At 44.7% G+C, this 216,035-nt stretch overlaps 6 protein-coding genes, 1 long non-coding RNA gene and 2 other non-coding genes across 19 annotated transcripts; 6 read left to right on the top strand and 3 right to left on the bottom strand.

Annotated features, from left to right (window-relative positions):
- Positions 1-7,270: 7,270 nt before the first annotated feature.
- On the bottom strand, positions 7,271-19,733 carry SIRT4 (sirtuin 4). 5 transcript variants are annotated; one of them, XM_056337186.1, is made up of 6 exons: positions 19,457-19,733; positions 16,425-16,469; positions 13,273-13,713; positions 12,300-12,594; positions 10,949-11,151; positions 7,271-7,404 (listed from the first exon to the last, which is right to left on the bottom strand). In XM_056337186.1, exons 1-5 carry the CDS (start codon positions 19,693-19,695, stop codon positions 10,987-10,989), a joined length of 1,185 nt encoding a protein of 394 aa, XP_056193161.1. In that variant the 5' UTR covers positions 19,696-19,733; the 3' UTR covers positions 7,271-7,404; positions 10,949-10,986. The 5 variants fall into 5 exon arrangements, with proteins under 5 accessions (XP_056193161.1, XP_056193168.1, XP_056193151.1 ...); XM_056337193.1 differs by lacking the exon at positions 7,271-7,404 and adding an exon at positions 9,735-10,684; XM_056337176.1 differs by lacking the exon at positions 7,271-7,404 and adding an exon at positions 9,735-10,507.
- On the top strand, positions 18,546-18,686 carry LOC130143995 (U4 spliceosomal RNA). The gene has a single exon (XR_008819980.1). It is a non-coding gene; the product is annotated as a U4 spliceosomal RNA (small nuclear RNA).
- On the top strand, positions 19,165-19,305 carry LOC130143994 (U4 spliceosomal RNA). Its single transcript, XR_008819979.1, has one exon. It is a non-coding gene; the product is annotated as a U4 spliceosomal RNA (small nuclear RNA).
- PXN (paxillin) lies at positions 19,511-71,415 on the top strand. 4 transcript variants are annotated; one of them, XM_056337127.1, is made up of 12 exons: positions 19,511-19,592; positions 20,724-20,839; positions 49,453-49,679; positions 50,181-50,296; positions 52,256-52,395; positions 52,790-52,994; positions 53,517-53,652; positions 64,002-64,172; positions 64,517-64,690; positions 65,258-65,339; positions 65,704-65,852; positions 67,812-71,415. In XM_056337127.1, exons 2-12 carry the CDS (start codon positions 20,752-20,754, stop codon positions 68,076-68,078), a joined length of 1,755 nt encoding a protein of 584 aa, XP_056193102.1. In that variant the 5' UTR covers positions 19,511-19,592; positions 20,724-20,751; the 3' UTR covers positions 68,079-71,415. The 4 variants fall into 4 exon arrangements, with proteins under 4 accessions (XP_056193102.1, XP_056193112.1, XP_056193128.1 ...); XM_056337137.1 differs by lacking the exons at positions 19,511-19,592; positions 20,724-20,839 and adding an exon at positions 23,876-23,984; XM_056337153.1 differs by lacking the exons at positions 19,511-19,592; positions 20,724-20,839 and adding an exon at positions 33,474-33,601.
- Positions 71,416-71,697: 282 nt separating this feature from the next.
- Positions 71,698-75,023, top strand: RPLP0 (ribosomal protein lateral stalk subunit P0). Its single transcript, XM_056359409.1, has 8 exons — positions 71,698-71,804; positions 71,971-72,074; positions 72,459-72,634; positions 72,732-72,819; positions 73,074-73,220; positions 73,706-73,891; positions 74,256-74,396; positions 74,785-75,023. Exons 2-8 carry the CDS (start codon positions 72,021-72,023, stop codon positions 74,947-74,949), a joined length of 957 nt encoding a protein of 318 aa, XP_056215384.1. The 5' UTR covers positions 71,698-71,804; positions 71,971-72,020; the 3' UTR covers positions 74,950-75,023.
- Positions 75,024-75,387: 364 nt separating this feature from the next.
- GCN1 (GCN1 activator of EIF2AK4) lies at positions 75,388-118,855 on the top strand. 2 transcript variants are annotated; one of them, XM_056334695.1, is made up of 58 exons: positions 75,388-75,431; positions 77,897-77,999; positions 78,377-78,440; positions 79,016-79,147; positions 80,337-80,445; positions 81,167-81,265; positions 81,348-81,482; positions 82,394-82,462; positions 82,549-82,657; positions 83,066-83,140; positions 83,406-83,534; positions 83,761-83,811; positions 84,210-84,308; positions 84,594-84,767; positions 86,309-86,461; positions 87,227-87,319; positions 88,797-88,872; positions 89,050-89,209; positions 90,121-90,310; positions 90,427-90,551; positions 90,894-91,072; positions 91,245-91,338; positions 92,067-92,180; positions 92,376-92,574; positions 93,038-93,193; positions 96,075-96,256; positions 96,542-96,622; positions 97,099-97,242; positions 97,970-98,097; positions 98,255-98,444; positions 98,853-98,923; positions 99,726-99,891; positions 100,808-101,002; positions 101,192-101,438; positions 102,042-102,163; positions 102,470-102,584; positions 103,044-103,223; positions 103,579-103,799; positions 104,516-104,584; positions 104,730-104,868; positions 104,987-105,183; positions 105,545-105,687; positions 106,459-106,576; positions 106,739-106,954; positions 107,331-107,495; positions 107,912-108,073; positions 108,569-108,661; positions 108,906-109,049; positions 110,027-110,296; positions 110,583-110,696; positions 111,223-111,453; positions 112,086-112,279; positions 112,877-112,991; positions 114,157-114,253; positions 114,972-115,117; positions 115,715-115,819; positions 117,325-117,543; positions 118,151-118,855. In XM_056334695.1, the coding sequence occupies exons 1-58, from the start codon at positions 75,414-75,416 to the stop codon at positions 118,274-118,276; spliced, it is 8,010 nt and encodes a 2,669-aa protein (XP_056190670.1). In that variant the 5' UTR covers positions 75,388-75,413; the 3' UTR covers positions 118,277-118,855. The 2 variants fall into 2 exon arrangements, with proteins under 2 accessions (XP_056190670.1, XP_056190660.1); XM_056334685.1 differs by having other exon boundaries at positions 114,969-115,117.
- LOC130147490 (uncharacterized) lies at positions 115,826-124,033 on the bottom strand. Its single transcript, XR_008821252.1, has 3 exons — positions 123,645-124,033; positions 120,016-120,140; positions 115,826-116,322 (listed from the first exon to the last, which is right to left on the bottom strand). It is a non-coding gene; the product is annotated as an uncharacterized LOC130147490 (long non-coding RNA).
- A 149-nt stretch (positions 124,034-124,182) lies between these two features.
- Positions 124,183-139,156, top strand: RAB35 (RAB35, member RAS oncogene family). Its single transcript, XM_056346102.1, has 6 exons — positions 124,183-124,398; positions 128,151-128,201; positions 128,952-129,075; positions 135,642-135,766; positions 135,865-135,989; positions 136,517-139,156. The coding sequence occupies exons 1-6, from the start codon at positions 124,347-124,349 to the stop codon at positions 136,643-136,645; spliced, it is 606 nt and encodes a 201-aa protein (XP_056202077.1). The 5' UTR covers positions 124,183-124,346; the 3' UTR covers positions 136,646-139,156.
- A 107-nt stretch (positions 139,157-139,263) lies between these two features.
- On the bottom strand, positions 139,264-191,806 carry BICDL1 (BICD family like cargo adaptor 1). Of its 3 annotated transcripts, XR_008822984.1 has the most exons (11): positions 191,413-191,806; positions 186,551-186,766; positions 159,683-159,799; positions 157,482-157,628; positions 156,323-156,502; positions 155,792-156,010; positions 154,483-154,626; positions 151,406-151,536; positions 148,609-148,729; positions 147,585-147,693; positions 144,288-144,399 (listed from the first exon to the last, which is right to left on the bottom strand). XR_008822984.1 is itself a non-coding variant. In XM_056346079.1 (10 exons), exons 1-10 carry the CDS (start codon positions 191,752-191,754, stop codon positions 144,199-144,201), a joined length of 1,818 nt encoding a protein of 605 aa, XP_056202054.1. In that variant the 5' UTR covers positions 191,755-191,806; the 3' UTR covers positions 139,264-144,198. The 3 variants fall into 3 exon arrangements, 2 of the variants coding, with proteins under 2 accessions (XP_056202054.1, XP_056202064.1); XM_056346079.1 differs by lacking the exon at positions 147,585-147,693 and having other exon boundaries at positions 139,264-144,399; XM_056346089.1 differs by lacking the exons at positions 147,585-147,693; positions 154,483-154,626; positions 155,792-156,010 and having other exon boundaries at positions 139,264-144,399.
- Positions 191,807-216,035: the final 24,229 nt, after the last annotated feature.

Here is a 216,035-nt window from a genome sequence, read left to right as displayed (position 1 = left end):
GCCCCGCCCTCTCCGCCAGTGGCCCACTGCGGCGCGTGCGGCGCTGCCGCACTCTTTGATTGGCCCTTAGAAGTGGCGAGGGCGGGAGCGGGGAACGCGCCCGGGTGGCGCGGGCGCGAGGCCCGGCGGCAGGTGCGCCCCGCCCAGCAGCTCCGTCGCGTCCCGCCCTTCAGCCGCCCACGGCGTGAGGGAGGCGATGCGGCTGCTCGCTCCCGGCTCTCCTCAGAGCGGCTATCCGCCGTCCTTTGCCCTTCGGGTAAGCGTGTAGAGCAGGCAGTGCCCTCCTCGGGCTGGCCCTGCGATGGCTAGTGCAGCTGCCTCTCTTATTGGCGCATATTCCTCGGGGCATGGCTGCGTGAGAGGGTTGAGCCGTTTGTCTGGCTGCTCGCTGCTCTGAGAGACCATATGTGCTTATCGTGGAGAGGGCTTCCCCTGCCTAGCACCAATCCTGGTTAGGGGCTCTAGGGCGAGAGGTAATGTTGGCCTGGAAGCCAGGGGAGGGCAGGGAGCTCCTCTTGAGGGATGGTATCTGGCCCAGTTTCCTTGTTCTATGAGGTCCTGCGCCAAAACTTCCACACAGAGTTGGTGCTGTTGTGCTACAGGGGCAGTTTTACTGGCAGAGGCTTCGCAGGAGAGTGTTGGTGAGCTCCTGTGGCAGGGGGCTGCTGATGCCCCTGTTTGCTGACAGGGCAGGAGGGAGGCCCTGGTTCATCACAAGAAAACAGCTCTCTTGCCTCCATCAGTCAGATGAGAGCGTACAGCCTGCCTTGTCATCTTTGTTCAGGTACAGAATGGGGATATGTTTGATGATGGGTATCCCCTCAGTATCTCATTTTGCAAGCTGGTTTCCTTAGAGGACTTTGAGGAGCAGTCTTTGTCCTACACTCAACAATGCCTGTATGAACTGTACTCAGACATGGAACTGGGCCCAAGGGTCTGCGAGAGCATTTTAAGAAACCAGAAATGGCGAAGGAAGAAGCTGGCTTGATACCTTATTTGAAGGTACTTGCAATGCCTTTCTAGTGAAGGTCACTGGATCTTTGAGGATTTAGGATGATAATGAGATAGGATGGTGAACTGTGTTTTGTTCTATTAAAAAAAAAAAAAAAAAGTGTGGGTCTCAGCTGAATACTCTATGTTAAGGCAGATTGAGTCCTGGTTTTGTACCAGTATTTGTTGCTTAGTTTTCCTCAGGTGTTTGTGTACATGAATTTTCTGGAAACCCTGAGCTCTTAGGATCCTCCACAGAAATCCTGAGGATCCTGGATGCACTCCTGTCACATGGCAAAGATGAATCATTCCTAGGGCTGGAAGTGTAAGATGAGGTCTTCTGTCCTCGCATGCTAGCTTTGATTCTGAAATTACTGTTTGTAGAGCAGTAAAGGTTCTAAGTAACTATTACTGCAATCCTTTTGGAGTCATAAATGATAAATCCTGTTGTAAAGAAAAACGTAAAATAGCATCGCTGTCTAGAAGAAACAATGTACTTTTGAGCTGTATCATCATAAGCAGGGAAGAGAACTGGGGTGCAGTCGGAAGCGTTTCAGAAACTGTTGGTAAAAATTTTCCCTATACTTCGCTTTCTCCTTCACTCTAGATTTGAGGTGAGTAGTATATCTACTCCTGGCATCCAGCATCTGGGGCATGCTAGCATTGCTTAGATATATTCAATGGATAGATGAAGGCACCAATTAATTCACTATCTGTCTGCCTCCATACAGACTTTTACAAGCCTGAACTGATGTTTGGTCCCTTGATCATGCTGCTCATTTATATGCTATTTTGGCCGTGCAAAAGACCTAACAGTAAATTTAAACAGCCCCCTGAGCAAGCCCATACATAGGGAATCTTCCCACATAATGTAAAGTGGCAGGCCCTAATAAATGGCACAGGTGGGGAGGCTGAAGGGATTGTGTAAAGTTGCTCCTTAGGGCTTTGAGGAACGTGGTAAGAGTAAGAGCAGGCCAGTGATTGCTTGAACTGACTTACTGCTGCCTTATGGGGAATGCAAAGAGTAGGTGAAGATCTGCTGTGCTGGTCTATATTTCTGTTCCAAGGCCAGAAACAGTACACCTGAAATAGAAGGTATCCCTGTGCTCAGCAAGCACGGGAGCTCTGAAGCCTTAACACAACACTGCAGCCATTGCAGCTGGTGTGTGAGATGCTGGAGGGAGGGTGGCTCTGTGGGCTTACATTACAGAAATGAAGTCTCAGCATCTTATCTTCCTCTTCTTTATTGTTTTCTAGGCCAAGATTTTTCAGGCTCTGCAGGGAGAACCGAATTACTCTAACTATATGGGCATTGCAGAGATGAAAGAGAAAGTACTCCAGCTGAGACAAGACATGCAGAGCATACAACTGTGCTTGTGGTAATGACCATGTTTCAGTTGCTATTTGGGCCTGGAGACCACTACTACACGCTTGTACTGTTGCTCTTTCTCTCAGGCTCAGCTTTACTTCTTCTCTGCCACTGTCTAGTTAGTGGCGCAGAAAGGAAAAACTGCAGAATGTGGTAATTTGGTGTCCTTACTTAGTGGGAAGGGAGAGAACAGGGGGCTGCACACAGAATTGCAGGTATCATCTGTATTTGGAACAGTAGTTTTAAACCCCAGCTGACTTGACTCTGCCTTTCACCTTCCTAAAGCAGTTTTGCTCCTGATCATTCAGGAAAGATCTCGGGGAGAATAATGATACTGTTTATTTGCCATCTATTTCATGCTTTTTCTCAGTAGACCTCAGAATACCCTACAAAAAGGCATGGGCCACCATATTATGTCTATTACATTGTGGGAAACTGATCAATCCAAAAGTCACACTGTGACATTCAGAAAGCCACTTTGCCTCTCTGCATCTAAGGACTGAGAATTTGCTCTGGTCTCATCCTTCCAAGCCCAGTACCCTGTCCCTTAGGCAACACTACCCAAGTTTTCCTCTTTCCTTTGAATCCGCTGTGCGCCTCTTGGCTGTCCTGTTGCCTCTGGGGCTGGCTGCCCCAGAAAAAAACCCCCAGACATAAAGAATATGCATCTTTTGGAGCAGAAATGTCTGTTAGAATAGATGGGGGAACATCTCTGAGTAATTAATGTCCAGTATTTTGAAAGCACCTTTTACTGCCAGTGTTTCACAAACAAGCTATAGAAAACAATACAGCCAGTGAAGGGTATTGCAAACCCTTCCCAAAAATGATACTTTGACTCGCTTTTCAGAGAGCGAACTTAACTGCTGTTGAGGTCAGTATTAAAACTCCTTTAAGTGAGGAGAGGAATTAAGGTCCGTATTTGATATTTGCTCCTCTGGCTCCAAGCTGAATGCCTGATTTTTGGTTTCCAGTATGATTTCCAAATCCATATCTGGATTTTGGTATGCCAGCTGCCGCAGAGCTGCTTTTTCCTGCTTTTCTCTGTGGAGTGTTGATGATCTGTCCCCACTCCCTTAGCTAGTCCAGGAGTGTGTCATTGGCCTGCAGCTTCTTGGACAGCACCTGCATGCCCAAATGTGAGGAACTGTACTACTGATGCTGCATGTACAGCACCAAAAATCTCTAGCTCACCAAGCTGTATTTTGGGAATAGCCAACTCTGCTGGGCCTGGAGAAGGCTGTGATGTGCAGAAATCCTGCAAAGCCAGTGACTCTGCTGTCAAGTGAAATAATCAGCTGTTAAAGAGTGTCCCATGAAGTTTGCCATGTGTTGGGTCTGTGTGCCTGGGCCTGCTGCTGGTGGGATGCTAAGGTTGTTGCTGTTGGCAGAGGAATGGGGACCCATATATGTCTCTTGGGTCACCCTCTCTTACCCTATTTTATTGTAGAGAGCGGTCCTTGGAAAGACTGGGGTGGTATGGAGATCTGAACAAGGCTTAGAATACTTTTTTCATGGTGATTTTGAGAGACCAGTGACTTTTTGTTGAGGACTGGAACACAAGATTCTCTCTGACATTTTCAGTGACTTTCTGGCCTGTGTTAGACTGCTCATGTCTAGTAAGACACACCTGGCAGAACTTGCTCCCAGAGCCAGACACTGTTTTGCCACCTAGAGAGAGAAAAGAGCAGGTTCAATACAAATACGGTGTTTCTGCTGTGGCTGTACAGCAGTTACTTGGCAGTACAGAGGTAAGTATGCAATTTATGCCAGCTTAATAGATGGGAGAAGTGTTTTTAAGATAATGTGAAGAGAAGTGAATATAGGTGGAGAGTGTTAGAAGTGAGGGAGCAGAGGTGATGGCTTGCAATGGTGTATGCAAGGTCTTGAACGTGACTTCCTAGATGTGAGTGAGGGCTTGCTGACTAAATGCTTAGATGCTCAGCTGTCTGTGCCCCATTGAGCTGAACTGCATACTTGTGTTTAGAAAGAACCTAAATGGTCAGTTGGTTTAATTGCTCTGTCATGCTTCCTTACCTCCTTGAACTGCTGTTGTCCCTTGGTAGTGAGGGTGAGGTGAACGTGTAGGCTATTTATTCCCTGTGCTTTTAGTCTGTGGCTAGCACATGCTTACCTCACACCCTATCTGTATGGGAGGTGAGTAAAAGGCTGCTAAGAGGAACTTCTGCTCCCTTCTCCAATACACCAAGCAGTAATGCTACTGCAGGGACCCCTAGGACAACTACTGCTAACTCCATTTCTTCTGCATCCTAATAGTATATGGCATAAAACGGGGGCAAAGCCTTCCCTGTCCTTTATGGGTAGCTATACCTCCTTCCCTATGAAGTGGTTGAGATGATTCATCTGCTAAATGCCGCGTGCAAGCACTGTCTTGTTTTTGTAACTGCCAAGTAGTGGTATTGTGGGTTTGGTAACAGCCTAAGAGTATTTAGTGGACTGCTTCAGCAGAGGGTTATGTGTAATAGGACAAGCTGGATAAGGAAAGGCCCTGCAGCGTTACCGGATTCTGGTATTGGAGACTGCTGGTGGGAGGAGTGGTTCAGCCCGCACCTTTCTGAAATGCCCCTCCTGCCTTGCTTGCTGCTCCCAAATGGTTTTTGTCATGGGGGCTGCCTGTGTGAATTGCTGAAGGAGCTCGGGGAAAAGAAAAGGTGGCTGGCGTTCTGTGGTCTTTTTTTTTAAAAAAAAATACTATCTCAGCTCAACTGTTTTGCTGCTGGATACAGTATTGTATGTCCCTCTTTTTATCACCACCTGAGCAGAAACCAATTGCTGCCAGGCAAGTGCTGCAACTTCCTCTTTGATCAGCTCTTTACAGCTCCAGATTTCCCTCTGACTGAAAGGGCCAATCACCATAAATCTGGCAGAGCTTTAGGAATTGTCTTCAACCCTTTTGGCTGTGTGCAACTCAGTAAATGGAGGTTATTATTCCCCTTCATGTGAAGCTGTGAAAATGCATCAAGAAGCCTTTGCTTCTTGTCTCCACTCCAGTGCTGTTTTCCCCAAGCAACTAAGGGAGTCGTTTTAGTGAGAGGGCAGCCTTTATCCCACTTGTGTGATAGCCTCAGTTTCCTGAGGATCCTCTAGCTTTCCTTACCTGCAGGCACAGCTTCTTTATTGTAGAAGTAGGTGCACAGAAATGAGGAGGCTCACTGCAGCCATGGCCAGTTCTGTGCACACAGGAGTCAATTGTTAAACCCAGTTAAGTTCTGTCATGCAAAGTGCTGAACAGAGGAGGGTATAATCTGATTTTTGTCATATGTCGTCTGCTTGAGTGAAAAGTCAAGCATTGCTGCTCTCCCAGCAGCAGCAGTTTGTGTCAGACTATGAACTCTGGGGCACAGATTGACTTGTTGCAGATATTCAGTCTTTAGAATTACAGAGTTCAGTTGGATTTTTTTCTCCTTGGCCCTTGCTAATGTGAAGATGTGGAATCACACTGTAAATGTGGATGCAGCATGTGCCTAAATCTTTCAATGAGTTTTTTTTCTTTTTTTTTTTTTCCAAGAGTATTCTGATAAAGGAATAGCAGAATGTCCCAGAAATCCTCTTGTATTAGCAAAAAGGCACACCATTTCTTATTTGCATATGCTGAAGCTGCATATGTGGTCTGGGTCTCAGCAAGGGCAAGTTGCGCTTAGGTCATTCACTCAAAACTACTTGCCTGTAATGTGTAAGAGTCACAGCTGTATAGCATTAGTCCCTCTAACACAAAATGCTTTTTCCTCCCTGCTCCTTTATTTTTAGCCTTAGTAATTGTTACCTGTTTGCCTAATTGTCCTGTCAGGGTGAGCAGGTATGAATTTCTTACTGTCTGTGTCCCCTGCATGGTTTCCTGTATCTGTCAGGACTTGGGAGTACATAGGTGATAGAGCACTTAGCTGCGCAGCCCCTGTTGGGGACCCTTGCAGTTAGAAAAGCTCAAAGAAACAGTAAGATAGGAGGAAAAAGATTAATGGGCTCCTTTGTGGTGGTATTCCAAATGCATCATCCACTTCTGTTTTTAAGGCTCCAGCCAAACAAATCAAAGCTGTTTAACAGCCCATCTACCGGAATTTCCTGTCCCTACAGAAAGAAAGCATCAGCCAGGAGGAATCTGGCATCCAAAAGATATTTTTGCAGTATCTATCAGTGATGAAAATGGCCAGACCAGTAGGACTGGAGAAGCAAAGTCCTCTATTGTGAATTTATTCTCTCACCACTATTCTCTCATCTGTAATCTAAACCCACAGTTGCTAAGGCCAGATTCAGATCTCAAAACCCCCACACTGAGACACCATAGAGAATGGCTGGGTATAGTGATAAGAAGCTCTGACTTCAGGCATTTGGCTGAGACCCTCCTCATTCCTTTCTGATTGACTCTAGACAGCCTTCTAGGACTGTTGCTTTCAATTGTTTACCTGGGGTTGTCCTAAGACAGGTTATGTGAGAGGAAGACTCCATCTGTCCTGCCCAAGCCCCAGGTTTTGAATGAATAGACTGAGGAAACCAGTAAGTTGGCACTGGTTTGAAATATTTTTTTACTTCTCCCCCCCCTCCTCACAGCTGCAAAGACTGGGAAAGGACAACATCCAAGGACAACAGGGGAAGAAACACTCTAGAAAGCAGATTTAGCTGCCTTCATTCCAGGGTTCCTGTGGCTCCCAAGTTCACCATGTCCAGGGTCTTTGTCCTTTTCCAGAAGTCATGAATAAGCAGGTCTGTCAGTAGGAGCAATCTGACCACAAGATGTGGGAGGCTGCTCTTAGACCATACCCACCAGGCACAAGTCCTTCAGGCCATCTGCAGTCTGTACTGCCCTCACTGGAGCACAGTATGTGAAATATCTTTCTCCGGCTGCAGGAGTCAGTTACAAAGTTTGCTCTGAGAATTTGCCCAGAAACAAAGACAAGATTTGCCAGATAGGAAGAAGTTTTTATTTGCTTCGGGTAACTCCAACCCCACTTTCAGAGAAGCAGCAGAAAAATCCATTATGAGTCACTCAGCTCCTCTATCCAAACCTCAGGAGCTTGTCCTGGTAGGAACAGCTGTAAGAAAAAGGAAAGAGCATAAGCTATTGATTCAGCTAATTTCATGGTAAAGTATTTCCTTGTGCTGGTGTCTGATGTGTACTTTTGCCAACCCACAGGTGGACAGAGCTATGATTTCAAGCCCTGATCTAAAATATTGGTGATCTAACAACAGTGAGCCAGAAAAGGCAGAAGAGGATTGAATCATATGGAGGATAAGGCTGGCTTAAAGCAGACAAGATAGGTAGAAAGGATTGTGTTTCCTTCCGGGTGATGGGGGAAGAGAACACTGCTCCAGCTCTGTAACACTTTCCATTAGTTTCAGCTAGTAACACAAAGATTACCATCCTTTTGTTTAGTCTTCTAGGAACAATATTTCTCCCCCTTTTAAAGGCCTCCTCCCTTGTGAATTCTGCATAGGCCGAGAGAATAAAGCTGAACACTAGGTCAGTTCTTTTACTGGGTTTGTTGGTTTCCCACAGCATGGCTACTTCACATCCTATAGCACTCAACCCTGGAGGCTTCTGTAACTCCCTCCAGGCTGGTAAGTACATCAGTAAGCTGAGAACACAAACTTCTTAGGATAGATCTTTGCTAGCTATCTGCAATGACATAGTTATTTTCTGGTAGCTGTTATCTCTCTGCATTGCATCTTCCCACACAGGTAGTCCCCAAGGAGTGACAGGAAGGTGTCAGTCAGCATCAAAGCGATGTAGATCTGGCTTTTTGTGTAGGAACTTCAGGCTTTCTCTGGCATTTTTCTATTGAGTGAACTTATTTCTCAATGGTGTCTTGGGGAACTTGTTAAGAGGTGAAGTGCTCTGATCCTGCTCTAAAAGTAGTCAATTCTAGTAGTGCTGGATCAGCTTAGCAGAACCAAAAAAAAAGGAACTCCTTCATCTCAGCCTCATATACTTGTATATATGCTTATTAACCTATAGTAATAAACTATGCACAGGAAATTTACTGTAATGTTAATTTACTGTAAGTCATTCTCCTAATGACTTAAAAGTATATAGTATAATCAGCAGAGGGTCAGGGTAACATGACTTAGTGATGCTGAAGAGACACCCCGACTCCTTTCCCACAGGCTCAGCTGCTGAAATGGAGAAAAGGCAGGGACAGATGTGGAAGGTTTAGTTACCTGTCATGTTGCTAATGCCAAGTCCTCACTGGAAACGTTTTATTGGTTTAGACTTCTTGGTAATGCTCCCACACCTCCTCAAAATGCTGGCTCTACTGGCACTAAACCTGCAGCCTTCATTTTTAATACACCTATGTCATGCAAGTTTCAAAGTGGTGCAGAAGATGACATGGATAGTGAGAAACCCAGCCCTAGTTCCTCTGCTAAGGAGGCATAAACTTCTCTTCCTACATGGAAAAGCCTATGCAAATAAACACTCTGTGCAAGCTCCCTGGCTGTGTGTGGAGACTGCTATGCCTTAGCAATGATTTCTACAAAAGCTGTGGTTAGCAGGACCGCTGTACTGTGCTAAAGATGGAGTGACACTTGTGAGCTTTCTTCACTACTGAACAGCAGATACCTAACTCAATGGAAAGTGGCATCTCCATTAAATGAGAGCAGAATGCAGGTAGTGGTCCTGAACTTATCCTGCTTGGCTTCTAACTGAAGCCATCTCTCCTCTGACCCATAATAGCCAAATCTTGAAATGTGTTCATTATCTTTATTTTCTCTACCTTCTGCAGAAATTGGGTGCCTAAGAATCCCTTAGATTCTGTGCTTTCTTTGCTCCTGCCTGGCATGGATTTGAATCAACAGCAAAGGAAAAAAGAACTTAGCATCATATGGTCAGTTGTCCTTGCTTTGCTACTTGACCTTTTAGCAGATGACTGGCATCCCTGCTTCCAACTGCTTGTTGCAGTTCTTGTCAAAATATAAATACAGGACATGTTATGTGAAGAGTAGGACCTGGGGCATTTGAAAGACCCCAACAATTAATCTCCTTCAGAGCCAGAAGGGGAGTGGTAGATTCCTGCAGAAGGTCGGGTTGAAAATTTAAGTGTTTTAGTCTGGGCAAGATTCTGTCTTTTATTCCATAAATGGTTTAATATGGCTTACATCACTACCCTAAGGATCAACAAAAAATGGTTACCTCATAGTGATGGATCTCCTGTTAGGAGTGTGGAAAATTACATCTATTAATAGCTTGAGATTACCTCCTGAGGGAGACCTATTGTACAGATTTAATTGTATTTCTCTCTTAATTCATCAGCTGTTAGTAATTGCATCCTGCATTTTTGCAATAGAAAAAATGAATTTAAACTGGCTATCGAGACTGTACTTAAATAAATCATAGGAGGGAGAGGAAATTACAATGCAAATAGTATCAATCTTGTAAACAATTTTAATTCACTACTTAGCTATTCATTAATTAAATAACATCTTCAAAAATGCATTCTGGAAAATGTAGCAGCCCACAATGAAAGCAGTGCTGGTCAGATTAGCTTGAAGCAACTCCTCTGGCATCTCAATAATATATAATTTTTAAAGGGTTCAGATAGTAAGCAGTTTAGCTTGTCAGCTGACAGTTGAGAGAAATGCTGACTTCTCCTCCTTGCTGGAAGTAGTCAGCCTTGTAGTCTGTGCTTTCAAATAATCTCTTACAAGAGCAGTATTCTTGTTCAGCTACTATTTTGAACCATTTTTTTTTTAAATGACAACTGCAGTTCCTCTTGCCTCCTTTTCCTCTTCGCATGCTCTACAGCTGCCAGCTAGTGGTACTGAATCCTCAAGCAGATACTGTGGTTTTCCACATCGCCCCCTGTGCTATAGCCTCAAGTCACTCAGTCAAAATCCCTGTCCCTCACTCTGCTCTGGGGACAATTATAAGAAAGGTATTTTGTTCTCAGATATGGTAGTCTGATTATCCTGTCCCAGTGAATGAAAAGGCACTGTTTACAATGGCAAAGTAAGGCAGAAAAGTACTTTTTTCATCATCATCATCATCCTGTTTAAGTGGAGATACAGTTTCAATGGAGCAAACTGCTCAGGTTGACATGTGCGAGGCTTGCTGCCCTCTCCTGGTGTCATCAGGGGCCACGCACTGGATCTCACAGCTGCCTCTTAGATTGAGGTTTTCCCCTGCTGAGATGATGAATCCTGCACGAATGGAGGGAAGAAAGAAGCTGCTTTATAGGTGGAGTTGATTATTTTAAACAGGAGTGTTTTGATTAGGATTAGCTGGATCAGTTCAACCAGGCACAGCTTTTGAATTGTCAGTTGCGAAGGCCGTGTTGATCAGGTTCTCTGAATCCGCAGATGATACTCTGTAGTTTTCTGAGTGACAAACAGATGGGAATTCAACACTGCTGAGTCTTCTGGCTACTCTTGCCCAGTTTTCTGGGAGTGTTAGCACTTAGTATGCTTTTTGTTTATGATCATGGGAAACAGTATCATGGCCCATGTGAACAGATGAAAATTTACAGCCATATTTTAGTGCACACTGTGGGGACATATTTTTAATCAGCACATCTCAGCCTCAGCTTTTGATGGGAACCCATCTTCTTACCCTGTAAGGTGACTGACCAGGGAGGTACTCACCTTGTAGAAATAATTTTACTCCTGATAGCTACAGAAGCTCAGCTTGTTGTGTCATCTACAACAATCAAAGGCAGCAGCTCTCCACAGCGGGAATTGAGTTTTAAGGATGCAAAGTGATCTAACCTCGTAGGCCCAATGTTAAGGATCGCAATTGGCAGCTGCTTCTCCCGGGCAGCGAGAGCAAACCTGTAGCCAGAGTATACCTGCAGGAATACCAGAAGACAAAATTACTGGTAGCTTAGGCAAAAGAAGAGCTACAGAAAGGAGTAAGGAAATTTAAAATAGTTGCTGTTGAGAGTTGGAAAAGGGGCCATACGTACGTGCTGTGTTAGGCAACTGCACTGAATTCAGGTAGGAAATGTCTTCATTCAGAAGTGCACAGAGAAGAACAACTTTTAACCTCTGTCAGTGAAGGATTTGCAGGTTCATAGAAATTGAAACTTCATAGTACATTGAAGGGAAATGTCCTTGTCTTTTAGTAAATCTCTGCAGCAGTTTTTATTAGTTATCATAGGTACTTAAATGCTTCTACTTTGATGGTTCTCACATGGCCCAGCTTAGGTAGTACAAGAATGAACCTAAGGCATTTCAATCATTCCTGTACAAAGGATTATAAGCTTAAGAAGTGCAAGCCTAAGGAATTTGTCTCCAGTATCCTGAAGCCAAGGCAATCAGGCAGCTCTGTTTTTATCTCATTCTGGGAGGAATTAGAGTAGTGTTTTTTTAATGTAACAGACTTGTTCCTGGAAAAAAATTATCTTATACAAACTATATTACAAAAACTTCCACAGGTTAAACAACTGGGGTTTCTAAACTACCTTACCTTATAGATAAGCAGCTAATGGAGAAAACACATGGTGATACAAAGGACAATCCTAAGCAGCAAGCAGAGATATTTCTGCTCTCTTATTGAAAATTTTATTCGGAATCAAGAGGTCCTAAAATCTGGTATTTCAGTGTGCCACGAGGCCTAGAAAGCTGCCAAAGGCTAAACAGTCAAGCAGCAAAATGTTGGGTGGTGATCTCTGCAGGACTGAATTGTATTAGGTGTCTTGGCTTTATGGGAATTGTGAACCTACAACATACTGATGGAGGAGGCAGCAGAGAGAGGTCTGAATGGAGTTATTTATAGCAGCATGAACTAGACTGGCAATAGTGACAGGGAAGCCAAAACAGGCCAGGCTAACCATGAAGCCAGATTCCAACCACAGTAAAAATAAAATACAAAGCAGCTCTGGAGGGGCTGTTCTTATCCACAAGCAATTAGTAGTCCTAAACTGTGGGACCAAGGATTGTTGCAGGCAGAGTAGCACAGAAATAGGAATACAGTATGGCAGGAAGACCTATTTACCTGCATAGAGGATCCTGCCACCAGCATGGAGTCTGATTCCGCCAGGCGTTCGTGCACAAAACTCACTTTTTCCCGGCTCACTGTGTCTCCAAAGAATGTCACATCGGGCTTCAGGATTCCCCCACATTTACTGCAGGCTGGGACTTGGAAATTACACACCTGCTCATCCGTCAAGAAGACATCCCCATCTGGAGCCACACCAAATGCTTCAGCTTTCCAGGTAGGATTTAGAGCTTCAAAGTGCTCCTGAAGCTCGGAGCGCAAGATTTGGTCACCACAGGCCAGGCAGAAAACCCTGAAATTGAGAGCAAAGTCTTAATGGAGAGTTTCATGTCAGCTGATCTGGAGACTGTAACTGGTTCCTTAGAAGGCCTGGAAGTCTGTCATCATTATGCACATTTATTTACCAAACCGTACAGGTCAAGAAGCTGTCTTTCTACCTCTGATTGTTGCTTTGTAGGAATCTTATAGAGGAAGTGCTTTGAACCCTACCGTGCATCCCCTCTCACAGTTCAGGCTGTGCTTTTTCTTCTGTAAACTTTGGGCGATCACAGCTAGGCTGTGGCCCTTCTCCAGTCTACTCATCCTGTGCATTTCTAGCACTAATCCGCTCTGATTAGCCCTGGGTGATCTTGCATCCTTGGGATCCCCTTGTCCTCTTCACTAAGAGGACATTTGCTGTAGCAAGGAATGGGGAAATTCTGACTGATGCAGGCTCAAGAGAAATCATCCAAATAATGCTCCAAAAAAAAAAAAAGGAGTGGTGTTCCAGGTTTCTTAAATACTGTGCTGTGAATAGCACTCTTTCTGTGATCTTTTTCTCCACCACAGTGCAACACCACCTTTGAGCATGTCATCTCCAGGAACTGACATTTTGCCTCCTTTCTCAGCAGCCAACACTGCACCTGCTTGTCAGTCAGCCTGAACAAGAGACCAGAGGATTAACCATTTTCCTTCTGCCAACAGAGAGTACCTGTGTGTGCAGCCGTGCAATTCTGTCATGCGCTGGCTCCCAGCTTTGGTGTGAAGAGCATCCACATTCTGGGTCACCAGCCAGTGCAGCTTCCCCAGCTTTTCCCAGTTTCTTAGTACCAGGTGTGCTGTGTTCGGCTGATGGGAGGAGAACTGGGGCCAGCCCACAAAGTTTCTTGCCCAGTACCGCTGCCGGGCACTAGCACTACGGATGAACTCAGCATGCTGGATGGGCCGTCTGTCTGTCCTGGCGTAGAGTCCGACACCCTCAGAGCGGTAATCTGGGATCCCAGATTCAGTTGAGATTCCAGCTCCAGTCATTACAAACAGCCTCTTGGAGTTAGAAACAAAGTGCTGCAGCTCTTCTACTTCCACAGGATCTGGGGGAAGACAGGCTGGCACAAAAGCCAAGTTTGGAGAGGTTCTGGATACAGACTGGGACCTGCAATGATGGAATCTGATGGCTCTGCAAACTCCAGACAACTTCCTAGCAGAGAACATGTTCAGCTGAAAGCCAAGAACAGAACACACAGCACATTAAAGAAAGCAAAGAGCATGTCCTTAATCCCATTTTCTTGGGATTCTCTGGAAAATTATGCCAATAATTATTTGTTGCTCTGTTTTAAGTAAAGAAACACAAATAATTTTGGAAATGTTAACTAAAGCCCACAGTCTGAAGACAGCATTTGTATGTCCTTTGACAGACAGCAACACTGAGGACTGCTCAAGGTACAAGGACAAAGTTGGCACCCCTGACTTGTAGGATTCCTTCTTTCTGTCCCAGTGTGTAGCACCGCTGCCTAAAAGGACTTGTAAAGAGCCCAGAAAGACCAGAGCATGCAAAGTCTTTCCCAGATATATGCAACAGGGTAGAGAATAAATGGCAGGAGGGCCAAGCACCCCGCCCCAGAGGCACTGTTTGGTTGGTTGCTCCTCAGAAGGGACTCTTGCTCTGCTTTCTTCAACATTCTGCCTGCTCCAAATCAGTCCTTTCTATTTACCTCATCCTTTGCATGTGTTGTGGGGAACGAAAAACAACCTTGAAATGTTGCTTTATCAGGACAAAGGCCTTGACTGGAGTTACTCCTGTTGTGGTGTTTGGTTGTTGTGTTGGTTTTTTTTTAAATAAAGGCCTGGTGCAGAACAGGCCTTGTAATGGGACTGCAGATGATTAGGACACTGCCTAAATGCCTCTGGCACATCCTCCTTTGTGGGTGCCACCACCTCATAGTCAGTGGAGAGGCAGAGGGGTACTGCTTTGCTTCTCACTTAGAGAGAAGGGATCACCCAGATGTGTGGGGTCCAGAAACAGCTGCCTGGCAGGTAGGAATGGAAGGGATATCCTGCTTTAAGGGAGGAACGGCATGCCCTGTTGGAGGCAGGTGGCAGGATGGCTTTGCTGACAAGCGGCCTGGAATTGTGCACGGGACCTGTTGTGACAGGAGCGGATTGGTTTGGACCTTAATTTTGTTTGGTTTTTCTAGTAGTCTGCAGTTTTCTTTTCTCCATTTCACTATTTTTGTGGGCCTTTCTATGGGTTTTGCATATAAAGTACAAAACATTTTGAAAGAAACTGTACTGAGAATTAACTGTCTGCTATTTCTTCCTCCCACCATCTCACTTAGCAAAGGGGTTTGTATGAGATCTATGTATGAGATGAGAGGAGGAATGACTTTAATTACTGGTAAAAGGGGGTGATCTCTAAAAAGTGGTTGCAACAGGCCCCAGATAGTCTGGTATTTAGAGTTCACTTGGTAGTGTGGGACACCTGCATGCAGCTTCATGCCCACTCACACTTCTGCCCTCACCATTACAAATTAATAGGAGGACACCTAAGGGACTGGGTCTCCCTGGGAGAGTCCTCAGCCTGCTGGAGCAGATCCTGTTCAGGTGTTAGAGGCAGTGGTTTGAAGGAGGGCTCTGCGCAGCCTGTTAGCTGTCAGATGGTTAAAGCACATGGGCAGTTTCGTAAATGCTGCCTACAGGAAACTTGCCGTGTCTGTGAGATCTGTGGTGGCTCTGAGAAAATCAGAGGTATGTAAGTGGTGAGCTTATGTGTCTAAAAGGCTGGCACCCAAGTAATTTTGATGGCCTGTGCTTCACTGCCTGGATGGTTTTAAAATTCCTGCTGTGTCTGAATTGCTTTGCCTCAAGTCCCCAGTCCCCCTCAAGTAACATTTCTTACGGTAAATAGAGCAATATTTAAATAGATCTGAAATTTGGGTGTTCAGCTGTTAAGTATCGTCATTCTAGATTGATGCTAGTGCCGAAGAGTAGATTTGTCTCAGTTAATCTCCAGTCCTCAAGCCTTTGTGTCACAGTCAGTTGAATTACAGGGAAGATTGGACTTCTGCCATAGTCTGAATTACTTTTTAAATCTAAGCAGTGATTCTGTTTGCAATGATTTTTGCCTTGTTTTACTGTTTAGCAGGAGTTGTGTTGGGCATTCCCTCAGAAGAGGCTTAACTTTCCAAATGAATTAATACGAAGGGACAAAGTCTATCAATAAATTGTAATTTGCTTTGAGACTAACTTCTGTCATGATGCTCCCCAAAGGCTGTTAAGCCAGTTTGACAGTATTTAAATTGCTTTCACTGATGAAATTTTTCTGTTCCTGTCCCTTATGATCAAATGATCTCTCAGAAGGAAATGTTTTGAGGGAATGACATGGAGATATACTATGGGTTGGCCCACAAGGGAGAAAAGGCAATGGTAGGCCCAGCAGCAAAAGTAACAGGTATGTTTGAGAGGTGCTGTGAAGCATCGAAGTAGGACAGTGTAGAAGAGAAACTTAGAAAGGACGGAGTATTTCCTGTGAAATGCAAAACTGCTTTTGAAATGAAACTGCTCAGATTAAAAAAATAGCAACTACTGCACATAATAAATGAAACTCTTCATATGTACCTATCGAAATCTGAGGTTACAGTTTGGTTTTAACATGCATGAAAAATGCTCCACAGAGAGATCAGACAAGTTCAAGGGAGAAGATAAACAGATTTCTACAAATGGTTACAGGCCAGAAATCCAGAGGGACACCCACGTCATCCGGGTCTCTTTTGCTGTAATAATGACGGTGTGTGTGGGGGGTAACAGCCGAACCGAACACGTCTAATGAAATAAGAGCGATACGGTGAATAACGCCTGAAAGCTTACCTTGCATAATGCTGCCGGGCCGGACCGCGGCAGGGAAGGGCAGACCTGCCGGAAGAGGAGTTTTCTGGGAAATGTAGTTCTCGAAGAAATTAAGCCCTAAGCACGAAGACTACAATTCCCATGCTTCAGAGGAAAAAACCCGCGAGTTCCTAACACCTGATAAAGTTAATCTGAAAACGCCAGGAGCTGTATAGCTGCCCTCAAGGAAACATACAATAAATTCAGATTTGATTTGATACAAAGGCAAGTAATGGCTTTGACAAATGCCTTGTAAATACTTGTCCTTCTAAAAGGTGCATTTCCTTTTCACTTGATACTAACAGGTTTTAGGCTTAAAATGTGACTAAACAAATAACGGAACAAAAATCCCCTGAGGGCTGTTAAAGACATCTCTTCTAGCTCAGGAATTCCCTGAGATGTAAATTGTTGGAGGCTATGAGAGCATGCTGGGCTGATAGATTTACTGTTTTTTGGCACTCTTCTTTTGGCCCCAGGAGAGATGGGCCTATCTGGCAGTCCTGATGTTCATGGTTGATGGATGGGATGATCCAAAAAAGTTTTTGGTGATAGATGTAGAAAGAGCCTGTGGCAACAAGGATGGACAAATAATGAAAATCTGGTCCATTGTCCTGCAGTTAGTGGGGCCGGACAAGACCCAAGAGGTTGGCATGGGACAAGTGATCTCCGCTCAGCTTTCAGAGGAGGTGTGGATGAACAATGAGAGGGCAGTTGTTTCTTTGATCTGGCTGGACCTCTGCCAGGGCACAGTCAGACACCCTAAGCCACTTCAGGATTAAATTCTGAGCCACCAAAGGGCTCATAGCAGTTGCACAGTTCACCACCACGTTCCTGGGCTCAGCCTAGGGCTTGGCTTGCCTTGCCCTTTACGGCTTTGCAGGAGGTGGGTATCTGCTGGCCTGGGGAGCTGGCTCAGTGGAACCTGACAGCTGGCAGAAGGGAGCAGGGAGGGCCGGGACCACCTCTCCACCGAAATGAGCTGTTGGATCAGCGCAGCCCCATCACTGCAGAACTGCACCAGTTGCTTCCACTCCTCAGCGCCCCTTTAGTGGGAGGGATTTCTTCCAATGTTTCCCAGTTGATCCTGCAGATCCTCCTTCCTAAGCAGGCAGGAGTGGCTACTTGTGGTGACCCCTTTGAGTCCTCGTGTGGCCCACGGTGCTGTGCATGTGCTGTTGGTCCATGCCAGAGCTGACACAACGCAGCTAGTTTTTAACCACAGGGCTGTGCTGACCTGCCTGCTGCCTGCCCTGTGCCCCCTGGCAGGAACCGATCACGCCTGTCTGCTCAGTGCAGGTTTCGGTCTCAATAATCACATCATAAGCTGTACAAATTGCCTGGCAACAAGGGGTTTGGGCTTTTTGTTTCAAAGGAGCCTTATTTTTCTGAAGAGCAAATAAATAGGAAGAAGTCCAGACTGCTGCACGGTAGCAGCCAGCTACTAGGTGCTCACCTATTGTACACAGAATGGGCTCTTTCTGGTAATTTGGACTGCTTTGCAAATGCAGTCTCCAAATAGCTCTTGCTAATTAGTTCAAAACATTGCAGGAGGTTTAAATCTATTTTTCTTGCCTCTTACAGTTATTTCAAAGCCCAGACGAGCCCGAGCCTGTATATAGCACTGTGTAATTTTGCCATCGCGAGGGAGAAGCGCAGCGCATCCCACTTGCCCGGTGCCAACCCTGCGGGGCCGTGGGCCACGACCCTTTGTCAGTTCTGTGAGTCTAAACGGCCGTCAGGCTGTTACCGTTTAAAAATCTTAAAGGTGTTTTCCAGTCGCTGGGTGCAGCCTTTGCCGTGGTGCCACCGGGGCCCAGGAGCCCCCGATCCGCCGCGTACGCTCCGCCCCCCCCGCCAGGGGCAGCACCTCCCTGGCGCTCATTTCCATAGCGCCCTCCCGGCACCCCCCGCGTGGCGCGGCGGCCGCGCTGCCCGGCCTTCCCCCGCCGTTATCCCCCGCCCCGGCCCCGCCGGTAGCGCGGCGGGGGCGCGCGGGGGGCGCGGCGGCGCGGGCCGGAGGGGGCGCGTGGGGGCGCGACTGCGCGCTCTGACCGCGGCGGCGGGGCGGCGGCGGGGGGGGTCGGCAGGGCGCAGACAGCTACCAGCTTTGCGCAGTGGCAGTATCGTAGCCGATGAGGTTAATCCGAGGCGCGATTATTGCTAATTGAAAACTTTTCCCAATACCCCGCCATGACGACTTGAAATATAGTCGGCATCGGCAATTTTTGAGGGCCTCTCCGGAGGCTGCTTTCCTATGGTTAAAGACAGATTCGCGGAGGACGGGGCTGCTTGGGTCGCTGGGGCTGGCGCTTCCCGGGCTTGGGTCGCTGGTGCTGGGTGGGATACGTGGGGAACGATTCGGCTGGCCTAGGGCTCACCGCCTGCTGGGTCTGCTCGGGGCTGGCAGTGGTGCGCCGCCCCCCGCAGGCTGGGGTGCCTCGAGATGGGGCTAACGGTACGCTGAGCCGGTGGGCAACCGGCTGCCCGCACTGACGGCACGCCTACTTTGCATATTCCTTCCCAGCAAGCTTCGCGGCGGCCCGGCGCGCTGAACGGAGGGGAAAATCGGGGGGCTTCGCTCCGGCGGCGCGCGGGGGGCACGGCGGCGGGCGGGGAGCGCTGCCGGCGGAAGCGCGGGGGGGACCGCGGGCGGGGAGGGGACTCGCCGGGAGCGGGGCGGCGGCCCCGGCCTGAGGGGCGGCGGTGGCGGCGGCGTGGGGTCAGCTTTGCGCAGTGGCAGTATCGTAGCCAATGAGGTTAATCCGAGGCGCGATTATTGCTAATTGAAAACTTTTCCCAATACCCCGCCATGACGACTTGAAATATAGTCGGCATTGGCAATTTTTGACAGTCTCTACGGAGACTGAATTTAGAGGTTAAAAAGAGAAATGAACAATGGGTCCTGAGAACTGCCATAATCTGCAGTCGGGGTCACTGTGTGGGTGCAGCGGTTTCTCCTCGGCGCCAGTGCCTGGCAAAGACGGGATTTGATACATGGAGGGTTCGGTCCTTACCTTGTTCTATCACAGCTGCTGAAGGGGGAATAATCGGTCCGTGAAAATGGAAGCGCAGGGACTGGCGGGCTGGAGAAGCGTTTGTCGTGTAGCTCTTGCTGAAGAGGATCCTTTGAAGCACGTGACCTCTCAGAAGGTAGCTGAGGCAGCGAGGACAGGGCTGGCCTTTCTGAACGAAGTGGGGGGCAATGAAAGTCTGAATTGTGCTTGACTGGCTCCAGAAGTGCTCCAAAACCCATTAGGGAACAGCTTTCAGTGCACAGTACATAATCTCCATTTTGTGTGGATTTGTTAATGTATATCCATTGGCATTACTTGCTTTAAAAAAAAAAAAAAAAAAAAAAGATCCTTACTGTCAAAGAAATCACAAACCTTGACTCTGGAAAAAGCAGCTGCTAAGTTTAGTGTAAAATCCTATTATATAAGTAAACCCCATCCCTTTCTAATTTGCAGCTGTTGTCTTAATACCTAAGCAGACTCCGTGGAGGGAGACTAATGACCATTGCACACCAGCTCCCTGGGCTGAACCTCTGCTGGAAGCAGCTGCCCTCTGTCACTTTGTGTGAATTAGATGTAGCTTTTATACTGCTGATGGGTTACTCTCATATTCTCTGTATGGTCATGTGCACTGTGCAGATGCTCCTACATGGCTGGTTAAGACCCTGAGCTAGGCAGCTGTTTTAAACCGCCACTAGGCAGAATAGAAAACGTAGTAGTGAACATTAATGTTCTCTCTTTATCAGGCTTATTTGTAACATTCAGCTCTGCTGGGGTATCATGCGCAACAGTGACCAGAGAGTGACAGAGAAACCTCATGGATTTTGTTTGTCCCCCCATTTGTACTTCATTGCTAGCAATATCAGTTTGAAATCAAAATCTGAAGCACAGGAATGGAGTTACCCTTTGGCAGAATAAGCCATGCTAATAAATACCGAAGGCATATGTAGTTTACAGTGAGTAATACACTTCACGTAATTGTTTGGCTCATATAAACTGTGTTGATAAGTATTGGTTTTATCACTTGATTGGTTCTCATCTCTTTTGCCAAAACTGTCTGTGATAATACATATACTGGTGTGGTGCTTTCATTCTGCATTGTGAAGTCATGTCCTACATCTTACGCCAGAAACCAAGTCATTCGTTTTACTGTAATAGATCCTTTAAACGAGTGTGAAGTTGGGCCTTGAATGGGGAAGTTGCATGCTGAGATTTACTGCCATTGCCTTCAGCCTAAAGCTCTGCCTGAATTTTTGTTTTATGCATTAAGCCAAAGAAAGAACTGCACCCCCTGCGTGATGTCCGTGTGGCAGAGCACGGAGGACACACTGCAGCGAAGTCATCGTCATTACTCTGCAGTTTCAAGTCACTCTGCAAAGTGCATAGGTAAGCTCTAAACATGCCTTACAAGTCAGAGTAGCTTCATATCTGTTCTTCTCTGACAGAGATGGTCTGCTGTAAATAATGGTGCTTTTCACAGGAGGTATTACAAAATGAGCTTGGGTTGCTCATCTGTTTGGCAGCCAGTCTGAGATTACAGCCCTGAAGGGGACAGGTAGACAGACACTTCATGCATCCATACTCTGGCTTTCAAGTGTGTGGAGATCAGTGGGTTAAGCCACCCTTCTGTGGAGCTGGTCTGTAACTGGTAAATAATGCTTTGACAAGAGGGAAGGATGCCTTGAGCAATGCCCTGAACACTTGGGTTGTGTAGAGCCAGGAAGTCCTGAAGTCCAACGTTGGGTTGATATTGATTCACTGTCTGACTTGATTTCCAGCTCCCAGCCCTATTTCCTATCTGCAAATGGGGGCAATAACTTCTTGTCACACCTTCTGCGAATGATAAGGATAAGTTGAGTCATATGACTAAGATATAGTCTTACTTATAGGGCATGATACAAGAGGAAGCTGCGTGCATTTCTGTGATGCACTACCACCTGCCTTCATTCCCTAGTGCTTCCCATCTGGCACCAGTTATGAGGGGTGTAGGTGCTGTCAGTGTCACTTTCCCCTCAGCCCTGTCAGCAGCCTCTGGGCGAGCGCTGGGTATGCTGCTCTGGTGGGAGTTTGCTGGAGGTGGCCATCACTGGAGAAGTGCAGCTGCTTCTCCTGGCAGCTGCATAAGGATGACGCTAGAGCAGCAAGCAGGTTTCTGTGAATCAGTGAGAGTTTCAGAGGCAGAGAGCAGGTAGATGATGAGAAAACAGGAGTTCCAGGGTGTTAGGAAGGACAGGAGAGGGTGAACTTTGGGGTGAGTTTAGCTTGAGCCCACACCACTGAGCAGTTGTCTTAGCATCCTGGGTTTTAATCTGCTCCTGCTCCTTAGGCTATCATGGGAAGGTTAGGGACTGACAATTTTAAGTAAGAAATGCTAGTGTGTGAAGAAGAATTCAGTTATGAACAGCACCTGGCAATGAGGAGTGCAATGGGAGTAACGTTGGTTTTAAAAGCCATATTACTAGAGGACAAGTATCACTCGTGACAGCCCAGCCTTTCCACCTCACTGATCCTTTCACAGCAGCGTTGAAGCCATAGGCAAAGCTTTAGTGGCAATGACTTGGTTTTGTTTTTGGTTTTTTACACTGAGCAGTATGGACACAACCTATTTCTTGTGGGTGCAACCCTAATTGGTGCTATGACATGTTAATTTCAGTTCTGAGACAGACTAGAAACTGCTTTCTTGATTTGCAGTCACTTCCAGACTCCCAAAGGACAACACAGGAAGCTGAAGATAAAAATTGCATACCAGACTACAACATGAACAGAGCACAGTGGTCACATTATTTATATGTAGGTTAAAATATAACTCAAGTCAAGACAGATGCCAGCCCTGTGTTGTTAGAAGAAACATACAGATCCCAGGAAAGCATGTGTTCCTGATGATGTTAGGTCCCCTATGCTGCCAGTAAATGCTAGTGGTTTTGTTGCTCTGCCTGGGGGGACACATCCTGAAACCATAGTTGTACAGCCAAGGATAGGTTTTGAGAAAATGTAACAGTCCTTTCAAACAATGTTTTATATTCTGCTCAGGGACCAGCGAGAGGGGTGTCAGGTGAGATCCTGCTGGTGAAGCATGCGGTAAAAGCCTTTGCTTATATTTGTATCATACTTAGATCTAGGTAAGGATGTCATTTTCTGAGAAGTCCTGTATTTGAAGTAAAACCTGGAATGAATTTCCTGGAGGCTGTCGATTATTCTCAAGCATTGGCTGAGACTACAGAGGGGATATTTCCCTGCCCCCCTAGTGATAGTTCTCGTTATAGTGTGTTTTAACACAGGAAATAATGATGTCTATTGAACTGTGCTAGCTGGGGAAACTGGGTGTGTTTGTGCCTAGAGAGCGAAAAATAAAGCATCAGAGATTGCTAGCAGGTGACCTCATATTCTCTGGTTTTATGAAAATGCAATCCTGTAATCTCGGCTTGACAACAGGACATGCGCCATTCAGCTTTGAGAACATTCTCTGGCTCTGTAGTAATTTTGTAAGGAAAACTGCTACAAGAGTCATGTTTCCTGGATCCTGAGCTGTTCCCACACTGATAGTTTTTGGTGTATCTCTCATCAGATTAGGAGCTGGACGCTTGGGCTGAGCAACTGTTTTTACTGCCATGTCGACTTGGCCGGAGCGCAGTGGTAAACTCTAGCTCTGATGAGGGTGGAGCTGCTCTGTGGTTTGGGCAAGGCTGAGGAGAACTTTGCTGTGCTGGAGCATGATTTGGTAGTGGTTTGAAAGGAAAGGCAAGTGGGAAATAGTGGTTCAAGATGCACTATCACGTGATAAAGCCAGCAGGGCTGTTACGGGGTTTTAAATGCAGCGAATAAGGGGTTGGTGACTTTCCTGTATGGTGGCAACTGCTTGTGGAAAAGCGTTTGGGAGAGGTGTCACCTGCCCAAGCTTCCCTGTGGGCTGGGTAAATCACCTGGGGCTGACAAGTGTCGGTGCATTCGAGGGCTTTTGGGGCACAGAGCTGCAGCGCGCAGGGCTCCTCCCAGGCAGCAGCACCCCAGCGCTGCGGGGCGGGAATGCATCGCTGCCCTCGGGGGGACGTTCCCCCGGGGCGTCCTGCTCCTCCACTGCAGGGGACGGGGATTTGGGTTTGTGTTCCGGGTCGGGCACGGGCGGCCTCGGCCATGCACGGAGCCGTAGGCTGGTGCCTTGGCGGGGTGGGCTCTGCCCCGGGGCCGGAGCCCCCGCAGGGCAGGGGTCCGCAGCCAGGCTCCGGGGCGCCGCAGCCCCCGCCCGGCATTCCCAGGGCGCCGTTCCACCCCGGCGACCCCGGCACCGGAGCTCGGGACGGCGGCCGGGAAGCCGGGTCCCCTTCGCCTGGGGCCGGCGCGGCGGTTCCCGCTGCCGCCGGCAGGGGGCAGCGGCGGGCGGGTGCGGCGCGGCGGGGGCGCGCGCGGGCCGCGGGGCCGCGCGGGGGCGGGCCGGGAAAGTTGCGAGGCGCTGAGGCGGGCGGCGGCGGCAGCGGGCACGGCGGCGGAGCGGGCGGCGGCGGCACCGGGCACGGCGGCACCATGGACGACTTGGGTGAGTTCCGAGCGGCTCGTACTCCCCGCGGCGGGGGACGCCGCCCCTCCGCGCCCCCGAGCAGCCCCCGGGGGAGCCGCGGCCCCCGCCCGGCCACGCTGCGCCCCTCAGCGCCGCCGGCGGCTCCGCGCCGTTGGGGCTCGGGCCGGGCCTGCCGGCGCCCGGGGACGTGTCGGCCCGTCCAGGCCCTCCCGCCTCGCCGCGCCGCCGCCCGCCCCCAGGCCCCTCGGCTGAGATGCCCGCGGGCCGCCTCCACCCCCCCGCCCCCCCGCCCGCGCGCAGGGCCGGGCCGTCGGTCTTCGTCCTGGCTCTGCCCCGGCCGGGAAAGGTGCCCTTCGGCCCCGTAGCCCGGCAGCAGCGTGCAGCGTGGCCGGGGCTCGGCAGGCACCTCCTCCCCTGCCGGTGCCGCAGCCTCTCCAGCCTGTTCTTGGGCGAGATCTGTAACTTCGCATGGCTGTGGAGTTATCGGTGGGGAGCCCTCGGGGGTGGGTAGAGCAACAGCCCCGGCCCGACGTGCCGCCGGGCTCAGAGCTCATCCTCGTCCTCCCCTTGCTTTGCCCAGGTGTGCCGAAACCTTCTGAAAACATGTAGCGGGGAAATGCTAAGCAGCTGGTCTCACTAGAAAGATCTAGAGAGTTTGAGTTCCTTTGGTACCGAGCCGGAAGGGGGGTGGATCTGCCAAAATCCCTTGTGCTCTGGGAGACATTAGGGTGACTGAGTTCCGCTTATGAAACCGATTAAATCAGACAGACAGTGGGGAGGGGCCACAATCCGTTACTTCCATCCTACCTTTAATAGAAACCAGACGTTCTGTTAGGAGACACTCCAGGCAAATTACAGTTTTATTACTGGACCTGGAAGCTCACATTACAATGCTGGCATAAAGCTGGCGGTCACACCTTCAGAAAACAGGTTCTGAGTTGGGCTAGTGATAAAACTGAAGGGGCAAGGAGTCCACCAGCTGCATGGCTCCTTGGTGAAAGGTACACCACAAAGGATTTCTTGGGGAGTGAAACCTCACCCCTGCCTGGGTGAAGTAGCTGCTGGTGCCAAACAGAATGAATTTCTACTGCAGCTTCTTCTCACAGTTGTTTCTTTAAGCGGAGCCAGTTCTGTTTACCATTTCTCATATCCCTCAGCCTGGCTTTATCGCTTGGAGTTTTGGTGCAAGTTTCTAGCATGTTCAGGAATGCATTGCTAGTTAGAACAGGGTTCACCCAGTGACTTGCTGAGTGGCCCTTCAAGGTGAGCATACAGATAGCATTGTGTAGGGCCAGCTTAGTGTCTCAACGACGTGCTCTTCAATGAACCATGGGAGCTGTACGGTGTCCACTGCAAGAACTACATTACTTACACAGGGGCAGTGTGACTTTCCAGTTGTCCAGGTAGGGTACTGCAGTTTCAACACATTTTTCCTTTCCTCTGTAGGAGAGTTAGAGGCGAACTGCAAATTCTCAAAAAGATCTGAATTTCTGTCTGTTTTGTTCTTCTGAAGTGTTAAATGTATTGGCACAACCAAAAGTTAAAGTTGTGATACAATTTTTAAACCAGAACTTTTTGTCTCAGCAACTTGATTTCATCAAGTCTTAATTACACCATCTCTTTCTCAATTTTTGTGCAGTCTTTTCAGACTGGACAAGATCTGATTATCTAACAGTAAGCAGTTGAACAAAAACAGTGGGATCCTTTCTCTCTCTAAGCTTTTCTTTTATGTACAGAATTCACCACAGAAAAGCACACCAGCTATTTACCCTCTACAAACCTTTGTTAGCCCCAGAATTGCTCACTTAATTTTCTAAAGCCATGCACCTTGGGATGCATACATAGGGGAACAATGATGTGCTGATACAACTCCCCTGAAATAAGTCAAACTTTTGAACTGAAGTGAGAGTTGTTTTTCTTTCCTCATTATCTATGGGTGGATTATCTGAGTTGTGGATTAACTGTGCCATGGATACAGACGTCTGCGCTGGCTCTGTCCAGAGTCAGGCTGGTCCGGCAGGACTTGTTGGTTCAGGCACAATGCCATGTGGATGTAACTGCACTGCTTCCAGGGCCAGTTTTGGCCCAAAAGTAGTTTAGCATTGAGCCTGAGTTCATATGCCTTGCAGGTTCAGAGTTATGTCAAGTAAAATCAGTTTAGATCTTTCCACACCGTGCTTCTGAATCTGTGTGGTGCAGAAATGACTAGTGACTGATGGACCTTGTTGGCCATGAAGGAACACCTCACAGAGCCTTGTCATGGTGTGTCTGTTCTTAACTCCCTGAGTTTGTCAAAACTTTTCTCCCTCTTCCCAGAGCTGATGGAGTTGATCAGCGTCTGCTTGTGCAATGTAAAATGGAGGTTCAGAAGTATCTCAGTTTCATGCTGCTTGGGCTGGAGAGGTTATGAAACGTGTGTGAGAATGGATTTGTGTTGCTTTGGGGATTCATTTGGAGTTGAAAAAAACTGTTCCTTTGTTTCCCCTCAGTGTTGAAGAAGTGGTGTTACAATGCACAGCTCACACAGGAAACTGCTCCAGAGCTCCACAGGTGGAACTCGAGCACCCCATTTTGCTGTGGCAGCTTCCGTGGCCCAGGACACTCAGTGCTGGGTCCGGGTATAAACTAGAACAGTACATTGTGGAAGGGAGGGGAGGAGATGCTGAGTTCGAGCAGCTGACCAGACTTGTCCAGATTGTCTTCCTCAAAGACAATGCTAAGGAAGCGTATTTTGCAGATGTGCTTGGAGTTTGACAGGAAGCTTGCTGAATAAGTTTGCCATTCTGCAGTGTTGTAATTTGGCACAAAGAGTAAAACTTGGTCCTAAAGAATGAAAATCCTAACTCAGGGCTATCACCCCTTTCAGGGGATTACCAAAGTGCGGTGTGTTGTTACATGCTGTGCTTCCAGCACACAGTTGGCCCAACTCCACCTATTTGCTTTAGACAATTGGAGATCTTGAATTAGATGTTGAATTACTCTTGGGCCTGTGGTGCTACCTTGTCTAAGAAGTATGTGTGAACAGATCCATTAGGTTCTGCTGGTTGCAGAAGGAAGAAACCTAGTTTGTGTAGTGTGTCATGTATTTTATGGTGAGAAGAGTAGGAGAAAGGAAACTTGACCTTTACTTTTAGTCAGATACTGTTTGATTTTCAATTTGAACGTTTTTTACAGCCTTTTTCTGAAAGGAGTTGTTAGCAAACACTACTGTAAAACTTTTTAAGCTTTGGTAACTCTGAACAGAAATGGTTTTACTTGCTTTTGATGGCTTTGAAATTCTTCTGGTTTAGTTTTCTTTTAAAGGCTTCAGATTTTTTTTAACTGGATTTTGCAATCAGAAACAAAACAGCATTCACTAGAGCTTGTAAAAGATGTTTTACAAAAGTTATTTCTGTTTAATAAGAATGTATTTATAGCAGTGTTTTGGCTGTGTGTGTAAACTAGACTGTAAGCTGCTTACTTTAGGTGTGCTTGCTTAATTCTAGAAGGATTTTTCTTTAGCAGGTTTGCCTAGCAATGTGGCTTCAAAATTCTGAGTGCAGAGGTTCAGTGGCACAAAGATTTTACTTTAATAGTTGTTTCCCTTCGTTTTAGGAACTCTAACCCACCCACTCTTCAGAGCTTAATCCTCTCAAGATTGACTTTAAAGGGAGCAATCTTGCCATTGATTTTTCATGGGAGTGTGGGGGTGCATGTGTTTCCATCTGTCATCTGTCCTAACATTTGGAAGATTGCTGTGCTCTGTAGGGCTGTGCTGTTTGTCCCTCATCTGAGGGGGATGCTTGCCTGTTCCTGACTCAGTTCTTTAAGTTTAGAAGTCATATGCAGTGGGTTTTGGGGTTATTTGGCTGAAAGCTTAGAGTGAAATTGCTCATGGTGAGCTATGCCCAGGAAGTGGTATTGAGGAGAAATGCTGGTAAAGTAATCTGGTGCCTTGGCTTTCTACTGGCTCAGGTTTCTGAGTCATTCCTGCTGCTGGGTGAGAAGACTGTAAACAGAACTAATACTCTGCACAATGGGGTTCTGACTTGTTTCAGCTTCTTAGCTGTTGTGACCTCTCATAAAACAGGGACTTCATTGTCCTGAGCAACTCAGACAGGGAGTCCTCTGCCTCGAGCAGTGTTCGATGCAGAGAGAGGCTCCTTTTCTTGTTGCTCTATTTCCATGGAAAGGCTGGACTCTGTGCTGTCTTTAGCTCCTTTGTCCCTTGCTGGGAGAGGTCAATTTATCCCAAGTGTTCAGCTGCCCCCCTGGTTAAAACTGATCCTCAGACACCATCTCTACCACTAGAGAAAGAAATGGGTAACTTCTCATACATCTTTACCTCTGTCTCTCTACTTGTTCTTTCATTTCCAGGGAATCGTGGTACTTCAGTTTCTTTGGGCCCACTTTTCTTCACCTCTTTTCCCCTGAAGTGGATTTATTACATGAAACAAGTTGTGAAACTGCAGAAATGCCAGATAAAATTCTTAAGTCTGACAGCAGAACAAGAAATAATAATGCACTTCTAGTTAGATCAGAGTTGTTTTTCTGATATACTGCTAAGACAGGCATATAAATTTCTCAGACTAAATCTGTGCAGCTAAGGGGTAGGGGGTGCCTGTTCATGGCCACAAAGCAAATCTGTTTGAATCAGGCTAATGTGTTAGTCGTGGTATCTGGGATCTACTGCAGCTTTGGAGATAGCCAGAACAGATTCTGAATTCAGTTGTGTTGTGCTAGTGGAAAGCAGCGCGAGTGAATAGGACCTCTGGTCCCAGTTTCCTGCTCTGTGTCTCAGACTGTGCCTCCCTCCCTTTGTGTACTGATCTTGTGTGTTCCTTTTTGTCTGATGCGGAAGCTGTTAATGAAGATGCTCTTCTGCTCCAGCTGCCTGGAAGTGAGATGTCTGTGGGAAGCTTTCCCAAGCTACAACAAGAAGATGGGGTTTAGGGAGTTTCTTGCTCACTTTAGTCCTAACTAACTTAGGCTTCGTAACAAACCCTGGAAGTACAGGTTGTCATGACTGCTAGGCTGTTATATTTTAAAATGCTAGGTAGGGAACTGTGGAGACCTTCAGGTCCTGTTCTTGTTCCAGTGTTTGTAAAATCTCACCTTGCATCTCATCCAGTTTCAGATGGCAGCCAGAAATGGTGGTTCCAGCTTCCCCAAGTCCCTTACTTGCTGCTTACTTAGTATCAGACTCCAGAGTGAATTGATTCAGATTTCTGATCTTTTGGAAGACCAACCCTTTCCCCCAAATAGGAACAAATGATTTGCCACTGGATCATTAAGCTGAAATGTCTCACCGTGTGGCAAGATAACTAGATCCAGTGCAGCACAGAAGGAAGGAGCAGCACATGTCCTTTCCATTTTGGGTGAAAGTTAAATGAATTGGAGAGAAAGTGGAAGCTGTGATTTCAAATTGGTTTAATCTGATTTAAGTGCTGGCTGCTGTTAGGTGTGTTATGTTCCCTGTCCCCATCTCTCATCCTTGTCTCCACAATAACTGCTGGGCAGTTAGCTGGGTCAGCAAGCTGATTGTTCTGAAAGTATCTTTTTTACATGGACAGCAGACTGGGAAGTAGGTGAGGCTACCTCTTTTAGCTGTGGCTTATGTTTAATCTAGCATAAGGTAACCATTTAACCACAGCCTCAAAAACTTGCCCTGACTTAAGGTATACCGTTTTTCTGTCTGCGAAATAGGGGTAATAGCTCCTTACCTGTGAAATATGGTTGATGTTTGTTGAGGTCTTTGTGTTTCTGAAATAGCTTCCAGCTGAATATATCAGAATAGTAACTCTTTCAAGCTTTTCTGATTACCATTGCTGGAAAAGCTTACAATGACAAGTTTGAATTAGATTTATAAGTTTTTATTCCCTTCTCAGCCCTGTTTAATGTTCCCTTTCTGCCCTTCTGATTGCTCATCCTTTCTTCATCCTCTGTTATGACAGGCTGTGAGTAGGGAGAAAAGATTTCCTTTCCTTTCCAAGTTCCCCACAGTAGTTTACTCTGGTGTTTCCCTTTACCACAGAGTGTCGTGAAGTCATTCAAAGAATGTCGTGTGCTAAAGATATTCCGTAAAAATAGGAGGTGGGTGACGACTTTCTCATAGCACTCTTAGCTATTTTTCCCATTTGTGCTTATTCTCATTGCAAATAGTTTCAGAACAGCAGAAACCAGCTGGCTGGAGACAGTCTCCTTTGATAGACTGGTGTTAAAATTCATGCTTTCTCCTCTTTGTATGTATGTTTTTAAATCCTGATGAAGCAGATGAAGTAGAAATGGCAACTGAGTGCTGTGCAACAAGTTCAATGTTAGTGTTTCAGTTACAGGAATTTGAGTCCCTGAGGTTATGTGTTTGGGCTGTTTGGGAGTCTGGTAAGCTCTTTTTCTGCTCCTATAAATGAAACTTTTTCTTGTAGCAGACAGTAATTATTCTAAATTTACATGGGAAATTTATCTAAGCAGTTTGAGACAACTGTAAGCTGAGGATCCAAGAGAACTTAGGGCAGGCCGCAGGGGGAGGCAGCCTGCATTGTTATTGCTTGGCTCCTTTTTCCCTGTGCTGGACTGTCTCTACACTGTGAACAAGTTTAGTTCAAGTTATTTGAATGATGATGAGGTAGTCTGAAAGTCTTTAAATGCAGTTTGTCATGCTACTTCTCAGTGTTCTTATATTATCATATGCAAGTTTGGTGTAGATGGCTTTGCTGGGTGAGCTATTGAGTACATCTGGCTGACAGCATGCAGTGGAGTGTAGCTTGAATTTCTTGGGGTTTTTTTGACTGTTTATTGCTTGTGTTTAAACCTCTGACATTTTGCAAATTACGTGAAGAACATCAAAAAAAGTAAATGGCACTCCAGGGAATAAACCTGAATGACACTTTGCATGGTGAATTGTGCTTTAAATGGCTCAGCTATAAATCAAACTGTATGGGGTCTCTAGGAATAAACCAATCCCATGTTTTTGTCACAAAATTGAGCTGGCAGACAGAATTAATCCTGTGTCTGTCTAGGCACGTGATAGGATCTTGCTTTATTTCCATCCCCGAAGAGCAAGGTGAACAGAGAATTTCACTTCATGCTGTAAGGAAGTTAGTGGTGGTTCAGGGACTGTGATTAGGCTGGGTTTTTCTAAGAGCAGGAGACAAAAAAAGCCAGAAGTAGAAAAGGCCATGGGCAGGAGGGCTGTAAATGATTTGCCATGGGTTAGGGGTTTAATACTCCCTTGTTCTATCCTCTTTCATGGTTCTGAACAAGTTCAAGGCTCTGAAAAGGTTTATTTTGGGTTGGAGCCACTAATTTCAGCTGGGTCAGACAAAAGAGCCTAAAGCTAACGGCACATCAGTTGAGGTTACTGATGCCCCACGAGTTGGAGTAAGTTGAAGACTTGGCTGGTGGTCTTTGCTGCTCTTCTTGTTTGACCATTAGTTGCATCTGCTGCTCCCCATTCCTCAGCACCGGCAGCTGCCTTGGGACTAGAGCTTTTTTGTTGCTACTAGCAAATTACCCCTTTTGGGCAGAGGTGGTCCACAAGAGTAAGATGCCTAGGAGTAGTACTTCTGGTTTGCAGCTCTCCCTCTTGTTCATTATGGTTTTATGTGGGAGACTTTTGGGCTACAGAGGTCTGGTTAGGCAGCGTGATACACAGCTGGAACTATTCTGCCTGGCTGCGAGCAGCTCCAGCAGTTAGACAGGATCCCCACAGAGAGCTGGAACACTGGGGGAGGGAATGAAATGCCATTTCATCCACGTCATGAAATCTCTTATCAGTGGCCAACTCAGTGTTGTGGGTGGGTGAGCAGCGTTGGCCAGAAGAAGCTGCCTTTTATTTCTGCTGTGAAATGTGAGGAGCTCTGCGCTGTCAGTCAGGCTGGGAGCTGTGGAGTGGCTGCGTGGAGTTTGGAATGAATTTGTCAGTCGGGTTCTTATAACTCTAAGCTTGTAGTTTTCAATCAGTCCTGCTGGTGCTTAATCTGAGATTCGCTACTTGGCTGTCCTGAGCAGTTCCCTTGGGCAGTGCCTCACAAGCACAACTGCTCTGGCATGCTGTTCCTGTATTTCCTAATTGCTTAAACCTTGCGCCTCCAGCACCTTCTGCCTTGGGGTCACACTTAAAAGCCTTGGGCATGTGAGTTAGAGATAAAATCTGTTAGGTTATCATTCACTTTTCTGTAAGAGTTGGTTAAGTGCTTAATTTCTTGGATGCTACTTTACCTTCAAATGTGAGGGAGAAAACTACATGAAACAGATCACTGTGGTAGTGCTTACGGTGGGGTGAAATTCAGAGACCACCTAGGCTGTCTGATCTGCTGGAGTCCTCTGATTGATTGTATTGCTTAGATTTGAAAAATGTGGTACGTGGGATGGAATAACCCGTGCGATGTGAGGCGCTCCGTGCCATTTCCTGCGCAGCGGAGCGGTATCGCTCTGGTGTGGTCCTGGGAAGCCCTTTGCAGGGGAGGAGGGTTGAAGAGAAGGGGCTGGGGGTGGCGCAGGGAGGAAGCTTTATGTAATTCTTGGCTGGCTTCTGAGTAATTGTTTTAATGAAATGGAATGCAGAGTATTCAGTGCTTGCTTGGCAAAAACAGCAATTTTTTTTATTTTCTATTGGGGGGTGGGGGGGAGTTGGAGTTAGTCTGTTTTCCAGCTGCTTTAAGCAGTTAGGCTTGGATTTGTCACAGAGATAGGAGTAGAATATTGTTCTCAGTGAGGGGGCAGTTGCACTGCTGTGCGTGTGGGAGGTTGTCTTTGTACATTCAGTGCTTAAGTAGAAGAGCGTGGTCCCTCTGTTTCTCTGTGGGTTGTGAATGCTGGTGTGGTTCTGAAGTGGATCAGATTAATGTTAAAGTACCCAACAGTAATGAGATGGTAGTGATACGGGTAGGTACGTGCCCATATAAAATATATATGCATCTAGGTGCTTGATAGGAAAATGAATCAATTTTCCACTATGCCCTAGTTCGGGGTATAGCAGGGAAGAATATGATGAGTTGAGACAAAGAAGTCAACTTAATTTTCAGCAAAGCAGAAATGTAGGGGCTGGGTACCTTGACTTCTGTAGACTAGTGCAAAATATTCTTTCCAGTTATTTCAGATGATTGTTGACTTTTATCATAGGATTGGTGGAGGAACAATCAGAGTTCATTCTGAAACCCCTTTTATAGAAAGTAATTTGAAGGAGGATTTATTTCATGTACCTATGAAAGGGAAGTTTACTCTCATGCTGCTTCTATTTCAGTATTGCTGGCATTTCCGTTTTTGGTCAGTGCTGGAGATGTGATCTCTTACTCATCTTTACCCCTCAAAAATCTACTTTCTCTATAGTCTTTAAGTTTTTTTTCCGTTGCAGTTTTCTGTGGTCATGAATTCTCTTGTGAGTAAGTCGGCCTTTGGTTGCCAGAATAAATTTTTTTTCTTTTGTCTTACAACAAACCAAACTTCTGTGCAGGGCACTGAGATGAAGAAGCTGTCATGCGTTTAATTGCTTTATTAATACTGCTCTTGCTAAAAAGAAATCCTCACTGTTTTTCTTGCTGGTGATGATGAGGGGACTGGAGCATTTCCCTGATGAGGAAAGGCTGAGTGAACTCGACCTGTGGAGAAGACAAGACTGAGAGGGGATCTTATCAATGTCTACAAATACCTTAAGGGTGAGTCAGTGTCCAGAGGATGGGGCCAGGCTCTTCAGTAGTGCCCAGCAACAGGACAAGGGGCAACGGGCACAAACTGCAGCACAAGAAGTTCCGCCTGAATATGAAGAAGACCTTCTTTACCGTGAGGGTGACCCAGCACTGGAACAGGCTGCCCAGAGAGGCTGTGGAGTGTCCTTCTCTGGGGACATGCAAAACCTGCCTGATGTGACTGCAGCCTGCTCTAGGAGAACCTGCTTTAGCAGGGAGCTGAATTAGGTGATCTACAGAGGTCCCTTCCAACCCTGACCATTCTGTCATTCTGTGAAATAAGCAAGAGACTTGTGACTAAATACTTCTGTTATGATGCCAGATGACAGGCCTCACAAGTAGGAAGCGATAAGAAAACCTTAAACATTCTCCAGCTCTTCTCCATCCGTTGGCAACAATATATTCCAGTTCTAAATATGTTAGTTTTCTGTCTGGCTTTAACAATTTTCTTACTGGGAGTGGGCCTCTGTCATAACATTGTAGAACTCTTGAGCCATATTCTTCTGCCAACGCGAAAAAAAAAGAAAAGAAAAAAAGCAGAGCTATAGAGCTGTAGAGCCATCAGCAATCTCCATCGAATTACCACCCACATGTTTTCCCAAAGCAGAATGGGGGACCATTTCCTACGTTAATTTCTGAAACATTTTCATTCTTTCATTCCCAGAAGCTACTTTTAAAGTAAAAAGAAGCTGCTTTAGTTAGATTTTTTTTAACCATGTGCTGCTTGGCCCCTTGTACTCATGTCTTTCAGAGATGTTACTTGCCCATGATGTGTAAGTACTGGGGTTATCTGAAGTTTTAGTAGCATGTTCATCAGATTGAAAGCTTCATTTTAAAACTTTCTACCTATTATAGTTATAAGTAGTACTAAGATCCGCATGACTGAAAAATGTTGAATATTTTGTGGTCATTTCCCCCCACCCTGCTCTGTGAGTTTACATTGTGCTTTTGGCAGCTTTTTGCGTAGAGCCAGTTGCTGATGATGACTTACACTTTTTGGCTTATAAAGAGTTTGGTGTTGCTTCCAAGTCTGCTCCCACTCTCTGTTACAGAGGACCCTTGCAGAAACAAACACTTATTAGAACAAAAAATCCACCATTTTGAGAGTACTTTCTTAGTAATTAGATTTTTAACAGGCCAGTGAAACCACATACCACATTTGACAAAAGTTATTTTTTTTTTAAGAGGGAAACAACCCATCTCAGAGAGTGGGTTGTCACGTCAAGCCAGCAAGTCTTTTTAAGTTGTCTTTATTTATATCTCAATATAATAACCTTTTTTTTGGCACCCCCAGTATCTAGGTGTGATTTGCTGGGGCTTTATTTCTCCTTATAGCCACAGGCATTTAAAACTTGAGATACCTTAGTTTTTAAGGGTAGATTTGAATTTGTTGTATGTTCTTTGCATTTATGCACTTGGGAGATACATTTGTACTTACTGAATGGGAAGCCGCTGGAGTTAACGAAAAATACTGCCTTCAAGGACTAAAATCTCGCAAGTCTGCATTCTGATATCCCATTTAAGAGCCCTCAGGATAGGAATGCCCCAATAAGACTGTACAAAGTATGGATACGATTGCAGTGTCCTTAGGATTGCAGTGTCTCTTTAGTGTCCCTGTTCTTTATTGCTGGAATCCTCCTTTTGCTGGTAGGCAGGGCATTCTGCAGATCATGGGCAGAATTTGAGCTTCTAATGCTTTTAATGAATTCAGAATTTATACTAATATTTCTGCTCTTCATTTCATCTTTATGTGTGTCTCAAATTTTGTAACTGGCACTTTGCCTGGATGGGTCTATATTCAGATCTGTTTATGCTGCTTGGATAGGATTTCCACTGTTTAAAAGATGCTATTTTTTTCTTCCCTTAAGTTTCATGTCTATTCTTGCATACCATGCAAATCTTACTCTTCCTTTTATTGGTTATAGGGTCCACACGCTTTACTCTTTCTGCCTTTTAAAAAGTAACAGTTAACTTAGAATGTGCACGCTCTGATAATGTTTTGCCTCTGACTGTGTCCAAACCCATTTTTACATATGCAGGTGGATAGGATCGTAGCAATCTTTAGCAGTGTTATTATTGGTTGCGGTTATCTGCGTGGCAAAGATGAGATTCTGGGGTATCTGAGGTGGTGGTCCTGCTGGCCGTTCGAGTCAATGCAGCGGCATGCTGCTGCTGAAAGGGGGGATGACTTTACTTTTGCTCATCCTGACCCCTTTTGTGCTCCCTTACCTGGCTGTTTGGATATACCCCTTCCTTCTTGTTGACTGCTGTGCTCATCTCTTTTTCTAACTCAAAAGAAAGCAGTCAGGTTTTTTTGACTGGATGTATTTCTGTTGAACTGTTTCACAGAGGGGTCTTGTGAGAGTCAGCCAACACAAGTAAGTGGCAGCAGCACGTGTCTGGAAGACAGAGTAAAACCTCTCCATTTTTGGCCGTGGTGAACTGTTAATTTGCTTTTCTGCATCTTGTGAAACCATATCCTCCACTCCATGGTGCTCACTGTCCAGTGGAACTCCTGTGCTCCATTGCCTTGTAAATCCTGATGTAACATGTTTTCCTTCCCTAGATGAGTTGGAATCAGCAGTTACAGAATTATGATCTCAACTGGTAAGTGCTCTACAGCTGTTGTAAGGGGTCCTCTTAGGTGGTCGAACTTGCAGACTTGTCGTTTCTACCTGAGGGCTCTGGAGTGCAAGCCAACAAGGCATGCTGCTGCGCAAAGACTGGGCAACAACTTCTGGGTGTTCACACTGTTCTGATTTGTCACTGCTTGTGCCACTGAGCTACTGCTTAGAAGCGGCTCAGAAGACTTGTCCAGTACTGATTAGCATGTATTGTAACCTCAGTGCTGCTTATGACAATATTCAGTTCAAGTCAGACCCAACTGCCTACAGTTAGGCAAGTCTCAACCAAATACAGTCCACCCAGGGCTTAAAAAATGCTCTTGTCTACCCTCATTTCAGTGGACATGTATAGGGTTGCTTGGTAGTAGCAGGGGGCCGCACACCTCTGCACTTGGCTGTTTTTCCTCTAAGTTCTGTAGTCCAGGGCTGAGCAGGATCTGGCACAGAAAGAATGGCAGTGTTTTCACTCTTGCTACTGTCCTAGCAATTGTTACCGTTCTCTGCCTGTTTTCCAGAAAGGCGTGAGAACAAATTGCTCAGTTCAGGTTTCTGAAGAGTGTATTTCTGTGCTGAAGGAAGAAAGGTAGTCTGCTGGAGGAGACAGATGACTTTCTAGGGAAGAAGAATAATAGGTAGAGGGAGTCTCTGCCCTTTCATTGCACAAGGAGGGCAAACTGACTTTTGGCAAGGTATGTATTATGTGGCATCAGTCTAACATACCTGACTTGGAGAGAACAGCATGGGCTTGGAGTGGCATCCGCTGTAGCAAAATTGTAGGATATGATAAATTTCCCAGCACTGTGGGGAAATTTCCCACTGGCACGATTTCTGTGAGTGTTTGTCTGACTGATCAGCCAAGGGACTAGCAATGTCTTGAGCTCTGAGCTTCTGTTTATTCCCTTTACCATAGCTGTGGTTTAAAATCCGTAGTGTCTTGTTTCCTGCTGTTCCTATACCCATCCTTGGACTCCGCTTTGTTTAACGGAGGTCGTCTTTGTACTGGATTTGTTAGCTGTTTGTGAAATGGCAGCATGCACTGTGTTTTGACCTAATGCTTGTGGAGTAAGTTACATGCTGATGTAGCAGGAAGGGTCTGGTTCCTCAGATAGCTGGCTTGGCTGAGCCCCTTTTCCTGTAGGAATACAAGGGAGTTGGTATTTTGATCAGAGGCCTTGGCCCTGGGATATTGTCCCCAAGGGGGTCAGTTCAGTGGCTGCTTGTTTGGTTTTCATGATTTTTTTTTTGTTTTGTTTTGGCAGTGGACAGCAGATCTTGTTGGAAATTTTTGAACATTGATCCCAGTTTTTAGAAACTTTGAGAGAAGCCAGCAGCAAATAAAAATTCTTAAGACATGCATGAGGAGAGTTGATTTACTATTTCATGCATGTACGGATAAGTAGAGGACTAAAAAGGTTAGTACATTCGTGGCTAATGTTTTTATTTTTTATTCTTTTTTTCCATCCAGGATATTGGCTGAAATCCAGCCCTGGTCAGTACTGAGATGGTATTAACTGCTTAGTTGCTTCTGTAACATGGTCACACTCACGCCAATCTGTTCCTGCCACCAAACTCAGTTCACTCTTGTTCAGTTTGAGTGTTGCTGTGTTTGAACAGAGCTAATGTCCTTTACTTTGTCTGAGCCAACTTGCCTCCCTCCCAGAGAGTTAGGTCAATATTGGCCATTTGCTAATGCCTTTGTCTGGGACTTCCTGGAAATGCTTGAAGATCTATTTGCTGTCAGGCAGAGATCAGAAATAGATCTTGCACAAGAAGGAGACGCTTTAGGAGGGGACGTCAGAGCCTGTACATAACCTCCTTGGAGACCAAAGCTGTTTCCAGTTTGGCAGTTGGCACACAGGGAGAGAAATGGAGACTCTCTAATTTGTGCAGATTGTTGCTCCTTGTAATCTTTCATGAGGCTAACTGTAACTGCCTCTAGGAACACCAGTCTGTTTGCTTCCAAAAGGAGAGGATTCTGACAAAAGACTTGGTAGCAGGTGGAGCTCATAGCAGGCTGCAGATTCAGACTGAGAAATTCCAACTTAAGTATTTTTAGTACAGGCCTGAGAGTCAGAATTGCTTTCTATTCTGATACAACATGGACTTGTCATATTGTGTTGGGCTGCTCAGGGCTGCGTATCAGTTCTCGGTTTCTGAAAAGTAGATGATTTTCTCTGCTATGAAGGGGTGTGAATGTTCAGGTTGAGGATTCTGATTTATGATCCTTGTTGGAATTCAGGTGCAGTGGCTGCAGACTTTACTGCCTGCAGTTGGTGCAGGCAGGCCTGTTATATCAATATAAAATGGAGTATGTAGAGGTTTAGGGTGTGGAGCTAATGACTGCTATGTCTGAAAAATGTGGTTGAAAGTGGCTTCTACTTCTGCAATTAGGGCTGTAATTTGTGGGTGGGACAATCATCTGAGGACAGTAGGACTTAAATCATGGTGGTCTGAACCACTGGAGTTCATGAGTTGGAGTACTGAGTAAAGGCTGGTTAAGTCTGTGTGAAGCATTTGACGTTATCACAAGCTTTTCTTGTGCAATCTCCAACTTCTTTATCCAGTAAACCAGAACCTGGCTTTGTCCTCTTAAACATTTCGCAAGTGTTGAGATTAGCTCAGCCTACTGCTTTTGCATGTGCTGTGTCACAGGATGTGCTTGAGCTATAGCTTGAAAACCCTTTACAAACTTTGCCTCGCTTTCCTGAAGACTGTTCATAGAGCAATGGAAGAATTTTTTGACTACTGAGTTTATCCATCATCAGTAAATTGTTTCCTGTTGTTCAGGACTTTGCTTGAGAGTACAGTGAATCTAGATAGAAAGGAACCACACAAGGGGTTATTGGCTCTTTCAATCTCACACAACTGTGGGTTGTCTGTGAATCGTTATACAGAGGCATTCAGGGCTTGTGTAGCTGGGGATCTGGCATTCGCAAAAGCTTTTGGTAGCTGTGACACTGAAAACATTTAATGGTTTGGTAAGCTGGAACATAAATTCAGTTTAAGGCAGCAGGTTTTAGCATAGGGTGTTTTTTCCTGGCATGAGCTGTTTGCTTCTCCGGACTGTAAACAGAGGGAAATAAATATAAGATGCCTCTTTTCACTTCAAGTGTAGAGAAAGACATGCTATAAAAAAAGAGGATGCTGTATGCAACAGGAAATAACCCTTCCCCCTCCCCATCATCGCCACCCCAGCACTTTCTGGAAATGAGAAATAAATGGGAGAATGGGAGGATACAGCTTTGGGAGGGAGTAGACTCTGGAACTAGAGATACCACAGTGCTGCTAGTAAGTTCAGGTACTTCTCTCAGAGGCAATACGTGAAGAATACAACAGCCAGCTTAAGCAGGATTTGTATGGCCTTGCTTTGCTCTATGCTGTCCTTAGATCTTCAATGACAGGAAGAGTTTGTGTTTCCAGGGCTTTCTGTTGATAGCTTCTGCATGCAATAGCCATGGCATTGGAGTGGACAGCTAAGGTTAATTTGAAGAGTTTGAAAAGGCTGCACTTGGTTTAGCAGCTTTTTGGCTGACACCCTGCCTCCCCCCATATTTAAACTTTTTTTTTAATTGGTCTGGAAACCTTACTGGTTTTCTGCCTGGAGCATGAAGTATATCCCTTCTGAAAGGAGGTGGTACTTAAATCACAAATAATTTCCAGCGTGAGGATGCTCAGCAAACCTGTAACACATTGAGGAATATTTCTTGCTGACCATGTAAGCAGTTTTGTGCCTTGTGAGACTTGACTTCCATTATCTCAGCCATATAATGGACTGTTCTAGGGTAGTGGAAAGGGGATGAGAGTTTTTCTAAGGCAGTTAGAGGAAGGCAGAAGGACTGCACGTTTCTCTTTGTAGGTGGTGGTTCATATCTATTAGCCATTTTGAGCTGGGGTCTAATTTAGTGGAGCTAAAGTGGAAAAATCCTGGTCCTACAGGAAAATCTTTTGTGGTTCCTTCACACAGCTTGGACTGTAGGGCAGAGAGCACTGTGGATTTGTGTTGTTTTATCCAGGAAACTGTGCTGACTCAGATCTTCGAGGCAGTTGCTGTGATTCTCAGCCTGCATGCTGCATTGACGATTCCATGCCCTGTGGGTCTGCTAAGATTAGGTTACCTTCCTGCCAACGCGGTGATGTGAACAGAGCCAGCAGTCAAAGGATTTCCCAGCTTGTTGCATCAAAGATGACAAGAGGTGGATCCAACATGCTCACTCAAGGAATGGGACTGTGATTCCCAGGGACTGCTGGTGCCAAGCTGCAAACTGGTTAGCTGGTTTCCTACAGTGTTTCTGTGCCCTTGAACGCCTTGCTGCTGTGTTACACAGGAACTAGCTGACCCCTTGTGATGTGAGGGTGCTACAGTGCCAACCATGCTGATGAATACATTGCTGAGATTACAAGGCAGGTCTGAGTTTCAGTCAAATGCTTGTGTTAATTTGAAAGGAAGCAGTGTAGCTGGTTCCAGGAAGGATCTTGCAGTGACCTTTATGGTTTTCCAGCACATGTACAAATAAGACCTCTTGCCCCTCAGAGGGATGTGATGGAAGGCCTGACCTCACATGATGGCTTTTGTTGGGTTTTGTAACGTACAGACTTGGCTCACCCATCTTCAAAGTTTTACGTTTGGAGTAGTCTCTGTCAAAAGCTAACTCTTAAGCTCAGTGGCACAAATGAGGTAACACCAGTACATCGTGTATGCAGCCTTACTGATTGAGCCATATCAAGATTCTGGGGCTGCAAAGCCAAAATGTCAGTGCAGGCTCAGGTGAAAGTGTCTGGTAGTGGTGGGGGATGTCTCCAGAATTTAAGAGCATTTCAATTTGTGCTGTCTTGCTGATTGCTCGCTTTTCAGGCTGCAGTGTTTCTGGTCCACATCTGAGATGCGGATTGATTATGGGAATTATACAGGAGGATGGGAGATTTCTTTCAACTAATGGCAGGATGGGGCTGGATTTTACAGTTTGTGTCTTGGCCTGAGTTTTGGAGGTGAAAGTATGGTATTTCCTACTTAAAGCAGAAATTTTATTCACTTACTTAGACAAGGGCTAAATTATGGCATTGGTCTCTTCAAAACATTTTCTAAAAGCTGCTTAAGTCATAGAGTAGCTGGAGCTACGCTTCCAAGACATGTAACAAGTTTATCAAGAAAACCCAAGCACCAATCTAGCAAACTTTTATTGTCTCAGTAAGTTGAATTAGGTCAGAAAGTGTCTGGTGATCAGAAGGACGAGTTCCAGGAACAGTGTGTATTTGCGTTCTGGGGGAAAGGGGGATCACTAGGCTGTTCCCTTACTCTGGGAGCGTGTGGCGGTGTCAGTTCCGCTGAAATCACAGCCAGAGCACTTGAAGGATTTGCATTTCATCCCCAAATGTGCAGTGCATAAGTTACTGATGAACAGTTACTTATATTGCTTTAAACAGGCTGTGTTTGCACACTTTTTTACAGCACCATGTTTGGAGTGGTATTAGTGCATGTTAGTTGTGACCAGTTAAGTTGGCCACAAGCTCTGGGTCTCAGTGGTTGGGACAGGAAGCCACAATCGTTGCTGCAGCTGATCATGTAGACCGCATCTCATAGTGCAGTGTCTTGTCATTTTTTAGGCGTTTGCTGATAGTGGTCAGAGCTGGCTGCATGGGCTGCTGTACTGGGGAAAGCTAACTGGTTTTGCTGTCCATATTTTTGACCATGTAATCTGAAATTCCTCTAGGCAGGTCTAGACAACGCAAAGTAAAAATACCAGTGGCAGCTCTGTACTGGTACTCCAGCAGTTGTTAGGTCTGGCAAATGACTTCTCTTTTGTGCCTTGATTTTTTTCTGTATCTTGAATAACAGTCTGTCACTGCTTCACAGAAGGGCTGAGAGCTGTTACATGCCCTGCATTTAACCACCTTCTCAACCTGTCAGTTAAATTTTGGAAAACTTTAAAATGTCTCCTCAATATGTTTTGGAAAGTAAGCCAAGCTATTTTACATGCTTTCTATATATGTGAACCAGAGAACTTCAGGGTTTTAAGAGCATATAATTGCATTTTGAATTTTTAAGGTCTCATTTTGAGTGTAGTCTGTGTATTCCATTGCTTTTGTAGTCTCTGATCTTTTTGCATTTAAAAACATTGATTACAATATAACACCTTAAGAACCTGTTACTACATTTCTTTTACCAATACCTGCATTCACCTGTTTTCATGGGTTTCCTATTTCTGATAATGCTTTTCCATTTTGCTGAGAAAAGTCAAAACTGCTATTAAAAAGGGAATTCCTGTCACCAGTGATGCTCTTTGGGGCTCCCCACCCCTTCCAGACTCAAACTCAAGGCAGTGAGAAGCCCTATAGCGAGGCTCCAGCAAGTCTTTTTGACTCAGCTTTTCTAGAGCATTGCAAATGTTTCTTTTGAAAGGCTATTTAATAGGATAAATATACCCAAGCTCCCCATTCCTCTGCAGTTACTCATGATGTAAAACTGTCTTGCCAGGGATTGGGTTACCGCCCTGAGCTGTCTCCCTGTATGTGAGCTGGAGTTGCATTTAGTCCCGGAGGTTGGGGCGAGAAGACTTAATTGAACCTAATGAGATTTTTTTAAAGTTTGGATTCACAGATTTTGCAAAGAGGCTGCTCAGATGAGCCTGCAAGCTCAGGGTTCAGTTCTGGAGATGCAATTCCCCTTGTTCATTTAAAGGACAGCAAAAATCAAGGATTTGAATTCAGCATCTTAAGGTATTAAAAAAGGGCTGAAGAATGAAGAATGGTTGTCATTCTCCAAATGAGGGGTCTGCAATTTGTCTTATGCTGAGTGAGACATGATTATCACGTAAAGTTCATGTCTTCATTCAGACCTGCCCTTACGGCTGCGTAGCTTTTTATTTCCATTTGCCAATCTTCTGCTGCCTAAACCAGGAAAACCTGTAGCAGTTCTAGTTATTTGGGTAAACAGGGGTGTGGGGAAGAACAGGAGAGATGCAGATACCTGTGCAGCAGCATTAGTGGAAATACTGTAATTTGTGCTCAGACATCACATCCTGATTACCCAGTGTGATGTGTCTGGGTTGTCAGGGACACGTGGTAGTAGGGATGCTGAGGGAGATGGAACTCTATGACTGAACGTGTTGGCTCTGTGTGGTGGCTGGATGAAGAATCCTGTCTCCAGTATCACTCATTTTCCAGATGTCCCATGCAAGGAGCAGAGCTACAGGCAATGTGTGGTTCGATAGATGTGCAGATGCAGCTTTCAGCTGTTGAAAATAACAGCCTCTTATCTGAGGCATTTGAAGTATCTTGTCGCAGTTATGCTTCCATTTCCTCCCCAGCAGTAGATGAGAGAGAGAAGAAAATTTGACGGTTATCCTTTTGATCTACTTACTATATTGATAATGCTTCTGATTTGCTGTGTCAGCATGGGTTAATAGCTCAGTTGTTAAGAGAGATGAACTGCGTATGGAAATCTGAGGTAGTTTTCTCTCTTCTGGCACTAATGCCATCACCTTTGCACTGTGTTGTGTATCTCTAGCACAGGCTGGAGTTAAGCTGGACATAGTAGTAGGCAGCTTCTCCTTAACAGAGGAATGCAAATTTATATTTATCTAAATTGCCTCACTTAAAAATAAATAAATATCCTAGACTGCTTATGAGTAGTGGAAAACTATTTATTACTTGAGGAAAAATTAGCATTAAAAAGCTGCTTGATGCCAGTTGGCAAATGTGAATTTGTTGATGCCTTGTCACGTAGGTTTTTTCAGAACTAGTTCATGATCTGTTCTGCTTCACTGTCCCACCTTATCCCAGGAGCATTTTTGAGATACACAGAAGGCACAAGAAGAAGGGAGTGAACAAAGTATGTTCTGATATGCATGGGAAGATACATGTAAATATTTATATATTTTTCCTATTCGTAACTTCACTCTATTTAAGGGGACTAAGTGCAGCTCAGATTTATAGAAAAGGAGGTTGATGTGTGCATCAGTACAAAGGGGCCCCTGTGTTATCCTTTCCTGTTCTGTACCTCAGAGCTGCATTGTGCTGCCTTGGCTGGTGTTACTGCTCTTTATCAGACAAACCTGGGATGAAGAATGTGCCCCTGCAGCTGCATATGAGGCCGTTTCGGCTGGAGGATACTGCATTTGCAGGACAGCGAGTGCTGACATGCAGTGATGGTGAAGGAGCCTAAGTCGGAGCCCCTGGAATGCATGAACTGTTTCTCGGCCTGACAGAGGTGTGGGCTGGTGAGATAGCGCAGGAATGTGCAGTATATAACCTGGGAGATGATTGCCTTTTTCAGTGCACCTTGAACTGGTAAATGGGACTTACCCTAAGGTATTGTACTGCTCTTTCATCTTGCTGATTTTCGTGGTAAAAGGGCTTTTTTTCTGAGTGGTTCAATGCGTTGGACGTCAGCTTGAGTGTTCTTGTCCCAGCCTGTCTAAATGACTAGCTGAACTTTGGTAGATGCTGGGAACTAGCTTGAAGCAATGCACTTGGTGTTAAGGGCCACTTGTACGTGTCTAATGTATATGCAGAGCTGTGTGTGTGATTTGAAGACCAAAATCCAAACAAAGGGTGTCATAGTTAATGTTTTTTGGCAAAAGGGAGGGAAGAGAGAGAGAGGCAAAGTAAAGCGGCTGGACCTTCAGATGTTGTGGAGTGCTCTGTAGCAGCAAAGGTATCACATGTGGTACCATTCTTTAACTGCCCCTCCTCCGCAGGAAAATCTGTGTAGAAAAGCCACTTGAAGGCAAACACAAATGTTCTCCCATACTGGGGAGGATGTGGTTTGAGTATCTTTCTGGCCTGAATGTTACTTCAATTGAGTGTGTAGTTTTTGGGTTGCCCAGTGGAGGGAGGAGGACTCTGTCATTCTGTGCCTCTGTCTCATGTTGGCATGCAGCTTTACCAGGAGCTTGGCCAAGTTACCTGAGCCTGTAGAGTACCCAGGCATGCATGTGTTGAGATGCACCGTGCTGCATTGGACAGTGAGTTAGGGTTTTATTAGCTGTGTGACTGCACCAGCATATGATAATAAGCAGGATTCTCTGGACTGGTGGTGTTCCAGCAAGTATCGCTCACTCTTCCACGTCCCACTGAGCAGCATGCTGTTAATAGAGTGGAAAATACAAATTTCTGTGTGCATCACCCATGTCTGTAGGTACCTTGAGCCCTACTGAGCCTTTGGAAGTGAGTTTGTGATTCTGCTCCATGCATGTGTCTGTGAGTTGAGATTTTGTCTGTGGGTTGTGTTAGGAGCTTCTTGTAGGGTGAGAGTGGAAGGAGGGGTGATCAGTCTTGTGGAGGAGCAGTGGCTTAAAGATCTAGTATAATCCTGTCTGGTTTAGTTTATTGGTACAAAATGGTTATATCTGTCCTCTAGAGATAAATGAATCTCTGATCTTCTAACCTGGGGAGCTTCTGCTTCCTAGAGCTGTGTCTATAGTATGTTAGAGAGTATTTGAGGCAGCAGTAAAACTGGCGTGGTCAGTGTGTGTGGTTGTTCCCACAGATAGTCCGAGATGCTGCAGTGTGTGCTGGTGTGTAGATGCATGTCTCCGTGGGGAGGTGCAGCACACGTGGCACCCGCAGAAAGTTTCTGTGTGCCTAAAACGGGGACAGGTTCCTGACTTTGTGGGGATGAACAAGTGAGGTGAAGTTCCTGCCAAGTTAGCTGTCCCTGGCGGGTTTCATCTTTCTGTCCATGTAAGGATGTCGTGGTGCCCTCTGATGGTGGGTGCTTGTGTGATCTGATCCGCATCAGTGTGTCAGGATGATCCTGCCAACTGCTTCCTGTGGGTTGGGGTGGGCTAACTGGTTCATTTACATCTCCTGCAGCAGTGTCCCTCAGGAGTTGTCTTGGGAAGGAATGCTTCATTATCCAAAAAATCAATCGAACCTTTAATATTTCTATATAAGTATTTATTTAATGTTCTATTTAGGGAGCGGTCACTGTAGTGAATTCAATCCTGTAACGTGAGGCACAGCATTTCTCAAAGCACAGCATCTTTGTTAACAGTTAATCAGGCTACAGCTGCCTGGTCCCTTTTGTGAAAGAGTGTGAGTGATGTATCCCTTCTTTCCCCCCATCTTTTAGCTCAGCGTCTTCTGGTACTGTTAAAAAGTTGCGTAAATCCTGAGTGCGCAGCACTTTTGGGACCTCTTGGGAGGAGGTGCTGCACGGAAACCAAAACGTTAATCCCTTTGGTTAGGTTTTGATTAATTGTCTTCAGTCAGTTCTGGACTGCAAAACTCCTCAGGCTGACCTCCAAGGGAGCTGGCAGCCGCTTCCCTCTCACAGGGTGAAGCCCCACAAGGTGGGGTGGACTGAGCAGGCACCACTGCTCTTGCCCTGCACTGCTCGGGGAAGTTCTGCTGCCGTTGTTGGACCCTTTGAATGGGGTGCAACTTCCCAGTCTGGCAAAACTTCAGGGAACTGTAGTTGCTGGTGGGATTGGGTCAGAGAACAGTTTGTGTGGCTGGAAGCTGCAACGGGGATGGACGCAGATAGGGAAGACCTTCCCTCTGGCTGTGAGCTTGGAGGGAGTGACTGGGTCGTGAGAAAGGGTGGACCCTGGCTTTGCAGAACATGGGGGTGAGCAAGCACAAGGAGGGGTCCTTTGCCACCCTAAACTGGTGTGTGAGTGCCTGGCCTGCTCCCGGCTTGCTCCTTTTCCTGCCCCACCGGGTAGGGTGGTGCCTTCATGCAGCTGCTTCGATATCAGTTGTAAAGTTGAAGTGCAGTTTGAGTAACCGAGTGATTTCTCTCCAGCCCTTTCTCCTCCCTCTGCTTCCCGTTCCTCAGCTCTGCCTTGTTTGCTCAAGTCAGGAAGGGGGAGGGTATGGGGGAAGTTAATCATTAAACTGTAATGTCTCCTCCTTAACTCCTTCATAACCTGGGGGTAGAGTGCTCCTGCTACTTCCAGACCCCTCTTCTCTTGCAGACTTGTAAAAATAAACCAGTAAATCTAGCTGAACTCACTTCTGTGCTGTTAATAAAAATCAGTGGGGTTCTGTCCAGTGGTTCATTCAGCAGACTGCTGAGCAGAGGAGGCAAATTTTGTGGCGAGATGGTTACATCTGCCTGTCCTGCAGTGAGGGCTGGGGGTGGAGCGTGGTAAAATGGTTTGGGTCCTGTCTGCGGGGTTGGAGGAGCCCGACACCCTCATGGGATTTTCGCTTCCTGGTGGAGTTTGATTTGCCTTTGTCATTGGTGGGGAGAAGCAAAAACCACACCTTCTCGGATAGCACTTCTCGTGGAGGTTGTGTGCACGAAACCTCCAGTCATAGGACCTGTCTGGTTGAAAGAATCACAGCTCTTCAGCAGTTCCCTTGAGGTATGTGCCTTTCACCCTGGAATCCACCAGCTGTTCTTTTGCTTAAAAAGATTAAGTTAATTTTTCCCCAGCTGCGGAAAGCTTGTATCCCTTTGGAGAATCTGCTTCTGGGGTATTTTGGCTCCTCTAGGAAGATGCTTGTGGCTTAAACAATGTGGAGCATTTTTCTGATGAAATGGAAGGTGTATAGAATTAATTTAACACAGTCTTTAATTTGCTAATGACTGTATTCTGTTCTCTGAGGGCAGGACTGCTGCTTCTCTTTTGTGATGCTTTGTTTTGTGGAAGAGAGTGAATATAAAAAGCACGTTCCTCATCTTGTAATGCAATAGTACTGTCCTCCATTTGACCCTTTAATACATTTTCTTGAAGGGTTGCTAAGTGCATTGGCTGATGTGGCCTGGCCTGCTCAGGAAGTGGCTTTGAGCTGTCCTCGTAGAGCTGGTAGGCAGCCATGAGGGCAAGCAGTTGCTCAGTTGCTATTCTTGGTGCCACCTGGTAACTTCAGCTCCTTGTGACTCAGATGGAGGGTACTGCAGGATGGCTACACTCAGGCTGAGCCCTCACACCCCAAACCTGAGTATCAGGTACCTGCTGTGTGTGGGAGGAGAAAGACAGATCCAATAACTGAAACTGCCTGAAGACAGTCAGGTCTGCGTGGAAGGGAGGGAGATCCAGGAGGTTTCGGAGAGCCTTCTCTCATAATTCTGCCCAAGTTGTGTTACTGTTGTCTGGCTGAATTCCACATCTCCAAAGGGACCTGCCAGGTATGTTCTGATGCTCTTTACAGCGGAGAGCGCTGATGTCCCTAGTGAACCAGATCCTCTCTTAATAGCCTTAAAGAGGTGTGCACTAGAGCTTGCTGCCCCGGTGGAAAGCTGGGCACTCGGCCAGTGAGGCTTTCTTTAGAAAGTGAGTACAGTGCAGACTTGCAGTCGCTCACTGGAGTTTCCCCCACCAGGGACTGCAGTGGGCTCCGCAGGGTGGGTTTACAGGACGGAAGGTCCAACACGTCAGGTTTTGCCTGTGAGTCACTGCAGAGGATTGGGGATGGGCAGAGGATAGTTTGCAGGGAGGAATCCAGAAATGTGGGAATGCCTTTTCATGCTCCGTCTCTGAGGAAGAGCATTTTTCCTGCTTTAAGATTTCTGAGAGGTGCTAACTGTGTGACGTGGGTTCCTCTGCCTGGCATGAGTGACGGTGTTTCTAGCTGATGGAAGTTTTTCTTCTCTTCAGGAATTTGTGAGCAGTCTCCACCCAGCAAGTTGAGAATTGTTTCCAGGAGAAGAAATTTCATTTACCTGGCAGCCTCTGGAAACTAGTTAACTATTTGTGTGATGTGCCGAGGGGGATTTTTGTTAGGAAAACTGAAAGGCATACTCCTGCTGCACTGATGGACTAATTTGAAAGTTTCATGCTTCTTCCCTACCTTAGACTCTGGAGAAAACCCCTCCTGCGATCTTGTTTCCTGCAGAAAGCACTGCCTGCGGCCACAGTAAATGATTCTGTGATGATGTGGAGCCTGTAATTAGTCTGTGTCAATATCCTGTTGCGAGTTGATCTCTGGGCAGGTTTCTCCTACATTGCTCTGGTGCAGGGTGCAATGAGACAACGGATCCCTGTTGTTGGGTGGTTTTCCAGTTAAGACAAAAATCTGAGACTGACATTGTTTTTCTGGCTGCTTTATTACCTCTTGGCGTTTTCTTTGTACGAGAAGTTTGATTAACCTGTTCAGTCCTGGGCTGCAGTAATGTTTTTCAGGGCATTTAGTATAGACGAAGTCTTCCCAAAGACCACCTGATACAGGTATCCTGAATGAGACAAAAGAAAAAGCTGTAGTCCAGAATTTTACCACTTTGTTTTTGTTTTCCTTGCTTTCCTGCAGATGCCTTACTGGCAGACCTGGAATCCACCACCTCACATATCTCCAAACGACCAGTGTTTCTAACGGAGGAAACGCCTTACTCCTATCCAACTGGAAACCACACATATCAGGAGATTGCTGTGCCACCTCCAGTGCCTCCGCCACCTTCCAATGAGGCCCTGAATGGCACTGTGATTGACCCCTTAGACCAGTGGCAACCCAACGTATCCAGATACATCCACCAGCAGGTAAGTGAATGTGTGTGGATGGGGAGGGTGCTTGCTTGTTTTGTTGGTGTGCAGTATCTCGCAAAGTAGATGAGAGGAGGGAACAGCGAGAAGCGAGGATGAATTTGGCTATGAACAGAGTGGGGAAATGGACAGAGGTGTGGATTTTTAATAGAACTAACTAGTTGGAGCAAAAAATAATTTGAAACCCATTGTCATTGTTCCGAGAAAATGGTAGTATGATGAGACTAGTGTTAGTCATCTGTCTTGTAGCCTGTGGAAATCAGACTGGGGGTTTCCAGCACAGATCTGCGACTCATAGGCAAATCTGAAGCAAGTGGAGAACAGTTCTTCCTTGTGTAGCTCATCTGATGGAGGCTGGTTTGGCTATATAGCAGAGTGTGGGGTTTTTTTTTTCTTCTTCTGCAGGGCTTTGCTCTGCACTATCCATGTGTGGGGCTGCAGTGCAGTAGTGTACATTTGCTTTGTATTCTGTTTCCAATACAAATCTCATTTCCACAGCCTCAGTCCCAGTCTCCTATATACAGCTGTAGTGCCAAAAGCTCCAGTGCCTCTGTTCCTAGAGACGGGCTCAGCTCTCCTTCTCCCCGTGCCAGTGAAGAGGAACACGTCTACAGGTATCTTGTCCCTGTTAAGAGAGAAGCCTGGCTCACAACTTGAGCCTGCTGTTGCTCGTGCTGCCTTCTATAAGGGGAAACAAACAGTGCTCCCTGAGTATGTTATGTTGCCTTGTGTAGTTTTTGATTACCTCTTTGTAAGAGGCCACTGTAACTTTCATACTCATTTCAAACATTGACCTGGCCCTTTGGTTTGCTCCAGCTGCAGAAGAGGTTAAGACCCATCAGACAGAGCAGGATCTGGATTGTGTTGTGAAGGATACAATCCAGAGACAAGTATGACAAATCCATCCCCCTGTTAAGCAGTACAAAAGTTCTTTAGGAGGTGGGTGGCCTTTGGGTCAGTTATCCTGGGGGATTCAGTTACCTGAGGCCTAGCGGGATGTGCAGTGACATGAATTTTCAAGTAAATTAGAACTTCTTAAAACTCTTAATCTCAGTAGTGGATTGATAGTTAGATAACTAGTTTATACTCACAAAGACAGCTGCTTTTACACTGAGAGGTTGGAGTAGCGGCCTGTACAGTATAGACAAGAACTTTCTGCTGATGTGGGGGTGAGTGAGGAAGAGGCTGTCAGAACTTCATCTGTGATGGCCCTCTACAGTGCACTCTGTCCTGGGTACCTTTTTACTGTGTGGAGACTGGTGTTTCTCTGGTGTTGTGTTGTAACCATGCCTAGCTCTTTCTGCTGAGCAGGAAGCTGCTTTCAACCAGAACTAATTCTGGGTAGAGGCAGGCATATCCAGAGGTGGGCCAATGGAGGCAGTAATTGCAATTTTTTCGGATGGCTGCATGCAGTTATACAAAATAGAGGTAATTACAGCTGTAAGTCCTCCTGTACCAAGGGCCTGGTGTGAATTGTGACTTGCGTGCTTGGGTTGGGATGAAGTATGCCCTCCTCAGATTGCATTTTGGATTTTCTGTTGTGTTTTTTTTTTTTTTTTTTTTTTTTTTTTTTTTTGCTGTTGGTTTGAAGAGAGAGATAATAACTGCCCTTATGGAATTGTGTAATTGTCACAGGTGTTCCAGTGTCAGAGTCCTAAAGCCTGTTACATACTAACTTCCTGAGCTTAACGTAATAGTATGCACAAGACAGAGGTTCCCATTTTGGAAAGTATCTTCTTGATAAAATAAGAACGTCTAGAGCATTAGAAGTTACTTTTTTATATGTAAAACTAGAAGAAAATAATTGCCTTGTCATTGATGATGGGAAGACTGTAATTACCATAAAAAATCACTGCATTGGTGCTAAGTCTTGCTTTGAAACAGTTTGCAGTTGTATGTAGTAAATGGGAACACCTGTATAGGATAAGCAATTATTGCAGGCAGTGTTTTATACACACTTGTGCACAGGTAAACATCTTTCAAGCCTTGCTTATTTAACACAGCAGAAAATAGTTTCAAATTACTTAAAAATTAGAGTTCCCCAAATTAAAGGTTTGAGGACTTGAAAAAGAGACCTTGAGTGCTGCAAGAGGCTACCACAATATAACCTGCTGCTTTTGACTTCTTGTTGATACCTTGAGGTTTGTAATTTGCCTCTTTCTCCAGTCTGTGTTAGCCGTGCATTCCCTTGCTTCAGGGAGGAGGTTTCTGCTGCTTGGTGTGATGTCAGCAGAAACAAGTCATTTTCCTGTATGCAAGCTAATGGTTCTGGGCTGTTCTGTGCATCTTGGATCTGCAGATGGTTAACTCTTTGCTACAGGGCTGTGCAGCACGTGGTTGTAAAATCTGAGGCCCCACCCATCAATTCTATTTCTTTGTAACTGACAACTGAAGATGTGGCTAAGCAGTGGATGTGTTGTAGTCATTTCACAAAGCACACATCTTCTTTCCTCCAGAACTAAAAGCATCAGCTTGAAAAGAATACATGTGTAAACTTTGTGAACCTATTGTAAGTTTCTCTCCATCCTTCTGCTGTATATAGACGAAGTTTCACACTTCCCTTTTATCTTTAGTTTCCCAAACAAGCAGAAGTCTGCAGAACCATCTCCTACAATGACTAGCTCCTCTCTGGGCAGCAACCTCTCAGAATTGGACAGACTTCTTCTGGAACTGAATGCTGTTCAACATAATCCCACAAGTGGCTTTCCAGCAGGTAAGGTATAGCAAGATATTTGGTATGAGTGGATAGTGTGATTCTTAAAATGATAATCTGCTTTTTCCTTCCAACATCCTTACTGAGGGGAGACCCTTCCAGCCCCTGATCGAAGATTGATTTGGTGTAGGTGGGATCTGTTGAGGTCTGTGGTGTACCACCCGCTCAAAGAGAGGCCAGCTTCAAAACTGGCTCTAACTAAAGTTCCAAAGTTAGATGAGGTTGCTCAGGCCCTTGTGCTCTTAAGTTCTGATTAGCCTCAAAGATGGATGCTCCACAAGATTTCTGGACAATTTGTTGCTCTTGCCTGTGATTTTGTTGCTCTTGCCTGTGATTAGCATGTATGTATGGACCTAGGAGTCTGAATGGCTGTTTTCTGCTCCTCTTTCTTAAGATGAAGCCAGCAGAAGCCCATCACTGCCCAGCATGACTGGACCTCACTATGTTGTCCCAGAGAGCAGCAGCAGCTCTGTGGGAGGGAAGGCTGCACCCCCTACAAAAGAAAAGCCAAAGCGAAATGGTGCACGTGGGATTGAAGATGTGCGTCCCAGCGTGGAGAGCCTGCTGGATGAGCTGGAGAGCTCTGTGCCAAGTCCAGTGTGAGTAGTGGTTTGGTGGCTGCTGGCTTGAGTGGCGTGGGACAGGCTCTTGTGGCAATAGTGACTGTAGTGTAGGGGCAGATGCTGCAGGAGTGATGGAAGATGGGCTTTGTCTAAAGGGTCAGAAGTCAAGCAGGCACATGAAGATGCTGGTGCTTTTTTATCTACTCCTGTGTGGAAAAATACATGTTATATTATGAGAGGTGAATTGTTCAAACTCAGATTTATAGCTGATCACAAATACCCACTGTCTGACAAAATGAATTTTTGGTCATTGTCCATTAATGGATGGCGCGCGTGTGTGTACATACTCGTGTTAGACTTGGCAGAGAGACAGGGGTCTGTGTGTTGTGGAAGCTGGGTCTGGGGAAGGGCTGGCCAGGGTGGGCAGCGCTGATGAAACTTGTCATTGTGTGCTTGCCTGGTGGAGCAGTGGGACTTTGGGTCTAGGAGTGCTCTCCCAGGCTTAAATGCACTCTTTTTTTCTTTTCCTCCCACCCTCCCCACCCCCCACCTTTTCAGCCCTGCAATCACTGTGAGCCAAGGCGAGGTGAGCAGCCCCCAGCGAGTCACCGCCAGTCAGCAGCAGACCCGTATATCTGCTTCTTCAGCTACGCGAGAACTGGATGAGCTGATGGCATCTCTCTCTGACTTCAAGGTACCCTGTTAGGACAGTGCTTCGTCTTGTCCCTCCCCACCCCCAGACTCTTGCCTGTTAGCCACATCTGCTGACCTTGTTTGGTCTCCAGAATGCCCTCTTCACCTCCCAGACTTGCTCTGAGAAACTTCCCGTGGTGGTATTTGTGCTTTCAGAGTGCTGCTGCAGGTGTTCTCGACTGCTATAAATTCTTGTTGCTGGGAGGGTAAGGTGGTTCTGGGGTCTGTTTTTCCTTTGGTTCTGCAATTTGTCTGTTTGCCAAAGATAACGAGCTTAATTACTGCTCAGTAAGAGGTGAATTATTTTGCTGTACTACAGCATAACAAAAAGTAGGAGAGCATGGGACACCAGTCTGCTTACTGAAAGAGACCAGGCTCTTCTCTTTGGAGTGCATTTTTACCCTGATGTGCATTCCCTGAGGAGGATCTTCCAGACATCTGTGGTGTAAGCACTGAATCCTTTGCATCAGGCAGCTGGAGACTTCATAGAGTTCCGTCTTAAAACAGTCTCTCTTAGTCACTTCAAAATGGGATTAAAGTCTGAGCTTCTTGTGCGGGCAGAAAATGGCAAATACTATTCAGAATTTTGTTTAAAAATCGAACTGTTGTATTGGATGAGAACTGATATTTCAGTTGCAAGTAGCACATAAAAATCCAATTACAGGGTAAGCTCAGGAGTAACTTGCCCACAGTCATCTTGATATGTGAAGCACTTGGCGTATGTACTTGGATAATGTGTTCTTTATTCACATAGGTCTGTTATCATTCTTGCATTAGATGATTAACTATGCAGCTTATTTTCATGACACTTCAGTTACCTGTAATAGTAGCAAAATGAGAAATATTTTTTTCTTACTTTCTACTTTCATCTGCTTTGCTTATAGCCTTACTGAATTAGTCACTTAAATTTGTTCTGAGAGAGGTGTAGAAAGCAAATATCTAATACATTCTCCTTGTTATCGCTGTTGGGTTTGCCTTTCTTACATATACATGAAGTCTGCTTTCTAATCCTAAGAAAGTCCCTAACTCTGGTTTTTCCTCATACGGAAAATTCCGATGCTTGGTGTTTCTTGTCTGTGCTGAACTCTTACTTCCTCCTACCATGACTTTAGGTGGGACAGCTAATGCTGAGGAATGTTTTGTGAGGAGAGGTAGACAGGCCATTCAGTTACAGCTTTGCTGTTTGTTGTTCTCTCTGTTCTACCATTCCTGTGAGTGTTTTTGATGTGTGCGCTGGGTTTTGTGAAGCTCATTACAATACCTGGAGTTTTGACCAAGTGCATGAGTTCAGAACCCAGCAGTGAGCATGCATGCTCTGTGGGACTTTGCTTGCCTTGCCCTTGCTGGAATTGAATTCAGGCTGCCATTTCTGGCACATGTACTGCATGTTGTGAGAATCTAGGAGTTACTGTTTTCTCTAGACTTACTGTAGTGTGTATTTAGTCAATTGCAAATACTGGGAGCGTAGTGTTGCCTTCTTTTCTCTGTATTAGTCTTAGAGCAGAGTGCAGGATATGCACAAGTGTCTGTTCAGTCTGGCTGAAAAACTGCACTGTTGTGAAGCTGGAAAGAGTTCCCACCTGCACTGCTGGCGTACCCTGCCTTGCTCCTTCCACGTGCTGGGGGAGCTTGAGCACTATGGCTTCATGCCCCTGCTGCTTTTACCAGGGCTCAGAAAACAAGTTTGGGTGTGGTTTGGCTATGGCCTTTGCTCCTAGGTGAGCTCTTGGCAATCAAGAATGATGTTGCCCAGCACATGTTTTCCTTGCAAGATACAAGGAGCGGATGTGTTTAAGTGCAGGTGTTCAGATGCTTTGCAATCTTGAGAAAAGGCCTTAGAATCTTTGTGCAACTCCAATAAAACCTGCATGACAGAGACTATCTGCATTCTGTAATACTGTCCACCTTCCTGGCTTAGTTTCTGGTTGAGCTCTGAGAGTGAACATGCAGCAAGATCTTGAGATTTGGGCTTTATGAACACAGCGTTAGTATTTTTGTGAGGCGTTGAACTCGTTTGTGTATAAACATTCTTCCTGAAGCACAAAGAACATGGTTTCTGTGATTGTTTTCCTTTTGTTAATATTGTCACTGACATTTTCAACTTTTTTAATGGTTACTTTCTTTTTTCCTGTCCCCCAGGTTGCTTCATTTTCCCTTCGGTCCTTTTTGTTCTTACCTCCTCTATTTGTGCCAAATAGTGGTGTTAGCTTGTCTGTAAAAATGTGTTTCTAGTCTCTACCGGTGGCAGGATATAAGGGAGAGAAGTGGAGACTTTGCGAAGGTGCATAAAAGGTTCGGGTACCAGACCTGCATGTGGTTGCAAAAAATAGGACAGAAAAACCAAGTTATGATGTGTAATTAGTTGGAGTTGGTAGTTGGTACTACTAGAAGTGTACTAGAAGTTGCAGTAGATGGGGGAGTGGAGGTACTGATACTTGATTTTTTCATGGAGCCCAGAGTAAAAGGTGCTATTACAGACTGATACATTACCCTTTTATCATCTTTTGCTCGCTTTAATGAGTTGCTCGTTCTTTTTGCTTACAGAATCCATTTGATTTTGGTTATCTAGCTTATCAGTCAGTGGACACTGAAATTACTTAATGCACTTGTTTTTTCCAACCTCTGCCATTTCTGTGTAATACAATACCTGCTTACTGCATAGCTAAATGTTTGTATTTAACTATTCTGTTACTGTTGAGTGTTTAATCATGGCTCTTATTTTGGAGCTAGTATGCTTTCAGTATGCTGGAAATACTTGCTTTTGAATGAAATGTTAGTCGTGCTTTGAAAATGTCTGACTTCATTTTAGGGAGTCAGGAAACTAAGTGTGAACCACATCATAAAACCAGGTTACTTTTACAGGTGCGTCCAGCTTAGGCAAAATACGAGGGGGGGCAATATTGGGAAATGCCCTCATTTTTACTATTGGATGTACTTGCTAGTTCTTTTCCTCTCTGTTGTAACTGTGGGTCTTGCTGTGCTAGTCAAGGGGAGGAGCAATCTGTAAAGAATTGTGGTCCCCTATTGCTCTTTCCTTTTTGAACATGGTCTCCCTGCAGGACTACTGTTGTGACTTCACAAATGTGTGACTGCTTGCCAGCTCCTGATCCTTTGGGATGGTAGCAGCTTAGGTCAGCTGAAGGTATATATTTCTTCCATCTGCTGGCAGATTTAGTGCACGTTCTGGTTAATTTTATGCTTTTGTTCATAAGTACCTCTAAAAGGTAAGTAGAGACTGAGATGCCATACATGGGCTTAAGAAGTTATGTGCCCAGCTACTTTGGAGCATAAACATCTAGCTTCTTGAAGCTTGTTTGGAAAATGTGACTAAGAATCAGAGCAGGTTTTGATAGTTCTTGGTTTTGGAAATCCCTTGTGGATATGATTTTAAAAACGAGAGGGCTCAGCATTGGTCTTAAGCTGACCTGCTGTGCAAACTTGTCCAAGCCACTGTTCTGATTTTCCCTTTTTAAGAAAAAGGAGTAATGCCAGTTTGCCTCCTAGAGTTTAGCCAGGAACCACTGAAAATGGGGAAGAGAGGACCCATGATCTTTTGTTTTCAAAAGACCGGGTAAGTCAAGGAGAACTAAAATCTCTGTATCAGTTGCTCTTGTTAGTGTATTTTGGATCAAAATGAATATTGATTTTATTACAGTGTAAATGTGGAGGCTTTGGCTTAAGGGGAAGAGGCTAATCTAGCCACCTAAGCAATGCTTACAGGGGCATGGAGTGACTGACAGACTTGTATAGCTTCAGTGTGTCATGCCCAAGGTGAGATTAGTGATGTGAATACAACAAAGCCTGTGTCATCTGTTCTTGCTGTGAATGCCCTGAAGCTTTGTTTTTGTTGCCATGAACTCAGTCAACTGGAGCATTTTATTAGTGTATCAAGAAGAAAATGTCATGCTTTGTTCTATTCATTGATTGCTTTTTTCAGCTTTGAAGTGTAAAATTTACATTCCTGACTGAGTGAGGTAACGTGACCTTTACTCACAGTCTAGACATTCCTGCGTTGGTAGCTGGCTTCCCAGTGGCCATTGCATGCCCCATCATGGCTGCAGATGAACACATCAGCTATCACTTAGGAGGGCATAGGAAAATAATCTCAGTGGCTGTAGAACTTCATCTCCTATAATCTCATATGAGTAGCTGCACAATGTCATACTGGTTCTGCTCTTTGATATCTCGTTTTCCTTCCTCTTGGAAGTAAGGCATTGGATCAGCGTGACTCTTGGAATTGGAGGTCATGATTGTTATAATGCTTAATTCTTTGGTTTTTTTTCTTCCCCTTACCTCTGTCTTTATCTTTTTATCTCCTTATTCCTTCTGTCTCCTTTTTGCAGACTAGTTCCACTATGTCTCTGATTTCTGACCCTTCCCTAGAACCTCTTCCCAGTTCAGCAAATGCAGACTCCAGCAACACTCCTCACAGTTTCACAGTGCTGTCCTGTTCCAAACACCCTTCTGCAAGTCAGAGTGGGGGCTCTGCAGTGCCAGGATCTGCCCCCTCAGCAGTCCTGTGCACTGAGGAAGGCAGTAACACTGCAGTTCTGCCTACTTCAGGCCATTCTGCTGCTCCTCCATGTGTGCCCTGTTTGCCACAAACAGCCCCTGTGCCCCCACCACGGGTCTCTTCTGGTTATGCTACTCATAGGGAGCAGATGACCTCTGCAAGCTTGAGTCGGCTGAGCAGGAAGCCTGACTCTTCTAGAAATGCTCCCCAGGCTGTGCCGTCTTCCAGTTTGGAACTTCTGTGTAGATCTGCTAATGTAGAGGCACAAGGCCTGGAGTACGATTTAGCAAAAGAGACTGAGAAGAAGGAGCAGAGAACTGACCCCAGAATCTCAAGTGTACCAATTTCCAGTGCTTTAAATGGTCAGGGGAAGGGGCAGATACCTAAAGAGCTGGATCAACAGGGAGCATTCAGGGACCATTCAGCCTTTCCTTCCCAGGGCAGAAGTACAGAAACAGCTTTAGATGAGCTGTGGGCCCTGGAGCTGCCTGCACAAGTGCCAGAGGTACATGCAAAGAATGACAGTGTTTTGAATCCTGTGTATGAACCTTCTGTTGTTGCCCTGGATCGGTGGGATGTCTTCCCAGACACTAAAAACCAGTTGGGCTTTGTAGTGGAGCAAGGACAGGAGCTAAAAGCTGGAGTACTGCATGAAACCAAGGTAGATGGCTGTCCTGATCTGATCAAGAAGAGGCAGGGCAGAGAGAGAATTCCTAGGAAGGCAGGTACTGCTGACATGAACAAAGCCAGAGAAGAGCAGGAAAACGAGCAGTTCAGAAGCTCTGCAGTCACTCTGGAATCTCCTGAGAACATTTGGAAACCTGAATGGGACCTGCCATGCATCTCTAAACCACCCATTGAGAGGATTTCTGCATCAGGCCAGGCAGGCGCTGAATGAATGGAGGAGTAGGATGAGTCCTAGCTAAGACTGTTCTGACAGCATACTAACATTTTCTGTGTGGTGTCAGTGTGCCTGGCTCACCCACACTAACAGCATGCAGCTCTGAGCAATGTTACTGACAGCTGCATGTCACAGAGGTTTGAAATCCTCTGCTTTATCTTGTGGTCTCTTCTGCATGTCAGTTAGCAGCACGGAGCATGGCAGTTTGTAGGGACTTCCCTGTGAAATGGACTTTTGTTCCCTAACTGGGGTAAGGCTCAGTCCGCAGAGGGCCTCTGAAAAGTTAAAATGACTGTTTTGTTCCACCGAGGATGTTCCTGACTTGGGATGGCAGCTCCCCTCCTGTGCTCACCTTTTTAGGTCTCGTTACTGGAGCTGTTAGTGTTCCTTCCAGTGCTAGAAGGACATTTTGTGCACCAGATGTCTCTGACCCAGCATCTTATGCCTGTAAAGGGCAAATGCAGAGAGGCTGCTCTGTGTCCTTGCGATGCTGAGGTTTCTTTAATGCTCAGTGGAGTGGTCATGCTGCACCTCCTATCTTGGCTTCCTGCTGGTTAATCTTTCCCTTCCTTTTCTAGATAGTTATTTTTGGCTGCTGTGATTATCCTTACGGGGTTTTTCCTTGCACTGAGTCACTGTTCTGGGCTGTGCCAAGAGGAGTTTTGGCATTGTGGAATAAATGTCATCACTCTTCCTGTTTGCAGTTGTCACTAATGGCTTGTGTTTGTGCTCTTGCATCTTGGGGCTTGCTCTGACATTGCTCTTCTCTGCTGATATTATTACCTTTGTCATTTAGATTAAATCTTTAATCAAGAGGACAAAAGAGACAGCGAATGTGCATCCAATGTATCGTGACCTCTCTCCAAGGCGTAAACTAGGTCCTGGCGTATTGCACAAGACTGAGTCTCAAGGTCGCTTGACTGGAGAGCTGCAGGACAGACTGGGCATCGCTAAACAGGAACAGGAAGAATGGAAAAACCAGGGTGACTGGCTGACAGAGGGGGTCGTTAACACTTCCAGACCCCCAGGGGAAGAGCAGAACAGTGGACAGCAAGTAGAGAAGGTAGAAGGCAGGGACATGCTGGGAAATTCCAGTATGTCCCTCTGCCCAGATAGCATTGTGTGAAGGTGCAGATTAAGTTTCTGAGTGACCTAAGCAACATGAAATGAAGAACTAACGCTTTCTGCTCACCCTTGTGTGGCCTGAAAAGGGAACTGGCATGTGGGTCCCTAGTTCTTGGTGTTTAAGAATCGGCGTGGGATCTGAGGGTGCTGGTGCTGGTGTCTGTCTGGGCAGTCAGCTACTACCACGTGTCAAATGTCCACATGGGGCTTATTTTTAAAACCACACTGGGAAGCCTGTCAGAGGCATGCTTTGTTTTCCCCAGTGCTGTACCTGTGCAGGAAGTTCTGGGTATAAGATGGTGCTCTTCCTTGAGCTACACAGGGAAACATGTTTTCTAGTTCCCCTTCTCTTTCTGGCTGCTTTTTACTCTTAGATTAACGTACTGGTAAGAATAAACCTTCCTGTTGCAGGAAGTGCTTGTGGGTTCCTCTTTGGATTTATTCACCTTTCTTGTTCCTCCATGTCTTTCTAGGTGTTTTTTCCTCCAGAATCCCCACTTCCCCCAAGGAGGACGGTCTCTGTTCCAGCCTCTCCCCCGCTCCAGCCTTCCAAAGAAGCTGCAAAGACAGTCCCTGCTAATGCTGCTCCCTCTCATGTCTCTGGCCCTGCACCTTTCCTTCCGGTCCCACCTCAGCCTTCCCATGTGCCATCTACCCCAGCCTCTAGTCTAGTCTCCTCCTCTTCCTTCAGCTTGCCTCCCCAGCCTCCTTTCCAGTGGGAAACTTCTGATGATGATTATCATGAGCTTTCTGTTGTGGGCACCTCTCCTTCTGAAGGTCCTAGGCATTCCTGTTCTCCTCAGACCTGGACCCCTAGCACCAAGACAGTTGTTTCTGTTGGCTGTCAGACTGAAGATGAAGCTTTCTTCCCACAGATGCAGGCAGGCTTCTCTCTTCTGGTTTGCTTTTTTAGCCATGTTTTTCAGTCCAGCTACTGCTCCCAACTTGATAGCTCAGTAGATAGAATGTTCAGGTGAAGGCTGGTACTGAACTGCTAGGTAGGAGAGAGGAGTCATTGGCAACATCTAATCCCAGCTGCTGCCTGTCTGGCACTGCAGAGTACATGTCTGTGCAGTAACCTGTTGGGGGGTGTGTGGTTCCTGTCTGTCCTGATGATCACTTTGTGCAGCAGGGACTCGATTTCCCTCTGAGATGAAGAAGCTAACTCTGAAACACAGGCTGTAGTTGGAGTGGGGGGAGTAAAAGATGGAAAAGTCTTGATACTGGAAGGAGCAAGGACAGCTGTCCACAGGGCGAGTGGATTTTGGGGGGGAGATGACATGATCAAGAGCTGTGTTCTGCATCTCCCTGCTACAATCAGGGAAGAGCTGTAGCCCTAGGATGGTGAGAAGTCTTAATGTATGAGAGCAGTGCAGTGGTGTGCAATGTTACGTGTACGTAATGACTCTCAAGCAGTGAACAAGGAAACACCTCTGCATCTTGAACTGTTGTACTTTTCAGGTGACCTCTGCTTCTCCCCTCATCTACAGTGCCAATCTGATGGCTGCTCATGCACCCCTGGGCCCCCCTGCCCCTGAGAAGGCAGGACCTCCTTTCTGTTTTCTCAGCATGGTGTGCTCTTCTGGTTGATGAGTGTGCTGCAGATGCTGCTGGGATCTGCTCCTAAAGCTCCCAGTGCTGTGAATGTAGATCATGTCCTGTAGTGCATGGTTTGCTGCTCATAGAGCTCCTCACTGGACTTGAGTGATGGCAGATCTCGTGGGTGAAGGGTGGGAATTTGAAGAGCCTTTGCATGATGAATTTATGTGGCTGCTGTGCTGAGTGTCCCTTGTAAACAGCAGGCACTGTGTGCAGGAGGTGGGAGCAAAGCTCTTTCAGGTAGGGACTCATCTGTGGGCTCTCAAGAAGGCTTGATTTTAGAATTTGTACTTTTAGAAATTGTAGTGGGCACAGGTGGGTGTGCCTGTACTGACATTAGCTGTGGCTTGCAGGAGTATGTGGTCCCTACAGGCAAGGGTGAAGTGCTCTGTTGCTACATGTCGAATTAATCTCATCTCCTTTCTGTCCAGATGGTATTTATCCTTCATGTGTGGCATGTGTGCCTGCCCTTGCCTGGTAGCCACAAGCCCCTGGTTAAAGTGAGAGAAGATACAATTCTTTTGACATGGTGCAGGTGCAGCCTTTTTCCTGCTGCTGTGCTGTGCAGGAAGCCCTGGCTTTGTCCTGGGACTCTGGCCTGGCTTGGTATGCAAAGCTCTGTTGTTTCTCTCTGTGAGAAGTCTCTTTGCAATGATGTGCTTTGGAGACAGTCACCGTAACGCTTTGGTAGCAAGTAACTGCTGTGTGGCAGAGGGTTTGTTTTAGGCTCGGGACATGGGGGTGTGATGAGGCTGCTCTGTGCTGCTGGACTCGGAGAGGCTGGCCTGGCCGCTCGTTATGGGCTGGCTGGGAGGCGAGAGGAAGGGAAAAGCTGTGCCTTGGCTTCCCTTGGGAGTCATGCTGCATGCAAGGCAAGGCTGATGAGTGTCTGTATGTGTGAGTGTAAAAAAGCTAAAATTATGGATGTCATGAGAATTTTTATGCAAACAAGTAGAAACCAGGGTTTGTCATTGAGTAAACTAGTCGACTGCAAGTACAGCCAGCTGCAGGATGGGGAATAGAGCTCCTCCTGTGGCTGGAAGGGCAGGTTCTGCCAGGGCTCTGAAGCACTTCAGCGTGTCCCTGCTCTCCTGGCCGGGCTGGCAGCAGGCTGGTGGGTTGTTATGAAGTGTAGATTTTATGTCCGTTTTAATCTATCCCCTTAGTAAGAGAAAACATGAGCTCCATACCAACATCTTGGGGAGGGACTTCTTTGGGTCTCTAAACCTGACAGTAGCTATAGCAGTGCGAAGTCAGCTAAAGTGCTCTGTGTTTGATTATTGTGGTTTGTCTGCAACAGGGGCTGTGTGGCCAAAGAGAACATACGCTTTGTTCTCTCGTAACACAGGGTTACGAACCTAAAAACGTTTCTCCCCCTCCTCTGTGAAGCCTTTCCAAGCTGTGTGTACAGTGGTAGTGTTTCAGAAACAGCCTCTGAGAAAAGTATTTTAGTCCTCTTCCCCCCACCTCCATGCGTTTCCAGCGGTCTGACAATAGACGTGGCAGTCTCTGTTGCAGTCCTGTCTGCTAGGTCTCTGCTGTGGATGCACTGCCCTCTCTGTAGGTAAACAGCAGGCAACTTGAAAAGGGAGTTATTTTCTTCCTGCTTCCACTTGCTTAGCTCAGGCGTGGGATGAGAGCCACCTGATGGGGGCCGAGGAGACATGACAGAAAGATCTGCAGAAGGTGGTGCAAAAGGAGGGAGAGGAAAGGAGATAGCTCTAACTGAAGGGGAAACGAGATGAGGAAGGGGGGGGGGAATCTCTGTCACAGAGCAGAGAGTGACAACTGAGAGAGAGCAACAGCATAGGAACAGAGAGAGGTCAAGGGGAAGGGCCCCTCTGGATGGTGCCTCTGCTTTGTCAGCTGGCCAGGAACTGATGAGGTAAAGGGTGATATTTGGCAGAGGCTTAAAGAGCACTGTACTGCCTGGGACGTGCTGGTGACTGCTGCTGTATACGCAGTGGAGGAAAATCAAATCATCAGTTCACAGCTCTGCTGTTATACATCCCAGGGTCTCTGCATGTCTCTGCATGGGCAGAATACATGTGTGTGCTTGATCTTGGCTCTCACTGGCTTCTGCAGAGAGCGTAGCTGTCTCCTAGCAATCTCCTGTCTGTCTCTGCAAAGGAGCCACTGGCGACAACAGCAGGCATTTATCTTGTGAGCGCAGCACACTCACCTTACGGTCTTTGTTTTCTTTTCCCTGCAGTTCATGGCGCAGGGGAAAGCCGGGAGCAGCTCCCCTCCATCCACAGCCTCCAAGCCTGGCAGTCAGCTGGACACCATGCTGGGAAGTCTCCAGTCTGACCTGAACAAACTGGGTGTAGCTACGGTTGCCAAAGGTGTCTGTGGGGCCTGCAAGAAGCCTATCGCTGGGCAGGTGAGTTGAAGGTGCTGTCACATTGCTGAATCTTGGGCTGCAGCTGGGAGTAATGGGGAGGGCTGTTTCGTGAGGCTGAAGAGACTGGAGATGCTGGAGAAACTGAAGTACTCTATTTATCCACTGGCTAGGTACGCTGTAAGCTCCTCCAGTGACCTCTACCCTGCCCTTGAGGGACTGCCCTCTCCTGAGATGATAGGTAATTCAGTTTTCATGCTACCCCAGTCCAGGGCTCACTTAAGTAGTAGAACTTGTCATTCTTGCTGACCTCCAGCTGGTAACTTGTCATGTGGTCTAGGGGAGAGGGAGATAGAGTTGTCCTTCATAATTTATCTTCCCAACAGGTAGTTACAGCCATGGGGAAAACCTGGCACCCTGAGCACTTCGTCTGCACCCACTGCCAGGAGGAGATTGGGTCACGTAACTTCTTTGAGCGGGATGGTCAGCCCTACTGCGAGAAGGACTATCACAACCTCTTCTCTCCTCGCTGCTACTACTGCAACGGGCCGATCCTTGATGTGAGTTCCTTGGCGGGTTTAAGGGTGCTGGCAAGGCGCTGCAGGTCTGGGTGTTTAAAAACTCCACCCATGTGTTCTGGGTGGAAGATTTTGTTTGGGGGCTTATATTTTCCCTTTCCCCTGGCTCTGAAAGGGAAACAACTTGGCCCAGTCAAATTCTTACACTAGTGAGAGGAGTTAGTCCTCCTTACCTTCGCTGAAGTTCCTTCAGAACCCCACATGGCTCCATCATTCCAGTAATGAGTCCTGGGCTTTTGTCTGTTGGTAGCATGTAGTAACAGGCACCAGTGCTAGTCCTGAGAGCTGGACGGGGCCCTGTATAAGGGAGGAAGCAGTGTGTTAAGATCCTTTTAGGGTAAAAAAAAACCCGTGAGCAGTGGGGAAAGCCTTAACGAGCCTGAGGCAGGGGAGAATTGCCTCAGCTCTCTGAAGGACAGTCTATTTTAATGCATGCTCTTGTCAGCACCAACATTAATGTGTTCTTCCCCCCACCCAGCCCCCCCTTACTCGCCTCCAAACTGAAGCCATCGTTTACGTTACTTACACTTTGTGTCTTCTTCTGAACAGAAAGTGGTGACTGCTTTGGACAGGACATGGCACCCCGAACACTTTTTCTGTGCCCAGTGTGGAGCTTTCTTTGGACCTGAAGGTATTGCTGGTTTATGCAAGGGGAGAACAATCTGCTCCCTGAACTGCAGACAAGTGTGTAAGGCAGAGCTGCTATTAGGGGACAGCCTGGAAGTGACAGGGGAAGTACTGGAGATGGAAGTTCCAAGGGCTATAGCTGTTTATGGGGGAAGCATGCTACCAGTAATCTCCTCCCTGGGGAGGGAGGAAGAGTGTGCACGTGCGTGCATGGGACAGGAAGGGCAGCAGAGCGAGGAGCAGCTGCCTGCTGCGTGTATTAGCAGGGGAAAGGATGATCCTACCCACACTAGTTACACTGCAGAGCTTAGCTGGCCAGAGGTAAAGATCAGGTGCTGATGCTCTTTGCCCCTCTTTTCCTTTGGCAGGATTTCATGAGAAGGATGGCAAAGCCTATTGCCGCAAGGACTACTTTGATATGTTTGCTCCCAAGTGTGGAGGCTGTGCCCGGGCTATCCTGGAAAATTACATCTCTGCCTTGAACACTCTGTGGCACCCTGAATGCTTTGTCTGTCGGGTAAGAAACCCAAGGTCCTTTGCTGCTGCTGTACGACCCCTCTCATTTCCACCCTGCAGGCTTCTGGTCCCTTATCAGGAAAAGGCATCTGTGGGGTACTGAAGGGCAGCCAGCCCCACAAGATAAAAACATGTCAGCAGCCAAACACCTTCTTGTTCCTCTGCCTGTTTATGTTAAACTTTCTAGCTGCTTTGCTCTTTCTGTTCCCAGCTGCAATTATGGGCTTCTGCAGCAGCTCACAGATAAAGAGAGACATTTTCTGTGACCTTTAAATAATTATAAGCTAAGCTCCTTTCTGAGCACTTGCCTCAGTGATCAGATTTTGAGGATCTTTCTCCCATGCTCCGTCTGACAATGTAAACTAATGAGACTGACCTTGTTCAGACAAACACGCAAGTCAGTGAAACAGTGGCAGGCTTGGTACAACAGGCATAATAAACAGGAATACTGCAGATTAAATGCTTGGCACTTTTTCAGAGAGCATGGCAAATATTAACTCTTACAGGCCCCGAGAGATGAGCAAAACGAGTCAGTGTTTCCTGGAGTGGGAAAGAAGGGCAGAGACCAGAACAAGCAGCAGAATCGTATGCTGCTGGTTCCTGGTGTGATGCTCAGAGCAGACGGTCAGTGTACTGTTGGGACTGCCTGTGGTTCCTGCAGTGGTGTGCAGAGAGTGGAGACAGAAGATGGCAGTCCTGACTGTGTGGGGCCTGGGGAGGGCTATCCCTTTTTGTGCAGAGATTGAGACTTTTATCAAGCAATTCTGCTTTACTTTCCTCCTGCTGCCACACTGCCTGTGTTAGTGGGGCCAACACTGGTGTCTTCCAGGACATGAGATGTGATTCTCTTGCTGTTTTTGCTGAAGCCAAAGCAGGCTTTTCAGCTGTCCTGCTGACTGGGGGAGGAGACTGTTTATTGAAGAAATTGTTAGCATTTGAGAAGTCTTGAACTCGCTGCAGGCCAACTGCATTTGGCCCAGTATTGCAAGTGTTCAGCTATCCATGGCTCTGCATTCTGTTTGCCTCATGCCTGTGTACACGCTGGGTCCGGCTATGTGTGATACTCTGTGTCCTCCCTGGGGAAGAGGATGATGTTGGGGCTGAGCAAAACCAGGGTTCTGGAAATCTGGCAGCATCCTTGACTCTTTCCCACATACTGCTGCTTCAATTTCCTACTCGTAAAAGGAGGGGAGTCTTATGGGGATGGTGGGTGCTTCTGTTGCAGATTCTGAAGTGTAGCTTCCTCGGCTGCCTGACACTGAAGGAAGGGGTGAGGAGCTCTGGATGCTGATAAGCACGTAGCTGGTGTATCCTCCTTGTCTCTTCAGAATCATTAGCACCGTAGAACAAACGGTTTCTCCAAGTAGCGATGCCTGTGTGGAGATGTTTCAGGTTGGCCGATCCTGTGCAAAGTGTACCTGCATAATGGCAGCCATTCTGGAGAGATAATTTGTAAAGATTAATTGTGCCTCATTTTCTCAGCTAGAACCAGTTGCCTGTTCATCAAAATTCTGCTACATGAAAGTCTGTGTTGGTCCCTGCTTCTGCTGGATATGGTGGGAATGCTGGTGTGACATTTAAAAAAAAAAACAACCACACCAAAACAAGGAAAGGTGCTGCAGTGTTTCCCTCTCAGGGGAAGGAGTGTTCTCCTTTCTCCTGGCTGTACACATCTGGTGGCTGATTTATAATATTTTCTTTGTAGAAGTGAAACCAGCTGGGGGAAGGAGCACAATTAATTGTCTTGCTTGTGGCTGTATCTGTCCATCTATTAGTCTTTCCTTGGAGACTCTTGTTGATGGACAGAATTTGACTCTTGGACAACAGGACGATGCTGAAAGGCAGCAGCTCATCCTGCCCCCAGCACAGCTAGGCTGTGCCACAGAGCAGAGGAGGTTTGTGGAGCTGCCCGCATCCCCAGCTTGTTATACATTCTGTCCCCTTCTGCTTTATCCTGCAGGAATGTTTCACCCCCTTCATCAATGGCAGCTTCTTTGAGCACGATGGGCAGCCCTACTGTGAGGTGCATTACCACGAGCGTCGCGGCTCACTCTGCTCCGGTTGCCAGAAGCCTATCACAGGACGCTGCATCACTGCTATGGGCAAGAAATTTCACCCCGAACACTTTGTCTGTGCCTTCTGCCTCAAGCAGCTCAACAAAGGAACCTTCAAAGAACAGAACGACAAGCCCTACTGCCAGAACTGCTTTCTCAAGCTCTTCTGTTAGAGGCATCATAGATGGGCGCTAAGCATCTTTCTGCCACCCCCTTGGCAGTTCTGTCTCTCTGAACATTACTGTGATTTAGAAACCTTACCAGGCAGGGGAGGAGGGTGGGGTGGGCGTGGGGTGGGTGTGCTTTCTGCTGCTATGGAGAGGCAGTAGATCCCGAGATGAGACGGACCATTAAACTGGAAAAGCCCTTGCTGTGTCTCAGTAGAGAGAGGCCGAGATCCCTCAATATGGTGTGTGTGTCTGTGTGTGTGACTTGACAGCTGAGCTTAGCTCGAGGGCTCCAACGGGGAGATTTTACCCAGCCCCCTCCTGGCAGAAGGAGTCTCTGCCTGTACGTTTGAGCCCACCCCTGAGCTCCCTGAGCAAGTCCTAACACTAGCAGACAGCACAGCCCTCTGCTTGGACACCTCTTTCTCAGGCTTTTGTCTGCATGTGTGCAGTCTGAGCAGTAGCACAGCGAGGGCACCCCGTGATCTCAGTGCCACCCTGGCTGCGCTCATGAGAGCCATGTGGCACGTATGACTTCCTGAGATCAGAGTGTCAACACAGGCAGCCAAGACCCTACAAGGGTCTCTCCAGTTCCATTACACTGTAAGGAGATGATACCACTTTTTTTTTTTTTTTTTTTTTTTTTTTTTTTTTTAAAAAGGAATCAAAGTATTACTGTGTGGGGTGGGTTTTTTTTTTCCTCCCCCTTAGTTTGTTATTCCCTGCCATTTCTCAACACACTGGAGCAGGAGCTGGAGTAAGCCCTGACCATCCTTCAGCACTGATGTGTGCTCCTGTGGGTGATGTCCTATGCCAGGCACCTCCGCCAGCACCCAGGCCTGCTCAGGGCATCTGCTCCCCTTGCCTTGCTGCTCCTGGGAGAGAGGAAGAGGCATCGTTCCTTCTTTAAAAGCAGGTGCAGAGAGATTAGAGCACAGCCTTTTTCATCATCCCTGTCATGAGCGAGTGTGAGGTGTGTGTGTTTATCTGGCCTGCAACTCTCCCATGTATCAGGGCCTGAAACCGTTACAAGAGCAGGGAGAAGTGGAGGGGTTTAAGAAGCCAGAAAAAAAATTCCAAACTCTATATCCTTTCTTCTTCCTCTTTTTTGCTAATGAGACCTGTCAGCCCCTTGGTATTTCCCTTTTCTGTGCTCTTGTTAAACATGTTCTACTGAGAGATGCTAGAGCAATAACCTTTTATATTGACTGTTGCTGGTATAACAAGTCCCTTGGGTCAGGTGTGTGTGACACACTTGGAGTTTTACTATCAAAATGAATACTGTATCCTGTCTTTGATAAGAACTGTAGATTTCTACACTGATTTTGAATTCATATCTAATTTACTTTTATTCCTCTTATACAGAAATTGGTTTTGAAGTGATTTTAAGAAAGCAACTTTTATATCAAGCTGTGCTGTTCTAGGCAGTGTGCCAGTTGTGCTGGTTTACTGCATCTGTAACCTCAACGCTTTGTTAAGCCTAACTAACATTCAATATTTTCTTTTTATTGCGGGTTGGGAGGGGCTGGAATCTATGGGGAAGAGAATATGACTTGGTGGTTTTTGTTGTTGTTGTTGTTTTTTTTTATTATTTTTTTTCTCCCTAGCACAGGCAGGTGAGCTGTGAATAGCTTTTTTTTTTTTTTTTTTTTTTTCCTTGCTCCCTCTCCTTTGGGTCACCTGAAAGTGTGGTTTTTGGGGGTTTATTGTAACCTGTAAACTGCTGTATTTGAATCACCTGCCGTTCTCCCAAAGCCCAGCTTCCAGGATGTTACAGTGAGTCTTAATATGATGCTGCAGCAGCAGGGAAGAGCTCAGACCTTTTGTCTTTGGTTTGTCCTCTTCAGCCACCTGGACCCAGAGCAAGGCCAAGCAGGGAAGGCATTCCCTTTCTCCAGGACCAGAGCAGGGCTAAGTGGGGAAGGGGTTCCTTTTCTCCTGTGGAAGACCTTATGACTAAGGAGAAGAAACCGGGAGAGTCAGACTGTTCCTGACTAGCTGTGTAACTTTGGGCCAGTCACTAAACTTTACTGTGCCTCAGTTTCCCCATCTGTAAAATGGGGGCAGTTTAGCCTGGGTTGGTGAGGTTATTTTGAGGCTTAGTTCACGTTTCCTAAAGCACTTTTAGGTCTCTGGCTGGAGGGTGCTATGGAGGGTGAAACGACGTTGAAATGCCCGATGGCATTCTGTGGTAGCAGCTTGAAGCAGCCCAGGGAGCAGTGTTAGGAATTGCTTCTCCAGAGCACTACAGCAACATTGCCGTCAACATCTGGTTGTGCTTTTCAGCTTGGCAGCTGCATTAGGGGGCTGGGGGCAACCGTGTCAGAAACCAGCCTGACCTTAGGCTGGAATCTGTGGGTTACTGTCCCGTGTGACCTTGCTGCGGTGCTTCGCTGCCCTGCTTGGGTCACTGAAGCTGCTTTCCCTGTACAAATGAACCTCAGTTTGCGGTTGTGAGAGCTACAGCTGTGTCAGCTGGGCTGAGCGCTGCTCTTGGAGAGTGTGAGGCAAGAAATCTCATCTTTGAAATCTACTGGACTTGCAATTGACGTTTTGAAGCTGCATGTGTTTATCTTGCTGAAAAGGTCAGCTGGTTTTGGCCCCGCTAAGAGGACAAAAAGCTGTTGGGTCAGTAGTGCCGGAGGGGGGCAAGAAGGTGTTTCTGGCACTACTGCTTGTGGTGTGACACCTGCAAACTGTGTAATCATGTGCCTCAGTTTCCCTGTCTCTGGGGAGTCTTTAACCTACCTCACTGCTAGTTGAGGCTTAGCGTAGGTGACGCTTCTGGCACGCGTGGAAAACCTGGGGCGCAGGGTGCTGCGGAGGGGTGCTGGTGCTGCACGGCACCGAAGGGGAGGCTTGTCTGTCGTTAGTGCTTAACGGAGATGGTTAAACACTTGTCTCCTGAGCAAGATGTTGAGCGTGCCCTGGGTTTATCTGGTTTCTGACATGCTGGGGTGCTACATGGATGCTAGTCTGCCAAATAATGACTTTTGGTGGCTGCCGCCGCCACCACCGATGTCCAAAATGCCTGTTATTTGATTTCAGATGCAGTTTGAGAGTAGCAGAGTGGGCGGCCCGGGAGGGTGGCATGTGGGGAGCAGGGGCAGCAGGGTGGGTGGCAGCACCCCGGCTCCTGGGGCGGCTTTCATTTCCCAGGCCCTGGCTCTGTGCGCAGCTCCCCCGCAGAGTGCTGCCCTGGGGTGGGCCTGGCACACCAAGCCCGGGCTGGGCTGGGGGTTGCTCCGCTGGGTCGACGGTTATTTGATGTTTTTTCTCCCTTGTAAAAATTTAACTCAGCTTTTTTTTTTTTTCTTCCCCCCCCATTTAAAATTGTTGCAGTTACGCTAATAAAATTTTTACCGTTAATTCGCGCGTGTGTGTTGCGGTTGTTTCTAGCCCTTAAGCTTGTGAGAAACCAGAAATAAAACGGGTCCCCTGCGGGGGGGGCTGCGGTGGCGGGGTCCCCTCGGGGGTTGTGGGGTGTGTGCTCCTCCTCCCGCCAGGGGGCGCCTCCCCCCGCCGGCCGCCGCCTCCTGAGCCGCCCGCGCCTTCCGCCGGCGCGTGGCGCGCTGCTCAATGAGAACGGCGGGCCGCCCTGATTGACAGGCGGCGGACAGCCAATGGGCTGAGCGGAGGTAACCTCGCGGCTCGCTGCGATTGGGCGCGAGTGGCACTATAAAGAGGCGTGGGCCCACCCTGCGGCCTTTCTTTCCCGGAGCCCTTGTGGAGGTGGGAGAGCGGCGCGGTGGCTCCCGGGGGCCCGGGCCCGGGCGGCGGTGGGGGCGTACCCGGGGTCCTGGGCCTAGGACGGGGAGCGCAGAGCCCCGGGGAGGGGGCGGTGGAGGCGAAGGAAGGGAAGGGTGCGACCCGCCTGAGCCGCGCTTCTCCCTGGCAGGTCCCATCTCGTCTTTAAACCCGCCGGGCGATCCTTGGAGCACCGCCGCGATGCCCAGGGAAGACAGGGCTACGTGGAAGTCCAACTACTTCATGAAAATCATCGTGAGTGGCGGCGCGGCCCGGCCCGCGTGGGGCGCTGCCGGCAGCGGGGCCCGGCCCGGCGCGCCGGGGAGGGTGGCTTTTCTTAAAGAGATGGGGTGCGGTAGGCTCTCGGCGTGGTTATAGGAACTATAGAGATCAAGATGTTCCAGATCGGACCATTTTAGGGCTGCTGTGAGGATTCGTTGTGGCAGTTACAGAGATAAGTTGTTCAGGAATCTGACTAGAGAGCTGAGTGAAAGGTGCAGCCAGCGTCAGCCTGAGCTGAGCACTCAAACTTCTGACACATTAATTTTTACGTTTTAATAAATTTTATTAAAACTTGATGCTGCTCTGTGTACCGATCCAGATTTTTTTTGTATAGTTACGGTGTTTTTCTTGCTGTAGCAACTCCTGGATGATTACCCAAAATGTTTTATTGTGGGAGCAGACAATGTGGGATCCAAGCAGATGCAGCAAATCCGTATGTCCCTGCGTGGGAAGGCAGTTGTGCTGATGGGGAAGAATACGATGATGCGCAAAGCTATTCGTGGCCATCTGGAGAATAACCCTGCCTTAGAAAAGTGGGTAACGCTGTCTGAATATACTCCTGGATCATCTGTCAGGGAGGAGGGGATGTTGTCTGAGAAGCAGAACTGAAGGCTGTCATCTTTCCTTCAGGCTGCTGCCTCACATCCGTGGTAATGTGGGATTTGTCTTCACCAAGGAGGATCTGACTGAGATCCGGGACATGCTGCTGGCTAACAAGGTAGGGGAGATCAACCCTCGCTGTGTCTCTGGGCTGACAGAATCTTCACTGGAGATACCTGCAGAGTAGAAGTCCTCGAGGATTGGGAACTAGGCCCCTGCAGCCTTAGCCAAACTGCTTAAGTTCAGCTGTCTCTTCTTGTGTGTGCCTGGGTGCTGTCCTTCCTGGAGGAATGCTTCAGGAACAAGTTGCTGCCGTCTCACAAGATGTGAGAGGTGAACATTCTTCCAGCTTCTCGTTTCCCCTTTCTCCAGGTGCCAGCTGCTGCCCGTGCTGGCGCTATTGCTCCCTGCGATGTGACCGTGCCAGCCCAGAACACTGGTCTCGGACCTGAGAAGACCTCCTTTTTCCAGGCCTTGGGCATCACCACAAAGATCTCCAGAGGGACCATTGAAATTCTGGTTAGTGAGCAGTGAGCTGCTGCTGTTGAAGCTTTTCCTTGACTATAGGACCCTGATCGTGGCAGTTGAGGGAGCTGTAAGGATCAAAGCTCCCATTTGTGCTGTAATGCTGTATCAGCAGTCTGACTGCTCCACTTTGGGAACTTGAAGGAGGATGTCTGGCTTGTCTCCAGCTTGCAGTGTGGGGGGATAAAAGTTTTCCATCAGATCTCAGCTGCGTGGGTCGGCTCTGCTGGAGCAACTCAAAGGCGAGCTACCTGCAGGTGATGCGGGAAGGGCGGTGCCTTTCTCCCAGCTGAGATGTACCTGCTTGTGTGGTCTAGGGCTGTCTCAACTTGTGGAGCCAAACTTGGAGCTTGTTTTTGTTGTGCTGTGTGTTTCTTCAGTTCCATCTTTTGCCATTGGAAATGCGCGTATGTCTCCCGTTGCATTCGCTGCCTGAATGTCTTTGCGCGTAGTCACCCCTTTTCCCCTTATTTCCTCAGAGCGATGTGCAACTGATCAAGACTGGAGACAAAGTGGGTGCCAGTGAAGCCACCCTGCTGAACATGCTGAACATCTCCCCCTTCTCTTTCGGGTTGGTGATCCAGCAGGTCTTTGACAATGGCAGCATTTACAACCCTGAAGTGCTGGACATCACTGAGGAGACCTTGCACAAGCGCTTCCTGGAGGTGAGTGCCAGAACCTGGATCCGTTATGTTCTCCCTCTTCACCTCATTGCTGTGGGCAGTTGGCACTGTCCCAGAGTGAAGTGTCCTGTCTGGTATTTTCCATGAGATTCTGCAGAGCCAGGAGCTCTCCCCGGTGCCCTGCAGCAGCAGTCTATCAGGGAGTACCTTCTGTAGGCTTTTTCATCTGAAGCTACTTCAGGAAGCCTTTGAGGTCATTTAAATCTTGATGCTTTGGGTAATTTCACTGGAGCTGTGTTAATTGTGTGCATTGCCCACTATTCCTCGTTATTTTGGCAATGCAGAAACTGCCATCATCTGCTGTGGTTATTTCTCAGAACACAGAATCACGCGTCTCTCCTCACAGGGTGTTCGTAATGTTGCCAGCGTCTGTCTGCAAATTGGGTACCCGACCATCGCTTCTGTGCCCCACTCCATCGTCAACGGGTACAAGCGGGTCCTAGCTGTTGCGGTAGAGACTGACTACACCTTCCCGCTGGCTGAAAAGGTAATGGCTGAGTCCCATCTGCTGGAGACAGAGTGTTAAAAATGCATCCAGGCACTTCCACAGAAATGCCTTAGTTTGAATGGACTCGGACCTGCCTGTGTGCGAGGGACCTGCCCTGATGAGGGGCGCTTGCTTCCATATGCTGTGTACAAATGGCAGGAGAAAGCTACATTCCCTGGCATTCCTTCCTCCCTGGGGTTGTTACACTTGAATGTAGCTGCAATGTCTTTGATTCTTCATACACAGCAGCGATAGGGGCATGTATTTGGCTTCTGGTAAGCTGCAAGCATTGCCTTTGTGATTACAGAGAAGAGGTTTAATCCCTCAAAATGTTTCTTTCCTTTGAGTTCACCTTTTTTTTTTTTTTTCCCTCCCTGCCCTTTTGCAGGTGAAGGCCTTCCTGGCAGACCCCTCTGCGTTTGTGGCGGCCATCCCTGTGGTAGCTGAAGCAGCTGCACCTGCTGCTGCTGCCGCTGCTGCTCCGGCAAAAGAGGCGGTGAAGGAAGAATCGGAGGAGTCGGACGAGGACATGGGCTTCGGTCTCTTCGACTAACAGCGGCCACCGTCTGTCCTGTTTGTGTCACAGTTGGTCCAATGGGAGAAATAAAAAGCTATTGTACACCTTGACGTGTGCCCGCATCGATGGTGTAGTCTGCAGAGCGCTTGGGGCTCGGGGCTCCGGTGGGGCTCGGTGTGCCCTGGTGTGCCCCCGGGGAACGGGTGTCCCTCGGGGCTGCTGCTCACTGCACCGGGCCCTCCCCACCGCCCGCCCGCTGCGGCCAGGGCCGAGCGGGGCCGCGCCCCGAGCCGGCCTGTGCGGGGCAGCGCCCGCCGCTGCCCATTCTCCAGCGCTCGGTGCCGCCGTGCGGCGCGACCGGGGCCCGGGCGGGCGGAGGCGGCGGGCGCAGCCCGGGCCAGGCCGCGGCGCCATCGCCATGGAGACGGGCCCGCCCCGGCCGGCTCCGCGCGCGGCCCGCACCGGAAGCCGCTACCGCTTCCGGGGTCGCAGGCGGCGCCATGGCGGCCGACACGCAGGTGAGTGCGGGACGGGCCCGTGGCGCGCCGGTGGCGGCCCGGCGGCCGTGCCGGGGAGGGGGGGCCATCCCCCCGGGGCCGCGCCTGCTCTCGCTCCGCTGCGCTCCCTCGGCCCGGCGGCGGGGCTCGGCCCGGCCCGGCCCAGCGGCCGGCCGGGGACGTGGCGGCCGGCCCGGGGCGGGAAGGCCGCGGCGGCGCTGCCCGCCGGAGCCGCCTGCAGGGAGGCAGCGCCGGCCCGTGCCCCGGCCCGCGGTGCGCCCCGCTCCCGGCCCTGCCCGGCGCAGAGGCGGCCGGGCTGAGCCGCCGCTCCTTGAGCGGTTGCGGGGGACGGCTGCGGCCTGGGGGGTCTCGCCCGCTCCCGCCGTGATTGCCGGTAAACCGCTGGCCAAGCCGCGTCCCTCCCGGCTGCCGGGCCGGGCGGGCCCCGCTGCTCGCAGCGCCTCAGCACGGCCTGTGGCCGCCCCTGCCGGCCCCGCGGCTGCCGGGAGCGGCGGGGCCCGCCGGGGGGGCAGCTGCTCCCCGCGCCCGGGGCGCCCCCATGGGCCGCCTTCTCCGGTTGGGTGCGTTGGGTTGGGATGTTCCCGAGGCAAATCCTGGTCTTCCCAGGATCAGCTCCTGACTAGTACAAATCCTGCATTTGTTCTCTGTACTTTTTCGCAGCAGCGGCGCTTACGCTCTGGCTTTGTAACGTCTGTACGTGCACATCCTAATAAAACGAGAAAGCGAAAGGGCGAAGCCAGCCCCAGCAGCTCCCCGTGCGGAGCCGGCGGTCAGCTTTGTGCCGCTTGTGTAAGTGGCTGAGCTGTTTGGGAAGTCCCGTAGCTTTATACGTGACTTATATTTTTAATTTCTAGACAGTTGGGATAATTTTAATGTTTTTCGTGTCTGTACATCGCTGTGCTTGTGATTAAGCAGCATGAGTAAGTGTGGCTTTGAGTTTGCATCTGATAAACTGACATAATGGAAAGGGTTGAAAGGAGACGAGCTCTTTAATGGCAGCTGGTTCTGGCGGTTCTGATGGTAAGGACGATGTTGGTCATCCTCCGCAGGCTGACCTGTACCGCACCGTTTGGAGGCGCAGCCCTGCTTCCAGCCAGCTCTTGAGGAGAGCTCAGGGTGTGAAATAGTCACAGTGCTGGGGAGGTGCGGATGGCCTCTGTAAATTCCAGGTAGCCGCTGCACAGGGTCCCCCTTCCTGCCTGTCACCATAAAAGCTTCACTGAAAGCGGCTTTTGAGAGGATGAAAGCAACTGCCATTTCTCAGTTGCCAGGTTTCCTGTGCTTAGAAAAAGACTTGTGGCAAACCTGGTGGAGTTTTGCCTGAAAAGAGAAGGAACAGTTTGGGGGAGTTTCTAAAGGCATGCTTATTTGCTGCCCTTCCTAAAGATGATGATGATGATGGTACAAAGTTGCTCAGTTTAAGAGCTGAATTTTAAAAGCCTCTTCTTGGAGAGCTGTGTCTCGCTTTATGTAAATGCAGAAAACCTGTGGGTGTAGTCGTGGCTGAGCCCTGTTCAGCCCACACGGAGTCTTTCATCTTGCATATCTTGCAAAACTTGGAAGCTCATAGAAATGGTTTCAGTAGTTCAAGGAGCTGGTTCCTGAGAATTTAAACTTCTTTCTGGTCTTTTCAGACAGTGTGTCTCCCTGTCTCAGTACTACTTGAAAACTGAAACTGTTTATAGGAGTTAAACTCAGCGAGTAGTCTTGGTCCCTTCCTGCTGGCAGGCGGGCACGCAGTAGGGCAGGCCTGAAAACCACCATTCAGTTATGTGATGTGGTCTTTTTGTTTTGCTTGCGTAACCTTGGGCGTTACTGATAAGGTATGGAAGGAGTTTGATAGCGAAGAGCAACCTTTTGTAATCTGGTGAGTCCGGTTTACAAAATCCCTGTGATGTGTGTCTTAATTCTGGGAAAGAGTAAATGCAAGCGGTTCATTCTTTTGCTGGGCCCGAGTACAGAATTTTACGACTGTCGACAGCCTGAAACCACAGATCAGTTTTTCAGGGTGGGCAGTTACACTCAGCCCTGGGTCATCTGCAGTTGGAAGTCCCCCTTCAGGGGTCCATGGGCTTTAGGAGCTAACGTACACCGAATAGCACCTGTGCATTTTTGAGTGCATTCTTTTTTGCTTTTAAAGGTCCTGTATTCTAGGCTATTGGTCTTACGTCTTACTCTCTCTTACTTCCAGAGAGGTAAGTACATCTTACAGAGCATGAGTGCTGTGACAGGGACACAGGTTAACAGGGAAGAGTCATCCTTTGGCTGAAGCGGAAAGTTTCTGCATTCCATCGTGTATGAGATACAGTGACCCTTTCCCCAGCAGATAAGACCACAGATGATCCACATTTGATCGCTGAGAGATCCTGTGGCAGCAGATGACACGTTTGGCTTGCCCTGGTTTTGTGTTCTGTATGTTGCTATTGAAGGCAGGCTGATGTTTTCTCCTCTATGTGTGGTTTTAGATTTCTGATACACTGAAGCGGTTTGCGGTAAAAGTAACTACAGCCAGCGTGAAGGAACGGAGAGAGATCCTCAGTGAGCTGGGAAAATGCATTTCTGGGAAAGGTAAAAGCTCTGGGGCACTGTTCTGGTTACCAGGGTGGAGAAGCATGTTAAAATGTTTTGTTTCAGACGCTGTGTGAAACTTGAGGGGTAGTTTTTTGAGGGAGGGGGCTGGCAGCGTTTGGAGTCTCTGCTTCCTCACAGTGTTAATTCTAAGCATAGGTTTTGCAGGTAGCACAGAACTCTGGTTACTAGCATGTGTGCTTTTCCCATACATATGTGTAAAATGTATAAAAGAGAGAACTTTTACTGTGATCCTTGCAAGAAATGTCATAGACGTGAGCAGCTGACTGATTTCAGTTGTGAAGTGAATCATGTTTGTGTTAAAGATTAAGAGCTTACCAAACAATGAAGAAGCATTTTGAAATACATTGTTACAGATCTTCCAGAGGGTGCAGTGAAAGGCCTTTGCAAACTCTTCTGCCTTACTCTGCATCGATACCGGTGAGTAAATTGATGTGGAAAAGCTGTATTTAATCTATCAGTATTTATATTATATTTATTAGTTAAACTGGTTGGAGCATCTGGAAATGTTAGTGTGCAATGTAACATTGATGCATGTGACACTGAAAGATGCCATCTCTAATTAGGCTTTCAAATTACGTTTGGCATTAAAAAGTTTTACAAAGCTTACCTTGTGTTTCACTTCTAATTCTGAAATTAAAACTTGCATCCTGTGGTTTAGTTTGCAAGAATTAATGCCCGTGTCCTTGTGAAGCAACATTAAAGTGTCTTTTGGACACTTTTACATTGGATTAAATTGTGGCCTGTTGTAGAGAAGCTGTTCAGAACCTCTTTTTTCTTCTGCAACCTGCTGGAGAGCCTTCTTCTGTCAGCTGAGGAAGGGAATGGAGCTTTCTGCCAGAAACTTCTCCACTTCTTGGAACAGCAAGCATAAAATGACTATTAGCTTGACTGCTAAAAGGAGAAGGCAGAGTCCTTTGTGTGTTGCAAGTATAGTAATATGTGTCATGTTGGCAGGATTTATAAAGTTCACTGGGGTGTATTTTTCATTCTAGCGATGCAGCATCCCGCAGAGCCCTGCAGCTGGCACTTCAGCAGCTCGCAGAGTCCCAGCCGGATGCAACAGCAAAAAATCTTCTGCAGTCACTTCAGTCTTCAGGGATTGGTGGCAAGGCCGGAGTTCCCAGGTGCTGGATGAGTTGCTTTGTGTGGACGCAATTCTGAGTTGCTGGTAGTTGCTTTTGTGTTCAGAATGATGCTTCTGCTGCTGCTTGCCAGAGGTGTTAAAAACATCTAGAGACCAAGTTGTTCGTGATCATTCAGATGTTCCTCTCTTCCCTCTTTCATGTCCTCTGGGAAAGCAGAAGGACTGTTGTGGTATTACTGCTGGCGGGTTGGGTCCGAGTTACGGTTTTGCCTTTAACCTTCAAGCCTGGAGAGATGAGGCACAAACCCTTTTCTCAAGAAACCATCTCCAAAATGATTAGGAAAGGGGATTTCCTCACCCAGCTGGTGTTCAGCTGGTGGAATTCAAGACCTTATTTAGACAGGGAGATAATGAAATCTGAAGCAGAGCTGAGAAACATGCAGCTCTTCTAAAACGCTGGTGGTTCCCAAAGGTGACGCAGGGTATTGTGCCACTGCTGGAGGCCACAGAGCACCATCCTGCAATGCCTCCATGGCTGAGTAGGAGTGTGGCATTTAGAAAAAGATCTGATCTTGGTTTAAAGGCTTGCAGTGAGATGATTTTTACCTTTCTGTCACGGTGTCTGGCCTTGTGCGCAAGGACAATTTCTAAATATTCTTTCGCTTTGAGGTAGAGATCAAAATAGGGTGAGGATCCTCAGGGAGCTGCGAGGTGGGATCTGTTACCTGAAATGGAGGGAGGACGTGAGAGTTAGCAGAAACCGGAATGGAGTAGTGTGCCAGGAGGGAATGTAAGCTGAGAAACGATTTGGCAGTCTAAGGCTGGGAAGCTATGACGGTAAAGATGAGCAGCAGATGAGAAATCTTGAGTCACTTTTTGGGCACTCTCAGTTGGCAAAGTATTTAACTCTCATTTCTGTAATGCTGCTGGGAAGATCCAAAAATGGTCTTTCTTCTGCTAAGGTTTTTCATTCCCAGCAGGAAAGATTTAGCCTCTTTTGTGCCATTCAGAAGTTCTAAGTGTTAAACAGGAGTTGAAGCACATAGCTTCCTACGACTAATTATTTCTTTTAAAAACTAAGGCTTTAGCTGTATTTTTGCATGATAAAATTGCTTTGCTTATAAGGTGGTGTTCTGACTTGGGCAGAGATGAGTCTGTTGTGGTCTAGTTAGGTGTAAGTTACATATTGGGAGCTGTAGATTTACCTCCTTCTCCCGTTTGTGCAACAGTAAGAGCAGTGGATCTGCAGCTCTGCTGGCACTCTCCTGGACATGCCTGCTTGTCCGCACAGTCTTTCCAACACCTGACAAGAGGCAGGGAGAAACATGGAAAAAACTGGTAGGTTCTTTTTGGTTTGCAGAAATATCCCTTTGTAGATAAGGACTTAAATATTTCTAATGTCTTTAAGTTGCTGAAACATCGCAAATGATTCTGCACATAACTGATAATGTCCCATTAAAATCCAGGTTTACATGGCAGTCTTTTTTGCTTGCTGGTGTATTTTGATCTCTCCTGGTCTGCTGGAGAAAACAGGAGCTGTATAAAGCAAAGGAGTGGGGCAGCCTTGCGCCTGCACAGAGTTGCTCTGCATACTATGGTGCATACCAGTGTTTCTAGACCTGGCGTGCTAGTGGTGCCTCCAAGGTGCAGTCTGCAGTGTGGCATGAATTCCTTCTGCCTCCCTTGAAGCATTTGTGTGTGATATTCTGCCAGACAGTGTCAAGTAGCTTTTTGCTTTCTTTTCACTGCTTTAACAACCTGAACCTGTGACCATGCCCATAGCACCTGGGAATATAGCTGGGACACGTTTTAAGAAGAGATGTAATCTGACATAAATTGCTGTTTTCAGAGACAAAGTTTGCAGAGCTACTGTGCATGGTTCTGCAAAGTGGTGTGTGTGGGACAAAAGCAATGTCAGCTTGTGGGGAGAACTTACATGATGTAAGGACTTTTTCCTAAGCACATTCAGCTAATCACTGACATTGTGATCCGTCTTGTTCCGTATGAACTCTCTGAGAAGCAGGTGCATGAAGGTTTTTTTGTCTGTTTCCCTTGGCAGGTGGAGGCTCAGTGTTTGCTCCTTTTGGAAGTCCTGGGAGGTTCTCATAAGCAGGCGGTGAATGGGGCTGTGAAGAAATTGAACAGGCTGTGGAAAGAGGTGATGTGTACTGTACGTGACCGTACTCAGTAGCTGTTCTAGGTTCTGCTGTCTTAATGTGCCTTGCTCTTTTTCTCTTCAGAACCAAGATCTGGTGGATCAATACCTGTCTGTCATTCTTGGTCTTGAACCAAACCAGAGTTATGCTGCAATGCTTGGACTTGTGGTACAGTTTTGCACAGCACAGAAAGAGATGGATATTATTAAACGATACAAGGTGAATTTGTTGTACTGCTTTTTTTTTTTTTTTTGCTAATAAGTGTTACAGTTGAATTGAAATAACTAGAGCCCGAAATAAATTCACTAAGTATTTATTAAGGCAGGAAAGCAAAAACAGCGCCGGGCGGCCGGGGAGTCACAGCTCCATCCAGGCTCGCAAATTCCAACAAGTATCACAGCCCTTTTATCCTCAACTTCAAGGCCAGTTTAAGCAAACAGTTATGCTCTCAGTCCCGTAGCAAGAAGCTGTATATTACAAAACTAATCTATTTTTACACTAAGGTCTAGATGAAGACAAAGGTTGTCATAGTAACATGAGATTATGGTTTAGCATTGGCCTTGAGAAGGTACATCTCGCAACCTCATGGTTAACAGTTAACTCTTTTCTCACCAGACAGAACGTTATCAAATCTGTTGCAGCAAGATCATTCCTTTTGTTAAAAACCCATTTGATCAGCAAATTACCCTTAGTTACTTGTTACAATAAGTAGCTTCACTTCTCATCGTGGGGAAGGGGGCTGAATAGATTGAGGTTGTACTTTGCATCTGCCTCTGGTTTTGTTATCTGTCAGTTCAGTAGTCACACACTTCTGACTAAACAGCTGGCATAGGTTTACAGAGGGGGTGTCAGATGTGTGGCTTTTTGCTGTGGCCTGTGCATTTATATAGATGGCCAACACTGCAGCTTTCTATCTTCTCCCCTGTGTAGGAACAGAAGGCAGCATTTAGCTCGCAGTGCTTTTTGAGTGTTGGGCTGAGGGGTAGAGCAGAGAGTACTGATCTCTGCTTGACTGTCTTACATGAGGATGGAAGCACAGCTGCTTAGTGGATGGGCTGCCTTCCAGAGGCATGCAGGGTGCTGTGTATGGCTTGCAGTGTGGCTGTAATTTGGTGGTTTTACTTGTTCAGAGTGCTCTTCTGGATTTCTACTTGAAGACCATCCTTATGAGCAAGACAAAGCCTCAGAAGCACGTGCTGGTGAGACATGCTGTTACAGAGCTGCTTGTGCTTTTGTCCTATGTGCAACATCCACTGCTGCGCTGAGCGCTTTGTTCCCTTTGCAGGACAGCTGCTCCCCGCTTCTTCGGTACATGTCTCACGCTGAATTCAAGGACTTAGTTTTGCCAACTCTGCAGAAATCCCTGCTACGGAGTCCTGAGAACGTAATTGAAAGTGAGTCTGTCATCTCTCTGCATTGCTATGTCAAAGAGCATGAGTAGTTATTCCTTAGAGCTCTGGAGCTGTTGGGGGAGTACGTCTCTCTGGACTGTGCTTTTGGTTGTGTGAGTGCAGGCAGCGGGATTGTCTAAGGATTAGATGTGGAGAAGCAACATTTGTGGTGTGATCCCAGGTGTCTGGGAATGTGATAGTTACTGTTTGCACTGAGGACAGAATTTCACAGCTGAGTGCTCAGAATAATCCTGAATTAATCTGTTCATTGGGCATCAATTTCAGTGGTTTTTTTCTTCCTATTCCTTATTGACCCTGTCTGCTCTTGATGTGAACTGTGGGCAAGGGTGTATTAAAATGATGAAAACAGTTACTCAAAATTTAATATGCCATTATCTCTTCTGTCTTCAGCAATCTCGTGTTTGCTCGTATCTGTGAATCTGGATCTTAGCCAGTATGCTCTAGACATTGTGAAAGGACTGGCCAGTAAGTACCCTAACTTCTGGAGGGAATGATGAATTCAGAATAAAGCTTTTTTTTCATCTTTGTGGGTGTACCTGTAACAGCTTGATTGTTGGTGAAGAGGTTGTTTTATGTTGGAGGGAGGATGATGCTGTAACTTGGAACTGGAATAGTTCACATGATGGTTCTAGAAGCTGAGTCAAGCCACGACGTGTAAAGATATGTCCTTGTCTTGCTGGGTTTGTGCAGTTTGTTATAAGGAACTCTTAGCTTGTGTGTTATTTTCTAGGTCATCTGAAATCCAACAGTGTGCAGCTGATGGATGAAGCAGTTGTGGCATTAAAGAACTTGGCTCGACAGTGTAGTGATCCTTCAGCTGTGGAGTCGCTGGGCAGACACCTTTTCGCCATCTTAGGGGGTGAGTAAATGGTGGGATAAGCAATGGAGATGAATAAAGGCTTGCCAGCTTCAAGGAGTTGTGTGTATTGTATTTTCTGTTGTCTTTAGCTGCCTGTATCATAGGGGTGGCTCAGCCTGGATCAGGGATAATGCGGCAGGCTTTTGCATTTTAGAGATCCTTGATGTAGCACATAGCTGTTGTCTGTCTGTAAGTCAGCTGTCACCCATTTATTTCTGTTTGGCAGGCTCAGAAGGGAAGCTGACAGTTGTTGCTCAGAAGATGAGTGTCCTTTCAGGTGAGGATCCTAGAAGAAAGGTGCTTCTCAGGTGGAAGAAATTTAGCAGAAGGCTGAATGAAAGGGATCTCATATGTTTAGGGTTTCCTGCCTGTCATTCTGAATTGGCTGTAGTTGATGTCAGAGAGAGTGCCGGCAGGATGCCACATGCCAGTTCTTGACTTTCTAGCCAAAGGAAATAATTGGCTGGTAAGGTAAAATATTTTATGCAAGAAAGACGACTATTCTGAGTAAAAATTAAGACAGAGGTCCTGCTGTGTTGGTACATCCCTTGCAGTGACAAGAAACAGCTATGTCTATGCAGGGGTTGAAATGAAATGAAACTTTCTTGATCGTTTTTAGATTTTGCAGCAAGTGCTGGTAGCTTGGGAACTAATGAGAGGGTTCTGTCCTTTCAGGGATCGGCAGCCTTAGTCACCATGTGGTTTCTGGATCATCTAGCCAAGTTCTGACTGGAACCATGGCTGAGCTTTTCATCCCTTTCCTGCAACAAGAAGGTGAAACCTCTTGCCTTTGTTCTGGGTTTGCTAAGCTGCTTTTGTCATGAGCAGGATTTTCATATGGCCTGTTATTCAGGATAAATCTGGATTCTCGCCTGTTGCGTTACAAAATCTGTTGCCCTGTTTGGATGAGCAACCCTGTGGAGACAGTGCTGTGTCTGTTAGGAGCACATCCATTCTTTTCCTGCCTCTCCCCAGCGTTATCACCTGACATTATTCTGGTTTATGTTCCTGTGTTTTATGCAATTGTTGTACTGACATGAGCTCTGTGTTACTTCCTAGTCCATGAAGGCACCTTGGTTCATGCAGTCTCTGTCCTGGCTCTTTGGTGTGTTCGGTTCACCACAGAAGTTCCCAAGAAGTTGGTAGAATGGCTAAAGAAAGCCTTCAGCCTTAAAACCTCTACTTCAGCTGTGAGACATGCCTACCTGCAGTGCATGCTAGCATCTTTCAAAGGTAAATCTGTGCAGCTATTAGTAACTCTTTAGACTGTGTGGCTTAAGAGAAATCAACTTTTGTACTTCCTGATACAAGTAGATAGCTGTGTGGATTAAGAAGAATTTTGGTAGGTGATATCTGTTCACTGACATCCTTCCTGTTTCTCCTTAAACTCTCTCTTGCTTTGAAGTTTATAAAGGTGGTTTGTCTCCTTGTATAACTAGCATCACTGCTCATCGTGCTGTCTTTCGTATACTCCCAAAGTAATCTTTGATTGCTTTGTTTTTGTCTTACACTTAAATGATAAGGTTTCTAGCTCAGGGACTCTGCTTTTTTTTTTATGTAGCACCCAGCACACTGGGATCCTGGTCTCTGGCTTTGGCTCTTGGAAGCTTTAAAAAATAATAATAAAAAATATTGTTGTGTTTGAAATGAAGAACTTAAGATATTCTAAACTTGTGGTCTTCTTGAGATTTGTATCTGTTGGTCCTGTCCCCTTTGACTTCAGCATTTGATCCACAGGTCAAAGGGTGATCAGTCTGATGCCTGTATGTGAGATCTCCCTTTCTTGGTGATGCAGTGTGAATCAAGAAGATGGTATACATTTGCTTAAGAGATCAATAACTCAGTGTATGGTATCCATACAATGGATTAACCATCACTTTTCCAATATGATATGAATGAAATTGTAATTCTGCATTTTTCTGTTGTAGCTACCAGGAATTTCTGTGCTACCACAGGGCTGAAAAAAACACTCTTAAACCTACTTAGATTTCACAGGAAGATGGTCCTTTCAATATGGCAAAGCCTGAAATTGCTCGTGCCCCGGGCAAGGGGATTACTTGTGTGTGGCGTGTGCAGCTGTTCAGAGCATCAAGGCTTAAGATACTTATATTCTAAAATAATTTACGCACCACTGGAACAATGACCATTGCTTTGACCCACCCAACGAAGCATCCAGCTGGGACAAAGAAAAGGAGTTAGAATCTTCTAAGAGTTTATAGTTAAAACACTACTTGCAGATACTTAATGTAGAAAATCCCAAGTCTTTTGTTTCCTTTTTTAGTATTGTGTGCGAGGTGTTGCTTCTGGAAATAGCAGGAACAGCCAGCTCAGCTTCTGTGGGAGCAAGGGTTGTGGACCTGTGGGATTCCTTGACTTGTGAATGTTTGAAGTGGAACAGATGGTTGTGGCTTGCCAGGAATTTACTTTCCCTCTCTTAGGGAAACATAATCTTTGAAGTCAGGCTTCCTGTGATTTGAAGCAATTCCTTTAATGTAACTGAATTAGCATTTTCTTTTGCATCCCCTGAACAGAAACTGGTATTGAGATGGGACTGTTTTATCTGTGACGAAAGGTCTGAAGTGGTTATCCTCTAGCTTTTCGTGGTTAAAGTTCAATGCTAGTAGCGACTGGCAAATACTCTGGGCGATTCAGTCTTCCCAGTATGTGTCTGATTCCTTTCCTTGTCTAGTGACAAAAGAACCGTTGATACCCCCGTGGTGTACAGTATGAAAGGACCGTGTTGTTTTGTAACTTGTCTCTTTCTGTCTCCTCAGGTGACACATTGTTACAGGGAATGGACTTGCTGCCAATGCTGATCCAGACAGTAGAAAAAGCAGCATCTCAAAGTACTCAGGTTCCCATGGTAACTGAAGGAGTTGCTGCAGCTTTGTTGATCTGCAGGATGTCTGTAATTGAGGGACAAACTGGTAAGGTCACAAAGCGTCTAGTAGCACCCAATATAAACAGGTTCTGAGGCTTAACGCTTTTCTGGACAATATGGGTGAGATACTGTTCCTTCATCTGTGTATTGTTTCCACATAGAAGCTCATTGCCCCTTTGTATGCCAGGGAAAGATTAATTCCAGTCTCTCTCAGTTATGTCAGTGAAGAGTTCTTGCTCTTCCCTACCTTTGCACCTTCCAGCTTCCATTCATCTAGGGATATTCCTCTTTATTCTGACAGAAGACAGTCACCCAGACCTTACATGCTAGGACTTGACTGATGCATTAAAACTATTACTTGCTTGTTACTTGGGTAGTGGTTTTACCAAACGTCTTTGGAAAACACGAGGACTGAAGTTCTGTCTTCCATTAGAGGATATTACAAGAAGTCTCGTGAGTTCATACATCTGCCAGGATATAAAATCCAGGTGTGTTCTGTCTATCAAAAGCAGCACACCACTTTCCTCCTTTCCTTCATTTTTAGGAAGGTTTCCCCTATGAAATATTAAGGTAAACCAGACCAGATTTCACAAATGTAACCCAGAGAAATGTATTTTTGTCAGCAGCAGGTATTTTTGGGGCATACTTAAGTTCTGAATGAGAGAGATGAGAGGCTTTATAACTGCAGACAAGCTAAGACAGAAGTAACTTGAATGATTTCAGGAGGCAGAATTCTACTGTGTTTTATGTATGCTGGTGGGTTCTGACTTAGTTTGAAATATACTTGATAGACTTATTCTTTTCCCTTCAGAGTCTAAGCTGAGTGGTTTCTGGCAGCTGATTCTGGATGAGAAAAAACAAATTTTTACATCTGAGAAGTTCTTGCAGTCTGCATCAGAGGAAGGTAAATTGTCAGTTACTGTGTATCCGGTTGCAGTTTAACTCTGTTACGTAGTACTTACAAGAGCTAATGATGCTGTTCGCCCTGTTCTATAATCCTTGGTGGATCCAGTTTCAAATGAAAGTGAACAGCGTACTCTTTCAGAAGTATGTCTAGACTAATTGTAGTCTAAGCTTGAACAATGTATTAATTTATTTCTTAATGAACCTGAGTCATCAAACATTTATAATTCCAAAATTGTAGTCTGTTAAAGCCTTTCCAATACAAAATGCATCTCTGTAGTGTCCCAGTTTTTAAGTAAATAGTTGAAGCCAATCTGAGAGACACAGAGAAGCCTAAAATTACAAGTAAGATGGCAAAAAGTAAAATAAGGGTGAAGAAAAAACAGGTAGTTGAAAATATTAAGTATGTGGTGGAAGAGTAATAACAGATAGGAAATCAATTGGCTTATAAACTAGTGTCTCTATGCTCTGTTTTGTTCTCTTGTGTTTAAAGATTAATTGGAAAAAAATTATGGAATGTGTCCAACAGAAAACATTACTGATTGCATTGTAAATGGAAAGTTTTGAAAATGAGTTTGTGATTCCTTTCTCTGAAATGAATTCATTTATCTTTTGTACAAAGCTTTGAAGAGGTGAAGTTTTCTAAATGGGAAATAACATCGTTTCTCCTTTGCTTCCTGCAATCCTTGTTTCCTGAAGGCAATGTGTGTATCCATTCATTTTCCTTCCCAAGTCTGCAAATACTCTGAAACAGCGTGATTTGGAAAATTTTATATTGCTCCCTTAGGATGTTAGATCCAAAAAAGTAATGCTAAGAGTAAATATTGTTGTGATTTGTTATTGGTGGTTATTTAAGCAAAAACATGTAGCTGAAATGCTTAACAGCCCCAAACCATCTGATGCCTTGAATTTTGGAAGTCCTCTGTACCTGTACTTAATACGGGTTGTAACCCACCCCGTGTTTCAGGAGCTTTCTGCTCCTGCTTTGATGCTGTGATTGAACATTGATATACAAACCAAAGGGCTTAGTGACAGTTAAAGCACAGAAGATGGTGTAAGATAAAATACCAAAACTACTATTCAAATGATATTATGCACTTAAGTATGAATTCAGTAGACGTTTTATCGTCGCTGAAAATGTTTCAGCAGGGCTCAGGAATTACTGGCATTGATGCAGCGAGCACGGTGTTTATCATTCTGTTTGCTCTGTTGACTTAAACAAAAATAGGTCACACATCGTGGTCAGGAAAATTCTGCTGGGATTCAGCTAACAACGTTTTTATGAAACCATGGCTCTGTTTCCAGCCTTGGCAGATTTGAGTTGGATTTGTCTCCAGCTTCACTGAGAAGATTATGTAGAGGCTCAGTTTGGCTAGCTATTTTAACATGCTTTGCTTGCTGTTTGTTTGTTTTCAGGTAAAAAAATGTGTTTCTTTATGAAGTCTCATGCTATTTTAAATATTTGTCTTTTCCCACAGCGATGTGTACAGTACTGCAACTGACAGAGCGCCTTCTCTTGGATCATGTGCAACGGCTGCCTGAAAGTAAAGTTCAGTACGTAGCGTGCACTTGCTGCCACCGATCTGTGTCTGACCCCTGCGTGTTAATGCGGGCAGTAGAGAGGGTGGGCTTCGGACTTTGTAAAAAATGTTGAACTCTTTGTGTTTTTGTGTCCACTTGGTTTGCAGAGCTGCCTCCCTTGCTAAACCCGTTGTATTTCTCTCTTTTCAGGCAGTATCACCGTGCCCTTGTTGCAGTACTGCTGAGTCGGACCTGGCATGTTCGAAGACAGGCCCATCAAACAGTGAGGAAGCTCTTGGCCTCTCTGGGAGGGTACAAACTGGCCTATGGGCTCTTGGAGGAGCTGAAAGTGGTTCTCAGTTCTCATAAGGTGAGTAGTCAAGAAGAATAGTCTCTGCTTAGGCAGTTGCTTGTATGCTGCCAGTCACCTCCCTACCCAAGGTTTGCTCTTGGGATTGACATAGTGTGAGATGAAGATGATTCAGTTCCAGATGATTTCCTAGAATGTCACTTGTCACTAGATGACTGCATATTACTGTATCAGCATCTGTGGTGTGCTTAGTCTTCCCTACATACACAGAAGACACGTTCTTCAAAATTACGTAGGGAGGAAGCTGCAGTTTTCCATGTCCTTCTCTTATTTTAATCCAAATTTTATCTGCTGGAAGACCAAGCGCTTCGTTCCTTTCTCGCTATCCTAGTTCTTTGGCCCTGGGTTATAGCTCAGGCTGCCTATTTAAAACAAATGTAATATAAATACTTTAGTAGAAACTACTATAAAAATTAAAAATAAAATAAAAAAAGGAAATGAGTGCTATATTATTGGGCATGCTGCTAAGCCAGCACCATGTCAAGTTGTATAATTGATTAAGTTGCATTAATTAGGTACCAAGGCTGGGACTTTGTAAATAGTCTTCCCGTGTCAAAGATACAGCCTGAGTAAAGTCTTTTTGAGAAGTTACTGGGTAAAATTAGACTGCAGAAGTTGTGCATACTGTTCCCAGCCAGCTGGTTCAACCTTTTCCAAAGTCTTTGCCAAAAATGGTCGGTTTAAGTTTTATTTTACCCTGGCTTGCCAAATCTAGTGCAGTCCTCCATTCTTAACAATTCTGTCACTGTCATCGCTGCTTTGGTTCCACTGTTGTCCTGTATCCCTCCCTTCCTTTTTGTGGTACTGACAGAGGGAGCTGATGGTTGGTATTCAGTATGTTACTGTGAGGACGTGCGCTCAGGGCTCAGGAAAGCTTGGTATTATGTGTTAATGCCAAGTTGTCTACTCAGGTTCTGCCTCATGAGGTCCTGGTGATGGAGTCGGGAGAGCTGTCAGAGCTAGGAAGGTCCTATATTCCTCCCCGTGTCCTTCATGAGGCACTCTGTGTCATCTCGAGTGTGGCAGGGCTCGATGTGGATTCCTTTGAGCCAGAAAAGCTGGCGCTGGAGATGCTGCTGGTGAGCCATCATCCATCTGTAGGTGAGTGATGGGGTAAGACCACTGTCAGGGCCAGTGTAAGGGGTTTTTACCTTACCTTTTGTTTCATTGTATTAGCAGTCTGCTTGATATCTGTTATGCTCATCTCTTCTTGCTAGTGGCTGTGCAGCCGGGTCTTTGGCCAGCCCTCCTCATTAAGATGAAGATAGATCCCAAGGACTTCGTTACCAAACACCTGCATGACATACTACCCAGGATCACTGCCTACACTCTGGAGAACCAGGTGATAAACCTCTGCTTTCCTTGTGTTAGTTTTGGGAGGTACTTTGGAAGAGGAGAGTTTTCTGGAGGAGTTAAGTATTAACTGGTCTATAAGGAAGGAGATTTGTCTAAAAGATGGGGAAAAGGCAGGTTCAAAGACTATGTCTCTGGTGAAAAGGAGCTGGGATTTAATGGGGAAAGCATGTGTACCAGCAACTGAGTAGAATTTCAGGTAAAATTCAAGTACCCACTCAACAAGGAATTAGGAATTGGAACATAATGTGGGCTGTCTCAACAGAGCATACTTTTTTGAGACAGTTTCAAGGAATGCTGATAACAATATTTTCCTTTGTTTTCTTGGTAGTCATCTATGAATGCAGTGGGATCTCTCTCTCTGCTTTCACCTGGTAGAGTGCTCCCACAGCTCATCAGCACTATCTCAGCATCAATGGAGAACCCAGCTCTGTGCCAGGTTACTCGAGAGGAATTTGCTATCATGAAGACTCCAGAGGGAGAACTGTATGACAAGTCTATAATACAGAGGTAAGACTATAGTTTCTTTTTGCTGTGCACCTGGGGATTGATGGCTGCTGGCACCTAGCCGGTTGGCAAGTGGGTTTGTCAGATGCTCTTTCTGGACAGGAGTTCCCGGATTTGTGTGCCTGGATCTTAGTCCAGAGCAGTGCTGATTCTTTTCTCTACTTTTCCTTCTCAGTGCTCAACAGGATAGTATGAAAAAGGCTAACATGAAGAGGGAGAACAAAGCTTATTCTTTCAAGGAACAAATCATTGAGCTGGAGCTGAAGGAGGTGAGTTGATGGCACAGGAAAGCCAGGCTGGTCAGAACCTTCACTACATGAACCTTTGCATGGCTTCTGTTGGGAAAGATTCTCTGAACTTCTTTGAATACCTGATTGTTGTCTTTTCTTGTATCTGTATGCATCAGTTTTTCTCTGTATTTGTATCAATTTATGTGGTGGTCTACTTGTTTCAGAGTGTGCTTACTTGTTTGTAATACCCGATTTTTCCCTTCATTTCATGTTCAATGTATGTTGTGTAACTTTTTTGGTCAGGGTTGTTAAATAGGTGCTTCCATCTTGTTGACAGCCAGCAGTTCTGTTGAGTCTGGCCAGAGCAGTGGGTGTAGGTGCGGGGAAGAATTTGGTGAAAGGAAGGGAATGTACCAGGTTGACTGGAGAAGTCTTTTATTGGAGGTTGACTTTTGTTTGCTCTAGGGAGGATGACATGCCCATCCACTGTAGAAAGAGCTGGACAGTTCTTTTTGATGATGTCAAATAGTTTGTGACAGATTGAAATGTGGGAGAAACTGATGTCATTCTGCTAATGGGACGCTAAAGTGTCAATCTGCTGATTCCCACTCTGTGTCTTCACTTAAGAGTGATATACTTGGAAGAATATTTTGATGCTGTTTTAAAAGTGAAGTGCAAAAAACGCCAATGTGTCCAACTTTCCTATCTGGTGGAGGGGATGGTGTTAATGGCTCCCAGTTATTAATGTCTATGGTGCTCTACTGCAGGAAATAAAGAAGAAGAAAGGAATAAAGGATGAGGTGCAGCTGACTAGTAAGCAGAAGGAGCTGATGCATGCACAGCTGGAAAGGGAGTCTCAGATAAGAAAACGGCTGAAGGAGGTAAGCCTCGATGGTCCTTTTTGCCAGCTCCGCAGCTACCATGACCCAAGTCATTTTGATGTAAGGAAAATGGAGTAGCATAGAGAATGTTTGACAAAACCCGATTTCCTTGTTTCATTAGAAATCAGATTTAACAGCTTGATTTTTTCCCTATGGAAGATCTTATGATAACCTTTTAAATTGTTTCTCTTACAGCTTGATAATGAGCTGGAAACAGCTCTAGGACTCCTGGATGCTGTTATAAAGAGAAAGCCTCCTGGTCTAACTCAGTACATCCCTGGTCTTGTTGGTTCCTTCTTGCCACTTTTTCGATCACCTTTGGCTGCTCCAAGGGTTAAGAAACCTTTTCTTTCCTTAGCTTCCTGTGTCATGCCTGCCCGACTGAAAACCTTAGGTTAGTATTTGCAGTTGCTGTTTAAGGGCAGGGTGTATTTTATGGCACAAAAGTGAAAATTCATGCTCCTTACAAGCTGTGGATCATGACCATGTACCACAGACAGCCAAGCAGAAAAACCACCCTGGAACAGTGCTTAGGGTGATGACTGATGTCCCTGAGATCCTGCTGCTGGATAGCACTGGGTCCAAAGACTAGGACTTATCTAGCCATCGTGACCATGTCTCAGTAGCAGTTGGTCACAATCGGACTGTCTCCCCTGTGCGGTTTGGAGTGTAACTCACAGGTGTAACTGTTGTGAAGCTGTCCCCTGTAAGCCTTCGGGCTGTGCTTCCTTCTCTGTGCAGCCTGGGCTGTTGTACAGAGCTTTGTTGTAATTCTTGGGGCTCTGCTCCTGGGGACTTTTCTCTCGAGAAATCTTTGGGTTTAGTCTTCTCACAGATTCTTTATTCTTTCATACCAGGTACTTTAGTGAGCCATGTGACCTTGCGCCTGATGAAACCAGAATGTGAATTAGATGAATCCTGGTGTCAAGAAGAGCTGCCTACTGCGCTGAACAGAGTTGTTGGCTTGCTGCATGCCCATACCATTCCTAGCCGAACAGGCAAGGGAGAGCCAGGTAAGAAGTGGTGTAGATGCCTCTGACACCTTCTCCCCCACCAATATGTCTGCGAGCTGTGTTAGTTCTGATGGTTTGTATAATGTTTTATAGGTGAGACTTAACTTTTTTTAAAAAATCAGATAAGTTTTCATAGATATGAAAAACTTAAAGGTTTTTTTTTTGTGGTAGTAGTAGAAATGATGTTACAAGTATAGTAAACATAGAAACGAAATAACAGTATTTTTTTCTTAGAATAGTTCATACAGAAATAATAGTAGTGAAATTAAGGCTCATCTTTGCCAAGGACAGTTCCTACCTTTCAACACCACTTAGCATAAGTGGAAAGACAAAATAATTGCTTGTTATCTGTGATCTCAGCAGCGAAGTACCTGTGGCCCCTGCTTGTTTGCTATGTTGTTGCTGCAGTTCATGAATATTTTATTCTGGCGTGGTTGTAAAAGAAGCAGTTCTTTCCCACTCTAACATAAAGGCAAGCACCAATATTTCAATATTTTTACAGTGCAAGAATATGATCTGCATTAAAATGAAACTTGTTTTCTTGATTTTTTTTTTTCTTTTTTTTTTTTTCTCCCCACCAGCTTAGTTTTAATCTAGATCACTAGAATCTGCTTCATGCTGGAGTGCACAAGTACTTGTGCCATTACAGAAGAGGGAGGGTAGGTGTGCTTCCTTAGGGGCAGGGATGGCTTAGGCTGTCTTAAAGCATCTGGTGTACTGTAGTGATAGACGTGGTTCATCCAGGCTTTGGATAGTTCCTCCAGCTCAATCAAAAGCTCCTGTGGTAGATGATGGTTTATAATTTTTAAAGGGAAACGTAGGATTCCGTTTGGTCCCTTACCCCAGTTCAGTTTTCCTTTTAGCTGTTCTGTTGCCAGTCAGAGCTGCAGTTGTGTGGTTATGGCACATGTAATCTTCACAGCTGAATAGCAGCAATTGACTGTGGTAAGCACCACTTCAGTGCTGAACATCTCAGTGATAATTCAGAGTCTCCACTATACAATTAATTTCCATAGTAAGTGCAAGTTCAGTAACATTTAAATCCATTTTCAGGCTTATTTCCAGAAAGTAGTAGAAGTATTGTCAAGATTTCCTGCAGTGCTTAATGAAATTAATATCTGATTATTTTTTTTCATTTATGCAAGAGAAAGGAAGTCGGTTCCATAGCACTTTGTCAGACAAGTCATGTTATATAATCAAATTATTTTTCCTCATTTTCAAAGTTCTTTGGAGTCTTGCAATATTACTAGCAGAGGTTAGTTTAGGTTTCTCAGCTTACCATGAAACCTAAGACAGACCGTACCTTTTTATAATATGAATGATAAATTTTATCATTCATTGCTGAAATGTCAAGATACACTTTATAATCCTTTTTTGCGCTGGTCAGTACCAGCTCCTGTGTTAATAGGACATTTATCTTTTCAGATAAAGCTTTATTCCTCCTGCTGCATATAGAGGGATGGTTGTTTAAGCCTAAAAATATCTGGTCAATAACTGCAAAAAAAAAAAAAAGCATAAAAGCAGACAGACACTGAGCAGAGAAAAATCCCCATCAGAAATGGAGGGGGGGTTCCCTAAGATATTCATGTTAGTTAGGAGCTCACAGTGTGTTTGTTATTTAATATTTCTCCCTTGAACTACTTTTGCAGTATCTATGCCCTACATAAGCTGACTAATACTGCAGTATTGTATCTGCAGTGCTCTTAATCTGCATCTTAGAAATTTAAAATCTGGCGTTCTCTGACAGCATAGAGAGGATATAGAAAGCAAACATTTTCCTTAGACATCTAATAACGTTAATTTTAACTGGACTAACTGTGAGGAGCATTTGTTATGTCCCATAGTCAAGCCCCTGTGAGAAGGAAGAAGCAAAATCTTTAACAAAGGGAATCCAAAAGCTTTATAATTTTTTAAGAGGAGAGGGGAGTTGAGAATTGCACCGGTATTAGAGGAACCTCATTCTCAAGAATCCAGTGGGAAACTGGAGTGACAGGTTAGCTAGGTTGGTAGGAAGTGTTCAAAGGGAATGTAGCTAGTGAACAGGTCCCTGTTTTGGGACAAACGAACTTTAGAAGTGCATTAGTTAAATTATCAGATTCCTGTGTGGATTCCTCCTGCTCAGAAGTAAAATTGATTGTAATGGTTTTTTTGTCATTTGTTTGTTTGGGTTTTTTAGTTTAGTGCATTTTAATTCTCAGGGTGTACACACAAACTAAATGCACTTTACATAATAGCTTTTATTTCAGATTTGGTTGTGATGAATTTGATTTTGTGTTCCATCCCCGCTGCCCACAGATATTTCCAGGATAGACAAAACCTCAGTTTTGCCTGCTTCTCTACTTTAATCCATTGAACTGTTTCAATTTCATTTATGGTGTGTATTTTTGCATTGTCAAATCATTGGAAGTAATTTGGAATTCTAATGTGGCTTTAATTAAAGCCAGCTCATTGGTGTAGCAAGCAACAACATTCGGTAGAATCACAGAATCATTTAGGTTGGAAAAGACTCTTTAAGATCATCAAGTTCAACCACTGACCTAACACTGAAATGCCAGATGTCACTGTTGGAACCATGCTGTTGCCGCTGTTGAGTTGCCAAGTGGCAGAGGCTAACAGGGGGCTGGCTGCGTGCACTGCTTCAAACAGGCTAAGCTTGGTCTGTGTGGGTTAAGTCCGGGCGCACATGAAACAGTGTCCTTTAGCCAGGGTGTTTCTAGGGGCATAGAAATACTTACAGTCACTTAGCATGTTTGGGCATAAGGCTGAAGCTGGCCACATCCATCGTGAGCTGCCAAGGTGTGCGTTTTATACCAGTCAATATTATAAAACAAAGATGTGAGAGGATCAGCTATGCTTATGGGACTGTTTTTCCTTTTTGCAGGTGCTGCTCCGTTATCAGCTCCAGCATTTTCCTTAGTCTTTCCTCTCCTAAAGACGGTTATGACTGAGACACCCCATGACAGTGAAGACAAGGAGGAGTTCCTGGTCAAGATTCTGCAGATCCTTACGGTCCATGCTCAGCTGAGATCATCGGCAAATGGCCAGGCTTTGCTGGTGGATGAGGTAAGTGAGAACTGTGAGGATCAGATGACCTCCTTCAACAGTTGTTTGGATGAAGCATGGGATAAAACAGCTAATGTGTGAAGTGGACAAAGCAGATTAATTCTTCGAGTTAGGTTTACCAATGTAAGATTGTTTCCATCACAGGCTTTGGATACCTGTCCAGCCCTAGATTTTGATTGTGTTTTTTATAAAGAGTGTCATACAGTGGCAAGGTACTTTGGAGTCACAAGACATAAAGCTTTTTCTCCTCCCTCTGCCTCCCCTGCCCCTGCTCCAACCTTTCAGAACGGCCCAGAGTTGCTGCCCCGGAGGGACATGCTAGTTCTGCTAAGCCGGGTGATAGGAACAGGTTCTCCACGGTTACAGGTGAGTCCTCAGCTTCATAACCACAGCCAGGATTCTGCCGAAGTTTCATCAGCATCTACATGAAGGAAATACACCCACTTGGTTTAAGTCTCTGAGGCTGGTGGTTGATACGTTACCTATTTTCTCCTGTGTTTATGGTATTCCTGGAATAAAATGTCTGCGCCTTTTTCTCCTGTGGGTTTCATTACGCCAAATGTTCTTCCCTCTTCCACGGGTGATATTTTATTCCTTCTCTAAGGCCTTGCTCTGTCAAAGAAGTTTAGTAGTTGCTCCTCTGAGTGTTTGTTCTAAGGGATGAGATGGCAGAAAGGTCAATAATCATAACAGAAAGGCAAACAGACTGAATTTGTCTGTCCTTGTTTTTGTCATTGTTCTTAGAGAACTTCTTCTCTTGTAATAGCACTTAACCCCCACCCTGCACGTGCTTTGTCAGAAGTAGAGGCGGAATCTCTTAATACTTCCTCATGGCATTTTAGGTTTTGGCTTCCAATGCCCTGACGGCCCTGTGCACGAGCAGCAGTGGGGAGGACGGCTGTGCCTATGCAGAACAGGAGGAGATCGATGTGTTACTTCAGGCCCTGCAATCTCCATGCATGAATGTTCGAGATGCAGCTCTCAGGGTAGGTGGGAGTCATTCAGGGTCACACTGAATTGCTTAATTTTTTAGGAGGTGAATCTTCTGTCATACTGATGAAGAGAGGCTTCAGCTGTGATGCTGGCCTTTGGGCAGTGTGTCTGCAGGAGGCGGCAGTAGCTACTGAACAATAATGCTCTAAGTAACACTTTGTGCTGCATTTATCTTGCAAAAAGGAGTACTCGGGGTCTATCCACACCTTTGTTTTGTTAAAGCAGGTGTAGTTACGACATCTTGACATCTCCTGTTTACAGTTGTATAGAGCTTAGTCTTAAGGAGAGAAGTTGTCAAAAAATCCTATGTTTGTATGGAACCCATTGTTTTTGGAAAGCTTCTCACTTAGTCCCTTCTGAGAATATGAAAAGGAAAAAAAAAAAAGAAGGTTGCTTGGTTTCCTTTGCCATGAAATAGATCTCAGGTTAGGTCACTGAGCTGGCTTCTCTGTACTTGGAGGCAGAAAAGACTGTAGTCACCAGAGTACAACCTAGTTGCCTCTCTGCACCTGGTCTGTGGAGCCCTGCTCTGGAGTTTCACCATCTCACCTGTTAGCACCAGCAAGTCCTTCATCAGCACAAGCAGTGTGCTGCACAAGCAAATGTGCATTTTGACACTTCCAACCACCAAGAGCTTGACTTGGCAAAAGTTTTAAGCGTTTTAAAGCATCTGTTTCTAAAATCAGGTCCTTATACTGATTCTTCTGTAAACTAATTCAGGGACTGATGGAGCTACAAATGGTTCTACCAACACCGGACAGTGATGAAAAGAATGGACTGAATCTGTTGCGTCGCCTTTGGGTAGTAAAGTTTGATGTTGAAGATGAGATTCAGAAGTTGGCAGAGAGGTAAGAGTTCCTCCTGGCTGACGGGACTGTGCGGGGACCTCTCTTGTGCTCTCCTCATGGAGCTCCTCTGGCAGGGGCTTTGCCTCCCTGATATTGACATGTAGCAGTGGCTTCTCTTGCTGAAGGGTGACCCGTCACCTCTTTGTGTGCGCTGCAGGTTGTGGGAGTCCATGGGTCTGGAGCTGCTGCCTGACCTCTGTTCTCTGCTGATCAAAGATGTCATCTACCATGAAGAGGCAGTGCGACAAGCAGGTGCTGAAGCTCTTTCCAGAGCTGTAGCTCAGTATCGAAACCAAGCAGCAGAGGTCATGAATAAACTTACAGAGATTTACCAGGAGAAGCTCTATGTAAGTACTCTTGTCCTAAGGGGTAGACATGCATAAGCTTGTGCTTTATTTTATATTTTCTATAAATCGCTTTTCCTTTTGTCATGTGTGCATGAAGCCTACTGTTGCTGTGTTTGAGCTTATCCCAGGCTTTAATGTCTTGAGCCTCAAGTTACGAGCCAGTAATGGCATTGTACAGGTGGAAGGTATGCCTTGGGTGATACAGGAAGACCGTGGCAGAGCAGGGTCAGTTTAAGTCTTTCTGGGCCTAAGCTAGCTCTCTGCTGGTTTTTTTTTACCATGCTGTTCTGCTAGTGGCATCATACCTCTCTGCAGTATTGTAAAATGGCATTGCAGGATCGGCTGACAGTATTCTCTGTTTGCATGTCCTTGGAAAAGGCATTCTGATTAAATTCTTTCTCCTTCCAGAGGCCACCTCCAGTTTTGGATGCTTTGGGACGAGTGATATCTGAATCACCACCTGACCAGTGGGAAGCAAGGTACAGTCATCTTCAGACTGATCTCACCACATCCTATGCATCCAAATGAGATGATGTAGATTTTTTATTTAGAAGATCAGGCAGCGGAGAAATAAGGAAATATTAAAGAAACTACATATATGCAATTGTGTTGACTTGCTGGTTTCATGTGTCTTTCTGATAGAGAATATTTATGCCCCTCAGGCAGGCTGGGCAGGCCAAACTGGAATGCTTTTGAGTTCCATCAAAATATTGGATGCTGCCTTCTCTATGTCCTGATAAGAGCAGAGTCCTTCCCTCTCAGACGGTCTGATTTTTGTCCTATCTTACTGCATTCCCACCTCTGTATGGGCAGTTGATTGTTTCAAGAGTGGCAGGGCAAGCCTTAATGAACTGGACGAATTCCAGTTTGGCTAATTACTTTTTGTCTACTTGTATGCCCTATCAGGTTTAATTGGAGATAATCTTGTTAGCTACCTGTCTTAAGCTAATCTGTTCTTTAGTGTTGATGCACCTTGTAAAGCTGCTGTATGTCAGCAGTAAATGAAGTGATCCTGATGTCTGTCTGTATTGGCCCGCGGATCAGTAATGCTTAATCAGGATGAAAGTCATTATATGGCTGGAGGATTGTTGTCCTTTTGGGAACCTGCAGCATGGGGTTATGTAATGAAATGCAAATAGGCTGGACACTCTGAGGCGCTTTGATTTCATAATGGTTCTCTCTCTCAGTTTTTGTAATTGTACTTCTGATTGCAAACGTGATTGTGACCTCAGGCAAATTCTGACAAGTGACAGTAAGCTGACAAGCTCACCATCTTTACAGGTGTGGCATAGCTCTGGCCCTCAACAAGCTCTCACAGCATCTGGACAGCTCTCAGGTGAAGCCCCTCTTCCAGTTTTTTGTACCGGATGCTCTGAATGATCGCAGTCCTGAAGTCAGGAAGTGCATGTTAGATGCGGCTCTTTCGACGCTCAACACTCATGGCAAAGTAAGTCTGAACATTGCTCTCTCTAGCAGTGGAAAAAGATGGAATGAAAACGTAGTTACTGTGTTGGAGCATAGTTGGGGCGCTTTTAAATTTTTTTTTTTTATGTCTTCAAGGTTGCTGTTACTTTTAACACCTGAAAACTTTCATGTAGTTGAAATTTTTGTGTGTTTGGAGTTGTTCTGTTAGTGACTAGTGTTGAAAAAGTGTAATTCTTCCCTGTCATTGCTATGGAAAAGAAATAGCCCTGAATCAACTGGAGTAATAAAGTGAAATCAGACCAGAGATCTTTTAATCCCAGGAAGGCCTCATGTAAAACAAAACATGAAAGCTTGCTGATGGTTGGCTTAATTAAACTGAAATCAACTGAAGCCGTTCATCCTTCTTCTCACTGCTAGTCCTTCTCCAGAAGTGTTAGATGGGAGAGGTGTACAGGGTGTAAATTGCTCAGCTTCTGATTTCCTCACATGTGCCAGTCACCTCTTCTGGACAGCCCTCTGCATTCCTGTAAAGCCCCAGACAATTGGAGTGTTTTCATATTATTCATTCTTCTGTTTCTTAGAAAACTAGTGTGAAGTTTGTTTTGTGTTTCTGTTCTCCCTTTGCAAGTGGAGCAAGCAGAGGAGCAGGCACTGATGGTTAGGGTAGCAGTCTTGCCTAGCAGCTTACATTGCTTCTGGCAGGACATCATGCTGGCACATCTGGGGGATCAAGTATTTAAGAGCTAACTTCTGTCAAGCAGGAAATATTTGTTGCCTGTCAGGATGGCACAAGGTTTTATGTGACGTGACACATGAACTGTAAATATGGTGTGATTGTTCAGTTTGTTGGCTCAGAGAAGAACAAACAAGTCCACTGAGCATAGCAGATCTCATTCTGAGTGGACTCTAGTGGCAGGTTCTGTGGTTTTGTTTTTCAGGACAATGTTAACTCTCTCTTGCCAGTGTTTGAAGAATTCCTGAAAAATGCTCCTAATGATGCCAGTTATGATGCTGTCAGGCAAAGCGTGGTCATTCTGATGGGTTCACTGGCAAAACATCTGGACAAGAGTGACCCTAAAGTGAAACCAATTGTTGGCAAACTGATAGCAGCCTTGTCCACTCCATCTCAGCAGGTAGGTGCCTTCCTGGAGGAGTCCTCGGGTTCCATGCAGAGGCAGGTTAACAATATGGTACTTTTCGGGATGTCAGAGATGGAAAAATGGCTCTGGTGACAGAAGGCTGACATTGTGGGGGGAAGTTATGTTGGTGATGTTGGTGATGAAAATTTCATGATCTCATAGCTGGTGGGTTGTTTTACACAGGTTCAAGAGTCAGTGGCAAGTTGTTTACCACCTCTGGTGCCTGCAATTAAGGAGGATGCAGGTGGAATGATACAGAAGCTAATGCAGCTGCTTTTAGAGTCTGATAAATACGCTGAGCGCAAAGGTGCAGCTTATGGGCTGGCAGGCCTGGTGAAAGGCCTTGGCATCCTGTCTCTCAAGCAGCAGGAGATGATGACCACACTGACTGATGCTATCCAGGACAAGAAGAACTTCCGTCGGCGTGAGGGTAAGGGACAAAAGCTTTGCCCTCCAAATACTTAGTATTTCTCTTGTACCTACTACCATTACGGTCGGATCAAATGATACCTGAACCCCCTGTGCTTGGTTTATCTAGATTTATTTTACTAAAGTTTGCAGAGAAAGAAATGGGAAGTGTCTGTCATGAGGCCTTTGATTGTGTATAGCGTCCTAAAACTGCTCTGTTTGCATTGTGGTGGAAGAAGGGTTTCTGGTCCTGGACAATATGGGTGCACTCATCCCTCCTGTTTTCAGAGGCAGGTGTTGCTAGGGGTTGCTCCACTCCAGCTGGCCCGGAGGGGCCCTCACAGCCTGCTTGTCCCTTTTGTTGCTGAATGTTTCCTGTCCGTATTTCTGCTTACCTAAGCCAGGCCTCGGGGGACTGCTACGTGTTTTTAATGCTACCGGGCTGCTTGCCCTTTCTGAGACCAGAAACCCCTACAACAGCACTAGCCATTAGTGCAAGAAGGCAAGAGAATTTCAGCTGTGAGATTTGCGTGCTTTTGGAGAAATTCGTAGTTATATCTTCTTTTTCCATCCCATTTAAATACAGTTGTATTTTCCTCTGACTGTCCTTTCTGTTTTTTTTTAGGGGCTCTGTTTGCCTTTGAGATGCTCTGCAGCATGCTTGGAAAGCTCTTTGAACCTTATGTGGTTCATGTGCTACCTCACTTGCTGCTTTGTTTTGGAGACGGGAACCAGTATGTGCGAGAGGTAAGGTGCCTTACATTTCTGAGAACATAGAGTGTTAAGAGAAAACCAGAATAAAATGGATATGAATACTGTTTGTAACCAAGCAAACTGAGCAGGTGACCTATCCCTTGAGATACCGCTGCTAACAACTGATCTTAATAGCTGAGAGCATCTTACTTCATTGGCCATTAATTGGGAGCTACTTGGCTAACCACATTGTTGTACTTAGCCACTATTTTACGTGAAGGCTTTGTTCCCACTGGGTCTCTGAGGAAAGAAAAAACACGCCTTGTGGCACAGCTTGTAAATGTTCTCTTCTCCTTGGAGGCTGCAGATGACTGTGCCAAAGCCGTGATGAGCAACTTGAGTACTCATGGAGTGAAGCTGGTTTTGCCATCACTTCTTGCAGCACTAGAAGAGGAATCTTGGAGAACTAAAGCTGGTATGGACCAATATCTGACTGACGTGACTGAGAGTAACCCACAGTCCCCTTTGCTGTCATTCCCCTTTATTCCTTCATCCCTACAGATGGCCGTGATAGTTTATTGTCTCATAAGGGACTGTGAAACTTAGAGCTTGTGAGATACCAATGAATTCCCTGACAGATTTGAGCAGGTTTTTTTTCCCCCCAGAAGATTCAAGGGACACTTTTTACCCCCTATCTCTCTAGGACTCCAGAAGCTGGAGTTTTCCTCCCCTGCTTCTTTTCTGTGGTACAAACAAAACAAAAAAGAGTTTTTGATGTCTTTAAGTGGCATAATGCATTTCATCCATTCTGTGTGTTCTCTGACTGGTAGATTTGAGTTTGAGGTAAATGTGATCATATTCTCATATCTCTTCTTAATACCGTGTATTGTTTTGTGCTGCTTTTTTTTCCTCTTTTTGTGTACTTCATGCACAGGATCAGTGGAACTGCTGGGGGCTATGGCATACTGTGCTCCCAAACAGCTCTCTTCCTGCTTACCCAATATTGTGCCAAAACTTACTGAAGTGCTCACAGATTCTCATGTGAAGGTGCAAAATGCAGGTCAGCAAGCTCTCAGGCAGATTGGGTCTGTCATCAGGAATCCAGAGATCCTGGGTAAGAACTTTCTGCATCTCTAATGTCCTGACACGACCGTGGTTCATACTAGCAAGGTTTATATTCGCAACATTTACATTGTTTGCATTCACCGCAATGCAAACTTCTATAGGAAATGAAACTACTCCTAGAAAAGTATTAACATGGGAGCTTAGCAGCAGCTGTCTGCTTCAAGGCTTTTTGAATGCTCCTGTGCATTTTGTAAGCTAATGTTAATAGGGTTTCCTGTGTTGCCTATGCTCCTCGTTGTTTAGAAGGATTTAAAACATCCTGTGAAAGAACACCAGCTCACCCTGACTGTGGTTTTGTTTTATGTGCAACTACAGTCTTTTCTCTCCTTTTTTAAAACGTTCAGCAATCGCTCCAGTTCTGTTGGATGCTCTCACGGACCCCTCCAGGAAGACCCAGAAGTGTCTGCAGACTCTACTGGATACCAAGTTTGTCCATTTCATTGATGCCCCATCCTTAGCACTGATCATGCCAATTGTCCAGAGAGCTTTTCAAGATCGTTCCACAGACACCAGGAAGATGGCTGCCCAGATCATTGGGAACATGTACTCCCTGACTGATCAGAAGGTATGGCGATATAAGCGCTCTCTAACCATATGCTGTATTTACTGTGTAGTAGATAACACAGCAAACACTAGGGAGAATTTATTTGGTTTGGGGATTTTGCTGTTAACGTAGACAATATTAGAATCCGTGCAGCTTTAATTAAATGTATGTAAATGAACAGATAATGGCTATAAAGACAGTGACAATTCTCAAGTGCTTAAGACTGTCGGCTCTGTACTTTGGTCATCTAGTTATTACCAGATTGATCCCTGCAAAAAGGTCTTGTAATTTTTACCATATAAGAAATGCCTTGGCAAACAAACAAGCAAAACCCAGTACCAGTGAAACATGGATCAGCTGCTTAGAAATGGATCCAGGGTTTGTTTGAAAAGTATTTCTAGAACCTCGCTGTGGGCTAGAGATCTATGTTTAATTTTTGTGCCTTTAAACCTTGTGTAAATGTTGAGTGTGTTGGATTTTCCTTAGATACAAAGTGTTGGGCTGTCGGTGAGCATCAAAAAGGTTTTGAGTGATCTGCACAGAACTAGTGTTGTTTCTTGGACTTGCAGGACAATCCAGCGTGCTTATTTGCGGCTTTGTGAAAGCAACGGATCGAAGTCTCAGGATGTTAAGGATGATTGTTACTAATAAGGGGCTGAATGCCCTTTACGTGAAGGTGACATACGTTTCTTTCTCGTTTTGAATCTAGTTCTTACTCTTCGGGCTCTTTGTTTCAGGATCTGGCTCCTTACCTACCCAGTGTGACTCCTGGACTGAAGGCGTCTCTGCTGGATCCTGTACCTGAAGTAAGTCTTCTGTACAAATACAGTTTGTCTTTCAGTGCATTAGGTTGGACTTCGTCCTGATCTTCTGTAGATATGTAATCAGACACATCTGTCTTAATAATTTTGACTGGATATTTTGCAAATCTCTGTTTTTCCTGTCCTTGAGGTGCGTACAGTGTCTGCAAAGGCGTTGGGAGCCATGGTGAAGGGTATGGGAGAATCGTGCTTTGAGGATTTGTTGCCATGGCTGATGGAGACCCTGACATATGAGCAGAGCTCAGTGGATCGATCTGGTGCTGCTCAAGGTGGGAACAGCTGTGTCTGAACACTGAGCTTAGACTTTCTCTGGTTAAATCTGTTAAATCAGATCAGCTGCTTGTTGCTTGTGTATATCATCTCTGTTCCCTGCCTTTTTGTGCCCAGGTCTGGCTGAAGTTATGGCTGGGCTGGGGGTAGAAAAGCTGGAGAAACTTATGCCAGAGATTGTAGCTACTGCCAGTAAAGTGGATATTGCTCCACATGTACGAGATGGTTATATCATGATGTTCAACTACCTGCCAATTACCTTTGGAGACAAATTCACTCCCTATGTTGGTCCCATCATTCCTTGTATCCTTAAGGTATGTAGCAGAGGCCTGAAGAGTTTTATTTATTAGAGGATAAAAAGAAGCCTGCAGAGTATTTTAAGCATCATTTCTAGTAATTGTGGGGTGTGCAGAGACTTGTCCAGCATGGCTGGACTATTAAAAAAGATATTTAAAAAATGATAAATTATTTTTTCCTCCAAGTTATTTGCTTGCTGTCTTGTTTTGTAGTCACTAGTAATTTCTTGAAATCAGCTTTGTGCATTCACAGCTCTGTAGTTCATTTACTTCTCATGGCTGAGAGAGGAAACATTGTTTTGTTTTCCTGCTGTTGGTTTTGTATCTTGTGCTGAAAAACTCCAGCTTTCACAGACACTTTTCTGTGTCTCTTTTTAAGGCACTGGCAGACGAGAATGAGTTTGTGCGGGATACTGCCCTGCGTGCTGGCCAGAGAATCATAAGTATGTATGCAGAGACTGCCATTGCACTGCTGCTGCCACAGCTGGAGGATGGCCTGTTTGATGACTTGTGGAGGATAAGGTAAGGGATAACCATCTTACCTGCAGGCATTTCTCTTCCATGGCTGAAAAACTGGTGTGATTCAGACTCTGTGTTGCTCCTCAGGGAAATGCAGAGACCTCCTGGGTAGCAAAAGCAAGCATCTCTTTGCTTGTGGATTAAAATATGATGCTTTATGGCACTGAGTCTGCAAAGCCCTGCCAGCTCTGGATCAGGTTTCCTGGTACCTGCAGAGCATTCCTGCTAGATTATTAATTCTGGTATTGAATCTGAAACACACTTCAAGGCAGTTGATATGGCAATATTTAGCCCTCACATATTCTTTTGATTTTTCAAAATGCTGAGTCAGTTGTTCTCCTCCTGTGTATGGAAATGTGCAGTGGAGCGCTCACAGCTAATAGTAATTGCTCAGAGATTAGCCGTACTAAAAGGCTTGTGTCAGCTGAGTGCAGATGAGTGCACTTATCCCAGGTGAGTATCTTTTGGGTTGAGACAGATGCTGGCAACACCATGTTCCCTTTTAGACTCCAGGCTATTCCCTGATTAATTGCTTTGATACGGGAATTCTCTTAGCCCCTTCCAGTTTGGAATTCATTCCTTCCCTTTCTCTTTGGCATGCTTCTCAGCCATGTAGGCAGGCTGAGCCTTAGATATCAGCCCATGCAGCGTTTCGGTGCTGACCTAACTCTTTGCCTTGCATTTTGCTCGTGTCTGTATTTGACATATTGTCATATTTGGTCAGGTATTGCCTGAATACCCTGCTCGTAACACTTAACTTGCTCCTGTTGCCAGGTTTAGCTCAGTTCAGCTCCTTGGAGATCTTCTCTTCCATATCTCAGGAGTCACTGGAAAAATGACCACAGAAACTGCCTCAGAGGATGACAACTTCGGAACAGCCCAGTCAAACAAGGTAAAGCTGTTTTTGTCTGTTGTGCCTTTTTTTTTATTTTATTTTTTAATTTTAAATCGGCATGGAAGGCCTGCTGGAAAGACATGTTGAATGATCATGTATTTTATTCTTTTTTTTAAGTTTCAGCAGTGGATAATACAATTTCGTGATACTTCTTTTCAGGCTATTATTAATGCTCTTGGTGTGGAGAGGAGGAACAGGGTGCTGGCTGGGCTGTACATGGGCCGCTCTGACACCCAGCTGGTAGTGCGTCAAGCCTCCTTACACGTCTGGAAGATTGTAGTTTCAAACACTCCTCGCACACTGCGTGAAATTTTGCCAACCCTCTTTGGGCTTCTGCTGAAATTCTTGGCCAGTACTTGTGCAGATAAGCGAACGGTGAGAAACTGAGTAATGCCTTCCTGTTACTGCAGCTGATCATATAAACTATTTGAAATTGAGTAATGCCTTCGTGTTACTGCAGCTGACCGTATAAACTTAATTCCTGAAGAACACAGGATAATTTTTTTCTGTGAACCACTGTCATTAATTTAACTGTTCTGAGTATGTCTGAGTGCTCTCTTGGCTGAATGCAGCTGTGGTGACAGTAAAACTGTTTTTCTATGTTTATTTATAATCACAGTGTTTCCATTCCTACTACTTCGTCTATACTGTGTACAGTAGTTTATGGTCAAAAATGAACATTTGCTCACTGTTCATCTTCCTAAGTTTTATAAAACAGGGAAATAGTTAATTAATACACTTTTGGGGACAGGTTGCAGCACGGACATTAGGAGACCTTGTCCGAAAGTTAGGAGAGAAGATCCTTCCTGAAATCATCCCTATTCTAGAAGATGGACTGAAGTCAGACAAGAGTGATGAGAGGCAAGGAGTCTGCATTGGGCTGAGTGAGATAATGAAATCTACCAGCAGGGATGCGGTAAGTTATGTGGAAGGTGAAATCTCCAGTTTCCTAGAAATTTATGTTATGATACAGGTATTGCAGATGAGACAGAACAATACAGCTTAGTGCTGGACTTGTTCTATGGACTGAATTCAGTCTCCTAACTAACCTGAGTTGCTGTTCAGGCAAATATACGCATTTGTATCTGTCGATAAATGTAAAACATGGCACAGTTCTGACTGCTATGAGATACAATAATAGAAATCATCCACTAGGTAGCCTTAGAGCACTGCAACTGTTTGTGTTGATTAATCCTGTTTTTCTTCCAGTATATTTCAAGTGAACTCTAATTCAGTTTCATCTGTGCAAATTCTGTATTCTTAGCTACTTTACTGAGATGCATGTGTCTGTTGTGCTTTAGACATTCTGTAATTTTATCTCTGCATATTTAGGTACTCCTTTTCTCAGAGTCTCTAGTTCCTACGGTGAGAAAAGCACTGTGTGACCCTCTAGAAGAAGTCAGAGAGGCTGCAGCTAAAACATTTGAACAGTTGCACTCCACAATTGGACATCAAGCTCTTGAAGACATCCTGCCATTTTTGCTGAAGCAGCTGGTAAGCATTGCTCAACAATTAGTCAACAATTGATTAATCAAGTTGTAGGACAGGTTTTGAATAATTGGCTTAAAGGAGGAGGACAGTTGTAGTGGCGGGCCTTCCAGTGAATGGCAGCTCTGTTTTGTCTCCTCCATGGAGTTATCCTAGCCATTGGTAGGGAAGGTCTTGTGGCTAAAACATCGGCCTAAGAAAAATGCTACACCTGGCTGTGCCGCCGTCACCAGCTGAAGTTGCTTGGCCACCCATGTAAAACAGTATAGGATCAAACAAGACGAGGCTTCGAAGTTTTAGCCCCTTTAGTAATATATGTTCTGATGCAACAGAAGAGCTTGGTTTGGGTTTTTGCTATATAGTATGAGAGCATTTTTGGATAGAAGGACTTTTGTGTTGGTTGTATGATCACATGGTAAATTGTCACTTGAAATAGGGTTTAGCTTAGCTTGGGGTGTCACAAATCATCTCTCAGGTTAGTAACTTTCTTTCTCCTGGTAGGATAATGAAGAGACATCTGACTTTGCTGTGGATGGTCTTAAGCAAGTTATGGCTGTCAAGAGCCGTGTGGTGCTGCCTTACTTGGTGCCAAAGGTACAACTGGAAACAAATTTTAAACTTCAGAACTGTGCGTTTTCCTCTGCTTGCTTCCAGTTTCCTTTAGACTGATATGTCAAAAGGAACAGCATAGTTTGAAATTTTCTTCTGATTTTATGCTCAAAACCATTGTTATTTAGGTTGTGATGCATAAATTTTTCATGTTACAGATGAAGTGAGATTCCTTCTGAAAAAACTTTCTGCTTGTTTTTTTTTTGTTGGTTTTTTTTTTTTTTTTTAGCTGACTACTCCCCCTGTGAACACCCGTGTGCTAGCTTTCCTCTCATCAGTGGCAGGGGATGCTCTGACACGGCACTTGAGTGTCATCCTGCCTGCTATGATGTCTGCGCTGAAAGAGAAGCTGGGGACTAGTGAAGAGCAATTGGCAAGTAGCATGGCTCAGCTCTTTGTTATGACAAGTTGCCTGAAGATAGTGCTTCAGGTTTACTTCTCAGCACAGAATCTGGGTTCTCTAGATTCACAGATTGCATGTTTTAATTCAGTCCATTAGAGCTTCTTCGGGATGAGTCTTTTTGCCTGGTGGCATATTGTGAATCGAAAAACGTGTGCTTTCCAAATCTATTTGTATGCATATAGAAGTCTCTTTGGCCTGCAACAAGATACAATTCTCCATTTACTTACTCTTGGAGAACTGCCAGAGTGTCTAGTTAACTTTATATTTATTCTTGGTGTAGAAGACTGAGAGATTAAAGGGCTGAAGGGAGGAAATCTCCTATTTTGCATGCAGTACTCCTCCTGTACGGCTTTCTGAAACATCTAGTGTTTGGACTCCATTGAACATCCTGGAGTGGTGACTGCAGACAGACATGTACACAAATTGGTGAATTAGGAACGTGAGTGACAGAGTCCCGCTGGCTGGCTGCTGTAGATGCCCGTTAGATCAGCTTCTATCCCCAAGTCTGCCTGGGGATCTCTAATGTACCCACAGACGTGCTTGTAATTAGTATTATGATGCACAGCATTAAAGTACCTTAAAAAAAAAAAATGTTATCTGACAAAAGGCACAGTCTTTAACGGATGAGTTAGGTGGGGGAGATGGAGATACTGATTTTTGTAAATTAGCCCTTCTGCAGCTGGAAAGCAAGCTGTACAGCAATCAGTTCAGCAGAGTTTGGTCACCTGTTAAATTTTAGAGTTGGCTACATACTTATCTCTGCTGCAGGACTGAATCACGCCTTTAATGGTGATGCAACTATCTATTTAATGAGAAACAATTAGTAAGTGGGGTATGTTGGTAGTATTTCCCTAAGACATAATGCTGTGGATAACATGGGAAACCTGGGGCTAAATCTGGCTTTGTTCTATTTGAGAGTTAACGTAAAGTTAATTTGAACTCTTTAGGAGATGGCAAACTGCCAGTCTGTAATCCTGTCTGTGGAAGATGATGCTGGACAAAGAATTATAACTGAAGATTTACTAGAAGCTACCCGCAGCCCTGAGCTGGGAATGAGACAGGCGGCAGCTGTCATTCTGAACATCTACTGCTCCAAGACAAAAGCAGACTATACTGGTCATCTCAAGAGCTTGGTTTCAGGCTTGATACGTCTATTTAATGATACCAACCCTGTAGTTCTGAATGAAAGCTGGGATGCACTTAATTCCATCACCAAGGTGAGGGGCAGCTTAAAAAGGTTACAGTGGTAATAATGCCTGGCAAGGAGAAAATGGGGATACCTGGTAAAATATGGCCTAAATTGAGCCTTCTGTTTTGATTGTAAACTATGTTTACATTTGCAAACCCTGCAAAGATTTGAGAATTGTAAGATGACCTTGACTTCAACTTTGTGAGTGAGGAGGTGGGAAACAGGTGTCTTCTCTTGACACACCTGAGAGTAATTCACAAAGAAGAGCTGGTTGCCCTGTTGCCTCATATTTGTCTTACCCCTCTCTCCTGCAGAAATTAGATGCTGGGAACCAGCTTGCTCTCATTGAGGACCTGCACAAGGATATCCGGATTGTGGGGAATGAGGCCAAAGGCGAGCATGTGCCGGGATTCTGTATTCCTAAGAAGGTAAAGGGTCAGAGTGAGCATGGGTTCGTCACAGCCCCAGTACCTCACCTTTTGGGGAGCTGACTGATACGGCTTTACAGGTATTATTAGAAGCAGTGCCTGTTTGGGCATTCCAAACCTGTATGTTGGAGAGACTTTTTGTAGGGTACTGCTGCTCTTGAGTTACCCTACAGAAGACTCTTCTTGTAATGCGATCTTTGACAATTCTGTTACGCGTGTAAGTCATGGTCGCTGGCTGCTTTTTGTGGGGGAGGAATGCTGGACTTCTGTGCCAAATTTCTCTGGTCTGAAAATTCCCGGAGCCGCCACCACTTTTCTCATAGCAACTGGCTTAGTAAGGCGTAGATGCATGAAATCAAACCAAATAAAAGTAGCTCTGTAAATGTGGAAGCAGGCAGCTGAAGGTCAACAGGAAAATGAGAGAAACTCTCCAAGTTTGAGCATCTGGTGTATAACAGGAGCAAAAATAAGATATGTATTTTTTGTATCTTATCTTCTAAGCTTTCTTATCCGATTTTCATGACAGGGAGTGACTTCCATACTGCTGGTGCTGCGAGAAGGTGTTTTAACTGGTAATCCAGAGCAGAAGGAGGAGGCAGCGAAGGCCTTAGGGCTGGTTATTAAGCTGACTTCTGCTGAAGCTCTTAAACCATCTGTGGTGAGCATTACTGGGCCACTTATTCGGATCTTGGGAGATCGGTTCAGCTGGAATGTCAAGGTGGCTCTGCTTGAAACATTAAGCCTTCTTCTAGCTAAGGTAAGATGTGAAGTAATTGGATGTGGTTTGTGAACATTTTCCATGGTAACCTTCAGAAATACCTGTTGCTGTTCATGTAAATACAGCCAGGATGCCTGCTGGTGTGGGTTTGATATTTAGGAATGGCACTGTAACTGGATTGTATTCTTCCAGCAGCTTCTGGCCTACCAAAAATGCCCCCTATGCTTGAATCACTGGGCTGCTTAGAAATATTGCTAAATGCTGATCCCACTTTCAAGGGATTAAAAACTACCATGTAATTAATCTCTCCTGTGTCCACCATTTTTATGAATTGTTAAGTGCAAAGGTGATCATCGCATGTATCTTTGAACTGAGCTGAGCTTTTATTTAGGGCTCTGTATACAGAAGGCAGTTCTTAATAGTGTAAAAGTTTTCAGCAATGTGCCTTGTATTTCAGTACGCAGAAAATAAGATTATATTTGAAAAGGTTAAAAGTTTTGTGATAACGTATTGTTTCATGTTTTTCCTATTTTAGTAGTGCGTTAGATCTGACCAAGGGCTATTTGTGAATGATGGCTGTAGAGGAGGTCAGGCTGTTTTCAGGCTTTGATTTCTAGCCACTGTCTCAGACCTCACTGCACCACTTCCCGCTTCTTTCATCTCTGGTATAGGTTGAGATTGCCCTGAAACCATTTTTGCCCCAATTGCAAACAACCTTCACCAAAGCTCTGCAGGACTCAAACCGTGCTGTTCGTCTTAAAGCTGCTGATGCTCTTGGTAAACTCATTGTGATCCATGTAAAAGTGGATCCTCTCTTTACGGAGCTGCTGAATGGAATTCGTTCCAGTGATGACTCTGCCATCAGGTGAGCCATAGGTAATATCTTGGCCCTTCCTACTTATTAAGGGATAAAAGAAAAGGCTAGGATGAAAGAACAACCCCCCCCAATTCTGAGAGTAAGATTTACTACTTGGTGAAAGCAGTTGACTATTAATCAAGGGTTATAAAACACAGAATGCAGAGGATGGGGACTTCCTGGGTCAGAAGCTAAGCTGTGACATTGCTGCCTGGCTCTCCTCTCTCCTGCACACCCCCCAGCAACCCACGGCAGCCCACTTTCAGGTACAATACTGTACCAGCTGTCATCTGAAGTAATGCAGCTGTAATTGTATCCTAAGCACGCAGATCCCTAAGAAATTAAGTTCCTTGACTTGAGAATTTTTTTACTGTTTGAATAGTTGAAAAATATTTACGTTGTAACAGACAGATGCAAGTACACTAAACATGGAAATACTCTCTAGCACGGAGTTTTCAGCACTGCAGAGAGAATATCAGCCTCCTAAACTGCAAGGCATGTTAGTGTCATTGCTGTGTAAGAAACTGTTACAGTATCCAGAGCTCAGCTGCTTCTTTCTGGTGGGCAGAGAGGCACTGTCTGACTGTACCTTGTGATCACTTCTAGGGACACAATGCTGCAAGCTCTGCGGTTTGTAACACGAGGAGCTGGTGCAAAAGTAGATGCTGCAATAAGGAAGAATATCAGCACGGTGCTTTTAGGGATGCTGGGACATGATGAGGTACTGCTTCAGCCCCCTGCAAAGGATCCCTGCTGTCAACAGTCTTACTCTCAAATATAAAATGTGGACTTTCTAACAGTATTACTTTCTAAAATAACTTTAGTGGGAAATTATTAATGATAGAGTGGAAAGAAATTTAAGTAAAGAAGCGTGTTGTTGGGCATTACTCATTCAACTGAATACAGTCTGTAAGATTGATTTCATTTGGAGCCTTGTAGTCTGTGAGAGGAAAGTTGGGTACAAGAATTAGAGATCCCCAGCCAGTCACTGAAAATCAGCGAGTCCAATGTTCCCTTAGCAACCGTGTATATGGGTTTGACCTGCAGCTCCTCACCGACGCGTTTGAGGCAGCTCTGAAGTCAGGATTTGCTTTTTATCTTGGAGAAAACCTGCAATACCTTCACTATACGCATGTATATGTGTGTGTAGGCTCTCAGGTGGGGTTTATTATCTAGTGTGAGAAATTTTTCAGATAATGGCTGGTGTTTCTCCAACGAGCAAGAAGTTCTCCCAAGTTTGATGCAGGGTCTTCTGTGTATGGCAGATAGCAACAGTATCATCTGTGAGATTAACATTAATCATCTAGTCATTTTTTCCCTAAATCTGTGCAACATAGACATGCAACTGTTGACAAGCTAGAAAGAAAAAAATTGAAAAATTCCCACTGGGTTGTAAGATTCAGGGTGGAAAGCAGTTGTGATGGGATGGTCATGTAAGCAAACCAAAACAACAAAAGCCTGGAAGTTTTAAATTAAAAGTAGTATGAGCTTATCACAGAGGTAAGCTCATCTAGACATGGCTAGAAGTAACGGTTACTTTCTGGACTGCGAACCTAAACAACTTTTGTGAACATGCCTTTTAAAACATTCATCTTTATGACTTTTCCATTTAACAAATCAGAATTTGTAGAAGGTCTGTAATTCTTCAGTCTCTGCTGGCTTTTTTTGACTGTGGATTTGGCTTTAAGTTCAGTTACATACAGGAAACCTTGTGAACTGACAGAAATCCACAGGTAGCAGGAGTGAAATACTACTACTAGTAGTATTTATTTCCTTGTTCTCTTTTTTTACTTCCTGTCATCTTCTGTCACTTGCCCTTCTTCCCACTTACCTCTGATGTGTATTGGGCTCAACCAGTGTTACTCCTTTCTGCCTTTCCTCCTTAGGATGCCACCCGCATGGCCTCGGCTGGCTGCTTAGCAGAATTGTGTGCATTTCTGTCAGAAGAGGAGCTCAGTACTGTTCTCCACCAGCACTTACTGGGTAGGTGAAGCTGTTTAGGGGGGCTGAAGCCAATTCTGAAAGCAGGGGAAGGAAGATACCTTCTTAGCCATCGGTTCAGGCAAACTTTGTGACTAATTATGTATGTTCTTCCTCTTTATCGTAAACCTGAATCTCTACTCCAGATTTTCTCGTGCTTTTCTTTGCTCGTGGCTGTTAATTTGTGTGCTCTGGTACATAGTTGAGCATGGGGTAGTGGTTGTTACCCATACTTCTTTAGAATTAACTAATTTGCCTCCAAGTTAGAAGAAAACATTAATTTTATAGGAATTTATAGTGGTTGGGAGTGCTATGGGATTATTCTCCTCTGGGATTAAAAAGGGAATCTGTCAGCTGGTTTCAAATTACAGGTGACTTTTAGAGTCAAAGCTTGTGTAATTGCAATGCACTAAGTGGTGTGGGGCTGATTACACATGACTGAGACCATCAGAAGAAACTGGGTTGAACAATACAGTCACTGGTTTGCACCCTGTTTCTGTATCTGCCCAGGAGGTGTTCCTGTCTGGTACAGGTGCTCTGTTTCAGCGCTGTTTACATGGCTTTTTGGGAGGAGTGGAGGGAGCTAGGCATTGCTTTAGGGTGCTGCTTAGTATTTCATTCTATGGAAGTGAATTGACAAACTGACTAAAAAAGCTTTCTTAGATGAAGAGGAATGGATAGCAGGAGCCTTGGTATTGTTCTGTTCTTTCATTTGCAGCAGATGTCTCTGGCATTGACTGGATGGTGAGACACGGACGGAGCCTGGCACTCTCTGTGGCTATAAATGTTGCTCCTAGCAGGCTGTGTTCCCCCAAGTACTACAACAGCGTTCAGGAGATGATCCTCAGCAATGCCACTGCTGACAGGGTAAGGGCTACATGGCAGGGGGCGAGTTGTACTGTAAGGGCTTGTTGGAAGTAGTTTTAAAAGGTCTGCAGGCTCTCTGTGTTACCAAACAGAACAAATTCCCCAAGTGCTACCTGAAAAATCTCCCTTGGCAAGATGCAGGTTTTATAGTGGAATTACACGACTGTTCTGATTCTTTTGTGTTCCAATCTCTGCAGAGACAAAGATTAATCTTCAGCTGTAGAGTAGCTTTCACTGGGAGTAGATCACACTTGTTTCCCTGTTAAAGTTCTCATATCCATGAGCTAGGTTGACAAGAAGTGCAAATACTTAATTTTAGGAGAAAGATTTTACATCTAGGGTTGAATGAATAATTTGGTGTATGAACTTGGGGGCTCTGTGGGGCCTGCCGCCTTCTTCCATGTGGCTTATGGTCACATGATTTTTCATCATCTTACCCAGTAACGTTAACCTAATTGTTTCCTGCTTTGCATGCAACAGGTTTTTCTTGAAACATCGGTTTAGCCTTCTGCAAAAGCTTACCAGACCATAAGCCCAGTTATAAAGGATGTTGAACTCTGCTGTAGTAATACTAATTTTTGTATCTTTATGTTGAAGATTCCCATTGCAGTTAGCGGCATAAGAGGGATGGGCTTTCTTATGAAATACCATATGGAAGGAGGTGGGAACCTGCCTCCAAAACTTTCCAACCTCTTTATTAAGGTAAGACTTCTTACAACAACTACCTGGTGGTGTTCTCATGTGATCTGAATCTTTGTTTGAGCTAACTTATGGGTAGCTTTCTCTATCAAATTTCTATATGGTAACCCAGCATGAAAACTGAAGCCTAGTCTTTTTTTAAGCTTTGCCTTATCTTGGGAAGCTCTAAATCCCCTGATCCCTGAAAATCTAGATATTTCTTTTTGTGGCAAAATACACACAGAATCACTTTATCAGCCTGCTTTGCAGTTGTGAATGCAATACTGCTATCACTCCTATAGTATGGAAATTGGACTTAAGAGTTTTCTGTGGGTAAACTTTGTTTTTTCCTTTGCAGTAACAAACAGCTGGCAGAGAAGACTGGGAGGGAGCTGTCAGTTTTTTAAGGTTTTTAAAGGTCAAAGGGCCTTTGTTAGAAATGCATCAAATACCAGCTCTCACCTTACCTGGTTTTGCTGCAGTACTTTTTGACTTCCGCTATTGTGGAAGGGAGTAGCTCTGAAAGACTGAGATAAAAAAGTATTGAAGTTAATGCTTTTTTCAGTTCTTATCTATTTAAACATTCTACCTCAAAATTCTTCTTTTTCTCAGTTATGTTCTGTTTTTTTGGTGGGTGCATGTGGATTTTTGTTAGAGTTGGGTCTGCCCACCCCTTCCCCCCCCCCCAAAAAAAAAAAAAAAAAAAAGTATCCCTTATGGTAGGCAGGATCTGAATTTTCAACTTGAGAACCTCAGGATATTTTTAATGCCTTAGAAAAGGCAGGGGAAGACAGAGTGAAGGGGTAGTGCTGGAGCAGGACAGCTGCTTTTTGTTTTGTCTGTCATCTTTATTATAATTAAAAATGTGTTACATTTTCAGGTTTTACTTATATTTTAATACAATACTATGACACAAATTTATATATAAATGTAGGATTTCAAACAAAAGGTTTTTCAAGGAAATTGAGAAGTATCACAATTGTCACAGTACCTTTATCACAGTATTAATAATGCAGCTGATATTCAGATGCTAGCTTTCACGTTTAAAATGTGTTGAGAATAAATAAAAAAATACAAAGCTCTAACTTTTTTTAATCTTAAAATGAAATCCACTGTTGAAATGCACCTTATACTCCAATCAGAGTTTGACGCAGCTGTTGCTGCTGAGTGAGTGTGTTTTACAGAGGTACTAATGCTGTCAGCTTTTGCTGCACTTAGTGGTCATTGTAATTTCCTCAGCCAGTTGAGAGAAGCGTGTGACCCTGTCATCAACCATGCTTTTACAAATTTTCTTTTGAAAAAGGTGCCTTGTTACCAACAAGTCTGACTAAACTGTGTAATAGTTAGAGAAGATCGAACCTTGAAAACAAGTTTGTCTCTTGCACACCCGAGTTGAAAACTGTTAGGTTTTCTTGTTACAGTTTAAAATACTTTAAAGCAGTAGTTTTTTCTTTTATTCTAATCTAATACCTGTCCTTGTATATATCCTTCATTATATCTGAATTTAAGTCCATCTTTGTTCCCTCTAGTGTCTTCAGAACTCATCCAGTGACATAAAGTTAGTTGCAGAAAAGATGATTTGGTGGGCAAATAAAAACCATCTTCCCTCACTGGATCCTCAGACAATTAAACCAATTCTCAAGGCGCTTCTAGACAATACAAAGGACAAAAACACCAGTGTAAGAGCCTACAGCGACCAAGCTATTGTCAATCTTCTGAAGATGAGAGCGAGTGAAGAAGTACTTGAGGTATGAGATGGAAGAAAATGTAATCATTTTTAGTAGAAGGCTGTGTCACATTGCCTTGCTTGTGGTGAAGCGTTGTGCCTGGAGCCTCAGAATGTGCTGGCAGCCTCTTGGGAAATAGATGGAGTGGGACATTCCTATTTGCATTTAAGCCTTCATCAGTACTCTCATGCTAAGCCTTGAAGAAATAAGCAATGCTGACACTGTACAACCTTGCAGTGTTAATTAAACCAAGGTATTTAACATGCCTCCTATGTATAACATAGTAGCCTTGCTTTCAAAATGCCTTAAGCCTTTACTGTGCTGTAGGTACCCTAGCTAGGACTGCTAGTTTATTGGTTTTGTCACTTGTATAATCCCACTACAGCATTAGTGGTGCTAGAGAGAGTATTTTAGGACGGACTGCTTCCTACATCCATTTCTAGACCTCTTTTCTAAGTCTTAGCTGCTTCTGGATAGCTCCCATGTCTGGAATCATAAAACCAGGTGAATGATTTTGGTATGTTTGAAAGATTTTAGATAAATACAGCTTGTAAGGCATTTAGATTTTGTTTCTTATTTTGAATGGTATGTTGCACGGTTACTGGTAAATAATGTCTTCCTTCCTCAGTCGGTTTCCAAGATTCTGGATGCTGCCAGCTTGGAGCTTCTCAACGAAAGCTGCAGGAGATCTCTGAAGAAGCTGGCTGGCCAGCCTGACTCTGATGAACAGATAGATGACACTATACTGACGTGATAATAAAGCTCCAGAAGACAAGAAAACACTGAACCAACCGCTGCATCAGCATTTCAACTCAAACACCTATTTTAAATGTTTTCATTTTTGAAAATGTTAATTCTGATGGGATTTCATGAAAAGGACTCCCAGAGAGTATTTTAGTATCAAATATACCAGAATAGCCTTAATTAGACCCACATTAGCTGAAAATTGAAAATTTGGTCCCCTTTTTGAAACAAATAATGTGCAAGAAACAGATATACTAATCAATACTGTTAAATTGTGAGATGTGGCTAGAGCACATCAGGCTTAAACTCTGGTGACACCTATTTCCATGCCAGGGTCTGTGCAAAAACTCCAGTACTGGAAGTATTCTTGGCCTTTTCCACAGACCCTGTGACACAGGAGTAGAACTTGGTGAAAGTTAAAGCGTATTGTTTTTGTGTACTGCTAACTTGCTGCTTGTGACGGTTCTGAAGACTGAAAATCCCTGTATAACAAAGTATTTAAAATAGCCTTAGAAATCACAAAATGCGAAAGGGGGATTAAATGCAGCCTGTTTAAAGAAGGAACATTTAATAAAGGCTCTGACTTTCATCCTTCTGGTGTAAACTGTTCTTTTTACAAATTCATTTGTCAACAAGCTCATACTGTGATTTACTTTTTGGACCTACTTTTTCTAGGGCATACAGTTTGTGGAGTGGGTAGTGCTGTAATCTATAAAAAGCCTTTTGCAAAACGGAGGCAAGCTAGGGTTTAAAACCAAGCCAGAACTGACATTTAATGAAATTTGTAAGTAATTACTCCTATTAATTTCCAAAGTATTTCTGACTACAGACAGCTTTTTAGTTATTCAACTTGTGAAAAATCCTCTATTTTTATGTCTTCAAAGGCTTCACAAGATACTTGGTGCTGCCAACATACAGATTCATTTTTTTGTGTCAATGAGTTGTACTGCTCCAAGAAAGCAGTATTTTATTTTACCTGGCCACATACACCTCTTTTTAAAAAACTTATTTTAATTTACTAATAGCTGTTAATGCCACTTGATGGAAATAGTGAAGATCTTGTTGCAGAATACAAATTTTTAGAAGGAAAAATGAGTTTTACATTCTATGTAGAGTAATAGTTAAGTGAGCCTTATACTACACAGCAGCTGGTTGCACCTGAGAAACCAGAGCATTAAGATTTCTTGTGTCAAGTGGGTGGGTGGTGTGGGGGAATCTTCCTTGCATGTAACTCTGCATGGCTCAAACCATGATGAAGGGACAAACCCACAATATTATACAACATAAAATTTGAGAGCATAAAATGTAACCGCATGAGAACACACGTTCGGTTAGAACCAGTTTGCTGATTGCTATGGCAGTAGCAGCAAACAGGAAAACATTTTATCTTCACCATGCTCATGCCTCAAACAGCAAGATACAATCTCGAGTAGATATTTGGGAGTGCTTTGCATTGTTCTGATCAAAAGTACAAGAACCTGTCAAAACGTTCTTGATGTTATCTCTGCTCCCAAGCCTCTGGTGTAGGCTCCTGGCAACAGATTTGCTGTAGGAGTCACTGGAATACTGTTGGAAGGGTCTTGGGAAAATCAGCTGTTTCACCCCTTACCTAAGAGAGGCTCAGCTCCAACTGAACCAGTCCTAACTGATTTCCATATAATTTTTTATAGCATTGTATGATGGAGATTCCAGAATCCCTCTACACCATCTATTTTATTATATAAACTTTTTCAGACTGTCAGTGCTTACCTTGTGTCTTAAAAAAAAATTATCTTCCTTGCTGCTACTTGAATCCATCACTGCTTGTCCTATTTCCAGGCACTGAAAACAGTTCTTTTTGCAGCAAATGCATCATCACTTCAGTGTTCTCACCCCTAGAAAAAACAAGTTTAGATTTTCTAAGTCTTTTCTTATATATTTTTATGTTTTTTAAACTTACGCTGCTGCCCTCTGTTTCAATCTGTTTCATATTTGCCTCATGGTGTCCATTGTTGGACCAGGTCTTCTAGGGGAGAATCTTTACTTTTCGAGCCCTACATAACACACTTGTCTATCCCATCACAAGGTCTGGGTGTTCTTTTTTTGCAACAGCACAATGTTGCTGACCTCTTTAGTTTGTGATCAGGTATGAAGCCAAGCTACAAAATTGCTCTGTGGCCATTTGTGTTTATGCAGTGGACTATTTCTACAAAACTGCAGCACTTCCCAGTTGGTCTCACTGCAACTGTACTCTACTTTGTGACGTTTATCTGCATTCTGAAGGTGGTTTTTAATTCTGATTTTTGCCTTCCGAAAGACTTGCAAATCTTAAACCAATGTATTTTGCACTGACCTGGTAACAAAGAGTGAAAATTCAACTGAATGTTTTTAAGGATTTGGCAGTTTCAGGGCACTGGAGTTGGTTTCACCTATAATTAATTAGCTGTGTTTTGAGGAACAGCAGTTAAACCATGCAGTGCAATGCAATGCAATGCAAAAACTGGGCACTGAATGTACAAAATTTTATGCCATTCAAAAAGTAGGTGGCAAAAAGCTCTGCGGTTGTGTTGGAATCACTCACTTCATCATTGCAGACAGGAAGGAAGAAAAAAATTGCAAGTTTCTACGAAGAATGGCTGTTTGAGCTGTTAATCATGGGCGCCTTGGCTTATCCATTTTATCTCAGATTCTAACTGATGCTCCACATAAATGTGTGAAAGAAAATTACAGTTCAATAGAAGCCTTTTTTATTAACTTAGAATTTTAGCCAATAAGGTATTTTGTTATTACGAGTATTTTGATGATGCGTATTTCCACCTTATGTAGCAGCAAGTGGAAAAACTCATTCATCTTTCAAAACAGCAGCTGAGTTTCTGCACTGTTTAGTTGTTTCTGAGAAGGAGGAGTAAAAGGCAGGAGTTCACTTGCACTTATTGAGAATAAGCTGATTTTTCAATTACAGTGAAACACGGAATTTGGATTTTGATAGCTGCTTTTCACTAAACTATTTATACACTGCAATATAATACAACAGAGATAAAACACCCATAATTTTTGCCACAACGTAAGATCTGATAAATTGATTGTGCCAACTTGGAGACTTAAAGAACTAATTTTTTTCTTATTTCAAATGTCTCAAAAATACCAGTTGTCAGTAAAAGGTAATTTTTCCCTACAACTGACTGTAATAACATCTTTGAACTGTCAAGCAACTGTCTCCAAGTGACAGCTGAACCGTGTGTATTTCAAGAAGATCAAAAAATAATTTATGAGAGCTGTTTAAACTTACAAGGTGCTAAAAATTTCAATGGAAAAAAGACAAATGTGAAAGCATAAAATATTAAATTATTTGATTTTTTTTTCAAGGTAAGTCCAGTTTGCACTGTCCGTTTTATCAGATAACATCATGCTGTCTCACACTTTCCATGTGATGAAGTTTCATGAACTTAAAAATAAAGGTAATAGGAGTTTTGTCATTTTGGGTGTGAGCTGGTGGTTTGTATGCTGGATTCAAGGGATCTCCCTGCAGCTATGCAGTGTCCTTAGTTACCCTGATGCTCAGGACACGTGTTGGGTTACATGATGGGCTGCCCAAGCGCTTTCAGGGGTAGGTGAGCTGCAGTGGGGGTTGCTTTAGCACGGGGTAGGTTTGGGCTAGCTGGAAACCCTTTTCTAGCAGGGTTTCTGTGAGCGTAAGTCTGTTAAATAACACATGCTCATGTCTGATAACATTCCAGCCTCCCTCCTGCTCCTCAGCTGGCTACATCTTAAGGATAATGCAGAATGAGCTATAGGGTGTGATGTTTAAAATGCATGAGTTCCAGAGTGGATGTGAGATGGAGGTCATGTAAGTGGATTTTAGGATGTGTGGGACTTTTCAGGGGTAAGCTTTGAAGGCTACAATACTTTTTTGAAGGTTGAGATTAAGCAAAGTTTATAATCAAAACCACAGACAGCAGCCATATTGCTTATCAGAAGTATTCTGAAGATGCAATTTTATGTGCTAAAAAAAATAATCTTCAACCCAGACATGCTACTTTAGCCATACTGGGTTGGTTTGCTTCTAGATGAATTGCATGCAAATTGGGCAAATATAACTGTGAAATCATACCACAATATCCTATGCAGAAGAAATGGGAAATTAGAATTGGTTAGAGATAACAGCCTTTAAAATATTCTTATTCCTCTTAACCAAACTCTATTGTATAAATCCAGAGAAAAGAGTCTATACCTTTCAAGTCAATATTAAGGGAAAAAGCAATACTGCTAAAAACTGTCTGAAACATCCACAGATCACAGCACAGCTGTGGCTGGAAGACACTTCTGGATTTCAGTTAGTCCAACCCATGCTCAAAGCATGGTTGAGTAAAGCAGGTTGCTCAGGGGACTGTCCAGGTGGGTTGGACTCCACAACCTCCCTGGGCAACCTGTTCTGGTGAGCAAACACCCTCACTGACACCATCTGCAGGGGTGACATTCCACTGCTATCAATCTTGTACTTGTGTCCTACCAAAGAGATTCTCAAAGTAAGTGCATCCTACTCTTTAAGCATCTTTAGAACAACTAATTAAGATTATTAATTATCAAATGGATCGGTATTTTCAAGTTAACTGTCCTTGATATCTGTGTCATCTTTCCTTTCAGATGTTTATAATGTTTATTTAGATGTTTACAGACCGTAAAGGTCTGTGTTCTTCAGTGCCAACGCAGCTCTCCCCATCCGAAAGACAAATGCATGTTAACAAGCTACTTGTATCAATGAATTGTAAACTTATGGTTAAAATTTTAAAAATCAACTTAGTTTAATTAAATAATCATGCCAATATTTTGGTTTGCATCTATGCTGAACTAAAATTACTTTTAAGACAGATGCAGTACCTAGCACGTTGCCTTTTCTGGGTTTACGTATGTATTAAAAAGCCTTAATAACTGGGAATGGAAGTCCCAAGTAATTTAAATATTCTACACTAAAACACTGTGTTGTTTCATCTCAGGAGTTCAAGTACCAGTAAGAACAAATACTTTTGTAGAAAAATAGTCAGAGAAAACTAGCACTGTTCTTGTGCCATGTCTCCGCCTAAAAGTGGAGATCACCTAAATACTCATCTCCAGTCTTGCAGAATTTGCATAGTCAGTTATCTGTGCAACTGACAGCAAAATTACTCAGACTGTTTCTGTCAGACAACTCTGATAGCCCTGTTCGCAACTCCTGTGGATTTGGGCTGTGGATGCTGCGGGCACAGCTGCTGATGTGCGCGAGGTCAAAGCCCCTCCCGAGCCATACGCAAGCACCACTCTGGATTAAAAACCCCAGGAATCTAGTTCCCGATTGGCTTGAATTACCAGGCCTGCATGATGCACCTGGGCATTTCACATCACTTTGCTGTGGGCCTCCTCACCTGCAGGCTGGGCGCTGATGGGAACTGGTCTTGTGGCTGTGCTACATGCTGCTTTGGTGCATGGGTGTATGGCTGAAAAACCAAAACTCGTTCCCACCCACGGTGGTCGGCTCCTGTACCATCCCAGGTGTGGAGCTGACAGTGCCTGAAGGCGCTAGGGCTCCCTCATGTCTCTGGTGCTTTCCTGAGGGCAGCCTCCCCTCCGCTATAGCCGCCCGCCTCATGCCAGCGTCTACAGGGGCCGAGGCAGGCTCACCGCAGTCCGCCGTAGGTGGCCCGGCGGGTCAGCACGGGGGGAAGCAGGGCCCAGGCCCCAGCGCGGGGGGGAGCGACGGCCGCGGCCTCCTGTCCGGCCACCCCTCGCCGAGCCTGTCATGGCCACCAGGCACACCCCGCGCTGCACCTGCCGCCCATGCGCGGCCCGGGCGGGCGCGCGACGGGAGCGCGCTGGGGGCGTGGCGGGAAGCGCGGCGGGCGCGCGGCCGCCCTTCCCGCGCAGGCGCACGAGGAGGGCGGGCGGCGCACGCGCGGCCGCGTGCCGGCGCAGCTGGCGGCCCGGGCGAGCGCTGCGCATGCGCGGCGGCACCGCTGTCAGTTCCGGCTGTTTGTTCGGGAAGTGGATCCGGCCGCCGCCGCCGCCCCCTCCCCCCCCCCCCCCCCCCGCTCGCTCCGCCGCCCGCGGCCGCTCCCGCCGCCCCGGCCATGGCCAGGGACTACGATCACCTCTTCAAGCTGCTCATCATCGGCGACAGCGGTGAGGGCGGGCGGCGCCGCCCGGGGGCGGGGGTAGGCCGCTGGCAGGGTGGCCGCCCCTCGCCTCCGCCCGGGCCGTGAGGGGCCTGAGGGCGGCGGCGAGGCCCGGCCGGGCGGCGCGGGGGCGGCGGGGGGGCGGCCTTCTCCGGCGGGACCCCAGCGGCCGGTTAGCCGGCGGCGGGGCCGCGCTGCTGTCGGTGCGGGCGGGTCGGCGTGGCCCCCGCGCTTTGAATGAGGGGGCGCCTGTGCCCGGCTTCCCGCAGTCCCGCCTGACAGACCCGCGCTGAGGCGCGGAGCAGGGCCGGGCCCGGGAGGAGGCGGCTCGGCACGTACGATCCCGGGCGGCATCGCCAGCCCTCGCCAGCCCAGCCGCAGGCTTGGGGGGCGCCTGCTGATCCGCTGGGATGCGGAGGGAATTCCCGTCCCCTGTGACAGGCGGCTCAGGGCACCGATGGGAAGGGCTGGCAGCTCCTCAGCCCTAGGGACCATTGTTTCGAGTGCCACAAATACTACGTTTCAGTACTCTTTATTATCTTAATTATTCCTTAACTCTTTCCCTGATTCAACCTGAAGTCTTACTTCTAGAGTTTGTCACCTTGTTTCAATAAATCCTTGAAGAGCCGGGAGCTTTGTGCATTTCTACTTACAGTAGGATGCGAGTACCTGAAATAGTTGTGAATAAGGGGTAGTTACAGATTTTTGAGAATAGACCTGTAGTTACTTCTGCAGCAGTTTCAGAAGCTGGTGTGTGAACTCAGCCTGTGTCTGGTGCTTTAGTCCAGGCACATAAGTACAGAGACTGGGAAGATTCCTGCCTTCAGTCCAGTTCAGTCTTGGTAACACTCCAACAGCTTACAGTTTAATTTCCATAAACTGGAGAAGATGGCATCCACCCTCTTTTTTTAATAGAGGTGTGGTCCATAAGGCAGCAGGTCCCAGCATGCAGCAAGGCATAGCTCTTGGGTGAAAGTGTAATGTTTCATGATCTTGGCAGTTGTCACCTCCAGAAACTTTAGCTCTATGAAAAAATACTTTATTCTATACTAAACTGTGGTTGCATGAAGGGATCTAAAGAGGGGGAGAGGGCGAGAGCTCCAAAATGGCTTAAAACCATAGGCACTTTTGGGAGCCTATGGGTTATTAAAACCAAATGCTGTATTTTGAGCAGAGCAGTAACTCTGTTGCTTGCTGATGAGTTTCAGAACTGTTCAGGCAAGATAAACAGGATGGTGAAAACTCTGAGGACGACTTCTCATTTTAAACAATAAATGGCATTTCTTAGCTGAGTCTTCTTGAGCAAATTCCCTGTAGTGTACCCAATGAGAGGAAAAAAGTGGTGCGAGAATTGTCGGGTTGCCTGTGGTTCTCTGTTGTAATTAAATCTCACTATGTAGTTTGAGTATTGATTTTTTTCTTTTTTGTTTTTGCTAACCCCAACGGGAAGGCTTTGTCCCTGCTTCCAGCAAACAGTTTGCTTGCCTTGTTTATTGATGTTTATTCCCTGCGATGGGAAGTGGACTGATACCGGATAGGGTGATTCTGCTCATCTGCTTTCCTTTGTATTATGCAAATATGTCAAGAGGGTAGTAGGTCTGTGTGTTTTTAGAACAGGGCATCTTGAAAGGCTGGTAGTGATTTCAGTTGTGCCAGATATTTAAAAATAATACAGATGATCTGTGCTTTGCATGTGCTGCTTTAATTCACTTTACCATTCAGTAAGATACGGGTCTTAGAAACCGGTACGACACAGAAATTTGCTTTTAATTTTGATTCTGCAAAGTCAATAGGCCTTATTCTGTTTTGTTTCATTTTGCTGTCTTCAATAAGCAAAGAGGCCCTGTTAGCCTTTGCTTTTAGATCTTCAAATAACTGCGTAGGAAGTGGAGGGTCACGAAGAGTGTGGTTTCTCTGTATGTGAACAGTGCAGGTCAGAGGCAGTGTTTGTTTAGTGAGATCGTTGTCATCGGGAGCATGTAGAATTTCCTGAGTTCAGGAGGTTTCTCTTGTCTGGAAGCTGCCTCAGTGCATTATAGGCAAGACTGTCTGTGCAGCAGTGGACCATCTGACAAAGCAGTGGTCATGTGCAGCCCATGCAGCTCTGCAGCGTAGCCTGAGGCTGGCTGGTGTTTTGAGAAGGTGGTTTGGTCTGACACTTTTAAGAAGGTCGTGGGTTCCAGCATCTGCTTTCTTTTTACTAAGCCAGAGGCCAAGGCTGCTTGACCAAGAAGCATAGTACTTGCTGAAATAGTTAATTATTTATTTTTTTTAATTCTTTTTTCGTAGCAGACTGGTATTTTGCAGAGGTTTAGCTCTTGCTAAATAACCAGTCCTCTGTTAAAAGTTCAGGAGCTGCTCTGCCACTGTTTTGGAGCTCAGAGGTTTTGAGTGTATGCATGCTGTAACTTTGTATTTTTCAGTAGCATTCCTTCTTTTTTATTTTTTCTTTTTTAAAAAAGATTTGTAATGCTTGGTGAGAAGTGAGCATGGCTTCTCCAGATGTTTGGTGATTTGAACTCTTTGTAAATGAGACCTGGCTTTCTGGAATCGTGCAGATTTTTAGTTTTGTTTTGGTTTGTGGGTTGATTTTTTCTTTTCCCCCCACTACTAGCTATCTTCAGATCCCAGCAACTGAAAATTATTGGAGTTCTGTATAGTCTTTGCATAGGTCTTCTATTAAGAAGAACTTGCCAGTTATACATCATCAAAATAATTAGCTTAAATAACTTTTACCTGAAAAGATTTAATAGATAATCACCCTGGTGAAGCTGAATTTCCTCTTCATGCCATGGCAGATTTTTTTTGGGGGGGGGGGGGAAGGGAGAGGGGACATTAACAGCAGAGATGTTATGCAGAGGTAACAACTGAGGCATTCTGATTCTCAGATTCCCTTGGTTGGGTGTGCAGGAATGAGTTTCTTAATGATTCTTGTCTGAAGCACTGTGTGAAAAATGCTTCCCTGCAACAGGGTGTGGTAAGGGTGCAAACAATCATTTAAGGAAAACTTGGATAAAGTGGTACTCAAAGCACTTGGAGAAATGTTTCATGGAACATTTTGGCAAAAGGTACAGCTTCAGAAAGGTATGTGTCCTTCCCGTTAGATGTGGAACAAGCCTGTTTTGGATGGCAATACAGAGCAATAGTTCCCAACTCCTCTGTTTGGTTTAGGCTTCTGTTAAACTGTGGCTGTGATAACATAAGCTTTATAGTACCAAACCCTAGTCTGATTGTCAAAGTAGTCCAAATTCCACTGCTGTTCAGCGCGGCATAATGAATGGGAGGTAGGCAGTGGTGTTAGGCACGATGTGCAAGTGCCGTTTAATGGAGTAGTTTAGAGCAGTGTTCTTAGTACTTGTTAATTAGCAGGACATACTCATTTTTGGATCTTTCTTTAGCAAATATAAGCCTACTGATCGTTAACTTGCTTTTAGTTATTACTCTTTTCTGACCTCTCAGAACTGACCACAGCTCAAAAGCTACCATTTCAGAGTTTGCTGAGGGCTGGTGGAAGGAGGAGACAAAGAAACCCCTGTACTGCTCCTACAAGCATACCGGGTCTTGGAGTGACTGTAGTGGGCTTCATCAAATCCTCAAGGAGAGTACTCAGATGAATAGTCAAGGTGGATGGTACTAAATTACCTGCTGGGAAAATACCCTAGTTAGAGTTAAAAATGCAGTGGATGGGTAAATGCTGTTACGTTATCTGACACCCAAGATGACTGTATTCAAAGGTCTTGCTGTCTTTGTTTGTCATAGGTGTGGGCAAGAGCAGTTTGCTGTTGCGTTTTGCAGATAATACATTCTCAGGTGAGTGTTTTGTTTACTTCGGTAAGTGAAACAGTCAAGGTCTGCTCCAGTGCTTCTGGCTGGCAAGGAGCTGTTGTTCTGCGTTTACCCACTGATGGCTGCTCTAGGAATACATTACATTTCTAACTTTGCTTCTCTTGGTATAAGCCTATACAAGCCATCCTGTCTGATCTTCACTTGCAACTGAAAGTCCCACAGTATTTAAACACTGACATGGTTCCAGAAATAGCTTAGGTTTCTTAGCTTGTGCTGGCTGTTCTGTGCAGACTTCCTATTGTCCATTTGGGATTTAGATTGATTGAATGTTGTGGCTAAACCACTTACATTTGTGACATAACTAATTTATTGGGAGGAAACTCTTAGAACAGACTGTATTCAAAATAAGCGATTGCACAAGCATTTAAAGCAAAGCTTTGTCTCAAAGTTTTCACAAGTAAAATGCTTGCATAGTTACATATTTCTTGAGATATTTGTGTGCTTACTCTAGGCCGCTAATGCGGTAGAAGAGTAATTTTATTTTGTAACACTGAGGTTTAAATTTTAAGGTTGGCATGGAAAATGATTAGCTGCAGGTAAAAATATGCAGATCAGCATGACCTGATAGGGCATTTTAAATGATAGGCAGATAGGAGGAACCTTGTTCTCCTGGCTAATCTGAGAGCTACTGCCAAGTAGCATTCAGAAGTGTGCTTTGGGACATCCAAAATAAACAAGACCGGGGGTTCTCACTTGTCCGTGCTTTCCCCTCAGGCAGCTACATTACCACAATTGGAGTGGATTTTAAAATCCGGACAGTTGAGATCAATGGAGAGAAGGTGAAGCTACAGATCTGGGACACAGCTGGACAAGAGCGCTTCCGGACTATTACGTCAACGTGAGTATAACTGGGCTTTGTGATGTGTAGTTTCGTGTAGGGATCTTGTAGTTTAGAGTTACAGTTTAGATATTTTAATGTTGCAGTTGATTAGCTAACGATAGCTTTGTGATCTGTATAGCAGGACTTCTCTCACCTGCTTTAGACTGATAGCAGTGGTGATATTGTGGCTGGGTTTGAAACTGCGATTTCAGATTTCCTCACTCTTCTGTGTATTACCGTGGTGGCTTTGTCTTATTCCTCTGCTGCTAGTTTGCAAATGGTAGAAACTGGGGGCATTTCACTGCATATAGTAGAAAACTTGTTTCTGAAGCCTGTCCAAGGTTATTCTCTGATTGAATGTATTGCAGGAGTACAGACTGCAAACCCTCTGTCAGTGTCACATAACTAATGAATAGCTTTGAGATTGAAGAGTAGGATTTCCGATATTCAGTTTTCTTTTATGACAAATGCATTTTAGCGGCTATCTTTGTGTGGAGCTCTGTTGAGGCAGACACCCACGTGATGTTAACCTTTTCCTTGGTTCGAGTTCAGTTTCATGCTCATTGTCCTTTTGAACAGTGTGTGCACAGCTTTTCCTGTTCCTGAAGAAACCACACCCAGAGCTGCAGTGGTGGGAACTAAGAATAAAATGTGTTTGTAAACTGATTGCAGTGAAGGAGGGAGGGACTGCTCACCGTGGCACTCAGGGAAGAGATAAAAATGCACTCGGAAATGGAACTTTGGTTTCCTTTGGGTGTTAATAAAAAAAATAATAAATCTTGAAAGACTCAGGTGTTTCACTTGATCTTTCAGGACTGACTTCTCTTCTGGTTCCTATTTGAGAGGAGGATTGTTTTCAGCTGACATATTAGTTAACTTACTCAGACATAAAAATGATGAGATTGGTTGCATATGTGTTACGTCTGACCAGCTAGAAATGGCAACATTGAACCTGATGTGTGCGCTGCCCCTTTCCTCTGCACTTCTATATGGATATTACTGGATTACTTCTGTTGTTTCTTAAGTGTTTAGCTTGAAAAGACTCTTGTTGCCTCTTGCAGGGTTTCTGTGTGTGACAGCACTTCTTGTTTCAGTGCTGCAGGCAGCTTCAGGCAGGAAGTGGTGGTGGGGGCAGCAATGCAGTGCTGCGGCTCGCATCAGCTGTGCGCACAGGCTCATCACAGAGTGCCCAATTAGTGCTGAGTCAGCACATGACCTTCCTGTTTTCAGATTCCCTGACATGACTTGGAGCTGCGTTAATGAGCATTGGTTCGTGGGGCTGATGCCAGCTAGTTTAGAAAGCCATGGTATCCGGCACGGAACAGGGAATACCAGGAAAGGAGGTTTCCTTTTGTGAACAGGAGTAGCTGCAGATTGGACTTTGCGTAGTGTTTTATGTAAATTTTTTTTCTTTGATCACATTTATAATAGATAAGGTGAAATGGTTTGAGGGCGTTTGTGCCATGACCTGTTTGAACTCTGCTACTAATTTCTTTTGCCTAGCTTTTTAACAAAGTGAGGTGTATTTTACTCTTTGGGAAGTGAAGGCCCCCGTTTTCCTGCCTTAACTCTGGTAAAGTAGTTACAGAATATTCTGTGGTCAGGGAAAAAAGATTTGAATTTTGTGCAGCTTTAAGCAAGCAAGTTCCTGTTGCCAGGTGCATTTGAGGTGTTGAGGAAAATGCTTTGGGAATGCTGCTTATGTTGTCATGAGGGCTCCTTTTGCTGTTAAGTTGGCTAGCTGTGACTGTCTAGCGCTCACTGATATTTTTCAAGAGGCACTCTGGACCTAATGTAACACCTTTAAAAACGGGAATTACAAGATTTGGATTTTAGAAATGGTTTCTTTCTTTTTCTTTTTTTTTTTTTTAATTGGCAAAGTAATACTGTAACTGATTTGCTTATCCCAAACTGAGTGACAAATCAAGTTACCATGCTAGTACTTACGAAAGAGCTTGGCTACCAAATCATGGGTGGAGTGCGAGTGCACTGTCAACAGACTGTAGTAGTCTTTGACTGCACTGAGGTTAAGGGTATAAAAAGGTGTTCCTCCAGTGTTACTGTAGGCCAGGAAGTCCCTTTGCAGTTGGAGCTCAGACTGATGTTAAGCCAAGCCTGGCAAGCAAGCCTGAAATTAGAGCCCATCTGGTAAATAATAGTAATTGGTTGGAAGTACTGCTGTGTAGACCTAGAATTGCAAAATGGTAGAGGTAGTAGGAAGTTAATAGTGGAAAATTAGGAAACATTGAAAGGTTGTTCTATTTTTATTTTACTTGATTACCGGCTACAGAATCTGAAAAACAGAATGAAACTGTTAAGGAACAGAAGTGAGGTTGATCTGGAGCATTCTACAGAAACTCAAGAAAACTAAACTAGATCAGAATTTCAGACGGGGAAGTATAAAAGACAGCAGCTGTTTTTACTCTCTATTAAATGTGGAAATACTGGGATAGCTAGTGCCTAGAGGGAGGGGAGGCCAAGTTTTGTGAATTTGGTTTGCATGGAATGTCTTCCAAGCTAAATTTGATTTAAATTCACCAGAGATGTAGCATGCCAGGGCTTGGCTATATTAGCAGGAATGCTTAAGATGCTCGACCAACCAGTTCCTGTATTTGACTTGGTCTTGTAGATAGGACTACTTTGTCCTAATTCAGGTCTGTGGTTTTAGGATTTAGGCTTTACATAATCCTTGTCAGATGCTTGTTCAGTATAAATAGTGATAGCACAGGATCTTCTGCCATCCATTTGTGTGGAATGGCATGTTCAAGAGAGGGATAAGCTTTTTGAAATGATAGAATTGCTGTGTCTTGTAAACCAGATGTGACGGTCAGAAGACTAGTTAACTGACCTGTTACAATAGATACACTTCCTGGAACCTGAAAAAAAGATGAGTATGAAAACAAAATTATTAGATGTCTCTGGAATTGGTTAGAATTCTTGATGAATGAAAAACAAGGAAACATGTATACTACAAACTAGTGAAATATTAACAAAGGTGCTGGATTAAGCCAGTAACCTGTCTTTCACGTTGGCCAGTTACCTTTCTTTTTTTTCTAGAAAAATGAACATATGGGCTCTAGTGCTGCACTCAGTAATACTCTGTCTCTTCTGACTTAGCGACCGTCATGCTTCATGAAACTAGTTGTTGTAACTCCAGATGCTAATCCTGGGAAGCATTTACTAGAGGTTATCTGAGAGCTTTCTCGCTGGTATTTTGTAGTAGGGAGTACTACAATGAATGGCAAAATGTTCCTTTCTGCTTAGAAAGGTGGTCTTCAGGATGTGAGGGGAGAATGCAGATGGCTGGAAAACATGGTGAGTTCAGTTAACCAGTTCCGAAGATTTTCTGTATCGAGCCTGCAGTATTAGTAGGTAATGTTTCAAAGGCAGTAAGCTTATGTCTTTAGGCTTCTTTAAATATAATTCTATAGGTAGAACAAGCAATTTAGGTGTTTGTTTCAGGTTAAATGTTCATATTCTTAAGCCTTTTCCACACCAGAGCTAAATGTAAAGCCTTTAGATCTAGGTGACTTTTCCAACCATATGGAAGATGGTTGGCTACTATCAAGCATCCGAGGGCATATACAGGGCAGGTTTGGTTGTCTTTCACCTCAGTGGGGTACTTTCACGGACACTCTAAACATGAATAACTGTTGTCTAATTTTTTTATTTTTTTCTGTATTTCACGAATGTATTTATCACTAGGAGTAGTAGCAGTTACTGGTTTCTGAGGTTTGTAGGGTACATGGCAGAGTACACCTACCATATAGAGGACAGCTAGCATCAGTCCTTTAGTCCTTGAGTGGCAGGCTGAGATTAAGAGCTTCATTTCTCTTCTGCTCTCATTTCTGTGGTCTCCATCTTCCCTAAAATGTGGATGGGAAGAAGATAAGGCATTCTTTCCCTAGTGTCAAAGCCTAAACTACCTCTTGGTTGCCAAAAGCACAAAATTTACACCTACTCCTCCCTGAATGCCAAAAGCCCCATCTGTTCTCTACTTGCCAAAGCCTACAACTTGTTATAAAAGCAATTCTGCACTGCATCATTCTGAAATTTGAAGTATGGGGTAGGATAAATCAGATTTTGTTTTCTGCTACTGTCCTGCACTTGGGGTTGGACAATCTTTGCTGTCTCTGTTAAGCCTAAAACGTTATGTAGGACACAAAGCTGTATCTTAACAAATGATAGAAAATAGCATGACTAGCTTTTTGAGAAAAATGTTTATTATGGGGCCTAAGAGTTGGAGAATAAAAGGTAGTCATGGTCTTATCTCTCCGGCTGCTAAAAGGTAATGTCAGCCAATGGAGAAAATGACATTTTAGTGTAGATGAGGGGTTGGCAACCTTTCTAGAATGACGTGCCAGACAATTTTCCCTTCTAAAAATAGAAGCAATGTCTGCTGGTAGGAACTCAGCAGGAGTCAGGGGTTGCTGTCTTGCACAAAGGAAGATATTTCTGATGAGGTGGTTGGCAATATTAGTGCTCTGTGACAGGGGGGTGACAGGGGGTCGCAGCTCCTGTGGTGCAGTTTTGAATGCCATAGCGGTCTGTGCTGCTTGTTCTGGCCCCCAGTCCTCATCCCTAGGAGCAAACGGCTGTGCTGATGACATGTCAGGAATGGGATCTATACGTGCAGGGTGCATGTTATTCTACTCCCTGGCATGATATGCTTTGCCTAGAAAATCTAGGTGCGTGGGCAAGGTAGGAGCAGCAGGATGCTCCGTTGGGTCCTCTGGTTCGGATGGCTGGGATACCAGGCATGGTTTTATGGTGTGCACAGCAGAACGAAGCAGCTTGTGTAGGTGTAGCTGAACCACTGCGTTTCTCTGAAAACTGAGCGTTGTCTTTGCAAATGTAATGCTCAGTGTTAGGGAGGAAGTGGTAGGTCAGCCCAAGGGTTGCTGGATTAAAAGACTGTTAGGTGATAAGGGAGAATTTGAAGATAATGAGTTTATTGTTCAGATGTAGAGAAATCTCCTGTATTGGTAGGATCGGAGATCTTTCCCTTTCTGATGCTATCACACAAACAGCATTCATCCAAAACAATGTGCAGTACGTGTTAATGTCAGGAGAGGATGGATGGATTATTTTTTAAATGTGTGGTTTCAGGCCATGGAATATTTTTTCCTCTAAGTGATCTAAGTTATGAAATAAAGTTGAGCTCGTAACAAAGCAAAGCACAAATGCAGTCTGTAGCAAGTTTGAAGGCTATTAATGGAACTGATTACGAAAGGACTAGAATATTTGAAAGTGCAGGATCTCTTAAGGGGTGGGAATAAGTAATTCTTGCCCGAGTTAGTCCTTGCCAAGGAAAGTGAATGTAAAGCATAAATTACTGGTGAAACGCAGTGTGGAAGAAGTATTTGACTGTCTTCTGAAAGTGCCCAGATGAGCAATAAGAATGGGTTCTCCTACTTCTGTAGAGTATGTATCTTGTCATAGAGGAGTATTATACCCAGTGACAGTATTATACCCATGTCACTACAAAGTGATCATGAGAGGAAAAGGGTCGAGGGGGGGAGATGTGTGCACTCTGTATGTGATATATGCCTATCTGTGGAAGTCTGTCTTGGTGATTTATAAAGGTAGGTGGCTTCTGTTCTAGAAGGGATGATGAGGCTGATCATAAGAAAGAAGAGGAAATGAAAGGGAAAGAGCAAATCTACACAAAATATAAAAACTAGGTGCTGATGAAGACCTTGCTGTCAACTGTTTTAATTATTTTTTTTTTTGTCAAAGCTGCCTAATTTGCAGTAGGAAAAATACCTGGTAGTCCTGTGAATGTGGCTGAAAAACGAGAAGGTGGAGCTTGCTTTTTTTTATATAGCATTGGCATGGTGCACATACTGTCTGCTCTTAGTGGGTTTATGCAGGTGATAATGTCGGAACTTGAATTGAGATACTTTTCTTGCATATCAGAATTGCTTATCATCTTGTAAAGGTGGTGGTTGCCCAAGACTAATGGGAATAAACTGAAAGAAAGTTTATTTTTAATGGCTAAAGGTAGCAGAGCGCATTGAATGCACATACGGAGTCGATCTGTTGAGTAGGAAGGTGTGATCAGAACACAGTCGCTCAACAAGACAAATTTTTGAGAGCTCAAGAGAACTGTGACTGAGGGTTGAGTATATCAGAAGATTGCTGAAATTTTAGTCTGTAAGTGATCTTTCAAAGATAACAAAAATACTGCAAAAACTGAGTGTGGCTTGTACAACACGAAGGTTAACATCACGGCCGGTTTTGAGGACATACTGGGGGCACCACTACCTTTTGCTTACGTAGCTGAAAGACAATATTAATCTTTGAAGGTCCTGACAACCTGAACAAGGAAGAGAACAGTAGTATTTGGACTTTGAAACCTACTTGTATAGACTAAATGAGCAGGGGACTGTAGGTTTAGAGTAGCATGTGATCTAGCTGCTGTAAAAGAATTAAATGACTCCCAGTGGAACAAAAATGGGGGCACTTGATTACCGTAACTTGAGGATTTGTTATGAATCTTGTAAAAGTTAAGTGAAAGAGAAAGAGCTGAGAAGGTGATACATGGCTGGAGTTAACATTTTTTGTCTTTTCCTGCTCCATAGGTATTACAGAGGAACACACGGGGTCATTGTTGTCTATGATGTAACTAGCGCAGAATCTTTTGTGAATGTAAAAAGGTGGTTGCATGAAATTAATCAAAATTGTGATGATGTCTGCCGGATACTAGGTAAGTTTGTAACGGAATAGTTGCAACATTTTATTTATTTAGTAGGCTGAGCTGCTAAAGTACCAAAATGACTTTTTTTTCTTTCTTTCCTTTTTCAGTGGGGAATAAGAATGATGACCCAGAGCGAAAAGTGGTAGAAACAGAAGATGCCTATAAATTTGCTGGGCAGATGGAGATCCAGTTGTTTGAGACCAGCGCCAAAGAAAATATTAATGTGGAAGAGGTAATGTAATACACAGAAGAGTATAGCTAAACTATTTGGGGATAATGGTCTGGGAAAAAATATCAATTACATTCTTCCCATTGAGGAAGAAAGATAAAATGCTTTGTACAAGTTGCAAGTAAGTAGATAAAATGTCAAAAGGAGACATTCAACTGTGTGTGGAAGAGTTGGCGAAGCGAAATGAAGGAGCTCATGTTGCATTTTCACTTGCTTTACAGTGCGTACATACTGGGCATGGTCTCAGGAAAGACTCACTAAATTGCTTCTAGGAGGTGGGACTGCCCAGTCTTCACTCCCGGCTTCAGTTGCCAGACTGACCTGGTTTTATTTACAGGTTTGGGAAAGAGGAAGGAGGTGGGAGTGGGTTGGGAAGGTACTGGATTTCCACTTGGCCTGTAGTGGGTTGGGGAAGATCTCTGAACCATTGTTGAAATACCTAGAAAAGTGGCGTTGCTCCAGAAGAACAGCATCCCACAAAAGCTAGCCTGAGTTCATGGGTGGTCTGAACTTGCTTGTTTCTCTTGCAGATGTTTAATTGCATTACAGAGCTAGTCCTGCGAGCAAAGAAAGAAAACTTAGCAAAGCAGCAACAGCAGCAACAGAACGATGTGGTGAAGCTAACGAAGAACAGTAAAAGGAAGAAGCGGTGCTGCTAATGCCCTTTCCCTGCTGCAGTGACTCTGCTCTCAGGCAGATCAGCCCCTCCAGCTAGACTCTGGCAATTCCACTGGGGCAGGCTTTGGGAGGACTTTCTCAGTTTTGTGCCGTTATTTAAAGATTATTTTTTTCTCCATGTTTTCTATCAAGAGGCGCTGGCACCTTACCACTTCAGTGCCAAGAAGGTATCGGATGGAATCTTGCCCCCTTCTCCTCCCCTGCTCATTCCAGTGCGCCTTGTAGACAAGAAGGACGTTGCCTACCAAGTGGACTAATTAACCCAAGAGTTTGTATATAATGTATATTGCTTTAACCAGCCTCGCCTCCCTGTTGTTGCTTTGGCTTATGCCTTCTTAATGTCAACCAATCATGGACTGCAGAGTTCATCTTTTTAAAGAAATAGTACAAAGTTCTTAAATCAAATTGGCCCCAGGCTGGCAGCAACTGCTTCCTGGGGCTTCCGGCTTCATTTCTGTTGGGCTCCAGGCTGGCAACTGGCGCCCCTGGGGCCTATGGCTTCACCCGCAGCTCCAAGCTTTTACTGGGGCTCAGGCTTTGTTTTTCTAGGTACCAGGATTGCAGGTGTTGCTGCTGGAGCCTGGGGTTTCACTTCACCAGCCCCTGGGCTGGCAGCTGGTGCTGCTGCTGGGGCCTTGAATTTCAGTTTGCCGTGATCCAGATTTGTGGCTGGGTCCTTGGGTTTCACCACCTTGTGCTGCAGCCCAGCTGTACCTGTGCTCTCCTTCAGTTTGTATCAAGATACCGAAAAACAAACCAACCTGCAGAAGTGGGATTTATGTGGATAAAACTTTTTTTTTAAAAAAAAAGCAAAGTTTTAACTCCTTTGGCCTCTGCTTCTGGTTCTGCCAGGGTCCTAAGTGAGGGTCCGTTTCTTTTGAGAACAACAAAAACCATGTGATTCTGCCAAAACCCCCACACTTCTCCTCGTTGCCCTGTCCACAAATAGGCGATCTGAACTCGAATGTGAATTTTGGTGGCAAAGCTTTTGGTTTTGAGAGAGAAAAGGCATAAAAATAAATCCAGCTGTTCTGGATTGATGTCTGAACATGAAAGCTGCTGCAGGATCATTCCCAGGATTCTTCCGTTAGGAAGGAGGACTGCTGTTGAATGTTAAAGAAATGGAAAGCTTGCTTGCTTGGGTTATGTAGTGGTGGAGGATCACACCTGGAAACAAACTGGTCTCACCGTGCTCAGCAACAATTTCCTGGCCCTTGTTGGCCTTTCTGGGAAAACAAGGGCTTGGTTCATCAGCCTGGATAGATGTAGCTAAAGGTGGAGAGTGTATGTGCGTGTAACTAAAATATCGAATGGGCTGAAAGTACATGCTCAGCACCTGAATAATTGCCTGAATAATAAGAAAAAAAAGAATTTTTCCTTCAAACGACTAAAAGGCACGGAGGGTATGACTTCCTTTAAGACCCTGAAGGTGGATGTTTGTCAGTCAGTGGCCCTGTGGCATTGCTGGCCTTAGTTTGGTAGGATGATTCACCAATGTCCATGAGCTTTTCAGCCCACTTCTCTCCCTTCCTTTCCCCTCCCCCAGGAGAGGCTAAGTTTTAGTCACTTACTTTGCCTGCATTTTTTTAGATTTTATGGGTTGTGGTAAGACCCCTAATCATACAATCACATCACAATCAATCACTTTAAAGACTTTCTAAAAAATGCAAACAATGAATGTGTAACACATTATTTTTTAATCGGTTCAGGTGCTGGGAGTATGTATCCAGCTGCCTTCACCCATCTCTTTTCTTCACATATCTTTCATTGGTAACCCAAGAATAAGAATGAGCTGGGATGATATTGCTAGTGTGAGCTCTGATAATTGTAAGACTTGAGCAGCTATGGAAAGTGGCGGCTTACGTTACACTGGTCCATCCTGTCTGCTTTCTGATGTCGAATGTGGTGCGTGCCCAAGGAAGGAACTGGGTCAGCCCTCAAAGCCTTCCTGTTGAAATGAAGCTGTCCTGTGATGGCTACCACTTTCAGATTTGAGGGCCCAGCTGCGTCGGTTTGGGACCCTTATGGTAGCGTGTGTGCAGATCTAGGAGGGAGTAACTTCATAGAGGCAGAAGTAAAGAAAATGTCTGAATTTACTGGAAATGATGCAATAAAATGAGGAAATGGTGCACCCAAGCCTGGAGTGTTCTCTTCTATGGAAAGATTGATCCTCTTTGAGTCCAGGTCTTTGTGGCCACGGTTTGAACTCTGCCAATCCAGGTGTCCAGCTTCCTGGCTTAAAGCGGGATTTTTTTGGTTATTTTTTCTTAGAGCTGGCTGTAGAGGAGCAGTTACCTCTCTGCTTTTGCCACTGACTATTCAATTGGAAGGGGTGGGGACTGTGTCTCTAGTGGTGCTGATGTGAAGTTTCCTAAATGTTGAGCAATGGAATGTCTAACTGGTTTGCTAGGATTATTTCTGTAATGAAAGTTTCTAATTATGCTTTTTAAATAATTTTAAAAAACTAAAAATAAAGGTTACAAGCTGCCAAATCTTTTTCAAGGCTCTGTTTCCTCTGCTGTCCAGCATTTGGAGGTGGAGGGTGGCAAGCCAGGGGTGAACTCTTCTGCTATATGTAGATGTTGGTTGTTTTTTTTTTTCCTGAGAGGGGGTATTGGCAAAACCATAATCAGTGCTTTCAAATGTTTAGTTATTGTTCTAGTTTTAAATGTGAATGAGTGAGTAAGCTGTAACTGGTAACCTTGTTCCTGTGTGAAAGTGAGATGCTCATGATTTTGCTATAAACTTTTGTCTCTTCTGTTCAACAAAAAGTGGTGAGTGAGCTTTGAAAGCTTCTCCTCCAGGGCAGCAGGGGTCAGACCCTGAGTTGATTAAAAGCCATCTGGAGTCTCTCCTTGCTTTCCCAGGAAATTAATGTATGTGTTTCTGTATAGGAACTATGCAGCCATCGCTGTTCTTGTTGCCCTTAGCATTCACTTACCCCTGCCTGCCCTTGATGCGTAAGCAGGTTATGGAAGGCAGGTCCTCGCTTCTGCAGGAGCGTGGTGAAAACTGGCTGGGGGAAGGTGCCTTGTCGTCTGTCTGCGCTGTTCTGCTGTTACTGTAGAGGGGAATCCTGAGGATGTGTAGATGCTCTGAACTGCAGCTGGCACAAGCTGGAGATATTTCGTTGTCCATCTGTGTTTTGTGTCTAATCTTGTTAAAGATTGAATATCCCTCTGTATAAAAGCCGGTAAATGATAGAAATGGCTGGAAGGTGGAGATGATTTACAAGCTCGCCTTTCTATTTTCCTGTGCAGCAGGAGATAACAAATGCTTCAAATGTTCTTTCTCCAGGACCGTTCTCTTCTGGACATGTGCAAGTGCTTTATGTAGCTGAATTTCTGGGGGTAATAAAGTCCCAAAGGTGATGTTGGGTGTTAAAGATGACAGTGAACTTGTTTTGCAGCTAGGCAAGATAAGCAGTGACTTGACACCTGAGACTGTATTGTATAAATGATCTGTTTTATTCTGAAGAGAACTATTTACAAAAGAAGTAGAGCATTGTTTTTACTAAAAATATGCCTTTATAGATTTTTATAATATGTATCTTATAAAAACCATACATTTATTTACATTACTGCTACATACAAAAATTACAGCACTGTGGCATATGTACATATCTATAGATACATTCTTTCTGCTTGTCCCTGCTGTGTGCTTTTCCCCTCTTCAAACTAAGGAAATCATTGCTGCAGCACCCAGACGCTTCCTTTCTTGGCTTTTTGGTTAAAATGATCTTGCTTTATATAGCCAAGTGGGGAGTAGAGAGTTTGCCTGATATAGAGGCGTATCTGGAATTTACCATTCTAAGTAGGACAAGTGCACGCACCTATCAAGTCGTTGTGCATGCAGCACTGCCTATAACCTCGCTCCTTGCTTCTCTGTGCAAAATTTGTCTGTTGTCATTAATCGATCTATCGTTCATCTCAATGGCAAATTGCTGATCTAAATTTGTATTAAGATAAAGTGCTAGTGATTGACCTTTCGTTTACACTTACTTGTTTCTTGTTTACAGTTGCTTCCCTTGCAGGAGATTGAGCCCTTCTCCCTTAGGCTAGCATAAGAAACGTTTGCCCAGTCAGTCACCTGTTGCCTAACTGTGGGAAAGTTCTTTGTAACCTTAATCTCAGCAGGCATCTCTTCTCTGTGCAATATTTGAACAGTGGCTGTGCAGCACTACTGTTTTATTTACCAGTATCTCAAAAGCAAGGCTGAGTGTTGTATTCAGAGCTGCTGATCCCACTCCTTAAATCTACTCGGGGATCCTGTGTACCTGCTGGATCAATGTGCTTCCTCCATCTCGTTCACTGGGGCTGATGTTTTCCTTTGCGCCACGTGTGTCCTAGACCTAGAAGTATCAAGTATCACAAATGGAGTGTCTTCTAACCCAGCACTGCAAGGATGGTTCCAGGCTCCTGGCTGTGGCAGGATGGAGATGAATGTTTTAATGACAGCTCAAGGTGAAGTAGTCAGGACCTTGTTTAAAACACAACATGACAAATGACGACATGAAGGACTGCATTGATAAGGTTTTTCAAGACAGAAAACAAAACCTAGCTGCTATGTTAAGGCAGTTTCTGTTCTTGTTAAGTAGCAGCTCAGCAGAAAGAGGTCTCCTTTGGTGTGTCGTCCAGTTCATTAAACCCAATTCTCTTGTATTTCTGGGTTTAGTAGTGCAACTACATCTTTAGGATTAAGGGGCTAGTTTTAAGAAAGCATACCCAACTGGCACCTTACAACATGCTGACTTTCCTCTTGCAATCTCTTACATCACTTACTAAATAAAAAAAACTGCAATGGGCTTAAGGTAGGTTCCTCATTAAATGAAGAGATACGCTGTGCATTTCAATTGCCTACCCCTGCAACTGGATGAGTCACTTTCCTCTCAGCAAACGCATAGCAGAAGGCACCTTTCTTCATCTCATTACTGCATCTTCATTGGATAGCTTAAGGTCCTTGCCTTAGGATTGCATACATACATACATACATACATCCTCAGGGGGTTAGAGTCCCACACAGCTGCTGGGCATGTGGTTTGAAGAGAGCTGTTGGGGCCTGGGAATGACAACTGACAGCAGAAAAAAAGTCCATGAGGACCAAGATGTTCACATGGCTCGCCCACAAGAAGCAGAGCATCGTTTTCAGATAGTGTGTAAGACAACTGTTCACAGGCGTTGCTGGCATTCATGAACCCACACCTAATTTTGCAGCTACCAAAGTTTATGTTAATGCATATGGGTGTAACTGAGTCCTGACAGCAGGAGATGCTGGGCGTGTGTCTCGTGTCTCTGCCCTATTGAGAATCATGACACAGGGGAGACAGGAGGATGAGAACTTGCCATCCTGAGAGCACGCTTGGCACTGCACTAGGTCCCCTCACCTCACTTGCACAAGTGGACACAAGCAGATACTCAACAGTCGAGCATTGCCTAGAAAGGAGAAGTCAAGATTCATTTTCCTTCCCTGCCTGCGGGACTCCCGATTCCTTTCCCTGTAAGCATCAAGCTGTATTAGTGGTGCTTTACCCAAGTCTTCCCTGGAGCAGGATCTGCAATCCAGGTTCCATTGCTTTCAAGTAAGTGGGTTTTACTACTTAACTTTTTACCATCATTTTCAGTCCCAAAGAGTACTCTGCTCCTTGCAACATGGAGCTACCTTAGTGCAAGATGATTTCATACCAGTGTGGTAGTTTCATGCTAACAAGGAAATATGTCAAATCTTTGTAGGCAGAAAGGGTATCTGTACTGAGGTATTATGGATGTTCTATCCCATAGATAAGTTGAATAATAATAAACCCACAAGCCACCAACCTCTTACCTGCTTCTTAGAAGAAGGTGTTTGATACCTAACTAGCAGAAAGCTTGTTACTGTAAATAGTGAGCAGAGATAGCAGCTCCCTGTAGGATGGTGTTTTAGCACCTAAGTTGCTGAGCAGGGCAGAGCTGAATGTGTACTTGGCTCCACCTGCTGTGGGCCGGTGTAGGTGGTAGCCTCTTTAAAGCAAGAGGGAAACAACCGAGGGCCTGTGGGTATCGTGAGCTAGGAGAATGTATGAAAACTGCATGGCAGCAGCAGGACATCTCTGAACTTAGGCTGGCGTTCCTTGCTGGTTTATGATGGCAGGCTGTGGTAAAGAGGAGAGCTGTAAGGTGCCCATTCAGTGTGTAGGGAAGGTCCCTACTGAAGTATTGCAGGAGTTCCAGCACCGCTGTGTGCATACAACAAATAAGCCACGTTCCTTCTCATTGACAAGTCATGCTTACAGCAAAGCAGGCTCTGATCACCTTCCATTGAAAGGACATTTGGCTACCTGCTTGCCGAAGGGCTGAGGAGTAAATGACCTGCAGGCAGGGACAAATACTCATCTTTTTTGTCAGGCCGTAGCTAATGTTACTGCATGGGGCAGAGTAAGCTGCGGGCTTTCCAGAGCTTTGTAGACACCCTAATCACCTGTGGCTTTAGTGAAGGTAGATGCCCGCCTGCTTTCTGAGGGTCAAGTCTGCCAACCCAGTGTCAGAGACCTACAAACATTATTACAGGTAGGCTTTCAGTGAATTATGAGTTAGGCTTCTTGCGGGCCTGTCCAGTTAAAATGACAAGTTTCTTACTCTGTTTGGGAGGTGTACATGCCTTTGTGGAAAGGTGTGTGACTTGCTGAAGCTCCACAACTACCTTTGGCCATTGGAGGGTAAGTAGGTGCCCCAGGACTGAACATCCACAACTTTCATCCAGTTTGTAATCCCTTGTAGATGGTCAGTCTCTTGGGGAGAAATCCTTAACATTCTGTGTAACTACAGACTCTACAACTCTTACCACTGTAACAGGAGGGAGCTAGAGAAGACAGCAACATCAGCAATCTTACAACTGCTCTGATCTGTGAGGAGCCTGGATTCCCAGCAAGAGGCAAGCAGCTACGCAGAGCTGCAGGGGACATGGCGTCCAGGCAGGATGTGCAGTGAGGGCTCAACTTCCACCACAGAGAAAGCGACACTTGTCAAAACATGGCAGTGCTGGGGCCAGAGCGACTCCAGTCTCAGTGAGATGGATGAAGGATATCACAGCTGCTGCCAGAACTGGAGGGAGGTGTAAGTGACTCCCCTTTCTTCTCTTCCATTCAGCTTTCTTCTTCCCCCTGTGCTCACTGTGATGGCAGTTCTCAATCCCCTGTGCTGCTTTGTCTTGGGGCTGCTTATGTCCTTCTCCAGCATGAGAATGCTTTTAAGACAATCAGATTATTCTTCACAGCAGAAACTAGGCTGTGTCAAAGCGCCTAAAATATACCCTGAAGTTTATCACTTCATTTATAGAATAGGAAAAGTTTCTTTCTATTAGTATCACATTGCTAATTTGCAAATCTCCAATTCATGTAAACATTTGGTTCAGACCAGGTGCGGTGTAAATAGTGCAGAGTCTCAAGGGTTAACTCCTTTGCCCCCTTCTTTTTACTTAATTGGGTCCATCAGCAAGCTGGGCAGCTGCCCCTCTCCCCATCTTGAAGCAGGAATTGTTGGAGAGGTTTCTCTTTTTCAAATTAATTTTTCTTGAAAAAGGAAAAGAGACGGTTCCCTTCTGCCCCAACGGGCTCGTCCCCCTGCTGCTCCGGCCTGAACACGGGGGAGGGTCTGGCACTCCGTTTGGCGCCGGAGCCACTGGAGAAGGAATAAGCAAGCTGGCTCCATTCCTTCGGGTGTTTGTCCATCAGCTGCTGGTCAATGACCCTGTGCATGTCATCCTACGGCAAAGGGAGAAGAGAGGTTGTCAGTGGCAGCTGATGCTCAAAGAGAGCTCATGCAGGGACTCGACTGGAATGGGTGCGAAACGTGCTGTGATGAGATGGAGGAGGGATGATGACAAGAGTGGGGACAGGCCTAGCTCCCCACCTGGCGGTAGGCTCAGCCTTGCTTGCTGCCCTGAGGCTTTTTAGTGAACAAGGAAGGTAAATAACACAATTCTGAGGGATGAATTGCTCAGGTGGTCTCGCAGAGGAGCATTGTGCCTGCTTGGGACTCTGTGACACCCCTAAACTATGTTTTCCTGCTGTCTGCAGCTTGCAGATGTCCCCTTTAGGGGGAGAAATAAATAAGAAAGAACAAATGCGGCTGAAAGGAAATGCCAGGAAAAGTAAGGCTGTCTGTCCTGAGCAGATCTGTGTGCTTGCCGTGTGGAGCAGGCAGGTAGGCATGACAGAGCTGTCTGCACAGCCACTGTTAGTGGGGCTTCTTTGGGGAAGGTGCCGCTGGGAGCCGAGGGGCTGGGGCCAGGTGTGGGCCCACCAGACCCCATGTGGGTTTTGCATCAGGCTTACTAAAGAGAACTGACTGCCCTCATCCCTTAGACCTGCTCCTTCCCCTAGAGCCAACAGAGCAGTGCGGACTCTCTGACCGCCAGCTTGGCATGAACAACTGCACTGTGGTTTTCCAGAGGCACCAGAAACATCCTTTGGTTTCATCCACGTTTGCAGCACAGTGAAATTGCTCTACCCAAAATAATGTCAGTTCTGTTGCCGCTAATGATATGCTAACGTGTTCCTTGAAAACCTGGCTATCAATTATACAAATTTTAAACCTTCAGATCCATTATTTCTGCTATAATTGCATATTAAACTTTATCTCAGTGAAAACGTGTGTACACAAAGTAGCCGCACAGGAGAAATCAACAGTTCTCCAGAGATTTACTCCCTGATTAGGGCTTAGGGCACTATCTGGTGAGAACAAAGGTATGTTTTTATATATGTATATATATATATATATATTTGGATGGGCTGTAGGGGTGGAAGTGCTGTTTGTTTGGAACTCGGGGAGCACTGAGATGGAAGGGAAGGTGCTGCCATTGCCCAGTGGGTGCCCCAGCTGCTCTGTAGCTCGATGTGGAATAAAACCAGCCAGCCTGGACTGGAAACTTGAATGAAGGCTAATCTTTTGTTGCAGCATTTTTTGCAGGAAAAAGGATTGATAGCCATGGCCTGGACCTGAATTTAGTATGGGGACATTCCTTGGGGGAGCAAGAGGGTGCAGAGCTACATGGACTGGGGAAGCTTTGGATCTTTTTAGAGCAGGGCTGGAAAAGGAAAAGGCAGAGGGAGAGTTGAAGAGGTTAAGGTAAACATCAGCATTAAGGTGAAACAGATTTCCAGAGGTGAAGCTGCCATGTGAAAATGTGTAGCACTTGGATTTTGAAGGCACCTCTTCTAGTAAATGAGGTAGGCACCCAGGCTCCAGCATGGCAGATCTGTGTCCTTGGTTAACCACATAACAACAGATGAATATGATTTTGAGATATATATATATATGTAAAAATATTATATATATACACACATAAAAATACAGTATGCACTATTGAGCTATTGAGACTGCACTGTGTTTGGGTCACTGTCTGATGCGGGAATCAGAGAACACAGCACTTGGCTGTGGAGATTTGGGGTAGGTGTACAGAGAAGGCTGGGGCAGAGCTGTGGTCCCTGCCTTGGCACTGGGCAGGGGCACAGGAGTGTCCGGGGATGTGGAGGGAGGACAAACACCAGCGGTATGAGTCCTGCCCAAAAAAGCAGTCCCATAAAGCTGGATAACATGGTACTGGTGTGCTCTGGGCATTCTAGGTAGGAGTTTCTGCTCTTTGCAGAAGAGATGAGGCTGAAGGAGGTGCAAATAGCATGTATTCTCTTTGTGAGCTGGAGCTGGGCTCCCTTGCATGAGATGAAGGTTGGAGCTGCCCAAGGCGACCTTGGAGGCTGGTGGCTATGGCCGTGCAGGCTGCAGCGCTCTGCTGGCACTGCTGCAGCATCTCCTAACCTAACGGTGCCACTGTCATTGCACGGAAGCCACTGAGCTCTCATTTCAGAGAAGCAGCCTCTTTACTTCCGTATTCCTTTCCTACTCCCAGTAACACTCCTCCTGCCCCCAGTCAGATAATGATGAATATCACTGGGGGTCAGCTAAGACATGGAGGGGAAGTGCACATCTGCTCCTGTGCTAGGCTCAGATGTGCAGGATTTTGCTTGTGGCATATTTTATAGACTGTATGATTATGTGCTTACAGAAAACTGTAATCTTGTTGATGGCCCTTGGTAAAGTGCAGACTAGAAGTGTGCAAGAGCAAAACCTTATTAGATTAAAGCCTCCATTTATGCCCAGCTAAAGCACAGAATCTCATCCCCTTTTATCAGAAACATTCAGCTTTGCAAAGGAGTCCCCAAAATACATAAATTGCCTGACTTGTTTTGTGCCTCTGTGGTTGAGCTTCTGTTCTGAGGACATTAGGTGCTTGGAAACTATTTTGCTGCCGTGTAATAACACTTTAGGACTTTCATGTTGGAGTCAACTTTCTGTAGTGTTAGTGAGCCTGATCCTCATCTCACAGAGCTGATAGGAGCAGGGTTGGGGTTGCTGTATTGCTGCAAGTGGACAACAGAGTGTAAAGTGAGAAAGCAAACACCTGTTATTAAAACCCTAAGCTGGGGATACTCCAGCACTAAATACTGAGTGTACTAGTAAGTAGGTCTCAATTTATACCACCCACCCAAACTGAACGAAAACTTGGATATAGGCAGTTCCTATGCAGAGCACTGAATGTCACTTACTAGGTAACAAGGCTGAGAAGTAAAATCCCAGTCTGTATTTCAAGTTTTCCACATATAGATATGCTGAATACTGAAGATTAATGTTGTGTGCCTCAGCCTGGCTTTCTTTGTGGTGACCTGGGGGTAAAACCTCACCACAGGGTGTAGGATGCTGCCTCTTGTGCCCTGGCCTGGCGCTGGGATGGTGTGTGTGTATACAGAATATGGGTGGGTGATGGAGACCCCCCACTAGCCCTTCTTGCCAGATGACAGTGAGGACGGACACAGATGCGGGTGATGGTGGCAGCAAATGGAGCAGGCAAGGGGATGGAGGGTGCATGGCAAGGGTGCAGGGAGCTCACCTCAAAGGCAGGAGGGGTGTACGACTAAAGCTGTTGGTACAGGAACTGAGAAAGGCCACTAGATCAGAAACCAAAGGAGCCAGATAGTAAAAAGCCCTGAGGAAGCAAACTGTAAGCAGGAGAAAGAAAAGAAAAGAAAAAAAAAGAAAAGAAAAAAAAATAAAAGAGAAAAAAAGAAAAGAGAAACGAAAACACAGTGGAGTTGAAACAGGAGCGAGGTTGTACGGGACAGGTTTCTACCGGTCAGGCTGGTTGTTAGTAGAGTTGGGGTCTTGCATGGTCTGCAACAAATTACTATAACTGGCCTGGACCTTTTTTCTTGTATTTTCCTGTTTTCTATTAAAGCAGCCCTCCCTTGGTGCTAGCTTCCGAGAGGAGACAGCTTTGCTCTCGAGGGCTCTCTGCCTTTACATGGGCTTCCCCTGTGTCCCCAAGTAGAGTTTCTCCAGGGCAGCTGCTGAACTGGTGCAGGTTTGGGTTTTTTTACCTTGGTGGAGAGCTGGGATTTTAGCTTCTCCGTCTCGCTGGATCTTCTGAGTTGATGAAAACAGTGCAGCTATACCACAAAACAATTGCCACAAGCTCTCTGCCTCCCACCTTTCTGCTCTGTTATGGAAATGCAAGGACGTGCGGTGCCCACACATCTCCAAGGTTGTGCCTGCCCAGGGACACCTCCTCCACAGACACCTTCCCTCCCCAGGCCACAGCAAGTTACTCTGTAAAGCGTATGTCAGTTGTGCTGCATGCAACCATGAGATACGGTTTGTTTCTCCATTTTAAATGGATATTCCTGTATAATTAATTAACAGCTCACAGCTGAAAAGCTTTGAGCAGGGGAGAGTTATGTTTCAGCCCCCTGAGCACCACTGCATCACTGGCTCCTGCAGAGGCAAAGGCAAACACTCTTATCTATGGATGCTCAGGCTGGTAACACAGCAAACCTACAGGGAAGGGGGAAAAGTCCCCCAAAGGTGCCTCCTGGGCTGCGTGCCACCCTGCCCTGCAGTGACTGGGAGCTGCTCACCTGCCAGGCCTCCAGCTGCTGCGAGAGGTTCACCTTCTGCTGGATGGCATCCAGCAGCTGGCTGTTGAGGGACATCATGTCAATCTTGCACTTGGCCAGCTCCACCTCCACTGCGTTCTTCCTGGGGGAAAAGGGAGAAACTGGGGCATGTTACTTTTTCTTTTTTTTTTTTTTTTTTTTTTTTTTAAAGGAAGTGGTAAACACATCCTTGAGGAGAAGTCAACAATTTCTTTCATTGGGAAGTCCCCAAATCCTAAGCAAACAAATTTCTTTTGTTTTCTGGACAATCTACTCATCTGAAGAACGAGACAGAACTATGGACATCATTACTATAAAAATGGCAGATTTCTGGTAAGAACACTATGAAGAATACAAAAAGATATTCAGATACACTGCTGTGTAAGATAATATAGTGTGCCTAGCTAACGCACAGCATCTGCCATTAAAAATGGAGATCTAAAATGAGGTAGAATTTACATATAAATGTTTTTTCCTTTTCTTCTGTTTACTAATGCATGGGAAAGGAAATGGTATGTGCTAAAAAACAAATGATCTATGTCTGATCACTTGATCAATAAATTGCAATATAAAACAAAAGAAAAAAACAAAGAGTACAATTTTGCTTTCAGCTGGGACTTGGACTGAAGGAAGGAAGAAATGAAGAAAGTTTATCACAGCACATGCTTTTTGAGAATGACAAACTGTTAACATACTTTGAATTAAATGTTATGCTTTAAGGAAAGCTCCCAGTTTCAATGGGGTTGTGCTGGCCCTGGGAACACTGCTGCTGTGTTTCTTTCCAGGCATTTGGTGGCCACTGGGCATGTGATGCTATGGCCATAGTTGCCCAAAAGGCCCTGAGGGTTCAGTGGCTGAGATTTTCCAGCTGTTACTGGCTAGTGGAAAGGAATTATCCTCTAGGAAGGAGCAATTTCCTAATCTGCCAAAGCTGGGAAATGCTGCTCACCATGCTGGGAGCACACAGGTGAGCACAAACCTTAAGTTTTCAATTAACTGCTGTGTGATGGGAAACTGTAACTTGACTTGCTGGGAACCATCTCTCCTTGCAAACATTTTCAGGAGAAATAATTGCATCTTATTAACTGTAGCTAATTCATTGCCTTCTAATAGCTCCGTTGTGCTCTCCTGCAGAAGAGCGATTTGGGAATCTGTGTTTATATTCCAGGTAGTGGTTGCTTAACACCTCCTATTATAGGATCCTATTTTCCTATTGCTTCCTGTGTTGCCAAACTTCAGCTTCAAGCTAAAAATTTTCCATGCCAGATGTCTGCCTCAGGCAGTGATTTTTTTTTCTGTTCAGAGTTAGGGCTTTTTTGAGGGAGGGCTTCAACAAAAATGACGTAACCCTTGAGATGCGATGTGGGAAGCATATCGTGAGCCTCCCAGACAGCTCTTTGCCTGGGAGCAGCCCGCTCAGTCTGTGGAGGGATGCTTTCATTTCTAGCAACAAGACACTCTTGTCTGCTTTCACTTGCAGCCACTTTCTGCTCATTAATCACCCGCCACTCACCCGTGCACACTTGTCACATCCCCCTTTCTCTGGGTTCCTGCCACTGTAGGACTGTCAGCCATAAATATTAGTGCTTTGTCCCAGCGGGGTCATTAACCATCATGGAGAAGCTGTACCCTTCCACTCCCGGCTGCGGGTTTGAGCACCTTAAATAGCCTTTTGTGTGAAGCTCCCCGTTGCTGCTTGGATATTACTGGGGGATTTATTGCAGCGGCAGTGTGTTGCCATAGCCACAGCAGAACCATAGCCACAGCAGAACCAGCAACCCACGCGCACTGGAAATGTCAGAACCACCTCTCTGCACCCGGCAGTGCAGCCAGGATGCTCCTGATTTTTGCCAACAGATGGAGGTGTTACAGAGGACAACGATGGGAATTTGGTAGCCAGCTATATGGGCAAGAACAGCATGGATGATCAGGTCACTTAAAAAAAGATGAAGGGATTGTTCATGCTGATTGATGCCCCACAGCCTCAGAGGTGCAATGTTCTCGTGCTCCTCCTCTCGCCGAGGGCATGAGTGTTAGGCATTTCCGTAAGGAGGTGGACTGGTGGTGTTCCGGCCCATCTGCTTATTGGAGAGATTATCAAATGTATCCTCAACAGGGAGGTGAAAGTTTCTGCCTCTCTCCTCGAGGGAGAGACTGTTTGGGCAGTGTGGCAAGCCCAAGCACAGAGCTGGGCAGGGGCGGTGTGGGGTACAGGGTAGCAAAACTGCACAGGACTTCAAGGAGGATGGGGAAAATAAAGTCACAACAGTGGGAGAATCCTGAAAGAATAAATAATTACAGGAGTGGAGGAGATACAAAAAAGACCCTGGAATGGGAAAGGAGAGTGAGTGACCAGACAAATGGTTGAGGGAAGACGCCCAAGCAGGGCCGTAATGGGGATAGGCAGGAAAGCAGGGTTGTGTGTCTGGAAGAGCAAAAGAAAAAATATGACAAACAGGACAGACCTAGTGTTTCCATTTGGTTCCCCTCCTTGCTGCGACTCATACCAGCACTAGAGATGGCAAAAACATTGTTCACAGCATTCTCTTAAATGCCCCCAGTCTTGCCATGGGGTAGCTCTGGAAATCAGCATCTCCTGCCTTGCTCCCCAGCTCCTGGCAGCATTTCCCAATGCCAGCAAAACCAAGACTCACTTCATAGCTTTTTAGCAGCTACTGAAATTTATGGAGAGTAGGAGAAAGCCACCCTGGAGGCATTTCCTGCTAAGGCACTCTATAACTGTTAACCCAGCCTGGCTTTGGCTGTTCATACCACTTACTTGGCAATGGCCTCATCTCGGTCCCTGATGGCCTGCAGGAGCCGTTCACTTGTCTCCTTGTCTTCAGCAGCACCTCGCAGCCGGTCCCGTTCCTCCTTCAATGTTGTCATTTCCACACTCAGCAGTGTGACCTATGGGCAGAGTAAGGGTGTGAAAATCCAGGGTTGCTCAGATAAATTCACCACAATTGTGGGGGAGAAAAAAAGCCACATGGGCCAACCTGGAAGCTGAGCTCACCTGCTTGTAGGAGAAGCTGTGTCTGCTGGGAGTGGGCTGTTAGTGCTAGTGCAACCCCCCATGAAATGTGCCAGCTCTCCCTGGGGTGCCACCAGTGCTGGGCTGAGTAAGATAGGTCACCAGGATGGCCCCATTAACATGCAGCAACAGCACTGAAAGCTGTGCAGCTGTGCGGGGCAGGACCCACCTGCAACTTTGCTGTCACTACGGTATTGGTGCTGAAATATTGCCCCGCTCCAAGTGGTTTGTATTGTGCATGCATCCCGTCAGTCTGCCTATGGTGTTCTGATCTTTCCAGGGTTAAATTATTGCAAACTTCATTTAGCAGCAAGTAAGATTTTTGGAGAGGGCTGTTAGGTCTCTTGAAGTAGTATAAAGCTAAAGACAAAGGATGTGAAAATTCCCTTTCATGCCATGCAAGGTGTTACTGGCACATCTCAATTTTAATTAGACTTTAAAATATGTGCGGAGTCTTAAATAGTCTCAGAAATGATCTATCGTTTTGGTCCTGTGCAGAGTGAGTTAATAGGGTGTGAAATCATGCAAGGATTGCATTAGCACAGCTTTGCAATATTTCATACACATTTAATTTCTTTGTCTAGGGTATACACATGCTCTGTTACGCTACTCTACCACCTGGAAACCCTTCCAGCTTTTGAACCACCTCCTTTCCCTAAATGCAGCTCAGTAGTGCTTGAATCCTCAAAGAAATCTTTAAATAGAGGGCAGACAGTCAAAAAGGGCTCATCCCATCAACAGCTTGGGAGGATCTGCTGTTAGCATGGCATGGCTGGGTTGGGGGTGGCGGGGGAGGAGGGTGTGAATGCACCCTGTCTGTGCACAGGCTCTCCACTGTGTGCTGGGGCTGCCAGGGAACTGGGGAGCTCTGCCTGAGCTGTGCCCTCCTGCAGCCCAGCTTGGGGTGCACCTCAGATCATGGATGTGATGGAGAGCAGTGGTGGGAGCTCTGTGAAAGCTGCTGAGAGGTTCTGCTGGAATCCCAGGGGACAGTGGATCAAGAAGCCCAAATAACTGTGTTTGGGGATAGGTTTGGGGGGTTAACTGTTTTTATCTGTGTTTCAGGTAAGAATGGGATACCACAAAGGGAGGAAACAGGCTGGGCTGAAGGTGTGAAACTGTTTTGCAGTTAAGACAGAGGCAGGGGCGATTCCTGTCTCTACCAGCTCAGCTTGCTCTCAGGCAGGAGCAATGAGTGTTTGTGGTGCTATGAGGTCCCAAAAGCCATTGAGGAGGAGTTCCCCTTTTATTGTATTGATACAAATGTCAGCACAGGGGGATGCAGAGGCAGCAAAGCAGTGCTGCCCTCGGTGGACCAGGTTTCCACATGCATTGATTTTCTTTAGTATTGAACTGAAGACGATGTTGCCTCTTCGATGGGAGGTGAGAATAATTATTAACCTTGAGCAAGCGTAAGGCTGGGTTATGGGCAAAAGCTGCGGGAGACATGTACTTGCTGCGTGAGGCTGGAGTGCTTCTCTGAGAGCAATGTCTGCTGCATTTGTAGTTATGCCCCATCTTTCTCCATATAACATAGAGGTGTGAGAAGAAAGTAGAATTGCAATCTTCCCTTTGCTCCCTAAGTATTCAGAGCTTTGGTAGTCAGGGACTCCTACAAGCAGAGACGGAGGTCCAGACTTGCAATCCAGGGTGGATCTTCTTGTCCTTTCTGGTTGGGGAGTTTGGGGAGACCAGCCCCAGCAAAGAACAACCAAATGCTGCTCCCTCCTGGTGTCCTGTCAAGGCTTTGTGTGTAAGGAGGTGCTGCATCCAGACAAGCAGGCTGGTGTATGGATGGTCGCTTAAAGTCTGTGAATAAGCCTCTAACAGTCTCTGTCAGCATAGCCAAGTCGCACTGACCAAGCCCTTGTCTCCTCCACCTCATGTGTGTTTAAGGGCAAGGGGGACCAGCGGGAGGTGCACAGGACTATGGCAGCAAAGCCAGAGAAGTGTCTGGACTCACTGGGGGCAGGAGTTTGGACCTTCAAAGGTGTCTCTTGTGGTGGCTGCAACGCTGAAAGGTGCAGCCCTCAGGGAAGGACGGGTGCCAGGGCTGCTCCCTTGCTGCAGTCTGCCTCTAATCAGCTGCTTTGTCAGCAAGACATTTTCCCATCCTCATACATATGCAGCCATCACTGCTGGGTGTTTAATGATGCTCTCACTTTTTTTTCTTTGACCCCATGGTGGGAGGTCCCATAGCTCTATACAAGGCTGTCAGACCCCAGGCTGTGCTGACTTTCTGAACAGGGATGTGTTTTCTTCTTTCTTCTCCAGAAGGGTACAGCAAAAGGGCGATACAGCATGAATGGCAAAACCAGCCAAAGGTGTTAATTCCATTCTCTCCTCCAATGCAGCTGGTGCTGCACAAGCAGCTGCACTAAAAGCTGTTTCTGCTGCAGCCTCCGGATCCCCTCTGGCATTTGGAGGCTTGTCCCACAGAGATTGCAGAGCATCTCCTTTTGGTGCCTGTTCTCCATTTGCTGCTTTTGGCATAGGACTTCAGACACAGACAATGCTACGTTCAGCATGGATGCAGTGTGATTCTGTGCTTCGGCTGTGGTGTTGGTTTTGGGGTTGGATCATTCATTGCTGTTGAGATTGTCTTATTGTCTTAGCCTTAGCCAATGCCTACTGGCTCTGGGGTGCTGCCTGGTTGGCCACAATTAAGATTCTTTGTGTGTACATTTATGAGGGTTTTGGGATGCTGCTGTGGAAGGAGGTGAACCTTGCCCCATGCACAGCAGAGCAGCACATGGAAGGCATGTCTTGGAGGATGAACACAGGTGTTACAACACCACATGTAAAGTGTGGGAATTGCTAACCTGGCTGTGCAGTCGCTGCAGCTCCTCCAAACTCTGCCTCAGTTTCCCCCGTTCTCCCTCCATTAATTCCCTCAGGGCTCGCGAATCCTCACTTGTTCGCCTGATCTGTTCCTCTAAGGTGTCATCGTCACTTCGTCGAGAGCTCTGAGAGCAGGAAAGAAATCTTTTGCTCAGATTTCACTTTAAAAAAGGCAATTGCATTAATTTGATACTGGTTTGGGATACAGGGTACTAAACAAGGAAGACAAAAGTGTCAATGTGACTTTAGTGGAGTTTGAGTTGTGTTCACATGTACCTCCACAGTGGAAACATGCTCAGCCAAGGCTAGCACTTCTACACATAATAAAAAAAAGCATGCAGACATGTTCTCACCTTAGCATAAACCAAATTTACAGAGACCTGCTGACCACTTGGAAAAATGTAACTAAAGTCTCTGTGTTTGTGGACTTTTCTCGGGACTCTTTATTTCTCATTTAACAAATACAACTTCATGTCTATGCTCAGCCACCTTACCAGCTGCTACAGGTACTGAAATGAGGAGGGTAAGTACTCCCATGCATGTCTGCAGTTGCAGGGTCTGCACTGTCTTCCTCACCATGGCATCTCATGTAAGTCACACTGGCAATGCAACCAGCTTGTGGGTGATGGCAATAGGCCTGATTTCAGCCATAGTGAAAAGTGAGGTGTTTTCTTGAAATTCTGCACTCCTGTGGATGCTGAGTGGTCCTCCATGCTTATCCCTTCCTCCCCAGCAGCCCTGGGACCATACCCCACAAGTGCCATCTTGTGCCAGCAAAACCCTTCACCTGTCAATGTATTTGAGTCTGGCAGCTCTTGGCCAGTGTCAGTTCTCAGGAGCAGAACCTACTCACATAGGGGTTATGATGGTTTTGTGATCCCATTGCGAATAAAGCAAGGTTAGGAAAATCCCAAGAGAAATAACTGGTCTGTGATGTATGAGACAATCTGCAACATTTCCATGTTGAAACTCTTAGTTACTGCAAATCTCAAAGAAAGCCCACTTTCCTTAATTTTCCAGAATGACTCCCAGACCAATGACAGTTGCATGAGCTTGAAACTTACGGCGGTCTGACGACTGCAGGCTGAACGCCCATGTGCTAGCTTGGCTCTTGACTGACCATTTGAGACACATGGAGCAGGCTGTGCACTGTGACAGCCCATCTCTGTGGGCCACAGAGGTTTTCTGAGAGACTGGAGTCTTCAGGATCCAGTGGAAACCTGCAGCAAGCTCTGTCACCTGGGCAAGGGGACATGCACAAGCCAAGGTCTCTCTGTGCCACCAACTTACCGTGGAGTCTGCCCCATCCAGCACATTTTGTATCAGTCTTTTCAGCTCGCTAAGTGCTGCCCGTAGGCTGCCAGATGGGACGTCTTTGGCTGATGAGGTTTCTGAAGACTCATCCATGGAGGAGTCTGTAGAGACTGCTGAGTCTGCGCTGTCATTTCCTCTGAGATGGGAGCAGAGATACCGCACTTGGCAATATGCTTCCCAGAGCTGCAGCCTCAGCTGGAACAAGACAGCCTGACATTAGCCTGGGACATCAAGGCCATGGAGATCCTCCTTCCACGGTGAAGTGAGGCATGTGATTGCCAAACCTCACAAATATTTGTTCTAGTTTGCTATGTTGGTTTTGAAATGGATGCAGAGATTTACTTTCATATGGTCAAAAGGGTGTTGATACCAGAGCTGAGACCCACAGCCCCAGTTTTCTGGTGCTTGGTTCAGCTTCAAATCCAGATCAAATGCATTAAAATCCCTCTCCCTTTGTGGCTGGTCACAGAGGTCCATGGGCTTTCCCAGGGGCCAGAGGGCAAATACCTGTTCTCGTTCTTGTTCCAGCTCCTCTGCCTCCATGCTCTGCTCTATCTCAGATAGCAGGGATGTGCTGGTTGTGTTGAAATTTTGGAGGCTTCTCTCCTCACTGAGCTCTTCTACCTTCCCCTGCAGCTGCCGGTAGGACAGCCGCACCTCCTGGAGTTCCAGCTGGCTTTGGTGCAGCTTGCAAAGAAAATCAAGGAATTTGTCAAGGAAGGAGGAAAATAAAAAGTGGAGGGAAAAAAAATATGGACTGGATGAATCTCTTGGTTTGTGAAAGAGCTGAGAGGGAGGAATGGGTGTCACAAAAGAGGGTTTCCAGCCAGGATGAAAGTACTCTTGGCTGGTATTGCTATTTATTGGAGCTTAATAATCTCCAAATGTCATTAGGGACTGTTTAGACTCCAGAATATCCTGAAAGATAAAAATAGCAGGTTAATCAGCACTAAAATGAGGAACATTGTGAAGAAGTTGGGTGCAAAAATTTGCTGAAAACAACACAGCAGGAAGTGAATCCAAAAAGAAAAGTAATATAGACAAGTTTTTTAAAAAAATTATACACATATATAAATACAAAGATATATTAAAACAAGCGGAAAAAAGATTCAGACCTGTTTTGAAGAGCTGGGGATCACAGAAGAGAAACAGAAAAAGCTTGCTCTCTACTAAGATGCCTGACCCCACAGAGGGGCCAGCTTGTTCTCTGGGGAATGACGTTTGGTGACACACAGCTGTGAACACCATTGGGGGTTGCTGGAAACCATCTGAGCAGTGACAGCTATGAGGCCAGTTACTGCCCTCTGGAACTGCAGGGTCTAAAGAATCCCCTTCTGAAGCCAATTCTACTGTTAAACAAGTAAGTAAAATGAACTGCAACCAGAGTTCTCAGCTTCTTTTTATATTTACCTCATTTCCCCAGCACCCTGTCCCACTGCCTTGCTCTGATCTTCTTCCCAAGCTGCTCTTGGCTGTCAAGATGCCCCACTGCAGCTCCTGTTATCTGTCCCCAGGACCTTGCTTGCTGCCACGCTTACATAAGCCATTTTAGTCTTTCAGTTGTTTTGTCTCCCACTTCCTGGTTATTTTCCTGGTCAATTTTACCCCAAATCACGTCTTTTACTGCATTTCCCTCCTTTTCCCTGTCCTGTCACTGCCTCCTCACCTGCAGGTCCTTGTCATGGCTTTGTCTTTCCAGGATGAGGACTCGGTCCTGCAGCTCCTCCACAGTTCCCTGGAGCAGGTCATTCTCCTCCATCATGGCACTAAGGCGATGCTCCAGCTCCCGCTTTCTGTCTGTCAGCATTTTGATCTGCAGAGGAAGGAGAGGCAGTGTCAGATCCTGCACTTTCCAGGGAGCAGAGAGGAGGGAAATCACCTTCCCAAGCAAGAAATGAAATAGCAAAAAGCAAAAGTATGCACGTATGTATTCTGTACCTGTATGAAAGAAATTGTATCTGTGTGTGGTTTAAAGCTTAGGAAAGCTCTAAAAGGAAACTCCTCCTTCACTAGGCTGCAGGGGCAGCTCCAAAGGTGCTGGGTGTGCATTGTAGGAGGCCAGGGAACAAGCAGAAATGTCCAAATGGACTAAACAGAGACCAGCCCTGCCCACCCCTTGTACCTTACAATTTGCAAGGCTGGGTAAAGCAACTTATTTTTTCTGGCTGGTCTCCAACTTAGCATGGTAGCGTTTTCTTCTATATGAGTGCTGGAGACAACAGGGTGAGCCTGTGGGATCCTGCTCCCCATGGGGCTGTGCCTTAGCACTGCCCATATGCTTTTAATTGCTGCATGTTCACCAGGTCCTCACCAGGGATTTTTCTGTCTTTACTTATGAAGACTCCTTTCTGTGCCATGCTTATTTTTAGCCTCCCAGTGATCAGTTGCCTTTAAAATTGGTTCATTTCTTTTAATTGTCAAGGGCAGTGATTTCAGGTGAAGAGGGACAGTGTGCCAAGTAAAACCTCTGTGATTCAGTTAGCTGGGAACAGTACACAGGATGAATCAGCACTACCCAAGGTCACTTCTTGTTTAACCAAGAAAAAGGAGCCTTTTCCCAGATTAATACACTCAAGGACCTCTGGGAACTGGGTATGCCATTTACTAGTCCAGCATAACCCTAAATATTCCCTATGGCCTCCTTTCAATTCATGGACCATAGACAACTTCAGCAACTACCCACTGCTTTCTTGGCCTCTTTGGGACCGTGTCTCTTTGCTGCTTTCCAGGTTGCTGGAAAGATTTGGCCACATGAAAGAATATTAGCAAAGTGCGTGGACTTGCTATTCCTGCAGGGTAAAGGCTGCTGTAGGTATTAGAAAGCTGTTCTTAGGTGACTAATGGTTTCTGAGATGTCTCTTCCCACCACCATCGTGATTTGCATGGGCTGGAGAAAAGGGGTGCAAGAAAAATAAGAGGTATAATACAGAGATTGTATTGAGAGTTCATATTTGGTATCCAAACACTCTGCAAATGACCATATAACAGAGAAAAACATCACTCTGCCATGGGCCCCTGCCCATGGGAAGGGCACAAGGGGAAAGGGATTTGGAAAGCATGAGACAAGAAGGACACAAGGAGGCAAGGTGAGGCATGCACAGTGACAGGCATGCATGATAACAGTGATGCACACACGGGCAAACCCTTTCCGAGGCTCCATACTTACTTCAAGGACCTGCTGCTCCACACCAAGGGGAGGGGAAGAAAAGGCGAGGGGCCAGCAGGGAGCAGGTGGGAGCGGGAGGAAACAAGAAATTGAGAGATTTTAGGAGAAGCTCTTCCAGACATCTTATAAATAAAAAAAGTGGTTGGGTAATAGAGTTGGACATCTTCTACCTGTCTAGTTCCTGTCTACGTGGTCCCCAGTGACCCCTGTCAGGGAAGGTAAGAGTAAGGACAGTAATATCATTCCTGCTAATGTACCAGAGCTAAAACAGGTAGGGGCTACTTGCTTTCCTATATGTGTGGCTCAGAGGCAAGGGAGTATTGCTGCTTTCTTTGCAAGCGTGAGGAACAGAAAAAAACCCTTGCAGACCTTCCTACCGTGCTCCAGATTTTAATCTGTACTGGGCAGCAGCCCTGCAGGAGCACAGCTGTGGTTTAGTTCCTGGAAGATCCTTCTCAGCCATTCATTTTGCAGGTATGCGTGTGGCTGAGGAAGCAGTGGAAGCTGGCCCGTGCCACCCCAGCCAGCCCTGGGTTGCAGCAAAAACTCTCACTGGGGGTGTCCTTTGCCCCATAGCTACCATCCTCTTTGTTTGCTCCAAGCAGCAGGGTTTGTTTACTCAGTTCAGAGGGGTTCATTATAGAAGTTAAAACAGCCCTGGCCACCTTTTGGAAGAGTGAGGCTGAGCGTGGGTGACTCACCTCAGCCTGGAGGCTCTCGAGCCGCACGATGTGTTGGCTGCTGGAAGAGTTCTTCTCCCGAAAGTCCTCCCGGAGGGTGTGGACCTGAAGGGAGAGCTGCCGCTCCACCTCTGATGCCTGCAAGGAGACACCAGCTGTTGTTATCCCAGGGGGTCATCCCATAGACAGAAAGCAGATATCTCCTCCTGCCCACAGGAAGATCTACCCTGATATGACTTCTGCACAAGGCCTAGTTTTGGCAGAAACTCTGAAACCTGCACAGTTTAGGTGAGGGAGAGCAGCCATTCAGACCATGTTGTTTTTCCCTTGGGGCAGCCAAGGGGACACAGCCCATAACTTACTCCCACTGCAAAATAGCATGATGACTCCTTTGTCCTACAGGAAATTCAGTTTTCCTCAAAAATAGTAGTCTAGTTGGGGTTGAGAAGGAGACCAGGCCACTTGCAAAAGCGAGGGGAGCCAATCTCCATAGCCCCTACGAAACACTGCTGTTAGATTTATACTTTCTAAACCTCTGAACATCTTTGGCACAGCTCCAAAATAACAAGTGCTCTTTGCCTCTGATTTCTGGCTCCCATCAGGGCCAGACAGAGAAGCACCCGCTCCAGATGACTGTCAGTGCAGGATCGCTGGGCTTGGCCCTCTTTCCCATTTAGGAGGAGGGATGCCCCATTTATGCGGGGTGGTTTGAGGATAGTAGAAAGGCCATTCCTACCTGCAGGATCCAGGCTGCAGACAGCCCACATAAATGACAGCTTAGACATGTTAACTACTCTCCAGACAGATTTATGGCTGATTTTTACATGGTGAACACACTTGTTTAGGCTTGTAAGAGAACATAAGGTTTTTATGACAAATCCCTAATGAGACAGCACAAATGGATAGTTTTCTATTTAATTAGCCTCCATCAGGTTCCATTACACTTAGGCGCAAACCTCCCCCTCCAGCAGATTAGCTGGAAGTGAATTGATCCCCTTCAAGAGGCAGCATTGCTGTCCTGCTCAGGGCACAGGGTGAGCTGTATGTCCAACAGCAAATGCCATCAGTGGCCACAATGCCTTAGACAGGGAGGTGGAATGGGCAGAAGGGGTGGGGGCAGGCAGAGAAAACTCGCCTTGGGGTCAGCAGCTGTGAGCAGGTTTGGGAGTGCATCATTATATCTAGCAAACATGGGTCAGGATTTGACTCAGGGAGCTGTGGCTGACAGGGAGTCCAAGGCAGCAGCTCCACCAAAGGGTGCAATGACTTTGCACTAGCAGTTTGTAACCTGAGGAATAAGCACACAGACCCAACCTTAGCTGCCCACAAAGGCAACACTACCCCCTCTTAAAAATGGTTCTTTATTTTGCACAATCTGCAGCAAAATAATCCAAATCAGAAGCAAGAGGTACAAGGCTGTTCCAGCTCCATTTTGTGGAGGAAACTGGCTGTTCCAACACTGCTTGCTTGCACGGGCAGCAGAAGACAGTAGTGTGGCCACCAAAATCAGCCAGGCTCTGACCACTGGTTTCTGGAATAAGAAATGGTTTCCAACAGTAAGAAATAATCTTGTCTACCAATTGGTTTTTAGTTCCCTTCTGATCCTGGATTAGCATAATTGGTCTTTTCCCCTTCTTTTAAGCCTCACATCAGAGGCCTTTGCATATCACCCTTACCTCATTTATTTAATAAAGCTTCCTTGCACCGACAGAGTACACAAAATATGATACCACAGCACTATAGGAAACGGTTGGTTATTTTTCTTCCCTTAAGCAGCTATAGATTTCAAAGCATCCTGAACAGCTATTAATTGGTGACACTAAAGAAGATGGATGGATTGTGCTTTTTTGGAATGATTCACTTGCTTTTGTAAAGACTGGTGAAACATCTTCATGCTGAAATACTCTGCAGGAGCTATCAAGGATGAAAAAGCACCAGATAAAAACCACCGAAGGATTTTGCCTGCAAGACACTGACCACACTCCCAAGGAGCTCAAGTGGTATCAGATGAGATAACACACCAGTATTTGATGGTTAACTGTATTATGTAATTTATATGCTAGAACAATTCTACCCACAGACAGTGTAAATGTACAATATAGCAGTAAGAAACACGGGAGTGTTAACAGCACTGTAAAAATCCCTGTTAAGACAATTTATATAGCTGCTGTTGTTAGTTCTGGTCCCCATCCTCAGATTGGAGCAGGTGCAGGGATGGGCTGCAAGGGTGATCCAGATCATGGGAAGTCTGTTACATGAAAAGAGACTAAAAAAGGATGGCTTGTTTTATCTCAAGCAATGAATGCTGAGAGAGCACTCCCTATAAATACATCACGGATAAGCACACAGAAGGGAGAAGTGCTATTTAAGCAGAAGCACAATTTTGGCAGAAAAAAATTATGTGAATAAACTGGATAAGGGTATAAAGGCTGGGAATAGGAAAATTTCTACATTTCAAAGGAGTTGCAGCAGGATTCCTCCTCCTGCACCATTACAACAGGAGAAATGGTGGCAAAAATTAATTTTGTGATGAAGCTGGATCACTTTATCATGCATTTTCTTTCAGAGGGCTGCCTATGACAGAAGGGAAATGAATTGACCTCAAAGGTCCTTTCCGGTACTAGATGGCTTGCAGGGCTGTTAAGATTTGTATTCATCAGCTTTAAATCGTCATCTGGAATTTACCTACTTGCTCCTCAGCTTACATGCTTACACATCTTATCCTGCAGTTACAGCCCACATGGAGGGAACAGAGGACTCACTTACTGATAGCATTTAGGGCCCGAAAGCAGACAGGATGTTATGGTGTCACCTCAGCATACACCATTCACATCTTATCTCATGCAGTAGAGAAAAGTAAAAATAATACTTTCTTTAGCCTCACACAGTGCAGAACACTCTCTGAGCAGCCATTTAACAGAAGTAAACAGAAATGACTGTATCATGTGTTTTCCTCCACAGGAAGAGGAGGAAAAGTCTTCATCCAGTTCTTCTAGATAGGGAAATGGCTGATACCTTTAGTTTCACCTTTGCAAAGATTTTTCATAGACACGAGACAAAGTCTTCTGAGCTGAGCGCTGGTCATGGAAACTCCGTTTTCATGCTACATTGGTTTCAGGGGTTATTCATACTGCTGCTGAACTACCCTTTCTCATTTATTACAAAGTCCAGATTTTAACATCAGTTTGCATTATTTTATGGAAAGCCATCTTGACAGTGTCCAGGATTTGTCAAGCTTTGTAGTGTATTTTCATATGGTGTCTTCATGTTTCCTCCACGCTGTTGTACATGTGCGCATGTGTACATGTGTGTTTTAAACCATGAGCTCTCTAATGATTAATTCTAACATGCTTTTTTACTTAGTGTCAACAGAAGATGGAACCTTCTCTCTGCATTTTCCCTTTATTGCTCAAATAATGTTTTTTGTTGAATTGAAGTGAGTTCCTTCTGTCTCAGCCCGTCTGGCTCTACTCTCATTATGCAAACTGTAGGGCTTTCTCTTCCCCATCCGTGTTTTCCTAAACATTAACAGCTAAAGCCTTTTGTGGTTACGTCAATCATTTAGTGATGCATTGATTTTGCTAGAGAAGTAATATTCTTTCCCGAAAGGCAGACATATATCGCACATCATAGCTTTGCTCTGTAGTTAAGAAAGAATTAATTTCCTGGGTACAGGCAAATTAGCCAACACAGCCACCAGGCAGAACTTGAAACATATCTGCAAAAGTGTAGACATCAATTCACAATTAGATATATTCAATCAGCTGTGAGATTTGTTTTCTGGACTTCAGGCAAGGTTTAGATGAGATTTGGGCAGTGCAAGAAGAGCAGGAGGACATTTTGGCCTCTGCTCTAATTAAGGGCTTTTTTCATTACAAACCTGATTAAGTTTCCCTAGTGATTAATTTTGAAGTGCTAAAATACAGAAAACTGTGCAGACATTTGGCAGAAAAATATGGCTTACGAGTTACAATAACTCTGTAGGGTTAAACATCTGGGATATATGAGCAATAAATAAATAAATATAAATACATTGGAGCACTGATGCTTCTGTGAAGAGGGGATCTTTGAAATGTTTGGGTTGGACTGTGAGAAATGAATGGCCTGTAGATTAGTCTCATTCAAAGAAACCCCTCTTTTGGGGGAAGATTTGCTAAATAAAACTAACTGCATCCAAAATATCCAGCTATAAGTCATGTCAGAAAGAAAAGGAGAATGGAAAAAGTTTAGTAGACTGTACCTGGGTGAAGAAGCCGATGTTTCCATATGATTTACTTCTACAAACAAGATGATTCAAATTTAAGAAAGGATCTCAAAGATTTTATTGCCTAAAATAGCTAAGAAAGAGAAGTCCTAATTAGTGCTAAATTTGTAACACTCGGGAGAGTGTGTTACCCCTTTTATTAATTTGCTAATGGCTGAGTTCAAGGGACTCCCTGCTCCCACTGTGGTACCATTAACACTTCAAACCACTAATCGCTGCCTCCCCTGGCTTCGGGTTCCTGGATTCAACAGCTCTTCTCTGGGAGGAAAATATATTTGGTGACTGAAACGCAAGTAAAGGAGGAAACAACAAACGTCTTGCTTTAGAATAATAATTAAGAAAAAATACATTAATCTCGCTGCTGAGGGAAGCCCCAAAGGATTGGGATTGCTGCCCTGTTGCCACAGCCAGGGTTCCTGCACCCTGTGCCCACCAGCAGCGGCGGCAAGCCTGGTTTGCTGGGCTAGCTGACCCATGCCAACAAAGCAGTGAGGCCATGGCTGTTTTCCAGCCCTCAGCACACCAGCACCATAAGCAACCATCTTTATTTTGCATACCTGGAGGTTTCCCAGTTTAGGAATCTTTGAGAGATTTTTTTTACCAAAGCTTTTTAATTCAGGTCAACTTTAAATTGTTATTCGAAGCATTGGTCTATCCAGGAAAGTACTTCTGAATAACAGAAGGTGATGCTTGCCGTTTGTCACCTTTTGAGGGCTTTGGTTTGAGTTGAAGATTTATATGCGCAGAGGAGCAAACCCCTGATGGAGGGCCCCTGCACCACCATGTAGAGAAAGGCCATAGCTCCGTGGTGGGCTGCCGGGTGCCCACCCAGCCGCTCCCTCACTGCCCCTCCCTAACAAGACTGGGGGGGAGAAAATAAGATGAAAAAGCTTGTGAGTTGGGATAAAGACAGGGAGATCGCTTACTGTTAGAGGAATTTGAAGTAAAAGCAGTGACTGGGAGATGCAATGGGCAAGGCTCAGATGGGGCATCGCCAGGGACTGAACAGCGGGGGATTTTTTTTGTTGTTGTAAAGTAGTGAAGGGTGAGGGGAGCTATACTCAGCGTGTAGATTGCTCATCTTTATCGTGTTGTAACAATACCGCTTCGATTTTGGCGTGAGGAGATTTTGTTTTTGTGGTTGATGGCATCAGTGAAGAGTGTGTGACGAATGCGTATTTAAATAATTCTTCAATCTGTGTTTCACTGAGGTGAGGGGTAGAATTTATTAGGTTTAGGTGTCCAGGCACTGGCAGCGGGGCTGCAGGGAGTTCTGTGAGGAGAGGGCAGGGCTACCTCAGGCTGTGAACAGCCGGTTCCAGCCGGTCCCGGCTGGTTCTGCACCAGCCTCGCTGCAGGGCGCAGGTGAGCTCGCCAGTGACACCTGCAGCGCCTCTGAAAATATGCACTAAAGAAAGGACAAAACACATTCTGGCAGAGATGTATGAGGTAAAAAGTGTGACAAACAGCCCTGTGAGTACCCAGGTTGGAGGAAGAGGAGGAGGAGGAGGAGGAGGGGGACGTGACTAAGCCTTTGCTGGAGGATCTCTTCCCACTGCTCCCCAGTGTGGTGCAGGACATTGGAGCTGGGGAGTGCTGTGCATCATGGCCAGGGCCAGCATTGTCCCCGTCTCTGCCAAATGATGTGGCAGGTCTGAATCCTCCTCTTTTTGCTGCATCCCTCACTCTGCTACTGCCCAGGTAAGGGGAAATTTAACTACATAAAGTATATAGCAGCTTGGCCCTGGTGTGAACTGTTGTGTGAAAAAATAAGAATTCAGGAAACCTGCAACACTTCCAAAATATTTTGGTTGTAAACAACCACCAGAGACCATAAACATTGATGCCATGGGATATTTTTAGAAAAAATGGTTTTTTTAAGATTGTAAAAGTGCTAGGATAGCACTATCTAATATATGCCTATTATATATCCAGTAGCTACAAGCAGTCTGGCAGGTGGATTAAATACCACCAGCCAATGTGAGTGTATCTGCTAGCTTTTGCAGGTCAGATTGACTTCCTAACACAGGTTTCTTTCTGCTCAGAAATCATTTTTGCAACCTGCCATAGCACCCATCAGCCCGCTCCCTAGCATTCTTTGTTTTGACTCCCAGCTGACTGCTGCTTCATTTAGGTAAGATTTGTGAGGCGGCCACTGTAGGGGGGACATGCAGCATCCAGCCTGCGGTGTCCTCCCTGGGGCCTGGCACTGAAGTCATACACCTATATGAAACGGTGAGCTGGATGGGGCATGCTGTCTTCCTGTCTCTGTCACTTTTTTTCAGTGCAATTCAGGCAAATTAATCTGTATCTCACATTTGGTGCCTTTATACCACACACCTTCATGCTCAGCTACCTGCAATGTTTTTACACCCCTGCAGGTCTCTTATTCAGAAGGTCCTACAGTCCATCTCTGCTTGGACAGAAGGGATTGATTTTGCAGCACGCTGCCTGACCTCCTTTGTTACAGCCATACAGGCTGATGAGCCTTCCCTTCAGTGGGGAACAGGCTGACATTGTAGAGCACAGGCCATCTGGATTGGTTGGGGGGGTCCTATACTGACAACCAAGCAGGTGGGCAAGAGAAAGAAACAAATGAGCATTTTTTTAGCATAAGATGGACTTGTCAAAAAAAAAAGGGAATCAAAGATCTAAAGGATGAGGATCTGTAATTGCCAAAGCAAGGAGTCTGAGTAATTGAGAAGAGGCACTGGAGTTACTCTTTTATAAGCGTCAGACTCAGGACATGTTACTGAGAGGAATAGCCTCGTGGCTGTAGCATTAAACCTAGTCTGAGGGGATTCTGTGAGACAAAGGATAGCAGTGGCATATTATACTAAGATCTGCCCTACTTCCACAGTTGTGACATTTTGGAAACATGATTGCTTGTGTAAAAGTGAGAATTCCCTGCTGCAGATCTGTTCCCCTTTCTGTTCTGTAGGACAAGTAGGAAATGCTTAACCTGTTCTTCAACCTCACTCCTATTTACCTGAGTTTTAAAATAAAACAAAAAAAAGAATATGAGTAGTTTCAACACACTGTAGTCATGCAGTGGGCTCTTCTGGATGGCAGTGAGTCTATGCCACATCAGCTCAAATGCTTCACACCTGAGAGGCAGAGGCTAGTGGGGGAGCTGGCTATAAGAGAGAACAAGGATCAGCTGGGTTTTTTTCTGTGTGGCTGTGCTTGCACCTGCCTATTAAGGTGCAGAAGTGGTGTTGGGGTGGGGCTGTTTAGCTCCTTCGTGGAAACCTCCGCAAAATCTGAACGTGCATTGCCTGTTTTGAGGGGTGAAGTGCTTGCATTAGCTGACTTTGGTTGGTTCCTGTGTTTCTGATGGCTGAAGTGCTGCAACTGCTGCTGGAGATAACCTGAAGGTACTGCAAGGTACTGCTACTTTTTAACTTCCAAGTGTCCTTAAAATATACTTTTAATAGTGATAGTGAACTTTTGCTGCATCACTAAGCAAAGCATGAAAGAGTAGTTAGGGTTTTCCTAGCAATATAATTGTTCTTTTTTCCCTCCTATAAGGCTAGCTGATGTATAAGAACCAGTTTTCAGGATAAAGCTCTGAACGCTTTGGCAAAGAGCTCAGGGAAACGAATGCAAAATGGTGGTCTTCATCTTGTATTTCAGTAAGTGCTTGGATAACTGGCCGAGGCCAAAAACCATTATCTTAGGCTAAATCATTTTATGGGATTAGGAACTTCTGTTTAGAGCAGAAACAAAGGCAGTTGTGTGCCATATGCAGGCAAGTCTAACTGGGTATAATATCTCTAGGTTTATTGTTTGAATGAAAGAAATAGCTTCACAAGTGGATGTGGGTTGTGCACATGTTTTAGGAGGTGCTTAAACACGAGCCTCCCTTTTTTGTGGTTTGTTCTTGACCTAAGCATTTGGCTCTTGTGGAGAGGAAAATACAGTGTGTGGAAAAATGAGTCAGTCTGCTTCCTGTGGGAGGGACTGCCGGAGGCCTGATGCTTTGAATGCTGCAATAAATTAGCACTGGAGATAGCACTTCGTGTCCTCCAGGCACACTTTGTCCTCTGAGTTAAGTAGTGCACGAAGTGGCTCTTGCTCTCTGTATGCAAATTCTGCTTGCAGAAGAAGTGTGGGAGATGAGACAGCTTTGCACAGTGACTCCCAGGGCTGGTGTCTGTTGTAGGGCTCTGGATGGAGAGCTGAATATGGGTCTTGTTGGCAGCAACTGGGCTCCTGATTGTTGAGAAGGAATAGGGTAATAAAGTGTAAGACTAGCAGGCTCTTCTAGTTCTGTGTAGATGCTGCACATAACCTTGAAAGAAGTACTTGTTCCTCTGCACTTTAGTTACCTATTTGTAAATGGAAGCAGAAAGGCTTAATGGCTTAAATAATCCAGTCTGGTGATGCTAAAGTGGAGCTGAGAGGAACCCCCACATTAATTTCAGTGGAGCACAACTTGGGTCTAGTGTGTCACAAGGGGATCTGGGACTTTCAGGTTGGTCTGTTGTCTGTCCCCCACACCTGTGAGACTGCAGTTTCTCAAGTTTTGCCTTGGTCTAGCAGAGGAAACTGATACAGTGTGAAAGCTGGATGGTCTGTGTTTTGTGTAAGTTAGTTCAGTGGTCTGCTCTCCTAGTTAACTTCTAATGCATTTCTAACCTTAATTTCCATGAATACATTATTTTTCCCTGACAAAAGGCATATTTTTATCTTGATAGAACATTTTGGCCAAGTTACCTTTGATGTAGATTTTTAATCTAGATTTTTTGAACTCAGTTTGACTCTTCTACTTGAGCTAAAGGATGAAAAATATTTCTTCCAGTAAATTTCTAGTGAGCTATAAGTGCGGGTCAGATGATAGTCTAATGAAATACGAAATGCCTAACTAGTTTGGGTATAGCTGTACTGGGAATGTGAGGACTTAACTTGATCATTAAGACATTTTGAAAAAAGAAGCAGAAGCTTATGATGGTGGAGGCAAAGAGAAATGTAACATACCCTCCTGCTCTGAGGGTCTTCCCCTGGTAGCCGGAAGTCAGGACAGTCAATCTCCATTCTTGAATTTATTTTTTTATGAAATTGGTTTTAGTCTATGACTTTAAACCTGGAGGTGTTCAAACTCAAATGTCAGTGCCTGGAAGCAAGGGACAATAATTAATCTTCTTGCAGTCTCTTACTCTGGCTTTAAGTGCTCTATTTCCTTTATTTCAAAGAATATTAACTGAGTTCTGTTGGGGATATCTAATAGGTAATGGCAAGCTAGCAGCTCTGCCTGCTCTTGAAATCTTCATCTATACACCCTGTTAAGCTCCAAATATACTCTTTTAGGATTTAGTAGTAATATACAAACCAAAAGCTTTCCAATGTGTGTAGCCTTGATACTCAAACTTGGATGTACGTGTCTAAGTGCACAAAAATACTGGTGTCCGTTCATATACATGTGAAATGAGTGGATGCCAAAAAAAGATGGGGCAAAATTCAAGGACCTGACTTGAAATATATTTATCTCAGGAAGCCTTCAAACAGGAAGAGAGAAAATGTTTTCTAAAATGTAGGTGTATTTAAACTTTGTGGTAGATTGACCCGGGAGATGTTTTTTTAGCTTTTAAATCTGTGTGAAGACTGACTCCCAACGACTTCTATCAGGCTGTTTCTTAATAACAGTGCTGATATGTTTGCTCATTTATTTCACAACTTGATGAATTTATTTGAAAACCTAGAGGAGGCAGACTTAAGAAAGCAAGACAGAAGGTGTTCTGTGCAGAAGGCTTACTCCTGATAGCTGATGCAGTAGAACTTCTGGCTGCTTTCTGTAGAAAATTAAGAAAACCTTAACCCCATAGTGAATATTGGCCAGGATGAGAGCTGCAGCTTCAAACTATTCCATTAAAGCTTTCTCTTCAGTGAATGTTTTTATCACTGATACGTGCAGTAGGGTCATAAAGGAAAACTGAGTACCATAAAAATGAGTAAGTCACCACAAAGTTTTGGGAAAAAAACCCAAAACCCACATGGCAGCATGTCACAATTGTAATGCTTAAATAAAAAGGTCCTAATCTACTTTCTTGAAGGATTGTTGTACAGCTGCTAGGTAACATTTTACTTAAAAATATTTCTTGGTCAGCTAGTATTAGATCTGTCACTCTAAACACAACAGAACTGTGCTGGATACCTGCAGACAAAGCTTCTAGAGATACTATTTAACTTATCAATACTTCTTCCTGTACTTCTGCAGCCTCCAGCTATTCCTGAATTGTTTTCCCTTGTTGGCAGCATGAAAAGATCTGTTTAGAGCATAAGGTCTTCCAAGCAGACTTCGAGCACAAGGCAGACCTTGCTCTTGAAGATTGCTGACAAAAGATAATTACAATGTGTTCGTAATAACATCTGAGCACTCAGATCTGCGGAAGTGGAATACAGATCTATACTTTATACATTACCATATGTAAAGTATATAAATGCTTGTCCTCCCTCAGTCCAGCTTCGCTCTGCTTCCACTAAGGTTCAGCATAAGACTCAGTGCAGCAGGTGCTTGAACACAGAAGTACTTGTTTACCTTTTTGTGCAGTGCCACAGGTGTAAGCACTAAGGGGATTAGGTCTTGAAGTCGTGGATCTTCAGGGCAGGGGCTTGGCCCTCAGGGCAGTCTGCACCTTGATAGCACTTGTAGTGGCAAATATGTAATAGTAACTTTTAGCATAAGCCAGAGCTGCTAAATTAAGCCACAGCAGGTGTATTCAAAGTCAAGGGTAAATTTTTTGAACACCTGTAACCCATTTTTTGGGAAGCTGCTGAGCTCTAGTGTAAGTGGCTAGATCTTCTTGTGTGTGTCAGCCTGGCAGGTGAGGTACTCGCCTGAAGAGACTGCATGGGTATTACTGCGGCCAGAGTCTCTGGATGATGGGAGAATCAAGAAACAAGAATGTGGATCTCTCCTTGGAGCCTTGTCCTCCTACAATCTAGCTTTTAAAAAGTTCTTGCATGAATTTAAATAACAGCTTTTGGCAAACTCACTGGCATTTTAGTACTTCAAGTCCTACAAAAAGCTGTGCTTGGAAATAAAAAATAAAGCTAGACCATGGAGAGCAAACTTAGCTGGAAAACAAGGTGGGTACAGCACATACTGTAGGATGGTATATGAAATATACTAGGTTCTGCCAAATCATACACAGAGGAATAATCAAGGATTGGAAAGAGCCCTTCAGTGAGTCTCATGCTTTGGTGGATCTGTGAATATCACTTAAGGTAAAGCATGGATGATCCTGTATGGGTGAAACCATCTCAGTCACAAACCCTTCATGTGTTCAGTTATTTTTTTGATGGAGTGATGCAGTGCTGTCAAAAGAAGAAAAATCTGCTGTGGCAACATTCCAACAGCTGTTAAAATAACTGCATGTGAACTAGAGTCCTCTTGCAAGCATTGCAGACAAAGACTCTGTGCTTGGCTGTGGGCAAATTTGGCACACATATACTATACTTAGATTTGCACCTATGGCCAAGGTTTTGCAAATGTAAGTTGGGCAGCATTGCATCAAAAACCCTTCCCCGCAGTTGAAGATGCTGCTTAGATGGATAAGAACCATTCAAGTTGTGTTTTGTTTTGGCACTTGAGGCTGTTGCTTTCTGACAACAGACACAGAAAGCTTGCAGTGAGCCTAGGCTGGGGCAGGGAGCAGGTGCCAGGCAGACATAGGGACTGGGGGTGATCTGCGGCTCAGGTTTCTGTACAACCAAGTCATGCTACTGCCTGCAAACCAATGCTGGGGTATGGAGACCTGTAAGCACTGCAAGAGATATTAGATTGGGAAACATTGTACTGACAGATGCTGTGATCATTAGCAGCCTGTCCTGCGTATCTGATGGTGAGAAGGTGGCTGGAGGTTTGATGGCTTAAGCTTTGTCTGGAAAGAAGTAGCATCCTTCATAAAGCTGTCACGACCAGAGGAAGGGGAGCATGCTTCCCTCCACTAAAATTCCCTGATTTACCCTCAGTGATCTGGAGGGTCAGAGTATGTAAAGGCCTACTGGCCCCCTTTGGGAGAAGGGGGAGGGGGTGAGGAAAAGGTTGTTGATTTTGGCTCTAGTGCTTTTAAGCAAATGTCAGCACTGTTGTGTCATGTACCCTGTGTATGTGCTTTCTGGCCCTAACTAGGTAGTAGGAGACCCGCTGAAGTACACCAAGTAAAATAAAACAAAATTTGTGTGGCAGTGGCTGTTCTTCAGCTTCAAAGTCTCCCTGACAAGTTATTGGGTTGTTGGAGCGCACTTCATTTTGAAGGCCCAGTTTGAGCATGCTTATACTTTACCTGTGGCAATTTTCATTGCTTTCCAGTTACGTTCTCTTATTGCTTTATCTTCAGCAGAGAGGGCTGCCTCGCACAAGTGTGTGTGGATTATCCTGCACTTGAGTACGGGCTGATCTACTGCTCCAGTTCTTATGCTACTATAGTAGGATTTTAAACTGGGATCTTCCCTAGTGTTGCTGCGTATAAATGATTAACTTTCTCTTCCTCTTGCTGCCTGAAAGCAAGAATAATGTCATCAGTGACAGAGGAGATCATGATATTCAGCTCTCGGCAGATTTTATTCCTCTTGCTGCTGTTGGTGAGTCTTTCCATGTGCACAAGCCTGTGGTAGCAATACTAAATCTACTGACTGCTTGCTGTGTGCAGGAATGTCTAAAATGGTGTCGCTTCAAACTTCTGCCAGTACATAGGCACATGAGTTAGGAAGACTTTTATCCTATCTGTGCTAAAAGTCACCTGCCTTAAGCCACTGATCCCTTTTCCCCCTCCTGTCTTGCATGTCATGAGGTGTGTGCTCGAGTTGGCAGATGGCTGGGGAGCAAATAGGTCCACAGAAGCATGCAAAGAAATTGGGTTGCATCATGGCTAACCAGCTTGTGCCAAGAGTTGGATTTTTTTCTGCCTGCCACTACCCTGCCTACGCTGGCTTCCTTGTTGCCTCTTGGGTTGGCTGTTTTGTGACCTACCTCCTGGAACAAGCTTGGAGACCTTTTTTTCCTCTTCTCTCTCAGCTCTCTCTAGTTGATTAGTCTAATAGATATCAGCCATGGCACACTGTTGAATTCACATACAGACATAATGCTGTGCCAGAGATTTGTTTGCTTAATTACAGAATACTTCTGCTGTAGTGGGTCTGCTTTTGGTTTTGGTGCTGAGGCTGGTGCTTCTTTCTTGGCTCTGCTCAGAGACATTTTTTTTGTTCTACTGAATTAGAGCAGATCTCCCCAAGCTGGAACATTCTAAAGACTTAGATGGACTGAAGAAGGAACATGTAGTTTACCGTATTACTTGTGCATCACAGGTGGCTTGTTATCACTTACTCTCACTGTTAACACTTCTGTATAATGCAGTGCTGCTTGGCTCCCTGCACTGGCATACTCTGCATTTCCTACATGGAGACAGGTCTCATCTGTCTGATGTTAGTACCATGCTTGGCAAAAGCCTGCTCTGGGTGCCCAGGCAGGCAAAATGGGGTACCAAGAGACAAAAAACTTCTTCCTCACCAGGCTCAAGCATGGTATGGAGCAGAGAGCTTGTGGTGTTGGGGCTGTACCTCCTTGACTTGATGCTTTGGTCACGTCCACTTGAGTAGCTTAGAGGAGTGGGGCAGGAGGGTGCAGCCTATAGTTGCTTGCTCAGAGGCAGAAAGTCTCAGTACAACTGGTGTCAGAGCATGCACATGGATTTCAAGTGTTGTCCTGAATCGAGGCTAATTTTTAGAAATTAATAGGTTAAAGCGTAACATAAGTTTGTTAAGCTCTTGTGGGGATTTGGAATTTCCCAGTGTGATCCCCACTGGCACTAAGAGACAAAGGAGATAAAGATATTAGAGCCCAAGTTTTCAGCACAAGCCTTCTCTTAAGTACTGATTCAGAATACAGCTTTACTTGTCAAGCTGTGAAATGCTAAGTATATTCACATCTCAAACTTATTTTGTTTGGAGGACAAGACAAATACTACCACTTAAAAAGCTCCATATTAGTTTTCATCCTTACTCAGGTTTACTGAAAGGTTCTTGGATTTAATATTGTTTATGGCATCATTTTAACATTACCAGGAAAGAGTGTTTGGCCAGGTCTCTTCACAGAGCAGGAATTTACACGAGGGTTATAAGACTCATTGGGGCTAATCCCTGATAGCATTATAGATCATCTGACAGTTGCCAAGGAGACAAGGATAATCTCAGTGAGACAAGATATGTGAGAAAGGTATTTATGGACATTTGCCTAACGATGCTGGTGGAATGCACCAAAAAGTGATTATTTGAGTGCCTTTGAAGTACTGTCTCTTCTATGGTGACTATAGGACACTGGTATACCAAAAATTTTCCCTGTTACATTAAAGCAGTAGCAAACTTGCCTTGATGTTTCCAATTTATCCTGCAGTGGCCTCACTACTGTTGCGCAAAGGGGCAGACAAGGCTTTTGTGGTGTTGCGAGATGGCTGCCCATCTGTCTGCACTCTGCGGCATCAGCAGACTGTAAGTATAAACAATCCATTTTAGTCTGCAGTGCTGACACAGGCTTAATGAAAACTGTCCACTTCACGTGCTTGAAATACTAGCAGGTGTCTCATGCAAATGTCCTGTATGCCAAGTGATGTGAGGGGAAGGAAGAGTAGAGGGGGGTGTATATCTGTATATATAGATATGTGCTTTGGCAATGGTTTTCCAGCATAAATAGCTGTTTCCTCCTTCCTTGACCCCAGGGTGAGCCCTGTTGCACCATGGCCAGCTGGCTGTGGATACTTGTCACATTCCCTGAGCTGTGGGAAGGGTTAACATCACTGGTTACTTGGTATGTGGTTCTGAACAGGCATTTTCCCTGACCTGGGGTGGCTTATAGCTATGTTTAGGGTGACTAAAAGAAGCAGGAGAGCTAGTATCTTCATCTGAACAAGTTCATGCCTGGAAAGACTTCTGCATCACCTGTTTCACATAAAAAAATATTTTCTTGGCAGTGTGCTCTTTGTCCATGAGCCAGGCAGAGATTGATGGAGGAGGCCTGTGTTTGGGATCAGGAGCACTAAAGCTGTGAGGTCTGGAACTGTCGCACACCGGGCAAATCTTCCCCTCTTGTGCTGAGATGAGGCAGTGACCTTAATGAAGGGAGAAAGGCTGCTTGTCTCCTTCTTTCTCCCCCAACTTGACCTTCTTAGTCTGTGGTACTATCTCTTGATGGAGGATTATGAAGGATAGGAAGACAGAAGGAATTTCTCAAGTTTTGAAAGCTTAATGCAAATGAGTCCTTTGAAAGGAAGGAGCTGCTGAGAGCCAGCCTGCAGCTGATGGGCTGTGTCTCGTGGTGCCAGAGTTAATCTTTCTAAGCAGCTCTGAGCTGCTGGGTTGGATAATACCTGGAATGGAGGAGGCCTCTTTAAATGAAGTAAATCAACCTATTAATCCTCTGTAGGTGGGTTTTGAGGAGTAGTTTTAGATTGTACAAACTGGTGGCTACAATCTCAGAGGTTTCTGCTGCAGTGGCACCTGCCTCCCCTTCAAGGGGTTCAAGGTAAAACTGTTTGGCTTGTCTATTGCAGCCAAGCAAGAAGATTGCTTGTGAGCAATGTTTCTGCCTGCTCTTAAATGGCACTATTATCTATTTACTTGTTTTGGGGTTTGTGTCCAGCATGGGCTCCATATGCAGGCAGGGTGCTGCCTGAGAGATCTTGAGATGCCTGTGTTTACTTAGCTTTAAATGCACCAGTGATATGCAACTGCATCTGGCAGAGAAAAAAAATGCTGTTCCCAAGTGTGTATTATCCTTTTCCACCTCTCCCTCTGGGCAGAGCTCATTCCTCTGTACCATGAAAACAAGCCAGATGAGCCCGAGCAGCCTTGGACAATTGTGCATTGACGGAGATGAATATGGGATAGCTCAGCAGATCTGGGTGTAGTGGTTTCTTGCAGCAGAGATTGATAAAGCAGACCAAGACTGGGACACCGCTCCTTGTCTGCAGCTCTGCAGGGTGAGGGCCTGTGCCCATGGCACCAGTGCTTCAGGCACCCCAAAAAGAGGCAGTATGAATGAAATCATCAATTTTGCAAACCATTTGCCTTGCTCTTAAAGCTTTGAATATTTATTAGTCAGCCTCCACCAAGATGTTTGGTCCCTTGTGCTAAGGTGAAGGAAAAAGTAAGAAGCACAACATGTAGGAAGAATTTGTGCACAAAGGGAAGTACAACATCCAGTAAAGCCTAGGGAAATAAATCTCTCTGGAATAGAGATAAAAACTACAGGAATAATTTGAGTTAGCAAATTCCTGTGCAGCTTCATAGCTGATCAATAAATGTTGTTTGAACAAATACCACACTGCTAAAGTCTACAGACAATCTCTTTTGAACAAATGCAGTAATTTCAGGCTTTCTCATTTGGCTTCATCTGAACATAAATCTGCTGGGAAGTTCAAGAGCTCATGTTCAAGCAAAGGTTGGAACCTACTTCTGAATAGTCCCCTGTTTACATTTGTTTTCACCCTTCAGTTACTTCATGTCAATGTAGAGTGAAAATGCAAGTCTGCTCCAAAGCCTTAGAGATCACTTACTTCTTGTGAGTGTTCCTTAGGTTTCTCTGCCTCTTTCCTTCAATGGTCATAAACAGAAAGAAGGCTTCATCTGATGTTACTGAAAGTCTTGCCTGCGCAAAAGACAGAGAAACCTCAGAAGGCCTCTTTCAGACTTAACTTTGCCTAGTTCTTCTCATGTCAAGGCAAAAATTGGCCAGCCCTGCCTAACTGTTGACTACTGTTTCCCAAAAGCTTCCTTTGATGAAGACCTTGTGGAATCTCTGGGCCATCTGTTCTCCTACTCAGCTAACCTTACAGCTAGGATGTTTTTCTTCATGTCCATTCTAAATCTCATCCTGCAACTTATACGCATTGTCCTTTATGTAAGAGATATGGCAAGTAAAGCTTAAACTCTGTAAAGGAGCAATGTCTGGACTCTTTCCTGGGGTAGTACGCTTCCAGTATGAGACATAGTTCACTAGAGTCCTAGTCCACACCTTAAAAAAAAAAAAAAACCCAAACAACAAAAAATCCCAAAGCAAACAACCCTTGCCAATAAAATATTAATCCTTATTTTGTAAGATGAAGAGAAAAGCTCAAACTCTTGTGTGGTCTGTCAAAGTGGAGAGGAGATTTTACCTTTACTAGGGTCTTGTTTGTTGGCTTACATTGACGATCACTGCCTAGTCTCTTAGTGCTGCAGTTTTCTGGTGTTGCAATAAAATCTGTGCAAAACATTTGCTAACCATGTAAAGAAGCAAAGGAGAACTCTTTAAGTACTTCTCAGAAAGGTCCCCTTCTGTTAAAATTTGTGGGTGTTTACCTGGTCTTGAAACACTTCACCTGCAAAACTACTGGGACTATGGATCTCTTCTGTAAGTATAGACCCCTCTAGCAAAGCCTTAAGGTTTGTACCTGCCTCATGGCCCTGGTGTGAGCAACAAATATGCTGGTCTATACCTGACTTGCAGAAGACTTCAGTTTTCCTTCATCTGAGCTTGTAGGCAACCAAATACAATGGTGTTTTGTTCAAGAAACATGAACATTTTATGCTAAATAGCTGCCAAATGGAATAGCTTTCTAAGAGCACCCCTGTTACTACAGAACTCTGCCAAATCTGGAAGTGGATTCAGGAACAGACTTCCAAGGATGTAGAGAACAAGAAAATTGCAAAGCTGAATTCTTCTTTCTTGGTGTACTGAATGTGGAGGCCAAACTAACCCCAAAGGAACAGAGGGATAACATGGTCTCACATCAGCTTAAGGAACAAAGCTGCAGAGACAACTACCAGCCTGAGGCTGGTGATAACTTAAGCTTCAACTGATTTTTGTATCCAAGAGGGGAGGAAGACTGAGGGACAAAAGGTAAGGGGGAAGCAGTGAAGACAAACACAACAGACTTTTAGGTCAGATGAATTGCACAGTGGAACTGGTAAATGGTATTTAAAGGGCAAACTCAAGTGAGCTGGATGCCTTAGGTACCCGTATATTCCCAGATTGTTTAACTGTTCTATGATAGCTCTACATCTATTGCACATCTGCATTACTGTGCTAATCTTGGTAGAATGATAACCCAGCTGAAACTATCCAAGTAATTCTTCCTTTTAAAAATGTTCTTTACATGCTGCAAAACTAGAATCTATCAAGGACAAGTAGTTAGGAAATGGTGAGAACAGTTAATGGAAATGTTCCCAACGCTTCTGATCTAGGCAGTCCCCCTCTCAAACACTGACAGGGATCCTGTCCATGAAGGAAATCTGGTGTAAATCCCTGCAGGTACAGAACTGAGCCTCTACAGGAGGACACCTAATAACATTTTTAGGCCAACCTGTATTTCCTCCAAATTAAATGCTCTTTTGGCCTACTTCTGAGCAGCCTTTTACCCCAGTTGTTCTGTCATGCAGGTCACTTGATTTATTTCCTAATGTGTCAGTTGTTTCCTGTTGTACTCTCCTCTAGACAACTTCTTGTACCTATCTATGGTGGTATTTCCCATCCCCATGGGTGGTACTGCCAAGCATAAGCCAGCTCTGTGTTGCATTGCGGCATCCATCAAAGTCGGCAACAGAGTCTTGCTGATCCTGTATCTGTGCTCAATTGCTAAATGCCTTTCTAAACAAAATGTTGATTAAACTCTAGGCTGTTTTGCAAGGGGCCTCTATGATTTCATGGGTAATCAGAGCACCTAATACAGCTGGCAAAAAAACCCTCAGCGTAGAAGAGACCTCTCTCTTGAGCTATTGTCTACTAAATTTCATTTAGAAAGAGCAGTCCTACTGGGAAAAAAAAAAGAATTTAAAGACTTTCATTATAAGGTGTGCAAACTTTATAACCCAGAATGGTTCTTTAAAGATCAAATAAGGAAAAAAAAATCAACTAAACTTATGCAGATAGTTGCAAAGCCTTCAGTCATGTTTAGCTCTGGTTCTAGCTAGTAATGCAGTGGCTGGATGCAAACACCTTCTGTGTCCTACTTTCTAGAATCTTCTGGAGGAAGTGTTTACAGCAAGTGTGAATAGGCAAACTTTTTGAAAAAAATCTCTTCTGCCCACATGTTCCTACCTCTGAGCTACTGCATAATAAAACAGTTACTGTAAAGACCTGGACCCAAACAGAATAGCTACTTGAAATTTTTTGTGCTGTGCAAGAAGGGAGGAAGGGTCTCATTCAGATTATCTCCTCACCCCAGAACAAGCTTGGTTTCAGTTTAATGTTGGATTCCTGTTTTCAGATGTTTACATATTAGTCATGCTGCTAATGCCTCAAAGTAGAAGCCTTGCAGACACTTTTGAAATCTCTTCCAGAACCACTTGCTAGAGGTGAAAGGTGGGTTCTGCTTAGGTGCAGGGAAGAGCAGTGTGTGGCTGAGTACAAGGTGCTTAACACTTGTGTCTATTTTTCCTAGATAATGCTCTGGATGCTCATTCCCTGCTGACGTGCTACCCCGGGTGTGGGGGGCAGGAGGTCTGGGGGTGTCTCATGGGGCAGCCTTTGCTACTCCATCCAGGCACCACAAGCCTCTGAGGATGTGAGGTGAGCCATACACAGTGTGGAGGCTAAGTGGCTCTGGCAAACAATCATTTCTGTTGCGCTGTGCTCCCTGAGCTGGACTCAGAGGAGAAGATGCACTGTGCCAAGCCCTGATGGAGTCACCCTTGTCTGAGCTGATTGACCTGCTCACAAAGGGCTCTTTTTACCAAGTAAATAAAACATTTACCTTTCCCCTAGCAGGTTCAAAAGCTCACTGTGGGTGGTATGGGCAACAGGCTGCCTTGGGCTAGGAGATCTCCAGGGCGATTTTTGATGAAAAAAGTGACATGAACAGGGGAGGAAATGGGGGTGGGTGGGGTATGTGTGTGTGAAGTGGTGGATGCCAGGGACACATTCTGGCAGTGAGCCAAGCCCATGGGGGTGGCAGACAGGCCTCTGCCACCCGCAGGCTTGCCTTGGACGTCACAAGTGCGTCTCCTTGCGTGTCCGCTGACTGTCATGGCATTACAAGCAGAGAAATCACACCCGGTTGCCACAGCAACATCACCAGCTGGGACCGTGGAGTGCTGTCATCTAGCAACCAGGAAGGAGTCCCTGGAGATGGTGGGGTACCTGCTTCACTGCCCTGAGGGAGGATGACAGTCCCACCCAGCCCCGGGGACAGATTCATGCTATCCTTTTCCCCATGAGCAGGGATCTGTGTAGTTCCACTGCCTTAATAGTAACAAATCTTAAAATCTTTATAGTAATTTTTTAACCTTTTCTCTAGGGAGGGCTTTGCTACTATTCAGTAGCAGCATGTGCCCCTGTTTTATTCCATGTACAGCTTTCTGCCCATTTCCCTCAATGCTCACCAGAACTTAAACCAAAGGATACAAGGTTTAAAATCTTGCATGAAATGGGTAGGTACAAAATCTTTGGGCAAACGCTGTAGGGGTGGCTCCCCCCCACCTTTGCTGGAATTACTACTTTGGTGTTCGCTGCATTTATGCCTTGGTGTCTGGATGGCCCTGTTCCAGTTGGCTCCTGAAGCTCTGGGTGTTGTAAAATGGGGTTAATATGTGCTGCAGGCTTGGCCAGACTGTCAGCAGAGGGTTGAGCTTTTCTTCTTGCCTGTCTCCCTTCCCCTAGATGGGTGGTGGGTAACTGCCACTCAGCAGTGACCTCAAGATGTTTCTTCATTACCTTCTAGGGCACTGAATCATTTCATTGAAGGACTTTGCAGGCAAGAACATGCAGCTGCAGTCACGTCCTATATTTACAGCTTTAGTATAGAAAGCCTCAGCACTCCAGTCCTGATGTGGCATGAACCTGAATTATTAACAAGTGCTCTCTGCTAGGAGAGAAGTAGCTGGTGAGAAGGAACCTTTCCTGCGTGTGCACTAATCAGCATTCACTGGGTGATCAAAGATCTGGTTACGTAGTGCTGGGCTCTGCTGATGCTCCAGAGGGGCAGGGAGCTGGTGGGTGCTTGTTGTTGTTAATGGGAAGTTTGCCGGCTTCAACATCTGGCTCTGTCTTGTGCTGTTATCTGCTTTCCTCTCACATCATGTAACGTAAGCGTGCCTTACACCAGGCACAAAGCAATGCTGGAAGGGATGTCTGCCTACCCCCAAGCAATGAGCAGCCCTACCTAAGCTGCCACGAGAAGCAGGTACTTAGGACCCTTCAAAGAGGAAGGGATGCTGCCTTTTCTTGTGCCATTTCCCCCCTCCATTGAATTTAAACTGCTTGGAGGTGATGCGGATCAGGATTTGCTATGCAGGACTCCATGTGCTGCAGTATAGCATTCCTCGCAGGAAGCTACTCCTTACTGAATAGGTCCACTTTGAGCCACAGCAAAAACTAGAGGCTTTTTATGAAAAAGAATTCACTGCAGTGACTGATCTGCACCTTTAAATGTGGGTCTAGTCAAAGCAACTCCTCTTGAGCCTGGGTTCATTTAGGATCCTCTTCTGTTTCAAAAAATAAAAAGCCTGAAGCAGTACTTAAATTCAGCCTGACTTACTTGCCTATGTGCTAAGCATGGAATTTCCTAATATACCCTGCTGGGCTAGTGGAGACAATTTAATAAACAAGAAACATAAGGAGGCTTGTATTAAGCATCTGTACAGATAAAATAAGGAATTACACTATGAACTAGTTTGTCTTTAATGGCTACAGATCTCTGGCATGACAAAAGTAGTGAATCTTGCCCAGCACACTTGTTCCACTAACATTTTTCAATGACTAGTCTCAATTTTTTAAAACCAATATTGTTCCTATGTTGATGGAACCAACAAACAACCATTCAGAAAAATCTCTTTGAATCAATAATTGACAACAGAGCTGCCCCTGTTCTGTGGTGTTGACCACAAAAGGATGTATTTAAAGTTAAACTGATTTGGAAAGGAGAATCTAGTATGTTCAGCTCATTCTTGAATAAAACCATGTTTCTCTCAAATCAAAGCCAGGCAGTGCCTGCCAGTCCTCTGAAGCTCTGCCGCATGTTACAGTGTGAAGTTAGAAACAAAACTCCTTCAATTGAAATATTACCGAAAGGAAGGTTTTGTGGCTAGCAAATAAAACCTCCTTTGGAGATTTGTGGGCTGGCTGATCATTTTTTTGCTGCACCAGAGGGATTGACTGAAACACCTCATTCTTTGTAGCAGTATGTTGGCACTAGAAGCTGAGTGAATATAAGAACTTGGTGATTGAGGGCCCCTCTGAGGGATGTCGTGGCAGTTAAGCGCTCCTCTCTAAACACAAAAAGCTATTTCAGCGGTGCAAGATGACACACTTCTTCCTACCACTGAAAACAGATTTGCAAAAACTACCTGAGCCCAACATTGTGAAATTACTTCCTTATGCTCTACGTACCACAAAAGAAGCCCAGCTGAACTTGGAAGGATACATCCTTGCCCAAGATACATGCAGCAAACAGCTACAGAAGCCCAGAGCTTGGTAGCAGGAAATGTGTGGGAAAGCCATCTGGTGAAGCCACATAGAAACAGTGTGAAAGTCTTTTTTCATTCACTTCCTGACAAAGTAGTAATATGTTGCCTCATTATAGGAAGAGGGCTGCTTGTTGTTATTATTTGCATTAGTAGCTCCTAGAAGTCCAAAGGTGGGGACAGGACTCCTGCTGTGTTAGGTGCTGTGGGCACATGTAAGAGGAGACCTTTCCCTATACCAGCTTCCCCCCAAATTTTATAACATAAAAGGACAAAAAGCATAGGATATATTTATTTTCCAAATGGGGAACTGAAGCAGATGAGAGAGACTGAAGGTGTTGGAAACAGAACACGTAATAATTCCCAAGCCTTGACTTTCTCAGCAAAACTGTACTTTGACTCCTATACTTTATCTTTGAGCATTTATGGTGAGTGCTATGTACCTTGGCATACTGCTTGCAATGTGTTCTGCAGTTCTGCTAGGTAGAACTGGCATTTAGCTTGGTGTGGACACAGTGCTGAGAGTTACAACATGCTTTGCTTTGCTGTGCTGAAGCAGGGGGAGGGAAATCAATTCAACATGCAGAGGGAATTTTAATCATCACTTGGCAAATTAAAAAATAAGGTTACTGTGGAGAAATTAAACTTGATCTTTGGCATCTGAATTGTGTCTTTCACTGTGAGCTTCCAGTCCAGCCCACCCGATTTCCCCATGGTTTAATACTGCTATAACCCCCGGCAGTACCTCTGCTCTGCTAAAAGCAGAGAACCACACCAAAGGCTGTATTTCAAGAGGCAAAGTTCCTTATAGCCTACTTACGATTATTAGATATGTAAAGTTCTCCTATATCATCATCTCATCTGAAGACCTCAAATCATTTTATAGACCTTATTTTAGCCTCTTGGTGACTCTGAGGCAAGGCAGTTTTTGGACACTGAAACAGACTTAAAATCCCTATCCTTGAGTTTTCCTTATCAGTCTTTGCCAGAACTGAAGATAGATTATTTTTTTTCAGTCCCATGCTTTAATTGCAAGACAGAGCTTTCCAGGTCCCTTTGCTATCCTTGTGTGGGTGTGCAGGACTGTATGCGTGGATGGTTAGCATTTGTGCCAGGGTTAAACAAAAATGTATGTGCTTGGGTTGGTCTTTCATCTCTGGGGAAGGCAGAGATGTCCTAAAGCTTAATTACTTGGTGAAAGTATATTGTAGTAGCAGTAAGGAGGGAGGGGTAGGATGAATCAGATGGTGGATGTTGCCTTTGAGGGGAAAAAGCAGCTGAAGCCCAGGGACTCCGGAAGAAGCAAGCAGCACATTGTGGGTTGGTAGCTCATGATGCTGAGACTGTCATTTGACATATAGAGTCTAGTGCCAGGGGAGTACCTTTCCCAGGAGAGAGATGCTCAGGTATTGTGAAATTGGGCCATGAGGTGTTAATTGCTTAAAAACTGTAGAAATTCAAATTTAAAGACCTAGTACCTACTAGTGTAGAATGACTTGTACCAGACAGCAACCTGCCTTTCTGTCCTGTAAGTGAAGCCTCTAGTAGAGTATACGGTGTTGGATGGGTCAGAGTTCAGGCTTTGAATAAGGCTTTCATTGCCTTATCCCAGACTTCTCATAACTCTCTCCTCCCCAACCCACTGTGTTGTAAAATACAGGTGAAAATTGCAGAACCAGGAATGCAAGGAGGATACCAGTAACACCTCAAAGTCCACAGAGGCTGTAACAGCATTTTTTCGTAGGGTTTTTCAGTCCTCAGTTCCCAGTGCTCAGTTCATGATCCCTAGCAAGATTCCAGCCTGTGGCAATATGGCTGTAGCCAAACATGTCCATGCAACTGTATTTGTCCTTTTTATTTACTGAAAGCCCAAGTAATAATAGGACCCAGAACTATGTGGGTGCAGGGTTTAAGCACTACCACTGCCTCAAGGATTACACGCATAACCTCTTCAGAATAAGGGACCAGACAAATAGGACTCTGATTGCGCTGTGGAGCAGCTAATGTGGAACGTGAAGTGGTCAGTAATCAAGTGCTAATATAATGCTGAGATTTTAAAAAGCTTCAACTGGTTGAATGATGACAGACTGTTCCCAACTCTGTTTCAGTTTGCCTAGATTCTCATGACTCTAGGAAGTCTGTTTACACCCATGCTGTATTCATTGCTGTATTTGAGTTACTAGCAAGTTTTGGCTAGATGACAAACTCAATGAGCGCTGAACCGTGCCTCAGCAAGCATAAGCTGTCTCTATCAGTCTGCCTCATCTGCGTTGGAGATCAACAGTCCTCTAAGCTGGGAGCTGGGCTAGGCTGGAGCAGGGAGGGCAGCACCAGGACTCAACTTTTTCCCCAGATGTGGCAGTTTGAAGTGGGTGGATGAAGGCTATTTCTGGCAGTAAGGGAGCAAAAGCCATGCCTGGTCATTGCATGCCGGTAGACCTAACTTGGTGGTTCCTTTGCATGAGGCTTAGCTGAGTGGCGCTCTGAGCATCTGGGCTGAGAGAGGCTCCTGTAGCACAAGTGTCATGTGAGGATAATCCCATGCAGTTTAAAGCCCAAAGCAAGCTGTCTGGTTTTCCTCTCCTATTTTCTAGACTGATCTTTCAGTTTGTGCTTATGCTGGGACTGTAAAAAAATCTTTTATTTCCCAGCCAGTGATGGCAATCACGCATACACAGAAAACCACTGAGGGTCACCAAATCTGATGGGAGCCAAGTTCTTAGCCCTGGATAAGAAACCTGACACAACATATGAGCTCTGCAAGACCTTGGGTGGAGTCTCTCATCCATGTTGTATGTGAAATATGCTGTGTCCAGGGAGGAGGTGAAAGATCTTCACTGGCTCATCCGCTACACTTGGCAGGTATTGCTTTGAAAACATGGATAAAATTAGCAGTGTTCCTGAGTTAAGGAAGTTTTCTAGGTTTTTTGTGTGTTTTGTGTGTTTTTTGTTCTCTTTCTTGGTTTTTTTTTTTTTTTGTGGTGAGTTGTTTGGTTTTTTTTTAAGGCCAGTTAAAAAACAAATCCACTCATTGGCTCTTTTAGTACTTGACAAGAAAATCTACAGCAGAATGAGGAATTATTCCCTCAAGTGCTAGTACGGTGTTATACCCAAGACAAGTTGTTCTCACCTCCAGAGGCACAGGAAAACTGCATACCCAGACTGAATAAAGACAAGTGAAGAGACCTGTACACTTGGCCCAGTTCAGAGCCTTCTTGTTCCAGTGTTGTGATCAAGGTTTTGACCCTCCCTTAGGCAATCCACACACAGAGACTCACCTCTGACAGAATCTAGTCTGAAATATGCTATTACAACATTAGATGGGCCCCTTCAGCATGAGCCTGTGGTGTGTGTTTTTGTTCTGTGCTATTTTGGGGATAAGCAACTGGCGAGAAGAAAACGCTTTCGTCTGCTGGAGTAACTGTGTTCTCAAGCATTAAAATTATGGTTAGTACTAACTGTCCAGTGGAGAGAAAAAACCAAGGTTCTTAATTCTAGAAGACAGGTTAACTTCTGGGAGAGAAGGCAGAAACTGTTAAGTCTTTTGCTGTCAGAAAGAAACCCATGCTGGAAGTATTCAGTCAATTAGGCTGATTTGTAGCAGCCTCACTATAAATCCTCTTTCATACAGAGGCAAGTTAAGCCCTTTGCTGAGATGTGCCATTCCAAGGAATTTTGGTAGGTTCTCACACATTTAGCTATGGCAAAGTTATCTATAGGGACACACCATCTTAGAATGACATGGTATGTTCAATTCTACAACATTCTAGCCAAAGAATGTCAAAAAAGGGAAGCCAGCAAAAAGCCTTTCACCTCGCTGTCACAGATTAGCCTTTTTCTTGTGTGCTACATTTGTTCAGCCTATGTGTAAATTGAACAGATTTTCTAAATTTGTTTTAGACACAAAAACAGTTGAGAAACATCTATGCAGTAAATGACCACTCAACCCAGAAGCATAACTGTTTTGCCAGTGAAATGCAGCACTCTATAAAGGTGTAAAATTCAGCTTAATGGCATCATGTTTTATAGGGACACCTGTGTAATCTGACCAGATGCAGAACCATTCTTTTTCCTCAAAAAGGAAGCTTTCCCTGCTCATTTGCCTGAAAGGTGGTATATTGCAGAGCTGTGAGCCTTTCCTGTGACCAAGGCAGGTGGGTGCCTGCCCTTGCCGTGCCGCAGTAACTCACCCTGCTGAGCTGGTCCAGGAGTCTTTGGTTCTGTTCGGAGAGTTCCTGAACGGCCCGTGTCTTCTCGCGGTCGGCTTCACGCAGGTGAACCTGCTGCCTCTCCAGCTCATCCTGCAGCTGCTTCACGTCACTTTCCAGTTCAGACACCCTTCCTTCCCATTCTCCTTCTCTGTTCTCAAATCGCCTCCTTAGCTCATGTTTCTCTTGTTCTAGATGCTAGATAACAGGGGAGAAGAGGTTAGGAAGGGAGGTGAAAAGTGAATGCTGTCTCCTTTTCTGCCTTTATACTTAGGGCTGAAACCTTCTGTGCAGGAAAGAGAATACTACTAGAGTGTGACAATGCTATGGAGGTGGCAATCCTGTGTCAAGGCAGGTCACTGGCACTAATATTGTTTTCAATTTCCAGCAGTTTGCCTGTCCTTGGCCTCTGGAGATCAGCACATTGAATTTTTACTGAAACAACTGCCAAAGGAGTAAAGCAGGCTGCATATCAATAGGTGGAACATATAGGTCAGGAAGGCCAATTGATTTAGCAGAGCCTAGCTTAACTCCAAAGCAACATTTCAGTGGGCAGTGGCATAATTATTTTAAGAATTGCCTTTATAGTCAAAACTACAAAAACTGTATCCTTACTGCTGACAAGGAATGTAGATGAGGCATCTCTCTTATCATATGGGTCTTACAAATAACAGTTGAATCATGTATGTATTTCCTCCTTCTACTCCTGACCCTAATTAGTTGTCTGAGAGTTTGATAGTGCACAGTAACTCTATTGTTCGATGCAGTCTGCTCTGGAATTGCAATGGATGCAGTGAAGTAGATGCTATAGACATTACATACGTGCACATTCTGGGTTGCAGGTTTCTTAGAAACCACTCTTAGTTCTTGAGACTCTGCTTTGCTTAGGACTGGCTGGAAAATGAGGGACGGCATGAATCTGAGGGAACTTTGCATGTTTTCCAGGCTCAGTTAAATGAGGCCTTGACTGAAACAGAGCTGCAAATCAGGTCAAAACAGATTTGTGTTGTGCCCATTTGAAAGAATCTCTGTTCCGAAACTCTGGGCTTGAATTTCCCCTGGTGACTGAAGCTATGTGCATACTTGCAGAGCAGTCACAGATTGGGGACGTGGGCATGTCCCAAGATTAGCAGGGAAACCTGAAGAGCAGGAGCCCTCTCTTTGTTGGTTGTCTTCTGTCCCCCAGAATAACCTTATGCTGTGCTCTATTGGATTCACCAGCCTTTTAGGAATGTGTCTTAGCAAAAAACAGAAACCCACGGGGCCCAGCACTGGCAGCACTTTCCCATTTTTCCTAGGGTATCATCCCCCTGTGAGCAATCCCCATGGCACTTAGCATAGGAGGGGAAAATAAACCTGCTAGGAGGAAAAGAAAATTGCACTGCGTTTATGTGAAGTGGTTTTTTATTGCTTGTTAGAAACACAGGCTGTGAGGGGGCTGTTTCCCCTGGGTGCCTACTGCTGATGACACACAGCCTCCCTTGCAGCATCTCTGCCACCTTCCCGAGCAGGTCTGAATGTCAAAGCCCTCCAATTCTCCAGTAGCCCTCTGGCCTGCATTATCACTAATCTTCCACCTCTTCTGCTCTGCAGAACATGCAGTGTTTTCTCTTTTTTGACCTTATCTCCAAATCTTTTCCTATGCTTCTTCCAGCACAGTGTAGCAGCACCCTGCTTGTGTCCTTCCAAATCCTTCTGCAAATTCAGAGTTTTCTGGAAAACCCTCAAATGTAAGGGAAAGCTGATTAAAAACAGCGGCCCAAAGCAAAAGAATTTCTCTGTGTTTCAGACACTAAAAGGGTGAGCACCCCTTGCAAATGAGAGAGCTAAGTATTATTATAATTATTTTTAATGCAGTAGGTAGGCATGAGATCCTAGCACCAGGCCTCTGACAACCATTGCAAAGAAATCTTGTTTGTAGCCTCAGTGTAGCTGGAGCAGCCACAATTTCACTTTCAGAGGCACACTGAAAATGCTGTCTTTTATGGCTCTGTCTCCTTCACTGCTAGGCAACGTGTGGAAAGATCCAGGGCCTTCTCTAAATCGAAGAAATGAAACTTCAGCCTGCTGAGGAAAAGCACTGCGCTGAAGTTCCCCAGACATACTCAAATGTGATTTAGAAGCCACCGATAAGCCTTGTCAATCATTTAAAAACCACTTTAGTCCCTTACTGCAAAAAAAAATATCCACGTATAGCTCCAATAAACGGCATTCACAAAGGGTGGCGTTAGAAGAGGGTGAAGAATACCAAATTTATTCTGTTGTGATGGAGAAACCAGAACAGTGTAGTGGGCACAGAGAGGCTGTTGCAAAGAGGGACGATAAACCAAATGAGACACGCTGACCAACTCCTCCTGCCTCTTCCTCTCCCTCTCCCAGAACCTGCACAGCTGCAGATCTGAATAGTGTTCTTTTGCATGTAGTGATGACAGGGAAAACTGCTGTCCTCAGTAGGGGAGTTTCTTGTTTTCTGAGTGTCTCTCCATCCACCAGCTGTTCATTGAATTTTACACAGAACTGCTTCTTCTGAAAACATCTTCTCTTCAACTTAACTGAGCTGGGCTGGTCCTCATTTAAAGAGATCAGAGCAAGGGGAGTATTCCAGCTGATAAAGATGGTTCATACTGTAAAATGCTTGGACACAGCAAGCTTCTCTGTGTCAGAGGAACAGAGGCATTAGCGGTTTTAATCCCTTACAGAGGATAAAACTGACTAGGATCACATATCAGAATTTATTACAGGGCTTCAATTCCATGATTAGAAATGAATTTGAATTGAGGCAGTGAAGTGAAAGAGTTGCCAGAGTAAGTGTATGGCAGGAATGCTGTACTTCAGTAATGAACCCACAAAACTAGAACAGATTTAGTCTTGAGGCAAAGCACCAGAGGAGCAGGCCAGCATGTCAGCTGTTGGGAAACGGAGAGGCCTCACCAATCTGCTGTAACCAACTTTGAATTGCTAACTGGCAGAAAATCTGTCCTCCTAAATACTACTTAATCATCACCTTATTAGATGCAATTGTCACCAAGGTTCTGATCTGAGACTTCACTTCTGGTCATCATCAGAATGTTTCAGCATAGGGAAGGAGGTAACAGATGTGGGTCCTTCCTCCCTGCTCCTCCAAAACTGAAAAGCTTATTGTGAAATTTTGTTCACTTCAGTGGCAACAGGAGGCGGCCAACATTTAATCTGCAGAGGCTAGGATTACCAGGCTTGTGTTGTAGAATATTAATGTTCAAGTTTCATTTTTTGTGTGAAGTAGCACTGCCTTAGATCTGCCAAGCCTAGTGGAAAAAATCTGACCCTTAAGTAGATAACACTAATTCCTATCAGATGGTTAGTCTGAAAAATAGTGATCTGTTACTCAACTGGAAAGTTAGAATGATAGTAATGGCATGAAAACGTAAACAATTGGTTGTGTTTACCATCCCTTCATTTACCTTCTGAAAGGGTCTGTAAGAGCAGAGGTAAACATTTGTTACTTAAAGTACTATAAAGTCATAGTTATTCCCCTCTGCTTTTCATTGTTATGTTTTGCAAACAAGTGGTATTTGAGACTCCCAAACTCCCTAACAGGCAGCTCAGTGAGTACCTAAACTTGTGCCTTTTTCCTTTAATGGTAGGAAAGGTTCTACTCCAACTCATCAGGAAAACCACGTCAGCACGCCACATACATCTGTTCTTGCTTAAAGATCAACCTGAACACATTCACTCTGGCAAATTTTAATACTTTAGGAAATTTTCATCTGGTAAATAGTGCCACTAAACAACAATTGGAGCAAATGTCACCTTCACTGTTTTTCTATCAGAATAGTAAATGGAGAGAGATTTCCCTGCAAAGAGGAAGGGATCAGCCAGGGTGAAGTGCTAAGTTTAATAATAGAGAGGAATTTTGTCAAGTCAACAAAGGCCATACAGTAATTTCACAAATCCTCTTGAACTTCAGAGATGTAAGTCCGTGGGGAAGGAACACTGGGGTATGCAGGACCATGCAGAAAGAACTGGTGTAAGGCAGTGACTTAAAATTTGAATGTTAATCCACCCCTGTTCAAACTCTCTTCAGAAAGGTGAGAGGCTTTTTCTCAGCCTTATAAGCAGTATTACTTGCTGGGAGAATTAAAATTTGAAGAAGTATCTCTGAGAAAAAGAGTGGGGTAACAGTGGGTCTCTGATATAGTTGTGCAAGAAAATTGTTCCAAAAGAAGCTGCCTGCACAAGTATTTTTCTCTGTAATAGCTCTCTCTCATCCTTAAAAATCAATAAATAGCTCAATCCACTGAGTCTCTGGCAAACAGCTCTCTCCAGATACCTGTAGGTATTTTTTCAGAGCAACCAGCTAACAGAGACGTATCATTAGGGCTTATCTCCTGCCATGCCTAATGCCTTAGCTGCAACAGCTTAAGCTTAAGGGTTACATATGCTCTGTCGCTCAGTACCTGCCGTATAAATTTAACTTCTGAGGCATTTCCGTGATGAGATGAGCCGAGCACAGTGCACATCTCTTCACCCAGGTGGTACCTGGGTCCTGGGGCAAAACAGCACCCACAGGAACACCAGGCCGATACACCAGCTCGCAGCCCGGGAGGGGGAAGAACGGCAGATTTGCCTCCCCAAGGCCTAAGAGGGTTTTCTCAGACCCTTTCTTCCCCATCGCGGCCACAGGGAGTTCCGTGGGCTGCCCGGCAGGGCCCGTGCCTGCCTGACGCCCCCGGGATTTGTCGGGAAAGGGGCCGCTTTCCACGGGGAGAGCCCGCGGGGCTGCCGGGGGCCGCGGCCCTGAAGCGGGGGCCCTTGCGGAGCGCTGCGGGCCGGGGGAGGGCGGGGGGGGGGCGGTGGGGCCTCACCTCCAGCTTGTCGGTAAGCTCCTTGTGCATCCTCTCGTACTGGCGGCTCATGTCCTGGTTGCGCTCCAGCAGCGCCTTGCCGAGCCGGGCCGCCAGCACCAGGTCCTTCTCCTTCTGCCGAATCAACGAGAGCAGCTCGGGGTCGCGGGCGGCGGCGGCAGGCGGCGGCTCCGGTGGCTCCCCGGCGGCGGCCAGCAGCGCCAGCTCCTCCTCCAGGGCCAGCTCCAGGGCGGCGGCCGCGGCGGCCCCGGCGGCGGCGGCGGGCGGCTCCATGCCGCCGGCGCTGTCCGCCTCCGCCGGTGCTGACCCGGCGGCGGGCAGGCGCAGGCACGGCGCCGACATGGCCCTGCGCGCCGCCGCCGCCGCTCCGCTGCGCCCCCCGCGCCCGGCCCGCGGCTGCGGCTGCTGGGCGGGGAGCGCCGCCGCCCCCGGCCCCCGCCCCCCGGCGCCGGGCCCCGCCGGCGGCAGCGCCCGCGCACCGCGCTCATGGGCGCAGGGACGGGGCAGCTCGGGGCGCACGGCGGGGGGACGCTGTGTATTTGTGTGTGTGTGTGTGGGGGGGGGGTGTTGCGCTTCTCAGCTGTGCACGGATCCTGCCGTGCCTACTGGAGCCGCCTGCTGCGAGCAGGTCGCGCTGTTTCTGCTGCAGGCCTAGGCAAAAAATCCCCCCAAATCACCCGTGTGTCCTGAAAAGCCCAAGGAGGGAGCCTGGCACACCCGAAGGGGCACAGTTCGATCTTCCCACTTGTTACCTGCTCCTCCAGATCTCTAACTGGGCTCTTTTGTTTACAAGAGCAGCTTTCAAGATGTTTCTACTGAATCGTTCACCCCTGGAGAGCCGACTACAGCTTCCAACAACCACCGGGGCTTGCTTTCCATTTTAGGTTGCTTAGGATGTTCCCGGATAAAATTTGTCTTAAAAGCAGCCTTAGTGAACATTGGGAGTTGTAGTCAGTTCTGCTTATAGCACTTCTTTCTCTGGGGGAAGACTTTATTGGGGGAAGGACTACTTGGTTTTTCAGTTTTGGTTTTGTTGACTTTCTTCCCCCTTAGGTCCAGGCATCACTTTCCTTCTTGCCACAGGAGGGAGGCCGAGGCAGAGTAAGGCAGGGTAAAGCTATATTGTCACATTTGCTAAGACTGCTTAATTTCAAGCAAGGCTTTAATAGTAACTGAACAAAAGCATTTGGAAGGAAACCTGTGCTTTTCGCTCCCAGATTCTGCAGAAAGAAATGATGAATTTCACAGCTTTTCATTTTAGACCCTGCTTCCTTGAGGCTTGCTTTCCTTCTTCCTACCAAAGATTCACTTAGATTATGTTTATCTATATGCAACTGCCCCAACACATCAGTCCAAGGATGTTTCTGGCTGGGTTGATGACTGATGCAGTTTTCTAGCAGGGCTGGCTCCTGCCTTGTGTCAGACCCAGGGCCCTGGAGAGGTGCTGATTATTCATAACGGTTAGAGCATGAATTGTGCGAATGCAAACTTCCCTCTGGCCATCTGCCACTGAAACAGCCTTTTGCGGGGATGTGTCCCAACAGCCCAGCTAGCAGGACTTATTGATACTTGGCCCTTTTCCTAGCAGTGACAGTTAATGCTAGTGGGCTTTTTGTAATGTGAGCACCTGCTCCCCAAAGACCATGCAGAGACCTGGTACCTCATGCCATGCTGCCCACCAGCACCTGTCCCACAATGGTAATTGCTGGCTATTATGACCATGGTTTCTTTTGTGCTGGTGACCCAGAGGTAACACCTTCTTTATCTCATAGCAATTTCCCCATGCACCAATTTGGCTAGACCTTTTGTCTTTGCAATCAACTGATGCTTACATTGCTGGAAAGTGGGACTCACCATAAGGTGAGGTGTTTTGAACAGTATTGGCCCTTTTAAAAGAATCCCTCTGCCCTGACACAGGAACCATGCTTTCACAGATTTGATCGTTGCTATTTAAACACAGGAGGGTGTTTAATATTAAAACTGATTGTGAGCACCTTCTGCTGGAAGTGCCTACTGTAGCAAACCAAGCCTTCTGGTATGATCAATGAAATCCGTTGTGGCATTAATTTTCATCTCTAATGCTTCTTTCAGTGTATAAAACAAAAAGAGATTATACTGAGATGGTTTTAATCCCTCAAACAAAGCCTGAAACAAAACCCATAGCTGCAGCTGTTGGGATAGGGATGGGAAAAAAAAAAAAAGCTATTGCCTGGATGGGGAGAAAAAGCACATATAAATCAGTGCTGTGTATTGTAAATATGCCACCATCTCAGCCAGGCATCTATACAAGCTTAATGCTCATTTGGGGCCTATTGGCTGCAAAACATAACATTGTTATCCTGAGTAACCTTGGATTAGAGCTTTGTCCACAGCACAACCTGTTATTAACTTCCATTTCAAAAAAAATAATCCATTGTCCTGTGAATTTAATTATTGATTTGACTTTCTTTGAAATATATTAGGTTACTCGTGTTTAAAACTCCTTTGTATAGTATTTTACCGGTATTTTATCTTGTGTGTTATCCCAATTAAATATTCATGAAAAACTGTTAAGAATACAATAGTACAGTTTCTTTACAGTTATATGGTGGCATTATCTATTAGGATTCTAAAATGTATTTCAGCTGAGAGCTGGGACAGTTGTTGTCCATCGGTAGACACCTGACTCCCATTTCTGCTATTCTTCCCCTGCTTAGATTTGGTTATGTCCTTTAGAGAACCTCAGCCTAGAAAAAAGAAGAATGACTTAAGTGAAACAAGTCAAACACGAGTTCCTTTTTTAATTGCACTGCTCAAGCCTGGTGTGAGACTTCACTACTCGGGTACTAAGAACTGCAGATAGTGGGCAGTTCTTGTGGAGATTTAGATCAAGTGTTTCAGGAGCCGATGCTCTCACAGCACGGAAGGTTCCTGTGCATACAGCACAAATTATCTTTCAGCATGGACATCACCACAGGAATGACCCTTTCTGAAAATACAAAAAGGCCTGCATGATTCAAGCACACAGAGAACTGAGAGCAAGTGACTGTTGCAAGTGATATCATCACATAACACAAAAATATCACTTTGTCCAGGATATATGAAGGCCTTCTCTGTGATTTTAGGAAAGAAGGGTGAAAATAAAGCATTGGTATAAAAGAGTGGTGTAAGATTGCCTATAAGAGGAGCAATCATTCTTTTCTTGCTCAGGTGAAAAACTTACAGGGCTGTAAAAGAAAAGCAAGTAGCAAAAATTTCTATTTTGTACAGGGAAAAAGGACAGCACTGACTTTGTTGCTGAGTAATTTCCCTTTCTTGCTTTTCCCCATCCCACAATTACCCAATTCAGTAAAGTAAGCCATGGGGATGGTGGGAGAACTTAACTCAAGGAACCATTCAGGGCAATCTGCCAGTGCAATTCACTCTGCTACAGGCTCCTAAATGAGTAAGATACTGAAACAGGCAATCCAGCTTAAGCTATGGATATGGCAATGTGTATTGTCCTTCCTAGAGGGTCAAGGAAAGGTGAACTCTAAGCTGTGCAGGCTCTTCAAGCATGGTGTCAAGTATATTGTTCAACCCGATGCTTTGAAATTAGTATTCTGCTTTTCAGGGATTTCACTGGTTGGTCTCTTCACAAAGGAAGTGTGGCAGAGGGTCTGGACCTTTGGCGGTTACACCAGCAAACACTGGAGTATGTAAGACTGTACAAATTAAGCTGGACAAAACATTTTTCACGTATTAGAAAAGTTGCAAATCCAATAAATATCCAAGTGTTTCAATCAATACTTCCACCTCAGCTGTGACGACAGCATTAAGAAAACAAGCACTGCAAGGACTCATCCTTTTTTACTTAAAGGAAGAAAAAGACGTGTTGCGCAGAAGCCACAGCCAGACCTGTAAAAGTAGATTATTGTCCTGTGCTTTTAAAGCTGACTGTGGTGAGAGAGGAATTCCCATCAGCATCCTTAATCTTCCTGTCAGTGGGCTGACAGTCTTGCAGGGGAGGTAGCACAAACTATCAGGTTTCTTTTGCCATGCTCTCTCTCTCATCTTTTTGAATGATTAATTGCTTTACTTTTCTCCTTGCTTTACTGCACTTTATTTCTGATAAATGTTTTAATTATTCTGGTTGTTTGTGTACCTCCGTGCTGAAGTGTTTCAGCCTCCTGCTGCTGCAAGGTGGGCAGCAAGCGGTGCAGGCAGCCTACAAGAGTTTGCTCAGAGTTTGAAGTTACCCAAATGAATAATTAAAGGGCATACACGTCTTGCTTTTGAAGCAGGCCAGAACTGCAAAGCCAGAGATAAGACATGTGCGACCTTTTTTTCCTCTTTGCTATCCAGTAGGTGTGTGCTCAGGTTTTCCCTGGTGCTGGGTAGAGGAAATACAAAGTGGGGAAGTGTATTTGCAGAGGTTGATAAAGGCAAACAGAAATTTCTGCTTAAACAGGAGGGAAAAAGAGCTGTTATGAGTGTTAGCCAAGTAACAGGTAGTAAAATAAAAGACCATCCTGATTCTTCCCAAGGCTCAAGATCCCCACAGAGTTTCTGGCAAGTTTGTTGTTTCCCAGGGTTATCAATATTATGTCAGTTAGAGCAGGAAAAGTACTCATCCACCACAGTGACTCATAACATTGAAGTCAAGGGAAAAATCTGTTGACTGCTAAGGGTATAAAGCATGGCCTGCGTGACTCAGGACTGCCTAAGGACAGAGATGACACCATACTGTGCTCACCCTGCTGCCTGTGTGTAAAGAACAAGGGGTGCAAAGAGAAAAGAATAGGGTAATAGTTTTGACTTGCTATATGGCACATAGAAGTATGATGTCAAAACATCTGTGAATTAGTGATGTAAATACTTTGTACTATAGCTTTTAGTCACATTGAGGTGTGAAGTTTGGAAGCATGCAGTAATGGTCTTTCTAGAACAAAGCTGACAGTGCTGGAAACAAGCAGAACTACTCTGCAGCTAGTGAAGCTGCATGGCCAATATTTCAGGCCAGCTTGACTTGTTTGGGGTACCATGCCACCAGTTTAACTTTGTTTCACACCTGGCCCTGATGAGCCATATGACATACATGCTACTTTGCACCTAGGGCTCCTTTTTGACTAACCATGCTCCAGGTAGACTCCAGACACATACAGGGTCCAAGCTGGCTCCCTCTTACTGGGACAATCTTCCAAGACATCCCAGGAGGGCTCCCATCCTCACATACTCTTGTAGCAGCTGCAGGGATTGCCACCACGTGCTTTTAGCATTGTGTTACAGACATGCTGCTCAGAGCGTCTGCAGCACCGCTTCTCATTGCTTCAAGCTTTTTCAGCTGGAGAAGCTGCAAAGAAACAAAAAATGTCTCAGGGACATGGTGAGCACAAGAGGGTCCAGAGCAGGCCTGGGATGGGGCCATGCAGGGTGGGCACTGCACGCCCACTTGAGAGGTGCTAGGTCTAAGCACTTCCACACACCTGGCCTTGGGCTTGCTGCTTCTGCAGTCCACAGAAGGAGTAAAGATACAATGGCTCTGTGGGTAGATGTAGATCTACATCTAGACTAGGGCTGTTTTATTTAATGAAGTAGGTGTTTTCAGCAGTGGGTGTGAATTACTCCCTCTTGAATCTTACAACATGACAATGTTTGACAAGTCTTTGTGGAACAAACATTCCTATTAAAAAAGTAGCCTGTGCCTCTCCTCACATGAAGACAAACTGAGTGAGATGTTCGCACTTGTATTTCTTCATAGGAAACCATTAAGTCCTAAAATTACCTGTCATGGTGTTGGCCATGGAGTTCTGCAACCGCTAACTGATTGGGCGTTACTTTGTGCTTTGCTGTGGGGAAAAATATTTGTTCACTATTATCTTGCTCTACTTCTCATGGATAGGCTGCTATTTGCAATGACTTACGTTAGGAATGATGGCCTTTGATCTAGTGTTATTGGATTGTAATTGACCATGTTGACATGAAGCAATCTTGGTTTTAACGCAACCTTCACTCACTGTTGTGGTCAATCATGTCATGATAATTGCAACTCTGCCAGGTATTTTTCCTTCATTGAGCAATTATGTTGTTATGGAAACTGGTATTCTATAAATTATCTAAAGAGAGGCCTGATTCACTTCTTGGGAACAAGAAGTTGAAAGTAAAAAGTACAGGGTAATGGGTTTTTATTTAGCTATATATTTATTTGTGTAATTACTAATTCTTAGGGCCCATTAACTATTTGGTACAAATCCCAGCACCTTTGCATCTGCGCAGGATCTAGTCAGTTGTCCCTCATTAGAGAATGTGTGACCAGCAGATATGCACAATCAAAGATGAGTTTGTTCCTGCTCATGTTTAGGTGACCCCCCCTTGCCAACCTTGCTGGGTTTAGAGAACATATCTGTGTTTCATCTGCAGGGCTCACGAGCTCCAAAAACATTGCCCTGGCTGTGCTGTGGTCAGTGCTGCATGTGGCTTGGCAGGAAGGACATGTCCTTTTGTCTCTGAGACAAAGATTTATTGGGGACTGGACACTGCAAGAGATTGATAATCTGAAACAAGAACCTCTTGCTCCTGTTCAATCATTTAAACATTTCAAAGAGGCTCTGTGTGTAACAGTTTGTTTCCCATCTACTGCAGGAGGGGTCCTGGAAATCAGGACCATAAAGTGGCAATCAGTTAGCTGATAGGAATGTGCTCGAGCTTGTAGGCCACAAACCCTGGGAGGACAAGGAATGTGAGTAGGTAACAATCAACAGGGTGAGTCATGCCGGGAGTGAGGAACGGATGGCGTCTAGGAGAGGTAACACCTTGCTGTTAATTGATGTTTGTTTGTAGTTAACCACCAATCAGGGATTGCCTAGTATGTAATGCTTAGCTTAAAGAACCAATCTGTTTAAAGCGCGCAGCTTCTGAAAACATATATAAACTCGTGATTGTGTACAATAAATCGACATCTTGCTTGCATCAAGCTACGTCCCGTCTCTTCATTCGCCGCAAATTGGTGACCCCGACGTGATCCGGTTAAGGATCTGACGTGAAGGGCTCTCGAATCGCCTAACTGAGCGACTTGCAGCGAATCCCACAGAACTTTGAATGAACCACTGAAAGGAAGCGGGAGCCGGCCGGCCTGAAATCCCTCTGGATTTGAGAGGTAAGCTGTGGGAAATCCGTAATGGGGAATCAGGCTTCGTCCCCAGAAAGACGTATATGGACTCATAAAGGGTCTTCTAGTCAGATTCGGGAGTCCGTGCCTCAATCTCCTCAAATGGTGACCCCTATGGTGGTGTTCCGAAGCCTTGGAAGAATAAGGATGGAACTGGTCGATAAAAAAGACAGCTCGTGGAAGAGGGCTGCGTTCCGGAGGAGACATCTTGGCTGAACGATCATCTTGCTGGCTGGACCAGGCAGACAACCTAAACCCCAAGGATAACACCTGTATTCATCGAGACAGGTGAGCAGCCAAGAAACTTTAGAGATTTTAAATATTTGAAGAAGTTTTAAGAAGCTTTAGAAACCTGTACTCATTGAGACAGGTGAGCAGTCAAGAAACTTTAGAGACTTCGAAAGAAATGAAAGTGGTCAGTAGAAAATTGTATGATGCTGCCGCGGAGGGGAACTCCGTGTCGGGAATACACTTAACATCTTGGTGGCAAATTCTGACTACTCTTTGCCAAGTGTGGACTAATTCTACTGACGGTGCTAAACCAGAGGAAGCTGTAAATTCCACCAACAGTGTAAGCACTGAAATAGAGGAAGCTGTAAATTCAACACACTGTCAACGATGGCGATTCTGTCCACACCTCCTCTGCCCCCAAAGCTTCTGTCACTGATTGCAGCGACCCTCACAACACAGGACCAAGCACGGGAACAGGACAACTCGAACAATGATTCCATTGACACAGATAAACCTTTCGATCCAGGTCCTATAGATCTGGAAAAGGAGCTAGACCTTGCCCCCCCGCCACCCGCCTCTCTCGATGCATTGACTGTATTTTCGGGGAGGGTGAAAGGGGGTCTGAGGGACTGGTGGCAGGAATGCAAGTGGGAAACGCTTAAGTGAGGGGTTTGGGGAGTCGCTAGGGCATGTTCAGTATTTTGTCAGACAAATCAACCTCGAGTGGCAGCCTGTGCAATACGAGGCTGTTAAAGAGTTAAGCAAAGCAGTGCGGGAAGGGGGGATTCATATTACATTTGCTATGTCCCTTCTTGAAGTGATGGCAGAGCCTTATACACTCACACTGCATGATTGGAAGTTATTGCTTTGTATGGTACTGATACAGTATATGATGTGGTTATCTGATTTTTGTGAGCTATGTATGTGAGCCTTGATTGAAAACCTTAATCGGGGAATTGCTGTTAACTATGAGCAGTTGGCTGGAGAAAATAATTGTGCCGATTCTGTGACTCAGGCAAGGTATCCCAGGGACAACTATTTGCAAATGAAGGAGATTGCTATTAAAGCAGTCCAGATGCGGGAGTCTTGCCACAGTCTTGCAGGGTCCTAGAGAGTCACTAACTTTAATACTAACTTTATTGATTGGCTTCAGAATATTTTGCAACAAGTTGAACATAAGGAAGCTCAAGGGTTGCTTTTAAAACAACTAGCTATGATAATGCCAATGAAACTTGTAAATGGGCAACTTTCACAATCGCAACCCCAACATGTGTCAAATGATTGTAATGCAGAACTCACAGCAGACTGTAATTCTCAGGCTGAGTTCTGGAATGCAGCATAACACATTTTTGCTTCTCTAATCTCTTCTGTAAGAATAGTACACGCTCTTAACTTGCTTAGTAAATTAGGCTGCTAGCTTGCTAAACAAAGTAATACTACAAATACTATTCTTTTTTTTCTCTGGCTTATTAACAGATGTTGAGTCTGTCCGTCATATGTTGCTACAGAACCGAGTTGCTATTGATTTTTATTATTAGCACAGGGACATGCATGTGAAAACTTTGATAGGATGTGTTATGCGAATCTGAGTGACCACTCTGAATTAATTTACAAAAGTATACAAAACTTAAAAGCCTTAAACCAAAGATCTGCAGCAGAGCCATGGGCGGGATGCCTTTGGTCTCTTCTCACGGCTGGGAAACCTTGGGCCATGACTCAAAAGTATTACAGGATTTATTATAATTATCTTTAACCACCTTATTGATGTTTGCCTTATGTCTCCCATACCTTTTTTTCCTGTATTCAGTGTTTAGTTGATTGTAACATAAATCAGGTCATGGTCACCCAGCTACACACAACATTTGCCTTGTCACAATTAACAAGCAAAAAAGAGGAGGATAGAGAATGTCTGAAGAGAGATATAGGACAGGAAGCTGGAGAATATTTGACCTAACAAGAGATGATAGAACAGCTGGGTATTGTGAAGGAGACTAGGAAAGATAAACATGGTTATCTAGTGTTTAATAGGTGTCTGCATGCTTGTAGCGATATATAGCTATGTAACTGCATGAATGATTTCTGCCCTGAGCCTGGTGGTGCATACAGCTGCAGTTTGTGTCGGGGCTCAGAGATGTAAATATGGGCTTCTCTGTTATGGTAAAGTGTCTCTGGTTGCATAAAAAAAGAGGGAATGAAGGGAATGACCCAGAGGCACATTCAGAGAAAGCATGCTACGTTTTGCACTTTTTGACTGAACCAGTTCTTGTTTGGCATGCCCTTCCTTGAAACTGACTTGCAGACATTGTTGCAAAAAAGTGAATGTATGCGGGGAATGAAGAATCTTACTAAAAGCCTTGATATTTGGGATAATTGATTACCTCTGTATAATGTTAATCCAAAAGAAGTTGATATTCTTTACACTTCGAATGTTGATAATTGTCTTTCTGTAGATGCTAATGTAGTAGGAGGCTATGATGGGAACGTATTGCAGCGGTTCTTCTCTTATCTGGTTCTTCTCTTGTCCGGAGTAACAGCAGGGAAAGCATTAAAGAGTTAAATCACCTTGTTTGTTAGGCAGTTAAGAATGTGAGTCAAAATTTTTACTGCTTTTTGTTGGTTCAAGGACATGGCTGTGAGGATTTTGATGGTATGTGCTGCGTGGATTTTAGGCACCCCATTGCAACAACATGTTATCAAAATCTGAGAAAACATCAGCCTTTTTGACATCCATTCACTCAATTGGCAGTATTGTTTGTTTGCTATTACCTTGGTTGCTGTCATGTTTGCAAGAGCCCTGCAGAACATGGCAAACCTGGTACTAGCTGTTCAAAAACAAAAAGGGGAAATTGTAAAATTGTACAGAACAGAGACAGTGGGTTGTTTTTGACATTGATGATGTGCAGTTTTGGCCTTGTTTTGACGAAGTGCAGCTGAGATCCTGCAGCAAAGAGGTAAATAATTTTGAGGGAGTATGAGAAGAAACTAGGATGAGACAGAAACAAAGGAGGAATGTGATCTCGCCTCTAGAAGATAAGGAAACAGCATGAACAGTAGAGAGTAGCCTATAGTGAACAGCACTAAAGAAAGTGTTGCATGAATTTGACTGATCACTCGAACTCCATTCATAAGCAGCTCACTGAGTTAAGAAAAAATGTACAGACCGTAAAGATTGAGAAAGGGTTAACAGACTGGCTTTCAAGCCTTGGGTTAGGGGGCTGGTTACAAAGTATAATCAAAGGAGCACTGATGGTATTGACAGTATTGTTGGTTTTAGTATTATGTGTTCCTTGTTTGTTTCAATGCTTACAACGAGAACGCATGTTGGATTGCTCAAAAACAAGAAGGGGGAGATGCAGGAGGGGGCCTGCAAATCAGGACCATAAAGTGGCAATCAGTTAGCTGATAGGAATGTGCTCGAGCTTGTAGGCCACAAACCCTGGGAGGACAAGGAATGTGAGTAGATAACAATCAACAGCGTGAGTCATGCCGGGAGTGAGGAACGGATGGCGTCTAGGAGAGGTAACACCTTGCTGTTAATTGATGAAAGTGTCCTTTGTAGTTAACCACCAATCAGGGATTGCCTAGTATGTAATTCTTAGCTTAAAGAACCAATCTGTTTAAAGCGCGCAGCTTCTGAAAACATATATAAACTCGTGATTGTGTACAATAAATCGACATCTTGCTTGCATCAAGCTATGTCCTGTCTCTTCATTTGCCACAATCTACTGCTAGTTTCTTGCCCTAAGATAAAAGGAATGGGCAGCCTTGAGGGGTTTTTGGTTTGGGGTATTTTGTCCAAACAAAACCTACTCTTTCAACTGGTACAAAGGAATCCCCTTATTTACTAATTCCAAGCACTGGAAAAAAATCACAGAGCCTGAACTGTCACATCATTAGGAGCCAGAAAATCCTGCCTGGATGGAGGCATCCTGGATATATGCAGCAGGGTAGCTTTCAGAAAGAGTTTTTGCATTGCCTATTACCTAGCCTTTCGTACCCAGAGCTATTTCTTCAGTGCTTCTCAAGAGCATGAACTAAGATAAACATGCAGGTGGAAAAACATTGAACAGCAGTATTTAAGTTGCTCCTGGTTGATTCTACATGGTTGAGGGGCCCTGCGTTGGCATGAGTTAGTCAGTGCTATTCCCCAGCATCCTTCTCCTTTTGAATGCTTTCAAACCGTGGTTTCGTTACTTCTGTTTCTTTTAAACAATTCAGTTACTGAAAGGATCATTGTTACCTTATACATGTTCATCTTAAGCCTGAAGTTAATGCCTGATCTTAGCATCCAGATGCAGAGGCCAGGCAGGGTGAGATGCCTATCACTGCGTTCTGGCAACAGGATTGTACTTGGAAACTTTCTTGTTTTTCACCTTGCCTGTAGCAGTTCAAGCTGGAAAAGCCAGGTATTGCTACTTAACATTAACTAAATACTAAATTCTTTGTAGTATTTACTAAATGCTAGCTAATGAGAAACAGTTAAAACAGGTGTTCAGAAAAAACCTCCAAAACTAAAAGAGGAATAAAAGAAGTAACAAAACTTCTTAATATTTAAGTTGGAGAATCCAAGTGGCTTCTATTCAGAATGCCCATTCCTCCTGAAATAGCTTTTGGTAAGCAAAGTAGTGTCTGGGAATACTACAGGACGGGCCACACAGGGACATCAGCCTCCCTGGGCCCCAGGAAAAGGGGCACCGCAGGGTGGTCTGGAGCAGGGACCTCTCCTCCTCTTGGCTCTGGAGGGCAACTGGAAATCTGATTTTCCTTTGCCAGCCTGGCCACGGGGAACAGTGCAAGTACTAGGAAAAGAGCTTCCAGATGACAGTTTATTTCCCTGTCTGAGTAGTGGGGTTTAATTCGGGGGTTGTAACCAACCTTGCTATAAAAAGACCTGGGTCTTAATCTCTCCAGAAAAATGAAAATCCTGTGTCTTCTCATTCTATTTGCTGTTTTCTAAATCCCCTTCAGTTTGTCAGCATCTTTCCGCTTCACAGAACAGAGAGTTGCCAGACTGGTGTATCATCTCTCTGGGGTCTGCTGCCCACGTAACAGGTAGCACATTGAAATTCAAAATAGCAGACTTCATAAGAGTGCAGGTCAGCTTTGGCTGGCAGTAAGAGATTTGGGTTTTTTACAAATGTGGTTGTATATTGCTGTATGAGAACAATTCACAATGAAATAGAACTTGCTGTAATTTCCATTTTAAGCTTAAATTTATGTATAAGAGTTTTCAAGGGAAAAAAAATTGCCCCATAATAGATAAGACATGCTGTTGAATTATGGGTGTTGGTTTCTGTTGTTTAATTACGTGCAGACTGCACTATCCTGCTGGAAAGGCAACTGCAGAACTTCCTATACTCCAGTTCAGCTCTCTTTCATCTGGCAAACATCTTTAGAATTAAAAAGTAAATTATTTTCCATTATTTAGACTGCTCAAAAAAAACCCCAACCCAAAACAAAACCCACATCTTTTCTCCCCATTTGGGGACTTGTATCACTAACAGAAGCACAGATCTGAAAGCTTTTTAATTTCTCTGCTTTACTGCTGGCATAAGAACTCCTCCGTACAGCACTATGCAAAGATCCCCGAGCATCTGCTTTTGGAGAGGCAGCAAAACCACACTTTTCAAAAAACTACCTATTACCTCTTCCTACACCGTCTGCTTTCCAAGGAGTCCAAAGTGCTTCATAGAAACTATAATGAAGTAAGTCTTGGGGTAACACTGTCCTGTAATCAGTGTTCCCCTTTCACAGAGGGATGAAGAGAAGCCAAGGCAGTAACTAGCCAGCAGTCCCCAATGCCAGGTCATGCACAAATCTCATGTTGAAGTTGTGACCTAGAGTCTTTAACCATTAGTTCACAATTTCTTTTCAAGAGACAAGTCCCAAGAGGAAAAAAAAAGTAATTCTGTTAGTATTTTCCTGTGGTGACTATACTACTTTGGTTTTTGAGGCAGACTCCCAAGGATCAAGGAAGGGAGTGTGTAATGGTGATGGTACTAAAAGAGCTGAATAGAACATAAGCAAGAGAGAAGGTTGCAGCTCCAAAGAACTTGAGATGAAAACATAACACAGATGGAAAACATGAAAGTGATTAGTCTTAAATACCAGAAAGGAGAAGGGGATAGAATGAATCCATATTAGAGTAATTTCACTGGTCAGTTTTTAAATTGTGAGATAAATTGTGCTTGTAATTTAAAAGAGAAAAAGTATTTCTTTATTCCTGCTGGGAGGACCTAATTCACACTAGCTGTAAATGTGTTAGGACAAAAAAATCAAAGTGTTTAACTGCTGCGAGGCACTCTCATCATATCATAATGCCTTTTGAAGCAGTAATTCAATGACTGATCAGAGAAGATCTAATTAACTAACTGCATTATATGAAAAAAACAACCACGGAGAAAGTTGTGATACTCTGGGTATTACATTCATCAAAATCTTTGCTCTGCTGCATGGGTGTGGGCGTTCTATGGAAAAGCCAAACCTTCATTCAATATATGAGCTAAAAATAAACCTTAAGATTAAAAGTTTCCTTTGTCTTTCTGTCTTGCCTTTCCCATGTTATTGCTTTGCATACTTCTAGACATTTTAGGAAGTGCATAGACCATATTTGTTGCTAACATATTCAGCATTAATTTAACTGCTTAAATCTAATATTCACCCACACATGATCTATATGGGGGTGAAATTCAGATATGAACATTACCTTAATAAAGTATCTTCTATTCTTGTTTCCCATTTTGAAATTGTGTTTTACAGCATTCCATGCCTGCTGAGGCTACGCAAGCTCAGTCTCATCAGAAATGACATTTATGAACATTTAGTGCACCCTCGGTCTGAGATCACAGTCAACTTCTCACATGGGGTGTGTGAAAGCAGTGTGACCCGCAATGTGACAAACGAGAGATGTGACAAACATGAAGCCAGTTATTATTTATTGAGATTGATGAATACTTTGGCATGCTGTTGTAAAAGGATATAGAGATTGTGTGCATATTTTGCTCACTCGACGGCCTTTCATCTCAGATGGAGAGACTGATAAAACCCTACAGCAGTTCAGGCTCTCCAGCAGAGCTCAGTTTGGCTGATTGCCCTTTCATACCTGTCATGCTTTGGACTGTGATTCTCCTCTTTCTTGGAGATCAGGTTGTTTTATAAAGCTTCCAGACCTTTGCCTGACAAAATCTTTTAAGCCACATGAAATCAGCCTTGATGGGCAGGAAGAGTCACCAAAAGTCTTCTTACATGCATTATTTCAGTGCTGTGGGCTAGCTTGCATTATCTCCCCACATATTTGGGTATCTGGTTTCTTTCAAAAACACCTTCCTGTTAAAAGAACATCTTAGTTTAAATGGATATAATTTTTGCCGGGTTTAATCATCCTTTTTTAGATTAGTGTCAGATGCAGCCTTACGTGAAGCATTTAATTAATTTTCCCTATTTTGAGTCAAAGACATTGCATAGATAGATGAATATAGCTTCTCAAAATTTATGTTTCATTGAAGAAATTTCAGCAAAGGCCAAAAAGGAGGGAAGAAACTACCTTCCAAAGAATTATTAAATATTCTCCTGAAAGAGGCTATATGGCTTGCCTGTGCCACACAGTCTGGCCCAGAGCTAGTAGTCCTTGCTACTCCCTGGGTCAGTTTTATGCTATTCAGTGTCAGTGACACGTAAGATACATGCTGTGTCAGTTTTACTCAGATTTTTAACTCCAAAAGAGTAACCTATATACAAATATCTGAAATATTTATGGGTTTGCCCTTCAAATGTTTTTGTTTGTCTAGTGTTTCAGAAGTTACTCTGTGGGAAAAAGATGGTGCTTCCACATAAAATGATACATCTGCAGAGTTCATGAAATATTGACTTACTCTTTGCAGCACACCAACATCCGTCTCCTGTGCAGAAGCCTCCCTGGGAACTTGCTGTGGGCATGAACGGTAAGAGGAGGCTACTGTGAATTTTATTGCATCTATACATAGGTCACCCTTGGTTGCTTTCCTTTTTCTCCTGATGACTTACTAGCTCAATAAGGTGTAGCACAACTAACCTGAAGTGCTATAGTCATCGGAAATTGGAAAATCATTCAGCAGCACAGTTGGTAGTTAGCCTAAGAGCCTACCCCCAGCTGATGGGGGTAAAGGCTTGCGGGTAAAGGAGGTTATTTATGGAATCATTTGCTCAACTGCTATAGAATTAGGTCTTACTGTTGGAAAGAGAATCTGTAATAAAGGAATCTACACCTTTGGAAAAGTGCCTCACTCTGAGCTTCAAATAATGCTCTGTTTAAAAAGCTGGAGTTTTATTTGTATTTATAGAAAATTAAACCAGGGGCTCCCCTGTGCTAGCATATGCTCTGGAAATTATCTTTCAGCCTTTGGTGTCTAGTATTTTAGCATGCTTCTGTTTAACTTTGTGTGGCTTTTTGATGCCATTTATTGCATCTATTAGTGTTTAGTCTGTTGAACTCTTCCTGTATCTCAGTTCTTTGGAAAATAAGAGTAATTTGAAATAGTTGGAGAATGCTAGCTAGGCAAGTTATCATGTTTAGAAAACAGAAACATTATGTTCCTCTTTATTTACAATAATTGTAAATGGAAAATGCATCTATTGTTTGTGTTTCTCTGAAATTACATATCACTCTTTCAGACACCTGAAGACCCATTATCACCTCCATAATTTTTGTGTTGCTTTGTCTATGAGAGAAAATGTCCTTTATTTGCCTATCTCAGAAATAGTGTCTCATCAATTGGGAACCGATTTAGAATTCTTTTAATTCAGCAGATCATTAGAATATATATGGTACTTCCAGGGAAAATCAAACCATGTGGAAACAATAAAGACTGGCAGTTACGTCTGATCAACAGTAATAGTCCAGCATCTAGAGGAAAAAAAGATGATGCATATTTATTCTGAAGCCTATCAACATTTAAAAAACTGGGTTTTATGTTTTTAGCCCACTACAAACATACCAATAGTTGGGATTTTGGGGGGGGGGGGGGGGGGGGGGCAGCAGGGGGGTGTTGGCGGGAGGGTGAAAAGACAGACAGCTGCAAGGATTTGAAGCAGATTCTGATTCTTTATTTTCTTTGACCTGATTTAACAAGCTTCCTCTGTTGAAATATCATAGTCTATGTTGGGAATTATGTCAGGAAGTACAATATGTGCGGTGTGGGTGAGTGAGCTTGCATAAACTGTCAATGAAGATCAATTATAGGAATTATTGAATTGCACATTAGATAAGAAGCAGATGACTTCTCTTTGCATGGAAGTGCAGTGTTAACTATTTTTGTCTAAATTAAAATATAACCATATAGGCAGTGAAAATCTGTCACTAAGCGTCACAAGCTGCCCAGGCTTATTGATTATTTTTTTCTTTATGGTTGAACTCCTGCAATCTCATGGTTTTGGCATGAAACGCTATGCAGATGAAGTAAGAGAGCATCGATCTACTAACAATGTACAATTTATATGCAGCTTGGGCAGAAATGGCCCCTTACAAAAGACTTGGTAAGGATGAAAAGAAAAATGTTATTTAGCAGTTGCCATTTTCTGATGTGTTGGTAGTCCTGATTCATGCTGTTGGAGTTGTATGTCTTCCTGCTCATACCACAACTGGGCAGTTGACAGGGTGATCAGGTAGTCTTGTTCCTGCACCTTCATAATTTACAAATACCTTGTATTAGCCTGTTTATTGGATCTTTTTGAATGTCAAGATGCCATTTTTGCCCCAAGAGGTTACATATGAGGGAAGAGTGGTTCTAGAATAACCATCTATTAGCAGACACCACACAGCTGTTGAACACTACTGCCAGCATTGCCTGTCTGTGCCTCTGTCTCAGTTTGGTGCTGAAGAATCCCAGTTTGGCAAACCAGAAAACCAGTAGGATTTAAAGAGCCCTTTTCAAGAGAGAAATAGCTGTTCTTATTCACAGGAACTAGATGATATATCATCTTTTGATGCTGGGGTACTCAATGGCATCAGAATGAAACCCAGGAGAATATAGAGAGGACAGAGGTGCAACAAACTGTGCATTCTGTGTGCAAATACTCTTTTATTCCAGCATCCTGTATTCAAAAATGTAAAAACTTTATTTCCTAATATCTGTTCATGGTGGATTAAGTTGATGCAGAACACAGCCACCTCCAATTTTTTTTACTGCTGTCTTCTGGCAGATTTTAAGTGGTAGGTGGTGTTCTGCTTTAGAAAAGTTGTTAGCAAATAACAATCACTTAGCATAGATTTTGTTTATTTGTTTGTTTTTGACATTTTGAAGTTGGCTATTGGGCTTTTTCTGATAACTGTTTGATGTGAAAAGCTGACTACTTTCTGCATCATGTTTAAAAGGTTTAAGAATTGTAATATGTATGCCCCAACAAGTCTGCATTTCTCTTTCTGTTTCCAAGAAAGTAATTGCTACTAGCTGTTTTCATCCATGGGTACAATTCATAAATGCTGCACGTGATCCATTTCAAAATTTTAGAGAATCAATGCACAAGACTCCTTGCTCTGAGGAAAACTGGATTAGGTGAGTGATGAGAAAAGCAGAAAGTCGAAAATATTCTACCTTAGTACTTACGTAATTCATTCAATTATAGAGGCATTTGATCAGTAGCATAAACCAAATTTTATTAAAAAGCGATTTTTAAAACTTGAAGTCCATCTGCAGTACTTTAAAAACACAGGAAAGAAGAAAAGTAGCTTTAACACTTTTTTTTGCAGGAAAAGTTTATTCCATAAAACCTCTTCTGTATGGAGTTTCCTTTCCTCTTTCAAGTCTTGTACTCTAGTATGAAGCCTTTGGCTAAAAATGGTTAAATGCAGTTCCTTGGCAGACCATGAACACTGCATCATTGCAACAACCTCCCACTGTGCTTTTTTTTTTTAGTTTCTTTAGGGAAAATGTACTGGGTTTGTAGCCTTTTCCATTCAGGTAGCAAAGGAAATTTAAAAGTGTAAGAAAACAATGTGAGCCAAGCCAATCACCATCAGGAATGATGAACAGCGCTCCAAAAAGAGCGATTTGACCATGCAGGGACCTCCGGAGCAGCCAAAAATTGTCATTCAGTTCCTACATGAACATTAAGTTACTTCACTGTTTGTCAGTGTTATCTCTTAATCACTTACTCATCACAATTCGTAACATGGAAAAGCTGTTTAAAAATCAGAATCCCACAATAGTCATGTAAAATATTTCTTGCCCTCCAAGCAAACAGTATAGAACTAATTCTAGAAGAATTAAATAAAGTAACATGTAGGCTGTCATTGCTGAGCTCTTCAAGACAGGAATGAACACACCCACTCAGAGCAAGAACATCTTAAATCTGTAAAGTCCCAAAATCGTGATTCCAAATTAAAAAATAGACAGGCAATCGTATCTAAATTTCTTTTAGTCTTACCTGGAAGAGTCCTACATTAAAGCTGTCATTGCCTCATCTGATGCTTTTATTTATACTCTGAACAAAGTGCTACTATTGTTCTTTTCTACCCTATTCACTCTTGCTACCATGCCGATAAGGCCGCAGTGCACAGATTTTTGTTTACTGAATTTTTTTGAATAAATATTCAAAACAAAAAAGATGGAATTTCTTTCAAATTGAGTTATATGAAGAAGCCTTTTTAAAAAAGAGCTTACAGAATTTTAACAGACATATTTTGTTTAATCTATTGTAATACTTAATTTTGATGCTTCAGCCTGACAGTATTTGTTTTACTAAACTGTAGGTGAGAGCAAATGGTTTTCTTTTGCTTTCAGATAACAAATCTTGGAACTCTGTCTTGTGTTGTAGCTACATATGTCAGCCAACACTGGGCTGCAGGGAAGCACCTTACATTTCCCAGTGACTTCTACATCAGAGATGACTGAAGCCATTGCCTCAGTGTGTGGATTTGATCTGAGCAGGCTGTTCCCAACTGAACTGTAGTTTGTAACTGGCATTGAACTGACCTAACCCCACCTACTATCAAACATCCCTGTTTCAAAAAGGGAGATGTTTTCCACTCCATTGGAAAACTGATTTAGTGATGCTTCCCTCCCCAGATGGCTGCCTGCCATTTTGTTGTATAGTGCAGTTTCAACATCATTCTAACCTTATTTATTCCAGAAAACTCCAAACAATAACGAGACCTGTTCTGCCCAAAATCAAAATGGTATAGTGACATACGAGTATCTTTCAATGCCATCTAGCTACTTCCTAAATTAATTCACATTCTTACACTTTTTGGAAGTCAGCCAAAGAGATTTATGGGTATGCATTGCTCTGCTACTCATCAATATTGGATAGGGAGATGTCTGTCTGGCACATCTCTGTTTCTGGCTGATCTCAGGGACAGAGATCAACTAAGAGCCTCCTACTTATATTAAGACAGAATTAATCTTTTGGGGCACTTTCCCTTGATGATGGTCAGATTTCCAGTTTCCAAATATAGTGCATGGACTAGACTGAGTCAGAAATTCTTTCACCACAATTCAGGATACACAGTGTTCTGCAGCCCACAGGAGGGTGAGGAATGCTAGGTCTCTAAATGGAATTCTAACACATGGCAATGAAGCACTGATGACCATCCCACAAGCAAGCAAATTGTTGTAGTAAAGTAAAGGGTGTCTTTCCTGTGGATTTGTTGATTTAAGGCAAGGAAAAAAGTCCTCCTGTGAACATCTAGAGTTCATTCATCCTAGGACTAATATAAGAACAAATTCTAATAATGTTTTAATTGTGCTCTCAAAAGAGTTTTGTATCTTCACTATAAAGGTATCTCACTTCATAGCTTCTTTTTCAAATCCAGGTAAAATAGAACTTGATGTGGCTGTCTTTTACATGATTACTGTATCTAAATTCCAGAGTGAGTGTTCTATATGCAGTTTCCAGATGATAAACTTTACTTGTCCCATTCTAGGTTTTATCTTTTAGAACAGAGTTCAACATTGCCTTCCTTTCCACATCAATGAAAACATGCTAGTTCTTTAGCTGCATTTAAAACAAAACAGTATGTTTATTATAGTTTCTCAGATACTTTGCCAGTTTGCTTTAATTAAGCCCTTGTCACTTGTTGCTCTGCAACATGTAATTCCCATTAAGTCATGACAAATTTAGTTTTCAGCTGCTCCAGGTGATGTTAATATGAACACATCAATATTCATGTGTCTTGACAGATCATGAGGTTTAATAAATTGCTTTCTGTAAAACAATTCTTGTGGAATCAGGGGTGTCCCTGTGATAGCATGAAGCCTGAAGCTGAGATATATAAAAGATCATTTGCTTTTCACTGTATCTAAAAGTTAATAATTTCTTTCTCTAGAAAGTAATGAGGTATTTGTTTTAGGATAAAAAAAAAATAATGTGGAAGACAATTAGGATTAAAAAAAAGCTTCACTTCCATGTGGTTAAATGCTCAGCTCACACATAAAAAAGATTGTTAGTGACCCAATTCAGTTATCATTTCATTTTGGTCACACCAGAAATTTAGCATGATTATGTTTTGGCTTACAAGGATATTCAATATATGGCTGTATGTTAGAAGAGTTTGGTAAGAAAACATGGGTAGTCACTCAAAAGTGTATGCTGGGATGAGGTATCCTTAGAACTGGGATTAGGTGTGAAGAGCATCACATGTGCATTCTTATAAATAAATAAATAATGGCTATGTATCTGATAGGAAGGCTACCATGTATATTTGAAATAGTTCTATTTAAATGTATTTTACTTCTATAAATATACAGATTTATTTTTTTAAAAAAAGTATAACAAAGCCCCCCCAGTGAACATTAGCACTTACATAATATTATCATTAGCATATTGCTAATACAAACAAAAAAGTTCTTTAATATTTCAGTCAAAAGAACCTTGAAGTGTATTGTCAGATGTAGCTATGTACCTAACTTCTAGTGGAAGTCTATGGAAGAAACACCTAACAGCCAGTTAGGTCTTTTAATGTTCCATTTCCTTTCTGCTTATCCTAGGAGAATGCAGAGTGGTCGTCTTCCAAAAATTCTAAGGAGGAAATTAAAAATACTGCAGAAGGAAAGACAATATATTTGTTTTCCTGGTGATTATTTCTCTTTGCCTTCATATCTTTCTCTGAAAAGGAATCTACTTACCTCTTCCGTAACTGTTATTCCTGAAGATGTATTGTACAAATATTTCTGTCCCCTGTAGTGTGTGTGACTATTACATCCAAGCTGCATATTTTGTGGTCGTTTAGGAAAAGAAAGTAGTAAAAAATGTGCCTACGATCTAAGGATTGTTTAGGTTCCATTAAGCAATGGTGAGAGTAAGGGTTTATGATGGTTTTTGAGTCAGCCAAGTCTAACCCTTTATTTTGATACAGAAAGGGGTAACCTGGCTATGATCAGGGTTAGGGCTAGGAAAAAAAAACGGAAGAGCTTGGTTTATTACAAGGTCTTTTAAAGACTGGTAAGTTAAGAGAAAGGGATAGAGGTGAGAATGGATAATTAATTCTGTGTTTTCATAGGCATATAGATCAGCTATGGTAAAGGCCAGCCATAACACTTGACAAATGAATCACTGAAGAACATGATTTCTGAGGTCCACGTACTCTGGAAGTTGGTTGCAAACTGCTACCAGTCTCCATGAATAGATAAGCATTAAAGTTTGGAAAAACCAGACTTGAAGAAATTTCCCAGGTAGGACAAAAAAGTTTTTTGGTCATGCTTAGCTCTTAGAATTGTGATAGTACAAGCCTTTTTTATTACATTCTAGCCATATGTAAATCTCAGGAAGTTAGCATCCTGGGAGCAGTCACGACGGTCTTGCTGCTCTAAAGATAAAGATATTTAAGAGAGATGCTGCTGTAAATACAGAAGTTCACAGCCAGATGGTGTTAGGGGGGATTTGGCATCTCTCTGCCCATTAAAATATGGCAGTTTGGATGAGAATCTGAGTGCCAGGTTCTTGGCAAAAAGTTGGCATACCTGCATGCCCAGTCTTTTACATTTACTTAGTGTCTTAGACCCCGAGCAAGCCTGAAGGGTGTTACAGTGACAAGCAATCTTTGGAACACAGTCACCTTGGCACAGTATACAACAGCAGGAAGGTGGAGAATTTTGGCCAAGGAAATAAAGGGAAACCCCTACTCTTATAATAAAAATGCCAAACAGATGGTAACCAATTCAGTGCATGGTGAGATGTCAAAACATGTTGAGCACCATATTGGGACCTGTTTAGGGAAAATCATAGAGCTATTTATTCTGTTACACTTTTGAATGACCTATTAATTTAATAGTGGAGAATAAGCCCTTGTTTTATACAACCGCAGGTCTGCTGATGATCCTTCAAGTGAGGTTATCCACAGGAGTAGCTGTCAAGATTAAGAAGTGATCTCTAATTTGACCATTATAAAGACAAAGAACTAGCGTACTACAATTGCTCTTGATAAAAGTATCAGAAGTATGAAGAAATCATCACCTTTACTTGGAAGACTTCAGATCGCCAATTTAAAGAAAAACAAAGTATGTGTTCTTCTGAAAAGGTATTTATTTATTTTTATTTGAGACATCAGAAACGGGTACTGAGGTTTTATCACTGAAACTGCACAGCTTTTCTCTCTTTCCCCTAGTTCCCTCAACCGCCACTTCAGCTTCTTTTCTTAATGTTTGCTAATTGTTCTGGTGCAGCTGTATTTTTATGCTACTATTTCATTTTTCTGCTAGACATTCTTGCTTATGTGAGTCTTTTACACACCGACAAAGAAGAAAAACCAGTAAGTGATCTTCTACCACTTGGCTTCTTTCAGCAAAATATGTTTAAGGACTTCCTTAAAGGGAACTCATTAACTTGAGCCCACACCTAAATTACACGGAAAACTGTGTGTTCCAAACAATGATTTTAACAACCAGCTTCCTTGCTTGCAAGCAGTCAGCCGTATGAAAAAAAGAAATCTTTATTTGGAAGAATTAAGTTATAAACATGAAAATCATAGCAGCTAAACTCATACAATTGTTGAACTTGCTGGGCATTTGAGAGGTCAGTTACTCAACTGAGGCAGATTTGTTACCCAAACAGTTCACCTGGCTGGTGAAATTTGGGATACTGTGTAGGAGACCCGGAGCTAGTGTTAATGTTGGAGAAGGGAAAGTGTAGCCTAACGTGGGTGAGATTAAACCCTTAATGACTGACCCATCTCCTCACCTGGTTTGTGGATCAGCTGTTTTACACTATCTTGCAGAGAAGGTGGAAAGAGAATCAGCAACACCTTGTTATTCAACACAATATGGAGATGAGCTGTCAGAAAGAGAACCCAGCTCTTCTGCTTCCCCCCTTTTCTAAATCTAATCTACAGAAACTGTAATTTTCCCTAGGTGGCATTAGAAACAGTGTGGATATTTAACAGTAATTGTAACAGAAGAGAGGGGGGCCAACAGCAGTTGTGCAGCAGAAGGTAATCTGGAGAAAGTGAAAGGCAGAGGAGCTTGAAGTTCTCCTCTTAGTTTGAATGGCAGACAGTTAAGACTTGTCCAAAATCTAGGACAGAGCACCCTTAGACATAACAGGGTTCCAAGTATCAAGGTAGGATGTGCCACTTTACTAAAATGCATTAGCATGAAAATTCACAAGTTTATGAAAAGGAAGGAAGCTCTTTACTGCACCTCTTAAAAGCTGATCTTTCCTGTGCAATGCAGTTGTGGATGAGACATACACAATGACAGTGTCCTGAGTAGAATCCAAAAAGCAAATTGGCAGTGCAGCTGGTGGGCAATAAATCAGATTTTAAAAACTCTTTCAGGTTTAATAACTTGAAATGAACCCAGATATGTAAGTTTGAGATAAGGAATACACTAAAAATATGTCAGTGTTCCAGGAGTGGTCTGGAAGAGGTGGAAGGAAGCGTAGATCTGTAAAATAATTTGTATAAAGTCATAATATAATAAATCCATCAGTGTATTACTTCATCAGCTAGATGCCAACCTACTATTAGCATAATTAAAATAATTGCTGGAGAGCAAAATATCATTTTATACCTCTACACAGCAATATGATTATATTCAAGGAACCCCCATCACCTAGATTTGTTACCAGCTTAAATCCTGCCAACAAACTGTACTTTGAAACAGCATCCTGGTTTTTGCATAACTGTGATGTTTCCAGATACCATCAATGCTTCACGCTGATGTTCTCCACTGACATCACTGCACTGATCCACTGTTAAACAAGGTCATGCTGCATTCCACTTAGCATTTTGATGGGTGGCACGTAGGCACATTGGAGGGGATGCCAGAGCTGGAACATTTTCACTGATGCTTCACTT

The sequence above is a fragment of the Falco biarmicus genome, chromosome 1, assembly GCF_023638135.1.
Source record: "Falco biarmicus isolate bFalBia1 chromosome 1, bFalBia1.pri, whole genome shotgun sequence".
NCBI lineage: Eukaryota > Metazoa > Chordata > Aves > Falconiformes > Falconidae > Falco > Falco biarmicus.
Note: the sequence above shows the minus strand (reverse complement) of the source record. Positions and strands in the feature narration are given on the sequence as shown.

Bases quoted from the DNA above. Each gene is read 5' to 3' on its own strand.
- SIRT4 (XM_056337186.1), bottom strand. From the start codon at position 19,695: ATGGGTTTTGGAGCACTTCTGGAGCCAGTCAAGCACAATTCAGACTTT. The intron at 16,470-19,456 runs GTAAGGACCGAA...CTCTTCCGGCAG, and splicing joins AGCAGCTGTGATAGAACAAG to GTCTGCCCTTCCCTGCCGCG. The intron at 13,714-16,424 runs GTAAGCTTTCAG...CCATCATTGCAG, and splicing joins GCCCGGCAGCATTATGCAAG to GTCCCAGTCTGTATCCAGAA.
- PXN (XM_056337127.1), top strand. From the start codon at position 20,752: ATGTCCGTGTGGCAGAGCACGGAGGACACACTGCAGCGAAGTCATCGT. The intron at 53,653-64,001 runs GTACCCTGTTAG...TTTTCCCTGCAG, and splicing joins CATCTCTCTCTGACTTCAAG to TTCATGGCGCAGGGGAAAGC. The intron at 65,853-67,811 runs GTAAGAAACCCA...TTTATCCTGCAG, and splicing joins CTGAATGCTTTGTCTGTCGG to GAATGTTTCACCCCCTTCAT.
- RPLP0 (XM_056359409.1), top strand. From the start codon at position 72,021: ATGCCCAGGGAAGACAGGGCTACGTGGAAGTCCAACTACTTCATGAAA. The intron at 72,635-72,731 runs GTGGGTAACGCT...TCTTTCCTTCAG, and splicing joins AATAACCCTGCCTTAGAAAA to GCTGCTGCCTCACATCCGTG. The intron at 73,892-74,255 runs GTGAGTGCCAGA...CTCTCCTCACAG, and splicing joins TGCACAAGCGCTTCCTGGAG to GGTGTTCGTAATGTTGCCAG.
- GCN1 (XM_056334685.1), top strand. The intron at 105,184-105,544 runs GTATGTAGCAGA...TCTCTTTTTAAG, and splicing joins TCATTCCTTGTATCCTTAAG to GCACTGGCAGACGAGAATGA. The intron at 115,118-115,714 runs GTAAGGGCTACA...TTTATGTTGAAG, and splicing joins GCAATGCCACTGCTGACAGG to ATTCCCATTGCAGTTAGCGG.
- RAB35 (XM_056346102.1), top strand. From the start codon at position 124,347: ATGGCCAGGGACTACGATCACCTCTTCAAGCTGCTCATCATCGGCGAC. The intron at 124,399-128,150 runs GTGAGGGCGGGC...TGTTTGTCATAG, and splicing joins GCTCATCATCGGCGACAGCG to GTGTGGGCAAGAGCAGTTTG. The intron at 129,076-135,641 runs GTGAGTATAACT...CCTGCTCCATAG, and splicing joins TTCCGGACTATTACGTCAAC to GTATTACAGAGGAACACACG.
- BICDL1 (XM_056346079.1), bottom strand. From the start codon at position 191,754: ATGTCGGCGCCGTGCCTGCGCCTGCCCGCCGCCGGGTCAGCACCGGCG. The intron at 159,800-186,550 runs GTGAGTTACTGC...GTCTCCTTGCAG, and splicing joins TCCTGGACCAGCTCAGCAGG to GCATCAGAGGTGGAGCGGCA. The intron at 156,503-157,481 runs GTGAGGAGGCAG...TTTCTTTGCAAG, and splicing joins GCCATGACAAGGACCTGCAG to CTGCACCAAAGCCAGCTGGA.